This window comes from Medicago sativa, chromosome 1, assembly GCF_051527215.1.
Source record: "Medicago sativa cultivar Bolivia chromosome 1, Bolivia_mono, whole genome shotgun sequence".
Lineage (NCBI taxonomy): Eukaryota > Viridiplantae > Streptophyta > Magnoliopsida > Fabales > Fabaceae > Medicago > Medicago sativa.
In genome coordinates, this window is record NC_140749.1 from 48,763,925 (window position 1) to 49,008,533 (window position 244,609).

A 244,609-nucleotide genomic window follows, 5' to 3' on the forward strand; every position below is an offset into this window, starting at 1 on the left:
ATCATAATCCATATAAGATTTAATCAAGAACGTTGGAAATGAAAGATATATCCAAGAACAATTCATACATATATTCACAAGTATTAACGACACTCATATCGTTCAATATCATCATTCCAAGTTCGTACCAACAAGTGTATCATACACGTATCACATATACATAACCATCCCTCCTAGAACACTAGCGTCACTTGATTATTATCCCCCATCACTTACATTTCAGGCTATCACATTATTAACATGGCATAGCAAGTATATCCAATCTCTAAACAAATCATCGACATAAGTTCATCAATTATCAATCAATGAAGGATTACTCACCTTATTCTTCACTTAGCATACTTAACTTCAACAAGTATAATTCATCATTTCAAAGTTATAAGCAAGCAATCATCATTATCAAAGAAATCACCACATCTTATGTATATACATATACAATTCTCACCTCATCATTATTATCGAATTAATTATCATCAAATAGGTTCACCAACTGTATATATAAACACAAACAAGTAAGATATGTAATTAGAGTATGATTCATTTACTCACAACCATCAATAAAATCCACCAATGTACATATACACCAATCCACATAATCACAACATTCACCAAATTTCACCATTACACAAATTCACCAAGTCACATATTCAATTATGACACGACTCATCAATTAGTCAAATGCATGCAATGTTCTAGACTCTTCTAGATGCATGTGGTACCATATCACCTCAAGGTCGTCACCTTCGATGCAACAAAAACATCGTAATCACCTCAATTGGATATAAAATCCGCCACCATCAGTCATGAATGCATGAACATATGACTCGACTCAATGCATATGTTCACACAAACAATAATCACCTCACCATCACCATCATTTTGCATACATGCATTCACCAATAAGATCACCATCAATATTAGCATGTATGAATTCACCACCAACAATCCACATTTAACATGTTCAACAAACAACATAACATAAACATGTTCATCACCATTCAATTAGTATATATGCATCGACAACAATTCACCACCACTTGACATATATACAATCACCAACAACATCCACAATTCAATCAACATATAGTTGTCACATATATACATCATCAATCATCTCCACATAAATCAACATATAGTTGCCACATTTCCACATAATTCCTTACAATCCAAATAAAGGAACAAATACAACATATGATCACAAACATCATATTCATCACTCAACAACCATTCATACATCATCTCATAATCATATTAATTTATTCATAAAGGGTTCATAAGCAATTGGCTTTCAAAAATCATTTTCTACCAAGTCCGTCTCCAAAAATCACAACATTGAAAATAATTGAGTCATCTAACCAAAACCAAACAAACAAGTTCCAATGCCTCAACTAAGCATATCTCTAGGTCACATGTAAATGCAGTAGAGTATACTTGGGCGTTTCACCGGCCAAATACGACAAATTCATGAAAATCACAAAGTTCGTCTCTCTTTATCACTTTTCAAGAAATTTCCATTTTCAAATCAAAACAAGTTAGATTCACCACATCATAGTTTAAATACTATTAAGCACCTTAATTGAACTCATAAAACTCAAGTTTGAAGTTTGGAACCAATCCATAAGGTTTGGGTCGACTTAAGAGTAGTAATGCAGAATTTTTGTAAAATTTCACCAAGACCACCTTGGAGTATTTTCATCATAACTCAAAAACCAAAAATCATTTTCAAGTCAAACCAAACCCTCTGGAAATATCTGGCACTGTTAGAGCCATCACCTATAGCCTTCTCGAGCAAATGCTTCACCACGTGAAGCGTTGGTTGATCATGAAGAAGCTGTTGAGTGCAGCGGATTAGGCAGAACATGGGATGGCCAGCGTGCCATAAACGCCATGAGAAACTTAGAGTTTGATAAGTGAGGTCAAGTTCAGAAAGCAACTTGACACAGCGAATGTTGAGGACCCTTAGGACTTCAGTAGTACGGCATATATAACAATGCCGTTTGTTAGTTCGCATAAAGTTGCAAAAAGAAGGAGCATCATCAGTAGCAACCCTCTTGGCTATGTTAATGAGAAGATCATCGCCCAGAAAATTCATTTTTTTTTTGGAAGAGATAAAAACTTGATGGTTTTCTTGTTCTTAAGAGAAATGAGAATGGTAGAACTTTCAAGAGAAGTTTACTATTTATAATAGAGGCAGAAGTTGACGGGAGTTATAATTTGCGGTTTCCTATAAGGTACAGATGTACACACGTGGCATTTGGCATATGCAGATTTGCATTGGAATAAGAGGGAAGTTGTAAAGTTTATTCATTTAATTATTTTCATTTTTCTCTAGAGTCATCATTGAAAGAAAAAGTTTATGGTTTCCCAAGTAGTTTAACTTGTTTGGTTAAACAAAAAAGAAACTTTTTAGTTTCTCATCATTACAGTTTCTTGAAACTTGTTCCAAATAAATGATTTTATGATATCTTAATTGAAATAAATTGGCAACTAAAAAGATGAAAATTTAGAAAATGCCATTAAAGCGGTAGTCTTACCGTTACAAAATCACAAGATTAGGAAAGAGCAAATTGTTTGGAAGTAATAACAATTACAAGGGATTGGTAGTTAAATGATAAACTCAGAAAAGAGTTGGTCGAGTTTGCCTTTGAATTCGAGAAGCTTTTCATCGAGAACTTTGTCATTGTTATCAAGGGCCTGTAATTGCTGTTGGGTTTGCTTCGAATCCTTGGCCTTCTGTAGGACATCGGTGACCTCTTGTTTCATAAGTTCCTCTTTGCTCAAAAGAGTAGCCTTTTGGGACTCGAGTTCTTGGATTTCTGCTTTGCGTTTCGCAATAGAAACATCGATCTCATCAACTTTCTGTTGAATAATCGGGGTTTCCTTTTGAAAGGCTTCGAATTTTACATTAAAGGCAATAACATCTGCCAAGAGTTGATCGCAGCGTTGTTGCTCTGCAAGTTGAGCCTGACCAGTTTTCTTCTCTTGAAAACTCTGGTTAATACTATCGAGAAGAGGTTCCAACGCTAGATAGAGGTCTCGAAACTTTGAACCAGAGGGAAGTTCACCTAGTTTGTGAAGTAGCCCTTTTACTTCGTCGACAACGCTTCCATCTTGCTCAATGGCCTCCAGCAGGTTAACTCTCAAGACTTTATCTCGAAATTCCGCTAAGAGGTTCTCTTTTGAAGTTTCTGACGGATCGTCAGCAGAAACGTTTGAATATTTCCCACTGCTTTTCAAGAAAAGTATGTCGTTTTTCATCAGGAAAGCAAATGCGTCTAGAGGGTTAACTTTCTCGAGACGATCCAGCTCTTCTTGACCAATGATTGTATCCGTCAAGTCCAGGTCTGCGATTGATGGGATGTTTTTCGACAAATAGTGACCCCGATCAGGGACGTCCTTCTCAAAAACTGGTCTTTCTTCTTCGATCATCCTGTCAAAAGCTAGGCCCTCATCTTGTGCCTTTGATGGTTGGTTAGGAGAAACAACCATAACGTCGGGTGAACTAGTCTCGACGCCCTCTTCTTCCTCGACAATGGGAGTTGGAGTTACTTTGTCGGCAGGAAGAAGCTGACCTTGTTGGGATGTGTCAGCAATGCCATGATCAACACCCTGCAAAAGATAGAACAAATATTGTAAGGAATTGTCTAAGTAACATAAAAGGAAATACGTCAAGTATGGCATCAGATTAATAAATTACCTTCGAAACGTTATCACCTACACAGGATTGGGCACTATTAGGATTAGAATCCTTATGGCCATGCTTCCTTCTCTTAGGGCTCGATTTGGCAGGGGATCCTTCGGTATGCGTTGTCTTGATGGTAATTTCCCGTGCTTTATGCTTCCTTTTCCTTCGGGTTTCTTTGGTTTTGGGCATTTCCGAAATTGTGGTAACTTCGATTGCCTCGGAGGTGGAGGCAGGCTGAAAGAATGTTAGCAGTAAGAAACCATTCTACAGGGTAGTATTCGAAGATAAATCGAGTCAAATGGGACTTACGTGATCTTCAGGTCCAAGGTCCTCAGTCCCGTTGGGGGACGGTTCGGGAGAAGGTGCAGTTTGTTTCTTCTCTGATTTGGAAGACTTTTTATTTTTTGATGGTTTCCCTGATTTGGACTTCGATGGTTTCGGTGCATCCTCATCATCACTTTGGTCTCCATCTTTTTCCGAAGAAACAGCTGCAAAAACAAATAGATAAAAGATAAGTGGTAATTGTTTTCCTATCTAATTTGTTTATTTGCTCTAAATTTAGACATATAAATACCTACTCCTATTGGAGAAGTTATTCGAATGTGAGGTAGGTCTAAGCCAAAATGACCTCTAAAAGTATATAGGTCGTATTTCGATGCAGTCACTTTGTCCTCATCTTTCTTTATTAATTGTTGTTTCATTCGCAGTAAAGAAACACAAGGTAACCATTTCGGATATGGCGGCCTAAAAGCTAATGCCAGATTACTGGTTGGCAATGGTGGGATTTCGTTTTAAAGTGCAGTGCAAAAAGGTATTTACTGGGGGTAAAAGGTGGAAACTTCATCGAAGGAAGTTTATCATAAATTTTATCTCTTAAAGTTTGGGCGGCATAATTGACTGTCCTTTTTAAATGTAAAAGATCATATACAGTTTGAAAGTATTTTTGAAAAGCCTGAATTTCTCGAATATGCGTACCTTTGGTCTTCTTAGTCCTGCTCTGCACAGTGTCAAAAGCAAGGATTAGTTGAGGAAGTATTTGATTAGGATTCACTCGATTGGTCTGGCGTTTATAATAATCCCGCCACCATCGAAAGAATGCTTCAGTGCATGAGGTAGATAAAGCAAATGCAATGGGCTTGAAAATAAGTGTTTGTTTTTCGGCTTGGCGTTAGGCTGATCTCCAGAATTGTTCTATCAGTGGATGCCTCAGGTCATCTATGCTTTCAAACAAGGAAGTGGGCCTGGGTTGAACCAAACCAAATTGTCGAGCGACATGATTTAGCTGATAGCCATACATCCCATAGGGACCACCAGCTGAGATCCTGCTCAACAAAAGCGTGGGAGTCAAATAGACTTCCCAGATGGCATTAGTCTCTGCCTCATCTTCGGCAGAAGTTGCTGGAAATTCTTTTGTAAACCAGGCTGGCCCTCGAGATCTGCTAGTAAATGGGGCCATAGCAGGAGTAAAAGTGTCACATCCTAGAAGAGTATTGAAAGCAATGGAAAACAAGTCCTGGGAGGACCTATTTCCATATTGGAGCATGGCCAAGCCTACGCCTTCAATAGAGTTATCTTCATATGCTTTCGAAAGACGGGTAGGAAGAGTAACAACCAATTTTGTCCTAAAAGTGGCCAAGAGCCATGGTTGAAATAACCAGATGGGACCAGGTATGACTAGACTGCCTCGAGATGGGTATTCTTTAATACTAGATACAACTTGGTTCAAATTCTCATACAGAGACCCGAAGATAAGTTTGCTTAGGCAAATATCTTTGCCTTCGTGTAACTGAATGACTAAAGTTGTTAGTTTTTTGGGAATCTGGATAGATCTTGAACAGAAAATGAACCTAGATAACCAATAGGTCAAAAAGGCAATATGCTCTATGTCAGAAACTTCGGCAGACGAGGTAGCATGGTGATCTATGATGAAATTTCCATATGCAGGCCTGGCAAAGTCGAATGAGAATTCTGATTAATGATTATCAGGATCGAAGGTTTGGCCAGTAGGTTTGAGGCCAGTGATGCCTGCAACATCTAGTAAAGTAGGTGTGAGCATACCACATTTTAAGTGGAGACTATTGGTCGAAGGATTCCAAAAGTGTAAGGCAGCAGTTATCAATTCATTATGGTACTTGGGTCCTTGCCTAGATAGTTGGATAAGGTCAAAGATTCCTATATATTTCCAAAATAGGCCTTTTTTCTTTTCCAGCTTGTTTAACCAACCAATGTAGGGTTCACTTTCACTAATTTTTGGCTCTGTTCTGAATTTGGATTTTAAGAAACTCAGATCGTATGGACCCTTGGTGAAAATCAAAGGGAGTTGTTCTTTAAAACAGGGAAAAACAACACTAAGACTTTCTGGGGTTTCTTTGTCTACTGGAAGCAGCCATAATAATGCATATGGTGATTTAGGGCAAGAGATAATTACCTGGGATTTCCAGATTTTCTCTTCAGCTTCCTTGATGTCTGGCTCTTCTATGAACACAGGAGCGCCAACAGAAAATTCCTTGGAAAAATTAATAGGTTCGTTATTTTTTGCAACCTTTGAGGAGGAGCTTTCCGCATTCGTCATGACAAGCAATGTTTAGTAAAAGAAACGACGAACAGAACGGTTTGATTTTCTGGGGAAAGATGAAATTTTGAAAGAAGGAGTTTTTAGCTTCTTTACGATGAAGAAGGTTGAACAGTAGAAGTGAAAAAGATTAGAAAGTGGAAAGGTAAAGGTGAAAGCTTTATGTTTTATAGCCTTTTGATCTGGACATGTGTCAACATCTTGTGTTGACAGTTTTACAACGTGATAGTTCCCAATGTGTGGAGCCTGGCCCACTAATTATGGTGGGGACACCAAAAAACTCTTTTTTCTTGTTGAAAATTGTTTCTCTGAAGTGGATGACGTCATAGTTTCGAGATATCGAAGTGTATCCAACAGGGTCAGAAACATCTTCCTCTCCCTATCAAAAGAAGAGTCGAAAATGACGTTTCTGGGGGGTAATTTGTTAGCCTATATTTTTAAGGTTATCATTTAATACGGTGTTAAATGCAATCAAAGGAGAGTTGACCTTATCATCGAAGAAACAAAGAACTGTTCTCAAGTTTTATCGAAGTTGGACTTGCTGGGAGCACGTGCTTCAGTTCGACAGACGAAATCTATCGAGGGACGGTTATTTTGGATAAGGGCAAGCAACAGACATCTCCAAAAAGGCGCGTTCGAAATTCAAATTAGACGGATAAGACTTGTTAGTTTTTCTGTAGTTATAGGTTTGAATTCGAATTTAGGTAGTTATTTCTATATGTATAAATAGTAGTTTTTCCTAAGGAAAAAGTGTCACAATCCAATCATACAAAACTTACACTCAAAGTATCCGTATGGAAGCGAGAAACAAGTCAGAAGTTGCAATGTATGAACCTGTGTACCAATTTATGTTCAATCAATGCAATTTACGTTCTTTTTCTTAAAAGTCTTTGCATTTTCACATGTTCTTTTGAACAATTTATTTGCATTTTACTTGTTTCTTTTAAGCAATTCAAGTTGTCTTATTTAACATATTTCGATTGAGTTCAATTGGATTGAATTCGATTACTTTACTTATTTGTTGTCGTTAAAGTTCTTCAAAGAACAATAACAATTTTCTGGAAATAACAAAGCACAAATATGCTCTTAAGATTTACTGGTTGATCTTGCAAGTAACTATTTTTAAACCAGCGGTTGTTTACCAAAAATCAGTGTAAACAGTATGCATCATTAGACCATCCACATCACTCATTTTACGGTAACACTTTAGAGCATCTCCAATGTTGTTCTATGATCAGTTCTTGAGGACATAAAAAACTTGTTTTTATGTTCTATCCCATTGGAGTGGAATGACATGGAAGCCATGTTGTAGAACCGTTCTCCATGGGGAACTTGGTAGAATTCTGTTTTCTGCAATTCTTGTCAGAAAAAGAAGAAAACAGGGGAGAGAGAGAGAGAGAGAGAGAGAGAGAGAGAGAGAGAGAGAGAGAGAGGGGTGTAGTGGGTTGGGAAAGGAACACTGAGTGGGACCCACTTAAAATAAATTAAGAACAAATATTGTATTTTTGCATTGGATTAAAACTACATGGTTGTTCTTGAATCCTCATGTGGCAATTATGGACCCACCAAAATGCTTGAAGAACACAAATCATGTTCTAGCATTGTAGATGCTCTTATAAACACCACTTTTCTCCAACCTAGCACCTCAACATAAATTATTAAATAGGTCCTACAAATAATTTTATATCATTACATTTTAACATTTTTTTATTTATTAAGATTTATTAAATGGGACCCATGAAAAATGAAGAGAGTGAGGGTGCTTCCATAGCCACCCTTCTCCATAGCTATATTATTATCCACAATAGGGGTGCCTATTTAATGTGGTGCTAAATAGGTGAAGCACCCACCATTGTGGATGGTTTATGTTGGTTATAATTTTTTTTGACAAAATTATGTTGGTTATAATTTTAATGTTCATTTCAGAGGATCAAATCTACGCACATTTTACCGTAGGGGGGCGAATTAAAGCCAATGTAGGGGGTCAAATTAAAGCCAGAATAAATGTTTGTATTGACTGACCCAATACATAATTGTTGACTAAGTATTCGATGAAAATTTGAGAGTTGCATATTTTACGTCTTAAACATATACCACGAGATCAACCCATTGATGTTATAATTTAAATAAATCTAAAAAACAATAAGAACAAATTAGAAGAAAAAAAGAAAAATGTAAGCATGGGGCAGCCCAAAGCCTGCACCTAGCGAACACACGTTTGTTTGCTTAGCTAATAAGTTAAACCAAATTAAAAACAAATCTAATTGGATTTAAAACAAGAAATAAATCAATTAAAATGGAAAGAATTAATTTTAGGAGAAAATTTTGCCAATCAACCAACCTTACATGCATCATAAGAAATCTACATAAATAGGGAGGAGAATGTGTGAGTGAGATTGTACTATTTGAACCCTAATTCAGTCAAATACAAAGAGAGAAAAGCAGCGGGTCTTATTTTTGTTTCATAGGTCATATCTATCACCTTTGCTATACCTTCCTTGCTCTCAAGGTACGAAACTCAAGTTCCTTGCTCTCATCCTTTTCTTTTACATAATTTTTTCTTTTTATTATTGTTTTTGTATTTTTTTTGGCTAACCCTCCAATTTTTAGAAGAAGAAGTATAAAATTGAATTCAGTGACATAAGTATAACCTGATTTAGAATTATCCTTATTTATTAATTTTGTTAAGTCTGCTGCAACTTAACCTAATTTTTCCCTCTACTAATCCCTTTTTAGGTTTGCAACAACTCAATCCTAAAATTTTGGCTCTAAATTTGCATCATTAAATGTTAATCCTCAACCCTAAAATTTTGCCTCTAAATTTGCATCATTGGTTTGTGATTATCCATGTTACCACAACAAAAACCCTAATATTTTCCTCTTTTTTTTTTTTTTTACCTATCCATGATTTTTCTCGAGGTTCGTTCCCATTAAACTTTTCTCTCTTCCTTCTTTGTTTTTTCTTCACCACTTTCCATATAAATTCACAATCATTTCCTTCTTTCTTTTTTCTTCACTACCTGAAATATTATTGCTTCCAAAATATATATACAACATTAAAAAAATTCCCTCCAGAAAACTCTCTATTAAGTACTTAAGTAATTAAATTAAAAAACAGAAATTTGAAGTAACCTCTCCCTTTTGTCTGAACGTGGGCTTATATTATGCTATGCCATTTAAACTATTTACCCACTACCTCACTCCTTTTTTAATTTAACAAAAAAAATTACGGTAGCTAGCTAATCTAATCTCTCACATCCCCTATACCATATTTGCATATATCCCACTAACCAACCCACTAAGCCACTTCCGTCCTAACCGTATCAAGCAAGTACAATTTGTATATAACAATTTTTTTTTTAATTTAAACTTTCTCATTTAACACAGTAGCCATTTTAATCAAGGTTACTTTTTCCATTTCCTTCATACACATTGTTTGTTATTTTCATATAGGAAGATAAATTAATCAAGTGCAAGCACAAAGAGTAACTATTCTTCGTCACATTGTGTCTTTTGTTTTCTTGGTTTGAACTTGCAGGTTGTGTTTATAAAAGCAACAAATTGAATATGAAATATTTTAGTGGCGCCTCAGTGTTATATTGTAAGATTCTTCCTTTTTTTTACTATTTTTCTTTTAACATATTTGTTGTTTTTGGAAACCAGATTCATAATATTGACAGTATATATGAAAGCTTGAAAGGGTGAAACTTATTCTACAATGGAGCCTTTCAAATGTGCCACACTCATTGCATGATGGCAATATATCAGATGTTGTAGCCCACCTCCAATAAAGGACCCATTTATTTCATCTATTATTTTTTAGTTAATCATTGTATTTTTTTTAATTGGATTGATTAAGTGTAACTAACGGTGTAAAGGTAAAAACCTTTTCTCAGTTTTCTATAATTCTACTGCAAGAGAAACACATAATGGCATGCTTTTTAAGTTTTTTTTTTATATTTTTTTTTTATGTATTTTTATAATTTCTTATGAGACATTTCAACTAGCTTTCTCTAGAAATGAGAAACTCTTTTCTATAATTTCTTATGAGACATTTTCTGGGATCATAAAACTATGAGTTCAGGCTATAATATTCGAGTTTAGGCTTGCTACAATTTCCTTGAGAGAAAATTTTAAATCCAAAAGGATTATAAGAATATATGTATCATAAGAAATTATATAAGAAAAGGTTTATGTTACTAACATTCTAAAGGTAAAAAAAAATTCTTAGTTTTCTATAATTCTATTGCATGACAAACACATAATGGCATGCCTTTTAACCTTTTCATATATTTAATTTTTAAGTTCTGAAAAAAAAAGTATGGATAGTTCTGAAGAAAAAAAATTATGATAAAAACTTTTAATAAATGTGACTATCAAAGTAATAATATAACCAATTTGATTGTTACATATGAAACTCAACAAAACCCGTGCATCGCACGGGTTAGAGTTAGTTCAACCTAAAAATAGAACTCAGGTCCATCCAATTTTTGTGTTCCATTTTTTATGTCCTTTTAACATGCATGCTGCCCGTGAAGTTTTAATTGCTTTTCGTTTCCTGTGATTTTTTTTTCTTTTCTGGCTGTTTATCAATGCTGGCTGTTGTAAATATTTCTCTTTGCTTTTGTGAAAGGAAAAAAATAAAACCCTTTCATAAAAAGAAAACTTCTATGCCTACTCTCCGATTCCCAAGTGGCACTCTCACCAGTTGATCCAACCCAAATCACTTTAACCAAAACGATCTCCTTGTCACGCAAACGTTTCACTTCCCGATCCTCAATCCTAACTGGCCAAGTCTCAACAGACAAATTATCTCTCACTTCCAAATCATCCACCTGAATCACATGAGACGCATCATACACATACTTCCACAACTGAGACACATGAAACACATCATGAAGATTCGATAAAGACGGTGGTAACGCAATCCAATACGCTACAACCTCAATCTTTTCAACAATCTCAAACGGTCCAACAAAACGAGGAGTCAACTTCCGACACTTCAAAGCACGACCAACACCGGTTACAGGATTCACTCTCAAAAACACATGATCACCAACCTGAAACTCAATGTCCTTCCTCCTCTTATCATGATAACTCTTCTGCCTACTCTGAGACGCTCTCATCTTCTCTTGAATCATCTTAACCTTTTCCGTAGTCTCTTGCACCACTTCCGGTCCTAACAAGGCACTTTTAACTGACTCATACCAACATAACGGAGTCCTACACCTTCTACCATACAAAGCCTCAAACGGTGTCATTCCGATGCTAGAATGAAAACTGTTGTTGTAAGTAAACTCAATCAACGGCAAACATACGACCCAACTGACACCTTGCTCCAACACACAAGCTCTCAACAAATCTTCCAAACTCTGAATAGTCCTCTCCGTCTGACCATCAGTCTGGGGATGATAAGCAAAACTCAACCTCAACTTAGTTCTCAAAGCAACTTGCAAACTCTCCCAAAACTTAGAAGTAAACCTCAGATCCCGATCCGACACAATACTAGAAGGAATACCATGCAATCTAACAATCTGCTCAATGTAGATCTCAGCCAACTTCGCCATAGACATACCGGTCTTGATAGGAACAAAATGTGTCAACAATCACCCAAATCGAATCATAACCCTTCACAGTCTTCGGCAAAGCTCCAACAAAATCCATAAAGATACTATCCCACTTCCACTCTGGCAAAAACATCGGTTGCATCAAACCCGACGGTTTTTGATGTTCAATCTTAGACTTCTGACAAACCAAACAAGCATACACAAACTCTGCAATCTCCTTCTTCATTCCAGACCACCAAAACAATCTCTTCAAATCCTGATATATCTTAGTCGCTCCTGGATGAATGCTCAAACTACTTCTATGACCTTCTTCCAAAATCCGTCTCTTAAGCTCAAAAACACTTGGTACAAAAACACGATCACGAAACATCAAAACACCGTTCTCACCAAATCTGACGTCTCCACCCTTGCCTTGATTAACTAACACCACTCGATCTACAAGTTCCAAATCTTCCTTCTGACCATTCTTAATCTCTTCCAAAATATTACTTGTCAGCTTCAACATTCCCAACCTCACACCCTCCGGTGTCAACTCACTAACCAAACTCAAATCTCGAAATTGCTCAATCAACTCCAACTCTTTAACCATCAAAGCAGACATATGCAACGACTTTCTACTCAAAGCATCAACAACAACATTCGCCTTCCCAGGAAGATAGCTCAACTGAAAATCGAAATCCTTAAGATACTCCAACCATCTCATCTGCCTCATATTTAACTCCTTCTGGTCAAACAAGTATTTCAAACTCTTGTGGTCACTGAACACTTCAAACTTAGAACCATACAGATAATGCCTCCAAATCTTCAACACATACACAACGGCCGCTAATTCCAAATCGTGAGTCGGATAATTCTTCTCATGCACTTTCAGCTGCCTTGAAGCGTAAGCCACAACCTGACGATTCTGCATAAGCATACCACCAAGACCCATCTTAGAAGCATCACAATACACAACTAACGATTCCTTCGGATTCGGCAAAATCAACACTGGGGCTGAAGTCAACCGCTTTTTCAACTCTTGGAAACTCTTCTCACACTTGGCATCCCAAACATAAGCTTGTCCTTTCCAAGTCAATTGCGGCAATGGCAACGCCAACTTAGAGAATCCCTCAATGAACCTCCGATAGTAACCTGTCAAACCAAGAAAGCTTCTAACTTCAAAAACAGACTTAGGTGATTCTCATTGCAACACTGAATCAAACTTTGACGGATCCACGACATTACCACCATTAGAGATTACATAACCAAGGAAACTCACTTCCCGCAACCAGAACTCACACTTCGATAACTTAGCAAACAACTTTTTCTCCTTCAAGACTCCCAACACCATCCTCAAATGCTCGACATGCTCTTCTTTTGACTTCGAATACACCAAAATATCATCTATAAACACCACCACAAAACGGTCCAGAAAAGGATGAAATATTCTATTCATATATTCCATGAAGACACCTGGCGCATTAGATACTTCAAATGGCATCACAGAATACTCATAGTGTCCATACCTTGTTTGGAACGCAGTTTTGGATATATCTTCCGCCTTCACTCTAATCTGGTGATATCACAACCTCAAATCAATCTTGCTGAACACTTTCGCACCAACCAACTGATCCATCAAATCATCGATCCTCGGAAGTGGATACCGATTCTTAATCGTCACCTTATTCAACTGCCGATAAACCACACACAACCTCATGCTTCCATCCTTCTTCTTAACCAACAACACAGGAGCACCCCATGGAGAAACACTCGGCCTGATAAACTGCTTCTCGAGAAACACTCTTGGTCAAACAATTAATGTTAACACCAAAAGTCAACATCCGATCCATACCAAAAAGCACGTCCATATACTTCAACGGAAGACACACAAGATCCAACTCAAAATCAACATTGCCAAAACTAACATGACACTTAGCACACATTAAAGAAGTAGTCACCGAACCGTTAGCCGGGGTGTCGATAATCATCCCTCGAGACAACGGAGTCACAACTAAACCCAAACGCTCAACACAACTAACCGCGATAAAAGAATGAGTAGCACCAGTATCAATAATTGCAATCAAAGGAGTACTATTGATAAAACACATACCTCTGATGAGATTATTCGGATGCTCCACCTCTTCCGCATTCAGTGCAAACACCTTCCCCGCCGCCTTCTTCGTCTTGGTACACTTAGTGCTGATATGCCCCTTCTCACCACAATTGTAGCAAGTGATCTCCTTCTCAACATAAGTACACTCAAAAGCCTTGTGACCCGCTTTTCCACACTTGTAACAACTCTCTCCCTTCTTGCAATCATTAGTAAATGACCCAATGTGCCACACTTGAAGCATCTGACCTCAGCAACATTCGGCTTAGAGCCTCCACCACTTTCTTTCTTCTTTCCTTTGTCCTTGTTGTACGGTTTCCCAAATCCATTACCCTTTCCTTTCTTATCATTCTGAGCCTTGTATTGATTAGCTTTCGCCCTCCCGGCATCGTCAAACATACGACACTTATGCACCAAAGTGTCAAAGTCTCGGATCTCCTGAATACACATGTACTGGTAGATATCGGGCCTCAAACCGCTCTCGAACTTCACAGACTTGGAGACCATCGCATCCTCCGCATTGATGTACGGATAAAACCTCGAAAGCTCTTCAAACTTGGCAGCATACTCGGCCACTGAACGGTTCTCTTGCTTCAAGTTCAAGAACTCCACTTCCTTCTTGGTCCTCAAATCCTCAGGAAAGTACTTCCTCAAAAACGCAGTCTTGAACCTAGCCCAAGTCACAGCCTCTCCACCAGCCTCAATCATTCCCTTAGCATTGGTCCACCAATACTTAGCCTCCACAGCAAGTGTGTGAGTAGCTAATCTGACCTTCTGATCCTCATTAGTCACCATAGCACGAAAGATCCTCTCCATGACTTGCATCCATGTCTGAGCTCCATCCGGATCATACCTACCATTGAACGTCGGCAGACTGTTTCGCAAGAAACGATCAAGTCTCCACTCCTCAGCTTCTCCAGGATCATGATGACCAACCGTCGCCTGCTCATTAGTCTGAGCCAACACCTGAGCCATCGAAGCCAAAGCCTGCGCAATCGCCGCATCATCTCTACCACCAGCCATCTCACTTCTACACAAAACCAACCAACAGACAAGAACAACAGCATAACAAACAAGTACCGAAGGTAATCCATTACCATTTGTGTACAAACAGGAAAAATCAGTGCATACTAGTCTGGACAAGACTGACCACGGCTCTGATACCAACTTGTAACGGCCTAATTCTATTAAAGCAATAAAACATGCGAATAAAGCAGATATTCAAGAATTAGACGCTACGTCTCACATAATCCAAAACTCAACATGCATATCTAGATAAAATATCTCAACAGTCACAGCCGATAAAATTCATATACAAAATCTCCGACATAAATATGCCATGGCCAACAATACATCATCATACAAAATCTTCCAATGTCGACAATCAGTACATCTCAAATAAATAAAATAAGTCCAACATAACTAAAAGACACTGACTCAACCTAATCAGAGCCCTAAACTATAACTCCAAAATGATAGCGGAGGCTAACTCCAGCTATCCAAGCACTAACCGCAAGCGGACTACTCCTGCACAGCGTCTACCCATCCATACAGACAGGTAGGCGGTCAAAACCACTGGAGGTTAGCATTACATTAATCATAATCAATAAATAATAACTGGATATAAAGAAGTTAAATTAAATTCTCAAATAGTTGCATAAACAATTAACTTCCAAATATTCATTCATTCAACCAATCCAAATATTACAAGCAAGCATTCGCTTTCGCCAACAGACAACATTCACATATCACATCAAGATTTCATTTTAATATGCAATGCGCCTATACTCGACACATACATGCATGTGGTACCATACAACAACACTAGATGCCAACCGCACATCTAAGTAAGAGTACACCTCCTGTTACTATGTAAAAGTACACCTCCTTTTACATTTCACAACAAACTTCATATGATATGATGCATGGACATACAACAATGACCCGATAATGCACAACTTCAACATACAACTACCAACGACAATGTAAATATACACCTCCAATTACATTGACTAGCTCAACAACATTGCATTATCAAGTATTCATGTCCATACACATTCAACAAATCACAATTCACATATGAGTCATCATCACATAAATCATCATCAACTACACAATATCTCACAACAATCCCACATACTTCTCATAAAGCAAGCAAAGTGGAATAATACAACATTTATGATAAACATCATATTCAACCTTCAACAACCATTCATATATCCTTAATTAATCATATAAAGTCACTCACAAAAGATTTACAAGGTAATTGGCTCAAAGGAACCATCTTCAACAAAGTTCGTCTATCGGTAACTCATTTTTAAAATAATTGAAGTTATTGAACCAAACCAAGTAAACAAGATTCAATGCCTCAACTAAGTATACCTCTAGGCCACATGTGAGTGCAGTAGAAGATACTTTGGCGTTTCACCGGCCAAATGTGATGAAATCATGAAAAACTCAAAGGTCGTCTCACTTTATCATTTTTACAAAAGAAATCCCATTTTCAAAGCAAAACGTGTTAAGACTTGATGAAACCAATCACAACCAATTTTAGAAATCATATAAACATTATACAACCTTAATCCTACTTCAATTTCCGGAGAAAAACAAGTTTTCGGAAAATCGGCGTTCTTGGACCATGTTTCAAAAGTTAAGTGAATTTCACAAATCCAAGTCCAATTTGATTCAAATGAAGTTCTAGTAGGATTAAGATATAAACAGAGGTTAAACAAGTTAAAAGAATCACTTTGGAAGGCTCGGATTGGTCCACAAGTACATGAAACAAGAAATCAAAATGGTTGAACTGAGCCCAGTTCGCTTAAGCGAAGTCTGGTCCGCTTAAGCGAAATAGTTCCAGAAAGCTCTGGTCTATTGCGCTTGGAGCTCGCTTAAGCAAAGTTCATTAGCCCAGAAATTCAACTTTCGGATTTCAACCCCTTTTCACCCCAAAATCCCAATTTTGATCATTCAAAACCCCAAAACGTGATCCCAAAGATGTTTATAGGTCATATAAGCTTCAAAACACTTAAACATACATACAACTTGCAATCACAACATCAATTCATCAAAATTTACCAATTCACCCAAAACTTTCTCAAATTTCAACAACAACAAATTTCATCATCAATTCACCCAATTCATGATACCCAACGCATCAATTCAACAACAACACATCCAACAACAACAACAACAACATATGATCATGAATCTATCCACAATTCAACAACCACAACATCATTCATCCTCATTTCATTCAAGAACATGTCATATGCATATAAACCCATTTTGACATACAAATTCAACAACAACAACAAATTTATCATCCAATTCATGTACATAATCATACCATCACAATTAAACACGAATTTCTACGACTAAATTCAAATTAACCACTTAATGAAAGAATTATAGAATCTACAACTATTAATTATGATTAAAGTCTAACCCCCTTACCTTAATTCTTCAAAATCAACACTAAGGCTTCACTTTAGCTCCAATCCTAACTCCAATCCTTGAAGCTTGACCTCCCTCTAGCTCTCTCTCTAGCTTCCTCTTCAACCCTTCACTTCTCTTACTCTTTCTCTCTCTACCTCTTCTCTTAATAATGAAAAATGATGGTAACCCTATTTTCCTCTAACACTAGAGTTTACATAGGTTCTACCTAATTGGGCACAACTCACAACACCTTAATGGGCCTAACCAATTTCTATTCTAACAAAAAATGTTACTACTCACTTAACGGTAAAATGTAATACAAACGGTCACTTACCGGTAATAAAACAATTCACTACAACTCCCTAGCACTTAGTAAAATAACCACTCTCACCAAGCACTAAAAATAATACTCATCAAAATTACTAAATTACCCCTACTCAAAAAATGACCAAAATACCCTTCTAACACCGAATTCTACAAATCCCAACCAAAAATATACACAGAGGCAAATAATTGCATACAAGCACACACAAAAGCAATTAAATAAATAATAAAATAAATATAGCAAAAAATCGGGCTGTTACAATCTCCAAAGTTGTTCTATGATCTGTTCTTGAGGATATAAAAAACTTGTTTTTATGTTCTATCCCATTGGAGTGGAATGACATGGAAGCCATGCTGTAGAACCGTTCTCCATGGGGAACTTGGTAGAACTCTGTTTTCTGCAATTCCTGTCAGAAAAAGAAGAAAACAGGAGAGAGAGAGAGAGAGAGAGAGAGAGAGAGAGAGAGAGAGAGAGAGAAGTTGGGTGTAGTGGGTTGGGAAAGGAAAACTGAGTGGGACCCACTTAAAATAAATTAAGAACAAATATTGTATTTTTGCATTGGAGTAAAACTACATGGTCGTTCTTGAATCCTCATGTGGCAATTATGGACCCACCAAAATGCTTGAAGAACACAAATCTTGTTCTAGCATTGTAGATGCTCTTATAAGCACCACTTTTCTCCAACCCAGCACCTCAACATAAATTATTAAATAGGTCCCACAAATAATTTTATATCATTACATTTTAACATTTATTTATTTATTAAGATTTATTAAATGGGACCCATGAAAAATGAAGAGAGTGAGGGTGCTTCCATAGCCACACTTCTCCATAGCTATATTATTCTTCACAATGGGGGTGCCTATTTAATGTGGTGCTAAATAGGTGAAGCACCCACCATTGTGGATGGTTTATGTTGGTTATAATTTTTTGGCTTAATTAATGCTTTGGTCCCTTAACTTATTTTTGGATTTCAATTTGGTCCCCTAACTTTAAACTGTCTCAAATTGGTCCCTTAAATCTTACACCGTTTACTATTATGGTCCTCTCCGTTAGTTTTTTTGTAAAAACTGTTAACCTTTATCACATGTCAGTTTTGATTGGTGATCAATGGTTGGATTTGAAAAGCACACATGGCATAATGTGGACTCACAACACATGATAACTCCCTCTTCATCTTCTTCTTCACACCAACGCCACCATCTCCTTTAGCAAACCCAGAAATTTAAAAATTCAACAAACCCCAGAACTATCTTTCATCAAATCTCACTTCATCTTCATCAGATCTCTCTTGATTCATCAACCACGCTATGTTTTTTTCTCCTTCACTCTCTCACATGTATCACCACAATCATAATCATGATGAACCACACTACAGTTCTTCTCTGTCTCTTCCTCCTCTCAATGGTCCAAAAACAACAACGATCGATGTGGCCCAACTTCTTGGAAATTCATCTTCTGCGACGGTGACAGAGTTTCATAGATTCGAACTCGTGATTATCGGAACTAAGAAATTCAGACACGATTCGAGTGATACAACCACGAATTGGAAAAATGGAGAAACTCAGACACGATTCAAGGGATACAATCAAAACTTGTGAATTGGAAGTAAGAAATTTGAATTCAATTGAAAATTGGGGAGTGGAATTAGGGTTCTGAAGAGGGAAGACGTGAGGGAAGTAAGAAATTCGAATTCAATTGATGTTTGAATTAAGTTTGAAATGCTACGATTTAAATCTGAAAAGGGAAGAAAATGGCGATGGTGAGGGTGAGGATGGCGCGACGGAGGAAGTTGATTGCGGCGGTGAGGGTGATGATGGCACGCGGAGGAGTGAAGTGTTGATGCTGTTGTTGATGGCTTCAGATATGTTAGCTTCTATGAAGTCAATAGCTGTTATGCACCAGTAGATAAGCGGAAAAAAAAATCCAATGTTTTGAACAATTATGTTGATGTCTTGAATAAGTTCAATGTTACATGTATTGTTCTTTATTCAATTCAATGTTAGTTTGCATAATATGGGATTAGTTCAAAGGTATATATTCTGATCAAGAGAGATCTAATGAAGATGAAGTGAAATGGTGGCGTTGGTGTGAAGAAGAAGATGAAGAGGGAGTTATCATATGTTGTGAGTCCACAGTATGCCATGTGTGCTTTTCAAATCCAACCTTTGATCACCAATCAAAACTCACAAGTGGCAAAGGTTAACAGTTTTAACAAAAAAACTAACGGAGATGACCATAATAGTAAACGGTGTAAGATTTAAGGGACCAATTTGAGACAGTTTAAAGTTAGGGGACCAAATTGAAATCCAAAAATAAGTTAAGGGATCAAAACATTAATTAAGCCTAATTTATTTTTTTTTTTGACAAAATTATGTTGGTTATAATTTTAATGTTCATTTCAGAGGATCAAATCTACGCACATTTTACCGTAGGGGGCCGAATTAAAGCCAATGTAGGGGGTCAAATTAAAGCCAGAATAAATGTTTGTATTGACTGACCCAATACATAATTGTTGACTAAGTATTCGATGAAAATTTGAGAGTAGCATATTTTACGTCTTAAACATATACCACGAGATCAATCCATTGATGTTATAATTTAAATAAATCTAAAAAACAATAAGAACAAATTAGAAGAAAAATATTAGAAGAAAAAAATTAAGAAAAATGTAAACATGGGGCAGCCCAAGCCTGCACCTAGCGAACACACGTTTGTTTGCTTAGCTAATAAGTTAAACCAAATTAAAAACAAATCTAATTGGATTTAAAACAAGAAATAATAAATCAATTAAAATGGAAAGAATTAATTTTAGGAGAAAATTTTGCCAATCAACCAACCTTACATGCATCATAAGAAATCTACATAAATAGGGAGGAGAGTGTGTGAGTGAGATTGTACTATTTGCACCCTAATTCAGTCAAATACAAAGAGAGAAAAGCAGCGGGTCTTATTTTTGTTTCATAGGTCATATCTATCACCTTTGCTATACCTTCCTTGCTCTCAAGGTACGAAAGTCAAGTTCCTTGCTCTCATCCTTTTCTTTTACATAATTTCTTCTTCTTCTTATTATTAATTTTGTTAAGTCTGCTGCAACTTAACCTAATTTTTTCACTCTACTAATCCCTTTTGCAACAACTCAATCCTAAAATTTTGGCTCTAAATTTGCATCATTAAATGTTAATCCTCAACCCTAAAATTTTGCGTCTAAATTTGCATCATTGGTTTGTGATTATCCATGCTACCTCAACAAAAACCTTAATATTTTTTTTTTACCTATCCATGATTTTTCTTGAGGTTCGTTCCCATTAAACCTTTCTCTCTTCCTTCTTTGTTTTTTCTTCACCACTTTCCATATAAATTCACAATCATTTCCCTCTTTCTTTTTTCTTCACTACCTGAAATATTATTGCTTCCAAAATAGATATACAACGTTAAAAAAATTCCCTCCAGAAATCTCTCTTTTTTTTTGAAAGGTCTCCAGAAATCTCTCTATTCAGTACTTAAGTAATTAAATTAAAAAACAGAAATTTGAAGTAACCTCTCCCTTTTGTCTGAACGTGGGCTTATATTATGCTATGCCATTTAAACTTTTTACCCACTACCTCACTCCATTTTTAATTTAACAAAAAAAATTACGGTAGCTAGCTAATCTCTCACATCCCCTATATCATATTTGCATATATCCCACTCACCAACCCACTAAGCCACTTCCGTCCTAACCGTATCAAGCAAGTACAATTTGTATATAACAATTTTTTTTTTTTTTAATTTAAACTTTCTCATTTAACACAGTAGCCATTTTAATCAAGGTTACTTTTTCCATTTCCTTCATACACATTGTTTGTTATTTTCATATAGGAAGATGAATTAATCAAGTGCAAGCACAAAGAGTAACTATTCTTCATCACATTGTGTCTTTTGTTTTCTTGGTTTGAACTTGCAGGTTGTGTTTATAAAAGCCACAATTGAATATGAAATATTTTAGTGGCGCCTCAGTGTTATATTGTAAGATTCTTCCTTTTTTTTACTATTTTTCTTTTAACATATTTGTTGTTTTTGGAAACCAGATTCATAATATTGACAGTATATATGAAAGCTTGAAAGGGTGAAACTTATTCTACAATGGAGCCTTTCAAATGTGCCACACACATTGCATGATGGCAATATATCAGATGTTGTAGCCCACCTTCAATAAAGGACCCATTTATTTCATCTATTATTTTTTAGTTAATCATTGTATTTTTTTTTAATTGGATTGTTTAAGTGTAACTAACGGTGTAAAGGTAAAAACCTTTTCTCAGTTTTCTATAATTCTACTGCAACAGAAACACATAATGGCATGCTTTTTAAGTTTTTTTTTAATATTTTTTTTATGTATTTTTATAAATTGTTGTCAATTTCTATAATTTCTCCAGGATTATAATTTCTTATGAGACATTTTCTGGGATCATAAAACTATGAGTTCAGGCTATAATATTCGAGTTTAGGCTAGCTACAATTTCCTATGAGAGAAAATTTTAAATCCAAAAGGATTATAAGAATTTTTTTTTTTTTTTGCTAAGCGAGGAGAGTGGTCAGACATCAAGAGGAAACATCGACATCCCAACTAGGTTGACACCCCGGGAAACCTCCATCCTATGCCGCCAAACTCTAAAAATTTATTAAAAAAAGGGGAAAATATGTACAAGAGGAGGGGGGGACTAGGCCAATACCCTCCGAAAATAAAGAAAAATAAAAAAAGCAGCCCTAAGGAAACCTGTAGTTAGGCAAGCCTACTCTATCCCGAAAGAAATCAAGATACAACGCAGCAGGTAACAAATCTAACCAAACAGATCCCTGCATAGTATGACCCATATTTGCTAACCTATCTGCACAACAGTTACCTTCACGAAATATGTGAGAAGAAATAACCTGAATACCAAGACTACGGGCATTATGTCATCTGTTTCGAAGCATAACTGGCACTAAAGAATGATCTGAAAAAATTAGCAAAGCGCTAGTGGAGTCACTCTCCAACCAGATATGCCGCCACCCATGAGCAGACGCATGCTCCATGGCTAAAATGATAGCAAGAACTTCAGAATGGTAAATCGATGCCACCCCAATGTTACAACAAAAGGCGCCAAGGAAAGAGCCCCTAGAGTCCCGAAAAAGACCCCCACAAGCCGCATGACCAGCAATGACGGAACCATCAGTGTTGACCTTCAGCCAAGGAGAGGAGGGTGCCTTCCACAACACCGGGATGATTTCTTTCACCGTACGACAATGAGTAGCAACCGAAAAAACATCCAACAGATGAGAGTCAGATGGCAAGCATTTCCCAGTCGATGTATTACCAGATAAAGCCACCCAGGAATGAATGCGAACCCTTACATATATAAGAATATATGTATCATAAGAAATTATATAAGAAAAGGTTTATGTTACTAACATTCTAAAGGTAAATTTTTTTTCTTAGTTTTCTATAATTCTATTGCATGACAAACACATAATGGCATGCCTTTTAACCTTTTCATATATTTAATTTTTAAGTTCTGAAAAAAAAATTATGGATAGTTTTGAAGAAAAAAAATTATGATAAAAACTTTTAATAAATGTGACTATCAAAGTAATAATATAACCAATTTGATTGTTACATATGAAACTCAAGAAAACCCGTGCATCGCACGGGTTAGAGTTTAGTTCAACCTAAAAATAGAACTCAGGTCCATCCAATTTTTGTGTTCCATTTTTTATGTCCTTTTAACATGCATGTTGCCGGTGAAGTTTTAATTGCTTTTCGTTTCCTGCGATTTTTTTTTCTTTTCTGGCTGTTTATCAATGTTGGGTGTTGTAAATATTTCTCTTTGCTTTTGTGAAAGGAAAAAAAATAAAACCCTTTCATAAAAAGAAAACTTCTATGCCTATATTTTTTTTATGATCAGTAATATAATTTTGATTCAAATATTTCAATTATCAATAAAATATTTGTTTTTCTTAAAAAAAAAACATTTGTTTTAGTGGTTAATTGGTTATGCCAAATTCTAAATGGCATTCTCCATTTATTTTTATAAATGGAGAGGATCCTTACTCGCCAAATTAGGGTTGGTCCAAGGAGTGGCAAGCAATCCAGCCGCCATGGACCTCACATTTTTTATACCTAAAATTTATTAATTTTAATTTGATTACTTGTATTAATTTGATTAATAATATTTTTTTAGGCCCTATAGCATATATTTCACTCTATAATATTACAACTTCTTGATTTATTAAATAATAAATCTATTTAATATTATATTTATTTTTGTGTTGTTTTACATTTTAGAAACCAATTAGTCTTAAAAAAGATGTTTTCAAAAAGCATAAAATAATAAAAAAAATTATAATTTTTTCATGAATAAAAATAGTTCTTTGATAAAAAAATCGAGGAAAAATATTAAATGAGTTAAGGAAAATTGAGGAAAAATATTAAATATGAGTTTAGAACCAAACTTAAATATAAAAATAACTTTTATTTCATTTCTTTTATTACAAATAACTTGGAGTATTTCAAATCAACTAAAAAGTATACTTTATTCATCTCCAGGGCCGTCCCTAGGTAATTGGAGGATCGGCTCTCATGTAAAAATAGGCCCCCTAATAAAATAAAAACATATTTTTTTTTCAAAGAGCAATTATCTATTTAAATTGAAAATAAGATCCTTAAAGACTAAAAAAAGGTGTTTATTGTAACTAATACATAAAAGATCAATATTCTAATCAATAATATAAAAATACAATTCAAGCGAATATCTTTATCAATCTTCTAGGTTATATTTTTCCTTAGTTTGTACAAAGCCAAAAATAAAAGGTTTATAATTTTTTTTTTTTAGAGAATAATTATAATGTTTGTTCTTTCAAATAAAAAAAATTATAATATTTGTTGTTAGAGTTTAACTATCTTATACAATAAGCATGGGCCAAAAATTTCAAGAAGTGTTCTAACAAAATAAGAAGAAAAAGAATTATATTATGTTTTCATTTGTAAATATATAATCAAATATGCTAAGGAGAATTTGGCTAAATTGAAGAGATGATAGATGAACTTCAAATCCATAAAAAATAATGTCAAAGTCAAAGCCCTGTCATACTAAAAATATTAATTATAGAAGCAAAAAGGAAAAGAAAAGAAGAAAAAAGGAAAAGAAAATCTTAAAATATGAAATGTGAGTGTTGAACCCATGAACCCATGGCCCAAGCATGAAATGTGAGTGTTGAACCCATGGCCCAAGAAAAAAAATTATAATATTTGTTGTTAGAGTTTAACTATCTTATACAATAAGCATGGGCCAAAAATTTCAAGAAGTGTTCTAACAAAATAAGAAGAAAAAGAATTATATTATGTTTTCATTTGTAAATATATAATCAAATATGCTAAGGAGAATTTGGCTAAATTGAAGAGATGATAAATGAACTTCAAATCCATAAAAAATAATGTCAAAGTCAAAGCCTAGTCATACTAAAAATATTAATTATAGAAGCAAAAAGGAAAAGAAAAGAAGAAAAAAGGAAAAGAAAATCTTAAAATATGAAATGTGAGTGTTGAACCCATGACCCAAGCATTAGCATGAAATGTGAGTGTTGAACCCATGACCCAAGCATTAATTACCGAGAAACTCTTAGGTGGTCACTGGACCAAAAAATTGAATTTGGTCACATCCAACCAAGGCATGACACGTCACAACAAATAAGAGAGAGAAAAGAGAGAAGCAAAAAAAAAAAACAAAAAAGAAGAGAAAGAAAAACGGGAAGAAAAGAAAAGAGAGAGAAACTGAGCAGAAGGTGGAGCAGCCGATGGGATGCCGCAGATGGGGAGAGAGAGAGGAGGACGATGGCAACGCCGGAAACAATGGTCTCACCGCAAGCAGAAACAATGATGAAGGCGACGATGATGACGACAGCAGTAACAACGGTTGACGACAGTGATTCTGCTATTGCGCGCATTGCTGATTCCACTGTCTATATCTCATGAAACACAACCGTTTCTGATTTGGTCACCGTTAGATCTCCCACCATATGATAAACAAAAAGTTGTTTGAATTAACTAAAGATTCAATTTTATTTTCTAACTAAATCAACACAATAATAATGAAAAAAATTAATTGGGTGAAAGATGATGAGAAGGTGTAGGGGTTAATGGGTGGTCTGTGAAGGATGAAGTTCAGAAAAAGGGGACCAGAGAAAGAAATTTGCACAGCCATGGAAGGGAAGAGGAACAAGGTTATGGCTCATCAATCTCATTGTCATCACTTTCGTCGCCGTTTTTTCTGCCGTCGCCGCCGTTGGTTCTTCCGGTGAAGCCATCGTCCTCTCTCTTTTGGCATCAGTTTCTCTCTGCAATTGTTGCTGTTTCCGGCGAGACAATTGGAGGCATGGCAGCACAGTTTCTCTCTCTTTTCTTTTCTTCCCGTATTTCTTTCTTTTTTTTTTTGCTTCTCTCTTAGTTGTTGTGACGTGTCATGCCTTGGTTGGATGTGACCAAATTCAATTTCTTGGTCCAGTGACCACCTAAGAGTTTCTCTTAATTACCAGCTTGCAATTGTACCACTAGGCCGCTTCAGCCAACATGAAATGTAACTAACGCTATATATGTTTATGAAAATTGCTTTTCTGACATTCATAACTTCACAATGACACAAGAAAATTACCCAAAAGCACCTAGCAGTAGTTAACTACCGTTGAGGACTCGGTAGCAGTTAACTACCGTTGGCCCCAAGGGTAGTTAACTACCGTTCATATTGATGAGAGAGAAAAGCATCTTCTGCAATTCACTTTCTTCATTCTTGTGAGTTGATTATGCACTTGCTAATGTTCAATCTCTGTTGGCACCTTCGATCGGGCTACCAAATCGACTCTATCGAATTTTATAAGCTATGTATCTCCCTCTCTCGAGGAATTGATTATGCACTTGCTAATGTTCAATCTCCTTCAAAAGTTGTTGAACAACTGCCTATGTTGTTGAAAAAGATGCATTATAAAAGAAAGTATGATGATGAATTGGCAGCTGTGATGGTTTTGATGACATATGTGAAGAGTGCATGCGAATCTGGATGGATGGTTCGTCAACAAATTAGAGTCGAAAGAACTTTTGACCATTGCTAGTGAGATAGGGAAGTTCCACTACACCCTTGGAGATTTGATAACTAACAAACCTAATTCTATCAATTCTGCAATATTATCAACTATAGTGGAAAAGTCCTACCCAAATTTGAAATTGGGTGCAATAATTGTGTCAATCAAAGCCAAGCCTGGATATGGAGCTTCTCTTGTTGACTTCATTATCACAAAGAACAATTATGTTCAATTAGAGAATCAAAAAATTTGTTTATTGGTGGCACAAGCTCATAACATTGACACAAATGCATGCCTCATCAGCCCTCAACAAGTGAGTTTTCTCCTGAATGGAAAACCCATTGACACAAGGTCACAAATGCCCACTAATGTGACTAGTATGCTTAAACCTGGGACAAATATTCTACAAGTTGAGGGTCAGTTCAATGGTCATTATATTATACTTGTTGCCTATATGAATTATGTTGATGCATCCTTGCCCGAGAAGCATCCACCTTCAGAATCAGATTATGTTCAGCCTAATGTTACTTCTGTTGATTCAGATGTTACAGATACCGTTTCTAGTGTTGTGGGCCTCACCAAATATAATCAAGAAGTTGATGCTCATAATCTTCATCTAATGAATTCAGTTGTTGGTGAATATGGGAGCTCATCCTCGTCATCGAGACATATTCATAGGTCTCTCCCGGTCCAATCTCAGACATTAGTAGGACCAAAGAAAAATTACTCCGCTACTCCTTATGTTTCTATGCCCAACCTTTCATCTTCCAAACTAAGTGACAAAGAAAGAGAACAACTTTTTTCTCGACCCCTGTTGAATATGATGCCTCAGGTCTCAGTAGTACAGAACCGAGAGCTAGCGGTAGTTAGTATGTCAGCCGCAACTCAGAAGCAAGCAATAAGATCTGGTAATGTGAAAGAACTTAGCAATTAACAGCTGCAAAAAATGTTGAATCACATCCAGCAAGGGGGTTCACAAGCTAATGCAGTTGGAGTTTCATCAAGGGGGGTTAAACAAGCAAGGGTTATGGCTTCATCAAATGTTACCAGACAAGGAGAGAAAAGAGGAGCACCGGTTTCTAGGGCCGATGAATTGAAGTGTGCTACTTCACAAATGAGTGGAAGAATTTCAGGTCAGCAACTAACTAATGAAATTAGGCAGAAGTTAATTATGCCGTTATCATCACAACAATTTCAAAGTTCAAGACCGCAACCAGCCCACGCAACATCCAAACTGAATTATGTTAGTAATTTTATTTCTTTATTTGTTGTTGTTGTTTGTGTTTATCATGGATTTATGGATTCCATTTAAGATTGCATTTGCTTTAGAATTTAAAATTGAGAACCACTTAATTAAATTATGCTGCGTTTCTATTTTAGCATGTGGACAACAAAAAGTTGAGGCGGCACTAACACAAACATTATTGATGCGTAAATCTATTGGAGTGATTTGGATTGGTAGCTTCAAGTTAAATGTCAATTGCTCTTGTGTAATGCTACCTTAATGGTGATGGTCTGATGGATTGGATGCAGTGGCAGTTGTTTTGCTGGTTTATATCAGTTGAGTTGGGATTGAGGGTTGGAACCATTAGTTGATTCAATTTGTTTAACTTGTTACCCTTCCTTATTTTTATTTGGTTATCCATACATGCCTTTGATTCATTTGGCTTGTATGCCCAAAGATATATATTTGTTAGTCGTTATAAAATATTCAAAGAGAAGTTGTTCATTTACTTCTATGCAGTCACACTTCATTCCAAATGTTAAAGGAATTTAATAAACATATAACTTAAGACAACTATGCACAGCTGCAATAGCCCAGGTGTGTAACCAAATCATGGAAAACTCTCATCTCCGATCCAACTTTAGTCAAAATGCACCTCACAAAACCCTCACTTCATAATCATATAAATTCTGAACACACTATAAGTAGTGTTGTATCTTTACGCTTGTGTTGTTTGTTTGAGAATACATGTATAACACTATGCCACTATTTTTTTTGTTTTTTTACCTATGATTCAGTCTTTTTTTTTTTTGAGCAACCTATGATTGAGTCTAAAAATATTATTTTTAATGGTAAACTTTTCAGGAGAAAGAATTGTTTCTTTCAATCTTACGAACTTACTTCTAAGCAATCTCACACTTCACATTGTCACACACCCCAATTGTAAAAACACTAAACTCCAGAATTTATTTTTAAAATACCAACTAAAGTATCTATGTCGGAGAACATATTATGACTATTACTTTTTCAACCCTATACCCTTCTCACGCACCCTATAAAAATTACAAACAAGACCTTCGAAAAATGTAATTCTAAGCAATCTCACACTTCACATTGTCTATCCCCTTTTACAGTTTCACTTTTTACTCTCTCTCTCTCTCTCTCTCTCTCTCTCTCTCTCTCTCTCTCTCTCTCTCTCTCTCTCTCTCTCTATCTCATCCCAAATTCTGAACTGCAAATCTGTCCAAAATTGGAGTTTTCTTGCTCAAAAGGACCGCATTTCAACCCTTGACAAACATCAAATGGAAGGTTAGTTCGATTTCAATATGCATGCAAGTTAATTGTACCGTGTTTTTTTCTTCTGCACTGAAGCAATCCGGATTTCGTTTTCCGGACCAGATTGTTCCGTTCCGGAAAATAAAATCCGTAAACACCCAGTATGATTTTTGATCTTCTGTTTTGTGTTGTGTTTGTCTACTAATTTGATTACCCTAATATGCATGCTACAGAAGGTTACTCCTCTACTCAGCGCGTAAGGGTGGCAGGGCATGCTTCCCGTAGGAGAGACTGTCTCCAACAGATGGAGGAGGATGGTGTTGTTCCGAGGCGTCGGGGTGGCAGGGCACGTCGTGCTGATGTCGAGCCTCAGCCGGAGCATGAGCAAGAGTATGATGAGATGGACTTGCAGCAGAAACAGCAAATGGAGGAGGAGCTTGAGGCAGTGGAGGAGGATATGGAAGACGGCGAGCCGCAGCGAAGGCGGAGAGGCAAGCGTGTGGTGGTGCCAGACCCTGAGCCTCTTGATGACTATCCCGGTGGCCCACATGACACTACCCTGCTGTGGAGGTACCATGTGCACGTGGCCAGGAAGGCGTGTGAGGGCGAAGTATTTATTAATGTTAAACTTCCTTTAATATGTTGTTAATCTTTGTGAAAATGATGTTTATGTATTGTTAAACTACCCGTTTTGTGAAGCCATGATTGTAAATAGTTGTTAATATTTGTGAAACTGATGTTTATGTATTGTTAAATTGTTGAATTGCCCTGCTTGTGAAGTCATAAGTGTAATTTGATGTTTATGTATTGTTTTTAATTATTTGCAATGGCATGGCAATTTAAAATGCATCAACAATGGAAAGAAGATAGTCGCGATGCATGATAAAAATACCACCCCTATCATGGTTGCACGGTGGTGGTGTGACAGAATGCAGGGCACCGGTCTTTTTTGGCTTCAGAATACCAACTACAACCTGATTGACCACAGTCTGATTTGTGGAGAGGTGGCACGAGGAGACTTGGGGCTTCCATTTGCTGTTTGGGGAGATGACAGTGACACTTGATGATGTGTCATGTTTACTGAAACTCCCCATTGACGGCACGCTTCTGTCCCACGAGACTGTCACTTGAGACGATGTTGTGGATTTGATGATAAATTATTTGGGGTCTGATCCGGGTGATGATCTTGTTGAGGTGACCATACCAGAGGTGCACATTGCCGATTTAGCTACTTGAGGAGGATTTTCAAGGAGAAGCTGCAGTTGGAGTTGGAGAATGAGCATGGTGTGACTCAAGAGATGCGGAGGTTGCGGGACCAGGTTGTCCGCATATATGTGCTATACTTGGTGGAGATCACGCTCTTCACTGACAAGAGCGCCACTGTTGTCGATATTGTCTACCTATGGTACTTTAGAGACCTTGATGTTGTTGCTGGATTTCCATGGGGAGCGGCGGCACTAGCTCACTTGTATATGGAGCTTAATAATGTTGCACATTGGAACTGCAGTCAGGTGTTAGGATACTTGATTTTGTTGCAGGTATAAATTAAAAATTATGTTTTGTTTTTTAAATGTAAGTGTTTATTGTTTGTATATTTATATGTGGTTGTCATTGTTGTAAGCTTGTGTATCAGCACTTCCGAGGTATGGGAAGCAGGATGCCTGGGCAGGATATCGAGAGAATCGGGATCCACGCGCGATGCTTTTTGTACCACGGGCTGGTTTGGGTACACCAGACGAGTACATAAACTATCTGGATGGGCTGGATCTGAGTGTCGTTGTGATGCACCCGTATAGAGATCATCGTCAAGCATGTCCGTTTGAGCAGGTCAACCTTTACTCTGGATGACTCAGATACGGTCTCCACATGGTGAGATATCTGCCGGAGCGGGTGCTTCGTCAGTTTAAGAATTGCAATTTTTAAATAACATTTGAATTAAATAATATAAATAAATGAAATTTTGGTTGTAATTAGTTAGAATTTCTCTTTGAGAGCATGTGATATTCACAAATTAGTGGCTAAAGTTCCACCGAATAAAATCAAACGCTTAATTGTAAATTTAGTCACCCATTTTTCTCCATTCATGGAATTGATCTATCCATCTTAGAATTTAACAATCTTGGCATCATGAGTGGCATCTTAGAATTTAGTCACCCATTCTTCTTATTCTCACTCTTTATATTTCTATTGTACTATGAAATCATATAATCGATAGAATATATGTAAATATGATTTTAAATTTTTGAAGTTAAAATTATTAACCGTAGCTGAGTTTTAAATATATTTTTTAAATCTTATGCAATTTTAATATTTTAGAATTTCTGTCAGTTTTAAATCTTATTCAACGGGTAACCAAGTTGTTAGCGTAAATTGTACTACAATTTTTAAAGGTGAGGTATGTGAAAAAATATACAAAAAATTTCATTTTTAAAGGTGAGGTATGTGAAAAAATATACAAAAAATTTCTTATTGTCTATTTAACTTATCTTAGGTTGATTGTGCTCCATAGATTAATATTTAATAAATATTTGTTTCCTTACATAATATATTGGATTAACAATCCAATAAGAAGGGAAATATACCGATTGTTATATAAAAAGACAATTGAGTAAAAAAAAATATAATAATGATATTTGGACATCATAAATTATATTTGTACACACCAGAGTCGCTCTCTCTCTCTTTCCCTTCTCTCTCCTATGAGCCGTCACCAAAACCTTAGTTTCTTCTCCTTCATCCATCAAATAGGGATGATTTAGGGTCAGTTTTTGACCCAAAATCACCCCTCCAACTCGTTTTTCTCTTTCCCTTTTACTTGAATAAGTGTTTTTCACATCTATTTCGTTTTTACTTTTGTGATTTCGTCGTCGTAGTGCGACGTTGTTTTGTTCGTCGTCTTTGTGTGACGTTGTTTGTCTTTCTTGTTTCATTCAGGTATTTATTCGGTTCAGATTGTCAGATTAGCTACGATCTAATGCATATCAAATCAATGACTTTGGCGTCGTCAACGTTGCAGATCCGGAGACATGAGTATTCAGGAGACTTGAAAATAGTCATATGTGTAGGCTTTTGTACTTTGTCGTTTTATGTTATTAACATAGATGTTGTGAGTTTGTTCGAGGTTCATCTTTTTGTTTTTAGAGAATTTGCATTATATCGATTTACTCTATCGATTTGAATGAATGAATATAATTTATTTTTTAGTCAAAAAAATTATTTTTACACACATTCAATGTCTTATTTTTTTGGCTTAATTCGATATTTGGTCCCTTAACTAATTTGTTGTTTTCATTTTGGTCCCATAACTCGTAAAATTAACATTTTGGTCCCTTAACGTTTGCTCCGGTTTTCAAAAAAGTCCCTGGCCGTTAACTTTAACCTCAAATGTCTATAGTGGATCAACTTTAAGAGTGGTCCACCATAGATCCTAGTAATCATTTTAATTTAAACTGTTTGATCTTTTTTATTAAAAGAGGACCATTGGATCATGCAGGTATATTTTATCTTACGATGTACCACCGACACATAACTTTTTTTCATTTTTTCTTCATCTTCTCCATCTTCCTCTTCTTCATCTTCATCAATCATATTCAGAACAACAACATTGTAACTGGTATTTGTGACATTAATTTTTTGATTTTCAATAATCTCAATCAATAATTTCCAGATTTTCATTAATTTCCAGAATTTGTAGATTTGACTTTTTTCTATTTCTTCATCTTCATCAATGCTTTTTTCATCATCATCCTCATACATCTTCATCAATCATAACAAAAAAACTCAATCATCTATAACTCGATCTCTGACGAGTTCTCAACCTTCGATTATGTCCACGTTTCGATCTCATCGCTCGTAAATGTCGTCGTCGTGGTTCCAGATCTGTTTCCGTCGGAGCTTCTGCTGCTTACGTTTGGTGTTAATTCACGTCGGATCTCGTTTGGTGTTGTTGTTGTTGTTCCTGGATTCTTGTTGTCGTTGTTGTCATGTATTGGTGTTGTTGCAGAAGAAAAAAAAATTATAGATGGTATAATTGAGGTCATGATATATGTTCCTGGATTCACGTTTGGTGTTTTTGCAGAAGAAAAACAAATTATAGATGGTGTAGTTATGGTCATGAGCTCATGAGATTTGTTCCTGGATTCACGTTTGGGTTTTTGTAGAAAAAAAATTCTTGTTTTTTTTAATTAATAATAGGAATGGTGAAGGGTGAATGATTCAAACAATTCTCTCTCTCGATTCACAACCTTCATCATTTTTTGGGGGAGAATATTACAGTTTGGTTTAATTAGAGTTGTTGTTGGGTTTTAGTTTTATGAATTCATCAACAACGAATTTTTTTCTGTGATTATGGTGTAGTGATGAATTTATGGATTTCCAGGTAAAGAGTAATTAATTGGGGGATTTATGAATTTTGGAAGAAGATATGATGATTTTATTTTGGGAGAAGAAGAGATGAAGATTTCTGGAGATGAAGGAATTGTCGGTGATGAAGGAATTCTGGAATTTTTTTTTAAAATATTGACATAGATATGAGGAAGAAGAAGAGAGAAGATGATGACAAGTGAAAGAAATTAGGTGCCGACGGTTCACTATTAATACAATGGACATGCAATCGAATGGTTAAAATCAAATCAAAAATTTTAGACATTAAAAAACTAACGGAAGGGACCAAATTGACTAACGGAGCAAAACAAGTGTAATATCCCGCCTGACAATATCGGTATATTACCAATCGATCGTGTCAGAGGATTAATATTTCAGAAAGCAAGTTAATGGAAAAATATTTTATGACATGTCAGCTTTTTACGGAAGAAGTTTCAGTATCGTTTTAAACACGTTCAAGGCAAGGGCAAAAAGGTAATTTCACGTGGAAAGGATATTTAATTGGTTTTATCCCAAAAATATCTCATTTCCTATTCTCTTTCTCTCTCCTTAATGTTGGAAAACAATTTCTCTCCTCCTTCTCTCTTCTCTCACGCCCTTCCTCGCTTTCTTTCTTCAATCCTTCTCTAATTCTCCTTCTATACCAATCATATTTTCTTGTTCCTTCATGATCCTCTAACTTATGGAAGCTTAGTCTTCTTTGATTCTTCCTTTTCTCCTTTCAAGAAGAGATCTAAAATCTAGGGTTTGATCTTGATCAAGAAGTTGAGGCTTTAGATTGTTGGTTTGGGAACTTATGTTGATTATGCTTCATGGGGTTGGTGAAACAAGCAAGAAACAACTATGAGCTAAGAAGCAAGAATTAGGGTTTGATGGTTAGTAAGTTCAAGTATGGTTTCTTCAAGAACAATCAAGGTCATGATGTTATGAATTGCAAGAAAAGATAACAAGAATGTATGGTTTGAGCAAAGGAAGCAAGTGGAGCAAAGCTAGAGTTTTGGCATGATTGGGCTTGGCACATAGTGATGCTTCAAGATTATTGCTAGGTGAGTTCCATAGATAGACTTCCCACCCTTTGGGATTATGATTATGTCTTGTATAGAAAGTATGAAATTCTAGGGTTTTATGTATATGGTTAATTGCCCTTTTTATGCCACGCATGCTATACATGTTAATACTTGCCAAATGAATGTTTTACAAGTATTCTATGATCAAATATGTACCAATATGCTTAGAGACACTTGGTTTGAGGTTTTTGGGTCAAAAATACCATTTTTAAGTGTTCTTGACTGTCATAACTCGCCACGGCGAGCTGGAAGGTCGAACAGGGGGTCCTGCTCGCCTCCTACTCGCCTAGGCGAGCAGCTGCTCGCCTCCCCCATGAATTTACTCGCCTAGGCGAGCAAGTGGTGTGTTCCGGCACTGCTTGCTCGTTTCAGGCAGATTCGGTGTTTTCGAACCGGGTTTTCTTATGCAATCTTTTATGAAAGTAAACCCCTCAAACCAAGGTCCTAAATGATGATCAAAGAAAGCATGATTCTTATGATGTAAAGCAAGTATTAAGCATGTTAGTAAGGCATGGCATATGAGAGAAATATGTCATGAATTGGGTAGCAAGATATACTTTAAGCAAGGGAAAACTAGAGCCTCGACATAGTCGTCGAGAACTAGCTAGATAGCAAGTATCCCTAGAGTGATAAGACGCGAAATATATATATCTTCGCACATGATTAAGAATAAGATTACAAGCACGATAAGTGTGGTTTGATTAGTTAATCCCTCCACCATGATTAGGAATGAACAAGTTTAAGTTTACCGCTAATCGGATCGACTCAAGGGTCCGAGGTAATAAGCAGGCAAGTATGAATATGTTTAAGTATATGTACGCCAAGACCATGACAAGTATAAGTAGGTGGCATGTCTCTTGCTATCCACATCAGAGGGATACAAGGGGTTCTCATTTTGAGAACGATTCAAGCCGTAAGGGACCCGCATGTCACCAAAACCGCAAGACTAAGTTTATAACCGCATGTCGGTGCTCGTGTCTCTTGTTATCCACGACAGGGGGATACGGGAGGTTCTCGACCTAAGGGGAACGATTCAAGCCGCAAGGGACCCGCACGACACCGAGGGAGTCCGATGTACGTACATCAGTCATGTATGGGATTGTTCTCGGGGTTACTCCACCCGGGGCTCTCCGTAAAATGAATCAAGATAATAATTGTTTGTTCAACGCTAACATAATGAATAAACTTAGATATGTTTATGTATGATATGATTATGATTATGATTATTTTCACGAATGAAAGCACATATGATTAAGTTAAGTACAAGTTATGTATAGAACAAGTAAAGTATGTTATGCCGATGACGATCTTAGGTTTCCCCTAATCGTACGGTTTAGAATCGTGCCATGATATGTTATGTTTAGGCCTCGATACGTAGAGCGTATTCTTGGCAATGCGGTCCTAGGTTCCCTCGGCCGCCATGACACATATAGGAAGTGAAGCCTATAACAAGTGAGATATGCCTATGACGGGTCTAGCATGCACTACCGTCTAGGAAACATGACCACACACGTATAATCAACCGTCAGGTTGTAATGTAGACACGTGGTGACCGTAGGCTTCCCCTGAGGTTACCTATAGCCTAGGATTTAGGGGAACTCACTGAGACATTATGTCTCATCCCAATCCTTATTTGTTTCAGATAAACAGGTTGGATGTCAAGGTAGTAGCCGGATGGATTTTTCAGCAAGAGCTCGTTCGTACAAGAAGCATGAAGAATACGGATCTCAAGGATGTACATGTTTTAAATTAGATAAGATATGATGTATTGATAATGTACGAACGCGTTTTGCTGTATATAAATTCATTCGAAGTTTTTATGTTGTATATTTTAATGTATCCAGTACTAAATTAAACGCACGTGCCAGACTTTCTAGATACGTCTGGTATGGGTGTTACAACAAGAGGGACCGAAATGTTAATTTTACTAGTTATGGGACCAAAATGAAAACAACAAATTAGTTAGGGGACCAAATATCGAATTAAGCCTATTTTTTTCTTTGTATTACATCAATTTATCATATATATCACACCACTCTCTTATCTTTATCTCTCAAAATGTATACACATATGCGGTGTCTAATAAACATTTAAAAATAATAATATACGAAGACAATAATACTCTCTCCGGTCTTTATTATAAGAAACAATTGACTTTTTAGGTTCATTGAATAATTAATGTATCTTATAACCAAACAAAAAAAGAATAATTAATGTATCTCGTTATAAATATAGACTAGATACATCCCTTACATAATAAACCTAAAATATCAATTGTTTCTTATAATAAGAACTAGAGTGAGTACTATTATTAGGGTGCATAGGCGACGGGTATGGGAATTAGCTAGTAATTACATGGATTTAACCGGATGAACAGTAAACCCTGTTTGGACAAAAATGAGAGCTAGTGCGAATTCAACAGCGTGGATTGCAATGTTGGTCCATGGGTGATGGATATATGCTAAAAAACGCACAATATTAATCTTGAATATATTCATCATTTTCTTGTTGATTGATTCAGAAGTAAAGATAAATGTTTGACCAAAAGGTTCCGCCTCAGTGGCGATGAAACGCAACAGGTTGGCCAATTTTTGGCCACTTTTAAGTTACTGCACAAAATCCCTTTTGATCTTAAGTCCTTCACATCCTCAGGTTGGTGGATAAGTGAGCCCATAAAAGAGCTTAACTCGTAACCCAGCCGTAGGAGAAACTAATATCCATCGACATGCTTGTCTTGTTTGCCTTTAGGCTATGTTTAGACTTTAGATTGATTGAATGTGATGGAATAAGTTAATGTTCCATTGTTTGGATACTCATTAATATGATGGAATAGAGTGGAACCTAATGGAATGCATTCCATCACATTCCATTAATTTTGGTTCCCCTTCAATTTAGGCGGAATGGTTAATTGCTTTAATTCTTGAGTTTTTAAATTACAAATATAACCTCATCTTCTTCTTTATAATATTCTTCTTCTCGAGTAGGGATGACAATTGGACCCAGGCCCCATGGACACCCGCAAAAAATACCCACGATGGGTAGGGTAAAACCCTGATTTTACGGGTATGGGCTTGGGTCCGAGTAATTACCCGCAAATTTAGATGGGTATGGGTGCGGGTAAGGGTACTATACTACCCAGCCCCGCAACCCGCATATACATATTTATATAATATAATAAATATTATATTTATTTTTGGTGTACAATTATTTAATTTATTTAGCTATTTAAGCATAAAGCTAAACCTAAAAACTGATACGGTAATCGTTTCATCCTTACCTTCATAAGCTCACGAGCTGCAAATTTATGAGTTAAATCAATTTGATGTTTATTTTAGCTTGCACTTTTTTATATGTATTTGAATGTTTTTATTTTAATTTTCGAGGAATATTTTTGATGTTTTTTTATTTAGCTAAATACTACGATATCTACTATTTTATGAGTTGCTTTAAAAAAAAAATTGGATCATAGTTTTATTTCAATTGTGATATTTTTTATTGTCTTTTTATAATTAAAGTGCGGGTAATGGGTACGGGTATGGGCACTTAGGTGCCCATAGGGTATGGGGAAGGGCACTAAAGTTGTTACTCACGAGGGTACGGGTTCGGGTACGGGTATTTTTTACAAACGCAGGTATGGGAAAGGGTACTATAGTACCCTACCTATTGGGTACCCATTGCCATCCTTATTCTCGAGCCTTACAACTTTATTCTTCTTCGCTTCTTTGTCGTACCTGTGCCTGGCTACTGGCTTTTTACAATTCAACAAAACTAAAAAGAACACTTACTTCCCTAAAAAAAAAAAAAAATGAACACTTACGTTAATTTAGAATATATTATATTTGATTATGTTTAAATAACTGGTTTCCTTTATTTATACACAAAAGAAGTTTTCGATAACCATACTCATATATTCCAATACCAGGAAAAAAAAAGATTTATTTTAATTTTTAGTCATACTTATTTAAAAGGTATAAAATTCATATTTGAAATACATTTTTTTTAAATATATTTCTATTATGAAATTCATTTTAATACATAGTACAATATAATATTGATATGTCTTGTAAGTACAACCTAGATGATATTTGCTATAGAATTGTCAATATTTAATAGAAGAATATATTTTAACTAAGGGTAAAAATGGAACAAAAAAGTTATAACTCATTCCATTCCGTCACCTTTCTAAATGACGGAGTTAGAAATTTGTTCCGCTCATTATAAAATATCCAAACAATGAAATGGCCTCTTAGCTCCATTCCATTCTGTTCCGCTCCATTCCATTCTGCTCCGCTCTATTCTATTCCATCAATCCAAAGAGAGTCTTAGTCTTATCCCATTTGCTCTCAGCTCCTTTACACTCATCAATGTTTTGCTGATGTAATCTTCATTAATGGGCGCATTCCTTACACAAATTTTATCCCAAACTTCTTTACATACCAAGCATCTCTATAAAAATCAAATGTAAGAGAAAGTTGACCTTTCATTTGTTCCAATTAGCAATCGTAAATGTTACAAATAGACATGATCTAAAAAAACCAACTCAAATAAAATTACTAAAATTTTTATTTTAGGTGAAATATTACGGCTTTCAATTTCATTTGATAAATTTTTTCGACACTATTGTGTTGGAAATATAGGTCTTGATAAAAACAGATTTCATAAAACATGTTCAATAATTATGAATCAATAGCGGAAGCAAAGAAAACATTAAACATGATTATGATTGGATTTATAACATGTTTGATTTATCAAAGATATTCATAATTAGGTGTTAGGAATACCTTGATGAAGTTTGACGACAGCCCTCTAAACAACAATGATCTGAATCAGAGAGGAGAAACCGTGATATGAAATACACAATATAATGTTAGCGGCGACTGATTTGGTTCTTCCTCAACCGGTACCTTTATGCCTCTAGTTCTCTTCAGATGGGGAGAAGAGAGAGTTTGTTGTGTCCGCTGTATTGGGGACCTGATGAGAACCTAATATTCTCACCTTACACAAGAGATAATTTAATAATGGAATAAAATTAACCAAGTTAATTTTGGTTCCAAGTGTTATTTTTTGTAGGCAATTATATAGCTGTCTTGTTTTTATCATATCTAGAGTTCTGGATGTCCGATTGAGGTGATCTTTAATGCGTTGGAAAGCTTAGAATATTTCCTAAATTTCTTATGTTAGACTCAATATCAAATTCAGCATGTTTCTTGGTGTAAAATGAGCATGAATTGGATGACGTGATTTTGATGAATGGGCTGATGTAAGAGAAGAAACAACACATTAAAGAAGCACAATGGAGCTGAATTATGAAAGTGTAACGTCTTGAAACTATTCAGCCATGATGATTAGAGAAGCAAATGAATCTATAACATCTCCATGCATTGATGCAGCCACCCACCTTAAAGTCATTTTGTAACCTTTAATTTGCATTAATCAGCCACCAAAACATTATTGAAATTAGTGGCTGCATTTCCTTTCATTTTCTAAGAGTTTTAGAGTCAAAATCATCATGTAATAAGCTCATATAAATAGAGCACGAAAATGATATGTAAGATAGAGAATTTTGATAAAAAAAGTCAGTTTATGTGAATTTGGAAGCTTTGCTTCTTTTTGGTTCTGGATTGAACCATGCATTGATCTTATCAAAAAACCATGTTTCTTGTGGCGATCCTCTACCAAATTAAACATCTTCCTTGGATTGGGAATTTGTTTGATTACTATTTCTCTCTATTTCCACCATTATTCACTTTTTATTATCATATTTTATCCAACATTCACAAAAATACAAAACTAAAATTACAACCTTTCTTTTGTCCTTCATCAAGTGGTATTCAGAGCACGGTTTCGTTTGTGAAAAAAAAATTGTTTCAGTTTTGAAATTCGTTTCCATTGTTATCATTTCTTTTCTTCATTTTAATCCATCTTTGTTTGTTAGAAAAAAATGGAAGGATATAGTGACAAAAAAAATTAAAGTTCCATTTTTTCGAGGTCAAAGAGATCCAGATGCATATTTAGAGTGGGAAACAAAAATTGAACAATTTTTTCAATGCAACACTTACTCTAATGTTCAAAAAGTGCAGGTTGCAGATCTTGAATTTAAAGATTATGCATTGGTGTGGTGGGATCAAACTATCAAGGAAAGAAGGAGGTATGGAGATCCACCGATTGAAACTTGGGAGGAAATGAAAAGAATGATGAGGATGCGTTATGCACCTTTTTATCATTTTAGAGAAATTCAAAGAAAGAAGGTGGAAAAGATAGAAGGTGAAAAAATATTGCAAAGAGAAAGGGAAAAACAAAAAAGAAAGAAGGAAATGATGGCAATAATTGATAGAGGAATGACTGATATATCTAAAATACTAGAGGAAAATCTCCTTTAAATCGAAAATCATTATATAGAGCCTAAAATAAATGTTGAAGAAAAAGAGAGTCTCATTGTAAAGGAAACTAGCGAAGAAGAATGTGAAAAGGAAAGAGAAGAGACAAAAGAAGGTGATGAAAAAGAAGTAGAGGAAAAAGGAGAAGAAAAGGAGAATGAGAAGGAAAAGGAAGAGAAAAATGTTTGGAAGTTTTGGCCTACTATCACATTAGTACCTTTTTTTAAGTTGGTTTGTGTTTTCAAATGTTGGGATTCTTCTTCTAATATTGTTCAATTGCCTAACATTTCTTTATGTCATGAAGGAAACAAAGTCAATGATGTTGGAACAAAATGTGTTTAACAATGAACCTTAATGAGTTTTGATGATAACAAGGTATTAAAAATTGTAAATTGGATTAGCTAATATTTGTTCAAGTGTACAGGACCATAGTTAAATTTTTACATCATTAATTGGTACTGAAGAACAAATAAAGAGCAAAAGAAATCAACAATTTGAAGCTTAGACGCCCCTGAAGGCAATATGCTCCAGAAGATAAAAAGCGCTCCTGAAGTCAATTTGCTCTTGAAGAGAGAAAAGCGCTCCTGAAGTCAAGTGCTCCTGAAGACTAGAAGTCCTGAAGCGCCACGTCATCATCTGAAGCTACAACATCAGAAGCTGCCTCATCAGAAGCCATTTCACCAGAAGCTGAAGATCAACTGGATTTGCAAAATTTAAGGATTCAAGAGTTGTTTCATGGATCGAAATTCATCAAAGGACAGCAGAAGATTAGTGGAACTTTGCAACGGTCATTTCAAAGGTGTTTGAAGGCATGTGCTTGCAATTTGGACGAAAGCGTTGATATTGTACTATTGTACGAACTGTACAACCACCTTCTCCACTACTCTATTTTGTGTCCACGCTACAAGACAAGAAAACAACTTCAGAATACGGCTTCGCCTGCAAAGATGTTCCTTTGGATTAGGAATGGATTTCAAATTGGTTCTTCATAGGACAACAACCAAATCAGGCAAAAGATCATTGGTGAAAGATCAAGCTTCAACAACGACTCTTTGATGTGATGGCAATTTCACAACGTCTCTTTCACACCTCTATATAAAGGAGTGAAGACTTAGAGATTTGGTAATGCTGAACGAAAGACTCAAAACATTTTTACAAGTGTCAAACCTCTGCTGAAATTGTTCTGCATTCACTTAGAATTTCTGTTCCTCAAGTTTCATCTTAGAAATTCTTAAGTTATTGAGTCTGTATCTGATTTGTATTGTGAGCACCTCTGATTGTATATCAAGTGTTCAACCCCAAACAATTTTCTGTGTAATCTTGTTTGTCTAGAAGTCTCTTGCAGTTGTGCTTGAGCATAGAAGTCTCTTGATTGTGTTCTTGAGCATAGGAAGACTCTTGCAAAGTGTGCTTGAGCAAAGGAAGTCTCTTGTTGTGTGCTTGAGCAATTGTAATCAGATATTACATTCTAGTGAACTCTCCTTGGAAGTGCAAGGGGGACATGACTACTTCCGGTTTGTGGAAGGAACCTGTATAATTGCTTTGTGTCTTTCTTCTTCTCTCTCTGTTTTATTCCGCTGCGTTCAGATTCTGATTATCACTTCAAAAGCGGTATCACTTAGCTTCTGATCAGTGTGTTCAGTTCTTAGAGAAACGAAGAATTTTTAAAAACACAATTCAACCCCCTTCTTGTGTTTTTCTCACCTTCAAAGAAACTTTTTCTCAACAAGTGGAAGGAAATTATGTGCTTTGGAAAGATGATCATGTTCACAAATCACAAGGGGGAGAAAATCCAACAAATTCTATCAATCAAAATGAGGAGTTTTCTAAAGCGGAAATTCCATGTGATGAATTCTATAGAGTTATTTTTGACCCCGGAGGTAATCAATCTACAAATTCGAGGTCGATTTCTCTTGAAGAGGGGGAGTATGATGAGAACCTAATATTCTCACCTTACACAAGAGATAATTTAATAATGGAATAAAATTAACCAAGTTAATTTTGGTTCCAAGTGTTATTTTCGTAGGCAATTATATAGCTGTCTTGTTTTTATTATATCTAGAGTTCTGGATGTCCGATTGAGGTGATCTTTAATGCGTTGGAAAACTTAGAATATTTCCTAAATTTCTTATGTTAGACTCAATATCAAATTCAGTATGTTTCTTGGTGTAAAATGAGCATGAATTGGATGACGTGATTTTGATGAATGGGCTGATGTAAGAGAAGAAACAACACATTAAAGAAGCACAATGGAGGCTAGATGGAGTTGAATTATGAAAGTGTAACGTCTTGAAACTATTCAGCCATGATGATTAAAGAAGCAAATGAATGTATAACATCTTCATGCATTGATGCAGCCACCCACCTTAAAGTCATTTTGTAACCTTTAATTTGCATTAATCAGCCACCAAAACATTATTGAAATTAGTGGTTGCATTTCCTCTCATTTTCTAAGAGTTTTAGAGTCAAAATCATCATCTAATAAGCTCATATAAATAGAGCACGAAAATGATATGTAAGATAGAGAATTTTGATAAAAAAAAGTCACTTTATGTGAATTTGGAAGCTTTGCTTCTTTTTGGTTCTGGATTGAACCATGCATTGATCTTATCAAGAAACCACGTTTCTTGTGGCGATCCTCTACCAAATTAAACATCTTCCTTGGATTAGCAATTTGTTTGATTACCATTTCTCTCTATTTCCACCATTATTCACTTTTTATTATCATATTTTATCCAACATTCACAAAAATACAAAACTAAAATTACAACCTTTTTTTTGTCCTTCATCAGGACCATATCCTCTTTTATATTGGAGCGTCATTAGGTTTCCCATTATTCCAGTAATGAGCTATCCAGACATCCACTCATATTAAGTCCATATCAATTAATTAAATATTTAAAATTGTGAAGGACAAAAATGTGTTTTTCACTTTTTGTAAACTATCAATATTAATAATTAGCTGGTAGATTAGTTTTTTCTTTTTCATTTTGATTTGGAACTTAAATATCCAACTTATTTGTCTCTAATCTCAAATAAGTTGAACTCCTCATATCATCTACTTTGCATGTTAAAATTTTAAAACCTAATTTTTAATCTTGTCTTGCAATTTTTAGGATTTTTTTACCGCCACTCAATTTTTTTTATGTAACCTCATCATGTGAGAGTGACACGATAAGTCAAACATGATTTCACATCATTGCCACGTCAAAAATAGACAAACACACTTCACTGTCATAACGTAAATGATGATGTCACATTTGAAGGAAATAATAATCAAAGATTTGGTGGGGGTGAAAATCCTAAAGGTTGTGAATTATGATGACCAAATTATAGTTTTAGAAATGAGATTAAAACTCAAATTTAGACAAAATTAGATAATCATAAATGCATTTAAATCATTTTTTTTCCAGAAAAATACATTTAAATATAAATATAAATATAATAGAAAAATATAAAGTAGAATTAGTGTTAGTACTTGAAATAATAAAATATAATTCAAATTAAAATGATCAAAATAAAGAGAGAAAACAATTAAATTTATTGCTATTTCTCTTAATTAACTATATCAGTTAATTTGTTTTTGAAAGATATAAGTATGTTGTGTTATTTAAAAAAAGTATGTTGTGATATATCTTGTAATTATTAGTATAGTGCGGCAACAATATTCTGCGGAGAAGATCGAGAAGATGAATAAATGGTGGTGGTTCATCCTGGATGATGACGTTGTAACTTAGAAGATCATAATATACATCTTTCCTCCATCAAAAGTAGAGAAAACTCTTCATTGTTTGCTTCAAACTAAATAGGTTATCATATGTACCCGTGAGCTTAGCTCAGTTGATAAGAACAACACATAATATATCATGCAAGGTTTGGGGTTCAAACTCCGACCACCACAAAAAAAAAAACAGGTTATCATCTTTCCACAACAACTTCAATAATTGGTACGGAAGTTGGTTCTCCAACAAAACCACATCCTGAAACACAAGTCTAGGTTGTCCAATTTACTATCCATCCTTTTTTTCTATTTCATCAATTTTGGATATCTGTAAGATATGCAGCAAAGAACATCCATCGATAAACAACATTCACGATAACTTTTCTTTGAAGCAGAGGAAGCGTTCCCAAGCTACATATGTGAAAACATCGTGGGCAAAATGACTCATCAGTTCTTTTGTGTAGATCTTGTGGATTGAGATTGGTGTTTTGGATGTATTTTACTTCCCACATAAGCTTGTACTGCTCTCTTAACTCCAGATTTGGACGACCATGATGGATGGGACCGAATGACACAACCTTTGGTGAGTAATGCGTCTCAAAATCTTTTCGATATTTTTTGAAGATCATTTGCTACCTGTTGTAAATATTAGAATGTAATGAGACTCATCAAGCAAACTCATTAGAAATATTAGATTAATCTCTATTTAAACAAGTTAAGTTTCAGTATTGTAATTACAACTTTGAAATAGTATTCGGAAAATCATTTCACAATTCTACACTACCTTTTGTAATTTCGGGGCTGTTGAATATTGGACTAGTCTTTGATTTGTTTCTCGCAGCTCGCCAAACCTATGTTCAAGGGGGGTATACGCACTCATCTTTGCACAAAGCTTGGTTGTGGTGTGTAGTAAGTAAACCTTACAAAGCTATATATAGATATTAATATGCAGATTAATTAATTAATTATATGAACCCAAAGTACCTTTTTGTTTGAGTCAGAATCCGTTGACATCAGATGTCAGGTGTCAACGAATTTGTTAACATCAAATCACATCTGTTGATTTAATTTAATCCAAAGACTCTTGTTAATTCACTTAGCAATGCATGTTAACCATCGCCTACATGATCTTTTATTCCATATGGTTTTCTATCTCCTTCGCGTGGTTGCACATGCTCAAACATTTCACCAATCTAATGTGCTGCTCATGCAAATCAAACTGACGTATTTACCCACTTTCAACCACCGCATTTAAGAGCACCGACAGCCACCTTCTGATCAGGTACGATCAGGAGTCATATGTAAATTGTTGAAACATATAGAATCAATTTCATAATTTAAAGAATTATAAAGATCAATTTGAGATTCACATTGTATGAATTAAGGAAGAAATTACAATATCTAGTTTTTAGGTGGTAATTAAATTTTCTACACTTACTTTTGACAACAACAAAAAAAACTTTTAAAAATGTATTTATTTTGAAAATTCACAAATTTTAGATCAAAACAATCTAAGTTAACATATAAGAATATAAATTACCCCTAAAATTACATTAACTCAAAAAGTAATATTTTGATACTTTAATTGTATTAATATATAATCAAACCATCTTCAAATATAATGAGATGCAAAACCAACCTTCATATATAACAACTTTTTTTTTCTTTTTTGAAGTAACTATTCATAATATTCATATAGCAACAAAAGAAAGTATTAAGTTCCTTAAAAAAAAGGGTATAAGTTGAAATTCGTTCACCCTATGCAATAAAAATAAAAATTAACGAAAGTTATTGTAAATTATAATTTTTTGGTTGCTAATTGAAAAATTAATATAAGAAAGTATGTTAGAAATTATTATATAACTTTTTTTTTTTGACAAAAAGAAATCATTATATAACTTAATATTAGAAATTAATATTAGAAAAAGTTGAAAATATCAGAAAATGCACACGAGGAATTGACACGAAGAGAGAGAAAAATTTGAAAAGTTGAAATATAGCGCGGAATTTGAAAGCAAGTAGAGAAACAGAAAACGTGAAGTGAAGCTTCTTCTCTAACAAACTAACAATGTCTTCTTCTTCTTCCTTTCCAACTTCTGAAGAACGAATCGTTGCTTCTGCTTTGCTTCTTCTCCATACACCATCACCAAAGTAACTTCATCATTAATTTTTTTTTCTTTCTGTTTTCTTCGTTTTTTTTTTTTTTATCTCCGATTAATTTTCCATTTTATTTTTTGATCTCAAGGTTTCATTCAAATGAAGTTCATGAAGAGCGAAGAAGCTTCAGTAGCAAGCGTTTCAGAGAGATTTCTGTTACTACTGATTCGGATGAATCTTCTTCAGCTTTCTCTTCTCTTCTAATCAACGGTGGTGATGAATCTTCTGATTCGGATGTTTCTTTCTTCTCTGCTACGAATCGTTATCATCAGATGAAGTTCAAGGTTCATTTCTGTTCTTTATATCCGTTTGAATAACCGATTCTGTTTTGAAATTGAATTTGTGAATTTAGATTAATTGTTTTTATTTAAATTCTTCGTTTGAAATTGTTGAGATCTGGTTTGTTTTTACTTGTTTTGATGTTTGAATTGATTTCAAAATGTGATGAGTGGAGATTTTTTTGAATTATTTTTGAATATTCAAATTGTGATGATTTTTGGAATCTGATTGAATCGATGAATTTTGATATGTGAAAGATTGCGAGGAAATCACGATCGAAGGTAGTGTGGACATCTTCCTGCTCCGGCGACCGGAAAGTGAAATCTGAGACGACGGCGAAGGTTTTACCGACTTCATTTTCCGGTGAGGCTACGTCGTGTTTGTCAACAACCTCAAGTGCGCGAAGCTTGCGCTATGCTAACAGAGCAAGCAAGTGTAGGAGTGTGATTGATGCTGAAATCAAACGCGAGAAACCGCCGGCGGCGAAGCTTCGCGTGAAGAATCCTGCCGGAACGCCACACTTACGTCGGCGCGGCGATGCAATACTGAGGTTTCTCTCTCACGGTGGTTGGTCTTCTGAAGTGAAGATCCGTGAATTTCTTGGTGATAGCCCTGACACTAGCAAAGCTCTCCGAATGTGATACTCTCTCTCTCTCTCTCTCTCTCTCTCTCTCTCTCTCTCTCTCTCTCTTTCTCTCTCTCTCTCTCTCTCTCAATATCACAGGAAACTTTGATAATTTGATTATTATTTCATGAAATCATGATTCAAATCCTTGGATCTACACGTTTGGTTTTGTGATTATTCGAAACAATGCTCTAATTTAATTTACTTTGGATTTTAATATGATTGAATAAAACTATAAGACTAAGACATGAGAGTTGTCACGTTTAATTAAATTTCATAGGTATAAAAATGTTGTAATAATGTTTATGAATGAATTGAATTATGTGCAGGTTACTTAGGAGGGATGCTGTGAAAAGAAAAGGCTCAGGAGGGCGCCATGATCCCTTTGTTTATTCGGTATAGATCAATCTTTATTTACCGTTCATTAATTACTTTTTCAGTTTGGATTTTATATAGTTTAATAAATTCAGTATTTAATCGTGTAAACATAGTGAATTATATAATAAGCTGTTACTTTAGATACTATAGTATTAGTTTATACTGCTTTCCCTGATCTATATAAAGAAAAACACTAACTAACATCCTTTAAGGAATTAGTTAATATCATTGAATTTTTTAATGTAGCAAAAAAGTATTTGAATTGTTCAAACTATCCTTCATTTGCAGAGTATTATTAATACAACAAAGTATAATGAACTAGATATGATTGAACTTTTATTATTATTATTATTTCTATATTTGAGATAGGAGCTAGTAACATCTAATTGAAGTCAAAGATGATTTCAGTAACCAAAAATGGAACTCAACGATGATTGATTAAGAATTTCACACTAGTCCTTACTTCCTCTGTTTTTATTTCCTTTTAGATATTAAGTTGCTACTTGCTAATGAATGTTTCTTTAACTTTGGGGTTTTAATATCATTTTACTATTTCCCTTATTGTTTTTAAAGAACCAAATTTTTTGTGACAGGTAACTGGATGAAGTTAGCAAAAGGAGGAAAGCTAGCTAGATGATTATAGAGCATTACACGAACAAAGATTCTGCCATAGCTCATAGATATATCATATATGGTATATGATTCAGTATATATATCCCTAGGGAAATTTTGTCACGTCCATTTATTATGTAATCATTTATAGATTTTTATGATGTCCATATGTGTAGTATAGAACTTCATCACTACCGTTGGAGCATCTATATATTGGCTCAGCTTTTGCCATTCTCAACGTTCAAAATATGTTTCTATATTATAAAGTGACAAATCATCAATAAAATTGATAAATATGCTTCGTATATTTGATGTAATACAACTTTACAAAGTCAGCACCAAAATGACAAACTATATGGTATGGCAATTTAATGATGGATTAGCACTCGAAGTAGTTCGCCATTATTAAAGTAATTAAGTTAATGTGCTGGTTTCAAATTTTAACACGCATATATAACAATTGTTACTTCCTTCAAAAAAAAAAAAAAACACAATTGTTACTCTTATTTTTAATTTTCGGTTGTTTAATGTTTCTTACGCTAAATAGGTTTGACTAAAAAAGTGAGTGTGGGGTTGAGTGACGAAGAGGTGAATAGCAAGAACGTAGAGTTAGTGTTGTTATACAAGCTATCAAAAGTAATAATAGTTGAAAAGAGGGATGCAAACAACATTCCTTCATGATTGTATTATGGGGGGAGAAAAAAAAAAAAACAGGACAAATTATGAGATCCTTACAACAAATGGTACACGGTTAAAAGGGTTGAGATGACAAAAACTGAAGTCTAGAACGTTTCAAGAATTTTTTTTAAGCAAAGTGGACAATTAGGCCAGTTATGAAGTATATTGAATTCAAAACCATTGATGCTAGTGAGCGTAATTTCCTAACATGTGTAGTTTTTAAGAGTCCGTTTGGTTTAAGTTTTTTTTTTGGAGAGGGGAGGGAATATTTTTAATTCGATATGTTTAATACTTTTAAAATGGAAAGGGAGGGGAGCAAAACCCCTCATCATAGACTCATTTATTGCTTCCTGCCAAATTGGAGATTTTTAGAGGAGAGGAAAAGTGTGCAATTAATGTCATTATTACCATGACAAAACTATCCTTAAATTTACTTTAAATACTTAAATTTTAGGGTTTTGTTAACTTGTGCCCTAAGGGCACAAGATAAGAAACTAAATGTAGAAACTTAATCTTGGAAATTGTGCATTCATAACCTTAAAAACTTCAAAACTTATATTTCCAATGCAATATTTATTTTTATATTCTATTTTAAGATCCTTATCTTGTGCCCTAAGGGCACAAGTTAACATTTTCCTAAATTTTAAGGTCAAAAAGGCAAATTAATTTTACAATTAATCCCCTCCCATGTGAACCAAACATGTTTTTGATTAAAATCTCTCTATTCTCTTTCCCTTCCCTCTTTTGAACCAAACATATATTTAACTAAAATATATCCCTTTGCCTCCCCTTCCTTCCCCTTCCCTCCATTAAAATCACCCCCCTTTCGATTCGTTGAACCAAACGAACCCTAAAAAGGAGATAAGGAGAGTTTTTCGTATTAGATATGATTTTATTTTATTTTTAAAAAAAAATGCAGAGTATATGATTGTTAATTTGAAAAATAAAATACAATAGTTTAATTTAACTAAGTACAAAATATTAAGAGTTGTTCTTTAAGATATCATTATTCATCGTATTAATTTAAAAATATTAAAAATATTTAGAAAAATCTATCCTTTCTATCTTCCTGCTAAAATCATATAATTTTGAGCTCTTTCAAAGAATACAAGTGGCATAGAACAAAAATCAAATGGATTGACCCAGTGGAGCATGACATAAACTTGTATTTGACGAATTGTAAATTCTAGTCCCGCTAGTGTATCTTGAGGGGAGATAAATGTAACTCTATTTGAACCTGCATGGAATTTGAATATCTTCAACAAAAAGGGGGCCTAAAAAAATATACTAACATAATTGTCTAGGTGTTTGAAATCTTAATCTGTTTTTCCTTTGATTGAAAAAGCTTTGTATCATATATGCTCCAAACAAGTGCAAGTTAAAAAAACTACGGATGCACGTTTGAATAGAGCACATCCTTCAATATTTTTTTTTTATTGCCAGTGTATTAAACCAAAATTTCTTGTTCATATATTCCACTGTTATGAACATCTAGGGTTTCATATTGGGGAGGCCTACCGGCTTTCGATGGCTATCGACTAGATGAGATAGCTCAATATGGACAATGTCATCTTTGAGATGGACCCAAATCTTATAGTTGATGAAATGAAACACTTGAGGGAAAATGCCAAGAGTTTGGGGTAATTATATTGGAGTGTATTAATATCGATCATCGATGTAAAACTCAGAGCCAGTAGTAATAGTGGTCGCCTTCACTCAAGTATGCAATTGATACAGAAATTCTCCCAGTCGGATTAGATGTGTCCGAAACCTATATTAATCTCCTTGGCATCGATATACAAGTCCTTCAAACGCAATCTGGTGAGAATTCTTTTAGCAGATCTTCCCTCAAGGAGAATAATTCTGGCTGCACATAAGGAAAATGGTTTATCATTCATAGAAATGCGATAAACTTTATCTTGTTGCACTGTCCAAAATAAATTGACATTTACACAAGTAGAAGCTTTACTTTCGATGGTGGTTTTCAGAATTCAATAATTCTGATATTGTGTGTAAGGCCCTATTGTCATCTTCTTTAGAGCCATAGTTGAGGGTCAGATTGTCAGGCGCAAAACTTACAGCTTGTAACTTGTTATATTTGATCAAATGAAGGAAGGGGTCAACCTGAGTCAAGAATATAAAAACATTAAGGTGATATAGTCATTTACTTCCACGAACCCTATAAAGAATTGAAAATTAGAGAAGAGAAGAACAAGAAAGATTCTTTGCAATCATAGTACTTCCTCTTTTGTGTACTCATAGAATTTGGACTTAAGCCTAACTCAATGAGGAACTAAACCCAGTCCATTTGATCCCAACACAATGAAGGTGTTGGAGGCTGCAATGAAGGCAGCCCAAATTTCCAACACAGAATTTGGTCGGTTGAACTTGAACCATCATAATTATCATATAAATATTTGACATGAATGTTTTTTCTAAGTACATTATTAATAAAAGTGTGTAGATTGCATCAAATGATGGATTCGAAAACAGAACAGGTTGCACAAGATCTTCAGGAACTACTCACCTTTTTTTTCTTTCTCTGTAAGCACACAGCTTTGGCACTATGGACAAGAGAGACAAACATTGAAGAAAACAGAATCATTGAAGTTGCCAAACAAAACAGTGATCTACGACAGTGATGGTGGCAATGGTCCTGAGATAAAAAGTAGTAATTAAGAGATGAAAGGCTTGATTACCACAGTTAGTCTGGATTCTCTTCCAAAGACAATCAAATTGTGTATTATGAATGAGAGCTCACCTTTAAAAGCAATATTCTGCAAAGAAAATGCAAGTTGAAAACTCTGGACTAGGACCTTATGAAAAGAATTCTGGAAGCAAAAGTAAATTTTTAGTGTATATGTATAATCATCATTGAAAGGCTCACCAACTCCCTATTAGCATTGTTTGTAATAAATTCATCTGCTGCAGTTGATTTGATTGCATCGTTGCCTTTAACTGGTAATTCTTCTCCGGATATTTTTCGTTATTATTTTACCTTATGGTTCCACTTGAAAACTGTTTCTCATGTCTTAGCTTATGAAACAAGGCAGCTGAAGAAGAGAATACATAGACCGCTCTAGAGAGTATGCTTGGAATACCCTGTGCTTTGGGGTCAGAATCGTCTGATAAAGACAGGCGTGACCGAGGAAAGACAGAGGTTGGTACTAGAACAACAGAAAAGATGCGATGAGCTCCAACTCATGTTTCATGATCCGGATGGACCATATTTGGGAGTAGTTGATGAAACAGTGCCTCAGGCAATGCCTGAGTTTAGCCGTAAAACTCGGTGTCAAAGAAAGTGAGCAAAGAGATACATAATGAATATTCACTCCATGCCTTGCTTTTATAGGACAAATTTGGTAAGGAAACTACAATTTGAGCAATTCGATATCAAAGAAAGTGTGCAAAGAGATACATAACATAAGAGACTGTCGCTCTTGATGTTGCGGTAATAGCGGAGATATTCTCCAAGATCACAACCATACCTTCAAGAATTGGGCCCACTTCTCCAACCTGTTCGATATATTCAGAGACTAAAATGACTAGTATCCCATATTAAAAAGAATATGGTCTGCATGCCTTCTGTCTTTCTTTCCTTGTAAGAAACAATCTTTATCATGCCATGTTTCAAGGCTTCCCTTTGAATTTGAAATTCTAGAAGAAATTGCAATCTTTAACAATGAATTTCAATGCAACATTTCCTATTCAATGGCTATCAGAGTTTCTTCCCTTATCTCATTTTACTTCTGTCACACTTCAATTCTAATAAGTGGTATTGCAGAAAATAATCAAACCGCATAAAATAATTTTCATTTACAAGTGGCTTCAACCATTTTAAATATTAAATTCTCTCAAATGGAAAAAGCATGGATCACAGTCAGCATGTGTTAAAAAGTTTATAATTTCATATTAGATTTGAAGAAGTAACAATTTACTTACATTACTGATATATGAGTGTGTTCACTGTTCGCCCATATATTGAACCTACACAAAAAATTGTATTTAGATCATATTTTCTCATAGGTCCCCACATGCAAATAATAGGGTATAGAAATTATTAAATTACTCTAAAAACTTCCATCTTTGTGGATAAGGGACTGAGGTTTGACTAAGAACTAGGGCAGGTCCAAAATATTATTTGACAATTGAATAACATGAAAACCGGAAACACAATCTAAGATTATATTAACAATTTGATATCTGTGCACATAAATCGGCATGCTAGATAAGAACAGGCTTTGTAAAACTAACTTCTGAATATTATCTCTTGATAATAACAGTGTAGATGCATTTCACATCACATATATAAATATAATGATGGACAAGAATGCTAAAAGTTACTATCCTAGAGTTACAGCCTCTAAATCAGTACATATAATCATGTTCCATTGTTATTAAAACAAGCATTTCCATTTCAAAAACATCACAATGTTGCAAACACAAAAAGGACAGACATATATCATGCTACCTAAGCTTCTGAATTGAAAGGCATTTGCATGTGAATTCAGTGTAACATAACATTAAAGTAGCGTTAATGATAATCAATCACTATAGTATATAGGCCTTCTCTTCATCCTCCAACATTAAATTAAACATATATAAGGACAAGCAAAACAACTTTTTGGATTTTCTTATTTGACCTTATAAACTGGCCTAAGCACTTGTGAAAATGTTTGGAAAGCTAGTGGAAACAACTTATGACATATACATAAGCACTTATATGATAAATGTGTCTGCAAATAGCTTATATGAAACCAGTTTACTCTATTTTATCTTTTGTTATAGAAATGGCTTATACATAAGCACTTATATAATAAATGTGTCTGCTATAAGTGCTTAATTAAGTTGTTTATCTAAACAGGATGCCTTAGGATATAAGAAATCTAACACATTAACAAAATAATCAAAGCAACAGACCTGATGGTTAGGAGGGAAAATGTTTGTGGTATTTTGTTATTATAGTTTTACCTTGTAAGAAATTTTGTGACATTGTGATAGTAAGATTTTGTGAGCTTGTTTTGTACTTTTGTGTAATAGAATTGAAATTGAGATGATTATTAAAATGTGTAATAGAATTGAAATTGTTGCAAAATTATTGCAATTTGTTTATGATAAATCACAATTATTATTTCGTTTTAGAATATAGTCTAATTACGATAAGACATGTTATTAAGTTTTTTTCTTTGACACGACGCAGTATGCTATTATCTATAACTTTTTTTAACAACTATAAGTTTTTTTTTTTTGTTAACCCTCGGATTCATATGAGGAAAGGGTCCTGATAGTCTGAAGTTTGATCACGAAGTAAGTAAAGTTTGACAATAATGTTCTGCTCAAAATCAACACAAATTCTTCTAAATAATTCGTCATTTGTCGGAACTCGTTGACCATTGAATCCAATTGGTTGGTTAAGTAAAAGTTTTTTTTTACGGTAAGTCTCGTTGACCATTGAATCCAATTGGTTGGTTAAGTAAAAATTTTTTTACGGTAAGTAATATGCAAATTAAGTACCGTCGTTCATTCTTTTGTTTTTGCCAAGTATGCTGTCTCTTTATGCAAATACCACTAAGTAAAAATATTTCACTAGAACAATCTTATTAAAATCATTTGTTATTAATTTTCTTTAAGGATTCAAAGATAAAACTAAAAAAAACTAATAACATTTCGTCTAATGAATTATTAAAATACTCATAATTTTGAACTAAAACAATAATTTTTTTTGGAACAGTGATAGTAATTAAGGAAATGGAGTGGTGTGACAAAATAATTGGCAAAGCAATGAGAAAAATGAAAAGAAGAGCAGAGGAACAAGACCCAGTTTTACTTTAGAGAGCTCATTCTCTTAAAAATGCCCAACATGAATTAACTCACACTCGGCTTTTTTCAACTTGAATTAACTCACGCTGGCCTCATGATCAAAGAGTCAGCCTTTGCCCAACAGCTATAACATCAATTCAAAAGTCAGTTTGATTCAAACCATCAAAAAAGAAATTTGTAGAGGAGAACTAATAAAGTAATTAAGCTATCAAAAAATGTTACTATTCCAACAGCAATTTAGACAGAAATAACAAACATCTTGTAAAGTTCAAATTCCTTTTCATATCTTGTTGCTATAAAACTGGAGAGACAAATGTTTATACGCTGAATGAATTTATCCAGGCACTATCCATTTCAGAAAGTACAATTTCTTCAATGTAAAATCAATTCAATATCAAATTAACACCTACGTTCTAGAAGTGCCACCATGTTCCCTCTCAACATGCTCCACAAGGGACACGGGATCTGTGAATCCTTTACTACACTTAGGACACGCATCAATGGTAACATTCGCAACAGATCGGCTGCCACTTCTTTCATGAACTTTTTGCACATGATCGATTAAAGTAGTGATCGAGGAAAACTTGGCACCGCATTGAGGGCATTGCTCCACTTGACCACTGCCGTTGCTCTTTCTCCCACCATTGCTTGATGTCCCCCATGCTTGGTTAATTTCACCACTCAACTTTGACATTCCAGCCTCAGCCGAAGCTCGAATATTAGAAGCGGCATTAAGAAAGCTTGTAGTCCATTTAGATGAAGAGGAGGTTGAACTTGAGTTGGTTTTAGACTCCTTTTTTCTACTCCTATTCATTAGATTCATAAAAGGGAAATTTGTTTCCACTTTTTTAGGTCCTGGACATTTGTGATCAGGACCAAACCTATGCTTCAAACAATGGTCTATTGTGCAATCCTTGCATTTAATTGTGTTTGAGAATACTAAGATCTCTTTGCATCCAGCTGCAGGGCACTTTTTCTTCTTTGTAACTTTCTCATAATTTGATGGGTCGCAGTCGGTGTTAACATGATTCTCCCATGTTATGTTTGGATCTTGCTCAGGAACTAGGCGGACTCCTTTAGCGCAAAGTGGACATATTACTACAGTGACATCTTGCTTGTCAGCTTTTGTACACCGATGTTTGATATAACTCCGGTGTTCCAAACAATACACCTAAAATGGGTTTGGCTTATACAGTTAGGTCAAATAAAGAGCTCTTCAAACTGAACAGAGAAAGAATCATAATACATAAATCCACAAAACGCAAATTCCCAAGAATGTCATCAAACAAAATCATAAGTAAAAACATTGTTGATTGCATGAACTTTAGAAGTTAAGGCACACCTCAAAAATAAAAATACAATGTCTAATATGTAACCAAAAATGAAAATCGTTTAGGACAAACAGAGTTTTAGTCGAGTTTCATCGTTTAGAGTTTTTAAATTTAAAAAGTTACAACATCCCTATTTTCTGCAATACCGTAATTTTGATAAACCGTTTGACTCTGCACCGTTATAGCATTGTAGCTGTAGCGTAGCAGAACTTGAACAAACCTCTATTTTCTGGATCCGCGACTGACAACACTGATTCCTTCCAATTTGTTCACATGATAGTTTGATGATATTTTTATTTTGTGGGTTTTGAAGCTTATTAAAATAAAATAAACGCGAAGCTTCAATTGGTTTTGATTTCCCAGTTCCCACTCATAACCATCACTCTCCTATCCTATCCTATAAAGGCTATAATAAAACTGCTCTGTTCAGAAAAATTACTTAGAACCAATTCTCATCCTTCGCTAGTTTGTATTAATTAAGTGTTTATTCGATAAGCTGTTATAGGGAGATAACCTAAGAGCCTGTTTGTTTTTTGAGTGGGTGAGCTTCAAACTTGCGTCCAATTCAAAGCAACAAGTTATAGCTTCTCAAAAGTCACGGCCAACTTGCATTGGAAGTGGTATTGAAGTTTATCCTAATATAGGCTAAGCACTTAATCATATAAGCTATTTTTTGGGGCAAACTAAAATGAGTTGAAAACAACTTATTATATCACCTGAGATAAAATCTAAATAAAGTCTTCGAAAATCGAAACTACCCTTAAATGGATACCGTAAACCCAAAACCCTAATAAAATCTAGGCCAAAAGTACTTTTCAATTAGATGTTTTTAACAAATTATTAAGAATGCATAGTGGGAAATTAATTAAACAGAAACAACGTGGACACATAAAAGTTGAAGGAAGAAAAAGAAAAGAGAAATTGGTTAGTACGAACCTGGTAGCAGCGATCGCAAGTGAAAGGCAAGAAATCAACGAGCTTGCAATCGGAGTCAGAGCAGTGTTTTCCTAGATCTGGAAATTCTGGAGTCCCCATTCCAAGAACAAGAGAGACAGTCGTCGCTTCGTCTGAATAAGTCCTCTCCTTGACTCACTCCTTCGCAATATAAATTTCCGAGTCGTTAAAAAACACCTCAAAAAAGTTTAATTTATATATACTTACACATTATTTAATTAATTTATTTAATGAATTAAAAAGATTATTTCAACCTGTTTGTTACGTACTAAAATAAAAATGATTTAAACATTGATAGACATGGCAACGGGGCGGGGGCGGGTTTTGACACACCCGTCCCCGGCCCCGTTTCACACTATCCAGCCCCGCCCCCAAACCCGGTGGGGATAGAATCTTTACCCCCAGACCTGCCCCCAACGGGGACGGGTGTCCCAGACCCGTCCCCACCCCCACCCGTGAAAAGTGTAAAAAAAAAAAAACCTCTCAGTGGCCTATTTTCAAATTTTTTGCAAATAAGCCTATTTTCAGTGGTAAATAAGCCTATTTCAGTAAGCCTATAATCAGTGGCAAATGTTTTGCAAATAAGCCTATTTGCAGTAAGCCTATTTTCAAATTTCAGTGGCAAACCAAACCTGTTTCAGTGGCAAACCAAACTGTTTCAGTGGCAAAAAAGCCTATAAAATCATTACAAAAACTTCTAACAATATAATTAAAACTAAAGCTTCTAACAAGCTTAGAACATCAAATCTGTCTAAATATTATTACAACTCATATCCAATCCAAATCATCAAAAGTCACAACAACAAAAGTTCCAATTGAACAAGTTAACTAAAGATCATCATCTTCAAGACGGGAGATTGCAACCGAACTACCGTCACTTATCGGCGGTTCACCTATGTTGAAAAATAAAAGTTAGAACAAAACATTTAACTTCACAAATTTAATACAAACTTTAAAGAGAATATACCTTCATCATCATCAGACTCCAATTCAGTGAGTAAAATAGCATTTTCATTTCCCACATTAGAATTAAAATTACCTATCAATAAAACACAATTAAACAATGGCAATCTTTAAAATAAACAAAATTAGTAACTAATTCAAATACATTCATATTCACATGAATAAATTAAAAATTTACCCGTGTTCTCAGCATTCCATAACCAACTTCTAGCACACATCAAAGCCTCTAAAGTGGTCGGATGAAGTCGGCTTCGATGAGGACTTACAATATAACCACTAGTGCTGAACGCGGATTCAGAAGCTACAGTCAAAACTGGAATCGCCAACGCATCCCTTGCAATTGCTTGAAGTGTCGGATACTTGACACCATTCAACTTCCACCACAATAAAATATCAAAATCTGGACTTCTCGGTAAAACTTCCTCATCTAAATAAACATCTAACTCTGTTCTAACATATGAAGTCCTAGCTCTTTTTTGCCTAAGCACATACAAATCATATTTTTTTCATAGCATCACTGCCAACAGTACCAACATTAGAATCCACCATTTGAGAATCACCCCTAGAATCATTGTTCATTCTCGCTTGATAATCATAAAGCAAGTCATAACACAATTGTCGGATTGACTTAACTTGATGATCAACATCATTTCCATAGAAGATTCTGTAATAGTAATCAAACTTGTTTAATTGTCTATTACCTCAAAAAGCTATACCCACATACTCTAATATTGTTAACCAAAATGTATAATGTACGTTTATTTCTTGACACCGTAACTTATTTCTTGAGATTTAAATTTGTCCTTTAACTTTAAAAAGTGTCAAATTATCACTTTGCTTCTTCAACTTTATTGTGCAATTCGTTTTAGCCATTTCCATCCAAACCGTCAAACCAACTCACCTTAAATCTATATGTGCCTTTAATATGGAGCATGAAATGGTATGTAATCATGGAATGTTTATAGGCTGATATTTTATCTGTTTTTCTGTCCTCGAATGAAAGCAGATAATGAATTTCAAAAAGAGAAAAAATCAAATGTGGTTGAGTGTGTTTGCATAAAGATGATATAAAAACTAAAAAAAGCGTTAACGAACTAAATATCAATGGGATTAAACTTCATTTTAATATTTAACTTGACATTTCAGATAAAATCAACAGAACTAAATCTAGTAGTAAAAAGTAAAAAACCTGTAGAATCTTCAAATTCAGTGAGTTGAGCTTCAAATTCAGTGAGAAGAACGAAGGTTGGGGTGCGATGGGCAAAAGGAAATTAGGTTTAGTGAAGGGAAGAGCAAAAGGAACTGCGGCTGAAGTGAAGTGAAGAGCAACAAAAGGAAATTAGGTTTTCTTCTCTTTACATACTCCCTTTCTTCTCTTTTTATTTTTTTAAAAAGAAAATTAGTTTGTTCGGATACAACCATATGAAATGAATTTTTTGTTATAAAATAAGTTCAATCTTTTGACACTTATTTTCTCTCTTCTCTAGAAAAAAATCTATTTTCTCTCTTCTCTAAAAAAAATCTATTTTTTGAGAAGTTGCAAATACCCCCTGCAGTTTTGCACTTATGTGCAAAATGCCTCCTGAACTTGACAATTTATATATTTTTTTATTATCCTTGACTCAGAAGATATTAAAGACAAACAATTAACTTAAGCCATTTTCATTGTTAAATGTCAAAATGAAATATGGAACTAGAAACAACATATGAAACATCTTATTAGGCCATTTTCATTGCAATGAGAACACCTTTGGAATCCACACTCACCCACCAACCTCACAATTATCATCTTCTTCATAATCACCTTCATAGTAGATTTTACAATTTCCATAACATGTTTCACAAGGAACAAACTTTATATCACCACAAGCCTCACATCCATCACCTCCTTTAATGTCATCAATCCTTTCACAACAATTAAGCAATTTCTCAAAGCTTCTTATCATCATGAAGTTTCTGAATTTCCTCACCTCCACCAATGTATTTCTTTTCAAAAAACACTTTTGATAATCCTCCTTTACCATAGTACCATTCACCAAGTAACACTTTAAGTTATTCCTTGAATCCTAAATGCGTTTCTCAAGCTTTCTTGTTTGCCTTTAATATCTTTTGAGTCAAGTATAAGAAAAAAAATATATAAATTTTTAAGTTCTGGGGGCATTTTGCACATAAGTGCAAAACTTCAGGGGGGGTATTTACAAAACGTCATGTTGGCTAACAGAAGAATTTGACGAATGGGGTAAATTGATTAACTTTGTGCAATTTCGGGGGTAATTGAAATTTTGTTAATTTCAGAAGGGTAATTAACGAAACTTACAATTTCAGGGGGGGTAATTGCCTATTTACTCCCAAATTGCTCTTTATTCATATGTGTATTAAATTTGACTTTTCATATTTCAAGATAAGTTAGTAATATTAAATAGGGGTATGTTTAGGAAAAAATAATAATTGTATTTAGTAATTTAAAAAAGTGTTTATATTTAGGGACAAATTTTTAGGGGGTAATTGAAGTTTTGTTAATTTTAGGGGGGTAATTGACGAAACTTACAATTTCAGGGGGGTAATTGCCTATTTACTCAGCAATTTGGTATTATTAACACACAAAATAGATGCATTAATTGAACTAACAACTTTTCTTTATAAATGTGAAAAAGACAAAAAAAATGCTTATATATACTGATGAAAGAGTAGGAGTAAATATGTTTCGTATCCGATGGAAAGATAAATAATGAAACTAAGTGAAAAGATTCATATATCTTACTATATTAAAGGGAACACAGAACTGCAAGTTAGCCCTAATTAGTTCCTTTGCAAACTCAAGGATTTTGTACTGCAAGCCCTTAGGCGGGAAAACCCTAGATTTTGCATTTTGATGTGTGTTTTACTTCTATGCCCTCTGAAGCAGACCTGTTTATGTCCATACATTGATTGCCAAGCTGGATCCTTTGAAAAAATAAGCTTCAGATCACATGTTTAGTAGCCCAAGGTGTAATGATGATTGTTGCATGTGCTTCAAAAGGGATAGAGGTGGACGGTGCACGCTGCACAAGAGGTGGACGGTGCACAATTGATCAATTGCTGCAAAGCCTCTTCTTTTCTTCCTTTCTTTCTATACAAGAGAAACAATCACCACCAACATAAATCCAAACCTAGCTATCTTCTCCCCCACACTGTTTTCCCCTTCTTTATCATCCTTCCCTCATCTCCTTCTCCTTGCCACCATATGATCTGCTTCCCATTCTTCTCTGAATATTTTCGTTGTTTTTTTTATCCTTCCTTCTTTTTAACGTCTTTGACATCTTTTGGTGGTTTAGTATTCAACAGACTCCATTTATTTCATAATGAATTTCTCATGTTTCCTGTTGTCCTCTTCCTGCATAATTATTTGAATAGGGAGAAATTATCAGAAAAGCTATTACAAGGAGAAAAAATGTGATAGGAGAAACAACAAATATGAAGTAACAGGTGAGAGATTGTTTACTATTGCAAACTATGTTGTTTACCCTATTCATTTTTTGCTTTTCATTTATTCAAAGGTATTGATCAAATTTCTGATATACATCCTTTTATGGTATTTATCATTAAATTTCTATCATCGTATTCATTTTTGCAGTTGGAAGCCTTAATAAGCAAGACAGCAACATCACAAATTTTTCCATACAATAAAAGATACAAACTTATTTGCTTTAACTATGTTTGGATTAAAGTTTGCTAACTGAAACTAACTATATTTTGCAAACATTATAGAAATTGTTTTAACTAACTTTTGAGGCAGAAATTGCAAAGATAATGTTATTGTTCAAACATAGTTTTGAGGTCTTCCATTGCAATTCAAACACAGTATGTATATGAACACAGACATGAAATTTTACCTGCAAGTACGGACTGCATCAAAATACCAGCCTTTTCAAATTCAACCAGAGTCATGTGAGTAATCTTGACACTCCACAATGAAATGGTAATGATGCTTCAAACAAAGCTTTATCTTCACACTATAATCGGAGTACTGAAGGTAAAGATAACGAGACATCAATCAGAAAAGACTCGAACAAGAGAAATGCAAAGAGATAGTACATATTCAAACATTAAAAAAATAGACCAAACTATCCTTAGAAACTAAGTGTTTAAACACTCAAACAATATAAAAAACTATTAGTGTTTTTTTTATTAAATATAATCCAATTTGTAACATTACCTGGATTCACATTTTTTACAACCATTTGCACGCTGCAATGATTTGCATACATTTCCTTAACGAATTTGTAAAATATTACTTAATGGCATTTGTTTACCTGTTTAATCTTTAATCCTGCAGCTTTTGAAGCTCATTTATCATGTTCCTGTTACTGCTGCATATCATCAGAGTGTGTGGGCTAAAATTGGGAGGACGATTAATCCGCTCATCCACCGCCATGCACCATTCTTGAAGACCCCTCTATCTGCAGTTCAAAGATGGTGGCTTAGGTAGAAGTTTGGCTAAAGATGTTACTTATTTCATTGGAACAGCACCAAGTAGACATTTTTGTGCTTTTTACTTCCAAATACAAATTATTAAAGAGAGCTGAAGTAGATTTCTGGGTTGAATAATCGTCAAATGTTATTGACTACTTGATTAGGTATTGTATGCTTAATTATACTTTAGGTTTATTCCTATTAATTGATCATACCTGAGAAACAATTGTTAGCCTAGATAAGAAAACACATTCATTGACTCACGTGTCTCAATGCAAATCTTATGATGCATTCTTAAGCAACAATTTGTATATCAACACATACATGAAACGTTACTTGCAACTTTGGACAAAATGCATCAAGGAAACTAAAAAGATATAAAGAAGTATTATTACCACTTTCAGTGATGTAAATAGAAAGAATATTGTACTCTTTCTTGATGTATAACAAAAGGTAAGGAATTCCTCTTGGACAAAAACAAGCGGTCTGCATAATGACCGATGAATGTTAGATTCACATTTTAGAATTGAATTAGTATTACAATTTTATAAATGAATTAAATATGTTGCCAAATGGTTTGCCACTAACCTTCATTGATAAACTTCTCCATTGGCTCTTTCTCATCAATGGTTAGTTGTGTCATGGTTGCTAAATGGGTATTTGACATGTATGTAACACACGAAAAGAAACCAATTAGAAAAATTGATCTTTCAAACAATGGAGATACATTTTTGTTCTGTTATATCAAAAGTATTTTATTTTGCTTTATATGGTAACATATAAATCAAATCTGTTACAAACATAAAACCACTAATTCTAATCTACACTAACTTTATAAATCAGTGAATTTAATCTAAACCAACTGGTTTGTCGGATCCACTACCTCTTTGCATTTTTTCAAATTCATGGAGTCTAAAAAATTTCAAGCAAAACCAATCCTCTCCTACAAGTACATTTATGTGTTCAACACACTAAAGACAACTTTATAGATAAAAGTTCAATTTTGACATTGTATTTCACTTCAGTGATTCATGCTTATATTCTTCGATAACAAATCATGTAGTCAAAGCACCTCAAATACACCAATTTCAAATGGGTTCTGCTAAAAATTCAAGATTTATGTAGCATGAGGCAAAATTCATGTTTAGTATGCTGAAATATATCTTATTAAATATATCAAAATAGTTAACCAGGATTTCATAGAAGTAACAGAATTAAGATAGAGGAAAATGGCTTACAGTAGTTCAATCTAGGTGGGCAGAATTGATTTCCCCACAGAACGCTCCACTACATGACTAACCTGGGAAATGTGCATTTTAACCACAAAACAAAAGCAATAAGTTGAACGCATAAGAAACACACAAAAATTAAAACAATCTATGGTGAAATTTTGTACCTCCTTCAGCTGCCATATTTACAAACATTCTTTTGACCTGAAATTAACACAAGCAAATGTTATTGAAAAATAAATGGAAATGGGTTTCCTATAGTTGAAGGAGTTTGGACATAAAAAAAAATAAAAAAAATCACCACTTTTGATGCAAAGACCTGGACTTAAAATTGAAACAAAACAACAATCCAATCCAACCTATATCAACAAAAAATGGTATTTTCGGATTCTAATGATCAGAGGAAATACAAGTTCAAAATATAAATGATTTATACATATTTCTTTCCAAATATAAAATGAATCCATAAATCAAACTCATAGGTAAATTATATGATTAGATTCGAATTGCAATGAACAAAATATAACGGTTTCAGAAAAATTAGGAATTTAGGGTTTTAGTAAAATACCTTGAAGAAAAAATGACCCATTTTTCGGTTTTATCTTTTATTGATTTTGTTTCGATAGAAAGATGAAGAAGGTTGAGGAGCTAAGGAAAAAAATGGTTCATTTGGCCAACTGAGCCGGATGTCGGTGGTGGTGAGGATGAGAAAGCCGGCGGCAGCGGTGGAGGAAGGGAGAAAGCGTATCTGTCTTTTAGGTTACAGCAGAATGAAAAGTGTGGAAGAAAGGAGAGGACCCGGGTATGATGAGAAAAAATGGGCCTGGCCCAATTCGGCTTTGTTTTGGGGGTGTATGCCAAAATCCGTGGTGGGAATAGTAATCTGTCCAAAATTGCATTTTTTTTATTGAATTTTATAAAACAATTATTATATAAGATGTAAATTACATCCAACGTAGTTTACAAAGAAGTCTTTCATAACGTTCATTAATTACTGTTATTATTAATCATGTAATGTTGTAATGAAGTTTCAACTATACTATATTTAAGATGTTTGTGTAAAATTTTTGATTTCATTCAAATACAATTATATTGTTGTAGAATACATTGGATTGTTATTAATTTTGTTTGGATAAAGATTTCATTAAGTGCTTATGAAATAAGCTGAAAACAACTTATGGACACATCATAAGTTATTTTTATAAGATTTGTTAAACAGTTTTACAGGTGTTTATGCAGGTATTTCTGAACGAGAGATATCATATGATAAGTAAGTTCATCAATTTACAATTCCCAAATTTATTCAATTTTTTATTTTTGGGAAAATTTGTAATGTTGGTTTATTTTATTTTATTTTATTTCCTCCAGAACTTGACATATTGTTGTGATACACATAAGTGTATTTGCACGGAATTTGTAATGTTGGTTTTTTCTTTTTTTTATTTATTTGATCATGTTTATACAAACCAAGTTTGCAGGGAATTAAAATTGCTGTCAATGTCCTCATTCATTGTCTGCACACAAGTATATGGCATTGGTGTTTCTTCTACAATAAAATCTGTAGCTTTGGCTCTAGAATGTCATTTGTCATCGTACTTTCATGCTTTGCAAGCAATAACATTCTATCACCCTCCCTTTTGCTAGACTTTTAATAATTGTATCAGGATTTTAATGTTAATGGTTATCATATTGTCTCCATAACACTGTTAATTTTATGGATCCCATAAGAGGATAGTGATTTTGCAAATCTTTTTGTTTTCCTTTGTGTGCACTCTGCCATAAACGAAATTTATAGTTTGTGTGTTTTATGGAAGAAAATCTATAGATTGTGCTCAATATTGACCCGTGCGATAGCACGGGTCGTGCGATCTAGTAAATCTAAGGTCATGTTAACTTATGCCCTTAGGGCACATGTTAAGCAACCCAAAAATGGAAACATTTTCTTAAATTTTGTGCATTCAATTATTGAAAAGTAAAAAAGTTAAAGTCAAATGCATTAATTACAATAGAATATTTCTATTTTAAATCATTAACTTGTGTCTTGAGGGCACAAGTTAACATTTTCCATAAATCTAATACTCTAAGATTTTGAGTTAAAGTGTGATACCTCTCTCACTTCTATGATTGTTGTTTAAAGTCTATGGGATGATCCCAAGAATCCTCATCACCCAACATAAATTAAACTCTAAAAATTAAAGTTGAAATTTGCAGATATGTGGAAGCAAACTAATTTTTGTTTGTTTACTATTGTAATTAATTTTTTTCTAGCCAAGATAGATTTTAAAAAAGCTATTAGGATCAACTTTCTATTTTAAGGTTAAAAAGAATTATTTTTATGAAATCTAAAACAATATGATTAAAATCCTTTCAAAAAAAAAACAATATGATTAAAATAAAAAAGTTTATTCTTATTAAAAAAAATATAATTTTTCTGAAAACAAAATCATAGACAAACGACCATTAAATATATTTCTCATCTCAACAAAACTAGTAAATTTTGTTTTCTTTTCCTATAAATAAATTAAGAGCCTACAAAATTAGCATCCAAACGTTTTAATTTTTTATATTAAGTATATATAAATTGATTATATGCATATATTTAAAATAGTGTTCGAATCGTCAAAAAAAAAAAAATAGTGTTCGAGGGATTTGGAAGAGAGGAAGAGTTTGCTGTATAGAGTGTTACCTACCCATTAATGATTATATGCATATATTTTAAATAGTGTTCAAGGGATCTGGAAAGAAAGGAAGAGTTTACGGTATAGAGTGTTAGCTACCCATTATGATAAGGAGGGGTCGATTATGTTATTTGGGGGGGGGGGGGGGGGGGTGTGTGTGTGTGTAGGGGTCGGATCGATTTGGTGGAAGAATTTTAACTTTTTTTTTAAATGGCAAATTTTCTCTCGTCGCAGAAAGGGCTGAAAATACAAACGGTGCCGCATATATACGGAACACCACCAAACAAACCCCTAAAACTCCCTAAATAATGAGGCCGGAGTATACATAAGGAAGGAACCAAACGCTTACCCACGTCTCGTGGAAGAATTTAAACATGTATCAGGAAGGTGTGGGTAGTTGGGGAGTGAAGGATTGAGTTCTTATTGCTTGTGAGTGCTTGAGGACTATCTTGTAGCTACCTCTTTATCTTTTGCTTGGAGTATAGATAGGGCTTTGATTAGGAACTGTCGGGACTTTTACATTTTATGTTATGTATTTGCTTTATTGATGAGGCTTGCCGTCTACTTATGTCTGAGATTTGAGATATTGTCGGTGATGTATTATGAGACATGAGACATGGTTGTTAAGATTGGTTGTATGTTGCTGAGATATTTTTGACATTGTTTTCCGTCGCAAGTTTTATGAAAACCTTATTTATGCATGTTTTGAGGAAATGTAGATGTAGCATATAAATCCTTTGAATAATTGATTTATTTGCATGATTTATTGCATTCGGGGTTTAGGGTGTTACAATAAAAGCTGACATATACGAATTAAATCAGACTTTAGATTATATGCTGAATAAAAACATTATTTAATAGAATCTTACAAATAAGAAGGGGTTCATCATGGAACCTTAATCAGAGAAGTTTAGTTGCTCATGGCAACCGACATAATTACAAAACAATTGAAAAACATACTCTAGAGATAACAAGTGGAGAATGGTGATCCTCTACCTTGAAGCTCCTGATATGACCCTTGCCTTGTACCGCTGGCTTTCTAAATGAATAAAATAGTGTGGCAAGGTCTCTATTTATATTGCATAATTACTTAGGGGGTTAAGAGAGTGAAAATAGGGCTTTTCCACCAAAAACGGTTTGAAAAACAAGAAAACATCATTTCTTAGTCGTGTCCATGCGTGGGGCGCATGGTACAGTGCGCAAGGGTGTATGGGGTAGTAGTCAGGGGTTAAAATTTTATAAACAAATTTTTTTATTAAAAAATAATATAGAGCAAAATATGATTACATATTTTGATTCTCGTATAGTCGATTTGCGGTACTCATTTTCACCGCTGTTTGTGTGTTAGATTTTTGTCAATAAACTATTAAAAATAAAAAATAGTTATTAAGAGAGTAAAGTGTAAATTTTAGCATAAGAGATGATAATATAATTTCAACTTCTCTCTCGGAGAGAAGAATAATTTTCTCTAATATGTTTTGTATAACAGGCGAGAAGAGTGAATATTTGGTCAGAAGAAGGGAGACTAGTGTAATTTAATTATCTTTTTTTAAATTAAACAACGTTCATGAGAATGTATCGTATAGAAGGGATCTTTTGACGAGAATGTGTCATATAGAAAGGATCTTTTGACGCTTATTTTATCTCTACTCTAAATAAAAAATTTGTTACAAAGGACATAAAAAAGTAAAAATATGTTGAAGTATCAAATAATTAGGATGGACCATAACTATGTTTATGTTGGTCATTAAGTTTTATAATTAGAAAATATATGTCTTTCTTGAGAATGAATAATATATATAAGGCTTACATATGCGATTAGTCCCTGCATTTTTATCAGATTTTGTTATTGGTCGCTGCATATTTTTTTGGCATTGGTCCCTGCACTTTGTAAATTCTTTGGCTTTGGTCCTTCTGTTAATGGTGTATCACGTGGACCAATCATTCGATGCCACGTGGCACACTAAAAGACAAAAAAATTTAAACTTTTTAATTATTATTTTATTCATTATTTTTTTACTTAAAAATATAATTAGTCCCTGCACTTTCAACAATTTTTTTATATTAGTCTCTACACTTTGATATTGGTCCTTGAATTTTTTATTTTTATTTTTAAAAAACTTTCAATGAAATTATTATGTTTTATTATTATTTTGTTCAATATTTTTATTGAAAATAATTATAAAAAAATAAAGTGCATGGACTAATAATTAGAAAGCTTAATTTCAAAAAAAGATTTTTTAAGTAAAAATAATGAACAAAATAATAACAAAACATAATAATTTCATTGAAAGTTTTTTTTTTTATAAAAATAAAAAATTCAAGGACCAATAACAAAGTGCAAGGACTAATATAAAAAATTGTTGAAAATGCAGGGAATAATGATATTTTGACGTAGGAAAATAATGAATAAGATAATAATTAAAAAGTCAATTTTTTTTGTCTTTTAGTGTGCTACGTGGCATCGAATGATTGGTCCACGTGATACACCTTTAGTTTTGATTTTTTTTAGCTGAGACTTAACATAAGCACCCAAAAATTTTACAAAGTGTAAGGACCAATACCAAAAAAAAAAAATGCAAGGACCAATATCAAAATCTGATGAAAGTGCAGAAACTAATTGTATATTTAAGCCTATATATAACTACGGTTTTCTTTGGGTCAATGGCTAAGAGTTTTTATCATGAGAAATGATATTTGAACATCCATTTAATGACAACTTTTGCACCAACTTTCTCTTTCATACTTACATTATTTTTTACTTTATCTCTCTATTGCTATGGTTTCCGTGCCAATACCACTTTTTCCTTTGTAAAGTATGGTTGTCAAATAAGTTGTCACCAAATTGATTGTTCAAATAACACTCTTCTTTTATCATTTACTTGTTTATATTATTATTGTTGTTGTTATTAGGACTTAGGACAACACCAATTGTTTAGTAAATAAAGAAGATCCACAAACATTTGGAGCTTTATTGTGTATATATATATTTCAATCAATCAACCAAAGTAAATGTCTCCATCTATTTGGTTCAATTGAAATTAACGATAGCTACACAGGCTTATTAACGACACGCAACAAGGAAAAGTACATAAAACACCACATAAACAAAAGTACATAAAACGCCACAGAATCAAACTTCACCATCCTACTAATAATCATTCTTTCTGGAACACAACTGGAAGGGCACCACCATCAAGGGCCAACAGAATCTTACCATTCTCACGAATAACACCAACAGTCCCACATTGAACCTTACAACTTGGACAAGCCTCTGTAGGGCACCACTGAATGTTATAGGTACCGCCAGTTTGGGTCTGCACAATTCTAAAAAAGTTACCTTGTGATCCTGCACCGTTATCTCTTCCAGTGACAATCAACCTCCTTCCACTCGTTGCATCTTTCTCACCCAACATCCAGTCTGTTGACTGCCCACAACTTGTGGAGGTTAGGAATGTAACCCTCAAGTCTCTATTAAGCCTAACATCATCATCATCATGTTGAGGAGCAAAAGGAGTGAACTTCACAGCCACTCCAAGTGTCCCTTCAGTGTTGTCAAGACCAACATGCAAAGGGCATGGTCCATTTAATGTGACCAAAGTGGAACCTCCTCCATTGCCTGTAATAGCAGGTCTAATGAAGTATTCCTCATCGTCCTCAACGGGTTCGCCACTTGTGTCGATGACAAACTGAGCTATTGATGTTGTTGCCATCAAAAGCCAAACATGAGCTAGGATGAATATGGTGAGGGATCTAGTTGACATGGTCGTTTGCTCGCTCAAACTATAAGACGATTTATAGGTTATGTTTTTGTTGTTCGTTGCCCAGCTAGTAAGGTATTTATAGGACTCATCTTGTTACCATGCAAATGCATATGGTGATCAATATACGAATAAAAGTCCAATTAATTTAATACATGAATTTTTCTTCTTGATCTATTGTTTGCTTGTACCTTCCAGGGTATAATACGGCTATTAATTAGACAAAACTTAATTAATAGGATAGGTAGCATGTCAAGGATGAACACTTAAATTGGGTTCTTCCTTTGGATCGGGCAATTTTGTACGCATAGGAAAAATTGAAAAGAAAAATGGTGAAAATTTCCCTCGTTTGAATCGTCCAATGAATTGCGTATATGACCAAAACACATTTACATCCATTTTTATTTAGGCCCGTACTCTCCCTCCCTTTTGTCCAAAATCATATAATAATCACGATATTTTTAATTAATATAAATGAGGAAAAGAACTTAAAAAAAAAAGTTGAATTTTTTTTTTTGGTACAAAAGAGGGTAAAAGCCCAAAAAAAAAATTTGAATTCTAAAAGTTAGTGACCTCCATAAAAGAGGGTGGCTTCAAAGTCTGACTATCAGCTTCTGATGGACTTCAGACTCTGACTTCTTCAGACTCTAACTTGCAACATAAGCCTTTTTTTGAGAATTCATGTGCTCTCATTTGTTCTTCCAGAACCATACTTTGTTTAAAGACTTATAAATTTTAGTCTATGGTCCTGCACATTTAAACAAATATTAGCGTATTCAATTGAACTTTTAATACCTTGTTATCATCAAAACTTAAGGTGATAATATTAAACACATTTTGTTCCAACAAAATCAACCCTCTTCGATAAATCAAGAAGAAAAGTGGCGACGATTAGGGTTTGAAAAGGAAAAAAGAGAGAGATGCTAAGGTGAAAACTAATGCACATGTAAGTTATTTCCATATTAGTTTGTGTAACTATTTTAAAAATAATTTTATTTATTCATATTACATTGACTTTCATAACTATTGACTTAATGTTATTTTAGCAACTAATTTTAGATCCATGGTCCACAAAAAGAAACATACATTGTCTCGATCAAGCGCAAAGGTTGAATACTCAAGAGTAGCTAATGTAGTGTTTAAATCATGTTAGATTAGAAACTTACTTTTAGAACTACATTGTAATGTTACGAAAGCTACTTTTATGTATTGTGATAACGTAAGCACAATGTACATATCCGACAATCCAGTTCAACATGACCACACCAAACACATTGAGATTGAGATGCACTTCGTGCATGAAAAAGTTGCTTACAATTAAGTGTGAATATTACACGCTCCCTCTCGTTATCAAATTATTGACATCTTCACAAAAGTATTTATGTTGCAACTCTTATGATTTTAGAATAATCTCCAACATTCCTCAACCTCCACTTTTAACTTTGAGGGTGTATGAAAATATGTAAATATATCATGTATATTATTATAATTTATTATAAATGATTACTCATGATTGTGTGAGACTCATTAGGAGACAACTACATTATTAAAATTTATTATGAATGATTATTGATGGTTATGTGGGAATCGTTAAGAGAGATGGTAAATGATCTCTTTATCAACTTAACCAGAGGTCTAGGTTCAAACTTTTCAAACTTTTTTGTAACCTGGTTTCGTAACCGTATGCACGTTGGATTGCGTCTAGGATTAGTGAATTTTTGTATCCCATTTGAGTATTTCCTGGGTCAAGTGTAATGTCCCAAAAATTGATCATCAATATTGTTTAGAATAATCCTTAAAAAAAAATTGTCATATATATATATTTATATTTGACAAGATTAAAATATATTTGTATTTATTAATATTTTGGTCAAATTTTTACTCCATACATTGAACCGTAAGATATGCACGTACACAGGCCCGGCCCTGAGGGGGTGCAAACAGCTCAACATAGCTGGGCCTCCCTCAGCCATGGGCCTCAATTTTGTTTTTTAATATCCATTAGTACTACTGCCCTCCAATTTTTTTTAATATCCCCAACCATTTTTTGTCCTCTTGTTTTAGCCTTTTAGGCCTATTAGAATCAGGTCCTCTTGCTTTTGGTGTTAGGTGGGGGTTCCTCATGTATACGGTAGTCATTTTCACCTTTGGGTGTACCGCATATATACGACACCTTATATTTATCTTTTAAAAAATATAAATAGAACATTGCTCTTTCAAAAAAAATACGTTTTGATTTTATCACTGGCCTCTTTTCATTCCCAGAGCCGAGCCTCCGAATTCTTAGGGACAGCCCTACACATACGTAGTGAAAGTAAGAACGAAGCGTGGGGAAAAAAGCTACAGTCATATAAGTAAAGGAAGAACATCAATATAAAAAAAATCCCTAAAAAAAACATCAATATAAAAAAGAAACGAATATGAAAAATAATTATTTTTCTTCTGATAATTATATATGTGTTGATTTGCGATTTGACATATATATTGCCTACAATGGTCGCATAGGTTTTTATGCTTTTCATATCAATCCATAAATACTACTGTAAATATTGTTCTACTAATTAATCCTAATCAAGAACATGCAATATTAGAAGAAATTGGTTTAAATTGAAACTTAGGAAGCCAAGCGTAGCGGAAGATGACAGATTCAGAAGAATAAATAGGTGCTCCTTGTTTGACTAGACACTCAGTATCAGAAACAGTCAAGAGTGCTTCATCAATTCCAAGATATGTTTGAAATCCAGTGCAATTGAGCTTCAATTGTGACTGAGTACATATACAGTTGTTTGTTATGTTAACTTTCCACACTGGCATGCCATGTGCCCCATCATGTGTTTCGTAATGCCTAATGCTAATGTCACTCAAAGTGCAATCACCATAAGCTGTAATATGAACAATGGATTAAACCTTTGAATAACAAAAATTATAAGTTTGTAAATATATAAAAAAAAAGAGTAATATAATAATGCATCCAAAGGATAGTCGTAGGAATAATACAAAAAGCTCTTGATATGCTCATTTGCAAAGACATTTTTGCTATGAATAATCTTTGTGGGTAGAGTAGAAAGTGCTTTTGAAAATTACTATCATATATATATTACCTTGGATAACGAGGGCAAGGAAGAGAGTGAGTGAGAGGAGCTTGAAAATTGAAGCCATTTTGGATTTCAAATGTAATAGTGCTTTCAAGTGGAGGAGAGTGTTCATTTTTTGACTTTATTTATAGGTTCAAAATGGTAACAACTTTAAAGGAATAATTTATTTCAATTGAATTTGTTTGACCTTTCTTTCCTTTATTATAAGGACAAGAATAATTTTGTGTTCAATTAACCCGTTACAATATTTGACTTCAATAAATTAAGGTTGACTTCTCCCCATTACAATATGATATTTAATAAAATATATTTTTCTCATTGGTTGACTTCTCCCCATTACAATATGATATTTAATAAAATATATTTTTCTCATAAATATGATTATTTTTTCAAGACAAGAATAACCTCCAACGTAATGATTTTATACAAACTAGAAATATATTTACCCTTTAATTTTTAGAATCGTTTCTTTTTTTTTTTTAAAATTTATTTTCGGAGTAAAAAGTTGGAATTATTCTTCTTTCATTTGGATAAAAGAAGGTTTTTTTTTAGGGAATTTAGATAAAAGAAGTTGGATTTCTTCTTCACTACGAATGCCTACTTTTTGTATTATTTTCAGTTTATATTTCTTTATGTAAAAGCCAGTTTATTAAAATAATTATTATTTTTCAAAAAAAAAATTGACGTCATCATAAATGTCTTCATTACATGGACTGTGTAGATTTTCTAATTAGAGTCACTACCACAATTTTAGCCTTTAATAGCACAACAGTAATAGCGTTTCTCTATAAATGCTATTAAAAAGGCAAAACACAGAATTATTATAGCACTTTTGGTTGAGCGCTATTGTAATCTCCTCATAAGCGGACTTAGATAGCGCTTTTATGAAAACGCTATTATTCAACTTCACATAGATAGCGCTTATAGTGGAACGCTATTATATTTCTTTACTTAGATAGCGTTTTGTCTATGTTTGGCCATTTATCAAATTATTAAAAAATGAGGAGATATTTAGTTTTGTCACACGTATTTCACCAAAACCCACTCACCACCAGTAACAAAAAAACTCCACACTTTTGGTCAAAAAAAAAAAAAAACTCCACACTAAACCATAGATCTCTTTCTCAAGCAAAACACAAAAACACGATCTCCTTCTCACTGAACCATCTCAACCCAGAACCCTATTCTTCTCTTTCTCAACCCAGAACCTAGCTCATCCTTTCTCATTGAATCATCGATTCTCCTTCTCATATCGAAAACCCCAAAACCCATATATAACTCATCGAACCCCATCAAATCCAGTAATCCCAATTGAACTCAATCAAAACCCCAAAACCCCAACTCTTCAATTCGTCAAAGATTTCAAGAATCAAAACCCTACCCTCTTCAATTCCTATTTCATTAGAACTAAAGAACTGTAATAAATTGTCGTCGTTGTCTCTATCTTCAAGAATGGTAAGAAATTGTTCCTATTTCTCTGTTTAAAGGTTGTATATTTTTTATTCGATCAAGCTGTATATTTTTTATTGGATTTGGAGATATATTTACGCTTGTCCATGAGCTTATTCCATATTTTTATTGATTTTCTTTTTAAAATTTCATGTGGGTATAATTTAAATCATGTGTTATGTATAGAAACTTTGTATTCGAAGGTTGTGTTGCTGCTGGTGTTGAGTTGTCCAAATAATTGGATGATATAAGTTGAATTGTCAAAAGAATAAACTTTTGGGGTAAAAATCAATTTTATTAATTTTTAATGTTACTTTTGTTGCAAGATATGATTAATATGAATATTTAAGTTTCCTTAATCTTTGTTAATGTATTTTATTTTATTATCAACAGGAGCACTTGGAAAGCAATGAGGGTGATCCTTACTTGTATTCATTCCGTAAGTTAAGAGCATATCCATAGATTGTCTTATTCACCAATTTTATATAAAATCAGTGGTCTCACAAATTAAAATATGACTTGTTATGCTTCTTTGCGATAACAGATTTACTTCAAATGTAAAAATTAAGAGCATATCCATAGATGGTGGAGCTGATGGAACAAGCCCTTGCAGGATGAGAGCGTAAGTTGTTATGTTTTGAAGCTTTATTGTATTTGGTGGGCTTTCTTCATGCGCAACTTATTAAATAGGAACAATTTTCGGTTGACTAGATACATTTTCTTTTTTGGTTAGAGATTATTAGAAAATCTTGGGGTTTAATTTTAGAAAAATCGATGAGTTTATATAGAAGACAGATAAGTAAGTACAATGCCTCAGTTTTGGTTATATCATAATTAATATTATTTTCATTGCAAAGGTCATGACATCAACAATATACAGATGAATCATAGACATATAATGTAAGAAGATGATTATTTTAATCAAATAAGAATTCATTATAGTTCATGAATGTCAGAGGTTAATCTACCTTATCCCAACATTGTGATCTAATTTGTCTACTTTTTGTTAACACAAGCATTGACAAGTAACAATCTTTTGATACTTTATTTTTTTCTTAGTGTCTTATAACACGGTTACCTCTCAAGTAGCAGAGACTAAATGTAATGAATCACATTAATTTGTACATGTTTTACGCCACGTAGTAGTACCAAATAAGCTATGGATTGGCTATTGCATATTGCTTCTTTATCTCTCAATTGTTTGTGAATAACAAAATTAATTTTTTTTAGCTTGATGCATTATTGATGTTATCACATCAAGAATAAAGTCATCTGTTGGAGAGAAATATGAATTCATAACAGAACTTGTTACAGGTAATTGTCGTTCATATCTTTGCTTCAAACACTTGGAATATTTAGATGCTAGTAGCTTGGTGATGGTTAGAGTTTAGAAAATTGTTTATGGTTGTGTTATGTATAAAATACTATATAGAGGCTGATTCTGCTTCTGTTATACTGTATAATTATAACATATAGAGGTCGCATTCAGTTTTAGCTTTTGGGGCTGTTTTGGTGTTGGTAGTTTGCGCTCAGTTTTTATACTTATGGCTGAGTTGTTTTCAGGGTGTCCGGCTTATATACGGTCCGTTGTTTTTTGTATTACACGTTTGGCTAACTTTGTGCGTCATGTACATGCTATGCTTTAATAATATTTTGCTGATTCACTTGGGGAAACCTTTCACCTTCGACTAGCTTTTGTAATTTAGTCATATTTTTGTAATTAAATTAGCTTCTCTATTCCTAGCAACTTTTATTCAGTTCGGTGTGTTCTATAGATTGTAATGCTGTCCACCATAGCAATAATTAACCATCTATGGATGTCATAGATTGTACTATTAGTAATGTATTACTTTTAATTTTAAACACTTTTGAGAGTATGACTGATTTGTTCTTTAATATTTTTTAAGTAGAGAATTGCTGCTATATAGTTATTAATAGAGACCACAAGAATTTGGAGTCTCTTTGTTGAGTGTCAAATTTGTTTCAAATATTTACTATTATATCACAGGAGTGGACCACAAAATTTGATACAACAATGGACTCCATTTTCATTTATTCTTGTCAAAAGGTTTGTTATTAATGAGCTTTGTATATATGCTCATTGTAAGTTATCTCTAAAACAAAACACATTGTCTTCTCTCTCTCTCTCTCTCTCTCTCTCTCTCTCTCTCTCTCTCTCTCTCTCTCTCTCTCTCTCTAACTTTGTTAGGTTTTCTTTTTGAAATATTATTTTGTTTTAATCTTTGTCTATATGAATTGATTGTAGATAAGAATTTGAGAAAGTATTTAGAAGTTGAAATCGAAAAGGAGTTGGCTTCATCGTTGCTTCATGTCTCATCATTGGTTTAGGTGTCTCTCAAATCCCTAATCTTAACTAAAGGATTAACAAAAGGATTTATGCTTCGAAAGGTATGTACTCCACTCTTCTCAACTCAAAGAAATTTTAATTTATCAACTAGTTTGTACATTTTATAGATGCTCTGGAATTATGTTCACTAAATCACATGTACTAGAGAAATAGACAAGTGTTTTTTTGATTAAGTTTTTGTTTGGTTTGTTGTTGAAAAGTCATCAAAATCACACTAACTAAAATGCTGAATGTTCTCAATTTGAGATGCACTTCAATGTTTATTAGAATTAGAGATGTGTTAGATTATAATAATATTTTAAATAAAATGGTTGAAGATTTTGTTGACAATACTTGTAGTGATATTATGAGTTAGGCTTTTAGCATGACTAAACTGCTTGTACTTATGTTCTCAAATTCAACTAGTTATATACTTATATGCTTGATATCGTGCATAGAAGTAAAAGTGAATGGTACTTCATGCACTACACATTTGTGTATTGTGATTACAATTTCAAGATTATGTGTTTGATTTTTATTTACTGTCAAAAAAAAAAAAAAAACGAGTATGAGAGGTCTATAATGTGTTTTCTTCCATGACATAGGAGACCGGAGAATTGTGTGAAGAAGCTGTGACGAAAGTTGTTAAAGAAATTATTGATCTTCAACATTGTCATTTGATATTTGTTAAAGTGTAAGTGTAAATCATAGATAGATTGATTGGAATTTGAGTTGTATTATGTTGATAGGTTATTTTATAGTGAATATATGTTAGTTACTTTAGGTTTGTCATCGTTCATATATATGTAGTGTGCATGGACTTTGCATTTTTATGCAAGTGTACATTAGATGTCATTTGTAATTATGTTTTTTTTTTTAATGGATGGATAATGTTTCTGATAAATATACATATATTTTCTTTGGTCACTATCTTATTATGATGCTTTTAGTTGTAGGTGTAATTTTAAAATTAAAAAAATTAGAGACTTTTATTAGCGCTTTTAGTAAAACGCTAAGAAATCCCTATTTGAGTAGAAAGGCTACGATAGCGCTTCTCAGAAAGTGCTAAGAAACAACTGTTAGAAAAGCGCTATTAAGAGCCAAAATGAATACTATATTTTGCAAACATTATAGAAATTGTTTTAACTAACTTTTGAGGCAGAAATTGCAAAGATAATGTTATTGTTCAAACATAGTTTTGAGGTCTTCCATTGCAATTCAAACACAGTATGTATATGAACACAGACATGAAATTTTACCTGCAAGTACGGACTGCATCAAAATACCAGCCTTTTCAAATTCAACCAGAGTCATGTGAGTAATCTTGACACTCCACAATGAAATGGTAATGATGCTTCAAACAAAGCTTTATCTTCACACTATAATCGGAGTACTGAAGGTAAAGATAACGAGACATCAATCAGAAAAGACTCGAACAAGAGAAATGCAAAGAGATAGTACATATTCAAACATTAAAAAAATAGACCAAACTATCCTTAGAAACTAAGTGTTTAAACACTTAAACAATATAAAAAACTATTAGTGTTTTTTTTATTAAATATAATCCAATTTGTAACATTACCTGGATTCACATTTTTTACAACCATTTGCACGCTGCAATGATTTGCATACATTTCCTTAACGAATTTGTAAAATATTACTTAATGGCATTTGTTTACCTGTTTAATCTTTAATCCTGCAGCTTTTGAAGCTCATTTATCATGTTCCTGTTACTGCTGCATATCATCAGAGTGTGTGGGCTAAAATTGGGAGGACGATTAATCCGCTCATCCACCGCCATGCACCATTCTTGAAGACCCCTCTATCTGCAGTTCAAAGATGGTGGCTTAGGTAGAAGTTTGGCTAAAGATGTTACTTATTTCATTGGAACAGCACCAAGTAGACATTTTTGTGCTTTTTACTTCCAAATACAAATTATTAAAGAGAGCTGAAGTAGATTTCTGGGTTGAATAATCGTCAAATGTTATTGACTACTTGATTAGGTATTGTATGCTTAATTATACTTTAGGTTTATTCCTATTAATTGATCATACCTGAGAAACAATTGTTAGCCTAGATAAGAAAACACATTCATTGACTCACGTGTCTCAATGCAAATCTTATGATGCATTCTTAAGCAACAATTTGTATATCAACACATACATGAAACGTTACTTGCAACTTTGGACAAAATGCATCAAGGAAACTAAAAAGATATAAAGAAGTATTATTACCACTTTCAGTGATGTAAATAGAAAGAATATTGTACTCTTTCTTGATGTATAACAAAAGGTAAGGAATTCCTCTTGGACAAAAACAAGCGGTCTGCATAATGACCGATGAATGTTAGATTCACATTTTAGAATTGAATTAGTATTACAATTTTATAAATGAATTAAATATGTTGCCAAATGGTTTGCCACTAACCTTCATTGATAAACTTCTCCATTGGCTCTTTCTCATCAATGGTTAGTTGTGTCATGGTTGCTAAATGGGTATTTGACATGTATGTAACACACGAAAAGAAACCAATTAGAAAAATTGATCTTTCAAACAATGGAGATACATTTTTGTTCTGTTATATCAAAAGTATTTTATTTTGCTTTATATGGTAACATATAAATCAAATCTGTTACAAACATAAAACCACTAATTCTAATCTACACTAACTTTATAAATCAGTGAATTTAATCTAAACCAACTGGTTTGTCGGATCCACTACCTCTTTGCATTTTTTCAAATTCATGGAGTCTAAAAAATTTCAAGCAAAACCAATCCTCTCCTACAAGTACATTTATGTGTTCAACACACTAAAGACAACTTTATAGATAAAAGTTCAATTTTGACATTGTATTTCACTTCAGTGATTCATGCTTATATTCTTCGATAACAAATCATGTAGTCAAAGCACCTCAAATACACCAATTTCAAATGGGTTCTGCTAAAAATTCAAGATTTATGTAGCATGAGGCAAAATTCATGTTTAGTATGCTGAAATATATCTTATTAAATATATCAAAATAGTTAACCAGGATTTCATAGAAGTAACAGAATTAAGATAGAGGAAAATGGCTTACAGTAGTTCAATCTAGGTGGGCAGAATTGATTTCCCCACAGAACGCTCCACTACATGACTAACCTGGGAAATGTGCATTTTAACCACAAAACAAAAGCAATAAGTTGAACGCATAAGAAACACACAAAAATTAAAACAATCTATGGTGAAATTTTGTACCTCCTTCAGCTGCCATATTTACAAACATTCTTTTGACCTGAAATTAACACAAGCAAATGTTATTGAAAAATAAATGGAAATGGGTTTCCTATAGTTGAAGGAGTTTGGACATAAAAAAAAATAAAAAAAATCACCACTTTTGATGCAAAGACCTGGACTTAAAATTGAAACAAAACAACAATCCAATCCAACCTATATCAACAAAAAATGGTATTTTCGGATTCTAATGATCAGAGGAAATACAAGTTCAAAATATAAATGATTTATACATATTTCTTTCCAAATATAAAATGAATCCATAAATCAAACTCATAGGTAAATTATATGATTAGATTCGAATTGCAATGAACAAAATATAACGGTTTCAGAAAAATTAGGAATTTAGGGTTTTAGTAAAATACCTTGAAGAAAAAATGACCCATTTTTCGGTTTTATCTTTTATTGATTTTGTTTCGATAGAAAGATGAAGAAGGTTGAGGAGCTAAGGAAAAAAATGGTTCATTTGGCCAACTGAGCCGGATGTCGGTGGTGGTGAGGATGAGAAAGCCGGCGGCAGCGGTGAAGGAAGGGAGAAAGCGTATCTGTCTTTTAGGTTACAGCAGAATGAAAAGTGTGGAAGAAAGGAGAGGACCCGGGTATGATGAGAAAAAATGGGCCTGGCCCAATTCGGCTTTGTTTTGGGGGTGTATGCCAAAATCCGTGGTGGGAATAGTAATCTGTCCAAAATTGCATTTTTTTTATTGAATTTTATAAAACAATTATTATATAAGATGTAAATTACATCCAACGTAGTTTACAAAGAAGTCTTTCATAACGTTCATTAATTACTGTTATTATTAATCATGTAATGTTGTAATGAAGTTTCAACTATACTATATTTAAGATGTTTGTGTAAAATTTTTGATTTCATTCAAATACAATTATATTGTTGTAGAATACATTGGATTGTTATTAATTTTGTTTGGATAAAGATTTCATTAAGTGCTTATGAAATAAGCTGAAAACAACTTATGGACACATCATAAGTTATTTTTATAAGATTTGTTAAACAGTTTTACAGGTGTTTATGCAGGTATTTCTGAACGAGAGATATCATATGATAAGTAAGTTCATCAATTTACAATTCCCAAATTTATTCAATTTTTTATTTTTGGGAAAATTTGTAATGTTGGTTTATTTTATTTTATTTTATTTCCTCCAGAACTTGACATATTGTTGTGATACACATAAGTGTATTTGCACGGAATTTGTAATGTTGGTTTTTTCTTTTTTTTATTTATTTGATCATGTTTATACAAACCAAGTTTGCAGGGAATTAAAATTGCTGTCAATGTCCTCATTCATTGTCTGCACACAAGTATATGGCATTGGTGTTTCTTCTACAATAAAATCTGTAGCTTTGGCTCTAGAATGTCATTTGTCATCGTACTTTCATGCTTTGCAAGCAATAACATTCTATCACCCTCCCTTTTGCTAGACTTTTAATAATTGTATCAGGATTTTAATGTTAATGGTTATCATATTGTCTCCATAACACTGTTAATTTTATGGATCCCATAAGAGGATAGTGATTTTGCAAATCTTTTTGTTTTCCTTTGTGTGCACTCTGCCATAAACGAAATTTATAGTTTGTGTGTTTTATGGAAGAAAATCTATAGATTGTGCTCAATATTGACCCGTGCGATAGCACGGGTCGTGCGATCTAGTAAATCTAAGGTCATGTTAACTTATGCCCTTAGGGCACATGTTAAGCAACCCAAAAATGGAAACATTTTCTTAAATTTTGTGCATTCAATTATTGAAAAGTAAAAAAGTTAAAGTCAAATGCATTAATTACAATAGAATATTTCTATTTTAAATCATTAACTTGTGTCTTGAGGGCACAAGTTAACATTTTCCATAAATCTAATACTCTAAGATTTTGAGTTAAAGTGTGATACCTCTCTCACTTCTATGATTGTTGTTTAAAGTCTATGGGATGATCCCAAGAATCCTCATCACCCAACATAAATTAAACTCTAAAAATTAAAGTTGAAATTTGCAGATATGTGGAAGCAAACTAATTTTTGTTTGTTTACTATTGTAATTAATTTTTTTCTAGCCAAGATAGATTTTAAAAAAGCTATTAGGATCAACTTTCTATTTTAAGGTTAAAAAGAATTATTTTTATGAAATCTAAAACAATATGATTAAAATCCTTTCAAAAAAAAAACAATATGATTAAAATAAAAAAGTTTATTCTTATTAAAAAAAATATAATTTTTCTGAAAACAAAATCATAGACAAACGACCATTAAATATATTTCTCATCTCAACAAAACTAGTAAATTTTGTTTTCTTTTCCTATAAATAAATTAAGAGCCTACAAAATTAGCATCCAAACGTTTTAATTTTTTATATTAAGTATATATAAATTGATTATATGCATATATTTAAAATAGTGTTCGAATCGTCAAAAAAAAAAAATAGTGTTCGAGGGATTTGGAAGAGAGGAAGAGTTTGCTGTATAGAGTGTTACCTACCCATTAATGATTATATGCATATATTTTAAATAGTGTTCAAGGGATCTGGAAAGAAAGGAAGAGTTTACGGTATAGAGTGTTAGCTACCCATTATGATAAGGAGGGGTCGATTATGTTATTTGGGGGGGGGGGGGGGGGGGGGGGGGTGTGTGTGTGTGTAGGGGTCGGATCGATTTGGTGGAAGAATTTTAACTTTTTTTTTAAATGGCAAATTTTCTCTCGTCGCAGAAAGGGCTGAAAATACAAACGGTGCCGCATATATACGGAACACCACCAAACAAACCCCTAAAACTCCCTAAATAATGAGGCCGGAGTATACATAAGGAAGGAACCAAACGCTTACCCACGTCTCGTGGAAGAATTTAAACATGTATCAGGAAGGTGTGGGTAGTTGGGGAGTGAAGGATTGAGTTCTTATTGCTTGTGAGTGCTTGAGGACTATCTTGTAGCTACCTCTTTATCTTTTGCTTGGAGTATAGATAGGGCTTTGATTAGGAACTGTCGGGACTTTTACATTTTATGTTATGTATTTGCTTTATTGATGAGGCTTGCCGTCTACTTATGTCTGAGATTTGAGATATTGTCGGTGATGTATTATGAGACATGAGACATGGTTGTTAAGATTGGTTGTATGTTGCTGAGATATTTTTGACATTGTTTTCCGTCGCAAGTTTTATGAAAACCTTATTTATGCATGTTTTGAGGAAATGTAGATGTAGCATATAAATCCTTTGAATAATTGATTTATTTGCATGATTTATTGCATTCGGGGTTTAGGGTGTTACAATAAAAGCTGACATATACGAATTAAATCAGACTTTAGATTATATGCTGAATAAAAACATTATTTAATAGAATCTTACAAATAAGAAGGGGTTCATCATGGAACCTTAATCAGAGAAGTTTAGTTGCTCATGGCAACCGACATAATTACAAAACAATTGAAAAACATACTCTAGAGATAACAAGTGGAGAATGGTGATCCTCTACCTTGAAGCTCCTGATATGACCCTTGCCTTGTACCGCTGGCTTTCTAAATGAATAAAATAGTGTGGCAAGGTCTCTATTTATATTGCATAATTACTTAGGGGGTTAAGAGAGTGAAAATAGGGCTTTTCCACCAAAAACGGTTTGAAAAACAAGAAAACATCATTTCTTAGTCGTGTCCATGCGTGGGGCGCATGGTACAGTGCGCAAGGGTGTATGGGGTAGTAGTCAGGGGTTAAAATTTTATAAACAAATTTTTTTATTAAAAAATAATATAGAGCAAAATATGATTACATATTTTGATTCTCGTATAGTCGATTTGCGGTACTCATTTTCACCGCTGTTTGTGTGTTAGATTTTTGTCAATAAACTATTAAAAATAAAAAATAGTTATTAAGAGAGTAAAGTGTAAATTTTAGCATAAGAGATGATAATATAATTTCAACTTCTCTCTCGGAGAGAAGAATAATTTTCTCTAATATGTTTTGTATAACAGGCGAGAAGAGTGAATATTTGGTCAGAAGAAGGGAGACTAGTGTAATTTAATTATCTTTTTTTAAATTAAACAACGTTCATGAGAATGTATCGTATAGAAGGGATCTTTTGACGAGAATGTGTCATATAGAAAGGATCTTTTGACGCTTATTTTATCTCTACTCTAAATAAAAAATTTGTTACAAAGGACATAAAAAAGTAAAAATATGTTGAAGTATCAAATAATTAGGATGGACCATAACTATGTTTATGTTGGTCATTAAGTTTTATAATTAGAAAATATATGTCTTTCTTGAGAATGAATAATATATATAAGGCTTACATATGCGATTAGTCCCTGCATTTTTATCAGATTTTGTTATTGGTCGCTGCATATTTTTTTGGCATTGGTCCCTGCACTTTGTAAATTCTTTGGCTTTGGTCCTTCTGTTAATGGTGTATCACGTGGACCAATCATTCGATGCCACGTGGCACACTAAAAGACAAAAAAATTTAAACTTTTTAATTATTATTTTATTCATTATTTTTTTACTTAAAAATATAATTAGTCCCTGCACTTTCAACAATTTTTTTATATTAGTCTCTACACTTTGATATTGGTCCTTGAATTTTTTATTTTTATTTTTAAAAAACTTTCAATGAAATTATTATGTTTTATTATTATTTTGTTCAATATTTTTATTGAAAATAATTATAAAAAAATAAAGTGCATGGACTAATAATTAGAAAGCTTAATTTCAAAAAAAGATTTTTTAAGTAAAAATAATGAACAAAATAATAACAAAACATAATAATTTCATTGAAAGTTTTTTTTTTTATAAAAATAAAAAATTCAAGGACCAATAACAAAGTGCAAGGACTAATATAAAAAATTGTTGAAAATGCAGGGAATAATGATATTTTGACGTAGGAAAATAATGAATAAGATAATAATTAAAAAGTCAATTTTTTTTGTCTTTTAGTGTGCTACGTGGCATCGAATGATTGGTCCACGTGATACACCTTTAGTTTTGATTTTTTTTAGCTGAGACTTAACATAAGCACCCAAAAATTTTACAAAGTGTAAGGACCAATACCAAAAAAAAAAAATGCAAGGACCAATATCAAAATCTGATGAAAGTGCAGAAACTAATTGTATATTTAAGCCTATATATAACTACGGTTTTCTTTGGGTCAATGGCTAAGAGTTTTTATCATGAGAAATGATATTTGAACATCCATTTAATGACAACTTTTGCACCAACTTTCTCTTTCACACTTACATTATTTTTTACTTTATCTCTCTATTGCTATGGTTTCCGTGCCAATACCACTTTTTCCTTTGTAAAGTATGGTTGTCAAATAAGTTGTCACCAAATTGATTGTTCAAATAACACTCTTCTTTTATCATTTACTTGTTTATATTATTATTGTTGTTGTTATTAGGACTTAGGACAACACCAATTGTTTAGTAAATAAAGAAGATCCACAAACATTTGGAGCTTTATTGTGTATATATATATTTCAATCAATCAACCAAAGTAAATGTCTCCATCTATTTGGTTCAATTGAAATTAACGATAGCTACACAGGCTTATTAACGACACGCAACAAGGAAAAGTACATAAAACACCACATAAACAAAAGTACATAAAACGCCACAGAATCAAACTTCACCATCCTACTAATAATCATTCTTTCTGGAACACAACTGGAAGGGCACCACCATCAAGGGCCAACAGAATCTTACCATTCTCACGAATAACACCAACAGTCCCACATTGAACCTTACAACTTGGACAAGCCTCTGTAGGGCACCACTGAATGTTATAGGTACCGCCAGTTTGGGTCTGCACAATTCTAAAAAAGTTACCTTGTGATCCTGCACCGTTATCTCTTCCAGTGACAATCAACCTCCTTCCACTCGTTGCATCTTTCTCACCCAACATCCAGTCTGTTGACTGCCCACAACTTGTGGAGGTTAGGAATGTAACCCTCAAGTCTCTATTAAGCCTAACATCATCATCATCATGTTGAGGAGCAAAAGGAGTGAACTTCACAGCCACTCCAAGTGTCCCTTCAGTGTTGTCAAGACCAACATGCAAAGGGCATGGTCCATTTAATGTGACCAAAGTGGAACCTCCTCCATTGCCTGTAATAGCAGGTCTAATGAAGTATTCCTCATCGTCCTCAACGGGTTCGCCACTTGTGTCGATGACAAACTGAGCTATTGATGTTGTTGCCATCAAAAGCCAAACATGAGCTAGGATGAATATGGTGAGGGATCTAGTTGACATGGTCGTTTGCTCGCTCAAACTATAAGACGATTTATAGGTTATGTTTTTGTTGTTCGTTGCCCAGCTAGTAAGGTATTTATAGGACTCATCTTGTTACCATGCAAATGCATATGGTGATCAATATACGAATAAAAGTCCAATTAATTTAATACATGAATTTTTCTTCTTGATCTATTGTTTGCTTGTACCTTCCAGGGTATAATACGGCTATTAATTAGACAAAACTTAATTAATAGGATAGGTAGCATGTCAAGGATGAACACTTAAATTGGGTTCTTCCTTTGGATCGGGCAATTTTGTACGCATAGGAAAAATTGAAAAGAAAAATGGTGAAAATTTCCCTCGTTTGAATCGTCCAATGAATTGCGTATATGACCAAAACACATTTACATCCATTTTTATTTAGGCCCGTACTCTCCCTCCCTTTTGTCCAAAATCATATAATAATCACGATATTTTTAATTAATATAAATGAGGAAAAGAACTTAAAAAAAAAAGTTGAATTTTTTTTTTTGGTACAAAAGAGGGTAAAAGCCCAAAAAAAAAATTTGAATTCTAAAAGTTAGTGACCTCCATAAAAGAGGGTGGCTTCAAAGTCTGACTATCAGCTTCTGATGGACTTCAGACTCTGACTTCTTCAGACTCTAACTTGCAACATAAGCCTTTTTTTGAGAATTCATGTGCTCTCATTTGTTCTTCCAGAACCATACTTTGTTTAAAGACTTATAAATTTTAGTCTATGGTCCTGCACATTTAAACAAATATTAGCGTATTCAATTGAACTTTTAATACCTTGTTATCATCAAAACTTAAGGTGATAATATTAAACACATTTTGTTCCAACAAAATCAACCCTCTTCGATAAATCAAGAAGAAAAGTGGCGACGATTAGGGTTTGAAAAGGAAAAAAGAGAGAGATGCTAAGGTGAAAACTAATGCACATGTAAGTTATTTCCATATTAGTTTGTGTAACTATTTTAAAAATAATTTTATTTATTCATATTACATTGACTTTCATAACTATTGACTTAATGTTATTTTAGCAACTAATTTTAGATCCATGGTCCACAAAAAGAAACATACATTGTCTCGATCAAGCGCAAAGGTTGAATACTCAAGAGTAGCTAATGTAGTGTTTAAATCATGTTAGATTAGAAACTTACTTTTAGAACTACATTGTAATGTTACGAAAGCTACTTTTATGTATTGTGATAACGTAAGCACAATGTACATATCCGACAATCCAGTTCAACATGACCACACCAAACACATTGAGATTGAGATGCACTTCGTGCATGAAAAAGTTGCTTACAATTAAGTGTGAATATTACACGCTCCCTCTCGTTATCAAATTATTGACATCTTCACAAAAGTATTTATGTTGCAACTCTTATGATTTTAGAATAATCTCCAACATTCCTCAACCTCCACTTTTAACTTTGAGGGTGTATGAAAATATGTAAATATATCATGTATATTATTATAATTTATTATAAATGATTACTCATGATTGTGTGAGACTCATTAGGAGACAACTACATTATTAAAATTTATTATGAATGATTATTGATGGTTATGTGGGAATCGTTAAGAGAGATGGTAAATGATCTCTTTATCAACTTAACCAGAGGTCTAGGTTCAAACTTTTCAAACTTTTTTGTAACCTGGTTTCGTAACCGTATGCACGTTGGATTGCGTCTAGGATTAGTGAATTTTTGTATCCCATTTGAGTATTTCCTGGGTCAAGTGTAATGTCCCAAAAATTGATCATCAATATTGTTTAGAATAATCCTTAAAAAAAAATTGTCATATATATATATTTATATTTGACAAGATTAAAATATATTTGTATTTATTAATATTTTGGTCAAATTTTTACTCCATACATTGAACCGTAAGATATGCACGTACACAGGCCCGGCCCTGAGGGGGTGCAAACAGCTCAACATAGCTGGGCCTCCCTCAGCCATGGGCCTCAATTTTGTTTTTTAATATCCATTAGTACTACTGCCCTCCAATTTTTTTTAATATCCCCAACCATTTTTTGTCCTCTTGTTTTAGCCTTTTAGGCCTATTAGAATCAGGTCCTCTTGCTTTTGGTGTTAGGTGGGGGTTCCTCATGTATACGGTAGTCATTTTCACCTTTGGGTGTACCGCATATATACGACACCTTATATTTATCTTTTAAAAAATATAAATAGAACATTGCTCTTTCAAAAAAAATACGTTTTGATTTTATCACTGGCCTCTTTTCATTCCCAGAGCCGAGCCTCCGAATTCTTAGGGACAGCCCTACACATACGTAGTGAAAGTAAGAACGAAGCGTGGGGAAAAAAGCTACAGTCATATAAGTAAAGGAAGAACATCAATATAAAAAAAATCCCTAAAAAAAACATCAATATAAAAAAGAAACGAATATGAAAAATAATTATTTTTCTTCTGATAATTATATATGTGTTGATTTGCGATTTGACATATATATTGCCTACAATGGTCGCATAGGTTTTTATGCTTTTCATATCAATCCATAAATACTACTGTAAATATTGTTCTACTAATTAATCCTAATCAAGAACATGCAATATTAGAAGAAATTGGTTTAAATTGAAACTTAGGAAGCCAAGCGTAGCGGAAGATGACAGATTCAGAAGAATAAATAGGTGCTCCTTGTTTGACTAGACACTCAGTATCAGAAACAGTCAAGAGTGCTTCATCAATTCCAAGATATGTTTGAAATCCAGTGCAATTGAGCTTCAATTGTGACTGAGTACATATACAGTTGTTTGTTATGTTAACTTTCCACACTGGCATGCCATGTGCCCCATCATGTGTTTCGTAATGCCTAATGCTAATGTCACTCAAAGTGCAATCACCATAAGCTGTAATATGAACAATGGATTAAACCTTTGAATAACAAAAATTATAAGTTTGTAAATATATAAAAAAAAAGAGTAATATAATAATGCATCCAAAGGATAGTCGTAGGAATAATACAAAAAGCTCTTGATATGCTCATTTGCAAAGACATTTTTGCTATGAATAATCTTTGTGGGTAGAGTAGAAAGTGCTTTTGAAAATTACTATCATATATATATTACCTTGGATAACGAGGGCAAGGAAGAGAGTGAGTGAGAGGAGCTTGAAAATTGAAGCCATTTTGGATTTCAAATGTAATAGTGCTTTCAAGTGGAGGAGAGTGTTCATTTTTTGACTTTATTTATAGGTTCAAAATGGTAACAACTTTAAAGGAATAATTTATTTCAATTGAATTTGTTTGACCTTTCTTTCCTTTATTATAAGGACAAGAATAATTTTGTGTTCAATTAACCCGTTACAATATTTGACTTCAATAAATTAAGGTTGACTTCTCCCCATTACAATATGATATTTAATAAAATATATTTTTCTCATTGGTTGACTTCTCCCCATTACAATATGATATTTAATAAAATATATTTTTCTCATAAATATGATTATTTTTTCAAGACAAGAATAACCTCCAACGTAATGATTTTATACAAACTAGAAATATATTTACCCTTTAATTTTTAGAATCGTTTCTTTTTTTTTTTTAAATTTATTTTCGGAGTAAAAAGTTGGAATTATTCTTCTTTCATTTGGATAAAAGAAGGTTTTTTTTTAGGGAATTTAGATAAAAGAAGTTGGATTTCTTCTTCACTACGAATGCCTACTTTTTGTATTATTTTCAGTTTATATTTCTTTATGTAAAAGCCAGTTTATTAAAATAATTATTATTTTTCAAAAAAAAAATTGACGTCATCATAAATGTCTTCATTACATGGACTGTGTAGATTTTCTAATTAGAGTAATTTAGACTCCTTCTCTCGAGAGAAATTTAAATTAAACTCTCCCTGATTTTCATGTTAAAAATATATACTCTCTTTCTCTAAGTGAATTATCTATATGTCCCTTCATTATATATGGAGCCGTCTCTCCTTTGAAAGATGTTCGAATTACACTAATCTTTAAAAATTAAAAATATACTACATTTTAATCTAAAATATAAATAAATATGCTTATGATATCTACAAACTTTGAGCCATGAAGAAAAAATAATTCATCTCTTTAAGATTTTCAATGTCAATGATGATTAAATTTCAATAACTTCCTATTAAATAAAGGTTTATGAAATAAAATTTATTTTTAAAGAGCCATATGTTTTTTTTGAAAGAAAGAGCCATATGTTAATTGTGTATGTCATTAATACTATGAATTAATTTTTATATAATTTTTTTTATTGTGAATCAAGAATAGAGAAAGGAAATCCACAACAAAAGTCTTTAATTTTAAAGTATGCATCAATTACAAAATAAAACACTAAAAGTAACATTTATTTTGGTACAAATACAAGTAATATTTTATTTATTTATTTATGACATGACATACAAACAATATCACCTATTGCAAATCTAAAGAAATAACATTATTCGTTACAAACCTATTAGCTTTATTGGCTAAGCAACATATACAAAGCAAATAAACATGTCTTATATATATCCTTGTATATACTATTAATTCATACTATGATTCTTTCCAAAGCCACCATGTTCATGCATTTCCTCTATGTAATTGCAGCGGGGGCTAACATTTCCTTTGTATGACAATTTCACATTGTTGCATGAAGCCTTAGCCTCTCCTCCACCTTCAAGTTCAAGGCCTATGTTCTGCAATAGTATCCCTTGACATGGAAAGTTCTGGCTACAATTAAATTGCATAGCTACATCAGAAGCACTTGTTCCTTTTATGTTTTGGTACAACACATTCCTTATCTGAACCGCAGATTTCTGCAATTACAAAATTAATTAATTAACCAAATTTTATATCAACACTAACAACAATTACATGGTTATAAATTATGTCTAATATAGATCAACTTCATAAACAAAATAAAACAAAAATCTTAATACCTGTTTTTGGCATGGACTCTGTTGATCACAGTAGTTCTGATCTATTGTTATGGGGTTAGTTACATTGTCCATTTGAATATTCTGAAATTTAATGTTGCTTGCACTTCCTGACCCACCCTGCATTCATATATATATATATATATATATATATATATATATATATATATATATATATATATATATATATATATATATATATATATATATATATATTATCATGTGTATTGGGTTAGAAAGCTAAAATTGAAGTGTACAAGAAAAAAATGAGGCCTAAATTGAAGTAGTTCAAAATTTGAAATTAATATTAATTACCTGCCATGTCTTAATTCTTACTCCATTAGTAGTTCTAGATAATTTAGCTCCATTCACGGTTATTCCTGAAACAAATTCCTTGGAGCCCCCTTCCCCTAAGCTTCCAATGCTGAAGAATGAATTATCATTAACATGTGTGAAGTTTAATTTAACGATATTTAATTACTAAGATGAAGATATTATTAAAGGTAATTAATTAATTATTACCTGATACCATGGCCTGGTCCGCAGGTTATGTCTGTAGCTTTAAGATTCTTGGTTCCATTTACAATTGATATACAATCATCCCCTGCAAACAAACATATTTAAACTTGAAACTAAAATTGATATTTAATAAATTGAAATATATATTACTTAAAAAATTGACTTAGATAAGAAAAATAGTGATGAAAAAAAAAAATGTATCTAATACTAATTAGAGATAAATTTCTTATTTTTTTATCTCAATTTTTTTGTTGTCAATTTAAATTTTTCTAAGAAGTGGTAATATATGAGATATATCAAATGAATCGAGAATACCAGTTCCTATAATAGAGTTTGAGATTTGGATGTTTTGAGTGTTGGTGACATGAATTCCATCAGTGTTTGGACTGTCCTCTGGTGCTGTCACAGTGAGACCCGAAACTCTAACATTGGCAGAATTTTGGAATTGAACATGAATTTGTTGCCCATTTTTTACAGTCAAATCCTCAACTACCAAGTTGTTGCACTTGTACAAAGTTAACGCCTACAAAGTCAAACCATAATATAATTGACATTAATATTTTGCACCATCGGTGTAATTTTTTTTTTTTACAGATACATCTAAAAGGGAGTATATATGTTAAAGTAATTTATAGTTTTACTTTGAACTTCGGCACGTGCATATATAATACAATCTTTTTATGTATCAAGTGAGTTAAGGTTACTGATACAAATTAAATTGATATTATTATAATTAAAAAGTTAATATATTAGTGAGAGAGAGAGAGAGTTATATTATACATACCGTAGGGGCAGCCTTGCAAGGCTGCAAAAAAGAAAAACATAAAAAAAAAAAAATTAGCACTTGAATAAGATTTATGTTAAGTAAATGGATATATATTATAATAACAAATTTGTCTTGTTATATCTTACGAGTTTTTTGTTCGTTTTGCATGAGTTCTGCCACCAAATATTTCCATTTCCATCAATGGTTCCACCACCTTTAACAGATAGTTTCTGAACACTATCAAACATAAGCCAATGTGTGGGGTCTTGTTTGTAATCAGATGGGTTATCTGATGCTACAAGGCTTCCAGAGATCTGAACTATGATACTCTTTGATTTGCAAGGGCCAGAGAATGTGATTGGCTTAACAAGATAATTCTTCTGAGCCACCACAACAACTGATCCCTTAGAAGAACATGCTACTTGCCAAACCTTCTTGAATGCCTGAAAGAGTAAAATTAAAATATTGTAATTTTTTTTTAAAAATTATTTATTAAGCTTAAAAAAAAATTTTTTTTTGAGAGAATTAAAAAAAATAATTTGTCAAACACAAAATTGATCATATAGACCATATTGGCAAAATAATAAGATTTTATTTTTTAAAAAAATTTGGTAATAATAATAAAGTCTACCGCTAGAATTATTTTTTATTATCGATATAAATTTAAATTAAAAATGGTTTCCAATTTTAACATCTCTAACATTTAGTGATAGAATTAAAGACAAATTTCATGTTTTTCTTTCTTTCATTTTTGAAAATTCAATTATTTTCAACTAGTATAACATTAGAAATACTTTGGTTTGACTTATTAATTTGATGTTGCCTATAATTATAATTACTTGTCGTATTGTTTGAGAAATTTATAGAAGAGCAATGCTATATCTCTAGAAAAATAACATCAAGAATTCTTCAAGAATAAAGAATAGCCAATCACAATGCACTATTTGCCACAATTCAAGGAGGTGTGGCTGAAAAATAGGAAGTTGACAAATAAATCATCCAATTAAAATTTGCCAACTATTTCTTGAAAAATTCTTGAAGCTATTTTTCTTGAGAAGTAGCATTTTCCTTTATAGAAACCACTTATGACGTTTAACGGTTTTTAAATTTCTACAAAATATTGTAAAAATAATATACATAAAGAGTTGTCACAAAATAATCGTAGGAAATTCATTTCTCGATCCAAATTGACCTTATTTGAGTTTGTCAACATAAATATATATACCTGTGTGTCATCAGTTTTACCATCTCCTTGAGCTCCATACTCATCAACATTAAAGGTTTTAATCGATGAAGGAGAAATGTCACCCAACTTGCTCTTTAAGCTCAAAACATGATCTGTACTTTGCATGAGAAAATCCTTGAATGTTCCACCATCATTTATATAAGGCGAATTCTGAACAATTGAACTAAGTGGGTCCTCTTGCAAATTAGTACTATAACAAGCAACAAAATAAATCATGATCATAATGAATGAGAGATATCTTTGGAGGGCCATTGTCATGGACTTAATTTGTCCAATAGTGAGAACAAATGTTTTTTGAATAACGGTGGTGTATATGAGAATGAATATAGCTAGGTAGGTTGGTATTATTGTATATAAGGAATTAATTGATGAGGAATGTTGTGAGGGAGATTGTGTGTATTTATAGACAAAGAAATGAAAAAGATGTTGGCTTTTGTTCTTCATCTAAATATGGGAATATTACGGTATGGAAGGATCGATAAGAGAGACTTAGACGACAAGATCTCTCAGGTACGATCTGACTTTGGTTCCATACACCCTTAATCACTAATGTGTCATCATTTTTTATTGAAAAATAAATAAAACCAATGTGTCATCAAGGTATAATGGTCTTAAATTTTGATAGTAATGATTGAATGAGGATTAAATGTGGCTTATGGCTTTTCTTCTTATTGTTTTTCTTATAGGAAAAATGGGGCCTGTATGAGCAGGGAATCCAAAATTTTTTTGGCTTGAGGAACCATTGACATGATTCATAATTGTCTTCAGCTTGTTATTAATTCTGGTTGCTCTAACATTTACCGCGAAGGAAACTGTTGTGCAGATAAACTAGCAACTCATGGTCATAGCAGCCCTAGAGTATCTTGGTTCAACACTTTGCCGCAATTATTATTAGAGGATTTCTGTCGGGATAGGAATGGTTTTCCTTATTACAGTTTTTCTTAGATTGTTTTTCTTTCTTTGTTGTTTCTTTTTCTTTTTGAGGGTTTTGGTCTAGTCCCCTCTTATAATTATATTTTCTCTTTTTTAATAATATATATTGAGTAGGTGGTAGAGGATAGAAATTTAAGTTAGATGTGTCAACTTAATTGGGATGTTTTTTATTCTTCTTAATGTATAACCTATCTATTGGTTTATCGAAAAAAAATGAAGTTGATTGTATTAAAAATAACAAATAATGTATGTATTAGCCGGAACAACTAATTTTTCAAAGAAAATAGACAATTATTCATTTGTTGAAAATGAATTAAAATAACATTACTAACTGTTCCAAGAACATTTCATTTTATAAAAGTTACAAGACGGTCATTTTTGTAGATCTCATTGCAGCTCTCTTGAAGGTTCGTCTATATATCCACGTGAACAAAAGACATGCATTTGTAAATTTGTATTATGACAAAATTTTGATTTACAATATTTATGGAAAGGTTTGGTAAGGGAGTAGAACAAGCAAACAAGCTTATGAGATATAATCTATCATGGAAATAAGGCCTCCCACCACGTAATTAAGAAGGTTGTGCATGTGATCGAAATTGATTTGTGCTATGCCATGTGGCACCATAGGGAATATTAAATTCCCATGATCATAGTGATGGGGAGAGATGAAAGTAAAGGCAGTCAAAATTTTGGACTGTTGTTCTTTCAAAAAAAAAAATATTTTGGACTGTTGTATATATCAAGGTATGGAGGAAAAAGTGGATAGATTATATACACAACCACCTTAGAAATGTTAAGCAAAGAGAGTTTTTGTTGAAATTTGATTAGTAAGTTATTGTCAATTTGGTGGCGTTGGTGAGTCTATTAATTTTCCCATCATGGGAAATCAATTTCACCCGCAATAGCAAGTAAGGTTATCAAAATATGGATTTTATTTCAGAACCAAAAGGAATAAAAAATCGTAAAATCGTAATCAAAATTGACGAATTTTACTCAACTTATTTTGTAGAATCGATATAAGATAATAAATTCGAAAAATCGTAAAATCGCAATCGAAATTGATGGTTTCTACCAAAACAAAAATAATGTTAAATAAATTTTATAAATTGCATAATCATAAATGACTCAAAGTTTAAAGTCCGAAAAATATTTATACATAAATGACTTAAAACCTAGATATAAGATATTGTTCGGTAGTCATAATAATGACAACCTAGACAAAATACTTGACAAACTTGATCATAAGTGAGCAAGTGACTATTAAGTTTCAAGGAAAAGACTAGACGTCTACCTAAAAACTTTATTTTTAAACAACATATATTAAACAGCCTAACTAAATACTTAAAGGTAAAGCCTACATGCAATCATAAATCACAAAGAAATCGGCAATTATATGGATAATCCCTCATCATATCAACACTTTCATCTTCATCAATCTCATCATTTCCTCCATGAAACGATGATGGATTGAAGGAAAGGATAATGAATTGAAGGGAAGAGACAATTTAGTTAGGTATAGTTCATTTTGAACAGATTGTACCATGAAGAGGCATTGGTGGTGTGAAAGTATAGTAGGTAACATCATGTAGGAAATAACAAAGCAAAACAACGACTCCCCATGAGCCACAAACCCGAGTGATTGAGCAAATCATGTAGGAACAAAATTAATGCACAAGGCACCTCACCACCTACTCATACCCAGCTCCAATAAAGCAGCAAAAACATGAAATAAAACGCGGCAGAAACAAGAACTAACACGCAGGTGCTGATACACCAAATCTTTTAATTAAGGCTTAAGTGTACTTTTGGTTCCTCTAACTTTTTGAATGTTGCGATTTTGATCCCCATTAAAAAAATGATAAATTTAGTCTGAATTGACCCCTTTTGACAATATTCGTCCTTTTGACCAATTTTGGTCGAGTCAATGCCTATGTAGCACCTCTAAGATGCCACGTGTGTATTTTTTGAATTAAAAATATAAAATAAAATCCACATAATCATTAACGAAATTAAATAAATGAAAAAAAAATAAACAAATGAAAAAACCCAGAATTATTTTTCATTTATTTAATTTCGCTAATGATTTTGTGGCTTTTTCTTTATTTCTTTAATTCAAAAAATACACATGTGACATCTTAGAGGTGTCACATATGCGTTGGCTGGGTTAAAATTGGCTAAAAGGACGAATATTGCAAATGAGTTAATTCATAGAGAATTAAATTTGTCATTTTTTTTAATAGGAGGTCAAAATCGCAACATTCAGAAAGTTAGGGACCAAAATACACTCAAGCCTTAAATTAATAGCTAAATGAGTTGTTTTTTCGTAAAACAATATATTTTCTATCATTTACAATTCTAGTAACTAAACCTTATTTATCAAATGTGTCGGCCAAATAAAATTTAATTTTTCTAAACTTTCATTACTCATAATAGAGAATATTGATTATTTTTTCGATAAAATGTAAGAAATCTAATATCATTCTTATAAACGTGGCAATAGGTACCCCATGGGCAGGGTACTATAGTACCCATCCCCATACCAGTGTTTGTAAAAAATCCCCGTACCTGATCTCGTACCCTCGTGGGCAACAACTTTAGTGCCCTTTCCCATACCCTATGGGCACCTAACTGCTCATACGCGCACTCATTACCCGCGCTTTAACTATAAAAAGGCAATAAAAAAACATCACAATTGAAATAAAACTATGATCCAATTTTTTTTTTAAATCAACTCATTGTTTACCTTGATTTTCGGTAAATAACCGCTGGTTTACAAATGGTTACTTGCAAGATCAACCAGTATATCTTAGGACATATTGTGTTTGTTATTTTCTAGAAAATGATGAATGTTCTTGATATTTTTGTACAGAAGTATGAACATAACCGTCGAATTCAACAAAGATTGAATTAGGTCGAGATTATCTTCAAAGGATTAAAGTAAATTGCTTGAAAAGAACAAGTAAATTGCTAGGAATTTAAAGGAATAAACTTAAATTGCATAAATTGAATGTAAATTGGTACACAGGTTCATACATTGAGACTTGTTACTCGTTTCTCTCTGAAATGCGGATAGTTTGAGTGTAAGTTTTTTGTATGATTGAATTGTGACCCGTTTTTCCTATGAAAAACTATTAATTATACTAAGTAACTACCTACACAGAAACGTTCAAACATAACTGCTAATAACTACCTAAAAATACATCTTAATTGAATTTCAACTGAGATCCTTCGATGGTAACCGCTGCGTGATTTCTTCAATTTGGCACCAACTTCTCTTCGACCTCCGCTTCCTTGTTGAACAAATTCTCTTCTATTCCTGCTTATTAGTCGAACTAATCACCATGAAGACAACAAATCTCTCCAAGTCCAAGAACTAGACAAAATTAAGGAGTCGAAACTCATTAACTTTTCTTCAAAACCTGAGTCAAACTTCATTGACTGCGTTTATTGTAGTCTGTTGAAAATACAGACTAACACTCATAAAATAGTACGAATTATAGTATTTAGCCAAAAAACAATGAAAGGCAGGCAACAACAAAGATTCAATGCGACAGGAGGGGTAGGGTTATTGTATTAAGTTGTTTTTGTTTTAGGTTTAGGCTTAAATAGTTAAATAAATTAATTAATTGTACACCAAAAATATATAAATTATTTATCATATTATATAAATATATGCGAGTTGTGGGGCTGGGTAGTACAGTCCCCATACCCGTGCCCATACCCGTTTAAATTTGCGGGTAATTACCCATACCCCTTAAAGCGGGGTTTTACCTTACCCATAACGGGTATTTTTTGCGGGTGCTCATCGGGTCTGGGTCCGCCATCCCTAAATGAAATGATGTTTTTTCTTTTAATATTTTATTTTCTAAAATATGAAATCGACAAATACCTCTTTATTTCATAAAAATGATGTTAATTTATATACTCCATCCAGTCCTATTTACAAGAAACAATTTACTTTTTAGATACATTAAATAATTTATGTATTTGGTATAAGTTCTTGAAGTGATTTTGCGATTCCCTCTAGGCTGTTAATAAAGTTGGCATTCTAATAACTGAAAAATGTGTTAAACAATTATTATGTTTCCAATATATCATCAATTATTTCTTCTGTTAAAAAAAAGGGTTGTGTTAACTTGTGCAGGGCACAAGTTAAAAAGCTAAAAATGGAAGTAAAACATAATTTATGTCTTGAAAACATAAGATTTTAAATTTCTAAAATATAGAATGCACAATTTCCAATAAAATGTTTCTATATTTAATCTCTTAACTTGTGCCTTAAGGGCACAAGTTAACATTTCCCTAAAAAAAATATATCTGAGTTATTTTCTTTTGACTAATTGTCTAATACTATACTACTATCTACTTTTATTAATTATCTACTTAAAAAATGACCATTCTCATTGAGAACATAGCATGCCTCTTTATTTTGCACTCATTATGAAATAAAATACTAAATCCAATAGAATGTTTGAGTTGTATAAGTAATGAACGTGAATATATGAAGAAAGAAGGAGAACATACAGGAAGAGAAAAGAGAGGATGGTGGAAGGAAATGGCAGCGAGTACGAGGATGAAGCACCACAAATTCTGACAGTTGTTCTTGCTGTTGCTGCTAGCCCCATATTCACTTTACCACTTCCACTTCGTATAAACGTTATGAATGCACCTTTTTACACACATTTTTCAATACACTCTTTTTTATTGGTTAAAACTCACATGAAAGTCATTAAAATCATTAAAGTCATTAAAGTTATATTAGTAATTCCTTTTAGAGTTAGAAATTACAATTGATGTCACGTGAAGTTTCCTATTTTAATCAAATGTAATCAGTTTGTTCTTGTTCAGCACTGTGCTTAAATGGGATAATGCGACAAAATGGAAGCACCATACTATTTTGCTATGTTCTCAATTATTTTCTGAATTATTTGTCATAGCTCCTTGTGGTGGAGTAAGAAAAATTGATGGGTCTGCTAGGATACTCTATAATGTGATGCCATTAGTTGATGAGTAACTCTATATTGTTACTTTTTGCTTTTCTTAAAAATAAGTTTCTGTGCAGCTTCGTGTGAATCTTAGTGTGGCAAAATGTGGCATTGCATGTTATTTTATTGAGTTAATAGGTCTTTATCCCCCAGTAATACAGGCCACTTTTGGTTTTTCTCCCTGTAAAATTTTTTTGTCAGATTTCGTCCTTGTAAATTTTTTTTGTTTTAGAATACCCCCTAGGCCAGCTAACTGTGCATTTTCGCTGAGGTGGCGTGTTGCGTAACCATTTTCTAATGACGTGGCACGCTGACTGTATAGTTAATTTTATTTTTTACTTTTTTATTAGGTACACGTGGCATTTGTGTTTTTTTAATAAAAATAATAAAAAATCTTAAAATATTTTAAAAAACGAAAAATAATCTTAAAAAAAATTATAAAAATGAAAAAAATACAGATTTTTTTTTTAAAATTCTGGAAAAATTAATAAAATCAAAAAATGAAAAAAATCTGGTAAAATGAAAAATAGTTAAAAATTAATGAAAATAATAAAAAGATCTGGAAATATTTAAAAAAATTGTGGAAAAGATTCAGATATATTGAAATTTTTGAATTTTTTTTCCAGAATATCATATTTAAAAAATTAAAAAGATTAATGATTTTTAAAAAAATGAAATTTTTGAAAAAAGATTGATCATATTTACAAAAACTAAATTTTTGAAAAAAATTCTGGAAAAGATTAAAATAAAACTTCTTACTTTTGAAAAAAAAAATATGAATTTTTTCCATTTTTCCGTTATTGAAAAAATTCTGGATAAATGATTTTTTTTTCTATATATATAAATTTTTAGAAAACTTCGATATATATTAATCTTTTTCGGATTTTATTTTTATTAATTTTTCCAGAATTTTTTCATTATTTTTCATTATTTTTCATTTTACTAAATTTTTTAATCATTTTTTATTTTTATTAATTTTTCAGAATTTTTTCATTATTTTTCATTTTATCAGATTATTTTATTTTTTAATCATTTTTTACTTTTATTATTTTTTCAAGAATTTAAAAAAAATCGTATTTTTTCAATTTTTTAGAATTTTTTCATTTTTATTAATTTTTCTAGAATTTTTTTATTTTTAATTAAAAAAATCACAAATGCCACGTGTATCCGAATAAAAATAATTATACAGTCAGCGTGTCACGTCATCAGAAAAATGTGAGGCAGCATGTCACATCAGCAGAAATGCACAGTCAGCTGACGTAGGGGTATTCTAAAACAATTTTTTTTTTAAAGGATGAAATCTGACAAAAATTTTTTACAGGGGGAAAACCAAAAGGGACCTATATTACAAGGAGTAAAGGTTTATTAGCCCTATTTTATTTAACATTTTCTCAACCCAGTCTCTTATCCAACTAATCTGTGATATCATTTGTTCATTCTTTTTTATAGCTTTTGGAGGAAGGTGGCTAAGGAAAGAGTCGTGTTGTTACAAGATCAAAACTTCGATTTTCCACACAGGTTGGTAGAAACAGAAAAAAAAAAAAATTGCATTCTAAATTAAAACTTATTTGTTTGTTTTTGAATTCCAATGTTTTTTTAGTATACTCCCCCTCCTTTATTATAACTAAACATCCATTTAATTAAAAATCCAGTTTTTTATTTTATTTTTTTATTAATATACCTATATATATTTATTGAATTTCATTCTACTTAACTGTTTAACTTTTTCTGCCGACCCCATTTAATAGGATTAGACTTGATTGTCGTTGTTGTAACTATTTAACTATTTCTAATAAAAAAAATTCTTAAAACAGCTTAGAAGCCTTTAACAAGGAAACTTCTCAAAAATTGAATTTCTTTTTCGAAAAAGAGAAAACAAGTGTCAAAAGATTGATATTATTCAATGTCAAAACCATTTTTATTTTAATATGTAAAAAATTGTTCTTAGAGCATTCACAATGGAGACCCTCAATCTTGAGGTTTTAAACGAGACATACATTGACACATCACTTTTTTATAATTTTTTAATAAAAGTACATAATAGGTACTCAACCACTTCAAACCACTCCAATAGAGATCCTCTAACAAAATATTTAAATGGGTCCCACCAATAACTCTTTATATTTACATTTCAACAAAAGTAACAAAAGCAACTCAACAATGATTATTTTATTATTCCTAAAAAATGATTATTTTATTAAAAAATGGTGTGGGGTCCACTTAAGAATGAGGATCTTCAGTGAGAAGACCTCCAATTTTTTTCCCCAATGGAGGTAACTATTAGATATCGGGTCTTAAATGGTGAAGACATCATCATTAGGATGGTCTTAATCGCTGGGTGAGTTTTGTGTATTGTTTCACGGATTTTCCACTTCAGCAATCCATTTTTTATATTTTATTACTGATGTAGCATCCTTGACTAAGAAAAAAAATAAATTAAGAAAGAAGGAGGGTGTGTGGGTAAAGGGAAAATTTGATCTATTGATTTTCCCTCCTCTTCCAAAATTTAGGTATAGTTTCCCTCCCTTATAATTCTATTCTATTCGCATACTCAATTGCAATTAATTAATTTGTTCATTATTTCCTTCCTTTTACATCTCACACAGATTCCAACTCAACTTACCCACTCGACCTGTCTTAACTCGGAAGGAAGGTTAAGAGATACTCTCCATCTTCCACAAGGTTCGCTTCTTTACTCTTTTTTTGTCACATTTTCGCTCTGTTCTTTATAGGGTTTATTGTTTGTTACCAACTTTCTTCATGCATTTTACATGTTCGATCAAATTACTCTTCCAATATTTCTTCATGTCATTCTCATCATAAAACATGAAATTGTTATTAACTTCGTCTCTTTGTAGATTTTAGCATTGTTGATGAAATTACTCTGCTGTTTGTTGTAGCACCGATCAAAGGTGTGTCTGGTGTCCTACACCGACACGAGTCTGGATCTGCTCAGTTCCTTATGAGTACAGTTTTCCTGTTTGTCTCACGGATGTCCAACACGCGGCAATTAAAATCTAAGAATTACTAAGAATTACTACTACTATCCAATTTATAATTATCCTCTTGTTGCTGCTTCTTATTTTGTTGAACAGTGGTGGGGATTTATTGTTTGAGTGGGCTGTATTTCTTCTAGCTTTAAGGTGGAATTGGCGTTTGAGGTGGAGGGTATTATGTCGGTAATGGAGGACTTATAATGGTGGGGACAGAGTTGCTGAGTTTCGTGGCGGCACTGTGGCGAAATGGATCAACATGGTGCCGATGAGACACGCTGTTTCAGATTGACAACTAAACATGTTTTCAGTATTTTTTTTTTTTAATAAAAAAAAGGGTGATTTCCAAACTTTGAATCTGGACTGTTTAAGAATTTAATCGCCACATGTTGGACATCTATGAGACAAACTGGTTAACTGGACTCATAAGGAACTGGAGCAGATACTGACTCCACTGACACGACATCAACATGTATGTTTACATTCAATTATACAATTTTCTCAAATTATTACTTGTGCTGACGTGTTTGCACTGTGTCGTGTCTCTGTGTCAGTGCTTCATAATTTGAGCTCCACCATGTGAAAAATTATTATGAGCAGTCTTTATGATTACTAACATTTTGAGGTGATGGTGTATGAAATTCGATAATGATTGGATGAGTTTTGAGCCCTCAACTGATATGCTAAAGTTGCATGCTCATTGTTTTAATTTCTGTGAGAACTGTTTTTGTTTGAAATTTTATGCACTATACTATGAGAAATTAAATCAAAGTTTAAAATACGGATTTGATGTCTAATGTATTAGAAATCCATGTCTACTTTTGTATTGATGTTTCCATGAAGGTTTGAGTGCCAAAAGCGGTGACCATGTTCATGCTGAACATTTTGGTAAAGATCCTCTTTTTCAAATATTCCTAGACCGTTTGATGATGGTTTCTGATGAAATAAAACTATGGTCATGATTCATTATGTGTTGCTGCTTTGCCATTTTTTTTATGGTTCTTAGATTTAAATTTTTGGCCTGACCCACATCAAAATCTATTTTTATGTTTGATTTGAATTTTTGAAAAATAGCCTGCAAATTTGAAATCTTCCTTTGTTAGTTATTAGGCCTTTCTTGCATTTGGTCTCACTTTTGCGCTTACGGCTCACACATCCATTTTTCCATTGTACTAGTTTTTAGCGCTATCTGCTCTGTGTAGTTCTCATCTCATCTTTGTAATCTTAGGGGAACGTTGTAATCGAGTGTATAGTCCAATTAAGATACTCAGCATGTTTGGGAGAAAAGCTTGCCAACTTGTGAAAGAATTTGCAAGTGGAGAAAAGGGTCAGCTCACACCATTTAATGTAAGTCCAGATCTTCATTTTTCAGTTAGACACTCATTATTATATTTGGCTTAAATACAGTTTTCCCCCCTTATGTTTAAAAATGTTGCGATTTTTGGCCCCCTAATAAAAAAAAATATATTTGCCCTCTATCTTTAGGGAAATATGCTCTTTCGACCCTCTAACTTTAGGAAAATATGCTCTGTTGACCCTTTATCTTTAGGGAAATAGGATCTTTTGGCCCTTTATCTATACAAAAAGTTGTGACTTCGGCCCCCTGTTTTGGGACATGTGGCATCTTCTCAGCAGCTTTACAATGTTTTGGAAAATTAAGGGGTAAAATTGTTTTTTTTTTTTGTTAGGGGGCCAAAATCGCAACTTTCTAAAAGTTAAGGGGTCACAAATGCATTTAAGACATTATATTTTAATCGTTGGTTTATGTTAGAACTTGCTTATCTTGAGGAAAATGATTTGCATGATTGATTTGATTGCAAAACCTTATGTTTATATTTAATTTTTTGTATGTTTTTGGAAAACTTGCTACTTTTGTGTAAAACCAATTTAACATGTCCCCACTCTATACCATTGGTATCTTGGTATCGTTAATTATTTATGATATTGCTACTTGTTATCTCGTGTCACTTTTGATATTTATCTACCCCGGACCTTTTTCCCATACTCTCGTAGAAACTCATTAACCAATCTTTATGTTGTTGTGATTGCTTTTACTTGATACCTTTTCCAATGATCTTGTAGAAAGACTTGTTTGAGCAAGTAGTTGGAGAATGCACCCAACATCACCTTGACCTTCAGTCCTTGATAAGGTAATGGTTAAGATAGTGCCCTTATTCTCTTTTTCCTGGCGTGTCCCTTTTTTTTCCTTTTTCTGTTGGAGTATGATATCTCACATGGGCATGAGTTTTGTTGAATGTGCGCCTGTGTTGGTCAAGCCATATTGCAAAGTTAAATTAAAGGCATTGCAGTGTTTTGCATATTTTACTTAGAAATCCCTTTCCATTGTTATATGTTTTTCCACATAGGCTGAGTTTCGTGTTATGTAAACAGGAAGATGCAGGAAGAAGGTTTGGATGTCCAAACTGCTAGAAATGCTGACCACTACGGAGCCCTCATCCACCTATTTTCTATAGTCCGAAATAAACGTTGTCTAATGGCCTATGTGTAAGTATCACTTTTAAATGCCACCTTCCTGCGTAGTTCCTATGTTTTTGTTCTTTGACTCTGAACATATATCCATCCAGGTATAATCGAGCAGAAACTATACGGAACTTGTTATGGAAGATAGGGCCTGTGATTCCTAAAGAAATTGAAGAGAAGCTTGATCATAGGGAGGAAGAGTATTTCAAGAAGCATTCTTCAGCATTGAAATCTTATATGTCAAAAGTGTTTGTTGATCTGACTGTGGTAACCTCTCCCTCCCTCATCTCCTTTCCTTCTCTCTCACACATATGCATGTGTACCTTCACATAAGAGAAAGGTATTGCTTTATGTTACAAATGCATGATCTTTTATCTGAAATCAAACCTAGCCTGGTAAATTTAGTTTTGGCTGCTTATAATTTTTAAGGGAACCACGCAGTTGCATCTCAACCTTGTGTTCTATGCAGTTGAATAATTCGATTGATGTTGGTTCAACTAAAGAATGTTAAGCATCTGTGTTAGAAACTTTTATGATTCCAGTTATAAAAATAGGACCATCATGTAGATTTTTATGCTGATGCCACTTCAGTTGTTACTGGGCAGTTTAATTCACATCAATTAATAGTGAGATCCATCAACAACATGAGAAGCATGTATCTTATCATGTTTAAACTACTAGGCTTAGTTGTTTGAGGTCCTCGATGTGTGTTTCTTTTAGGTTTCACCTATGAAGCACGGATACGGACACCAGACACGACACGGACACTGACACGCCGACACCGCTAATAATTTGAAAAAATCACATAATTCAGTGTAGTTATATGTGTTGGTGTCGCGTCGGTGTCGGACACGACACGTGTCCGACACCAGGACACGTCTAACTCGAGAAGTGTCCGTGCTTCATAGGGTTTCACAGTTCCTTGCTGCAGAATGAAGTTGTTGTAAGTTAACAATAAACTAATGAATTGTTGTTATTCCCGAAATATGGTTTTGATAGGATATGGTACCACCAAAAGATCCATACATCCAAGTAAGGGTCCTTGAAGACATAAGAGAAGGCATTGTGCTTAGTGATGATAAGAATCCCAATTTTGCCCGCCATTCAATGCATTTTCTGAAACGAATTGATGCTGAGAAATATATCTCACGGGTAATTATCTTGTAGCTTATAACTTGTATTCCAAAATAGTCTAAGATGTCACTTAACTATTTTATTTTCTCCCTACAGGGCTTAATGGAGGAGCTCACTGGTTGACCTGTTAGTCCTTTACTTGGGAAAAATGTAGATGATCAAGAGCCTTCGATCTTGCATCCATATTAATTCCCGTGCAAAAATTTGAAACTTAACAATGACCTGAACTTGAGTATTTATAAGGTCTGAATTTTACCAATGCATGTGCACCTTTATTTTTTGGGTCCATATTAGCGACTCTCACAAACGTTAGTTTTGTTTTTTTCAATGTTAAATGTTAGTATTTTAATTGTTATGTTAGTTTTTTTTCTCCTTCTCAAGGCTTGAGTTTTGGACCTCTAACTCCTTAACTTTTAGCTTAAATTAGTTAAGTTACCTGACTCCCTGGAAATGTTTGTAATTGTTTGGCGATCCAACTCTATAACTTATTATCACTAGTCACCTAACCACTCTTATATCTTAATCCAGTATAATATTTATTCCGTACAACATTACAATTCGGGATGTTCACATTCAAATCGATCCAAAAAATTGAAAACCGCACAAAACTGAAATTTATTGGATGTGTATAGATGTGCTTGTGAATCAACTATTTGGATCAAATTGAATTTTGGATTCTTTTTTCAAAACCGAATCACATACATAAACATTAAATATTTACTTATATTTTGACTAGTGTAATATATTACGTTAGGATAGTATTTGTTGGTTTTTAATTTTTTTAATAATACTATTTAGTCAAAGATAATTTTTTTTTACTATTTCATATATTTCAAGCATAAACAGTTATTTTCATTCCTAAATGTTAATTTCGACCATATTACAAATTATATTTTTCATTAAATCGACGATTTTGCCATGTATTTATGATATTAATTTTAATAGATTTTTTATTCTTCATAAAATTGTAATTTGGTTATCAAAAAATCAATCAAAACTGGATCACACAAAATTTGATCGGATCGGATTTTGCCTCATAATTGATTCAACCGCACTGTGAACACCTTTAATTACAATAGCAATTTATTATTCCTTTTACTAAAATATTTTGAAAAATATAATTAAAATTTGTCCCATCAGATTAATCAATTCTTTTTTTTGAAGGAAATATGCTTATAGCATTTCATTAATAATAAGAGATTCAATACAATCGGGTATATGAAAATAAACAACGGAACTAGCTAGTAATGTGGCTTCTCTTGCGAGAACATGAGCAACCCCGTTTGCTTGTCGCCTAACAAACTCCACCATAGAGTTGGTAAACAAAGAACTGAACAGAGACCGACATGATGAGATAATGCTCCCAAATTCAGAAGTGTCGTCTCGATTAGCATGGAAGACATCACAAGTAAGCTTGGAATCCGTTTCAAAATCGACGTTGTCAAATTGCATGTCACTTAGCTACTGCAAGGCGGAATGAAGACCCAACGCTTCACCAACGTCCACAAAATAAAAACATGGGTAACGAACAACCTTAGCCAAGACAAATGTACCTTCTGAATCCCGAACACAGATACCCACGCCAGTACGGTTAAGATGAGAGTAAAACGCAGCATCAATATTACACTTATACCTTCCCGGCAAAGGGTGCTGCCAACTAGACGGTGTCACAGATGTCGAGGTGCCAACGGCGGTCGAATTTCCCCCTCCAACGGATGGCTGCAATTGTTGTTGGGGAATAGGATCAGTTACGGTGGGAACATTAGCAAACTGCCAATCAAGGACCAAATTCTTAGCTCGCTCAACAACCGTGGCGCTTACCTCTGTGACATCATCCCAAACTCGAAGATTTCGGTGCTTCCAAATACTCCAAAACGTTGATGCCAATCGTTGATTAAATTCAACGGACAAAGTTTCCAACAACAGAAATATAGTATCAGTTGCCTTTGGAGGCGTGTTGGATAGCTCTCCAAAGGCCTGTCATTTGCCAAACTTGGACAACAAAAGGGCAATTGAAAAATACATGAGCAAGATCTTCATGATGTGATGGACAACTAACACAGTTTGTAGGACATTGAACGCCCTTGTCAAGAAGACGAACATGAGTCGGAAGGCAGCCCCGACACATACGCCACACTAGATTCTTAACTTTAAGGGGAACCTTGAGCTTCCAGATGCTGGACCAATAGCCCGAGCGTTGAAGATGAGAGGAGTCAAGGAGTTCGTCAACACATAACCCGTAAGCACTACAAACAGAATACCGACCATGCCTTTCAGCTTTCCAAATGAGTCGATCCTCTTGTACCTGAGCAATAAGCGGCGTTTGAAGAATCTTAAGAGCTATATCAACATTGAATACATGACGAATCACCTCTTCGTTTCAACTCTTGTCATAGAGATTCATCAAATTGTTGACGGTAACATTCTGAACATAGTGAGCACCTGCAATGCCACCATCAATACACTCCCCATTAGCCATCCATGGTTCATTCAAAATTGAAATAGACGAACCAGGGCCAATACTCCATCGAGCACCACCACGAACGATAAATCTTGCGCGCAGAATACTACGCAACACATAACTAGGATTATGGCCAATTTGGGCCTTGAGATAGTTGCAAGAAGGGAAATACCGCGCTTTAAATATACGAGAAACAAGGGAGTCAGGTTCCGTAAGGAACTTCCAACCCTGTTTACCTAGCATTGCCAAATTGAAAGCAGAGAGATCCTTAAAACCCATACGACCTTGTATCTTGGGTGCAGATAACCTCTCCTAGCTCATCCAATTAATTCCTCGTTGTGAGTTCTACCATGAACCCACCAGAAATAATTCATCATCTTTTCTATTGTATCAATTAAAGTGGTTGGCAGCTGAAAAATACTCATAAGATACGACGGAATAGCCTGTAAAACGGATTTAATCATAACCTCACGCCCTACTTTAGATAAACACTTGCTACTCCAAGAATTTATTTTCTTCCAAACTCGATCTTTAATATAAGCAAAAGTCGCATTTCGATCCCTACCCACCATGGAAGGTAAACCCAAATATTTACCGGTCCCCAAAACTGCTTGAACCCCAAGAATGTCAGTAAGGGTCTGTTTAAGAGGATCAGGGACATTACGACTATAATAAATCTCGGACTTAGGCAGACTAATGGCTTGACCATAAGCTAATTCATACATGGAGAGAATATTTTTCATAACATTTGCCTGTCCCTCCTCAGCTTTGAAAAAAAGAAAACAATCATCCGTAAACAAAAGATGAGAGACTGGGGGCGCCCGATGACAAATTTTGGTACCTGTAATAACACCTCGGGTCTCAGCATCCCTTAGAAGAGAAGATAAACCTTTTGCACAAATAATAAATAAATACGGGGAAAGAGGATCCCCTTGACGAAGACCGTGTCCCGGGATGAGAAGGCCAACCTTTTCATTATTAACAAGAACAGAATAATCCACTGACTCTACACACAAATTCATCCACTGAATCCATTTAGCATTGAAACCCATTTTAACCATAACAGCTTGCAGATAATCCCAATCCATACGATCATATGCCTTACTAATATCAAGTTTTAGAGCAACATACTTGTCATCACCTCTTATCCTAGTCTTCATAAAGTGGATAACCTCGATTGCAACCATGGCATTATCCAAAATGGACCTGCCCGGAACAAAGGCAGACTGGTTGTCGGAAATACACTGAGATAGGACCCCTTTTAACCTGTTCGCTAAAACTTTAGAGATAAGTTTGTAAAGAACATTACAAAGAGCTATGGGGCGCCAATCCTTCATGCTGAGTTGCGTGTCACCTTTTGGAATAAGAGCAATATTTGTCATGTTCAAATCAGGCGGAAATTGTCCCGTATCTAACCAAGCACAACACTCCTTGAAAATGCCATCACTACACAAGTTCCAAAAATGTTGGTAAAAACCTGGATTGAAACCGTCAGGACCTGGGCATTTATCAGGGTGCATAGAAAAAATAGCATCACGAAATTCGGCTTCGGTGAAAGGGGCAGTAAGTCTCTCATTATCAGGAGCAAAAATAGATTGATTAACAACATCAATAACAAAAGAAGAAACGCTACCAAGCTTCTTAAAAATATTAACAAAATAGTCTCGTGCTACATTGCGAAGACCCTGCTCATTAGTAATATTATTTCCAGCATCATCAACAAGAGAAGTAATACGGTTTACCTTCTTACGAGCTGTGGCGGATGCATGAAAAAAAATTGTACTATGGTCACCTGTTGGAACAAAATGTGTTTAATGTTACCCTTTGATAGTTTTGATGATAACAAGGTATTAAAAAAAATTGTCAATTGGATATGCTAATATTTGTTCAAGTGTACAGGACCATAGACAAAAAATTGATATCTGAAATAGGTTCTGGAAGAACAAAAGAGAGCAATGGAATCAACAAAAGGAAGCTTGAAGCATTTGAAGAGAAGTGCTCCTGAAGTTTAGTGCTCCTGAAGTGATGACGTCATCAGAAGCAAGTTCATCAGAAGCATCTCATCAGAAGCAAGATCACCAGATGCTGAAGTTCATCAAGAGATGCAAGACTTAAATCTTCAAAGGTTGTTCAATGGATTTAATCTCGTCTAAGCATTGCAGAAGACCAGTAGAGTGAAGCAACGACTATTTTGAAAGGATTTGAAAGCATTGGATGCTTGTTCTTTGAAGAGCGTTGACACAGTACAATTGTACGAAGTGTACAACCACTACCTCCACTACTTTGTTTTTGTCTCTGCTACAGGACAAGAAAAACAGCTATGCCTGCAACGATGTTCCTTCAGACTTGGAATGGAATTGAATTTGATCCTTAATAGGACAATAACCATATCAGGCAAAAGATCATTGGTGATTGATCAAAGCTTCAAACGACTCTATTTTGATGTGCTGGCAATTCACAATGTCTCTTTCACACCTCTATATAAAGGAGTGAAGTTTTAGAGAATGACAAGGACTCAACAACAATTTACAAGTGCCAAAACTCTGTCAAAATTGTTCTGCATCAAAATTTCACTTAGAATTTCTTAACAACTTTCATATCTTAGAAATTCTAGAGTCTTAAGAGTCTGTATCTGATTTGTATTGTGAACACCACTGATTGTATATCAAGTGTTCAACCTCAAACATTTTTCTTTGTAATTCTGTTTGAGTAGAAGTCTCTTGCAGTTGTACTTGAGCATAGGAAGTCTCTTGATTGTGTTCAGGAGCATATGAAATCTTTTGCAGTTGTGCTTGAGTAGTTTGACGTCTCTTGCTAGTTTTAGCAGTGAGCATTTGTAATCAGATATTACATTTTAGTGAACTCTCCTTGGAAGTGCAAGGGGGACATGACTACTTCCGGTTTGTGGAAGGAACTTGTAAAATTGCTTTGTGTCTTTCTTCTCTCTCTCTCTCTCTCTCTCTCTCTCTCTCTGTTTTTATCCGCTGCATTTAGTCCTGAACATCACTTCAGAAGGAGAACTTTATCTGCTTCTGATCAGTAATTTTCATCTTAGGAGAAAACGAAGAAAAATATAACACAATTCAACCCCCTTCTTGTGTTTTTCTAACCTTCAATTGGTATCTAGAGTCTTGGTCTGTTGTCTCAACACTTGAAAAAGATCTGTGAAAAACATGTCTGCTGAAGACTCCACTTCTGGATCTGGGAACAACAATGTTGTTCCATATGATTATGGTAACAACAAGAAATCTGACTCTGGAAAAGTTCCTAAGTTCAATGGAGATCCTGAAGAATTCTCTTGGTGGAAAACCAACTGCTATAGCTATGTCATGGGTTTAGATGAAGAACTATGGGACATACTAGAAGATGGTGTTGGTGACTTGGTCCTTGATGAAGAAGGAGCTTATATTGATAGAAAGAAACATACTCCTACTCAGAAGAAACTCTACAAAAAGCATCACACGATCAGAGGAGCACTTGTCACTGCTATTTCTAAAGCAGAGTATATGAAGATGAGTAACAAATCTACTGTTAAGGCAATGTTTGCTTCTCTTTGTGCAAACTATGAAGGCAGCAAGAAAGTCAGAGAAGCAAAAGCTCTTATGCTTGTTCATCAATATAAGTTGTTCAAGATGAAGGATGATGAAATTATTGAGGAAATATACTCAAGATTTCAAACCCTAGTCTCTGGACTAGAAATACTGAAGAAAAGCTATGTTGCTTCTGATTATGTGAGCAAGATACTAAGAAGCTTACCTGCTAGATGGAGACCTAAGGTTACTGCTATTGAGGAATCTAAAGATTTAAACACTTTAAGTGTTGAAGATCTTGTCAGCTCTCTCAAAGTTCATGAGATTAGTCTAAATGAACATGAGCCTGCTAAGAAGAGTAAATCTATTGCTCTTCCATCTAAAGGGAAGTGATCAAAAACTCTTAAAGTTGTTAAATCTGAAGAAGAGTCACCTGATGGAGACTTTGATGAAGATCCTACTGAGAAGATGACTATGCTTTCAAACAAGTTTGAGTACCTGGAAAGGAAGAACAATAAGTTTCTGAGTAAGAGAGGTGGTTACAAGAACTTCAAGAAAGAAGATCAGAAGGAATGCTTCAACTGTAAGAATTCTGAACATTTCATTGCTGATTGCCTTGATCTTTAAAAGGAGAAATCAAAGGATAAGTCAAAGAAATCTAGCTTCAACTCAAGGAAGTTCAGGAAGCAGATTAAGAAAAGTTTAATGGCAACCTGGGAAGATTTATATAGTGAATCTGGATCTGAAAAGGAAGAAGCTGGAGATGAAGCAAATGTAGCTATGGGGTAGTGGCTATAGTGACTTCAGAAGCAAAACCAGACTCAGACTCTGAAGATGAAAATGAGGTATATTCTAAAATTTCCAGAGAAGAACTTATTGGGTCTCTTAAAGAACTTCTTACACACTTTGAACTTAGAACCAATGAGTTGAAAGATTTAAAAGAAAAATATGTTGATTTAATGAAACAACAAGAATCAACTCTGTTGGATCTGAAAGCTTCTGAAGAAGGACTTAGAGGCTTTGACTTCATTTGTAAAACTTATGAAGAGAAGCTCAAGTTTCTTTGTTAGAAGCTACAAGAAAAGTGTAATGGAAAATCTTTAAGTAAACATGAAATTGCTCTTGAGGATTTTGTTATATCTGGTATTGATAGAAGCAAAGTTGCTTTAATGATTTATAGCATTTACAGAAACAATGGTATAGGGATTGGATTTTCAGGAGGGAAACCTAATGAAATCAGTCTTAAATCATGCTGTGAATGCATCAAGGAAGGATTGAAAACCTTCTTTGTACCTGAAGGTGCTAAGTTTGAAACTGTAGTTCAGTCAGAACCTGAAGCTTCCAGCTCTAAGGCTAAAATTACTTCAAAGCCAAAGAACACTAAGCCAAAGGCAATGACAAACTCTGATTCTAAGACTTCACAAATCAAGATTCTAAAGAGATCAGAACCTGTTCCTCAGAGTCTGTTGAAACCTGAATCTGAAGTCCTGAAGTCTAAGTTTCATAAGAAAAACAAAACAGTTATTAATCTGGGAAATCAAAACCAAAAGGTGTTAAACCTAAGGTTATGATTAATCAGAAGTTATCAAACTTACAACACAAGGTACAAGAAGTGAAGAGTAAAGCTTCCAGTACTAACCTCAAAGGACCCATAAAACAATGGGTACATAAATCTAAAATTGTCAATGCTACAGATGTGTCAAATAGCAAAGGAAAAGCAAAAATCATGGTACCTAGACAGCAGTTGCTCAAGGCATATGACAGGAGAGAATTCTATGTTCCTCTCCCTCACAATGAAAGAAGGAGGGAATGTGAAGTTTGGAGGCAACCAGTCTGGCTAGATCATTGGTACAGGAACTATTGGTAACTCCTATATCTCAATTAATAATGTGTGGTTGGTAGATGGTCTTGAACATAACCTTTTGAGTATCAGTCAGTTTTGTGACAATGGTTATGATGTGATGTTTGAAAAGACCAACTGCACAGTAATCAACAAAGAAAACAAGTCCATAGTATTCAAGGGAAAGAGGATAGAGAATGTCAATAAAATTAACTTCTCTGAACTGGTTGATCAGAAGGTAATCTTTCTTCTGTCAGTGAATGATAAGAAATGGATGTGGCACAGAAGGTTGGGGCATGCTAACTGGAGATTAATCTCTAAGCTTAGTAAATTACAACTTGTGAAAGGCCTACCAGACATTGACTATCATTCAGATGCACTTTGTGGTGCATGCCAGAAAGGGAAGATTGTGAAATCATCTTTTCAAACAAAAGACATTGTTTCAACCTCCAGACCCTTAGAATTACTTCATATTGATTTATTTGGACCAGTTAGCAATGCATCCTTATATGGAAGTAAATATGAATTAGTTATTTGTAACACCCCGTTTTCCCAACTTAAAAATTTCATTAAAATTATCAGAGTTCATCAACATAACGGAGCATCACATACATCAATACATCATTTAACAACAAATAATAATAATGGGAAATTACTATTTATTTAAGCAACCTGTCTTTATAAAATTCAATAATCAAATGCAGCGGAAATTTAGTTCGTAACGTCACATAAAATCTTGGCACGAAAGGCCACAACTTAACATCTCAAATAGTCTTCATAAAATGTTCAACATTTATAAAATAAAATACGTAACAAGGAAAACAATCATCAGACACCCCCATCCCGTTACGTATCAGAGCATCCTAGACGATACGAAGTGAGGAGTCTACTCACGAACACAGCTAGTCCTTATTACCTGCACATTACCCACGGTCGAGGCAACATATACGCAGAAGGGGTGAGATTTCACATTCATTAAAAACAAATAATAATTCATAAAAGATAACCAACATCATATATCTAACATTAATATCATCATTTAATCATCATTTAACGAGGTTAAGTAATACACAACTTCATAGTTATTCAAGGGTAACATATTCATCTTAATTCACTCCATTTACATCATTATAATTAATGGGACAGCAACAACAGCATCAAAACAGCAACATCATCACAGCATTCATCATTTATTTTTAGTTATGATGACTCTACAATGCAACAACAACATCAACGACAACTTTGACAACAACAACATGCATGTAGTACCACCAGGGCATTAAGCCCCCATCGCTAAGGTCATATTTGGACCGTCGGGCATTAAGCCCCCATCGCTAAGGTCATAAAAACCTGTCAGGCATTAAGCCCCCATCGCCGACTATGCAACAACTCGACTCTAAATGCAACAATCTTCATTTTTAATGTTAAATTAATTAACAAATGATCCCCATCAGTTCATTACATCAAAACAGCATCACTGGAACATCGTAATTAGCAACATCATCTATAATATAAACATCAGAAACCAACTCATCAAAGGAACGGGCGAAAGGACACAATTTCGCACCACATCAGGTCTGTACTGCACTAACTCGCAGTTGCGAGCTAAACAACTCGCAATGGCGAGCTCAACGGAGGAGCTCGCAGTTTTGCACAACATTGCTCGCAGTGGCGAGCTAAGGGGTTACTCGCAGGTGCGAGTAGGATCGCTCGCAGCTGCGAGCGATGACAGAACAGGGTTCTGTCGCAACTCTCATCTCTCATCTCAGCACACGAATTTCACTTCCCGGCCCTCTAAATTCATCACTAATCAACTTCTAAACGTTTTCTATTACTAATTAACATCTGTCTACATCAACCTACATCAAAATCCACTTAATTCTTCCACTTTTAATGATTTTTGACCTAATCCCAATCCCTTAAACCTACAACAATTGACCACTTCTATGAATCAAAACTTGTTAATAATGAGAGTTAGTCTCACCCTTACCTTAGATTATGATTCTGAAATCCAACAGCCGCGTTCTTCGTTCTTTAGGGTTCTCTCTGACTTCTCTTCTTTCTCTCTTCTTTTCTCTGTTGTACGCGTTCTAATTTTCTCTCCCAATTACAGACTTTTATTCTTTCCCTAATTGCTCTTCTCACCACAACTTACTCTTTCCCTTAATAATTTAATTATTTCTACTAATAACAATATTTCTCCCCCACTTAAGAAAATACTTATATTATTAACATATCTTCTACCAATATATATATATATATAATAATTCACATAATATTCTAATAAAAAGCCATAAATCACTTAAATATTAATTATGAAAAAGTGGGCGTTACAACTCTCCCCCACTTAGAATATTTACGTCCTCGTAAACGTACCTTGTTCAAACAACTCTGGGTAAGATTCCCGCATCTTACTCTCCAACTCCCAAGTCAAACTTTCACCGGCTGCTCCTTCCCACACAACCTTCACAAGAGGTATCTCCTTGCCTCTAAGCCTCTTCACTTCTCTATCCTCTATTCTCACCGGTAGGGTCTCGATTGTAAGGTTATCCCTTACCTGCACATCATCTCTTGGAATCACATGGGATGGATCCGGCACATACTTCCGAAGTTGCGATACATAAAACACATCATGAAAGTTCGAAAGATGTGGTGGCAAACCCACCCTATAAGCAACCGTTCCGACCCTTTCTAAAATCTAATACGGGCCAATAAACCTCGGAGTCAACTTCTTTGACTTCAATGCACGTCCAACACCCGTCACCGGAGTGACTCTCAAAAACACATGGTCTCCTTCTTGAAACTCAAGATCCTTCCTGCGCTTATCATGATAACTTTTCTGTCTATCCTGTGATTCTTTCATCTTTTCTCTGATTAAATTCACCTTCTCAGTAGTCTGTTGGACAATCTCTGGTCCCAATACCACACTCTCACCGGATTCAAACCAACACAACGGAGTTCTGCATCTCCGACCATACAATGCTTCGAAGGGTGCCATTCCAATACTAGCATGGTAACTGTTGTTGTACGTGAACTCTATCAGGGGTAGATAACTATCCCAAGTTCCACCTTGCTCAAGCACACAAACTCTCAATAAATCTTCCAGCGACTGAATTGTCCTTTCCGATTGTCCATCCGTCTGCGGGTGGTATGCTGAACTTAACTTCAAATTAGTGCCCAAGGCCTCATGCAAACTCTTCCAGAACCTCGATGTAAACCTCAGATCTCTATCCGACACAATGCTTGATGGGACACCATGTAGCCTCACGACATCTCTAACATAAATCTCTGCTAACTGGGACACAGGAAAAGTAATATTAATCGGAATGAAATGAGCTGACTTCGTCAATCTATCTATGATCACCCAAATTGCATCATTCCCTTTGTTGGTATTCGGCAAACTTGTCACAAAATCCATGGATATACTATCCCATTTCCATTCCGGAATCTCTAGCGGTGTCAATAACCCAGCAGGTTTTTGATGCTCAACTTTTGACTTCTGACAAGTCAAACATGCATACACAAATCGTGCCACGTCGCGCTTCAAACCTGACCACCAAAACATTTTCTTCAAATCTTGATACATTTTAGCAGCTCCTGGATGAATACTCAAACTGCTTCTATGGCCTTCTTCAAGGATCATCTTCTTCATCTCATCATTATCAGGAATACAAATTCTTCCTCGAAACCTCAACACTCCTTGGTCATCAACCTTAAAGTCACTGTCTACAGCAGGATCGGTTGCAACCATTAAATCCACCAACTTCACATCTACTTTCTGCGCCTCTCTGATACTATCCAGAAATTCATTGTTGATCTTTAACATCCCCAATTTCACACTCCTTGGCGACATCTCGCAAACCAAACTCAAGTCTCTGAACTGTTCAAGCAATTCCATCTCTTTAACCATCAGTGCCGACAAGTGTAAAGTCTTCCTACTCAAGGCATCTGCAACAACATTAGCTTTACCCGGATGATAATTCAAACTAAAGTCATAATCTTTCAACAATTCGAGCCACCTTCGCTGTCTCATATTCAATTCCTTCTGATCAAACAAATACTTCAAGCTCTTGTGATCACTAAGCACCTCAAATCTCGAACCATACAAGTAATGTCTCCAAATCTTAAGTGCAAATACAACTGCAGCTAATTCAAGGTCATGAGTAGGGTAGTTTCGTTCATGAGTCCTCAACTGCCTTGATGCATACACAACCACCTTACCATCTTGCATAAGTACACCTCCCAAACCCAACTTGGACGCATCACAATACACTACAAAAGGTTCATCAGGTTTCGGCAAGATCAAAATCGGAGCCGTCGTCAAACGCTTCTTCAATTCGTTAAAACTGTTCTCGCAATGAATATCCCACACAAAGGTTTTACCTTTACACGTCAACTGCGTTAACGGAAGTGCTAACTTAGAAAATCCTTCAATAAATCGTCGGTAGTAACCCGCTAAACCCAAAAAGCTTCTAATCTCTGTAACTGACTTCGGAGTCTCCCATTGTGATACCGCTTCAACTTTAGATGGATCAACTGCAATACCACTACCAGAAACAACATGGCCAAGAAAACTTACTTCCTTCAACCAGAACTCGCACTTAGACAATTTAGCATACAACTTCTTTTCTTTCAGCACTTGCAAGACAATCTTCAAATGCTCAGCATGTTCTTCCTCCGTCTTAGAATAAATCAGAATATCATCAATGAACACAACCACGAAGCGATCCAAAAATGCATGAAAAATGCGATTCATATACTCCATAAATACACCAGGTGCATTACTAACACCAAAAGGCATCACCTTATATTCATAATGTCCATATCGCGTCCTAAAAGCCGTCTTCTGCATATCTTCATCTCTCACTTTAATCTGGTGATAACCCGACCTCAAGTCAATCTTGCTGAACACTCGTGCACCCACTAACTGATCTATCAAGTCATCAATTCTTGGAAGTGGATACCTATTCTTTATAGTTACTTTGTTCAACTGTCGATAATCAATACACAACCTCATACTGCCATCTTTCTTCTTAACCAGTAACACTGGAGCTCCCCAAGGTGAAACACTTGGTCTAATAAACTTCTTGTCGAGTAGATCTTCTAACTGTTTCTTCAACTCAGCCAACTCAGAAGCTGACATACGGTAAGGTGCCATAGACACAGGCTTCGTTCCTGGAACAAGATCAATAGAAAATTCAACTTCTCTTTCCGGTGGCACATCAGGAATTTCATCAGGAAAAACTTCAGGGAAATCCCACACTACTTGTAACTTATCGATCACTGCTTGATTCTCCAAAGATAAGGATGCCATCAAAGAAAACATTAGGATTCCATCGCGTTCTAGCTGCTTTAGCTGCTTAGTAGACAAAAACTCCGCGCCACTTTCCTCTTCAGCAGAAGAGAAATGCTCCGACTTACTAAAACAATTAATGAGAACATGGTTGTACTCTAACCAGTTCATACCAAGAATCACATCCATTCCACTCAAAGGTAGACATACTAAATCAATCTCAAAATCACGATCAAACATAGACAGGGGACAACGTAAACAGACGAGAGAAGTGGTCACCGAACCCTTAGCTGGAGTTTCGACAACCATTTCTCCATTCATATCAGACATAGCAAGGCCCAACTTAGAAACACAATCAAAAGCAACAAAACAATGTGTAGCACCAGTATCAATAATAGCAACTAAAGGAGTATCATTAATGTAGCAAGTACCTCTGATCAAACGATCCTCATTCTCAGTCTGAGTACCAGTCAAAGCAAAAACCTTACCCCTGGTCGGGGCCTTCTTTGGTTCAGTACACTGAGCAGAAATATGTCCTTTCCCACCGCAATTGAAACAAATAGTGTTATCGTGCTTGCATTCTGCAACTGTATGCCCTTTGACACCACAACGGTAGCACCCTCTCGCCTCAGTAGCACCACAAGCATTACTCTTGTGACCTTTTTCTCCACATTTGTAACAAACAATCCCAGCAGGAGTCTCGTTCTTCTTAGGCTTCCTCTCATCATTCACTCTTTGCTTGCCCTTATCAGCTGGAGTACTATAAGGCTTCCCACGATTCTGTTGCTGCTTACCCCTTCGCTCATTCATAATCTTATAATGAGCCTTCGAATCATCTTCATAGATTCTGCACCTGCTCACCAACGCCGAAAAGTCACGGATCTGTTGGTAACCAATGGCTCGCTTAATATGAGGACGCAAACCATTCTCAAACTTGATACATTTAGAAAACTCAGCATTGTCTCCAGTATAGTGTGGATAGAACTGAGCCAGCTCCACAAACTTTGCCGCATACTCTGTCACCGACATGTTTCCTTGCTTCAGCTTAAGGAACTCGACCTCTTTCCTTCCACGAACATCTTCAGGAAAATATCTGTTTAGGAACTCTCCCTTAAACACAGCCCAAGTAATAGCCGCACCACCTTGCTCTAATTCAGGTAAAAGACCCACCCACCAGTCATCAGCCTCCTCAGATAGCATGTGCGTACCAAAACGCACCTTCTGATCATCAGTACATTGCATAACCCTGAACACCTTCTCAATCTCCTTGAGCCATGCCTGTGCTCCATCAGGGTCGTACCTTCCTTTGAAAGTGGGAGGATGATTTCTCAGAAAGGCCTCCAACATCCTTACGTCAGCATTAACACCAACACCAGCATTTGGTTGTTGTCCTACAGCTTGGGCTACAGCTTCCAAAGCAGCAGCAATCGCAACATCATTTCTTCCAGCCATTCTAGTCCTCTTGTAACAGATAAGGTTTGCAGCCTCCAGATCTACTCTTCTTTGCTGCACAACACACAACGTTTAGAATAACATAATAATGGTATTCCAAATGCTAAAATGACACAACTTGACTCACTACTTGGCCGGACGGACCGACCTGCTCTGATACCAATTGTAACACCCCGTTTTCCCAACTTAAAAATTTCATTAAAATTATCAGAGTTCATCAACATAACGGAGCATCACATACATCAATACATCATTTAACAACAAATAATAATAATGGGAAATTACTATTTATTTAAGCAACCTGTCTTTATAAAATTCAATAATCAAATGCAGCGGAAATTTAGTTCGTAACGTCACATAAAATCTTGGCACGAAAGGCCACAACTTAACATCTCAAATAGTCTTCATAAAATGTTCAACATTTATTAAATAAAATACGTAACAAGGAAAACAATCATCAGACACCCCCATCCCGTTACGTATCAGAGCATCCTAGACGACACGAAGTGAGGAGTCTACTCACGAACACAGCTAGTCCTTATTACCTGCACATTACCCACGGTCGAGGCAACATATACGCAGAAGGGGTGAGATTTCACATTCATTAAAAACAAATAATAATTCATAAAAGATAACCAACAGCATATATCTAACATTAATATCATCATTTAATCATCATTTAACGAGGTTAAGTAATCCACAACTTCATAGTTATTCAAGGGTAACATATTCATCTTAATTCACTCCATTTACATCATTATAATTAATGGGATAGCAACAACAACATCAAAACAGCAACATCATCACAACATTCATCATTTATTTTTAGTTATGATGACTCTACAATGTAACAACAACATCAACAACAACTTAGACAACAACAACATGCATGTGGTACCACCAGGGCATTAAGCCCCCATCGCTAAGGTCATATTTGGACCGTCGGGCATTAAGCCCCCATCGCTAAGGTCATAAAAACCTGTCAGGCATTAAGCCCCCATCGCCGACTATGCAACAACTCGACTCTAAATGCAACAATCTTCATTTTTAATGTTAAATTAATTAACAAATGATCCCCATCAGTTCATTACATCAAAACAGCATCACTGGAACATCGTAATTAGCAACATCATCTATAATATAAACATCAGAAACCAACTCATCAAAGGAACGGGCGAAAGGACACAATTTCGCACCACATCAGGTCTGTACTGCACTAACTCGCAGTTGCGAGCTAAACAACTCGCAATGGCGAGCTCAACGGAGGAGCTCGCAGTTGCGCACAACATTGCTCGCAGTGGCGAGCTAAGGGGTTACTCGCAGGTGCGAGTAGGATCGCTCGCAGCTGCGAGCGATGACAGAATAGGGTTCTGTCGCAGCTCTCGTCTCATCTCAGCACACAAATTTCACTTCCCAGCCCTCTAAATTCATCACTAATCAACTTCTAAACGTTTTCTATTACTAATTAACATCTGTCTACATCAACCTACATCAAAATCCACTTAATTCTTCCACTTTTAATGATTTTTGACCTAATCCCAATCCCTTAAACCTACAACAATTGACCACTTCTATGAATCAAAACTTGTTAATAATGAGAGTTAGTCTCACCCTTACCTTAGATTATGATTCTGAAATCCAACAGCCGCGTTCTTCGTTCTTTAGGGTTCTCTCTGACTTCTCTTCTTTCTCTCTTCTTTTCTCTGTTGTACGCGTTCTAATTTTCTCTCCCAATTACAGACTTTTATTCATTCCCTAATTGCTCTTCTCACCACAACTTACTCTTTCTCTTAATAATTTAATTATTTCTACTAATAACAATATTTCTCCTCCACTTAAGAAAATACTTATATTATTAACATATCTTCTACCAATATATATATATATATATAATAATTCACATAATATTCTAATAAAAAGCCATAAATCACTTAAATATTAATTATGAAAAAGTGGGCGTTACATTATTGTTCATGATTACAACAGATGGACTTGGGTAAAATTCCTGAAAAGTAAGAAGTGGTCATGGTGGAGAATTTGAAAGAAATGAAGATTTTAAAAGTAAGAAGTGGTCATGGTGGAGAATTTGAAAATGAGCCATTTGAAAATTTTTGTGAAAAACTTGGAATTGTCCATGAATTCTCTTCTCCTAGAACTCCACAGCAAAATGGGGTTGTAGAGAGAAAGAATAGAACTTTACAAGAAATGGCTAGAACCATGATTCATAAAAATAATTTGGCTAAATATATATGGGCAGAAGCAGTGAATACAACATGTTATGTCCAAAATAGAATCTATATCAGACTTATCTTGGAGAAAACAACATATGAACTCTTTAAGGGAAGAAGACCCAATATCTCTTACTTTTATCAATTTGGATGTACCTGTTACATTCTAAATAACAAGCTCTACCTAAAGAAATTTGATGTCAAGGCCCAAAGAGGAATCTTTTTAGGTTACTCTAAAAGGTCAAAGGCATACAACGTGTATAATTCAGAGACACTGTGTGTTGAAGAATTAATGCACGTTAAATTTGATGACAAAGAACCTGGAAATAAAACTCCAGAGTAAGGTGAAAGTTTTGCAGATATACAGGTTCCTGAAGAACCTCCAGAACCTGATCAGATTGTTGAATCTGAAGATAGTCCAGAAGCTGAACCAACTTCAGAAGCTCAAGATGAAGTAGCTTCTGAGGAAGCTCAAGATGGCTCTCAGCAAGCTAATCAATCCAAGAATACATTCAAGTACAAGTCTTCACATCCTGAGGATCAAATCATTGGGAACAAAGAGAGTCATAGAAGAACAAGATCATACTTCTGACAAGAAGAGTCTATGATAGGGTTGTTATCAGTGATTGAACCTGCTACAGTTGATGAAACACTTTCAGATGATGGATGGATACTAGCTATCAAAGAAGAGCTCAATCAGTTTCAAAGGAATGACGTGTGGGATATGGTACCCAAACCTCAGTAGAAGAACATTATTGGAACAAAATGGGTATTCATAAATAAGTTGAATGAACAAGGTGAAGTAGTCATAAACAAAGCTAGACTTGTTGCACACGGTTACAGTCAGCAAGAAGACATTGATTATACTGAAACATTTGCTCTAGTTGCAAGATTGGAAGCAATCAGGTTACTTCTATCCTATGCAGTTAATGATGGCATAATATTATATCAGATGGATGTAAAGAGTGCATTTCTCAATGGAGTTGTATCAGAAGAAGTGTTTGTCAAACAACCCCCTGGTTTTGAGGATCTTAAGCATCCTGACCATGTGTACAAACTTAAGAAATCACTATATGGTCTCAAACAAGCTCCCAGAGCTTGGTATGATAGGCTAAGTAATTTCTTGATCAAAAATGATTTTAAAAGAGATCAGGTTGACACAACACTCTTCAGAATGAATCTTGAGAAAGACATTCTTGTTGTGCAGATATATGTTGATGATATAATATTTGGTTCTACTAATGCATCTCTTTGCAAGGAATTCTCTAAGTTAATGTAGGATGAATTTGAAATGAGCATGATGGGAGAATTGAAGTTCTTCCTTGGAATTCAAATCAACCAAAGCAAAGATGGAGTATATGTTCATCAAACAAAGTATACTAAGGAGCTTCTGAAGAAGTTCAAGCTGGAAGATTGTAAAGTGATGAACACTCTAATGCATCCAACCTGCACCTTAAGCAAAGAAGATACTTGAACAACAGTAGACCAGAAGCTGTATAGAGGTATGATTGGTTCTTTGTTATACCTCACTGCATCTAGGCCAGATATTTTATTCAGTGTATGCTTGTGTGCAAGATTCCAGTCAGATCATAGAGAATCTCATTTAACTGCTATTAAGAGAATCTTCAGGTATTTGAAAGGAACAACTAATCTTGGACTCCTTTATAGGAAATCCTTAGATTATCAGTTGGTTGGATTTTGTGATGCTGATTATGCTGGAGACAGGATTGAAAGAAAATCAACCAGTGGCAGCTGCCAGTTCTTGGGGGAGAATCTGATATCTTGGGCTTGTAAAAGACAAGCAACTATTGCTATGTCTACAACAGAAGCAGAATACATCTCAGCTGCAAGTTGTTGTACACAACTACTTTGGATGAAACATCAGTTGGAAGACTATCAGATTAATGCTAACAGTATTCCCATTTATTGTGATAATAATGCTGCTATTTATTTGTCAAAGAATCCTATTCTACATTCAAGAGCCAAGCATATTGAAATCAAACACCACTTTATTAGAGACTATGTTCAAAAAGAAATTTTAGATATACAATTGATTGATACTGAACATCAATGGGCTGATATATTTACTAAGCCTTTAACTGTGGAAATATTTGATTTTATTAAGAAAAATTTGAACATGCACTTTTTGTCTGATTAAATTTGCTTGCCCCTGAACTAGAAGTTAGGTCCTGAAGTCTGTTCAAAAGAAATGGTCCATCAGAAGCTCTTGACTGAGATTCTGAGGAAAATGTGCTTATGAAGATGACGTCAGCATCTTAACTTCAGAAGGAGGACTCTTTCCTCCTGAATAACAGAGTTAGTGGAAAAGTTGGAAGTTACTTTTTAGTAACACGTGTCCCACTAACTTGGCAGTTACTCTGAGAAAATTCAACTTGACTTAAGTGTATTGGTGTATAACGTAAGAGAGCAATGATGATTTTAAGCTTTGAATGTACTATCTTGTGCCACATATGTCATCAGTGATGTGTTTGTTTGTCCCCTTCTAAATTGCAAATGTTTTTGCTCAAAACACTTAGACAAAACACACACTACTCCCTTCACAACCTACACTTTCTACTTTTCACACCGATTCTCTGCGAAGTAAACTCGTCCTCTTCAAACAAATCCCTAGAACCCTAAAACTTCATTCTCATCAATGGCATCTTCAAGCTCCATTCCAGAATCAAGCCTGCAAGAAGTAGTTCCAAAATCAAGTACACAAGAAACTTCTGCGTATGAAATCAGAAGAAGAACTATGTCCTTAGAGGAATGGGAACTCAATGTTCAAACAGAAAATCTTGTGGATTTCATTTCCTTAGCATATCATAGATGCGAGCTCAGAAGATACTATGAAGCTCAAGGTCTGATGGATTACTTCAACATGTTGAATGGTCCAACTTACAAGAACCTAGTTAGGCATTTCTGGGTTAGAGCACAAGTATATGATCGCAAAGCTGCTCAGGCGGAAATGGATGAGAAGGTTCTGATTGATCCTACTCTTGCTGGAAAATCAAGAAAAGAAATTGGTTTGGAACCTTTCATAGTTACAGAGATTAGGTCAAGCATCATGGGAATTCCTGTCTTCGTCTCTCAAGAAGTGATTGCTTATGTAATCAGAAGACCATCAGGAAGAAGTTTCAAAGATGGTCTGGACAACAACAAGAATAGTCCTTGGAATGAAGTCGTGAACAGGTCCATGTTTAATAGCAAGAAGAAATGTGCTTACTGTGATTTGACCATGGAGAAGAAACTGCTCCTGAAGATACAAAATGAAAATCTTCTACCAAAAGGAGGTGGTGGAGATCAACCTTCCTTGGAGCACAGAGTGTTTCTTGACTACTTCATTACAAAGGAGAGTGCAAATTTGCCCAAGTACATCTTCAAGCACATGATCAAAGAGCTCAGGGAAAGCCAAGATAACAGAAGGTGCTGGATTCCCTATGGAAGGTTGATTTCAGAGATTCTTCATCAAGGAGGAATTCTGAAAGTACTTAACGAGCTCAACATCTTCACTGATGATCAACTTGGCACTGAAACAGGCAAAGTGATCAATGGACAAACTCTCAGAAAGATGAAGCTGATAGAGAAGGGAGCTTTTAAGAAGCTTAGCACAGATTTGAAGGAGTCAAATGTTGTATCTGATCTAATGGATGGTTTTCCTCCAATCTGCAAACAAGACCCTATTGAAGTCAGGATGAACTACATCATGGATCATTTTGAGAGTACTGGTGAGACAATCAGGCTATGTGACATTCCAGACACCATCTATGGTGGTGCCTTGCCTGTGGCCAAGAGCAAAAGTACAAAGAGGAAGGCTCTCACACAAGCTGAGTATCTGGATGATGCTACTGAACAACCTGCCAAGAAAGCCAAGAAAGCTAAGAAGGAGAAAGCTGCGGTTCAGGAGAACATAGTTGGTCCTGCTATACCAACTATTCAAGAAGAGGTTGAAGATCTTGAGGCTGATAAGATCTTAACCAAAAGAACAAGAAATGGAAAGACAGCTGAATCTTCACAACCTCTGCCTAATCAACCTTCAATTCCAAAGAAGAAGAGAAAGACAGCTGTAAGAAAAATGAAGGAATCAATTTATGTAGAAGAAGAAGATTAGATTGCAGCTGCTACTGAATTAGTTGCAAAAGAATTAGAGAAGAAGAAGGCTGAAGATGCTGCTACACTTGCAAAGATCAGGGAACTTGCAAATGGGATTGAAGTTCCCGTATCAAGCATAGCAAGGGAAGATGTTGGTATTAGTGCACAACAAGTTGTAAAGGCTACTGAAGAAGTACAAGAGTTGGTGACTTCAGAAGCTAGAAGTTTGTTGATGATTACTGGTGAACTAGCAGAAGAAAATTCAGAAGCTGATGCTTCAGAAGCTGATAGAGGTAATCTTGTTTCTCCACATAATGCAAATACTATTATAATAGAATCTAGATCAACCTCTATCTCTCAATCAACCTCCTCAACCTCCTCAGATTTAGATGATGTCCCTTTAGGCAAAATCTATACAACCATAAACAAAGGCCTTTCACCATCCACCAAACTCCACAAAAAGCCTGCTCGTGAGGAATATGTACCTATGTACCAACAAATTATGAAGAGCATAGGTGAGATGTCTGAGATGAGAAACAAAGTTTGTGAAAGACTACCTGCAAGTCATCCTTATCAACCACCAATGATAGAACCTCTTAGTTTTATTCTTGCTGATGCAGAAGTCATAGGTGAACATGTAGGTCCTGAGTCTTCAAATCACAATAAGTCATCATCATCTCATCGCACTTCAACTACCCATACTTCAGAACCTTCTATCTTAGAGAATCTGGTCAATCATTATTCTGGTGAATTACCAGGTGTTGAGCCTAACCTAGAGAAAGCCTCTAAAGTAGCTTCTACTAAAGTTGCTTTAGAAAACCCCCAACAACAAGCACCAAACGTACAAATGGCCTCAACAATCTGCCCAGATGTCTCTGTTCCTGAACATTTTGTTCCTGAACATTCTGTTCCTGAACAACTTGTCCCTGATAATATTGAGTCTCCTCCATCTTTGGAAAAATTCAGTAAACCTAATTTTATGATCACATCAGAAGATTCTGATGTTGAGGTTGAAGTATTTAACTCATCCTCTGTGGCCATAACTTCTGTTCCTAATAAACCTTTAGAGACCAATATTCATACTGCATCATCCTCTAATGTTTCTGAACCTTCAAACTTAGCCATTCAACCTTGTGCTCCTGCCAAAACAAATGTTCCTTCTCCACCCACCCTGTTTCTAGATTCTACTATTTTAGCAGATGTGTGTGAGAATATATTTCAGGAGCTGAACAAGCTGGTTCAAGCAAGAAATAATCTGATTCATAAAGACAGCTATGAGAAGCAGTGGAAGAGATTGAAAGAGAGAGTAGATTTTGTCTTGACTGAACTTCAGAGAACATGTCTTGATGCTCAAGACTCTGCTCAAAACAAGCTTCAAGATTGGCTGAAAGGGGTTGATAACAATTTGCAAGAAGTGAAAGTTCTAAGAACTTGGGTGCAAACTCTTCTATGCTTAAGAGAAAGAAATGCTACTGATTTCATTCCAATAGGTATACATCCAAGAGAGCTGAGTTTCAACTGGTTGACAAAGTTGAATGTCAATCCAGTATCTAAAAAACTAGCGTTGCTGCAAAGGAATGCTGAGTTAGAAAATGAAAACAAGAAGCTGAGGAAAGAACTTCTAGATCAGAAACTACTTCTACTTGAATACAAGTCCTCCACAGAAGCAAAACTGGAAGAAGCAAGGATTAGAGAACAAAACCTGATCAAGAGCAATAATGAATTCAAGGAAGAGATGAGAAAGCAATCTGAGCTTACAAACAAGTTACTTCAAGAGTTGCTTCAGAAACAAGCCAGCCTTAGTTGCACACCTTATTTTTAGCTTGTTTAGTTTTTCTTAAGTTTCTTTGTTTAACTACTTCTGAACCAATTTTGCTTCTGGTTTAATTCTGCATCTGATCTAATTTTGCTTCCGAACAAAGTTTTTGCGCTACTGATCAGTTGTCTTTTTTGCTTTTGAACTAATGTTTATGTCTCATATAGAATTTTTTCTCACTATCTTTTTCCCATCTCTTTCTTTTTGTCTTTATTTTATACTTTTTGTTGATGACAAAAGGGGGAGTAGATGTATAGTATTTATAGGCTTTGAGCCCCATTAATTTAATTCCAATCAAGTTAAATTAATAGGACCCTCTTCTTATCTCTTAGTCTATTAATGTGAGATCATTCTGAGTGTTATTACGTTTTTAATGATGAATTTAATTAACATGGATATAACTCAGAGGGAGCTTACAAACCTCACCTTAAAGTACTATTGGACTCAAGGGGAGCTTACAAACCTCAAACCCTTATAGTCAACTTGTTAATTAGATTAACAACAATTGCACATTTTAAATACTAATGTTTGTCATCATCAAAAAGGGGGAGATTGTTGAAACAAAATGTGTTTAACATTACCCGTTGAGAGTTTTGATGATAACAAGGTATTAAAAAAAATTGTCAATTGGATATGCTAATATTTGTTCAAATGTACAGGACCATCGACAAAAATTTGATATCTTAAATAGGTTCTGGAAGAACAAAAGAGAGCAATGGAATCAACAAAAAGGAAGCTTGAAGCATCTGAAGAGAAGTGCTCCTGAAGTGATGACGTCATCAGAAGCAAGTTCATCAGAAGCATCTCATCAGAAGCAAGATCACCAGAAGCTGAAGTTCATCAGGATATGCAAGACTTAAAGCTTCAAAGGTTGTTCAATGGATTTAATCTCGTCTAAGCATTGCAGAAGACCAGAAGAGTGAAGCAAAGACTATTTTGAAAGGATTTGAAAGCATTGGATGCGTGTTCTTTGAAGAGCGTTGACACAGTACAATTGTACGAAGTGTACAACCACTACCTCCACTACTCTGTTTTTGTCTTTGCTACAGGACAAGAAAAACAGCTATGCCTGCAACGATGTTCCTTCAGACTTGGAATGGATTTGAAATTGATCCTTAATAGGACAATAACCATATCAGGCAAAAGATCATTAGTGATTGATCAAAGCTTCAAACGACTCTATTTTGATGTGCTGGCAATTCATAACGTCTCTTTCACACCTCTATATAAAGAAGTGAAGACTTTTTTTTTGACCAAAGCAAAGTTAACTATTATCATTAATCAACCAATGTTCAATACAAGAAGGATAAAAAATCAAAAATACGGTGACTAGCCCAAGAACAGGCCGCCCTTGCTAAAGTATGAGCAACCATATTCCCTTGCTAAAGGAGTGAAGACTTAGAGAATGACAAGGACTCAACAACAATTTACAAGTGCCAAAACTCTGTCAAAATTGTTCTGCATAATTTCTTAACAACTTTCATATCTTAGAAATTCTAGAGTCTTAAGAGTCTGTATCTGATTTGTATTGTGAACACCACTGATTGTATATCAAGTGTTCAACCTCAAACATTTTTCTTTGTAATTTTTGTTTGAATAGAAGTCTCTTGCAGTTGTGCTTGAGCATAGGAAGTCTCTTGATTGTGTTCAGGAGCATTGGAAAACGAAGGAGAACTTTATCTGCTTTTGATCAGTGATTTTTAGCTTAGGAGAAAACGAAGAAAAATCTAACACAATCCAACCCTCCTTCTTGTGTTTTTCTCACCTTCATCACCATCCCTATACCAATGGGTCTTTGCACGTTGCCTCCAATAAGCATCATCCTGAGCTAGTAAATGTTGCATTCTCTTTCTCAACTCAAAATTTCGAACATGTCCCTCACCAGAAGAAGTGGTGCGCATAATATGCAATTGGCGCCGACAATCTTCGATTTCGCTTTTCAATTTATGGCAATGAGCTTTACTCCAGACGACCATTTCTTCCGCACAAGAGGACATCTTAGGCATGATAGAATTATTTGAATAAACCTGCCAAGAGTTAGTAACCATCTTCTTAAACCCCGGTTCTAAATGCCACGCATTTTCATACCGAAAATGACGCTTATTAAGATGAGGCCGAGGTATAGGGCGACGATTAAAAAGAATGGGATAATGATCAGAAGCAGGTGCCATAAGAGTTTCTACTAAAGCTTCTGGAAAGAAATTGAACCATAAGCTATTAGCAAGAGCCTGATCTAACCTTTCTTCCACCGCTTGCGGCGTGCCAAGACTTTTGAACCATGTAAAGGGGTAGCCTTCAACTGGGACATCAGACAAACCGGAGTCAAGAACAGCTTGACGGAAGCCATTAATCAACAATTGAGGTCTATTATTGCGTCCTCTTTTTTTGCTAGCATCCAGAATGTCATTGAAATCTCCAAAAATGCACCATGGCCCGACAAATTGGTTAGCAAGTTGACGAAGAAAATTCCACGCAACAATTCTACGACCTCCATTTGGATAGCCATAATAACTGGTAAGTCTCCAAGCACCAAGAACAGAATCAATAATTTCAACGTGATGTGATTATTAGAAAAATCAACAAGAGTGCAATTGGAAGAATGACGCCAAAATAAAGCAAGACCCCGCCCCTACCGGTACGGTCAACAGTAATACAAGAATCAAAACCAAGCAAGTAACGTAAATCTTCAATTTTATTTCGATGGGCTAAAGTCCCACTTAAGAAGAGCAGATCCGGAGTGAAGTGTCGAACTAGGTATTTCAAGTCGGGAATTGCGCTCGGGCTACCTAGACCCCGACAATTCCAACTTATCAGACTCATTGTTGTACTAACCATTATCCGATGTTGCTCCGAAGTAAGGAAAGCATCCGATTATATTCATGGTATACACCTTTGTGTGGAAACATAAACTAGTGGTTAACCGTGCCAAATACCAAAACAGCTAGCACCAAAATTGAAACAACTCCATTACCATGAAGCCTTTATTACCATGACGAAAGGTGTAATAGTCATGTGATGAAAGGCAATGCAAAAATCAATTGGGTGTAATAGTCATCACAACATTAATAGGCAATAGCATCATGTTCCACTCAATTGATTAGCAGACACTTTTATCAACAAAATACACCGCTTCCACTACCAATAAGTCATGAATCAAGGATACTCACATTATATTGAAGCTTATCATCAGGAGGATTCTGTAGAGCTGTTAAAGGATGGACACTAGAAAATAATAGAGAATCACTGCGACCAATAACAATTTTGAACGGTTGGAAGTAAAAATCAAATAGCCACGCTGTTACAATTAGGATATATATGTACGTATGATGCGGCACCGGCAAGAGTAAATGATCCATAATTGAAAATTAGGTAAACAGGCAATCAAGAAAAGCAATTTAAATTCAAACACGTAGCAGCAACATGAATTTTTACCAGCCATAATAAGAGGGGAGCGAAACACAAAGCGATCAAGGTTGTAGAACAATCTGATCGAAAAACCCTAGGAGAGAAAACGATGAAAATATAATTTTATTATTATTATTATTATTATTATTATTATTATTATTATTATTATTATTATTATTATTATTATTATTATTATTATTATTATTATTATTATTATTATTATTATTATTATTATTATTATAGATAAAAAATAATAAAATAAAATAAAATAAATTCCTAAAAAAGGATTATATTGTAGATATAGTATCTCAGAATGAAATGTAAGTAAAGATAAACTAAAAAACAATTAAAAAGTCAATTGAATTTGATTTTAAATTTGGAATGAATACATTACATTTGACGTTTTAAAGCTCTAAAATTTATGCTTCCAATATTTTATCTGAGAGTTGTGTAATTTTTGAACCCATGGTCAGTTACCACATAGTATTTCACAACTGCATGTTTCTTCCCTTATAAAAGCACATATCACCCTTTGCCAAATCCTAAGTGTTATCATTACTATTAATTAAGCACATCTCACCCTTTGCCAAATTCTAGTTTTCCTTTTCCCTCTTCTTCTTCAATCATGGAATCCTCAAATTGGGTTCTCAAACTCAAATGCCAAATCCTAAGTGTATCCATTTTACTTTTTTTCTTCCATTGCCCTTCAATGTCTGACTTTAGATTGATAAATAGACGAATTTTGAATGATTGTTCTATTTTAAGTCCTTATCTTAAACTCGATATCCATTCAAATTCAAGCTTGTCGGATGAGGAGTTTGTCGCGGTGACGGTCACGGGAGTTTCCAAACCAAGATATGGTGATTGGGTGGCTATGATCTCACGTTCAAATTCCAAGTAAGAAATTGAGTTTAAAAATATATATGATATGATTATGTAGATGATGGAAATTAAAGTTAATTAAAACCATTGCTAATGTTCGTTGTTTCTAAATGATATATTTGAACTAAGAAATTGGCATTAATTTTTTTTTTTTTAATTGCATGCATGCAGTGTTGAAACTTGCCTTAGTAATGAATTCTATTATGTACAAACTGGTGATACTGCCGAACTTCCTCTGCTTTGCCATTACCCTGTCAAGGTATGTATGTCCATGCACACAATGATACATGCTTCGAATTAAAATTAAATATTTTTCATTTATTCTTTCTTTTTCCTTTTGAGATTAATGCTATGCGGTTCTTTCCTTTTTTTTTTTTTTTTGGTACAACTATATGGAGTACATAAGACATGTTTGCGTAATATCCAGCCTATAATGTCTTGCAAATTCTTCGAATTAATTAAAAGGGAACAACGAGGAAGGCTTCAATAAAGTCAATGAGAACCTTAATTAACATTCTTATATTTAGTCCAAAAATTGAAGCTAGGTTATGTCATGTTGGAAAAAAAAAATCGGGAGTTACGACCTGATTGAGGTTTACACACAAAAAAGAAGTTGATCACAATTTACGACTTGATTGACTTTGTGTGTATAACCCTCTTAATATTTTTCAACATACAAATTATTATCTCTCTTTTTTTTTTGAGCAAAAATTATTATCTCTCTTAATACATCCATGTTTTGTCATATAATGTTTTAGTATATGTCGTACCGTTCTTTCAAGTACTTGTGTTCTCCGAAACAAACACACTCTAAAAGTTATGTGTGGACTGTGGTTTACAATTACTTTAGGTTTGAAATAATTTTAAAATTAAAATATCAATTTTTTAGGGCAAAATTAATATATCATATATTATTACAGTATATATTATTATTATTATTAAATTTAAAAAGACCCAGGTGAGAGCATATTTTTTACATTAATTTTTTGCTTTGAAATCCATATCCCTAATAGGACAGGTGCTATATATAACCCATTCTGTGTTTACACATGAAAATAGATAAAATACCAAAGAAGTGTGTAAGTGTCATGAATGATGTTTGAGTATAGAATTTTTAATTTTTTCAATGCTGAATATAGAAAATAGATAATGACACAATTATATAAACTTTTCTTGTACGGTTGTGGAACATGTGGTAATTGATGATGGGTTCAAAAAAGTGTAAGAGTCCCCTTGCTATTTTTAATAAATATTAATAAAATTACCCTTTTTTATATTAAACTTAAAATTACTCTTTACCAAAAATTGTAAGACCTTTAAATGCTTTTATGATAAGCAAGACTTTCAGGCTCAACCACAATGTGCAGATGGACTTTGTTTGTTTGAAATTAATACAGAGGTTTCCATATTTAAAGGAGGCCTCGGGGGTGTGAGCAACCATAAATAAAAAATAATTATGAGTCCCTCAAAAAAAAAAATTATGAGATTGATAATTTATGAGATTGATTGTTTAAACTTCCTCCATTCTAAAATATGTTAGTTTTACGATGTGAACTATTCACATAATGACTATATTTTTAACATATATATAAATATATATGTTTTTTTTTTTGACAAAAACAAAACGATATTCATTCATTCAAATTGATAGAATACATCATCAGATACAAATATCGCTAAAAACGCAAAGGGTGAATCTGCGAACAAACTCACATCACCCAAGTTAATAGCATAAAACGGCAAAATGCCTACAAATAATATGATAAAACCTAAGTCACCGAAATTCACATGCTTCCGGATCTGCAACGTTGACGCCCAAATCATTGGTTGAATTTGCAATTGACTGATGCCGATCTTTCAATAGGAACTAAACGAACACCGCGACAGGACGCGAAATCAAACGCCGCACAAGACGACGAACAACACAACGCCACACTTAGACGATGAAATCACAAAAAAAACACAAAAGAAAAACTTGATATATGTGAAATCACTTGTTTAGATTGAAAGAAAAAGGGAAAAAAGGTGTAGAGGGGTGATTCTAGGTCAAAAAATGACCTAAAACCACCCCTCCTCGATGAACGAAGGAGAAAGAAAGTTTAGAGAGATGTTAGAGTTTCTCTCACTAGAAAATTAGGGCCGGCTATCTATATATATATATATGTTAACATGTAAGATGTTGTTCGATTTGTCTCGATAAATATTTTTAAAATATTAAATTTTTATAATTTTTTACTATAGATACTCAAAGATATAAACGGTCAAAATTGTAGTTTAAAAGGAAGGAATAATTTTTTTTGGGTAAATAGACTAAATGACAAAGCTATCGTAAACTCACACACACAAAGTGGAGGTGCCAGAGTCAGAACCCTAGTGATGACGTCCGGCTTAATAATTTCAGTACTTATGCCTGTTGAACAGGATTTGTGAGTTTCTCACCCCTTGCCTTGTTGGAAGGTCCACTCCTTTGGGTTTTGCTAATCCTAACAAGCCACTTTATGGACATCTCTCAAGCATAGATTCAACTGCTACATCAGTAAGTACCATATACTACCATGTGTCAAATTTTATCTTTTCATATATTCAATAGCAGTTACATTGCAAACCTTTATATTGCGGTAAAATACATATAGATGCGGCTGATGTAGCCGCAATTGCATTTGCAGACGACAATTTATAACTATTCTTCTAGCCCCAAAGATTTATTATAGTGATTGGCGTTGCAGATGAGATTGACATGGGTTAGTGGAGACAAGGAACCTCAGCAAGTCCAATATGGAGATGGTAAAACAATAACTTCAGAAGTCACCACTTTTTCACAAGATGATATGTGCAGTGAGTAATAGTTTCACTTTTTTTCCAAGTTCAGATGTATCAGTTTCATATATAGTAGTTTACTTAATCAACTTAGTGAAATAAGACATTGGCCAAATACCACGGTTGGTCCTTTTAGTTTGACAAAATTCCCAAGTTAGTCCTTTAAGTTTTGAAAGTTTCAATTAGGTCCTTTTAGTTTGACATAATTCCCAAGTTAGTCGTTTAAGTTTCAAAAGTTTCAAATAGGTCCTTTTAGTTGATAAACTATTTCACCGTTATCCCTGCTGTTAGTTAATAATTAACTGATGCTGATGTAGCCGTTAAGTTGTTGACTTGGATCAAAATGCTGCTTTTTATAAGCCCCATGGCGTCAAAACGCTACGTTTAATGGTCACAAATGATCATTTATAGTGCTAGAAACGGTGAAATAGTTTATCAACTAAAATGACTTATTTGAAACTTTTGAAACATAAAGACCAACTTGGGAATTCTGTCAAACTAAAAGGACCGAATTGAAACTTTTGAAACTTAAAGGACTAACTTGGAAATTCTGTCAAACTAAAAGGAACAACCGTGGTATTTGGCCTAAGACATTCTACAATTTACAATGTTAACTGAGGAATGCAGACAAAATAGTAGCTATATCTGTAATTATTTGTTTCCATCTTGAATTGACAGGTTCAGTGGTGCTGCCTAGTCCTGCTAAAGATTTTGGATGGCATGACCCAGGATTCATCCACTCAGCAATTATGAAAGGACTCAAACCATCAAGTACCTATTCCTACAGATATGGAAGGTATGAACCTTCCATGTTAGATGCTTTCATGACATATAGGTAGATTATTTTGTGCTGAATCTCTGTCAAAGTTAAAAACTTAAAATGGTATGAAACAAATTGTGGTTGCGCTCGCGGTTGCACTTATACGGTAAACCTTAATATTGCAGAAAAATGCAGTTGATGCGGCCGTAATTGTAATTGAAATGTTGATACGGAAACTTCTAAAACCTTAATATTGCAACCACAATTGCGGTTGCAGACTTCAATTTAGAAACGTGTTGTACACCTAAATTCCAAATATTTGTATTTCAGCACAAAGTAATGCGAAAAATTGTGATTGTGCTCATGAAATAATTTGATTTTCTTCTGATGATGGTCTAGTAACTCGGTTGATTGGAGTGAACAAATCAAATTTTCAACTCCACCTGCTGGAGGATCAGATGAGCTCAAATTCATTTCATTTGGCGATATGGGAAAGACCCCTCTTGATGCTTCAGAAGAACACTACATTCAGGTAAATTCCGATGTCAAATGAAATAGCATGTAGTATTTAATGCATGTTGAGATAGGACATTAGGATTGGACTAATGGTAAACTATGGAGCATTGACACAAACAAATACACTGGCACGACACTAACACATAGACTAAAGTAATAAATTATAAAAAATGGAAATAATTGAATGTAATGGCATGTACTGGTGTCATATCAGTGTACTACACCAACACGGACACTGAACACATCTTCAATCTAAAGTGTCTATCCTACATATTGGTGAAATATTTGACTATTTTGATGGATTTCATATATATATTGATCTTGTTTTTCCAACAGCCAGGAGCTTTATCAGTTATCAAAGCTATAAGTGACGATGTGAACTCCAACAATGTAAACTCGGTGTTTCACATTGGAGACATAAGCTATGCAACTGGCTTTCTAGCAGAATGGGATTTCTTCATGCACCTTATTAGTCCTATAGCTTCAAGAGTTCCTTACATGACAGCAATTGGGAACCATGAGAGGTATTGAATCCACATGAATGATAATTCTGTCCAATGATTTTACAAAAAAGTTCCAAAAATTCATAACTCTAAATTGTTCTCTACATTACTCCAAGACAAAAGTATTCTCTAAATTTTGACAACTCAGAATAAATCACCATTTTGGTCTTTTAAATTGTAAGGATCGGTCAATTCAGTCTCTTAAATTTACAAAATAACAATTTAGTCCGGCTAACAAGATATATCTTTATATAACAAAGTACTTATTCTTATTATTCCTACTCAGAGATTATGCGGATTCTGGTTCAGTTTATCAGCTACCTGACTCTGGTGGTGAATGTGGAGTACCTTATGAAACATACTTTCCGATGCCAACTTCAGCAAAGGATAAGCCTTGGTACTCTATTGAGCAAGCAACTGTTCATTTCACAGTAATATCTACCGAGCATGACTGGTCACAAAATTCTGAGCAGGTAAAATAAAAGAAATCATGGTAATTTTTCATTTCATATATTTCTAGTTTAAATAAATAATTGAGATAATGTAATTTTTTTCTTGTAGTATGAATGGATGAAAAAGGACATGGCAATAGACAACATACTCCTTGGCTTATCTTCATGGGGTAAGTGATTTATATAAAGTTTTAAAAACCGATTTGAACATCAAACTGACGAGACTTCTGAATCATGGTTCAACTGAATTAAACCACTCGAACCGGGATAAAACCACAACTGGACCTTGAAAATAACTGAACTGTAGTAAAGGCCGGTTCAAGATTCAAATGGTTAAACCATCTGGTTCGGTTCAGTTTTTTTTTAATAGCAAAGATAATTTTATTGAAAAAGAAGGAATTAGTACAAGTGGTACTTAATCTTTTTTTTTGGTAGTGACAAGTGGTACTTAATCTAAACTAATGAGATTAAGTTCAAGTAGTACTTACCCCTCTTAATACAACGAATGCAAGGCCCCCGACAGAATTAAATTACCAGTTTTAAAAATATTGTTCTCAACTTCACATATTAAACATAACATTTGTATATACAGACATAGACCAATGTACACTTCCACACAAGGAATTCCATTTCCATCTGTAGATCAGAAGTTCGTTGAAGCTGTGGAGCCGTTGTTGTTTGAGAATAAGGCAAGAACATCAAGCTCGTTGAACTTGGTTACTTACAGTTCCTTGTATAAGTAGCTAACTTGCGAATTGTGAACATGAAACAGGTTGACTTGGTTCTTTTCGGCCATGTTCATAACTATGAGAGAACTTGTTCCGTTTATCAGAATAAATGCAAAGCCATGCCTATAAAAGATCAAAAGGGAGTAGACACTTATGATAACAGAAATTATAGTGCTCCTGTGCATGCTATCATTGGCATGGCTGGTTACACCTTAGACAAATTCTCAATCAATGTAACTAATTTTACCTTGATCACATTCTTTTCTATACTCATCATGCTTCTAAATTGCGTTTGTAGTTGCAGTTGAAGCTGCAAACTTTAATATTGCGGCAACATGTAGATGATGCAGCCTAATTACGATTACTATGTCATTGCAATGACCTCAAATTCTTTTACTGTGACTGCAATTGCGATTGCAGACCACAATTTAGAACTATGTCCATACTTAATCCTCCACTATTCCCATATTTTCTCTTGCAAGAAAACTACTTAAGATGCATATATACATTCTTCAAGAATTAGTACTATGCTTTTATTTTTTTTACCAAGCAATGAAATTGCATGTTCTGTTGCATTGGCAGGCTGAGAGCTGGAGCCTAAAAAGGATTTCTGAGTTTGGTTATTTAAGAGCACATGCTACTAGGAATGATTTAAACTTAGAGGTTTGTATTTAAACACTTATATTCCAAACTCATAAAATTATCATTGCTTGTATTGTAATTTATCGTATTATATTTAAGTTTGTGATTTTGTGCACTTAGAATTACTTCAACCTTCATTGCAGTTTGTGACATCAGATACAAGAGAAGTTAAGGATAGTTTCCGCATAACAAAGTAAAAGCTCACTCAAGGAAAAAGAGGGGAACAAATATAGAAGTAGAATGTCTAATAAAGATCGAGAAAGATAGATAGACAAATAGATAGATATATAATATTGAAATGCAAAGGAGATCTAGAGACACTTTGAAGTTGTAACCTGTAAGGACCGATCAATTTAGTACCACCCGAAATTTACTGAATTAAGAGTGTGTAATGACTTATGATATATGATTATTGAACTTGTTCTTATTTATACTCTCAAGAAGGATTATGTAGATTCTGGTTCAGTTTATCTTACTTGATTCTAATGGTGAATGTGGAGTACCTTATGAAACATACTTTCCAATGCCAACTTCAGCAAAGGATAAACCTTTCTTGAGTCTGTAGGATGTTTTAAGCGAAGCCTAGTGAAATTTTGTTGTCTATTTGTTAGAAGTATCCAATACAAAGCATTCCTTTATAACCTGCATTTTGCACACAAACAAATTAAATAGAACTAGAGCCTAAACCAAAGTTTACCACTTTAAAAGTCATGTTCTATTCTACTTTTGACATATACCAAATGATAAAAAAAAACAAGAGTTTGTGTGCATATATCTGTTTGGATGGGGGATTTGAATATTCAAGAGAATTTGAAATTCTAAGGAATTCAAATGCTTCAATTGAATTCCCTTCATTCAAAATTCATTGTTTGGATAAAGTGAATGAATTTCTTCATTTTCAAAATTCATTGTTATCATTTTTCAAATTTTGCATTTTGGTCCTCATCCAAACACACTCTTAAGATTGTAGAAATATACTCTATACTTAGAATAGAGTGAAATCAAATAAAATAACATCCATTTATAAAAACTTAATTGACTCATTCCATTTAATTTAACTTCATTTCACCATAATACCACAATTCCAAACATACTTAATAGACGGCGAGGAGAGAGAAGCACCACCGCAGAAGGAGAGAGAGGCACGATGAAGGTGAAGCTCGCGAGAGAAAAGTGATAAACCTTGTGTAATGAAAATGAGAGAATTTTGAAATTTTTGTATTTTAGGTGTTATTTTAAATCCTTCAAATTTCGTAAGAGAGAAATTCTTATCTAAATGTCTTGTCCATGAGAACATGACAGTGATTATAATTATGTTTTGTTGTTCTATTTGAAGGCTCATTCTAGGCATGCTGATAACTTAATCCTGACATTGATATTGACTAGTCAGGATGAAGAAAGATGAAGTTTGTCGAGGCCTTATGGAGAAACTGCGCGATGTCTCTTAATCACTTTTAGGATATATGGAGAAACTGCATTTGCAAATTGGTCCATCTTCTGCTGCTTTTCTTGCTGCTGAAGGTTCACGTTGCTCTACTGACAAAAATGGGCATATTTTGTGCAAAATTAGTTCATGTAATTCCTTGTAGTTAAAATGTTATGTTGTATATATATACTCCTATTTAGTTATTTTAAGCAAATATTGATGAATATTCTACTGTCATTTTTTCTCAAGAGTTTTTTTTTTTTTTGACAAGCTCGATAGTTTGTTAATTCATCGACTCCTGTGTTATTTTTAAAATTCGGTTACCATTGCTTTCATTTGTTTGTACAGTCATTCTTATAATTTTGAAGAGTATTATAACTGCAAGTTTCTTACCTTCAATCTATTGATTTCTCTCCTAGTTTACATTTATTTTTATCAAGTAAGTGCATTATATCCTTTATTTTCTGTCCCAAATATTTACCCTTTTTTTAGTAGATAAACGGATTGACAGTAGTCCCTAAGAAATCCACACACACAAGTGAGGGATCCTGGTTCAAACTAGGTTCACATGGTTCAATCTAACAATTTCGGTAATTTATCGGTTAAACTACGATTTATGGACATGTTATTCTTTTCATTTTTACACTTTTTCCATCAAACTATTTGGTGTTGAAACAATCTGTCAATTAAGCGCACATAATTCGTTGGACTTCACAGTTAAACATTTATTATTAGCAGCCATTTAACAAATTCTGAAAAAAGAAAAAAAGCTCTTGGTGGTAAAAACACAAGTCTTGAATCTCAAGGTTCCGAGTTTCAACCTTATAAATTCGTTAGCAAGTGTTCTTTGAATCGATGATCTTCTCTACCTTAGATTGGGGTGGGACACTCTTGCCTCACCCAAAATTAAACCAAAAAAAAGAAGCGAAAATGACTGTAACCAACCTGCAAAAGATGATTTTATTGTTCAAAAGAAACAAGCATCATTTACATCCCTCGGAAAAAGAACTTACTCCCTAAACCTTCATAATGTTCCCCCCCTATCTTTAGATGTCAACTTATGACAACAAAAAATACCTATAGCCCAGCAATTCACATAATGTAAATTCTAAGAATGGTATTCAACAACTCAAAATTGTATCTCTATTGGCCATTTGTACATGTCCTCAACTGGAACCGGGATGTAGAAAGTTAACAACCCAGTCTCTGACTCATAGTCGAAGTCGGTTTCATTGTCACCCACCACACACTTCACTGGCTTCTGAGAGGAGTAAACCCCAAATCTTCCACTTCCCCTAACTCTAAGGCTGGCAGATGCTGTCGCTCCTTTATGGATTTCAAAATGTTCTACAGCTCCTCCGGTGTTGAACATGTCCAATAGCCCTATTGGTGCAAATGAAATACCTTGCGCGATTTCCTGCCAAGCATTAATTCACTCATATCATATGTACATCAAACCAAAAATCAATAATCTAATACTTGAAACCAAGGCTTGTCCACAAAAAAATACTTTGAGATCAAAGTTTTCAACAAGTAATAAATGCAACCATTTGAGTTGTAACATCATAAATTTTGATGTCTTTGAAACCACAATGCAACTACAATTATAGGCCGCATTAACCATATTTAATCTTATTTTTCTTCTATTTCATGTATCACAATTACAACGGTTACCTTGATTAAAACTATCTTAAGCCTTACCTTGAGTGGATAGAAATGAAGAAGCTCATACTCTAAAACTTTAAGAGTCACTGGCAATGAAGCATCTTTTGGTAGCCGAATTATGTCACCTAAAAATGTGGATGCTAGTCAGTTTTGATAAAATTGAACAGTCATTTAATAAAGACATGATGAACTTTAATAACCGATACAGTAACATCGCTATTGAAAGTCTGAAATTTTATGCCCAATTAAATTACCAGATCTGTAGAACCAAAAAAAAAAAAAAAAAAGAATTACCTGATCTGTAAGCATAGACAATAGCATCCCCGTTCCAATCAGCACCAGCAACTTGAGCAATGAGGTCAACATCAGCGGTACAAACAGAGCCACTAAGTGTGCCAGGGGTTTCACAATGAATACGGTTTTTCTTCTCTATCTTGCACCACCCAGCACCTTGGCAGTTAAATACACCAACCACTCCACAACATTTGTTCAAATTCCATATCTTAAGCAAGCTGCGAAGTGAGACATTCATTATAAATTAAAGTAAAATTCATTTTAACTAAACAACTTTTTCCGAGAGGAGTTGAACTCCGTCTCTTAGATCATACGGTCGAACTTTTACTAATGAATTAACACCTCATGGACAACTAAGAAATACTCAGAAGCATGGTCTGATAGAAAAACATAAGATTTAACAAACCTAGTTCCATCTCTTGCTGGATCAACAAAGAGAGAGTCAAGAGTGGGTCGGGCTGGTAACTGAGCACGGAGAACCGAGCCATCAGGAAGAACCAATTTCTTTAGAAGATCGAAATTGTGCATTCCTGGTTTATCACTATAAGAACAAGAAAAACCACATCATCATGAAATTAATAATAGGTACTATTATGCATGACAAACTGTAGAAAAAGAATTGTTGAATGTCGCTATACCTGACATAAATAGGACCTCCACTGATTGCACGAGCTGCAGCATGATACTCGGCCGCTGGATGTAAACTCTGAAATTACAAATATTCTTCTGTTAACAAGAATATCACTAATACTCGTTAAAAGTCAACTAGTGCATCAAGTTATATACTCATATTTTCAATAACATGGAATGTTTCAAATTGCGTTCCTCGTAACAGGTCTATTGTGATTATTTTATATTCGGCTAAAATATGGTTTTGGTCCCTGCAAAATAGGCCAGTTTTGGTTTTAGTCCCTGCAAAAAAAATTTATAGCTTTTGGTCCCTGCAAAAATAGGCTAGTTTTGGTTTTAGTCCCTGCAAATTTTTTTTATAGTTTTTGGTCCCTGCAAAAATATGCCAGTTTTGCTTTTAGTCCCTGCAAATCCTTTATAATTTTTTTTTTAAAAAAAATTAAAAAATTAATAAAAAAATTAAAAAAATTCTGGAAAAATTAAAAAAAATATAAAAAAATTCTGGAAAATCGAAAAATTAATTAAAAATTAAAAAATCCTGGAAAAATTGAAAAAAATATTAAAAAAATCTGAAAAAATAATAAAAAAATTGAAAAAAAGATTAAAAAATTATGGAAAATTGAAAAATTAATAAAAATGAAAAAAAAGGAAAAAATTTAAAAAATCTGGAAAAAAATAAAAAAGATTAAAAAATTCTGGAAAAAATAAAATATCTAAAATTTTCTAAAAAAATTAAAATTGTGGAAAAATGAAATTTTCGAAATTTTAATGTAATTCTGAAAATAAAAATTCTGGAAAATAGATTTTAATGAAATTTTAAATTTTCGAAAATAAAAATGAAATTCTGGAAAAATGAAATTTTAATGAAAATTTTTTGAAATTTTCATTAGTATTTCTCAAAAATTTTCCGGGAATTTTTGTGTATTTATAAACCGAGAATAAGGGAAAAAATATGTGTATTTATAAACCGAGCTTAGGTTTTTTATGTATTTTTCGAAATTTCGAAATTTTCATTAGTATTTTTTCGGGGAATTTTGTGTATTTATAAAGCGGGAACTTTTGGGTATTTATAAACCGAGAATAAGGAAAAAAATACACTGAAAAAACCTAAGCTCGACATATATACTAATCAAAATTTTGAAATTTCGAAAAATACATTTTTTCCAGAATTTCGAAATTTCGACATATATACTAATCAGAATTTTTTCATTATTTTTCATTTTATTAGATTATTTTATTTTTTTAATCATTTTTTATTTTTATTAATTTTTCCAGATTTTTTTAATTTTTTCCGTTTTTTCAATTTTTTCATTTTTATTAATTTTTCAATTTTCCAGAATGTTTTAATATTTTTTTTTCAATTTTTTTATTGATTTTTCATTTTTCCAGAATTTTTTAATATTTTTTTCAATTTTTTTTATTAATTTTTCGATTTTCCAAAAAATTTTAATATTTTTTCAGTTTTTTATTAATTTTTAATTTTTCCAGAATTTTTTAATTTATAAAAAAAATTATAAAAGATTTGCAGGGACTAAAAGCAAAACTGGCATATTTTTGCACGGACCAAAAACTATAAAAAAAAAAATTGCATGGACTAAAACCAAAACTGGCCTATTTTTGCAGGGACCAAAAACTATAAAAAAAATTTGCAGGGACTAAAACCAAAACTGACCTATTTTTGCAGGGACCAAAAGCTATAAAAAAAATTTTGCAGCGACTAAAACCAAAACTGACCTATTTTGCAGGGATCAAAACCATATTTTAGCCTTTATATTCTGGAGAATTACAATAAAATGTGAATGACCTCAATATCGGTCATGCTGTAGTTGCAGAGACAACCAAATTTTTGATGTCACGTACACGACCTCAGTCACACGACATTCATTTAAAACCACATTAACTGGTGTTCAAAATAAAAAATAAATGCATGAAATTTGATTGTTTTGTTGCACTATAAAAATGGAACTTTCAAAAGAAAATCTAAACTGACCACAAAATATATTTCTGAAAATATCTAATTGTCAAATTAGTCAAATATGAAAATGCAGATTCACAGACAAGGTATTATTCTCAATTCCACTTACATGAAACATGTCCCAGTCAGGTTGCATGAATTCTCCAAGGAAAATTGAGTTATACGCAACAGACGAAATATGAATGGTGTGAGAAGCAGGATCATGTGGGTAAAAGTCATCAGAGGCTCTCACAACAGCAGTCTGCTTGGCACTATAAAGGCCATCGGTATTGTGACACATGCAGGCAATACATCCATTGTCGTGAAAATTTCGAGCAATAGAGGCCTCAAGTGCTTGATGATAGCTACGTGTGATCGAGACTCTTCCACCATGTCCTGAACCAAGAGTCTCGATGATATTTTGCACATCAACCTTCACTCCATCTACTCCACACGAAGCTAAGTAAGCATGGAGCTCGTTGTAGAAATCAAAAACCTTCTTTGGATGAACCAAACCTAAGCCATGGACAGCCAAGCTGTCCATGACAACGTCTGGTTGGTTTCCTAGGATGCCCGGAGAATGGACCGGGTATGCCAAGGAAGTATCATAATGTTCCATTCCAATTGCTGCCGGCTTCACTCCACCCCAATAACCAGCTAGAGCATGCCAAACATAAACATATCTGCCCATCAGAAAATCAGAGTTCAGTACATATAAGATATAATAATGCATTTGATAATTCTTCTGTCACATAAAATTATATATGTTCCAACAAGTCAAGAACAGAAGATATGAATCATTTCGAGATTTATAGGATTTCACGATCCTAGACCATACTTCACATTGTGAAGTTGCTTTGTTTGGTCCACAACATGCTTCAGACCATTGCTCTCTCCATCTTTTTGAAATTTAGTGTTCTCTTTAATACCAGTCAACCTAGTAGCAAACCTGCAGTCAACAGATTATCTAATGGATCAGTTACACATTCAAACTGAACTAAGATTGTGTTTACGAAATGAGCATGAAAAACGTATGCTAAATATCATTATCAGTTTCTTCGATACATGCGTGTCATATATATCTCGATTCAAATAAAAAATAAATCCATCCAATTGATATAAATTTCTAGAATGTCTCTATTTTGAACATGAATCACATCTTGAGTTCCAATATACTATGATAAATTCAAATTCATTCTAATAAATATCAGCTTAAACTTAGTGTAGTCGGCCACTTTTTTGTCAAATTATGACTCGAACCTTGAATTGTTTTGAGGTTAGTCGATGATATATTCGTTTATAATTTTTCTATCTCACTTGTTTTTTACTTCAAAATGTCATTTTTGTATTGATAAACATATCTGACAATTCATAATAAGATTCAAGTCATGATTCGGAAAGCATGGCTTCCGATTCACAATTCAAATCTCAATTTGATAACCATGATAAATACATGACTGAGAAAATCTTACTGTGCTCCTTCTTGTACAGCACAGTCAGCGTCTTTTGGTTTACTCTCAATCTGTTGCCAGCCATCATCTATGATGAGGAACCGTGGAGACGCGACTCCCTCTGATAAGCTGAAGTAGAAAAACATGAAACAAAACACAGAACTTCAGCAATTAGACTATGTCTAAATATCATCAAGAATCTCAAATTTCCTTCACTAATTAATCACCTTTTCAAGCCTTCCTCAATACCCTCAGCTGTGACATCGGTATAGAAAGCATCCCACGTGCACCAGCCAAACCAGTCAAGAAAAGACGGCAACTGCATAAACCGACCGATAAAAAGGTTAAAAGATTCATTACATAATGAATAAATGGATCTATTTACGATATTGCTAGGTGGAGTTTCTTACTCTTTTTTTCTCACGATGAAGGAAAGTTTGCATCTGTTTTTCAACAGCCCTTAACGACAAGCAAAAAAAGGAGTCAGTAACGCTACATTTGTCAGTAACCAAATGAGAGAAAAATTCTAGCTAATGTATATAATACTAGAAAAAGTTGAGAACTAAAACTGATAGTAAGAAATGTAAAATCATAAAATACATCTGTAGTTTTCTTCCTGAATTTTGGAGACTCAAAAATTGAAGTTGAATTCGCTATAGAACAGTAGAGATGGAAGAATATATGTAATTTGTCTCTTCAATTCTGTCACTGAGCATCAGAGACTCTAAAATCAGAAACCAGTTTTTTTTCCTGTCCCTAACTTCTACGGATAATTCAAATTTTTCTGGTTGTACATTTCAAAAAGCATTGGCGACCACATAGATGAAAGATCACATAGACAAAAAGTGAAAGACGCCTCACTTGACAGCTTGGTTGATGACTTCAAAGGGGTCAGTTCCAGCATGCATGTAGACCATGTGACAGCCTTGATTGGTCTCAACAGTCGGATCTCCTGCAAAACCAAACCACAACCAAAAACAAAAAATCGTTTCGGTCCATTGGAACCCCTCCCTAGTCGCTACATAGATATTTTCTCCAAAGCTATAAGCTCCATTTGTTATATTTAACAAATTGACAGTCATCAAGACATTTCTCCATACAAATAGTATTTCCATTAATAATAGTTTCATCTCGGCATCCTTTCAAATTCTGAACATACTTATGAAGGCAACACCTAATCAATTTTCATGGCCAAAGAGCATTACTCACCACTTTCAAGGCAAATTTCTATCTCATTTTTGTCATTTCCTTGTAGGACCGCACGGAATTGACCTTCCAGTAGAGGAAGTAAAACGGTGTAAATGACTGGAGAATTTTTAGTTTCTTTGATCTCTATAAGCATGAATTGGGTCTCCAAAGGGATATCCCTCCCACAAGTTCCCACTCTATGAGTCATCCACCATAACTTGAACCGGAAACAACACAAGAATCGGAGATCCCTGTTCATAAATTGAACTGAAATTTAGTATACCAGATGGATGCTTGTGTTCTGTCAAGTCAACACAACAGTCCAACAAAATTGCACAAAACAAGTTTTTTTTACCCAAAATCAACAATCATGTCATCCTGTTTACTTTTCTTGATGTCAAATTTTATATAAGCAAACTTGATCAAATGAAGCAGGCAATCACCATAAAAGCATGATGATGTAATTTCATATAAGTTTCACATAAACAACTATATGATAAACCAAACCATCCAGTCTTATTTGGTATACATTGAAGTTATCTCAAGTTGGATAGGTTCACATAAACAAAAGAATTTTCCATTAAATTTTTTAACGCAACTGTATTTCCATTTTCTAGAATTGAGACTCGACACTTTGTATGGATAAACAAGTAATTAAGACAATCCAAATTCCAAACATATTATAAACCATCAAGTCTACACTAGCATTTCAAGTAAAAATAACCAATAAGAATAGGAATACTAGCAATTAAACTGTAAATGGTAAACGAACTTACTGTAAAACACCGATGGGAAAGACATGGAGACTTTTGGTGTTTGAAGCAGTTGCACCAATAAAAGCACCAGTGGCAACGCCCTTTCCAGTTTCTGGAGTTAGAACAATGTTGTCTGGAACTCCACTCAGTATTGTCTTCCCATGAACCACCAAATTCCCATCGTCAACCAAAATTTTAGGTGTCACTGTCATGTTTGAAGTTGAACACTTGACTACTGTAACAAACAAACAGACATATGTATTAAAAAGTGAAATCACAAAACTAACTAATTTTGAATTATAGTATATAAGAAGCAAAACTGAAACGTATCACAAACAAGAAACATGCATCTACTAATAATATAGACCTAGGGAGTTATGATGGTGATGATGGATACTAAAGGTGGTTATGCGGGAATTATAGTGATTCCGATGTGATGGTACCCATGAACATGATGGAGGAATCCTTATCCAATTCCACCTTGTGGAGTATTGTTCTGAAGGTAGAAATGTTGGTGTCCTTAGCATGGTCTTCACCATACCATACCATAAAAATGAAGAAAAAAATGGAGAGATCTTATTGATTACTGCTATCTAAAACAAGTTTACAAAATCTATTCACGTACTATATTCAGATTTTTTTTTTTTTTAGGTAATTGGCTGGAACTAGGAAGAAGAACAAACTTGTTTCTAGACTCAACCATGTCTTGTTTAACACAATCGGTCGGTGTTTCCTGTCACCGAACCAAACCGGATCCGGACAAGAACACGTGATAGACAATACTATTAATGTAAAAAAACATAGACACTCATATGGATGTATATACTCGTATCATAGTTCTAGTGAGCTTAACTCAGCTGGTTGGGACAATGCATAAATGATTCAAACCCTGGCCACTGCCCAAAAAAATATACTTGTATCCCACTACCCAAAAAAAATATACTTGTATCATAATAATAACGGAACCATTTGAAAAAAAATATACTCGTATCATAATAATAACGGAACCATATATAATTTCAAAAAATGGATCTATTTCACTTTTCGATAATTTCAAAAAATGGATCTATTTCACTTTTCGATACAAATGGATCTATTTCACTTTTCGATACAATAATAATTACTTTTTTCAATTATAACTCTAATTAATATTATTTTTATCACTCACAATTCAATATATTATACTTTGTATTTATGATAAAATGAATGCAACAATACTTGATAAGACATTCAAAACTATTTTTCTTTCTCTTTCATTTATAAACTTTTCTTAATATGTGTGAATTAGACAAAAGATTTAGTTAAAATAGGACGGAGGGAGTATTTTATTTATTTATTATATATAATTAAATAAAATATAAGTGAAAATATTATAATTAAATTTAATGTTTTGAACTCCTAATTCATAATACAGTCAAACAAAAAAAACTTTTCATTGATTATCAATGTTTTAGAGATATTGGTTGGATGACTGAATCCTTATTAGATACTGTTATTAAGAAATATGAAAATATTAAGGCTACATGTTAAGAAATTTAATATGAAAATTGTCTTCAAAACGGTGCTAATTTATTTCTCAAAAAATATTGAAAAATATTTTTTCACAAGAATTATATTGTATTAGTAAAATCCTTTAACATGTGTTCTTCGAAAGCATGTCAACACGACCTTAAAAATGAATTATAAATAAATAATGTATATAAATGAGACTCACTTAAATATAAAAAAAGAGAGAATACCTCTGTCGTAGATTTTACCATGCAAAACAAAAAACGCGTGCAACAAATAATATAATTCTTCCATTTCATTTCATGATATCTACATATATACGATCGATTTCAAAATCACACCACCGCCAACAACAATAATATCTTTTTGGTTACATTCACAACAATAATAATATCAATAACAATAAAACAACAATATTATTAATAAAAAAACAATATTATTATGATATTATTTCTATAGTAGTTCTCACCCTGAAGTAAAAGCGTTAAATTGAAAGGTAGAATTTGAGGTCGCTAGGTAGATATTTTTGTTCCAAGAAAGAAATTTTCAAATATTGATTAAATGATATATACGAAGCCGAGGAAGGACGCTTTTATACCGTGTGCAGTGGTAAAGGTCGAGCAAGTTCTAGACCTTAGTGTGGTGACACGTGGAGTGCAATGTACTCCAGGAAAATTGGTAAATTATTATTGTCTAGGAAATGACATTATAAAGAAAAACTAGATTGTTGCATGTTGCCGGGGGAGGCACTTTGGTGACATAATGTCACCGTGAGATTAAATTTGGGCCACACAACACACACCTTTGTGTGGCCCAGATTTAATGTCACCCATACAACACATCTGGGCCACACAACACACATCTTTGTGTGGCCCAGATTTAATGTCACCCATACAACACATCTGGGCCACACAACACAACCCTTTGTGTGGCACAGATTTAATGTCACCGTGATATTATGTCACCAAAGTATTATCCGTTGCCAGTGCCCACTGCATTGCGGGGGTAGTGTTGGATTGAGATAAAAATGTTTATTGAATAAGATACTAATAGCATCTCCAATGGAAGACGTAATCTTGGTTGTTTGAGTTACTTTTTGTGGGTTTAAATTGCCACATTGCATTTAAGCAATCTCAATGAGTTCTACTTCAATGGTAACTAAAACAAGCAACTCATACTTGACTCCACAAATTTATATTTTTTTTTCTCTTCAATTAATTTTGATTCAATTTAAATTTTAATTCATTTACTTTATTAATAGGTAAGAAAATCATAAATATTAAAAATACAAAAATTCTATGAATGATACGTACATAAAAAAGAATTGAATAAATTAATTTTAAATTAATTTTTTATAACAAACAAAAACGACGAGCAATACATATAAACAAGAAATACAGAATAACGAGAAATACATAAAGAAAACAAACAATGAGAAATATATCAATTAATTAGTGTCGTTCTCGCGTCCGAAACTTTCCCAAATAAGCTCCACCAAATCGGCTTGAAGCTGACGATGAATTTGTTTTTCTTGAATATGTGCTCTCATTTGCATGTATGTTTCTAAAAAGTGCGAGGATGAGGACCATTAGATACTTCAGCTGATGAAATGCCATTACCGACATGATCGTAATCAAAGTTAACATCATATGTGTCACGTTCGTCTTCGACAATCATGTTATGCATTATGATGCATGCATACATGATATGTTTCATGTATTTTCATGTGTTTTATTTCGACAGTCAAGATGGTTGTTGAAGCAAAAATCCCTTTAAAATTGTTTTTAAATGATAAACAAACTCTTGTATTAAAATTAAAATTATAATTTTATTTGGTTATTTAATGTGTGCTCTTGAGTGGATTTTATTAAGGATAGGAAAGTCCAATTCTCACATCATGTTAAAGCCATGTATCCTTGAATGATTATGCTCAAGCTTTCAAAGAAGAATATGATGATAATTCATGTTTTAATCAAGAAAGGATAATTGTTGATTTAATCCAAAAAAGCATCACAAGAAATGCCATGCGCAAATGCAAGGGAAATTGTACAAACATTGTCTTTCAAACATGTGCTAATCATTTGCTAAAGATAAGGATGATGACAAAGCCCTAATTTAAATCTTGATGAGCAAACAAGCAAAAAAGCATAAAGCAACATGACTTGGTGACCAAGTATGCAAATATGATTAATTAATGGTGTCTTGAAGACAAAGAAATGAAAGGACAATTAAAGCAATGCATCTTGGAGAACAAGTAAGAAAAGTGGTAAAGAGAAAAGATCATTTTACTCTTCATGTACTTTTCACTCTTCATACACGTTTCTGTAAAAAGACAAGCTCAAGCTCTTAGTGTTAAAGTTGAGGTCGAGGCTGACAAGCTCAAGCTCAGCGTACAAAAGAATGGGACAATGGCAATTTTGCAATTCATATCAACGGTAAGGGTGTCTATACAAGAATGAACAGATGCAAGTTATTGAAGGATGAAGGTTGGTTATAAATAGAAGCTTTCTATCAACAAAGAAAGCATGAATTTTACAAACAATCACAAGCCTACATACAAGTGAAAAATTCATCAATCAATCTCAATATCAAATACTCTTACAGTTCTCAATCATTTTTTCGGATCATCTTCTTAAGAGTATTACAAACTATAATACTCTCATTCTCTTAGTAGCTTGAAAGTTGTAATTAGATCCAAACATCAAATCACATTTTGATTGTATATCTCAAGCCTGTAAAATCTTGAGTGATAGTGTAAGCTTGCTAAAGCTAATAATATCAGTAGTGTAAGCCTAGTGAGGCTAAGAAAATACATAGTTGTATAGCCTCAAGCTCTTCAAAAGCTCGAGTGTTAGTGTAAGCCTGATGACGCTTAGAGAATACATTTTGTTTTACACATTGCAAAGGGGAGGAAGAAACTCCTAAGAACTAGTGAATAATCTCACAAAAGCTGTGGGGACTGGACTAACCCATATTGGGGGAACCAGGATAACTTCTCTGTTCATCTTACTCCAAGCAAAGTCTTGAGAGTATAATATTTAAAGAGAACAGAGAAATTTTTAAAGGGTCACTATTCAACCCCCCTTCTAGTGTCATTTATTTCAACTTCAAGGGTGGCCAAAGTCAGAAAATTCTCAAATTCTAAGCCAACAACATGGAAATTTCGACAAGTTGGGATTCGATAGGTAAAAGGGTAGCTAGAACTGCAAGATTCTTCTAAATCCAAGATCAAAACACCATAGTCTCGACAGGAATGTTTCGACCAAGCAGATTTTAAATCCTTTTTGAAGAGGCAAGTTTGAAGGATGAGACACGTGGGAAGCAGGAAGATGATGTCGAAGGGATTTGGTTTCTAGCCGTTAGTCTAATAGTTATTTTCCTTATGTATATAGTAGTTTTTTATAGGAAAAACGGGTCACAAATCATTAACAAAATTCCTCATAATTTATTCTTCCATGCTACCATTTCATGAAGAAAAAGATCAAAGAGTGCCTCCAAATAAAACACATTAAACATCTAAAAGCAATTTTGTTTTAAAAATATAATCTTGATCAAGAATAATTCTTATAGATCGGTCCGTCAGGGGGTTCTCCACAAAATACCAGTACAAAGAAACCATACATAAGTGTTTCAAAGATGAAGAACGATTTTCCAAGTCCAAGAGGGAAGAGGTTGAGTAAAAGAATTCATCTACCTAATGCATGCAAAATGAAATGGGGTCTCGCTAACAAGTCTACTATGGTTTAGGCTAAGGAATCAAATATAGGAATATTATTTTGAAAATAACAATTTTTTAAAATTTCTAAGAACTGAATACACCACTTTCAAGACAATATTTCTATATTTTGATTCCTTAACATGTGCCTTTCTAGTGGTGTATATTTTGACAAAAAGTGAAATATACTGATCTTATCTTTGTCCATATCATGCATAATTGCATTAATGACTTCTTCACTGTTTGTATCAATCTCATCAGCTAAGGAATTATGCAACTCCTCAAGTTCAATATAACCAGATTGGTTTTTATCAAAAAATTGGAATGCTCTGAGGAAGTGTTCATCATAGGATATCTTTCTCAAATGAATATAAATGGCTACAAACTCTTCATAATCTAGGTAACCATCTTTGTCGACTTCACCCTGTAAAAGCAGACACCTTGTAAAGGGCATATAGTGTATCAATACAATGCTTCTTCATATCTCGAATATAAGCATAAAAAAATTCAATTTTAGTGATTTGAGATATGAACAAATCTAAACTAACTTTATCCTATTTAATGATATCATTCTTAAAATACCATCAATTTCATTTTGAGCCCAAGACTGCAATAAATTTTTATTTTCATGAAGCAAAAACCAGGGAAGGTTAATTTGGTGAATGCATTCATCTTTTTCATTTTGTGGTATAATTTATTTATTTATTGCTTATATTCAAGACCGGATGGATGACTTTCTATTACCGGTTAAATAGAACTAATGAAATTAAAAAAATACTCATGTTGACAGTTAGTTGGACAAACTACTTATTTCCACATCCATCGACTGTGGAACAAACTGAATAGATCCCAGATAATGGGAATATACTCACATCTGCCATAAGTATTTGGACATCTCCATCAGGAATTTGGTGACCTAGCTTAACCCTACTCGTAGTTCATCAATGTTGATTTTTCCTTTATTTTCTGTATCCATCACCTGGAATCCCTCTGTTATTCTAACAACTTCTTCTACAGATAAATGCTCTGCAATCACCTGCTCACATTAAAGTCCAATATAGAAAAATAAAATAAAAAAGACCGAAATAGAAGGGTCGTAAATGGAAAAATATTTACAGAAAACATTTCTGATTCCGATTCAAAAAAAAAAAAGAAAAGAAAACATTTCTGATTAGATATTCAAGTATTACTGATAACATTACCCTCAGTGCTGTTTTCTTAAGTTTGTTCATTACAGAAAATTGTGTGAGCCTTGCTCGCTCGGACTGTTTCTCCCAATGAAACATTAGGAGGATTTCTTTGCATTCTGCAACCATGGATGATCTGCATTTAGTTATCAAGCAATGTTAACGTTCCCAGTTTTCAAGCTTTTTTGTGTGTAGAAAACATTGTTCTTTGCTAAGCTAATTCTATTATTTGAACTGCATATTACCTAACACTTCCTGTGCAGTAAGCCGGCGCTTTGGGTCAGGATCAAGCATCTTCTTAACAAGGTCTTTCGCATTATCAGAAACCTTTGGCCATGGAACCCTTGTAAAGTCAATAAAAGATCTTAAAATTGCTTGAGCAACTCCCTGCTCAGTTTCTGCATTTTAAGAAAGAGACGATTTTGAAAATCAAATTTATCAGACATAAGAAAGCAAGAAACTATGATGTCATGAATATTGTGATGGTGCAATGATAAGTAAACAGAAATTAATCATCATCAGTATTATTTAAATATACAAATGTAAATACAAGGTATATAAATACCACAAGCACATTTGCCAAAATAAAAAATAAAAAATACCACAAGCACAAAAATACCATCTTCATCCACATAAGAAAGATCATGGTAAATTATTTTATGATAATTACAACACCCTTTCAAGTAGGTTATAGTAACTACTCTAAAAAAAGAGTAGGATATAGTAACTAAAAATATGTGTGCCTCTATTAGGTCACGAGGAGAGCTCAGGGGATCGTCCACACTGGGCTCAGAGAAACCATACAAGTGAGTTGGGCATCACACTTTAACCTAAATTCTTAAGGCGTTAGGTTTATGGGTCCTCTCACTTATAAAAGGTTCAACCTCACCCTTGCTACATAACCTGTATCCTAGATGTGGATTTTGGTTGGTCTATTGAGATTTCCGACTCAAAAGCCAAATATAGCTTTGACAAGATAAAAACCAACCTGCCCAAAAAGGATTGACACCGGAAAGTAAGATGTAAAGAATAACTCCAGCACTCCAGATATCAATTTCAGGGCCATAATTTCTTTTTAATACTTCAGGGGCCATGTAATATGGACTTCCAACTATCTCGTTAAATCTTTCACCTACACAAAATTGTAAACTTTAGTTAACTGTGTATGGATGGCAGGACCAAAATGATGAAACAAGAGAATCAAGCAACAACATTAAGTGATTACATAACTAGTAGAGAGCATTTACCTGGTTTAAAGAAAATTGACAAACCAAAGTCAATTACTTTCAAAGATGATGTTTCCTTCTTGTCTGCAAACAAAAAGTTCTCGGGTTTGAGATCCCGATGCATCACACCATGTTTGTGGCACATCTAAAATAACAAATAATCAAACACTAATCCCAATCTATCGTAACCAACAGAAGGGAAAATTTACACAAGCACATTAGCGTAACGAAAGCTAAGAATCTTCATACAAGCCAGAAAACAAAGTATACCTTGTCCTAACATTTTAACTCCAAATGTTAACATGATATATATTTTATTTGCAAAAACTTTGATAAGTGAGATCCTCAAAGCAGCTCTTTCACCAAAAACTTTGATAAGTGATATATATTCTATTACTTGTGAAGCAAAAAAAAAAATCAAATTTAACTTACTTTTCAACTGAAATCCATATTATATATCCGACTATGCTTTTAAGTTATAAAACAACAACAACTACATATCCGACTATCCATATTATATATTTTATTGTTGGATTAAAATGTGGCTAATTCTAAATTACATAATTAAAATAATTTGCACCATAAACAACCTACATAACTTGTGCATGTTAGAATATATTAAAACAATATGTGCATGTTAGAATAAGTTTAAAACAATAATCTTGTTTTTGACCAAGACTATTTATTTTGCGTTGGAATGAGGTCGCTCATGATGGATTATTTAAATAACCAATCCACGATTATTTATAATCTACTTACATAACTAAATATTTTAACCAGTCCACACAAGTGGTTTGTATTCACAAAACAGATTACATCCGTAACTAGTTTTATAACCTGACTTGCAGTGGCAGAGCCAAGAATATTTTTATGAGGGGGCCAATTATGTTATGTATATATATTTTATCTCACAATAAATAGACATGTAAATATTCCTTCAAGAAAAAGAAGGAAAAAAAAAAAAACAGACGTGTAAAATTGTAGGTGCAATGATTCATCCGTATTGATTTAGAAAATCAGCGATACTATATATTGCGAAAAATGTTTTTTCACCGAATTTCACTAATGAAGTACAAGTGAAGTGATGCTATTGATAAAAAAAAAACATTTGATAAAAATAAAAAAAAACAATTCACATTTGATAAAAATAAAAAAAACAATTCGACAGAGACACCAAGTAACAAGCACTACATGGATGTGTCATTCATGTGGCTCAGCTTAGCTACAGTATGCATTTCTTTTAAAAAATACACTAAAAAGCTAAAATTTTTCAAAACAAGGATGGAACCCAAGTCCCACAGCTTGTTTGCGCGCTGCTTTACCACTCCAATGTATCAGAAACTTGTGATATGTCATACAAATATTGATATATATAGTATAACCTTTAGCTAAAATGTGTATATATACCTATTAAAACTGAAAAGTTTGGGACTTTGGGGGAGGCCATGGCCTCCCTATGTCCCTACATAGCTCCGCCATTGCGGACTTGGATTTCTCAAAATCGGTTTCGGACTTGGCATTCTTGGATAATTGGCTATTTGTGCTCATTTGGAGAACGCTACGAGTGTTGTGTTATTTGGCTACTGATAGAGCAGGTTTTTTTTTTTGTTGTGAAGGTGTGAGAATGATAGTGTGAATTGGATCTGTACAGAATAGGTTTGGCTACTACTGTCAAAGTCAATATTTTTTTTGTTGGTTTGGAGACACAGTGTTGCAAATTTGTGTCACTGAATCTTTTTTCTCTGTAGTACAAAAAGAACTTTGCCGCCTATTTGGTATTCTTCTTCTGAGATGTAATGAGTGTTTGGATCTGCATTGGAAAGTAAACAACCGATACTATTGAAACTACATGCTGTGGCTTTCACGGTGAAAAACAGTTGGATGTGGTTCTAATCAGGCTAGTTGCAGTTTTGGGTTTTCCAACTTATTATGTCATTCTATTGTGGAAGGCTGGCAGAAAACAAATTAGAAATGGAAAGAAATGGAATCGTGTACATAGGTTGGAAAGTTAATTTTGGAAAACAGCATGCATGACAGTATGTATATACACATGACATAAAGAACCTTGAAAACTATATATCAATGCTAATAGGTTTATCCTTGCCTACAACTTATAGGGGTGGAGTTATAGAGATCCACAACTTTAGAAATTAATAAATTAAAATACACAAATTCCATATACTATTGTGAGTACTCCAGCAATAGTTGCCGGTGTTTGTCATTAAGGATAAAACATGTTTATGCACCATAACTCAGGAGTACTTCCATAACCTTGTAAGCTTCGAGTGGAGTGTATGATCTAGTTATTTATTGCGTTTCATCTATTTATTGCGTTTCATTTAGTTGCAGAGAAGGATAACATTCAGCTGTGTCATCTTTAACAATAGAAGAATTCAAACAGGCTCTCAATCACATGCACTCCAATAAGATGTTGGACGGAATCAACCTGACCTTCTATAAATGGTTTTGGGACTTATGCGGAGTAGAAATTTTTTTCAGACTTGTATTAATTGGCTGGATATGGCATCTCTCCTAACCAGTAACCATTATTGTACAAACATTGATCTTTCTTTAGAAGGAAAACTCCACTTCCATGAAATACTTGAAACTAATATTGTTGTGCAACGAGTATATCTCTCATGAACAATCCACCACGAAGTATAAAAATAAAGGGAAAGTCAGAGAAGATGCTTTAAAGATGTAAAACACATATGATCAAGTCGATTAAGAGAAGTTGGAGATAGTAATGAATAAAACGGTTTTTTTTTTCTTTCTGCAGAAAATGGATTTAGTGGATGAATATGTTCTTCAAAATAGTCAAGTATTCTGGTATGATGAATGGGGAAGGTGCTAACCCATTGAATTAGAGTAAAGGCTTAAGGCAAGGGACGTTTACCTTTTTCAATAGCTATAGTTTGGCCTCAAGCTTTCTCTACCAATAAATACTCATGAAAAAAATCACGAACATATTATCAAGAGTGAAGTGAACAAATCTTAGTTCTTCTCTATGAAGCAAAATTCACCATCTCTTGACATCCACACTTAAGATACAACTAAGAAACTCAATATTTTAGTTGAAGTGCCTTGATATATTGTAAACATCTCCCAACAATCCTTTATCCTTCTTGTGTATTTCATCAAAATTAGCCGAGTTAGATTTGAGTGAAAGGGTTGCAAGTTGTGTACTCTCATGTTGTGTAGGTAAGTTTGTCAAAAGCATGAAGGACTAAAAGTAATAGAAATTCAAGTCAAAGGTTTGTCTCTGTTAAAGTTATATGAATAATTGGCTCACTTAACATCCATGAAAAAGAACTTATGGATGAAGGCAGTTAAACAAAAGAGGAAAAGGAGTCATGGATGAACTAGGAAAATCTCAAAAAAGGAGTCTCATTTTCCACATTGTCTTACTCATTGACAGAAATCACAACTGTTAGTGTTGTTGATAACTACAATTGAATACTAAAGAATGTAATAGCTTTGTTTACGAAAGCTGATACAATACCAAAGTTATTATCACTGACCAATATCTTACATAAGTTTTTCATTAATAAATGCAATACAATATGTATTCCAAAAGTCATATAACTTTTTATTTCATTATCACATGGCCAAAAATATAAATGACCAATATATGTTAGACAACAAATACATCTTCAACCTAAAGCGTGTCTGCCTTACATGGATATATAATCATTTCAAGAGACATGCAATTGTTTTCAGAAAAGTTGGAAAACAGTATCAAATAAAAAGAGTTAACAGTAAAGGAAGTACAATTTGATGTCATGAAAATGTATATCACAAGAAATGACCTTCATTTGAATTAAGAGGCAAAATTACGCATACATATGAATGAGATAACATTTTCTAAATTCTAAATCTTGGTACCAATTTTACATTAAGAACATCAATAATACCATCAAAACTATGAAACTTAGAACTCACCACATCAACCTCTACTCCCAGTCTCTCCGCCCCAGCAGCCGTGACAGGCCCATGAGCCGCCACAACCAACCCGGGACACTTCCTCCTCAAGTCACCAAAGCCCATCCCAAATACATTCAAGCTTTTAAGCAGCCCCTCCACTTCAGCACTACTTGTAAACACTACAGCATCCAATCCTTCCTCCTCAACCGCCTTCATAATCCCCTCCGCACACCGCGGCCCACTCCACCGCGTCTCATACGCCTCCACTCTAACCGGGACCCACCCACCATCACGAAGCTCCTGCAGGAAACTAGGAACTACAGGTGGCTCCTCCAGGCCAACAACAAGCGGGACCGGACACATTACCCTCCTTCCACCACCATCCCCAAGCTCCGCCGCTAAGCTACTCGGAGTAGCCACCGGTGGCACCAGAACCTTAACCCGGTCAGAACCAGCACAGATTCTAGAGAGAAATCCTTCACGGAGAAGCTCAGAGTCTTTGCCGAGAGCAGCCACGGTGAAAGTGGGGCCGTCGGGGGAGAGCGGAGGATGAGAGAGAGATGATATGGCTTGGTGGAAGGATTGGATTGCGGTGCGGGAGGTGAAAGCAATGGCGGAGAAGGGGTCTAGAGAGTGAGGAGAGAGATAAGGGGAAAAGGTAGATGGAGTGGGTTGGATTGTGAGAGTGGGACACCAAAGGGGTTTGAATGCGTTTACGATAAGGAGATGAGATAGTCTTGATGCGTAGTTTTGTGGCGTCGTGAATGCTACGCTGGGATTCTGTACCGTGTTGCCGCCGTTTAACATGGTGGTTAGCGCCATTTTCCACCGCCTATTTGGGAAATGTGTTTTTCTTTTCTTGCTAAAATTATAACAAGAAATGTTAATCAGTGCCCTGTTAAGGAAACAAATATAATAATATTTATATTGATAGTTGTGTAATCAATACATTAAAAGTTTAAAAAGTGTCTTTTTTGATTTAGAATTTCCTCTTTTGGCTTCCTTAACCGGTGCCTTCGAGACACTGGTTAACATGACCTTTAAAATAAACACATTAACTATTTTGAAATCTTGATATACTAAAGAACTATTGTTACTCGTTAGACATTCAAGGATGAAAATTACTATTTACCCAACATTCAATTATATAAAGATTCGCCTAAAAGTATCAAGTGATTCGCCTAAAAGTATTAAGGATGAAAATTACTATTGACCCAACATTCAATTACTATTTCAACATTCATTTCTATTATTTGATTCCTTAATATGTCCACTTATAGGATTTGACAGCATTTGCAAACAAATTATATGGAGGAATCCCAGTGGCAAAGAGTAAGGGTACAAGAAGTTGGAGAAAGTTCTAGTCAAGCTACTCAACCGATACAATGCCTCCAGATGTAGACCCTATTGGTTTCTCAATTTCAATGTGTTCCAACACAAAAAACAATGGTAGTTTGGTACATATAGAACAAATCTTAATTCTTCTCTATCAGGCAAAATTTGGTTACAGCTGAGAAACTCAATATTTTAGTTGAAGTGTCTTCTAATCAGTGGCGGAGCTCTTAAAGAGCCCATGGGAGCAGTGGCTCCCCCCACTAAAAAAAAAATAAAAATTACATAGCTAGATACCATAATACATCTCATATTTAAAGAAAATTAATAGACCCTCTCTCATTTGACTCCCCCTGATTAAGTAAAATTGTATATAACTTTTATGTCAGTACTTTTCGCTCCCCCTAATATTTTAGGTAAGATCCGCCACTGCTTCTAATGTAGGAAGTTGTAAACATCTCCCAACAATCCTTTACCATTCTTTTGTAGCTTGAAAGAAAGAATTCAGGTTGTTAGGACCAATGGGTCCTCATGCTATGCAGGCAAGAGACAGAGTATTACTTGTATTGTAACTAACTCCTTGATAAGTTTGTCAAAAGCATGAAGGACTAAAGTAATAGATATATTCAAGAAGTCAAAGCTTTGTCTCTGTGAAAATTATATGAATAAATTGGCTCACTTAACATCCATGAAAAAGAGCTCATGAATGAACTAGGAAAATCTCAAAAAAGGGAGTCTCATTTTCCACATTGTTTTACTCATTGACAGAAAACACAACTGTTAGTGTTGTTTTTTTTTTTTTTGAGCAAAACTGTTGGTGTTGTTGATAGCTATAATTGAATACTAAAGAATGTAATGGCTTTGTTTTACTCACTGACCAATATCATACATAAGTTTTTTATTAATGAAGTACAATATATATTCCAAAAGTCATATAATTTTGTTTTTTTCAATATCACATGGCTAAAAATGACATCCCTATCTACAGGTGCATTTTACACAACAAAAATACAAAGATTCGGCCAAAAGTGCCAAATGATTAGTCATTATAGCTGTGAATATTTCATATATATACATCAGCACAATTTGATGAGAATTCCAATCCTTCCATCCTCGCCATTTCTCCAACGACACCCTCAACAAACCAAAAGGGGAAAAATGCAAATAACAATAGACATCACTACTCAGTTAACACCAAAAGGATGTGTATCGTGGCTTATGTACAACAGACTGAGTTTGGAGCTTCCAACAGTAACAACCAAAACATGCACTCAGACCTATATCCTATTTCACACCAAACAACCGGGGGGGAGGGGGTCTCCAATGCATATAAGAAAAATTAGAAGAAAAGAATTATAATGAAGGAAAAAGAAAAATGATGACTTCTTTATCATATTTGCCTTTCATGGAGTAAAATTAGGCTTTTTCTTAAAGTTATCTACCCTCATTGTTCAATTCTAATGATCCCTCCTTCATCAATTTAATACTGAGACTGGTAAACCTCTCTCTCGAATACTGCCTTGATGCTTTTCTCCAATCTGTGCCAGCCTTCATCATCGTAGCAAATTCCTCATAACTTATTTTTCCATCCTACAGTTTAATGAAGAAAAAGATCAACGAGTAGTTCCAAATATTGACAAATTAAACATCTACATACAAGAATTTTTGTTTTAAAATTATAATACTGATCAGGAATAATTCATAAAGATCCATCAAGGGATTGTCCACAAAACAACAGCAGAAAGGAACTACATCTAGGTGTTTCAAAGATGCAAATTGTTCCCAAGTGGGCAATAAAGCATAAACAAACATTAATTGAAAATTTTGACAAAACGAGAAAAATATACTGACCTTATCTGTGTCCACATCATGCATAATTGCATTAATGACTTCTTCACTGTTCGTGTCAACCTCATCAGCTAAGGCATTACGTAACTCCTCAAGTTCAATAAACCCAGATTCGTTTTTATCAAAAAATTGGAATGCTCTTTGGAGGTGTTCATCATGGGATATCTTTCTCAGATGAATAGAAATGGCTACAAACTCTCCATAATCTAGGAAACCATCTTTGTCTACATCACCCTGTAAAAGCAGACCCCAAAGATTAGAAATTGAAGAGACACCTTTTAAAGGGCATTTAGTACCTTCATACAGTAAACCCTCCAATCTTGAGTATAAGCAACAAAAAGAGAATTAAAAGGTTCGATATAGTTTTTTTTTTGGCTTATGTTCAAGATCGAAGGGAGATCAAATAGCACCAAGAAAATTTAAAAATCACTTATGCTAATAATTAGTTTGACAAACTACTAAGTTCTAGATCCATCAATTGTGGAACAAATAGAAAAAAAAAAATATCCCAGATAATGGGAATATACTCACAGCTTCCATCAGTATTTGGACATCTCCGTCAGGAATTTGGTGGCCAAGCTTAAGCAGCCCTACTCGTAGTTCGTCAATGTTGATTTTGCCTTTATTTTCTGTATCCATCACCTGGAATCCCTCTTTTATTCCAGCAACTTCTTCTACAGACAAATGATCTGCAATAACCTGCTCACATGAAAGCACAATTTAAAATCATAAAAATCTTAGTAAATCAAAGGGTCATATATGGATAAACATTTTGGAAATCGTTTGTCATGAGAATTTCAAGTATTACTGAAACATTACCCTCAATGCTGTTTTCTTAAGTTTGTTCATTACAGAAAATTGCATGAGCCTTGCTCTGACTGTTTCTCCCAATGAAACATTAGGAGCTGTCTTTGCATTCTGCAACCATGGATGATCTGCATTTAGTCAACACGCAATGTTAACATTCCCACATTTCAATTTTACAATATTTTTGTATCAAACATTATTTATCTGCTATGCAGAAAATATTCCACACAATTCTATGATTTACTTCATCTACCTAACACTTCCTGTGCAGTAAGCCTGCGCTTTGGGTCAGGATCAAGCATCTTCTTAATAAGGTCTTTTGCATTATCAGAAACCTTTGGCCATGGCTCCTTTTTAAAGTCAATAACAGATCGTATAATTGCTTGAGCAATTCCCTGCTCAGTTTCTACATTTTAAGAAAGAAGATTTAGAATCAAATTTATCACACATAAGAACGAAAGAAATAAACATGTAATAAACATTGCATTGGTGTAATAGAAAGTAAATAAAAATTATTGACAGTATCATCATTATCTTATATTACACACAAATGTAAATACAAGGTAAAAATATATCACTTAAGCACAGAAATGCCATGTTTGTCAATATTACAAAGATCGTAAATGATTTTATGACAAGACCCCTTCAAAATAGGTTATAATAACTAAAATACATAATACCCACAGAAAAAAATGTAGAAGTATTTAAAAATCTGTTTGTCAAAGCGTAATTTTGGGCTATTTAAGATTTCTGACTGGCAAAAGCCAAATACAGCATTCACGAGATAAAAACCAACCTGCCCAAAAGGGAGGGATACCGCAAAGTAGGATGTAAAGGATTACTCCGGCACTCCAGATATCTATTTCAGGGCCATAATTTCTCTTTAATACTTCAGGGGCCATGTAATATGGACTCCCAACTATCTCGTTAAATTTATCACCTGCAGAGAATGGCAAACTTCAGATATGTACATGGATGGCAGGATCCAAATGATGAAGATCAAGAATCAGATAACTAGTAAAAACATTACCTGGTTTAAAGGTAATTGACAAACCAAAGTCAATAGCTTTCAAAGGTGATGTTTCCTTCTTGTTTGCAAACAAAAAGTTCTCGGGTTTGAGATCTCGATGGATCACACCATGTTCGTGGCACATCTAAAACATAACAAAATAATCAACACTAAATCCCAAATTTATCATAACCCAACAGAGGGAAAAAATTTCACAAGCACATCAGCTTAATGAAAGCAAAGAATCCTCATACAAATCGAGAAACAAATTATATATTTTATTAGCAAAAACTTTGATAAGTGAGATCTTCAAAGCAGCTCTTTCAACGACAGGAAAAAAGAAATAAATGACATTTATAAGACATACTCCATAACCATGGTGCCTTAACCATCCACACAAAACGGAAAAATGATATAAAAAGGAAGCAAAACATGAGAGAAGAAAATATGGTGTTCTTCAACTCTTTATATGCACCGTTCCACATAGGTGACCAAGGGCTAAGCTTACTAAATATACTTGTCCCTGAACCAAAGGTTATCTGTTAGGATGTAGAATCGCTTTTGCAATTTTCATTCCTTTCATTACTTAATATTGTTCTGTTAAGGGAATTCTTTATACACAAAGAAAGGATCCTAACAAAATCTAACTTCATTAAACACGAACTTTTACAAACCAATCTTGGATTAACTTCTGTTAAAATAAGTATTTAGTTTCTAACTTGTGAAAAAATCGTCATGAATTAATAGGTTATTATGGAGAACTGCTAAATAAAAAATTCTGAAAAAGTTGAAGTGTGGATGTTAATTTCAACCTAAAAGAGAAGTTATTAGTTAGAATATCCATTACTGTTACAAGTTCATTCCAACTATTTCTTTAGTAAAAGTGTTTATGGTAAATTAACAGAAACACTGTAAAAGTATCAGTTACTAGTTATCATTTAGCTCAAATAATTGTCATTTATAAGTTGAAGTTTTGTTCCAAATTACTCAATTATCTCAAAATTCAAAATAATCACAGCTTCATGTTTCCCAAAAGGACTAAAAAAGTCATAAAATATTTTCAATTCCAAAAGAATACAAATCTATTTTCAATTCCGCTTAACTGAAATAAAAAATAACAATATTTCTAAAAAAAAAAAAAAAAAGTTATCAACACCTGAGTTTTCAGAAATGCCAATTATTTTAAAACACTGAAACATTAAATAGAAAATAATTAACAATATCCTTCTTATATGTATTGTCTCTCACTGTTCTAACTTCCAAGATCAAAATAAAAACAAATAATTCCTAACTTCCAAGATCAAAATAAAAACTAATAATAAAGCTGAAAATCTTTTTTTTTTTGTTTTTGTCTTAACTCTGTTTCAACTTTAACTTCAATTCATTATAATCACTTTGGTCTAAATACTTGCTACCAAAAAAACATATATAATCTAACTCAATTAGTTAATGAACTCAAATTAAGGTCAAATTGTTCAGAGAACCCGAATTCAATTCTTGGATGAAACAATTCTATATATAACTTTACTTACCTGAACTCCAAATTATCAGAGACATAATCAAACATTTACTTAAAACAAAACAAACAAACAAAAAAAGATAAGAATGAAGATTATAACCTGAACAACTTGAACGATTGTCTTAACCACCGTCGCGGCGGCGCGTTCGGTATAATGTCCCTTAGCAACAATCCGATCAAAAAGCTCACCACCTTCACAAAGCTCCATAACAAGATGAACATTATCATCATCTTCATAAGTATCCTTCAACGTAACAATATTAGGATGTTTAGGTAAATGCCTCATAATTTCAACCTCTCTTCTAACATCTTCAATATCAATCGCTGTTCTTAGCTTATCCTTTGAAATCGATTTACACGCTAATTCTTCACCAGTATTTCTATCTTTACATAGATATGTTATTCCAAATTCTCCTCTCCCTAATTCTCTCCCTAATTCGTATTGTTGTAATATCTCTCGGCCCGTGGGCTTTTTCAACACCACCAAGGTGTTTTTGATTTTGTTGTTTTTGTTGTTCTTTGTTGGCGCTTGGTCTTTCTTGGGCTTTTCCTTTCGTTTTAGTTTACTAATTGGATTTGTACAGCAATTTCCCATTGTTTCAAGAAATTTTGAAGAAAATATCAAGATCTATGAATTACCCCGATGAATGAATACAAAAGGGATGAATTAAGGGAGGGTTTAGAGAGAGAGAGAAAGAAAGAATGTGAAAGGAAGGAAGGAGATGGTCAAAGATGATGACGGGCAGACGCGTCCGTGGTCTCCTTCCTTCCTTCTCTTTGATTCTCTCTCTCTTTGGATTTTTCTCTTTCTTTCTCTCTCTAGAACTAGAAGAAGAAAAAAAAAAATTGGTTAACTTCTTAATCAATGAGCTGGTTGATTAGTTTGCTAAATTTGTTTGTTTTCATTGTATGAATGACCTGATTAATACAGTATTATATCCCAGGTTTGTTTTAAATGTTTATTTCCGTCAAAAAAAAGGTTTTAGATATTAATTGATTTTTTTTCTGATTTTTTTTTTTTGTTTTAGGTTAATGTGATGTACTAATTAATCTTCTTACTTTTGCCTATCTTGAGAGAGATAATTGTATTTTGTGATGAATGGGATGGGAACCTTCCGTTGACAGCCATCTTTTACTTTCCGTAATTCACTCAATGCATGACCATCCCTTTTTAAATGAAAGTTTCTCTATTATTATAAATGAAAGTTCATTTTTAATTCATACAATAAAAATGTAACTAGTCTATTAAAAATTAAATATATCATTTATTGAATGAATTTAAAAAGTAAAACTTTTAAAGATTTGTTGAGATAAATATTTTAGTTTGTATTGGATTGTATCAGTTTATACGGAATCGAAAGCCAATCTAATCCGTTTAAAATTGCAGGTTTTTTTTTGTCTTTGATTTTTGGTTTTTGATTTTCGATTTTTTTGTTCGGTTAATGCAGTTTGCATTGAATTAGATTGTACATGAACACGTCCTCGTGAGCTTAGCTCCGTTGTAAAGGACAATGCGTAATATATACCAGGTCCGGAGTTTAAACACATACCACCACCAAAAAAAAGATCGTAAACACTTCTACCGTCAAGACTCGATTTCTGTTTGATGAAATTGTTGTTGTTATTCATATAGCATGTATTTGTTAGACTGGTGGCATGCCTTGTGCCTTCTATCTTGTTATATTTTTGATAAAATCTTCTTTCGGGTTTAAAAATAAATAAAATTCTAGAAGGCACATAAGTTGTCAGCTCACGACTTTCTTATTATTGCAGTCAGCTGTGTTGAATCGGTCTCATAAATTATCCGATGGGAAACTGAAAAGGATTACATGATCCAAGTAAATATTTACATGAAAAAAGAAAGAAAAAAAAAATACTCCAAGTAAATTGCAATTGCAGATATAACTTCTAGAAATTTTGTATGTTTCTACACACGGATGACAGACACGTACTTAACATCATGGGTCCATTTAGTACGGCCGGATATATTTTTGACCATGATATTGATAGTGAAGTTAAGTGCAACCGACTATTCCCGGCTGTCAATATTATTTAAAAAAAAATTAAATAGATTCATCATTAAAAAGAAATTAAATAGATGAAAATACTAGTATTTTAATTTTATTATTTTAATTCAATTTGATCTTTGCTGATTAGAGAAACAATGTCCGACAAGCAACAACTATTGTGATGTGAGGAAGGATAATAAGGGTAATTAATAAGGGTTATGTAAGGAAGGATAGGAAGGATAATAAGGGTACATGCAAACAGGGACGACCATGCCTTTGAAACTTTCCATGCTCTTAATAGGATTAAAAAGGATAATAAGGGTTATGTAGAGTGTGTTTACACCTAAAAATAATTATCATGTAAATCAACTTGACGAATATGCGATTAAACTATTAAGTCAGGAAGTCTTTCAGCTGAGTGAGGGATAAACCATTAAACTATTAGGACATTGTTAATGCTTATAAATAAACACAATGGGAGAACAATTGAATCTTCGCAAACCATTCAAACTACTTACTAATATCTTACTCCCTCCGTTTTTTATCTTTTAATGTTTTAACTCTTGACACAAGTCTTAAAAATTAATTAAAGTATAGAAATATTTGTATGTTTTGGATTAAAATGTCTTTATTTTATGATTAAATTCACACGTGATAAGACAAATGTCACAACTCCTTTAATAGTTTTATGGTTTGTTTTTCAATAAGGGTAAACTTGGGAAAAAAAATTAAATATACTAAAACATTAAATATTTTGGAATATAGTTGAAGTTTTAAAACATCAAAAGAAAAAAAAAAAAAAACCGAGGGAGTAAATGTTAGGAACATGAAATATGCGTACGTCAATAGATGAGTTAGTTAATTAAGTTCGTAAGCCAATTATGTAATGATTTAATGGCAAAATCCAACAGCCTTGGATTGTTTGGTTCATACATGAGTTAGTTATCTGGTATGTTGCTTGAGAAGGCACCCAAGAGCAAACATTCTAGTGCCCCTCATTCACAGAACTACAGCCCCAGTTAACATATGTCAAAATGGCATCAAGAATATACAAAAAATTCTAGGTTATTTAACATCAGAGAATATGCATTAATCTTTGTCGGAGAACTTGTTGGACACACAAGGCGTGTCCTCCCATCCGTGTTCTTTTTCATACACAATAGCTAGGGATGGGCCATCTGACCATTTGCTTATGGCGTATGGATCCCTTACCACTCGGACCAACCCAAATATTGGTATTTTCCAACAAATTTAACATAAGATATATGTGTAGCTTTGCTATTCATCAATCAATAATCATACCATGAACAATTGGTATTTTGATGGTCCTTACCGTTAATAAATGACTTTACAAAACATGTGATCAAAATTCAGTATAATTTTCTCCTCCAAAATCAATGTGAACAATTGCTATGATGAATACGGCCTTTTGCCAACTCCTATATTATTCTGCAGTTTCAGCAAAAATATATGCGACATTGCATCAAATGTCGCGAAGTTATGCAGTTTCAGCAGAGTTGCGTTATAAACATCTGCAAGTTTCTGCTTCACAGAATCACAGTGGAAATTTACCTTCCTTTCTTTGCAAATTTTGGATTCTTCAACATTCTTATACTTTGGGGGGTGACCTCTACTAGTTCATCTTCTTGGATGTATTCAATGCAGTCATCCAAACTGTAATCCAACGGTGTATCAAGAATCACTGCACAAGGAAACAAGGTAAATTAAAATTTTATCAAATATTAGCTTACTACTATATATGAGTGAACGTAAAGTTTTCCGGGTAGCTTTTCTGAAAAAATTTGTTATTAGATTGAAGATGATACATATAAGCTGCGCCCATAGAAGCGGCATACACATTTTATTACAGAAATTCAAAAAAAATGTAAATGGTGCAGATAATTGGAAACTTAAAGGACCTAAGTGGGACCAAAAACAAAACTGGAAATGGCATATCTAGTACAAACAGACAGCTTAAAGGACGGCATGTGCAAATTTGCCTAATAAATATTGAACTGGCAAAATATCGAACCCATATTCATGCTTATATAATGCCATCAACCTAGGATTCATAACAAATCATCATCTGAAAAGGCCATTCAACAATTTCGTATATATGCTGTGGACCTTAATTACCAAGTATCTTATACTTGCAGTTGATAAACTAATAATTTGCTAGAATTTCATCTTTAAGCCATTATGTGATAATAAATTGGAAGAACTGAAAACAAAATAGCTTGTGATAAAATAATGATTAAAAGAAAATATTTACTTAATTAAAACATTATATTATTTGAAGTAAACTTTAACTGTTTTTTTTTTTTTGGGCTAACTTAAAACTGCCTTAAAGAACCAGAAATTGCATCAAACCACCTAAATCGAATTTGTATATTCCACATAACATGTTAATTGCAATGGAGCTGTTTCTCACCTGATTGTTCCTTGTTGGAACGGATGTTCGTTGCAGCTTTTTTCTTGCAAACATTCAAGGACAAGTCCCCAGGGCGTTGATGGATGCCAATAATTTGACCTTTATAAACTTCCGCTCCTGGACCAACAAACATCTGCCCCCTCTCCTGTGAACTCGCGATTGCATAAGAAGTAACTGTTCCATTTTCGAAAGCAACCTAGAATTTCAAAACGTATCATTAATGAATGAAGGAAACATTGGCAAACATAAGCGTTGGATATCAAAAGGTCCCAAGTATTATGATCAGAAATGCAGACATTACCAGCGAGCCTAAATCCCGAGTACTCATGTCACCAGCCCAAGGCCCATAGGAATCGAAGATAGTGTTGAGGATAGCTGTCCCTCGAGAAGCAGTTAAAATAGCATTCCGCAATCCAAGTAGGCCACGGGTTGGGATCTTATATTTGAGTAGGTTAGTTCCCTCCGATCTGCCAAAAGAACAATGAAATCATCAGACCGAATGCTATGTTAATCTGATGGTTAATGATCTTCTAAACTGTAGGATAAACTTAGTTTAGAGAGTCAATTTGATGCTCATTGAAATAATGATATATAAAATAAAGGTCTTAAATTTTGACAAAATACAAGCACATAAATTACAAACAATGAATCTGTGAGAAATTAACCGATCGCTATGACACAGACATAAGTATGGGCAATGAAAATGACATCGGATCGACATGAGAATTGGGAATGCAGCCTTTCTTAAGAGATTAGAATATAGGTAAATCAATATCAATATAAAACACAGGACCACAACATACAAATCTATCGAAAGACCGAGACATCCTAACAATAAAAAGAAAAGTGTGGACTTGGGATATTCATGATAGAGTGTTAGAATTTTAGTTAAGGGCTAACTCAACTCCACATAACCAGCTTGTGTGGCGAGATATCTCCAAAAGTTTGAAATCAAAGTGGATACTTTGTACATAATTATATTAATGTACGGGATATATGACCAAAATACGTCTTTTGCAATAATATAGTTACAAAAAAAGAAATATATAACCCCAAATTTCTAAAAATTGCTTTATTTCAATGCTATGCTGCTATAAAGGTGTAACTTTGGCGGTAAAGTATATCACAATAAATAGTAGCAAAGAAATTTGCATACCCAACTCCTTGCATGTCGAACATTTGCCCACGTCTCTGGCCAAGAAGTTCAACAACAGATCCCATATGCTCTTCCGGTACCTCCACAGTTGCAATCTGCAACCATCCCACAAATTACAATATGGATGAAATGTGTGAAGGGATTCAAACTTTTTCAAAGAATACTCAGTATACCATAACTAAAAGCCTTTAAATGACACAACTTTAGCTAGCAATTTCTATTCCTAAGTTAATAGAAATGGAAAGAAAGAACAGGCTCTTGTATTTAACTGTAATATCCTAGTTCAAGTCATAAAACATGAATAGACACTTCATATGTAGAAAAAGGGCAACCTCCATAAAGTTACTCTCCAGGTGGGAGCCAAAAGCAACAACGAGCTAATGATCCAGAAACACAAGAATTCAGAACCCACATCTCCACCCAAAACCTTAAGACATTGGGTATATGGGTCGCCTCTCTTAACATTTAGCACATTCATACTCGATGTGGGACTAACAACTCATACTTGAACCCAATAAAATGTAATTAGAAGCTAATGTTTGGGAAAGTGATTATTGAGTGTTGGACATAATGTAAATGCCATCACAAATATTCATGTGCTTTTAATAACACAAAAGGATGGGACTTTGACACGTAATTACGCAATAGATTAGGACAGGAATACTTATAGTTTCCAACTGACCTTCATGTAACAGACACGGTAAAAATCAAAGCAGCTAATCATGTCAATTAGGCTAGATTTTCTCCTAAAGCTAAGCATGTTAGTTCTACAGGAAAATAACTAGGATTCAGCATCTGTCAAATGACTGAGTCATGTTTAGTTATTTTTATATTTAAATGACACAAAATTTTCAATTAAAGGTTTACCTCATACGGCTCCAACACTTTGTCATCAACCTTCTTGTTGATAACTTTGGGAGGCCCAACCATGAATTCATATCCTTCCCTTCGCCTGAAGATTGCAATATTATTTGAAGAAATTGGATTATTAATGAGAAATAGAATAATCACACACACAGACTTACATATTTTCAATGAGTATAGTGATATGCAGTGTTCCACGTCCACTGACAACGAATGTATCGGCTGTTTCACCATCTTCAACCTTCATAGCCAGATTTCGCTCTAGTTCACGATAAAGCCTGTCCCTTAAATTCCTACTGGTGACATACTTTCCCTGGAAAGTACAAAATAAGTTTTAGCTGGTATCTTATCACAGCTGTGAAACAACTTTAAAAATTACCAAGAAAGCTTAACCTAATAGCAATTATTGTGTCCAACAGACAGCATCGGATATCAACAAAGTAAAAGGTACAAATAGAAGATTTTTTTTGGCATACATAAAATATTAATCTATAGACATACCTCACGACCAACAAAAGGCGATGTGTTTATGGAGAAAGACATTTTCACTGTTGGTTCTTCCACTTTGATGGAAGGTAGTGCCTTTCCAGTCAATTTATCCGCAATTGTCTCCCCAATCTGAATTTTAATGGCTATGTTAAGGATACTGACATACAAGATTATACACTTCACCTAAAACCCTCAATATTTACCTGAACATCAGAAATTCCACATACTGCACATATATCCCCAGCCTCCACCCTTTGAGCAGGAACCCGAAAGAATTTTTCATACACGTAAAGCTCACTAACTCTTGCATATCTACATGAATCTTCTGAGGTACAAACCTGGACAAAATCATCATTTAAGTGGTAAGGAGTGCAAATTTAATATCCTCTATTTCTTGCAGTGGACTTTGAACCAAAATGGTAATGCAAAATTGAAATTAAGGCCTCAATAATCTCTGCTCCAGCTTCCCCGAAGATTGAAACGGAAAATACAACATCTGAGAATAGTGAGCTAGTGGAAGTGAATCCGAGAAAAAATTTATTTGTTATTAAGCGAACTTCACTTATTATGCCCAAATATTCATCACATGGTCCAATTAGCGAAGTAGGAATTCAGAAATTGAACAAGAAATTGAACAATAAAAATAAAGGAAAAGGAATACACACCTTGACTTCCATGCCTTTTTCTAAAACTCCAGCTTCCAAGCGCCCAATTGCTATACGTCCTTTATGTCCCTCGTACTCGGTACTTGTAACCTAGTTAATGAATGAGTGTATGATAAGACTACAGATTAGATGTTGTATATACACTTCACAAAATTTGTTCAATAAAATGATGTTTAAAAATGAAAAATGAGAGTTTATTGGTATTTTTAAATATTTTATGGTTTACCAAAACCTATAATTTTGGACTAAATAGCATATCCCACAAACTTCATAAATGATCATGTCTATAAGGAAATGGCATCATCTAAGTTAAGTAGAACTTAGAGAGGATTGTAATGCATATATTCCCTCAACTGAATCAACTGGTAAAGATCTTCAACTGCTTCTTATATTTATGTTTCCCTTGCCAGTAAATAAGTAGGAGCACATACTTACTATTATTTATAGAAAATGAAATCAATAGAACAATGGAACAAAAAAGACCGAGAAGCAATATGATAAACAACTACTAACAAGCATTTGGAGTGAGCCATCTTTATCAATACGCGGTCCAGGGATACATCTCATGATTGATTCAAATAATGGCCCAAGGTCGTCTGCCAGATCTTCAGGAGACAACCCTGCTTTCCCTTTTATACCACTTGCATATATTACCTGAAAGTCACACTGCAAAAAGTAGATTTTTTTTTTTTCAAATACTGAATCACAATCCTTTAAAATTCAAATGATATGTTTTACCAGCCAACAAGATTTGAAATCTTAACGATTTGAACTAACTACCGACAAACTTGCAAGTTCCAACTTAATTTTCAAAGCACGCAGAAAACTAAATATTTGAGTTATATCACAAGCATATACCTGTTCATCTGTTGCATTTAGTTCAATGAAGAGTTCAAAAGTAGAATTGACGACAAAATCAGGGCGAGCAGAAGACCTGTCTATTTTATTCACAACCACAACAACCGCATGGCCAAACTCTAAAGCCTTCTTCAAGACAAATCTTGTCTGTGGCATTGGCCCTTCAACAGAATCTACCTACAAAAACAAAGAGAAGCTTGATAAATCATATATATAACAATATATTACAAGAAGCCACATTTTTGATATTAAAAGGAGAGAAAAAGAGAAGCTTAAATATGTTTTCATTCATGGCAAAGTGAAAAGAATATGGCAAAGTGCATGAGGGTTGCATCAGTACTGAAAACAACTGTCAGAAAAAGATACACGATTTTCAGTGAATCAGAAAAAAATTTGAAATAATTACCACTAGAAGAATTCCTTCGACCATATTCAAGATGCGCTCTACTTCACCCCCAAAATCAGAGTGACCTGGAGTATCAATTATATTAATCTTGGCATCTTTATAAGTCACAGATGTATTTTTACTCAGTATAGTGATTCCTCTTTCACGCTCCAAATCATTAGAGTCCATTATCCTTTCTTGTACAGTTTGATTATCACGAAACACCTGTACAAAAGCCCATAAATATATCACATCATCAACACGATCATCTACTCTCTCATACCTTTCTCCCAAATAAATAAACTGTTAGAAGATTAAAGAAACACAAATCGTAAACAATGGAACACAATCCTTTTGTTTATGCAGTTTGGCCAATTGTGCCTACCTCTGAGACTATAGAGTAGCTATAGTTCCGTATATTACTTGAGTAAATTAAGGTTTATATAAGTGTTACAAGCCATATATATAGTACTACGATGCAAATTACAATAATACCCCTGAACCCCGCAACAACAGTTTGGCCTAACACACGTTTGGGCCAAATGCAAGGACAGGGGTGGAGGGAGCTTTGCAACACTCAGCTAGCTCAGCTCCTCTTCTGTGTCTATATATGAGCTATACTCAACATAATAACAACATAATCTACCTTATAATAACAACAAAATAAAGTATTTTTTCCTATTTGTAATATATTCCATTTTAGCTTCTTCAAAAAAAAAAAAAAAGTTTTTTTTTCCTCTTTAAGAGCCTTGCAGCGAAACTCAAACACACTAAGTGCAGACAAGTAGGGAATCGCGGGTTTTTCAAACCCGCGACTCACATATCAAAAATGTCTCTGCAGCCATTTACCATTTGAGTAGTACTTACGGGACCATACGAAAATTGACTTTATAAACAAATTGTAATTATGAATTTATGATATTGATTGATACCTTAGTTTGTTTGAGCATAGCATCAACGAGAGTTGTTTTACCATGATCAACATGAGCAACAATCGCAATATTTCTAATATCTGCTCTTCTCATCAATTTCTTCTTCTCCTCTGAAAAACCAACAAATTCAATCAAAACAAAAAACCCACAAAATCTAAACACTATGAAAGAATAAAGAGTGTGAAAAATTACCAGTTTTAGGCTCTTCTGTGACTTCTGAAATTGAACATTTAATTGCTTTATTGTTCCTTGAAGCAATTCGAAGAGTTGGTTTGGAAGAAGATAAGGGAAGTCCAAAGAGCTTGTTACGTTTATTGAAGAAAAGTGGAGAAGAAGAGTTTTTCTTTGGAAGTGTTAAGGATGAGAATAACAATGAAGAGTTTTGAACAGTAAGTGCCATTTTCTCCATTTCCCTTAACTCACTCACTCACTCTCTGTGTAAAGTGTAACACAGAAAGAGAGAAAGAAAGATGAGGGATATTGGAGAAATGAATATGTGAGGCTATGGATTGATATTCTTCTTGTATATATCGTTAAGTTTGTTTGAAATGAAATACTAGTGGTACACGAATGGATACGATACTCTACTTTGTGTTGTGTGGGAGTTGATTAATTAACTAGGTTTTCATATACGGTTTAGTTTCTTCCACATCATCTAAGGTTTCTTACCACTGCTATGATCTTAACCATCATTGTTAAGGGTTTATGTGATGGCTAATCTTATCTTCAATAATCATTTCATTTAGAGGCAATTTCTATGGTACTCCACATCTTTTTTTTTTTGGTACTCTTGAATGGGAGCCCCTAATACGGACATTTTTTTTTAGGGTTCACCCATGGTCCTTGTTAAGTGACCTGCAATAGTGGGTAGTCACAGTTTCTTTTTGTTTTACATGTAGTGCATATCCCTTTTTATATTCTACTCTTTAATTCTTCATTTCACACCCCCTTTCCTCCTTCATGTGAATCTTTACGTCACTGAGTTTTTGCAAGCGGAAATCAAAATCATCAAATTCGCAACAACCCGTTAACTCCCTCTTTGTTACACCAACTTTAATTTTATCATTCACACAACAATTTAAATTCAGTTCCAACAATTTATGGTTAATATCCAAAACGCCAATTCATAAACCTCATTCTCCTTAAGACAAAACAAACCTTCCAGAACAAAGTTTCTATTGCAACTCTAGCATTTGAACAAGACCTTAAACAAGAAAACATGCTTCACTTTTATAAGGATTTTGGATCAAACATTTTTTTCCTAGATTTCGTGAACCAGTTCCAGTAATAACAAAGATATCCACAGTTGAAGTTGGGAAACCAATTTCAACAAGAGAATTGTCGCATTTTGAAGACCGGAGATAAGCGAACTTCTTCAATTGGTGATATTTCTTCATATAATTGTTTGTGGTTGTTACTTTCTCTATGTCGGAAGTGTTTAATTGAAGGGTTTTATACATCAAAGTTGTTGATAATGTTAGATTTAGAGAGAGAAAGATACTAAGAGAGTGGTTAAGATTCACATGGATGGAGGAAAGTTTACACTTTACAATGTGAAATGAAGAAATGGAGGACAAAAATAGAAAACAGATTTGTAACCAAATGGAAACTGGAAAGGAAGTGTATAACCTGCTATTGCCTGTCATTTAACAAGGATGATGGGTGGACCCTGAAAAAAGAGGTCCATACTAGGGACTTCCCTCTTGAATATTTAACCAATAGAAAAACGCCATTTCAGTTAAGAGAAATGATATTTTAACAATTATTTTTTGATAACTTTTTTTTTCTTACTTACATTATCTTATTACTTTCTCTCTTTATTGGTTTGACTTTTGTGTCGATACCTCATTTTCTTTGTAAAATTTTGATTGTCTCAAAAGTTGTCACATAAATGGATGTTCAAATAACACAACTCTTCAATTAAATGATCCATATCAACATTATTAAAGATTGACATAAGGGAAAGAGTTTTGGTACACTTCTCTGTTCAATTTAACCCCTCAAAAGTTGTACAAATTATTATTTGAGTAAAGTAATTAACTAATTTTTTTACTTAAAACAAAACCAAATCATTAACCACTGTTCTGGACCGGTCGATCAGACCCAAGACCCATTTACTTAGGCCCACTCCAATCCAAGCCCAAATATCGTATTTGGCAATATTACTCGCAACACACCTCTTCCCCGCGAGGGGGGTGCACGGAGCAAGTGAGACTAGTTCAAATGAACTGCAACGTCTCTTCCCACATTCCCGCGAATCTCTCTAGCGGTTACACTTCCCACAATTTCGTAACCGCTGGACACACGTGTGCCATTACAACGGCTCTGCAGCCACCCACCTCTATATACAGGGGACTCGTAACAGTCCCCAAGTTAGAATCTATCCTCTCTCTAAACCCTCATTCTCTGATCTCTACTGACTTGAGCGTCAGAGTGCCTGCAAGTACACACCCCTCCGCCGTTCCAAGAAGCATTCTTGAAGCACTCAACCACCACTTAAACCACCGCATTCAAAGCACCGACAGTCACCTTCTGATCTGGTACGATCAGTGGCGCCGTCTGTGGGAACATAAGCTCTCCCAGTTTTTTAACCTCTAAAAACCAAAGCTTTCCAATAAACTACCATGACTGCCAACGGTGCCAGTTCACGGATACGAAGTGAAGTTCGTGTCCTTCAACAGAACGGAATGACATCTTCCCCTTCACCCGTGGATACACCTCGTGAGGATACCATAAAAATAATTCCTCAATAGAATATTCCTCTAGAAGAAAGGCCTCTGCTGGGTCCCCCACAACCTACAGAAACGGCCGAGAACACTACGCCGACAAGTGCCATCGTCAGTAACCTGATCTGCACTGTTCAACGACAAACGTCGTTAATCGAGGAACAGAACTGACACCTGATGGAACTGGAGCAAGCACGCCCATTAGTTCGAGCCATACGAACTCCTTCCCCAACACGTAGCAGAAGAGGGAGGAGCCCTTGCCACTCACGCTCCAGATCCCCTCGGCACTCAGTTAGCATCAGATCTTCAAGCCACACCAGGAGATCAACCAGAAGGAGGTCTCCCAGACGATCTCTTCCAAGACGATCCCCTCCAAGGAGATCCCCACCAAGGCGCAACAGACGCTCTTGGTCCCCCTCTAGTTCCGAGGATAACCGTGATGCCCGTTGTAACACCCCGTTTTCCCAACGTAAAAATTTCATAACAATTATCAGAGTTTCGTCACAAAACGGAATGTCACATTTCTTAAAAATCATAAATGGAATAAATTAATATTTATCCTTCAAAATTTAATGAACAATTAATTAATACTTTGCAGCGGAATTATTCATCATCTAAAATTGTCTTTGGCACGAAGGCCTCATCATAAAAGTCTCATAAATAGTCTAAAACATCTCATTAGTTCAAATCTAGTAACTTTAATCATAAATCTCGTAAAACGCGGAATTATTCATCATCTAAAATTGTCTTTGGCACGAAGGCCTCATCATAAAAGTCTCATAAATAGTCTAAAACATCTCATTAGTTCAAATCTAGTAACTTTAATCATAAATCTCGTAAAACAATACGTAAGGAATAGAAAACAATAGCAAAGTCCCCATCCCGTTACATATCAGAGCACTTAAGACACACTTGTGAGGAGTCCACTCACGACCACGCTTAATCTTGGTTACCTGCAAGTTACCCATACGAAGAGCAACATTTTCAAGCAGAAGGGGTGAGATTTCTCAAACAATAATATTAAGTATATAAATCATAAATTACATTTAACAACGTAAACATCATATAATCCAACAATTATAATTAAATACTTAAATATCATCAATTCATCTTAGCAATATATATCATCACATAACAGTCATAATCATCGTCACATAACATCATCCAAATATTTCATCCTTAGATACTTCGTTAAAACATCACAACTTAACCTTTGGACTCGACAATGCATCTAGACTCGACTATGCAACTCTTATCGTCTTAAACCATCTTGAATCATCATGAAAATGCAAATGCATGTGGTACCCATCTAGGGCATAAGCCCTCGTCGCTTATGAGCATAAATATACTCCTAGGGCATGAGCCCTCGTCGCTATTGAGCAAAAGCTCCTAGGGCAGGAGCCCTCGTCTCTAGTTGAGCAAAAGCTCCATCGTCGTGGTTGAGCAAAAGCTCCAGGGCATCAAGCCCTCAACTTGAATGAGTATGCATGGACTCAACATCTTAACAACTTCGACTCGACATCTTAACATCTTACAACTTGAACTTCTTGAACAACTCATATGATTCCAATAATTTGGACGACTTCTTACGACTTCACAAATTAGACCGACACTTACAACTTAAATAAGATCAACGACAACATATGCAGTACTTATAAAGTCACATCATATCAGCATCATAACATAACAGTATCAAATGATAAACAACAACGTCTTAAGCATCGCATCAACATAAGCATCATAGATAACACATATAGTGCATATATAACAATCTCACATCATTAACAATTTTAGTCATCTTAACTTAGGCTTCCTGGATAGCTTCTAATAATCTAGACATCCTTTCTTTCCTACTCCAAGTTCATCTTAAAACTATACGATCTTTAAATAGTAACACATCTTTATATAACACATTTTTAAATCACACATTTTCAAATAATCACAACATCAATTAATTCAGAAATTACATTTAGTCAAATAATTCATCAATTACACTTTGCTAAATAACTCATCAATTACACATCTTCAAATCTCTCATCAATTAAATTCTTTGTTTAAAACACAGTGTATCAAACATGTCAAATTTAACTAACAGTGAAAATTAACTCCTTAACTAACTATGATTATATTTAATTCTAAATATAATAGCAACTCTTTACTACTATAATTATTATTAAATAAGCTATAAATTTATATAAGTTTTCAATCATTGGGTACAAATATGTTGCAACTAACAGCACGTGTGCTATTCAATTGCTTTAGTTTTAGAGATTTATATAAGCTTTCAAATATAGTTTTAGAAAAAGGAAATTGATTGCTCGTAGAAACTCTTTTCTACATATTATGTGATTTTAACAGCTAAACATGAATAGACACATAACACATCATCATTTGATACAATTCAAAAAGGCGAACGTAGCACGCACATCACTGTTCGCCGAAAACAATTATATGAAGCATATCATGTTATAACTTTGCCAACTGCAGTAACGATTTGATCACAGGAAAAGCACCGAACATATTAAATATTTGCAATTAAATTACGAATTTAACACTTCAATATCATCAATCCAGAGATAATCACATACCTTAAATCACAACAACAAAGTAGAGCACAAATTTAACTTGAATTTATCTAAAGTTCATGAAAACAAGGAAGAAAGACACAAACCCTTCACTACCCATATGTTCATATAACCCTTATAAATAGAAACTCCCCCTATACATCAATTCAATGGTTTATCATCACCTAATCATCAATTCTCACTCAAACCCTAATTCTCATAATCTTACAAAACTCATCCTAAAACACGTTAGATGCAATCTAATGATCTACAGACTTAATATTAGTGAAAGATAGTCTCACCCTTACCTTAGATTGTTTTTCTGAAATCAAAAGCAGCGTTCTTCGTTCCTAGGGTTCTCTCTCTGAGTTCTCCTCTTTCTCCAAAAAGCGGTTTAACGTAAAAACTCTTTCTAACCTAAACTTCTCTATTTATAATACTAATCACTCTTCCTAAATCTATTTAGGCCCAATAACTTATTCTTCTTTCTATTCTAACCTCCAATTCTACTTAAACTAATAATTCTCATATTCTAATAAATAATAGAATAATGCCACATAATTAAATACTAACGCCTCATATATATAAATAAATCACATAAATAGATTCTAACTTAATAAAAATAATTAAATAAAAGGAGGGCGTTACACCCAGAATAATCGTAATGCTTACGGTCCATTCACACGGGCATCCGGGATGCACTTATACCCCGCAGACTAGAAAAGCCTCCGCAGATGGATTTGTACGACGGAACAACGAATCTAGACGAGCACATTGAGAACATTGAAGATGTTCTCACCTACCGATCGGCGCGTTAAATGTAAACTCTGCGTCACCACTCTGAGACGAGGGGTTGTCACGTGGTTCAAGAACTTGTAGAGAAACTCTATTGACTGATGGAGCGACCTCTATGACGAGTTCACCACCCATTTTACTGCTTCGTGGACACAACCAAAGACGGTGGCGTCCCTCGAAGCTATCATCCAAGGAAAGAGCGAACCTCTTTGATGAGTCAATAATTAGTAGTTTTAATATAATATTTGATTCTGTTTTATTTAGATTTAAGTTTATTTTATTTAAATATTATTTCCTTTTAGAACTATTTTACTTCAATTGCATATTATTATATTTCAGGAACGAATGTTTGATAGATTGAGTCTTGGAGCAAAAGAAAGAGGATTAAGAGCTGATTCGGGATGAAAATACGAAATATGGGACAAAAATATGTCACTCCCCAAGTCAGAGAGGTGGCACGGCCCGTGCTCCCACTGGCACGGTCGTGCCAAGCTTCAGGGTTCTCTTTTGCTGCTTTTGCTTCGGAAACAAGCTACCTATTTTGACCGAAAAGCCCATGGTTTCTTGTGTAACATTCTAGTGAATAGTTGCTTAGGTTTTAAGTCGACATAAGACTATAAATATAGTAGCTAGCTATCACAACAATTCATCTTTTGTTCTCGGAATTCAATAAGTGACAATTGTCTTTCTTAATAAAAGTTCTTTCTTTCTTTATTTCCTTGTTATTTTACTTTATGCTTTTCTTCTTCTCCTCTATGTCTACGATGAACATGAGTGAGTAGACTCTTCTTGTCTTGGGATTGTTGGATAAGTCTAATGACATAATCCTAATGAAACCAAGCTTTAAACCCTAATTTTATGTAACCCTGATTTCTAATCTATTTCACCGTTCTTATAATCAATAACAAGTATTAATCGAAGGATCGAAAGATGAAGTTTAATAGTTGTTATTGATTCATCACAAATATTAAGCGAAGGATCGAAAGATGAAGTTTTAATATTGGAACAAGTGAATATAGATAAGGATTGCAAAGGCAGCAAAATAGTCTTTGCAAACCTTGAGACATATAAAGTTTCGAACTTCAAGGATTCTAATAGCAATTAAACCAGCAAAATAAGCGTGATTGCTAGAGGAACACACTCATTGAGACTGAAAGGAGAAGTGATAGGCTAAAGAGAAACTTGTCTTTAGAAATTAGGTCTAACATAAAGTTCTAGGTTTAAGGTTTTGGTTTGTGAAGGGTTTGTCATTATGATGAACCAATAATCCCAAGGCTCTTTTTATTATTATATTTTCTTTCAACCGTTTGAAAACCCAAACTTTGAAACTTAACCTTTTCTAATCATAAGCTAAAGTTAATTGAATTGAACAACTCCCTGTCGGAACGATACTCTATTTTTACTACTTCGGTAGAACCGTGCACCTACGGTTTTATCCCATCAAGTTTTTGGCGCCGCTGCCGGGGAGTTATTGCAATTTGATTTTTTTTAACGATTAGACTGAAAAAAAAATTCTTTTTCTTTATTTATTTTTATTTTTTCTTTCTTTCTTTTTCTATTTCTTTCTCATACCTTTAACTTCTTGGGAAGCATGAAATAATAACGATATGGCTGAGGAACTCACTCTTAAAGAGTATGCAACCCCTTCTAGGGAAGAGCCACATGTTATTATTGTGTACCCAACAGTTGAGGGTAATAATTTTGAAATAAAGTCTGCACTTATTTACTTAGTGCAGCAAAATCAATTTTTTGGATCACCCACTGAGGATCCGAATCTTCATGTTTCAAATTTTTGAAGACTCAGTGAAACTTTGAAGGCAAACCAAGAGGTCGTAAGGCTGCACCTCTTTCCTTTCTCTTTGAGGGATAGAGCTAGTGCTTGGTTTCATTCATTGCAAATTGGTTCTATCACTTCATGGGACCAAATGAGGAAGGCATTCCTCTCCCGATTCTTTCCCCATAGTAAAACGGCTCAATTGAGGTATCAAATCACACAATTCACTCAACGAGATGGAGAATCTCTTTACGATGCGTGGGAGCGTTTCAAAGAAATGCTTAGGCTTTGCCCCCATCATGGTTTAGAGAAGTGGCTTATTATCCATACTTTCTATAATGGTCTTTTGTTTACCACAAAAATGAATGTTGATGCAGCTGCAGGTGGAGCTTTGATGAATAAAACATCCACAAGAGCATATGTTTTGATCGAGGACATGGCCCAAAACCACTACCAATGGAAAATTGAGAGAGCCATCACTGCTGTTACTCCTCCACCCTCTAAAAAAGAGGCCGGTATGTACAAAGTTTCTACCCTTGATCATCTATCAGCTAAGGTGGACACACTTTTTCAAAAATTTGATAAATTAAGTGTAAGTGTTGTCACACCTACTCCTGTTTCACCACCATGTGAATTTTGTGGAATATTTGGCCATACTGGCGTTGAATGCCAACTAGGTAGTGCTGTTGAAAGTCCCGAGCAATTAAACTATGATAAATATAATCAAGGGGTGAGGTCAAACCAAAATTTTTATAACAAAACTCCTCAAAATCCCTTTGGACAACAAACAACACCACCCGGTTATGCAAACAACCAAGGAGTCCCTAAAAAATCCAGTTTGGAAATTTTACTAGAAAAATATGTTATGGATCAATCCAAGCAATTTCAAGAACTTAAAAATCAAACTGGATTTTTGAATGACTTTATTGTCAAGCTTACATCTAAAGTGGACTCCATTTATACTCACCAAAAAATGCTAGAGACTCAAATCTCTCAAGTAGCCCAACAAGTAGCTACTTCCTCTCAAACCCCCGGAATCTTTCCGGGTCAAACTGAAACCAACCCCAAAGGCCATATAAGTGATATTACTCTTAGGGATGGTAAACAATTAAAGGACCCCGTTGAGAATAATGAGGGAGAGATAGGGAGTGATGAGCCTCAAAGTGAGAAAGACATAGGAGAAAGTGATAAGCCAATTGTTTCACCACCCCATAAACTCAAAATTCATTTCCCACAAAGGCTTGCTAAGCCTAACCTCAGAGTGATTAAGAGTTTTTCCACCCCTTGTGTGATTGGGAGTGAAACCATTAAGAAAGCCATGTGTGATCTAGGGGATATTGTTAGTTTGATGCCATTGTCACTTTTTGAAAGGTTGGGTATAGGGTAGAGAAACCTTCTAATCGTCAAGCTAGTGACGATAAAAGAGCGCTTCGTGCGAGGCAACCCATGAGTTTTATTGCTTTTATTTTGTTTGTTTTGTGTTGTTTTAATTTATTTTGTAGGTATTTGTCCAAATATGATGCAAAAAAATGAAGAAAATTGAGCCTAGCATGACCAGAAGCTTGGCACGGCCTGTGCCTGTGACCTAGCCATTCTTCAGAGAGTTGGCACGGCCCGTGCCTGTGGTGGCACGGCCTTGCCATGGTCCCTGGCCTTCATTTACCATTTTTTTCTTCTTTCTTCTTCCTCCTTCATTCTCAAACACAAACTTCCCTCATCCTTCAACTTCTCTATCTAAACCTCCATAACATCAACCTTCAAACCTCCATATCTATCTCAATTCATCATTCCAAACGTAAACCATCAATCAAAACCAACCTTCATCCATCCAAACACCAAATTCGTACACCATTAAACCCTAACACCAAAACCAAAAATTCTTCACCAATCTCCATCATTCAACTTATAAATCTCACTTAAACCCAAACCCCATCACTAAACTAATCCTTCCCACACAAAACCTTGTCCAAACCTAACCTCCACCCACACCCACACCAAGTCAACTAGGTCAATGGCTTGAAAGAGGAAAGGAAAGGAAATTTAAGGCTCCGGAAGTGGTGCAAGCAAAAATCAATCAACAGTCCGCAATCATGGGATCAAATTCAAAGATCCTGAGCAAAAGAATAGGTATAAATCTCTAATCTCTAGAACTATCTCTCCTTCACGGTACCCTGATGTTAATGCTATGGATAGACTAGGAATAGAGGAACAAGTGATTAGGTTGTTGAATAACACAACCTTGTGCTTAGGTACCTTCAAAGGGTTATGGCTTGCACCATATAGGGTAGGAAAGATGTAGGAATGATGAGGACCGATGAGTTGTTTATGTTGTGGGCTATGCTTTATAACCACCATGTTAACATTTGTTATTATTTGCATGATTATCTTGTTTCAATTGCTAGAAAGAAACCAGATGATAAAGGTGATATAGTGGTAGGTGGAATCATCACTTTCATTGGTAGAAAATTTGGGGTAAATGTGAACAAAGGGATCAATAGGGTTGAGGGAAACTACTACCTAAACTTAGATACCTTCAATACCATGTCTTTTCTTAGAATCCATGGCCCTTATCACAATTACCAATATGTGTGGAGAGTCAATAATGCTAATTGCTTGATTATTCTACCTAATCCAGACATTACTAATCCGGAGGTGGTAGAAAACTTGGTTTATGTTGGCACTAACCCACAGGTACACAATGATGGTGATGATGGTGGTTATGAAGAGGAGGTAGATGCAAACTTGCACCATGAACAAAAAGCCGGTGGAAACTATAACGATGAACAGTGGGCATGGATGCAAACCAAAGCTCAAAGAATAAGCACCGAGCAACAAAGACAAGGTGTTGAAATGGTCGGGCTAAGGAACGATGTCCAAAGGGGCAATAAATGAAGAAAATAATCAAATGCTCCGGAACATGATGCAACACCTTCACCTCCAAGGTCCACCTTATGGACCTCAATAAAATTGTGAGCTTTCTTCTTCCTTGTAACGCCCTATTTCTATTAAAGTGATAAAACACGCGAATATAATGAATATTCAAGAAATAGACGCTACGTCTAACATAAAAATCCAAAAGCCAAACATACATGCATATATATATATATATATATATATATATATATATATATATAAATATCTCAACAGTCACAGCGGATACAAATCATATAACTCCAACAACAAAAGAAACAGAATCCAACAACAAAAGCACCGACCCTAATCAGAGCCTAGACCTACGACTCCAAATGATAACGGAAAAAGCTCCCGCTATCCAAGCACTCACCAAAGCAACTACTCCTGCACAGCGTCTACCCATCCATACAGACAGGTAGGCGGCAAAAACCACTGGGGATAAGCTTTACATTAATCATAATCACTAAATAATAATTGACATAAATAATTCAATTCAATTCTCAAATAGTTTCATGAACAATTAACTTCCATAACTATATTCGTACAACAAATCCAAGTATCACAACTAGCACTTATCAAACACGTTCATCGCCAACAAACATCATTCACATATCACAACAAGACATCATTTCAATATGCAATGCGCCTATACTCGACACATATATGCATGTGGTACCAAATCTCCTCAAGGTCGTCACCCATGATGCAACAAAAACATCATATGTAAGAGTCAATCTCCTCTTACAATTCACCTATGTAAAAGTCCATCTCCTTTTATATTTCAACATATGACTCAATATGATCATGATGCATGGACATACAACAATGACTCGATAATGCACAACAACTACCAATGACAATGTAAAAGTACACCTCCAATTACATTGACTATCTCAACAACCATTGCATTATCAAGTATTCAAGTCCACACATTCAACCAATCACAATTCAAATAAGAGTCATTGACATAGATCAATATCTATCAACATCAACTACAAAATATCACAACATTTCCATATACTCCTTATAAACCAAGTAAAATGGAACAGCACAACATTTCATGATAAACATCATATTCAACCTTCAACAACCATCCACATATCATATAAAACCATTCACGAAAGATTTATAAAGTAATTGGATTTAAAGAACCATTTTCGACATAATTGAGACAAACAATTCAAAAACCAAGCAAATAAGATCCAATGCCTCAACTAAGTATACATCTAGGCCACATATAAGTGCAGTAGAGTATACTCGGGCGTTTCACCGGCCAATTATAACAGAATCATTAAAATCACAAAGTTCGTCTCACTTTATCACTTTCAAGAAATTACCATTTTCAAATCAAAACAAGTTAGATCCATCATATCATAGTTTAAAAACCATTAAACACCTTAATTGAACTCATAGAAACCAAGTTTTATATTAAGAAATAATCCATGAGGTTTGGGTCGACTTAGAAATAGTTAAGCGGATTTTTCGTAAAATTTACTAAGAGTATTTTCCTCTTAACTCAAAAACCAAGAATCATTTCCAAGTCAAACCAAAGCCTTTGGAAAGCTAACAAAATTATCTAAAACCCCAATTTTGACTTCCCAATGCCCAAATTTGATCCCAAGGTTTGTTTAAACATTTCTAAACATGAAAAGATACACAAAATCATATAAAACTTGCACCAAAACATCCTCTTAACAAAAATCATCATTTGACCCATTTTTATGAAAACCTCAAGAACAACACAAATTCATAACAACATCAAAGATTATGATTACCCAAGGTTTCTATCATCAACAACAACACCTCACAACATCAACAACAACATCTCATATCATCAATTTTTGGGCAAAACACTAAGCATACATATGTACATGATTTAAGCTTGCAATTTGATCATCAACAACTCAATTAACATTCAATTTACATACCCAAACATTGCATCACAACATAAGCACGAATTTACCAATTAATTCCACAATAATCAATTATTCAAATAAGCACTTAAGTAAAGAATTAGGGTAGAAGCTACAACTAAGTGATTATGATCAAAGACTAACCCCCTTACCTTAATTCTTCACAAATTCAAACTATGGCTTCACTTTAGCTCCCACAACTTGAATCTCTAGCTCTCTCTAGCTCTCCTTCTTGAAACCCTTTATCTTCTTTTGCTCTTTCTCTTTCTACCTCTTCTCCCAATTGAAAATGTTGGTGTAAACCCTATTTTCTCAAAGAATAGTGTTTATATAGGCTCTATCTAATTGGGCTCAACTTACAATGCCTTAATGGGCCTAAACCATTACTAATCTAACCCAAAATGTTATTACTCACTTAACGGAAAAATATAATACTAACGGTCACTTACCGTAATAAAACAATTCACTACAACTCCCTAGCACTTAGTAAAGTAACAACTCTCACTAAGCACTAAAAATAATCCTCATCGAAATTACTAAATCACCCCTACTCATAAAATGTCCAAAATACCCCTGAATCCAAAATGACCGAAATACCCTTCTAACATCGAATTCTACAATTCCCAACCAAAAATACACACAGAGGCAAATAATCACATAAGAGCACATATTAACACACATAGGAGAATTAAATAAATAATAAAATAAATCTAGCGAAAAATCTGGCTGTTACAACTCTCCCCCACTAAAAGAATTTTCGCCCTCGAAAATTACTTGAAGGAAACAACTCTGGATACGAAACCCTAATCCTACTCTCCGATTCCCAAGTGGCACTCTCACCAGTCGGTCCAACCCAAATCACTTTAACCAAAACGATCTCCTTGCCATGCAAACGCTTCACCTCACGATCCTCAATCTTAACTGGCCAAGTCTCAACGGTCAAATTATCCCTTACTTCTATATCATCCACTTGAATTACATGAGACATATCATACAAATACTTCCGCAACTGAAGCACATGAAACACATCATGAAGATTCGACAAAGATGGCGGTAACGCAATCCGATACGCTACAACCCCAACCTTCTTAACAATCTCAAACGGTGCCATTCCGATACTGTAACATCCCGCTTGTCAGCTAATCAAAAGTTCGTCTGATGAATGTGTCAGAGGACAAATGATCATGGAAATGTCTATTAATGGCATAAGTCAGGTATGAGTTAGATATTAGAGATTAAGTGTTACAGAACGTCAAGTGAGACGAAAGATATTAATGAGTAATATTAGTCAAGAGTGGACTTAAGCATCAGTGTCGGATTTAACACGCTTGAGGCAAGGGTATAATGGTATTTGCACACGGGAGAGATATTTATATGTTGTTGGCCCAAAAATATCTCATTTTTCCAACTTCCTTCTCTCTCTAGGTTTTTGGGTGAAGAATTCTCTCTTCCTTCTCTCTAGAGGCCGCCCCCTTTCCTCCTCTCTAGCCCCTCAAACTCTTCCAAGATCATCAAGGGATAGGCAAGCATGAATCAAAGAAGCTTGTGGGCAAGGAACAACAAAAGGGAATGAGTAGAAGCTTGGATTCAAGTTAGGATTTGAACTTTGAGAAGCTTGAAGCTTGAGGAAAACACAAGAAACAACCTAGGTGAGTTCCATAGATAGAATACCCACCTTTGGGTTTGTGTAATCTTGTAGAAAAATCATGTTTTATGTTAGTTTTGCTTTTATGAAATTTAAGTAACCCCAAGGTAATTCTTGTTGTTTACATACTAAAAATTGCCATGAGATATGTTTAAATGAATCTATATATGTTGTTGGATGTATTGGTGCATTACAGGGTCCAATTGGTCGAGTTTTGGGTCGAAAATGGCAAAAACCCGTAGCCGAAAGCACCGAAAACGCAAAAATTCGCAGCGCTGCGCCTGTACAAGGGCGTTAGGCGCCCACAAGTCAGGGAGCCAGCGCTAGGCGCCAGGCGCCCTAGACAGGACAACGTTCGCGTTGTTCTGCGCTCGGGTGCTTGGGGCAGTCGCGTGGGGGTTCGTAGCGATCGTTTCGGTGTATTCTTGTACTGTTTTTACTTATCTTTCTACTGGTACAAGCTTGGCTTTATCAAATCATGAAATTTATAAACGGCTCGTAACTTGGGTTTATGGCATTTTCGGTCTTCAGAAAGTATTGAAAATTTGCACACATCGTCAATTGATCCTTGCACCATTAATCATGGCAATCTTAGCATGTATTACAAGGATGGCTCAAGAGAGTTTTAGCCGAATTATTCGGGTAGCAAAGAACTAGGCATGGGATGAAAGTAGAGTCTTGACATAGCTTGTCAAGAACTAGAATAGTTAGTAGAGAATAGAATGTTAGGCATGAGTAGTATGCTTGACTAGTTGCGAAGTGGCATAGAGTAATCTCTTCGAATAGAAACTAGAGTGCCATACGAGTATGGCAAGACGTGAATTGATTAGATATCTCTTCACCTAGTAAGTTAAGCAAGCACATAGTTTACCTCTAGTCGAATCGCATAGACATCCGAGGTAAAAGAGATAGCTAGTATAGATTTAATACTCATGCATATATTTAGACCAAGATTTTAATGAAGTTGTGAGGCGATTAGATATCTCTTCACCTAGAAGCTTTAGCAAGATGTAGTGGTCGTGTCTCTTGTGTCCACACTAGGTTGGTTCAAGAGGTTTCCATTAGGTGAAACGGGGTTAGCCGTAAGGATCCCGCACGTCACTGCAGGAGTGCCGTTGGTTATACCTTAGATAGGTTTCCATCGGATAGATAGGGATTGCGCTCGGGGTTACTCCACTCGGGGCTTTCCGTAAAATGAACTCAGATAATATTTATTTGTTAAACGCTAACGTTATGAATGAACTTGACTATGCATATTTGTTAGATATATTTATGTTATGTCATAGAGCCTTGACGTAGGTCGTCAAGAATTAGTAGAGCCTTGGCGTAGATCGTCAAGAATAGTAGAACATAGACGTAGATCGTCAAACTAGCAGGATGGAATATGTTGTTAGATACAACATAGTTATGCATAGAGCAAGTATAGAGAAAGATATACCGTTGACGATATTAGGTTTTCCCTAATCGTCCGGGTTAGAATCGTGTCATGATTATGTTAGACTTGGGCCTTAATGCATAGAGCGTATTCTTGGCAATGCGGTTTTAGTTTCCCCTCGACCGCCATGACACGTATAGGAAGTGAAGCCTATAACAGTGAGATAAGACTATGACGGCCCTAGTATGCACGATCGTCTAAGTATGCAAGTCCCCACACACGTATAATCAATCGTCAGGTTGTATTCTAGACACGTGGTGACCGTAGGTTTCCCCTGAGGTTGCCTATAGCCTAGGATTTAGGGGAACTCACTGAGACATTATGTCTCATCCCAATCCTTATTTGTTTCAGATAAACAGGTTGGATTAGCAAGCTAGTAGCTGAATGGATGTTACGACAAGTGTTCGTTCGTACCCGCTGCAGGATGAGATGGATAATCAAGGATGCATTCATAATATCTTTAGAAAAGTTGAGTTGTATTATTATGTACGAACGCATTTGGTTGTATATATATATATATATATATATATATATATATATATATATTCATTCGTAGTTGTTTTGTTGTAAAATTTTAATGTATCCAATACTAAACTTAACGCACGTGCTAGACATTCTAGATACGTCTAGTATGGGTGTTACATTTGGTATCAGAGCAGGTCGATTCAGACCGTGCCTTGGGTCATTAAGTTACAACAAAGGTAGTGGGACCATTGGGTTCCGGGTGAATGTTCTAGTTGTTGTTGTTAGTTGAGCCTGATCAACTCAATTTAGCATTCGACGATTAGAATGAATGCCTGAGAGCTGAATAGGACCCTGGAGGAACGAAGTATGTGATTAAGATGCACCGGAAAGTAAGAACTCGGAATGAGTATTAGTAAAAAGTTGATCGTGCCAGTAGGTGGCCGGTGAATTAAGCAAGTATAAGTATGAATCCTTCGGGAATGTAAGGCAATGTTAAGAAGGGGCGCTTAGACAGTGTTGGGTAAGTTGTTGATGATACTTCGTATACCCGTAAGTGGAGAATACAAAAATATCTTAGCAGGACCTGAAGCTTCAGTAAGGGTCGTAGTTAGAACGGAATTGTATTCCAGAAAGTAAGCGCAAGGCTCCAAGATAGAGAGCAGTCGACGTAGGTTGACGGGATTAATAGACTCTCAGGATTAGCGTTATGTTATTGAGATTATGGACTTGAATGTTCAAAGTGAACGAGGTTCTAGTGTTCGGGAAGCTACGTTAAGCGGTAACGCAGAGAAGTAAGCTACTCGTAGTAGAAAAAGGATTCAGTGAAAGTTTTATGTTAACAAGAATGAAGCATTAGTTTCCAAAGTGCCGAGAGTTGTATCGAATTAGGTTGATGCTTGCCATGCATATGTAGTAGGATATTTTAGATGTTGGGAATGACTGATGTGCATTAAATTACTTGAGAAATAAAAATTTATGCAAACTATGTTTTGAAAAAAAAAATTGAGCTGAAGAAACTCATCAATAGCGAACCCAGAGCAAAAATTTTCAGTTCGTCTCTAGGGAATGCAGTGACTATTGGAGAGTTGTCTTCACCATCTTTTATGCAATGAGAAATTGTTTTTTTTTATATCGAGTGACGAATGCATATCACCCCCTAAAGTTTCAAAAGGGAAAAAGGCATGGGCAACCATCAACGAAAATCGATCTGGTTTAACGTGACTTTGGAAGTTAATGTGTCAAGAAATAAGAATGAGTTTAGACCAAGAGTTTAGAGGCACCAATATCTAGAATGGAAGTTACAGATGTGAAGGCATAAAGTAAGGAGTTAAAGTGGTGCAGTTATATGAAATCACGAGGATTTGGATTTCGCAGTGTTAAGAGTACCCCTCGAATCTATGTTTTGCTTGATGAACTTGCGAAGGCTCGTTAGGATGCTAAGTTGTAAAGTTTACATAATTTTAGAAAGACATACGCATATGGGTGATTGAAGTTGATATTTTTTTTGAAATTCAAAATGAAATTTTTTAGGTACCGGTTTGTTACGACTCGTGTAGTTTGGGCTATACTCACTAGGACTAAGATTTGATGACACATACGTGTTATCAACTCGTCCTGGGATTTTAGAGTAACGACTGGGACCTAGACTCAGTATATGTTTTATATATAGTTGTAAATCATCAACGTCAATGACTCGTGTGCTAATTTACGAAATTTTATTAGAAAAAAAATTTTATTAACGAGCAAGCATAGGAAGGATTGAGCAAAACATAGTATGCGAGATACGAAGCTACAATGTTAGATGCATAAGGAAGTATGTCTGAGTGCAAGATGAGTCTACCATGGGATGTTGTAAGCGCGTTTCATGGAATAGTAGTTATGTAATAGCAAAGATGTGCTCCTTGAGTTAAGTTGCTCAGGAATAAGAGTACGTATGACATTGATATGTCCAGAGGTAAGTTTCCTTGAGGTTCAATCTTACCAACAAAGAGTAGAGCGAGGTTGCAGAGTAGCATGCAACATAGAAATATTGAGCAGAGTTCAAGCAGACATTAATGTAATAATAGAAGAAGAATAAAGGTTATTCGTCTCGACGGATCAGAGTAATGGTTGATGGCAACCGATGGGAATCAGAGTAGCGCAACGGAAGTTAATTAATTAATTAAGTTGCGAACAGTAGCCATGGAACATGGAATTTTGTAGTAAGAATCCTTGTGGAAAGCGAGGAGTTCTCGTTATGTTAAGTAAGTATAGATGCTTATGCAGCCAGTAATGATTAAAGTAAAAGTTTAAAGAAAGCATCTTCACTCAGGTAAGATGAGAAAGACTAGAGTTAACACAAATGAATTAATCGAGTTGCCTTTTGGTGATGTCTAATTCGTAGAAGAGCTGTTGGTTATTCAGAAAGAGTATATGCTATGTTAATGGAGTACGGTTGATGAGTTATGCCTGACGAAGTACATACCCTCTTATACCATGCTTGTTAAATGATAACGATACCTTCTAGAATGGTGTCAAGCCATGATTTTATAACTTTTAAGGATAAGATTGGTATTGAGGAACTTGGGAACGATGTTTATTTTAAAAAAACATGAAATTTCACATTGTTAAAACTGATGAGATACGTCGTAAGCGGGTAAGCTCACTTAAGACGTACAGACTTCAGAACTAGCTTGTTAGAGACAAGTGTGAAGGAGAGTCATAAAACCTTTTTTTTTTCAGATATAGAGACTCGTCCTGTGGTTCTGCAGTACTAGTATAGACTCAGTTTTAAAATGATATTTTCTAGTCATGCATCTATTCGTTCCAAGTGCCTATGTACCAAAGTTTAGAAACTCTTAGAAACAAAAGCTAGAATGAGTATCGTTATTAAATAACAAGCAATGGCGCTAGAAAGTATGCAAATACTAGAAGATAGAATTTTATGAATGACAATACCCATGTGATACTTATGTCGTACGAGATGCACACATTTGTGCTTTGAGTGTCCAATGCAAGTGCAAATGGACTTAGTAGAAAGTTTCAAGAGCATGTGAATCACCAGACAGGTTAATAGATTGTCAGATGAATCAGTGTAGTTGAGCTCACTTCTTTATGCCAAGTTAAACGAGCTACCCATGAATTACAGTTCAGGGAGACTATGAAGATTATGTATGCGTGATAAGATGTATGCATGAAAAGATGTGTTAGATACAAGTAAGCACTGCAGAGCAAACCTGGATATCAGTAGAACTCCAGTTTAAAGGCAAATCCTGAGTGTTTCAGATAGAGAAAAGTTACTTAGATGCAGAGTTCATGTTAAGCAGAGAAGGAATATATCCGAGACAAGCAATCCTCATATATCAAAAGTTAGTTTTAATCACTATGTTCTTAGATAGTTCTGTGATTGAGGAAGACGTTAAGATAGAAAAGATCATGTTCGTTTATGCGGACTGAGAAGAGGCAGAGTTACGTGTTGATAAGGAAAGTGTATTTCAAACTCCTTGAAGTGATTTTAATCAGATGCAGTATAGCAGGAACCAAAGGAGACAGATTTTAGTTGCAATGATTGTAGATGATTTCTAAATTTCGAGGACGAAATTTTTTTTAGGGGGGTAGAGTGTAACATCCCGCTTGTCAGCTAATCAAAAGTTCGTCTGATGAATGTGTCAGAGGACAAATGATCATGGAAATGTCTATTAATGGCATAAGTCAGGTATGAGTTAGATATCAGAGATTAAGTGTTATAGAACGTCAAGTGCGACGAAAGATATTAATGAGTAATATTAGTCAAGAGTGGACTTAAGCATCAGTGTCGGATTTAACACGCTTGAGGCAAGGGTATAATGGTATTTGCACACGGGAGAGATATTTATATGTTGTTGGCCCAAAAATATCTCATTTTTCCAACTTCCTTCTCTCTTTAGGTTTTTGGGTGAAGAATTATCTCTTCCTTCTCTCTAGAGGCCGCCCCCTTTCCTCCTCTCTAGCCCCTCAAACTCTTCCAAGATCATCAAGGGATAGGCAAGCATGAATCAAAGAAGCTTGTGGGCAAGGAACAACAAAAGGGAATGAGTAGAAGCTTGGATTCAAGTTAGGATTTAAACTTTGAGAAGCTTGAAGCTTGAGGAAAACACAAGAAACAACCTAGGTGAGTTCCATAGATAGAATACCCACCTTTGGGTTTGTGTAATCTTGTAGAAAAATCATGTTTTATGTTAGTTTTGCTTTTATGAAATTTAAGTAACCGCAAGGTAATTCTTGTTGTTTACATGCTAAAAATTGCCATGAGATATGTTTAAATGAAGCTATATATGTTGTTGGATGTATTGGTGCATTACAGGGTCCAATTGGTCGAGTTTTGGGTCGAAAATGGCGAAAACCCGTAGCCGAAAGCACCGAAAACGCAAAAATTCGCAGCGCTGCGCCTATACAAGGGCGCTAGGCGCCCACAAGTCAGGGAGCCAGCGCTAGGCGCCCTCCCTCTGGCGCCAGGCACCCCAGACAGGACAACGTTCGCGTTGTTCTGCGCTCGGGTGCTTGGGGCAGTCGCGTGGGGGTCCGTAGCGATCGTTTCGGTGTATTCTTGTACTGTTTTTACTTATCTTTCTACTGGTACAAGCTTGGCTTTATCAAATCATGAAATTTATAAACGGCTCGTAACTTGGGTTTATGGCATTTTCGGTCTTCAGAAAGTATTGAAAATTTGCACACATCGTCAATTGATCCTTGCACCATTAATCATGGCAATCTTAGCATGTATTACAAGGATGGCTCAAGAGAGTATTAGCTGAATTATTCGGGTAGCAAAGAACTAGGCATGGGATGAAAGTAGAGCCTTGACATAGCTTGTCAAGAACTAGAATAGTTAGTAGAGAATAGAATGTTAGGCATGAGTAGTATGCTTGACTAGTTGCGAAGTGGCATAGAGTAATCTCTTCGAATAGAAACTAGAGTGCCATACGAGTATGGCAAGACGTGAATTGATTAGATATCTCTTCACGTAGTAAGTTAAGCAAGCACATAGTTTACCTCTAGTCGGATCGCATAGACATCCGAGGTAAAAGAGATAGCTAGTATAGATTTAATACTCATGCATATATTTAGACCAAGATTTTAATGAAGCTGTGAGGCGATTAGATATCTCTTCACCTAGAAGCTTTAGCAAGATGTAGTGGTCGTGTCTCTTGTGTCCACACTAGGTTGGTTCAAGAGGTTTCCATTAGGTGAAACGGGGTTAGCCGTAAGGATCCCGCACGTCACTGCAGGAGTGCCGTTGGTTATACCTTAGATAGGTTTCCATCGGATAGATAGGGATTGCGCTCGGGGTTACTCCACTCGGGGCTTTCCGTAATATGAACTCAGATAATATTTGTTTGTTAAACGCTAACGTTATGAATGAACTTGACTATGCATATTTGTTAGATATATTTATGTTATGTCATAGAGCCTTGACGTAGGTCGTCAAGAATTAGTAGAGCCTTGGCGTAGATCGTCAAGAATAGTAGAACATAGACGTAGATCGTCAAACTAGCATGATAGCAGGATGGAATATGTTGTTAGATACAACATAGTTATGCATAGAGCAAGTATAGAGAAAGATATACCGTTGACGATATTAGGTTTTCCCTAATCGTCCGGGTTAGAATCGTGTCATGATTATGTTAGACTTGGGCCTTAATGCGTAGAGCGTATTCTTGGCAATGCGGTTTTAGTTTCCCCTCGACCGCCATGACACGTATAGGAAGTGAAGCCTATAACAGTGAGATAAGACTAGGACGGCCCTAGTATGCACGACCGTCTAAGTATGCAAGTCCCCACACACGTATAATCAACCGTCAGGTTGTATTCTAGACACGTGGTGACCGTAGGTTTCCCCTGAGGTTGCCTATAGCCTAGGATTTAGGGGAACTCACTGAGACATTATGTCTCATCCCAATCCTTATTTGTTTCAGATAAACAGGTTGGATTAGCAAGCTAGTAGCTGAATGGATGTTACGACAAGTGTTCGTTCGTACCCGCTGCAGGATGAGATGGATAATCAAGGATGCATTCATAATATCTTTAGAAAAGTTGAGTTGTATTATTATGTACGAACGCATTTGGTTGTATATATATATATATTCATTCGTAGTTGTTTTGTTGTAAAATTTTAATGTATCCAATACTAAACTTAACGCACGTGCTAGACATTCTAGATACGTCTAGTATGGGTGTTACAGATACTAGAATGAAAACTGTTGTTGTAAGTAAACTCAATCAACGGTAAACATTCGACCCAACTGACACCTTGCTTCAACACACAAGCTCTCAACAAATCTTCCAAACTCTGAATAGTCCTCTCCGTCTGACCATCAGTCTGGGGATGATAAGCAAAACTCAACCTCAACTTAGTTCCCAAAACAACCTGCAAACTCTCCTAACACATAGAAGTAAACCTCGGATCCCGATCCGACACAATACTAGAAGGAATACCATGCAATCTAACAATCTGCTCAATGTAGATCTCAGCCAACTTCTCCACCGACATACTGGTCTTGATAGGAACAAAATGTGTCGACTTCGTCAACCGATCAACAATCACCCAAATCGAATCAAAACCCTTCACATTTTTCGGCAAAGCTCCAACAAAATCCATAGAGATACTATCCCACTTCCACTCCGGTAAAAACAACGGTTGCATCAAACCTGACGGTCTCTGATGTTTAATCTTAGACTTCTGACAAACCAAACAAGCATACACAAACTCTGCGATCTCCTTCTTCATTCCAGGCCACCAAAACAACCTCTTCAAATCCTGATGCATATTAGTCTCCCCTGGATGAATACTCAAACTACTTCTGTGACCTTCTTCTTAAGCTCAAGAACATCTGGTACACAAACACGATCACGAAACATCAAAACACCGTTCCCATCCAACCTGAAGTCTCCACCCTTGCCTTGATTAACCAACGCCACACGATCTACAAGTTCCAAATCTTCCTTCTGTCCATTCTTAATCTCTTCCAAAATATTACTCGTCAGCTTCAACATCCCTAACCTCACACTATCCGGCGTCAACTCGCTAATCAAACTCAAATCTCGAAACTGCTCAATTAATTCCAACTCTTTAACCATCAAAGCAGACATATGCAACGACTTCCTACTCAAAGCATCAGCAACAACATTTGCCTTTACAGTATGATAACTCAACTGAAAATTGAAATCCTTAAGATACTCCAACCATCTTCTCTGCCTCATATTCAACTCCTTCTTGTCAAACAAATACTTCAAACTTTTGTGATCACTGAACACTTCAAACTTAGAACCATACAGATAATGCCTCTAAATCTTCAACACATACACAACAACCGCTAATTCGAAATCGTGAGTCGGATAGTTCTTGTCATGCACTTTCAACTGCCTCGAAGCAAAAGCTACAACCTGATGATTGTGCATAAGCACGCCACCAAGAACCATCTTAGAAGCATCACAATACACAACAAACGATTCCTTCGGATTCGGCAAAATCAACACTGGAGCTGAAGTCAACCTCTTCTTCAACTCTTGGAAACCCTTCTCACACTTAGCATCCCAAACATAAGGTTGTCCTTTCCGAGTCAACTGCGTCAATGGCAACGCCAACTTAGAGAATCCCTCAATGAACCTCCGATAATAACCTGCCAACCCAAGAAAGCTTCTAACTTCAAAAACAGACTTAGGTGATTCCCACTGCAACACTGCATCAACCTTCGACGGATCCACGGCAATACCACCTTTAGAAATCACATAACCAAGGAAACTCACTTCCCGCAACCAAAACTCACACTTCAACAACTTAGCAAACAACTTCTTCTCCTTCAAGACTCCCAACACAATCCTCAAATGCTCGGCATGCTCTTCTTCCGACTTTGAATACACCAAAATATCATCTATAAACACCACCACAAAACTGTCCAGAAAAGGATGAAATATTCTATTCATATATTCCATGAAGACACCTGGCGCATTAGACACTCCAAATGGCATCACAGAATACTCATAGTGTCCATACCCCGTTCGAAACATAGTTTTGGATATATCTTCTGCCTTTACTCTTATATGATGATATCTTGACCTCAAATCGATCTTGCTGAACACTTCCGCACCAACCAACTGATCCATTAAATCATCAATCCTCAGAAGCGGATACCGATTCTTAATCGTCACCTTATTCAACTGTCGATAATCCACACATAACCTCGTGCTTCCATCCTTCTTCTTAAGCAACAACACTGGAGCACACGCCACGTAGAAACACTCGGCCTGATAAACTACTTCTCGAGCAACTTTTCTAGCTGATTCTTCAACTCACCCAACTCTGATGCAGACATCTGATACGACGCAATCGAAATAGGACTCGTTCCCGGTACCAAATAAATTGCAAACTCAACTTCCCTCTCCGGCGGTAATTCGATAATGTTGTTCGGAAAAACTTCTGGAAACTCTTGCACTACCGGCAAATCACCAACTCCTTTCTCACTACCCTCATTCAAGGAAGCAAACATCATGAACGCACTAGCTTCACCGTCCAAAGACTTCTTCACTTGCTCCGCGGTCATGAATTTCCCACCTTCCTCAGCTACCGGCTTAGAAAACGTCACACTCTTGGTCAAACAATTAATGTTAACACCAAAAGTCAACATCCAATCCATGCCAAAAATCACGTCCATATGCTTCAATGGAAGACACACAAGATCCAACTCAAAATCAACGTGACCAAAACTAACAGGACACTTAGCACACACAAAAGAAGTAGTTGTCGAACCACTAGCCGGGGTGTCGATAACCATCCCTCGAGACGATAGAGTCACAACCAAACCCAAACGCTCAACACAACTAACTGCGATAAAAGAATGAGTAGCACCAGTATGAATAATTGCAATCAAAGGAGTACTATTGATAAAACACATACCTCGGATGAGATTATCCGAATGCTCCACCTCTTCCGCATTCAGTGCAAACAACTTCCCCGCCGCCTTCTTCGGCTTGGTACATTTAGTACTGATATGACCCTTCTCCCCACAATTGTAGCAAGTGATCTCCTTTTCAACATAAGTACACTCAAAAGCCTTGTGACCCGCTTTCCCACACTTGTAGCATCTATCACCTTTCCTGCAATCACTAGCCAAATGACCCAATGTGCCACACTTAAAGCACTTAACCTCAGCAACATTCAACTTAGAGCCTCCACCACTTTCTTTCTTCTTGCCTTTGTCATTGTTATACGGTTTCCCAAATCCATGACTCTTTCCCTTCTTATCATTCATCGCCTTATAATGGTTCACCTTGACCTTTCCAGCTTCATCAAACATACAGCACTTGTGCACCAAAGTATCGAAGTCTCGGATCTCCTGAATACACATGTACTGATAGATATCGGGCCTCAAACCGCTCTCGAACTTCACACACTTAGAAACCATAGCATCCTCCGCATTGATGTACGGACAAAACCTCGAAAGATCCTCGAACTTAGCCGCATACTCAGCCACTGAATGGTTCTCTTGCTTCAGATTCAAGAATTCCACTTCCTTCTTGGTCCTCGAATCCTCAGAAAAGTACTTCCTCAAAAACTCAGTCTTGAACCTAGCACAAGTCACAGCCTCTCCACTAGCCTCAAGCCTTCCCTTAGTATTGGTCCACCAATACTGAGCCTCCTCAGCAAGCATATGAGTAGCCAGAGTTCTGAAGCAACTACGAGGGTCCAGAGTGTTAAAAAAAGCAAGAAAGCATCAAGTGCTTGAATGGCTAAATCGCGGCGCATTTACAGGCAACGTGACGCGATTTTCAGAACACAGAGGCATGTTTTTGAGTGGCTTACATCGTGGCGCGATGGCTGGAAGCGTGTCACGATTATAAAGAAGGATCTGGAATGACTTTGAGATTTTAAGGCATTGTGACGCGATTGTTTACAGGCGTGGTGCGATTGTGCAATCAGGAAAATATTTCCTATTTAAACAAAAGTCTGATGGTGAAACAAGGGTTACGATTTTGGAGAACAAAAGTGCGATTTTGAGACTTGAAGACTGCTTGAAGGGCGATTTCCTCCTCCTTTACTCAGTTCATGTATGTTTTAATTCTTTCATTGATTATGCTATTTGTAAACTCAATTATGAGTAGCTAAATCTCTCAGAGATTAGGTCAGAGATGAATCTATGTAACCCTAATTAATCTATGTTGCTGTGAAACTCTATTGGTTATGAATGACAATCTAGTTTTTATTCAATTCAATTGTTCTTAATGCTTTTTATATCCTGATCAAATATAAACATGATTTTGTGAGAACGAATGACTACTGACCATAGCTTTCGACTTAGACCTAATTGAATTGTTCTAATAAACATGGTTAGTCTAGGAATAGATAATCTTTTGTTAGTGATATTAGGTTAACGTACTTAAACCTTTGATGATTATTAGACCACCTAAGGAATTAGGGGCTGTAGTTTAAGAAGAGGGTCCTAACTCAAGGGATTGATTAGGGCAAATTTGTTAACTATCGTGAAACTAGAGAATCATTCGTAATAATAGGTGCAGTATACCAATTAGGGGAACCATAGAGGATTCGACAGACCTGATCTCATCTTTCTCCATATTTTCTTAACCAATCTTTATTTTCTGTTATTTGATTTCATAAAATCAAACCAAATCTACTGCCTAGTGGCAATCCAAAAATAACTTTTATACATCCTATTTCTATAACGCAATTGAATTATTAAGGTTAAAACAGTCCTTGTGGGATCGATATTTTTACTACTTCGATAGTTATTGGTACACTTGCCAAACATCTATCAAGTTTTTGGCGCCGTTGCCGGGGACTGTTGAATTATTTCAACAAGGCAATTACATTATAATTTAGGATTTCTGCAATTTAATTTTCTGTTTTTAAAAATTTTCTTTGTTTCAGTATTCATTCATTATTTTTGTGTCGTGCAGTGCTACTAAGGTATTTTGCTGTTTATGCGAGGTAAACAGAGCGCCGACGAATTAGAGTACGATCCTGAGATAGAAAGGACTGCTAGAGCACTTCGGAAAGCTGTCAAGTTGCAAAGGTTATCTCAATCCGTTCCACCGGGTGTACGGGAACCAATACCAGAGCCGACTCCTACTGAATCTGAAACAATCTCTTCTCCTAAATCTACAACTATGCGAGAACTTGTACCACCGAGACCAAAATTGGGAGACTATGGGTTAACTACTCACCGTGGCCAACTGACCCACACTTTTCAACCTGCAAACCCCGTTGCGTTTGACATCAAAACCATCGTTCTGAATGGGTTGAGAGACAAACAGTTTGATGGGACCGAGGCCATGAGCCCACATGAACACTTGAGCCGCTTTGCTGAAACTTGTGAGTTTTGTGTACAACCAGCCACTGTGACCGATGCAGAAAAGAAGCTTAGGTTGTTTCCTTTCACCTTGACCAGTAGAGCAAAAGATTGGTTGTTAACTATACCCAATGGGACTGTCCAAACTTGGGAGGAGCTGGAGCTAAAGTTCCTCGAGAAGTATTTCCCTATGTCTAAATATTAGGAAAAGAAGATGGAGATTTCAAACTTCAAGCAAGGAGAGAATGAGTCACTATATGATGCTTGGGAACGATTCAATTTGCTTCTTAAGAGATGTCCTAACCATGAGTTCACTGAGAAACAATACCTCCAAATCTTTACTGAGGGGGTGACACCAAACACTAGGATGTTCTTAGATGCTTCCGCGGGAGGTAGTGTTAAGAGTAAAACTGATCATGAAGTTCAAGCTCTAATTGAAAACATGGCTAGCAATGAGTATCATGCTGAAGCGAAAAAGAAAGAAAGAGGAGTGTTTGGGGTTAGTGATCAAACTGCAATCTTAGCCAACCAAGCAGCCATGAACAAACAGATAGAGACTCTAACAAAGGAGTTTCAGAGTTTCACTTTGGCTCACAAGCCACAACAAGTGGCTGCAATTAGGTGTGACTTATGTGGTGAAGGACATGCTAACGGAGAGTGTGTACCTGAAGGGACTAGTGAGGAAGCCAACTACATGGGAAGCTACCAAAGGCAGAATCAATACTACAACCAGGGCATCAACAAGCATCCCAACTTAAGCTACTCGAATAACATTGCTTTGAACTCTTAAATGCTTAATCCTCCACAACAACAACAAAGAAAGCCTTCAGCTCTTGAGGAGACTATGATCAATTTCATGAAGATGACACAAGGCAACTTTGAAGAGATGAAGAAGAGTCAAGAGGCTGAAAGAAAGAACAATGAAGCCTCTAGAAAGATGTTTGAAACTCAGCTGGGGCAATTAGCTAAGCAATTGGCTGAGCAAAACAAAGGGGGATTCTCAGGTAACACGTAAGACAACCCTAAAAATGAGTCTTGCAATGCTATTGAATTGAGGAGCAAAAAGGTTCTCGCACCTTTAGTTCCAAAGGCTCCAAAGAAGGTTGATGAAGTAGTAGTAGAGGTGGAGAGTGATGATGAAGTTGAAAGGGATGAGGAGATAGTTGAAAAGGAGAATGATCAAGGAGTAGTCGAAAATGAAAAGAAGAAAAAAATAGAGGGAGAAAAAAGTGAGAAATTAATAGATGAAGATTCAATCTTGAGGAAGTCGAAGAGTCAAATATTGAAGGATGGAGATAAACCACAAGTTATTCCATCATATGTAAAGCTACCATATCCTTATCTCGAGAAGAAGAAGAAGAAGAAGGAGGAAGGACAATTCAAGAAGTTCATGCAACTTATTTAACAACTTCAGGTGAACATTCCTTTCAGTGAAGCTCTTGATCAAATGCCTTTGTATGCGAAGTTCATGAAAGATTTGTTGACTGGAAGAAGAAAGCCAAAAGATGATGAGAACATTTCTCTTTCTGAGAGTTGTAGTGTTATTCTCCAAAAGAAGCTACCACCTAAGCTAAAAGATCCTGGTGCTTTTACTATCCCTTGTTCTATTGGACCGGTAGACATTGGTAGAGCTTTATGTGATTTAGGGGCAAGTATAAACTTGATGCCTCTCTCAATGATGAAGAAGCTTGGATGTGGTGAGCCAAAGCCAACAAGAATGACCCTCACTTTAGCTGATCGGTCAATCTCTTATCCTTTCGGAGTGATTGAGGATGTGCTAGTTAAGGTTAATGAGCTAGTATTTCCAGCAGATTTTGTGATCTTAGATATGGCTGAAGATGAAGACATGCCACTCATTCTAGGAAGACCATTCCTTGCAACTGGTCGTGCTTTGATTGATTTTGAGATGGGTGAGCTGATGCTGAGATTTCATAATGAACAAGTGGTGTTCAATATCTTTGAGGCAATGAAACACCGAACTGAAAATCCCAAGTGTTACCGAATAGATGTTGTTGAAGAAATAGTTGAAGACGATTCCCATGAACCTCAACCAACACAACCAATGGAAAGAGTAATTGTAAATTCTATAGAGAGTTGTGAGCTTGATGAAGACCTTGAGGTGAGTGAATGTGTCAAGCAACTTGAGGCAAGCAAGCAAGAGTTGGAACCGGTGAAAGTCGAAGAGATAATTGGTGAAGACTCAACAAGGGTAACAACTTCGAGTGGAGAAGGAGAAAAAAAATCCAGAATTGAAAGAACTTCCCTCTCACTTAAAGTATGTATTTCTTAGCAAGGATGCCTCCAAACCAGCAATCATCAACAGTACCTTGACACCTTTAGAAGAAGAAAAATTGATGAGGGTGTTGAGGGACAATCAAGGAGCTTTGGGGTTGAACATTTCTGATTTGAAAGGTATTAGTCCAGCTTATTGCAAGCAAAAGATACACATGGAGGCTGAATACAAACCAGTGGTTCAACCTCAAAGAAGACTGATGACAGTCAGTCATGCACTATTTTTAGAGTCTTTTTCATGATATTTTTGAGTTCACAAGCAAGTTTAAGCAGTAAGAAGAGCAAGAAAAGCAAGAAAATTGGAAGACTTGGAATCCAGTAATCGCAGTACGATTTTCACCATCGTAATACGATTTTTGAAGTCAGAACGCATGTTTTTGAAGAAGCTGGATCGTAATACGATCCAGCCAATCGTGATACGATTTCAAGAAGGGCTTTTAAGGAAATTAGGGTTCAAAGGTGCAATCGTGGTACGATTTCTCTAATCGTGGTACGATTTTGGGCGATCAGAACTTGCCTATTTAAGCTGAAGTCAGTCTCAAACAAAGGTGTGACGATTTTGGAGAGCTAAAGTGCGATTTTAACACCTGAAGACGGCTAGGAGGGCGATTTCATCATCCTTTTACCAATTCATGTATGTTTTGATTTCATTATTGATTATGCTATTTGTAAACTCAATTATGAGTAGCTAAATCTCTTAGAGATTAGATCCGAGATGAATCTTTGTAACCCTAATTGACACATGTTGCTGTGAAACTCTATTTTGTTTATGAATTCAATTCTAGTTTATTCAATTCAATTGTTCTTAATGCTTTTTATATCTTGATCACATATAACCTGATTTTGTGAGAACGAATGACCACTGACCATGGCTTTCGACTTAGACCTAATTGAATTGTTCTAATAAACAGGGTTAGTCTAGGAATAGATAATCGTTTGTTAGTGATAATAGGTTAACGTTCGATAAAACCTTCAAGAATTATTAGATCACCTAAGGAATTAGGGGCTGTAGTTTAAGAAGAGGGTCCTAACTCAAGGGATTGATTAGGGCTATTTTGTTAATCATCGTAAATTAGAAGAGGATTCATAACAAATAGGTGCAGTAGACCAATTAGGGGAACTTAGAAGATTCGAAGGATCTGATCTCATCTCTCTTATTTTCTAACCAAATCTTTATTTTATGTTATTTAATTTTATGCAATCAAATCTACTGCCTAGTGGCAAACCAAACAAAATATTTTACATATCCTAAATATTAACCTTATTGCTGAATTGAGATTAACACAGTCCTCGTGGGATCGATATTTTTACTACTTCGATGCATTTTTAGTACACTTGCTAAAAGTCTATCAAAGACTAAACCCAACAATGAAGGAAGTCGTAAAGAAGGAGGTACTGAAGTTGCTAGATGCAGGTATGATTTACCCTTCTGATAGTTCATGGGTAAGTCCAGTTCATGTGGTGCCTAAGAAAGGAGGAATGACGGTGGTGGCTAATGAAAAAAATGAATTGATACCCACCCGTACCGTCACTGGTTGGAGAATGTGTATTGACTACCGGAGGTTGAATACCGCCACAAGGAAGGATCACTTCCCGCTACCGTTCATGGATCAAATGATTGAAAGATTGGTTGGCCAAGCCTTTTATTGCTTTTTGGATGGGTATTCGGGGTATAATCAGATTGCGGTGGCTCCGGAAGATCAAGAGAAGACTGCCTTCATGTGTCCATTTGGTATATTTGCATATAAGAGAATGCCCTTTGGGCTGTGTAATGCGCCGGCGTCCTTTCAAAGGTGTATGCTCTCCATCTTCTCTGACATGATAGAGAAGAACATTGAGGTATTTATGGACGACTTTTCTGTATTTGGTAAGTCTTTTGATCAATGCTTGTTTCACCTAGATGTTGTCCTTAAACGATGCACCGAAACTAACCTTGTTTTAAACTGGGAAAAATGTCATTTTATGGTGACTGAAGGAATAGTTTTAGGGCATAAAAAAAGTGCTAAAGGCATAGAGGTGGATCAAGCTAAGATAGAGGTTATAGAGAAACTTCCCCCACCTGTTAATGTTAACGGAGTAAGAAGTTTCTTGGGGCATGCTGGTTTTTATCGACGTTTCATAAAAGATTTTTCTAAAATTTCAAAGCCCCTCTATAACCTCTTGGTCAAAGAAAATGAGTTTAATTTTGATTCTGAATGTTTAAATGCTTTTTCTTTGATTAAAACCAAGTTGGTGACTGCACCAATAATCATTGCACCTGATTGGGATTTACCTTTTGAACTTATGTGTGATGCAAGTGATTATGCTATTGGTGCAGTCCTAGGCCAACGAAAGAACAAATTTTTCCATGCAATTTACTATGCAAGCAAGGTTTTAAATAAAAATCAAGTTAACTATTCCACAACTGAAAAGGAGTTGCTTTCGGTAATCTTTGTATTGGAAAAGTTTCGTTCTTATCTAATAGGCTCCAAAGTCATTGTTTTTACAGATCATGCAGTTCTGAAATATATCTTGACCAAAGGGGATTGAAAGCCTCGACTGTTGAGGTGGATCCTTTTGTTACAAGAGTTTGATCTTGAGATTCGTGACAAGATGGGAGTAAAGAATGTGGTAGCTGATCACCTCTCAAGGCTGGAAAATGATGAGGTGACAAAGAAAGAGGAAGCCATCAAGGCTGAGTTTCCAGATGAACAACTGTTTGCTATTGGAGAAAGGCCCTGGTTTGCTGACATGGCGAACTTCAAGGCTGGTAACATAGTTCCTGATGATATGGATTATCATCAGAGGAAAAAGTTCTTCAAAGATGCAAACCACTACGTGTGGGATGACCCTTTTCTGTTTAAGGTAGGCACTGATGGTTTGATAAGACGTTATGTTGCAGGTAAGGAAGCTCATAGTATCATATGGCTGTGCCATAGCTCAGCTTATGAGGGCCACCACAGTGGAGAAAGAACTGCTGCAAAAATTTTGCAAAGTGGATTCTAGTTGCCCACCCTTTTCAAGGATTGCCACGACTTTGTTGCACGGTGTGACAAATGCCAAAGAACAGGTAACATTTCTAAGAGGAATGAAATGCCCCTTTCAGGAATCATTGAAGTTGAACCATTTGATTGTTGGGGCATCGACTTTATGGGACCTTTCCCTTCCTCTTACTTTTTTCTCCATATTCTTGTTTGTGTTGATTATGTCAAAAAATGGGTTGAAGCGATACCATGTGTTGCTAATGATGCCAAGACTGTTGTTAACTTCCTGCATAAGAACATTTTCACTAGGTTTGGAACACCTAGAGTCTTGATCAGTGATGGGGGGAAGCACTTTTGCAATAATTTTCTTGAAAATGTGCTCAAAAAGTATAACATAAGGCACAAAGTTGCAACTCCCTATCACCCACAAACAAGTGGTCAAGCAGAGGTTTCAAACCGATAGTTGAAACAGATACTAGAGAAGACAGTTGCGTCAAATAGGATAGAGTGGTCTAAGAAATTAGATGACGCACTGTGGGCATACATGACATCCTTTAAGACTCATCTAGGGCTCTCACCCTATCAGTTAGTCTATGGGAAGGCATGTCATCTTCCAGTTGAGCTAGAACACAAAGCATACTGGGCCATTAAGGCCTTAAATTTTGATCAAGTAGCCGCTGGTAAGAAAAGACTTTTGAAACTTAATGAACTTGAAGAGATGATGCTTAGAGCGTATGAAAATGCGCTCATCTGTAAGGCCAGGACTAAAAGGTATCATGACAAAAACTTAATGTCTAGGGATATTAACTGTGGGCAACTAGTTTTGTTATACAATTCCAGGTTGAAGCTGTTTCCTGGAAAGCTCAAGTCAAAGTGGTCCGGACCATTCGTAGTCAAAAGTGTGTCACCATATGGAGCTGTTGAATTAGTGACACCAGAAGGCGACCGAAGTTTCAAAGTGAGCGGACAAAGAGTTAAGCCATATCTGGGTGGCGACCTACCAAAAGAAAGGGTGGGGCTCGTTCTAAAGGACCTCTAAGGATCCTTAAGAGTCAAGCTAGTGACGGTAAAGAAGCGGTAGGTGGGAGGCAACCCACTGAATTTATTTTCAGATAGTAATTCTTTTATTTTTATTGCTCTCAAAAAAAAGAAAAATAATTTTCTTTTACTTCTCAACAACAAAACATAAAGCTGGCAGGATTGTTTTACTTTGAAATTTACATGTGTGAACCTGCCAAGAAAATTGTGATATGATACTGATGTTGTGTCACAATTTTCTCCTCATTAACTCTTTTTCAAAAATATCATGTCCAGGAAAATTTTCATTCTGCCATTAAAATCGCGCCACGCCACTTCTAAAACGCGTCGCGATTTTAAGGTCAACTAAAAACTGGACTTGACTGCTTTAATCGCGCCATGCCAGTCTATATCGTGACGCGATATTCTTCAAAATTTTTGAGTACCTCTCTATTTCTCAAATCGCATCACGCTTAATTCCAACACGTCACAATTGAAGCAGTTAATTCAAATTTTTAACCATTACAATTCAATCGCGTCACGCCTAAAACCCAACGCGGCGCGATTTCACCTGTGCCTATAAATATCCAGCCATTTCTCAGACCTTCCCACGCCTTCTACCCTAGTGTTACTCTGCCAAATTTTATCTCTAACCATCAACCACAAAAATCAAAACCTTTTCATCACTTTTTCATCTTCTCAAACAATCCCGACACCAAATTCATCCAACATTCTCAACCTATACAATCACATACCATCAATTCACATTACCCTTTTCATCAAACCTTCACAAAAAGCCTTCATCTTCATCAAACCTTCAACCATGGCACCCAAAAATCCACCTAAACCTAAGAAAACCACCAAGGAACCAGCCACATCAGGCCAAAACCAACCAAAACAAAAAAGAACCGACCCTATCCCTCCATCCGATGTTAACCCATTCATCTCCGAAGAAGCAGAAGAAAGGTTCGATGAGATCATGAGTTATGAAGTTGTGGGTGAACGGAAGTTTGAGGTCACAAAGCTCACCAAGTATCCAATGTTTGACACAATGATAAGGCAAAAGGGATGGGAGGAATTGAACGGTATGGTGAAAGGTCTCAACAACAAATCTGTGATCATGGAATTCTTTGCAAATGCTCGTTTCACGCCCACAGTTTATCAAGCTTATGTTAGGGGCAAGACGATTGACTATATACCTGATGCTATTAATTCTTTGTTGGGGTTGACACTACCGGAAGAGTGTGAAGTGCAGAGGTTGAGGAGAGAAGCAGCGAATATGCCTGATAGCGAGTGGGATGATTTACTTGCTAAGATGTGTAGGCCAGGAGCAAGATGGAAGAGGGCCAGAATGCTTACTTATTCAGATTTTCTGCCTATCCCAAAAGCTTGGGCGTCTTTTGTTATTCAAACCCTTGAGTGTACATCATGCAATTCAGAGATTCCTCTCAAGCGGGTTTTGACTGTGGCTGCTATCCTTGATGAGAAGGACATTGATGTTGGTAGACTTATTGCCAACAATATTCATGAGTTAGTGACTGAGAAGAGGGCTGTTGTTGGACATGGAAGTATCATCAACTGGCTTTGTGAAACGAAGAAGGTGGATGAGTATGATGGGGATTTGTATACTTCAACTGTCCAGCCTATCGCTGACACTACCATGGATAGATTCGTTAAGAAGTATGAGGCATTTATGAGAGAGAGGGGACAACACCTGAGGGACCATCAGAGCAGAAGCCAGCCCAGATGGAGCAAGGAGAGGGTAGCCAGCACGGTTCTTATCCTCCGATACACCCTATGCTTTTGGAGTACATGTTTACTTCGGCGAATTGGATGAATGAGACCTCTGATCAGATTTGGGTAAACCGTCCTAGGTTTTCCGCGGAGTTTGCTGCAGAGGCACAGATGCATAGGAGGCCTATCACTGGCTCAAACGAGAGGTTTGACAAATCCCGCGAGCGTATGGATGCATACTTTACTCACCAGGAGCAGTTTGCTACCTTCATGAAGAAGGAAATCACTGATGATTTCGAGGCAGGAGAGAAAATAGTTGCTGATGATTTCTTTGATGGATTACCTGCGACTGGTGGTGATGAGAATTTGGATATGGGACTGGACCACGGATGGTTCAGCTTGACTTGCTTTTATGTTTTTGTTGTACTTTTCTTTTAGTACTTTGTTTTGTTTCGTACTGTTTTTATTTTCCTTGTATTGTCAAAAGTCCGTGAACTTGTTATTCCCCGTTTTGTAATGCACTTGCACTTGTTTATTATTAACGAATTTGTTTGTTAGTTGACTCTTTACAGTTTAGTAACAATTATTTGATCAAAGTGATATTCCAAAAGTTCAAAAGGAGGAGTGACTTGTGATTTCAAAGGCGAAGTGGACGGCAGTTCAAGATAGGTAGTCACAACTCCCAGAAATCTCAGCCATAAGGTTCATTGCCAAATTTTGTTTTTCAATTTACTTATATTAGATTATTCCATGCAACTACATTTCTAGAACTTGAGATTTTTCTCTACTGTTGATTGATCTTGTCATTAGCACACTGAGGCAAAAGTGCTTGGTCATGTGAGCCTTTTGAAACCTACCCTGATTTTAATTGTTAATTTATCCTTTTCTTAGCCAATTTGAGCCGGTAGGATTAGAACTTTTTGTTCGGTGACAAATAGAGGTGTCAATATCATGGGGCTTTGAAGTTTGGGCCCCAGCCCACATAGTAATGGGGCTTAAAAATCCACAAGATTAAAAGGCCCACATTCATGCAAGCCCACAAATCAAAAGCCCCCAAGCCCCAAAATTTCTATAAACATTTTCTTTTAAAGTTTTTTTTAATTCAAAACAGCTTATTTATACAAAATAGCTTATTAAGATTTCATTTTAAAAAACAACTTATTCAAAAAAACTTATTTATGTAAAACAACATATTTATGCAAAACAACTTATTCAAAACAGCTTATTTATGCAAAACAACTTATTCGAAACAACTTATTTATACAAAATAGCTTATTTGTGCAAAACAGCTTATGCAAAAGAACTTATTTATACAAAACAGCTTATTCAAAACAGCTTATTCCAATTTCATTTTAAAAAACAACTTATTCAAAACAGCTTATTTATGCAAAACAGCTTATTCGAAACAACTTATTTATACAAAACAGCTTATTTGTGAAAAACAACTTATTCTAAACAACTTATTTATACAAAACAGCTTATTCCGATTTCATTTTAAAAAACAACTTATTCAAAAGAACTTATTTATGCAAAACAACATATTTATGCAAAACAACTTATTCAAATCAGCTTATTTATGCAAAACAGCTTATTCGAAACAACTTATTTATACAAAATAGCTTATTTGAGCAAAACAACTTATTCAAAACAAATTATTTATACAAAACAACTTATTTGTGCAAAACAGCTTATTCAAAACAGCTTATTTATGCAAAAACAACATATTTATGCAAAACAACTTATTCAAAACAGCTTATTTATGCAAACAGCTTATTCAAAACAACTTATTTATACAAAACAGCTTATTTGTGCAAAACAGCTTATTCAAAATAGCTTATTTATGCAAAACAACATATTTATGCAAAACAACTTATTCAAAGCTGCTTATTTATGCAAAACAGCTTATTCGAAACAACTTATTTATACAAAATAGCTTATTTGTGCTCTATTGACACCTCTACTGACAAACTACATTACAAGCTTAGAGACTTTTAGGACTTGTCCCTTATTGTTTTTCTGAGTTATGCATTGTAGAATGTTGCTAAAGATTAAGTTTGGGGTTGCTATTGGAATTTGCAACCAATTAAGTTTGGGGTGGGGGTACTAGAGAATAAAAGAACAAAGAATGAACTTTATCATGAAAAATACACACAAAAATGGTGTATAAAAAAAAAGAGAGATAATAGAATGAAAAAGGGACAAATCATTGAAAATCCGAGTAACTTCAAACTCGATTGTCCCAATAGTTATAAGTATTCTCTAGTACCTTTGCATTAATTGTTGGTCCATAAGGTGATTGAATGAAGGATTGAATTTTGTGCTTTAACTTCCGTAGGAATGCCTAACTCAAATTTTGTGTAGCCTACTTATCCAAATATTATCCCACCTTCACCTAAGCCCCGTTATAACCTTTTAAGACCTCAAAGTGTGCATTGACATTGATTTTGATTGACGTTTAGAAACTTTTCAAGCGTATGGTAATATGTAGATTGCATGTTGACGGTGTGTGCACCCTTTTCATATTGTTGCGTGGAGTTGTGAATTGGTGGATGCGTACAAGTCAAACTAGCTCATCTTTGGCTAGTAAGGTGTTGAACTTTTGGTGGTATTACTTGATCAGGTTATTGTTATTTTTTGTCGACTGTCAATGTGCAAATGAATTCCTTGAGGACAAGGAATGGTTTAAGTTTGGGGTTGTGATGACATGCTGTCATTACGTAATTTTTAGGACTTATTTTGACATTTTTATAGAGTTCTGAAGCAACTACAAGAGTCCATAGTGTTAAAAAAAGCAAGAAAACATCAAGTGCTTGAATGGCTAAATCGCGGCACGTTTACAGGCAGCGTGACACGATTTTCAGAATAGAGAGGCATGTTTTTGAGTGGCTTACATCGTGGCGCGATGGCTGGAAGCGTGTCACGATTATGAAGAAGGATCTGGAATGACTTTGAGATTTTAAGGCATTGTGACGCGATTGTTTACAGGCGTGGCATGATTGTGCAATCAGGAAAATATTTCCTATTTAAACAGAAGTCTGATGGTGAAACAAGGGTTACGATTTTGGAGAACAAAAGTGCGATTTTGAGACTTGAAGACTGCTTGAAGGGTGATTTCCTCCTCCTTTACTCAGTTCATGTATGTTTTAATTCTTTCATTGATTATGCTATTTGTAAACTCAATTATGAGTAGGTAAATCTCTCAGAGATTAGGTCAGAGATGAATCTATATAACCCTAATTGATCTATGTTGCTGTGAAACTCTATTGCTTATGAATGACAATCTAGTTTTTATTCAATTCAATTGTTCTTAATGCTTTTTATATCCTGATCAAATATAAACATGATTTTGTGAGAACGAATGACTACTGACCATAGCTTTCGACTTAGACCTAATTGAATTGTTCTAATAAACATGGTTAGTCTAGGAATGGATAATCGTTTGTTAGTGATATTAGGTTAACGTGCTTAAACCTTTGATGATTATTAGACCACCTAAAGAATTAGGGGCTGTAGTTTAAGAAGAGGGTCTTAACTCAAGGGATTGATTAGGGTTAATTTGTTAACTATCGTGAAACTAGAGAATCATTCGTAATAATAGGTGCAGTATACCAATTAGGGGAACCATAGAGGATTCGACAGACCTGATCTCATCTTTCTCCATATTTTCTTAACCAATCTTTATTTTCTGTTATTTGATTTCATAAAATCAAACCAAATCTACTGCCTAGTGGCAATCCAAAAATAACTTTTATACATCCTATTTCTATAACGCAATTGAATTATTGAGATTAAAATAGTCCTTGTGGGATCGATATTTTTACTACTTCGATAGTTATTGGTATACTTGCCAAACGTCTATCAATCACGATGTAACACCCCATTTTCCCAACGTAAAATCTTCATAAATAAAATCAGAGTTTTTCATCGTAAAACGAAATATCACATTTCTTAAAAATCATAAATGGAATAAATAATAATTTATCCTTCAAAACGTTCAACAACATAATAGTTAAAACTTCGCAGCGGAATAGTTTGACAACTTAAATAATCGTCAAAACGGGGAAAACCCGTCAAATTGGGTTTGGTTCGGGTGGGTAACCACGGGTATGGGTTTTGTTGCCATGCCTAACACCAGATAACATATATATTTCCACACAAAATAACAAATATATTTCTACACTAAATAACATATATATTTCTACACAAAATAACAAATATATTTCTACACCAAATAACATATATATTTCTACACAAAATAACAAATATATCTCTACATCAAATAACAAATATACTTCTACACAAAATAACCCCACAACTTAATATTTATTTTATTTTCGAATCTTATTTTATTAAACAATAAAATAAGTCACAACGTCTCATAAATTTCTCTAAAATCATATAAATCACATAAATCTTATATATCACACTAATCATATAAATATATTCTAAAACTCATTAAAATAATTAAATAATCGAAACGGGCGTTTCAACTTTACCCCCCTTAAAAGAATTTCGTCCTCGAAATTCAAAGCACAAGAGGAAAATGAATTTAATTATTACTTAAATATCATAAACAAAATAGTAACTTCAAACATTACACAAAAACCACATTAAGGTTAGTCATTCAAACATGATCACATAATAAAACATAACCATTAAATAGAAAAACACAACGACAGTATTCTACCGTCACACGACACAACGACTCATCTACTTGGCAGGACGGACCGACCTGCTCTGATACCAATTGTAACACCCCGTTTTCGCATCGTAAAATTTTCATAAATAAAATCAGAGTTTTTCATCATAAAACGGAATGTCACATTTCTTAAAAATCATAAATGGAACAAATAATAATTTATCCTTCAAAACGTTCAACAACATAATATTTAAAACTTCGCAGCGGAATAGTTTGACAACTTAAATAATCTTTGGCACAAGGGCCTCAATATAAAATCTCATAAAACTTAGTTCAACATCAATTCTTGAAAGATTCACAAAGTAATACGTAAGGAACAGAAAGTAAAGACATATCCCGTTACGTATCAGAGCACCTAAGACACACACACACTTGTGAGGAGTCCACTCACGACCGCAACTAATCTTGGTTACCTGCAAGTTACCCATACGAAGAGCAACATTTTAAAGCAGAAGGGGTGAGATTTCACAAAACAATAATATTAGGCATATAACTCAACAATTATATCTAACATCTTAAACTTCATTAACTAGCATCATTAATCTTCCTACATTAGTCATAAACTTCATCATACATCATCAAAAATACAATCATAAACATCATCATATATCTTCAGAAATATAATCATAAGACATCATCTTATAGCATCATAAGTACAAACATAAACGTCATCATATATCATCATAAATATATTCATAAAAGCATCACCACATATCATCAAATATTAATCGCAAACAATCATCACATATCATCAAATAATAAACATAACATCGTCACATATCATCAATTAATAATCATAACATCATCATATATCATCATCTAATAGACATAGACATCATATCATAAATCATATAGCATCATATCATAAATCATATAGCATCAACATAACATCATCATCATAAACCACTTCATAATCAATCATCATAAACAACTTCATAACCGTTCATCAAAAACAACTTCATAATCATTCATTATAAACATCTTCCTAATCATTCATCTATAGTCACTTCGTTAAAACATCACAACTTAACATCTTGACTCGACAATGTATCTAAACTCGACTATGCAACTCTTAACGTCTTAAACCATCTCGAATCATCATGAAATGCAAATGCATGTGGTACCATTCTAGGGCATAAGCCCTCATCGTCGTTGAGCATAAATATACTCCTAGGGCATAAGCCCTCATCGTCGTGGGTTGAGAAAAAGCTTCAGGGCATGAGCCCTCATCTATAAATGAGTATGCATGGACTCAACATCTTACGTCTTAGAAACTTCATGAACATCTATGACATCTTAACAACTTGACGACTTCATAACGACTCGACGACTTAACAACTTCATATCATCTTAATGTCTTAACATCTTAGCATCTTAAAACATCATATATAATTCACATTAATACTCATATAACAATATCACATTGATAATATTAACAGCAACATGACAGCACACAATTAATTCATCATATATCATCGTATTCAAGTATCAACAATTCATCATGCATCTTTGTAACATAAATAATCATGCACAACATATTTTCATGTCAAACCAAGGCTACTGGAAAGATATCACAATTATCAACAACTTTCATGTTTACAACAAAGATCAATTCAAAACAGAAACATATGAACAAAACACAAAAACATGAAACAGATAATGCTGTCACCGTACAATTTCGCTAAGACCTCCTTGGAGTATTTTCATCATAACTCAAAAACTAAAAATCATATTCACTTCAAACCAAAGCCGCTAGAAAGCTAACAAAATTATCTAAAACTTTCATGTTTACGCCTAAGACCAATTCTGTACCGATCAATACCAGTTTTCATTTTAAATTCGGAAAAGTTGTGCTGAAAGTCCATAAAAATTCACTGTGACCTACGTGCAGTAATTTGACCATAACTCAAGTTCTATAAATCCTTTTGAAGTTAAACCAACTACATTAGAAATCTAACATCCATACCTACAACTTTCGTGTTTACACCTAAAGCCAATTCAAAACTGAAATGTGTGAAAAAGATGCAAAAACATGAAACAGAGAATGCTGTCAGAGATAGCTCTCGGGACCCAAAATCCCAATTTTGAATCCCCTAAGCCCAAATTTGGTCCCAAAGTTTGTTTAAACATTTCTAAACATGAAAAGACACCCTTTCAACAAATTTTGAATCCCCTAAGCCCAAATCCATATAAAACTTGAACTAAAACACCCTTTCAACAAAAATCACCATTTGGCCTATTTTTCATGAAAACCTTCAAGAACAACATAAATTCACTTCAAGTTTTATGATTATGATTACCCATTGCATCAATCATTAACAAAAACATATCACAACAATAACAGCAACAAGCAGCCATGAATTCATCAACAACAACATTATATTTCATCAATTTTGAGTGAAACCTAATTTCTCTAATCATCAAAATCAAACAACAATAGCCATTAATTCTCAATTCTTCACTTAAACCCTAATTCTCGATCTCTCAAAAACTCTTCCTATAACTCGTTAAATCTAATTGTTAGAATCATACATAAGGTAAAGATATTACATGCTTTTTTCTTTCCCAAAGAGCATTAGGAAGATCATTACAAACTTCATTATGAAATAGTTTTTCAATAGACTTAATTTGTTTTTTAACTTCATCTCTATTGAGTTGATCGTTAATGTTAAAGAAATTAACTTCTTCTTTAAGAAAGCATAATTGTTTTTCCTTTTTAAGTAAAATGTCTTTAACCTCATTTAGCATTTTAGTTTGGGGATCAGTGATAAATTCAAAAATTATTTTTTTATCTTTTATAAAAGTAATTTTAACAAACCTTTTTTGAGAAGTTACTCTTTCTAAAAGGTTTAAATAACCCTTTTCAGGATTATCATCAGAAGCAATCTCTTCTTTAGAGCGATTAATATTTTTAATATTCTCTAAAGTAGTAATTCTTTGAGATAATATATTATTATCTCTTTTAATTTGAACAATTTCAGTTTTCAAGAGACTTATCTCTCTTTTTAAGTCATTAGTTGAGACAGGAATTTCCTTAATATTAGACTGATGAAATCTTGATAAGATTTCACTAAATTAGTAAGGCGCTTCTATAATTAGAGGTGTTTCCTTCTTAGAATTTTCTTTTATAAGGAATTCTATCATCTTTCGTCTCAGAGTACTATCTGAAATTGATTCTAAAACTTTTAAAGCTTCATTCTGTTCTTTAGTAAGAACATTTAATCCATTCATTTCAACAATAGCTTTCCAATAATCACATTGACAATCATTAGCGGAGGACAAAATTATTTATTTTAATTATTGGGACTATGTCCAAGCTTTCACACAAGCTTTCTATTATCAAAATCCAAAGAATAAACATTCTTGGTTTTTCTCAATTAATCCTCAAATTATTAATAGACCTATACCAAATTGGTTTCTTAATTGGTGGACTAAATTTCGTCCCATTACAAATGAAATTCTGCCAGAAAATCTCGAAGAATTATATAAAAAATGGAGTGATAATAGTCCTCTGATTTGTAAAATTAGACCAGATAAATTAGTTACTAGACAAAGTCCAATGTTGTTCCTTATAAAATTCCAAATACCTTGGATATGGAGGTGGTCACTTATAGTGGCCAGAGATAAATTTAATATTCCAATCCTTCAGAGAATATTCTTTTATAAATGGTGGTAAAAAATGAGCACTGAAGATATTCAAACAATAATTAAGAATGTTGAAAGTGTTATTCAAGAAGATCAAAGTAATAAAGACAAAGAACAAAGTTCTCAGCCAAATCCTTATATTCAAATGAAGAATTATTTTCAGAGGAAATATCCCACTGAAACTGAAGACCAAATCATGCTCAGGACATTAGAACATATGAAGCAGCAATTCTGATCTACTTTTTCGACCAAGACTCCTAAAGATGATACTATGTCAACCTCATCACAAGGCCCACAAAGAGCACCCGACATCAATAATTGACTCTTTTATTATGTTGTTTTATCGTTTGTTTTTACCAATCACCAGTTGTAATAGTTTTGTTTTACTGGTTCATATAGTGAACCATTTCCCTCTATAAATAGAGGTTTTTTGTGCTTCATCAGAGCACGCTTTTTTGCTCCTAGTCATTGTAAAATACTTCCATCATAAATAAAACTTCTGTTCTCATAACTTTGCATCTGAATACTTTTCTTTCGCTCAATAAGTTCTATTAAGGTTAGTTTGTATCCTTATCTTCTATTTTATCTTCTGACATTATATATGTTAGGCTAACTTAAATTAAGTTATGGTGAGTTAAACACTATGAGTAAGGTTCCATCTAATCTGCAAGTTCAAAGAGAATAATGGTATCAGAGCCTAATTCTTTCGCCTGCAAGTTCCATCTTTAATATCGATTTTGTAGATCCAAAGAATAATTTTAATGATTCTCGCAAAATTCATCACATTTTCCCAGAGGAGGGAGTTCTAAAGATGAATAAAAGCTTGAGAATTTTTTGTTAAAATTATTCTTACTTCTTTGGTTTAGGAGAAATCCTTACTGTCCCTGCGGGTTGATAGTTTAAACACTTTGTGTTTACAAAGAAGACTTTAAACTTTCTAGAAAAAGGGCTTTATGGTGTTATTATTTTAAGAAATTGCAGATTCCTTTGAACCTTAATCATGGTGTTTAACAAACTATAACTTATATTTATCATTTTAATGTCTGATTCTGAATATAATAATTATGATCAAGATAATTTGATAAAAAATAAAGATTTGATTGAATATCCAACAAATATGGATAAATTAAATAAATGGACTATACCTTCCGTTTCAACGAAGCAAATTTATAGCTTTGGAAAATTCGATATATTCTCTCGATTTGTTGTTAAAACTATTGAGCAAACTATTCAAGTATCTGATAATAGTTAGGTTATTAATTTAATCAGAAAAGAGGATTTAAAACCTTTTAAGAATTATAAATTCATACATATTGGATTAATACAAGTAGCCTTTAAACCTTTAACTTGGTTAGGTTTAAATGCTAGTTTAATGGCTTATGTTAGGGATGGAAGAAGCAAAGACTTTAAATCTTCTCTAGCAGCTTTAATAGAAACTAGTCTATGCCATGTACCAGTTTATTTTGATATTTTTCCAAATATAACTCTATCTTTAACAGACAAGCATTTATACGATGCTATGCAATTAAAAATTGATACTAGTGGATATAATTTTAAACCAGGTAGTGAAATTATGGCTATCTGTTATAGAATTTATTATATAGTCCTCAATACTTTAAATCCTAAGGTAAAACAAATGAGTTTTTCGGGAAAAACAACATTAGTTCAAACTAATCTTTTGACTTCAAATGTTGCAACTAATAGAATGATTAGATGGGACGAAATAAACTTCCCTGAAACTTGGGATCTACAACAGGAAGTAGAACCCGAACCTGTCCTTAATAAGGATATTGATCAAATAATTCAAACTACTGAAGGAGATATAGAAGTAAATTTACTCCTAGAAGAAGTTTGAAGATTCCTAGAAGTTTGTCTTCTAGATACGAGAATAGTGATTTCCATACGACACCTAGTAATTTGTCAAGGGCATCTACCTCTCAATTAAGAGAAGAATTAGAATCGGTAGAAAATATAATAATTAGCGAGAATAAAATTCCTCAGGAAATTTATAATCAACATAGCACAAGTAGGAAATCACCTACTCAATCTGAGATGAGTTTTCATCTCCCAAACCAATGATTTTTTTATGGATTTTACACCAGGAAGTGATTTTAGAAAACTTATCAATGATGAGTTTGAAATGGAAAGATATTATGAATTTAGAAAATGTTATTTCAAGACTTTTAAACCTTGGGAATTAGCTGAGATAAAGCAAGATTATTATAATGATCTTAGTAAGAAGATGGATTTTATTCCATTTGTTAAATGGTTTCTAAAATATTTTTTAGAAAAAATTGAAAATGGAGTTTTAAGTTTGGAATCAAGATCTTGGACGTTATCTAGTGGAGAAATTGTTGAATCCCCCTTTCCTCTTGAACAATGTATAAGTTTGGGAAAAAATGTTGAAGCTACTGCTTATATTTGTCAAAAAATTGGTAATAATCAAGTTACCCATCAAGAGCTAAATCCTATAATTATAGCTCAGAATTATGCTAATGCTTTTATTACTCGCATAGGAGACCAACTTATTTCTTTAGAAAAAGAGTTAATTAATTTAAAAAATCTTTTTGAAAAACACCTAACTCAAACAGAAAATAAACCTTATGATCCTTCTAATTCTTCTACATCCATTAGTGATGCCCCTATAATTCAACCACCTATCAATATAAAGAATTTTAAAATGGAAAAAGAAAGTGATGAATTTGTTAAAATCCTAGAACAGAAACTTAGTCAATTAAAAATAAACATGGTATCTCAAAAGGATACTTCTGATATTTCTGATACTTCCAGTAATACTGAAAGTAGTAATAATAGCGAAATTGGTGATGTTGACCAACTTACTGCTATGTTCAATAATCAAGATATAAACGAAGCAGAAATAAATCCAATTTATACTTCTAAATCTTTAGAGAAATATTATTACAAGAGGCCTACCCCTCAAGATCTTCTTTTTGAAGAAAATGAATTTTATCAAAATTCTTATTCCGGAAAATCCATTTATGAATGGAATATTGATGGCTTAAATGAAAAGCAAATTCTTGATGTTATACATAGAATTATTATGTATTCCACTGTTTGTAAACAACAAGGAAACTTCGATAGTTCCATAGCCCAATTTATTGTGACCGGGTTTGTAGGTCAATTAAGAGGATGGTGGGACCATTATCTTAATGAAGATCAGAGACATGAAGTTCTCAAACATAAAAAAATTATTGTTAAGGTCGAAGGACCTAGTAATAATCCTACTACTATTAATACTGAAGAAGAAGATGCAGTTTATACTTTGTGTCTTGCTAGACTTCATCACTTTGTAGGATCTAATGTTCAAATAGCTGAAAAACTAAGTACTCTTCTTCAAAATTTGAGATGTCCATCTTTAACTCATTTTAGATGGTATAAAGATACTTTTTTATCCAAAGTTTTTTAATTAAAAAAATCCTAATGCTGACCATTGGAAATCTAAGTTGGTAGATGGTCTTCCCTACTTATTTGCCGAAAGAATTAGGCAGTCGTTAAGAAATAAAAATGACGGTATAAATTTAATTACCCAGACTTAACCTATGGCCAAATTATTGGTACATGTATAAATGAAGGATTAGCTTTATATAATGATATAAAGTTTAAAAATCAATTTCAAAAGCAAAAATTAACAGAAAAACATCAATTAGGAGAATTCTGTGAACAATTTGCCTTTGACTTAGGAAAACCTCCTATTGATAAGAATAAGAGAAAAGAAAAATTTTCTAGTGTAACACCCATACTAGACGTATCTAGAAAGTCTAGCATGTGCATTAGTTTAGTACTAGATACATTAAAAATTACAACATAAAGACTTCGAATGAATATTATTTACAACAACATGCGTTTGTACAATGGTAAAACTACACATCTTTTCTAAAGTATAATAAATACGTCCTTGAAAGTCCACAACATCCTGCTGCAGGTACGACCGATCACTTGTTGAAACATCCATTTGGCTACTAGCTTGCCATCCAACCTGATATCTGAAACAAATAAGGATTGGGATGAGACATAATGTCTCAGTGAGTTCCCCTAAATCCTAGGCTATAGGTAACCTCAGAGGAAACCTACGGTCACCACGTGTCTACAATACAACCTGACGGTTGATTATACGTGTGTGGTCATGCTTTCCTAGACGGTAGTGCATGCTAGACCCGTCATAGGTTCATCTTACTTGTTATAGGCTTCACTTCCTATACGTGTCATGGCGGCCGAGGGGGAAATCTAGGACCGTATTGCCAAGAATACACTCTACGTATCGAGGCCTAAACATAACATAATCATGACACGAACCTAAACCAGACGATTAGGGAAACCTAAGATCGTCATCGGTATCATGTTCTTTTCTGGTTCTATACATGACGTGTACTTGTCTTCTAGCATCTAATGCTCTTGCTCTTAGCTTAATCATACATGTAATCATTCTTACATAATCATGAACATAATCATAAACATAACATACATGGTCGTGCATAAGTTCATTCATTAGGTTAGCGTTGAATAAACAGTTATAATCTTGATTCATTTCACGGAGAGTCCCGGGTGGAGTAACCCCGAGAACAATCCCATACATAACCGATGTACGTACATCGGACTCCCTCGGTGTCGTGCGGGTCCCTTACGGCTTGAACTGTTCCCCTTGGATCGAGAACCTCCCGTATCCCCCTGGCGTGGATAACAAGAGACACGAGCACCTACGTCTTGTTACTCAGTGACATGCGGGTCCCTTGCGGCTTGAACCATTCTCATCATGAGAACCCCTTGTATCCCCCTGGCGTGGATAACAAGAGACATGCCACCTACATTAAACTTGTCATGGTCTTGTCGTTCATGAAGGTTAAACCTATACATGCTTACTTGTTTACCTCGGAACCTTGATCGATCCGATTAGCGGTAAATTCATACTTGTTCATGCTTGTACATACTTAATCATAGTGGAGAGATTAACTTTCCTATCCACGACTTAACATACTTGCTGTATCATCTTGCTCATGTGCGAAGAGAATATACTTCGCGACTTATCATTCTAGGGATTCTTGCTAAACATGCTAATTCTCGACTACTATGTCGAGGCTCTAGTTTTTCCCTTGCTTAATGAATATCTTGCTACCCCAGTTCATGACATAATTCTCTCATTTTCCAAGCATCACTAAGCATGTTAAATACTTGCTTCATTCTTTAGAAAGCCTCTTTAAAAAGATCATCATATGGGACCTTGGTTTGAGGGGTTTACTTTCATAAAAGACTGCACGAGAAAATCCGGCACCAAAACATCAAATCTACCTGAAATGATTACACAGGGAAAATTGTGCTGTTTAGTTGCCATGGCGAGTAAACTTGCTCGCGAGGCGAGTAAAACGTTGGTTCTGTGCTGTTTACTTGCCAAGGTGAGTACTAGCTCGCTGTGGCGAGTTGTGACAGTCCAGAACTTGTAAAAATGGTATTTTAAGCCCAAAAACCTCAAACCAAGTGTCTCTAAGTATATTAGAACATATTTGATCATAGGATACTTATAAAACACTCATATAGCAAGTATTAACATGTTTAGTAAGCATGGAAAGAAAAGGGGCAACTAATCACATACATAAACCCTAGAATTTTCATATTATCATACTTTCCATACAAGACATAAACATGATCCCAAAGGGTAGGAAAAAATATCTATGGAGCTCACCTTAAATAATCGTCAAGTTAACACTACTTCAAGCCTTGATTCCAAGCATGCCAAAACCCTAGCTTTTGATCACTTGCATTCTTAGCTCATAACATACAATCTTGTTATCCTTTCTTGCAAACTAAGACACCTTGATCCTTATCCATGAAGAAACCATAATCTAAACAAGCTCAAGCTCCCACTTTACCAAATAACAAACCCTGGTTCTTGCTTTCAAGGTGACTCCAAAGCTTCCACTCATTCCATGATTGTTTCTTGCTCACTTTCCAATCCCATGAAATATGCTCAACATAAGCTCTAATCAACTATCAAAACCTTAGCTTCTTGTTCAAATCCAAACCCTAACTCTTGATTCAACCAACCTTCAAACCTCAATTCAAAATCAAGCTTCCACATGACTATGTTGTCTTGAAAGAACAAAGGTTAAAGCCTTGCTATGGAAGGAAGAAGATTTGGAAAGGATTGGAGAAGAGATTGAGAGAAGGAGGGCGTGAGAGTAGAAAGAAGGGAGAGCACAACACTTTCCTCTAACCTAGAGGGAGAAAGAATGTAAGAAAGTGGGATATTTTGGTCCATACCCAAATAAATATCCGTGGAACGTGCAATTACCAATATGCCCTTGCCTCAAGCGTGCTTAATTTGTCCCTGATACTTTACTCGTGTTTAGCTAACAACACGTAATAAATATTTCCATCATACTTACTTTGCATAACATTAGTCCTTTGGTGCGTTTAACTGGTAATAATCTGATACTGACTGGCGGGATATTACATCTAGTAAGAAATCTCATAGAGATAGTAAAGGAGTTTATAAATCTTCGCATAAGAAGAGAGACACACATAGAATTTTTTTTTCTAAAAATAGATTCAAAGAAAGTAGTCCTAAAAAGGATACTAGAAAAAGAAAAGCCAAGAATATGGATGTAACATGTCATAAATGTGGTAAAATTGGCCACTATGCCAATCAATGTTGGACAAAAGAGGCTCTTAATAAAATCGAAGATGAAAACCTTCGTATTCAATTAGAAAAGGTTCTTCTTATCAATACTGATAGTGAAAATAGTAACAATAACTCCTCAGATAATGAGATCGAGGTTATCAATGAATCCTCTTTAGAATCTGAAAATTCTATTGACAATAATGATTGTCAATGTGATTATTGGAAAGCTATTGTTGAAATGAATGGATTAAATGTTCTTACTAAAGAACATGATGAAGCTTTAAAAGTTTTAGAATCAATTTCGGGTAGTACTCTGAGACGAAAGATGATAGAATTCCTTATAAAAGAAAATTCTAAGAAGGAAACGCCTCTAATTATAGAAGCGCCTTATCAATTTAGTGAAATCTTATAAAGATTTCATCAGTCTAACATTAAGGAAATTCCTGTCTCAACTAATGACTTAAAAAGAGAGATAAGTCTCTTGAAAACTAAAATTGTTCAAATTAAAAGATATAATAATATATTATCTCATAGAATTATTGCTTTAGAGAATATTAAAAATATTAATCGCTCTAAAGAAGAGATTGCTTCTGATGATAATCCTGAAAAGGGTTATTTAAACCTTTTAGAAAGAGTAACTTCTCAAAGATGGTTTGTTAAAATTACTCTTGTTATTAATAAAGAATTCATTCTTAAAGATGAAATAGCTTTAATAGATAGTGGTGCAGATCTTAATTGCATCCAAGAAGGAATTATCCCAACCAAATATTTTGAAAAAACCACTCAATCCATTACTCATGCCGGAGGTAATAAACTCCAAGTTAAGTATAAATTAACTAACACCTATGTTTGTATTCAAAATATTTGTTTACCGACTCACTTTATTTTAATAAAAAATTTAACTCATAGAATAATTTTAGGTACCCCTTTTTTAAATAATATTATGCCTATTGTCAATATTGATCAAAAAGGAATTACTACTTTTATAAAAGATAAAAAAATAATATTTTTATGTTTGAGAACTTCAAGTCTCTGATCTTCATTAAGATAATATGGTTATTATTTTAAGAAATTGCAGATTCCTTTGAACCTTTATCATGGTGTTTAACTAACTATAACTTATATTTATCATTTTAATGTCTGATTCTGAAGATCATAATTATGATCAAGATAATTTGATAAAAAATAAAGATTTGATTGAATATCCAACAAATATGGATAAATTAAATAAATGGACTATACCTTCCGTTTCAACGATGCAAATTTATAGCTTTGGAAAATTTGATATATTATCTCGATTTGCTGTTAAAACTATTGAGCAAACTATTCAAGTATCTGATAATAGTAAGGTTATTAATTTAATCAGAAAAGAGGATTTAAAACATTTTAAGAATTATAAATTCATACATATTGGATTAATACAAGTAGCCTTTAAACCTTTAACTTTGTTAGGTTTAAATGCTAGTTTAATGGCTTATGTTAGGGATGGAAGAAGCAAAGACTTTAAATCTTCTCTAGCAACTTTAATAGAAACTAGTCTATGCCATGGACCAGTTTATTTTGATATTTTTCCAAATATAACTCTATCTTTAACAGACAAGCATTTATACGATGCTATGCAATTAAAAATCCATACTAGTGGATATAATTTTAAACCAGGTAGTGAAATTATGGCTATCTCTTATAGAATTTATTATAAAGTCCTCAATACTTTAAATCCTAAGGTAAAACAAATGAGTTTTCCGGGAAAAACAACATTAGTTCAAACTAATCTTTTGACTTCAAATGTTGCAACTAATAGAATGATTAGATGGGACGAAATAAACTTCCCTGAAACTTGGGATCTACAACAACAAGTTGAACCCGAACCTGTCCTTAATAAGGATATTGATCATATAATTCAAACTACTGAAGGAGATATAGAAGTTAAATTCAAGCATTCTTGGTTTTTCTCAATTAATCCTCAAAATATTAATAGACCTATACCAAATTGGTTTCTTAATTGGTGGACTAAATTTCGTCCCATTACAAATGAAATTCTGCCAGAAAATCTCGAAGAATTATATAAAAAATGGAGTGATAACAGTCCTCTGATTTCTAAAATTAGACCAGATAAATTAGTTACTGGACAAAGTCCAATGTTGTTCCTTATAAAATTCCAAATACCTTGGATATGGAGGGGGTCACTTATAGTGGCCAGAGATAAATTTAATATTCCAATCCTTCAGAGAATATTCTTTTATAAATGGTGGTAAAAAATGAGCACTGAAGATATTCAAACAATAATTAAGAATGTTGAAAGTGTTATTCAAGAAGATCAAAGTAATAAAGACAAAGAACAAAGTTCTCAGCCAAATCCTTATATTCAAATGAAGAATTATTTTCAGAGGAAATATCCCACTGAAACTGAAGACCAAATCATGCTCAGGACATTAGAACATATGAAGCAACAATTCTGATCTACTTTTTCAACCAAGACTCCTAAAGATGATACTATGTCAACCTCATCACAAGGCCCACAAAGAGCACCCGGCATCAATAATTGACTCTTTTATTATGTTGTTTTGTCGTTTGTTTTTACCAATCACCAGTTGTAATAGTTTTGTTTTACTGGTTCATATAGTGATCCATTTCCCTCTATAAATAGAGGTTTTTTGTGCTTCATCAGAGCACGCTTTTTTGCTCCCAGTCATTGTAAAATACTTCCATCATAAATAAAACTTCTGTTCTCATAACTTTGCATCTGAATACTTTTCTTTCGCTCAATAAGTTCTATTAAGGTTAGTTTGTATCCTTATCTTCTATTTTATCTTCTGACATTATATATGTTAGGCTAAATTAAAATAAGTTATGGTGAGTTAAACACTATGAGTAAGGTTCCATCTAATATGAAAGTTCAAAGAGAATAATGGTATCAAAGCCTAATTCTTTCGCCTGCAAGTTCCATCTTTAATATCGATTTTGTAGATCCAAAGAATAATTTTAATGATTCTCGCAAAATTCATCACATTTTCCCAGAGGAGGGAGTTCTAAAGATGAATAAAAGCTTGAGAATTTTTTGTTAAAATTATTCTTACTTCTTTGGTTTAGGAGAAATACTTATTGTCCCTGCGGGTTGATAGTTTAAACACTTTGTGTTTACAAAGAAGACTTTAAACTTTCTAGAAAAAGGGCTTTATGGTGTTATTATTTTAAGAAATTGCAGATTCCTTTGAACCTTAATCATGGTGTTTAACAAACTATAACTTATATTAATCATTTTAATGTCTGATTCTGAAGATCATAATTATGATCAAGATAATTTGATAAAAAATAAAGATTTGATTGAATATCCAACAAATATGGATAAATTAAATAAATGGACTATACCTTCCGTTTCAACGAAGCAAATTTATAGTTGTGGAAAATTTGATATATTATCTCGATTTTCTGTTAAAACTATTGAGCAAACTATTCAAGTATCTGATAATAGTCAGGTTATTAATTTAATCAGAAAAGAGGATTTAAAACCTTTTAAGAATTATAAATTCATACATATTGGATTAATACAAGTAGCCTTTAAACTTTTAAATTTGTTAGGTTTAAATGCTAGTTTAATGGCTTATGTTAGGGATGGAAGAAGCAAAGACTTTAAATCTTCTCTAGCAGCTTTAATAGAAACTAGTCTATGCCATGGACCAGTTTATTTTGATATTTTTCCAAATATAACTCTATCTTAACAGACAAGCAGTTATACGATGCTATGCAATTAAAAATTCATACTAGTGGATATAATTTTAAACCAGGTAGTGAAATTATGGCTATCTGTTATAGAATTTATTATAAAGTCCTCAATACTTTAAATCCTAAGGTAAAACAAATTAGTTTTCCGGGAAAAACAACATTAGTTCAAACTAATCTTTTGACTTCAAATGTTGCAACAAATGGAATGATTAGATGAGACAAAATAAACTTCCCTGAAACTTGGGATCTACAACAGGAAGTAGAACCCGAACCTGTCCTTAATAAGGATATTGATCAAATAATTCAAACTACTGAAGGAGATATAGAAGTTAAATTTACTCCTAGAAGAAGTTTGAAGATTCCTAGAAGTTTGTCTTCTAGATACGAGAATAGTGATTTCCATACGACACCTAGTAATTTGTCAAGGGTATCTACCTCTCAATTAAGAGAAGAATTAGAATCGGTAGAAAATATAATAATTAGCGAGAATAAAATTCCTCAAGGAATTTATAATCAACATACCACAAGTAGGAAATCACCTACTCAATCTGAGATGAGTTTTCATCTCCCAAACCAATGATTTTTTATGGATTTTACACCAGGAAGTGATTTTAGAAAACTTATCAATGATGAGTTTGAAATGGAAAGATATTCTGAATTTAGAAAATGGTATTTCAAGACTTTTAAACCTTGGGAATTAGCTGAGATAAAGCAAGATTATTATAATGATCTTAGTAAGAAGATGGATTATATTCCATTTGTTAAATGGTTTCTAAAATATTTTTTAGAAAAAAATGAAAATGAAGTTTTAGTTTTGAAATCAAGATCTTGGACGTTATCTAGTGGAGAAATTGTTGAATCCCCCTTTCCTCCTGAACAATGTATAAGTTTGGGAAAAAATGTTGAAGCTACTGCTTATATTTGTCAAAAAATTGGTAATAATCAAGTTACCCTTCAAGAGCTAAATCCTATAATTAGAGCTCAGAATTATGCTAATGCTTTTATTACTCGCATAGGAGACCAACTTATTTCTTTAGAAAAAGAGTTAATTAATTTAAAAAATCTTTTTGAAAAACACCTAACTCAAACAGAAAATAAACCTTATGATCCTTCTAATTCTTCTACATCCATTAGTGATGCCCCTATAATTCAACCACCTATAAATATAAAGGATTTTAAAATGGAAAAAGAAAGTGATGAATTTGTTAAAATCCTAGAACAGAAACTTAGTCAATTAAAAATAAACATGGTATCTCAAAAGGATACTTCTGATATTTCTGATACTTCCAGTAATACTGAAAGTAGTAATAATAGCGAAATTGGTGATGTTGACCAACTTACTGCTATGTTCAATAATCAAGATATAAACGAAGCAGAAATAAATCCAATTTATACTTCTAAATCTTTAGAGAAATATTATTACAAGAGGCCTACCCCTCAAGATCTTCTTTTTGAAGAAAATGAATTTTATCAAAATTCTTATCCCGGAAAATCCATTTATGAATGGAATATTGATGGCTTAAGTGGAAAGCAAATTCTTGTTGTTATACATAGAATGATTATGTATTCCATTGTTTGTAAACAGCAAGGAAACTTTGATAGTTCCATAGCCCAATTTATTGTGACCGGGTTTGCAGGTCAATTAAGAGGATGGTGGGACCATTATCTTAATGAAGATCAGAGACTTGAGGTTCTCAAACATAAAAAATTATTGTTAAGGTCGAAGGACCTAGTAATAATCCTACTACTATTAATACTGAAGAAGAAGATGCAGTTTATAAGTTATGTCTTGCTATGCTTCATCATTTTGTAGGATCTAATGTTCCAATAGCTGAAAAACTAAGTACTCTTCAAAATTTGAGATGTCCATCTTTAACTCATTTTAGATGGTATAAAGATACTTTTTTATCCAGAGTTTTTCAATTAAAAAATCCTAATGCTGACCATTGGAAATCTAAGTTTTTAGATGGTCTTCCCTACTTATTTGCCAAAGAATTACGCAGTCGTTAAGAAATAAAAATGACGGTATAAATATTAATTACCCAGACTTAACCTATGGCCAAATTATTGGTACATGTATAAATGAAGGATTAGCTTTATGAAATGATATAAAGTTAAAAAATCAATTAGAAAAGCAAAAATTAACAGAAAAACATCAATTAGGAGAATTCTGTGAACAATTTGCCTTTGACTTAGGAAAACCTCCTATTGATAAGAATAAGAGAAAATAAAAAATTTCTAGTAAGAAATCTCATAGAGATAGTAAAGGAGTTTATAAATCTTCTCATAAGAAGAGACACAAACATAGAAATTTTTTTTCTAAAAATAGATTCAAAGAAAGTAGTCCTAAAAAGGATACTAGAAAAAGAAAAGCCAAGAATATGGATGTAACATGTCATAAATGTGGTAAAATTGGCCACTATGCCAATCAATGTTGGACAAAAAAGGCTCTTAATAAAATCGAAGGTGAAAACCTTCGTATTCAATTAGAAAAGGTTCTTCTTATCATTACTGATAGTGAAAATAGTAACAACAACTCCTCAGATAATGAGATCGAGGTTATAAATGAATCCTCTTCGGAATCTGAAAATTCTATTGACAATAATGATTGTCAATGTGATTATTGGAAAGCTATTGTTGAAATGAATGGATTAAATGTTCTTACTAAAGAACATGATGAAGCTTTAAAAGTTTGAGAATCAGTTTCAGATAGTACTCTGAGACGAAAGATGAAAGAATTCCTTATAAAAGAAAATTCTATGAAGGAAACGCCTTTAATTATAGAAGCGCCTTATCAATTTAGTGAAATCTTATCAAGATTTCATCAGTCTAATATTAAGGAAATTCCTGTCTCAACTAATGACTTAAAAAGAGAGATAAGTCTCTTGAAAACTGAAATTGTTCAAATTAAAAGAGATAATAATATATTATCTCAAAGAATTACTACTTTAGAGAATATTAAAAATATTTATCGCTCTAAAGAAGAGATTGCTTCTGATGATAATCCTGAAAAGGGTTATTTAAACCTTTTAGAAAGAGTAACTTCTCAAAAATGGTTTGTTAAAATTACTCTTGTTATTAATAAAGAATTCATTCTTAAAGATGAAATAGCTTTAATAGATAGTGGTGCAGATCTTAATTGCATCCAAGAAGGAATTATCCCAACCAAATATTTTGAAAAAACTACTCAATCCATTACTCATGCCGGAGGTAATAAACTCCAAGTTAAGTATAAATTAACTAACACCTATGTTTGTAATCAAAATATTTGTTTACCAACTCACTTTATTTTAATAAAAAATTTAACTCATAGAATAATTTTAGGTTCCCCTTTTTTAAATAATATTATGCCTATTGTCAATATTGACCAAAAAGGAATTACTACTTTTATAAAAGATAAAAAAATAATTTTTGAATTTATCACTGATCCCCAAACTAAAATGCTAAATGAGGTTAAAGACATTTTACTTAAAAAGGAAAAACAATTATGCTTTCCTAAAGAAGAAGTTAATTTCTTTAACGTTAACGATCAACTCAATAGAGATGAAGTTAAAAAACAAATTAAGTCTATTGAAAAACAATTTCATAATGAAGTTTGTAATGATCTTCCTAATGCTTTTTGGGAAAGAAAATAGCATGTAATATCTTTACCTTATGTAGATAATTTTAATGAAACTCAAATTCCAACTAAAGCTAGACCAGCTCAAATGAATCAAGAATATCTTGATCTCTGTAAAAAAGAAATTCAATCCCTTTTAGATTAAGGACTTACTAGCAAATCTAAGTCTCCCTGGAGTTGTACAGCTTTCTATGTTAATAATGCAGCAGAGAAGGAACGAGGAGTTCCTAGATTAGTAATAAATTATAAACCTCTTAACAAAGTGTTAAAATGGATTAGATAACCTATACCCAATAAAAAGGATTTATTAGACAGATTAAGTAATGCTTTAATCTTTTCTAAATTTGATATGAAATCCAGATATTGGCAGATTCAAATTGCTGAATCTGATAGATGTAAAACTGCCTTTACAGTTCCTTTCGGACAATATGAATGGATTGTCCTTCCTTTTGGGCTTAAAAACGCCCCTTCTGAATTTCAAAAAATTATGAATGATATTTTCAATGCTTATTCTGAATTTATAATTGTTTATATCGATGATGTTTTGATATTTTCCAAAAAACATTGACCAACATATTAAGCATTTGAAAATATTCAAAGATATTATAAAAAGAAATGGGTTAGTTATATCTGCCCCAAAAATGAAAATTTTTCAAACAAGAGTAAGATTTTTAGGGCATGAAAGTCATAATGGAACAATTATTCCAATTCAAAGGAGTATAGAATTTGCCTCCAAATTCCCAGATATCATTAATGATAAGAAACAATTACAAAGGTTTCTTGGAAACCTGAATTATATTTCAGATTACTATAAAGACCTTGCTAAAGATACATCTATTTTATATAATAGACTTAGAACTAATCCGGGTCCTTGGACAGACAATCATACTAAAGTTGTCCAAAGAATTAAATCAAAAGTTCAATGTTCCTTGTCTTTCCTTGGCCAATCCCAACTATTTCAAAATTGTTGAAACTGATGCTTCCGATATTTGGTACGGTGGCATATTGAAGCAAGTTGTTCCTGAAAACTCAAAAGAAGTTTTAGTTAGATTTTATTCGGGTAAATGGAACCCAACACAAGCTAAATATTCAACTATTAAGAAGGAAATGCTTGCAATTATTAAATGCATTTCTAAATTTCAAAGTGATTTATTAAATCAAAATTTTTTGTTTAGAATTGATTGTAGCTCTGCTAAATCAATAATAGAAAAAGATGTAAAAAATCTTGTTTCAAAGCAAATATTTGCTGGCTGGCAAGCTCAATTAGCTGTCTTTGAATTTGACATTCAATTTATTAAAGGATAAAATAATTCTCTTGCGGACTATTTGACTCGTGAATTCTTACAGGGAAATGACAACCCCTAATAGGGGAAGAGGTAGAGGTCGTTGTAACGCCCTAGTTGTTATTTATTTATTTGTTGGTTGATTTTAAGTATTTTATTTTATTTTATTTGATTTATGTGAATTGTGGTGTGGTGTATTCATTTATATGATAATTGTTATTATTTATTAAAATAGGAAGAATAAGAATTATTTGGAGTTAAGTGGGTTTTAATTAGAATTAAGTGAATTAAGAGGAGTTAAGGGAAATTAGAAGAGGGAGTTACACTTTTGGAGAATAGAAAAGTCAGTAATAGAAGTCAGATAAAACATTTTTTTTTCACGTTGAAACTTTGGCTTTTGGAGAGAAAGAGGAGAAAACTTAGAAGAGGCTAGGAGAAGAGGGAGAACCCATTTTTGCTGTAGAATCTTCAATTAAGGTATAGGTGGGATGATCTTTCTCTAATAATATTGTATGATTTCTGAAATTTAATTGAAAATGGTGATGTTCTTGATTTAGGGTTAGAAAGTTAGGTTAGGTTGCTATAATGAAATGAATTATGTTGAGAATGCATGTTTACTATGTTGTTTTGACTGATATGTTACCCATAGAACGTATAAACATTGTTGCAAATCATTTGGGTGTTTGGGTGATCAAAAATTGGGTTTTTGGAGTGAAAATTGGTCTTTCCCGTAAGCTGTGAGTCCAAAATCGGGCCCCGAACTGCCGAAATCGGACCCCGAATTCTGAGCTGATTTTCCAGCTTTAGTTCGACAAAAATCGGGCCCCGAATGGTCAAATTCGGCCACCGATTTTCTGTCAGCAAAAACTGGAAAACACTCACTTTTTCACCCGTTTCTGTTTTGAATTAGCTTTTGGTGTAAACATGAAAGTTGAAGATAATTAAGTTAGCTTTTTAATGGCCTTGGTTTGGCATGGAAAAGATTTGTAGATTTTGAGTTATGATAAAAATAGTCCAAGTGGGTCTTCAGAAAATTTTAAGAAAACTTAGCATAACTAATCCCAAGTTAGTCCAAAAACTTATGGTTGGTTTCCCAACTTCAAACTTAAGTATTAGGGATTTAGTTGAGGTGTTTTATGAGTATTTGGCTTATGTTCTATCGATCAAACTTGATTGCTTTTGGAGGATGTTTTGGACTTTGAGATGAATGTAATTGATTTATATATATGATATGTTGTTGATTTCCGTTGTTTGGTGTTGTTGAATTGTTGTTGACTAAGTTGCGGAGTGTGTCATAAATGATTAGGCACAATTGATGTTGTCGTAGTGGTTGTTAAGTTGTATGTTGTTATACACAAAGTGAGTCCATTTGCATACTCATGACCTGTTGAGGGCTTATGTCCTGGAATGTTTATCATTCACCTGTTAAGGGCTTATGCCTTGGAGTGTTTATCATTCACATGTTGAGGGCTTATGCCCTGGGATGCTTTAACCATCTAAATTGTTGAGGGCTCATGCCCTGGAATGCTTGTCATTCAACGCGCGTAAAATGGTACCACATGCATATTGCATTAGTTGTTGTAGTCGTTGCATTGTCGAAGTTGTCGGTGTCAGTTGAGTTGCTGGTGTCATTGTGGATAGTGAAATGTTGTTGTTTGTTTCAAACATGTTGATGTTGATGTTTTCATTAAATTGATGAATTATATATATATATATATATATATATTATTTTTTGATTGTGATTCTCACCCATTCTGTTTAAAAATGTTGCTCTTCGTATGGGTAACTTGCAGGTACTGATGATTAGTAGGATTGTCTGGCTCAAGTGTCGTAGGCTCTGATACGTAACGGGATGGGATACGCTTTTGTTGTTATTTCATTCGTTTTGTATCAATTTTATAAAAGATTATGTTGTTTTCGTTGTTGATGACAATATTATTTCGTTGAAGCCTTTGTGCCAAGAACTTGTTGAAGTACTTGTTGAAGTTGAATTTATGTTTAAAAAGAATTTTTCCGCTGCAATTATAAAAGAGATTTTCATGTTGTTGAATAAATGGAATACTTTCTATCTTATGAATTTATGAAAAGCAGTGCGACACTTCGTTTTGTGGATTACTCTGATTTATTATATTAATATTACGTTGTTGGGAGAACGGGGTGTTACAATTGGTATCAGACCAAGTTGGTCCGTCCGACCAATTAGTAGAGTCGTGTCGAGCCTAGTAGTGTTGTGTGACAATTTTGTATTGTCCTTGTTGTTCTGATTGTTATTGTTGTGTGGAATTTCTGAAATGGCTGGAAGGAATGATGCCGCTCTAGCTGCTGCTTTGCAAGCAATGGCCCAAGTGGTGGGACAACAACAGAATAATGTTGTGGCTGGTGCGAATGATGGAGTAAGATTGTTGGAAACATTCTTGAGGAACCATCCACTAACCTTTAAAGGAAGGTATGACCTCGATGGAGCTCAGCAATGGCTCAAGGAGATTGAGAGAATTTTTCGAGTCATGCAATGCAGTGAGGCTCAGAAGGTACGCTTCAGTACCCATATGTTGGCTGAGGAGGCAGATGACTAGTGGGTAGGTGAGCTTCCTATCCTAGAGCAAGATGGTGCTGAGGTAACGTGGGCTGTGTTCAGGAGAGAATTCCTGAGTAGGTATTTTCCGGAGGATGTCCGAGGTAAGAAGGAGAATGAGTTCCTTGAATTGAAGCAGGGAGATATGTCGGTGACTGAATATGCTGCAAAATTTGTGGAGCTTGCTAAGTTCTATCCATATTACACCGCTGATAATGCTGAGTTTTCCAAATGCATTAAGTTTGAGAATTGTTTGCGTACTGATATTAAGCGGGCCATTGGTTATCAAACGATAAGGAATTTCTCTGAATTGGTGAGTAGTTACAGGATATATGAAGAGGATACGAAAACTCATTATAAAGTGATGAGTGACCGTAGAGGTAAGGGACAGCAGAGTCGTCCGAAGCCTTACAATGCTCCTGCTGATAAGGGAAAACATAGAATGCATGAGGAAAGGAGACCCAAAGGAAGAGATGTTCCTGCTGAGGTAGTTTGTTACAAGTGTGGTGAAAAAGGCCACAAGAGTAACGCATGTGGTCGTGATGAGAAGAAGTGTTTCCGTTGTGGGAAGAAAGGGCATACAATAGTTGAGTGCAAGCGTGGTGACATCGTTTGCTTCAATTGTGATGAAGAAGGACATCTTAGTTCTCAGTGCAAGAATCCTAAGAAGGCTCAGTCAAGTGGAAAGGTGTTTGCATTGACCGGTACACAAACGGTTAATGAGGATCGACTTATCAGAGGTACTTGTTTCTTTAATGGTACTCCTTTAATTGCTATTATTGATACTGGTGCTACACATTGTTTCATTGCTGTTGATTGTGCAAATAAGTTGGGTTTAGTTATGTCAAGTATGCATGGGGAAATGGTTGTTGAAACTCCAACTAAGGGTTCAGTAACCACTTCTCTTGTTTGTCGGAGTTGCCCTATATCCATGTTTGGTAGTGATTTTGAGGTTGATCTTGTGTGTTTGCCGTTGTTGGGTATGGATGTGATCCTTGGTATGAACTGGTTGGAGTACAACCATGTTCATATTATTTGTTTTAGTAAGTCGGTGTACTTTTCCTCTGCCGAAGAAGAGAGTGGAGCAGAATTGTTATCTACTAAGAAGCTGAAGCAATTGGAACATGAAGGGAACTTAATGTTTTCTTTGATGACGTATTTGTATGTGGAGAATCAGGCTGTGATTGATAGGTTTCCGGTTGTAAATGAATTTCCAGAAGTTTTTCCTGATGAGATTCCGGATGTGCCACTAGAAAGAGAGGTCGAATTTTCAATTGACCTTGTTCCGGGTACGAAGCCTGTGTCATTGGCTCCTTACCGTATGTCAGCAGTTGAGTTGGCAGAGTTGAAGAAACAGTTGGAAGACTTACTTGATAAGAAGTTTGTAAGACCGAGTGTTTCACCTTGGGGAGCTCCGATGTTGTTGGTTAAAAAGAAGGATGGTAGCATGAGGTTGTGTATAGATTACCGTCAGTTGAATAAGGTGACGATAAAGAATAGGTATCCACTTTCGAGAATTGATGACTTGATGGATCAATTAGTTGGTGCTCGTGTGTTTAGTAAGATTGATTTGAGGTCAGGTTACCATCAGATTAAGGTGAAGGATGAAGATATGCAGAAGACGGCCTTTAGAACACGATATGGACACTATGAATATAAAGTGATGCCTTTCGGTGTTACCAATGCGCCTGGTGTGTTTATGGTATATATGAACATGATTTTTCATGCTTTTTTGGATAAATTTATTGTTGTATTTATTGATGATATCCTAATTTATTCTAAGACCGAAGAGGAGCATGCAGAGCATTTAAAGATTGTGCTACAAGTGCTGAAAGAAAAGAAGTTGTATGCCAAGTTGTCCAAATGTGAATGTTGGTTAAGTTAAGTAAGTTTTCTTGGCCATATTATTTCTGGTAGTGGTATTGCAGTAGACCCGTCGAAGGTTGATGCAGTATCGCAATGGGAGACTCCGAAGTCAGTTACAGAGATTAGAAGTTTCCTGGGTTTGGCAGGTTATTACCGCAGATTTATTGAAGGATTTTCGAAGTTGGCACTTCCATTGACTCAGTTGACCTGTAAAGGTAAAGCTTTTGTGTGGGATACTCAGTGTGAGAATAGTTTCAATGAGTTGAAGCAACGATTGACGACAGCTCCAATTTTAATTTTACCGAAACCAGATGAACCTTTTGTTGTTTATTGTGATGCGTCCAAGTTGGGCTTAGGAGGTGTGCTCATGCAAGATGGTAAAGTGGTAGCTTATGCTTCGAGGCAGATAAGAATCCATGAGCAAAATTATCCTACGCATGATTTGGAGTTGGCTGCTGTAGTTTTTGTGTTGAAAATTTGGAGACATTACTTGTACGGTTCCAGATTTGAGGTGTTTAGTGATCATAAAAGTTTGAAATATTTATTTGATAAAAAAGAATTGAATTTGAGGCAGAGAAGGTGGCTTGAGTTATTGAAGGACTATGATTTCAGTTTGAATTATCACCCAGGTAAAGCCAATGTGGTTGCCGATGCATTGAGTAGGAAGACATTGCATATGTCTGCTTTGATGATAAAAGAGTTTGAGTTGCTTGAGCAGCTTAGAGACTTGAGTCTAGTTTGTGAGTTGGCACCTCAGAGTGTCAAATTGGGTATGTTGAAAATCAATAATGATTTCTTGAACCATATCAAGGAAGCGCAGAAAGTTGATGTTAAGTTTGTAGACTTGATGGTTGCTAGTAATCAGACTGCAGATAGTGATTTCAAGTGGATGATCAAGGTGTGTTGAGATTCCAAGGCCGAGGTTGCATTCCTGATAATGATGAGTTGAAAAAGTTGATTTTGGAGGAAAGTCATAGAAGTAGCTTAAGTATTCATCCGGGAGCTACAAAGATGTATCATGACTTAAAGAAATTGTTTTGGTGGTCTGGATTGAAGCGTGATGTTGCACAATTTATTTTTGCTTGTTTGACTTGTCAGAAATCTAAAGTTAAACATCAGAAGCCTGCGGGATTGTTGACACCGTTAGATGTACCAGAGTGGAAGTGGGATATCATATCCATGGACTTTGTAACGAGTTTACCGAATACTCCGAGAGGGCATGATGCCATTTGGGTTGTTGTTGACAGGTTGACGAAGTCAGCACACTTTATTCCTATCAATATTAGTTATCCATTAGCACAGTTGGAGGAGATTTATATTCATAATAGTGAAGTTGCATGGTGTTCCATCGAGCATTGTGTCGGATAGAGATCCGAGGTTCACTTCGAGGTTTTGGAAGAGTTTACAAGAGGCGTTGGGTTCTAAACTGAGGATGAGTTCGGCTTATCATCCGCAAACAGATGGTCAGTCGGAGAGAACGATTCAAACGTTAGAGGATTTGTTGAGGGTGTGTGTACTTGAGCAATGTGGAGCTTGAGATTGTCATCTACCTTTGATAGAGTTCACGTACAACAACAGTTACCATTCGAGTATCGGTATGGCACCGTTCGAAGCTTTGTATGGTCGGAGGTGCAGAACCCCTTTGTGTTGGTTTGAGTCGGGAGAAAGAGTAGTGTTGGGACCAGAGTTAGTTCAGCAAACTACGGAAAAGGTCAAATTGATAAGAGAACAGATGAAAGCGTAGCAGAGTCGACAAAAGAGTTACCATGACAAGCAGAGAAAGGACCTTGAGTTTCATGAAGGAGACCATGTGTTCTTGAGAGTTACCCCTATGACAGGTGTAGGTCGTGCATTGAAGTCTAAGAAGTTGACTCCAAAGTTTATTGGTCCTTATCAGATATCTGAGAGAGTTTGAACGGTGGCTTATAGAGTTGGTTTAGCACCACATCATTCGAATTTGCATGATGTGTTTCATGTGTCGCAATTAGGAAGTATGTAGCGGATCTTTCGCATGTTATTCCAAGAGATGATGTGCAAGTTAGAGACAACCTTACGGTGGAGACTTTACCGTTGAGAATTGTCGCGTCATTTTTTCGGAGATCAAAGCTATTTGATTAGCGTTTGACTCACTAATTTATTTCACGACCGAACAATTTTTTTTTTAAAAAAAAAAGGGAAAAAAGTTCAAACCACCCCATTTTTGAAAAGATCTTGGGTTCGGGGGTTAGTTACATAAAGGGAAGGTATTAGCACTCTTTATGTCCGCAATACTCTACGGGAACCTCTTGGCTTTATTTAAATAATGTGCTATAACTTGCTTATTTTGGAAAAAAGGAATTTTAAATGATTAAAAAAAGGAAGACCTAATTATCTACATTTTATTGATTTGGAAGGACAAGTCCTTTGCCCACGCACTTGTGAGGGATCAAAATCACGTAGTTCGTGGTTAAAAAACTGACGTTCGATTGGTTGTGTGTTTTTTATTAGTTTGAAAAAGGTTTTAAAATGGAAAAGCCAAATGGCAAAATGAATTTGTTTGTATTTTTTATATTAAAGAAAAATGACTTGAAATATGATTAAATTGATTGAAGTTTGATTAAGGAAAGAAAATAAAAAAAATACGTCACTTGATTTAAGATCAAGGTTTATTTAAAAAAAATATTTTTGTGTTTTGTTTTTGTTGTTTTTGAATGATAAACTAACGGAGCATAAAAAAAATAAAAGCGTAGGGATCTTATGGCGGAGTTGAACCACCACAAGGACCGTTAACCTAAACTAGCAAGAGAGATAAAGGCATACACACACGCACGCACACATGCATCTAAGCTATTACAAAAAAAACCTATTATACATGCTATGGTCTGCGATGAAGAATAAATAAATTACATCAAGGCCTATTCTACATTCTAAATTATGTGCAAGGAACGAAAATAGATAGATTACATTAAAGCCTAATTACATTCTAAATGGATAATAAAATAAATGATGATAATTAAAGATGCTAAAAGTAAAATAAAAATGTAACATGAATTAAAATGAGATGCAATGGAATAAATACAATGAAACTAAAATGCATGAACAATGGACAAAACTAGAACGAAATAAATGAGAAAGTGCATGCAGGGGGGTGCAGGCAGTAAGAAGGGGGTATGCAGTAAGTAAAATGGAAATTGAAACTGGGCTTAGTGCAAAAGGGACTGAACCGGGTTGGTTCGGAAGTTGGGTTGATTGGGTTAGAGAAACG

The 244,609-nt window shown here is 34.5% G+C and overlaps 14 protein-coding genes, 8 long non-coding RNA genes, 1 other non-coding gene and 6 pseudogenes across 35 annotated transcripts; 13 read left to right on the plus strand and 16 right to left on the minus strand.

The window, feature by feature from the left end:
• Window positions 1-26,502: 26,502 nt before the first annotated feature.
• LOC146955000 (E4 SUMO-protein ligase PIAL2-like) lies at window positions 26,503-27,700 on the plus strand (annotated as a pseudogene).
• Window positions 27,701-44,929: 17,229 nt separating this feature from the next.
• LOC146955001 (uncharacterized) lies at window positions 44,930-45,680 on the minus strand. The gene is made up of 2 exons (XM_085747245.1): window positions 45,133-45,680; window positions 44,930-45,086 (listed from the first exon to the last, which is right to left on the minus strand). Exons 1-2 carry the CDS (start codon window positions 45,441-45,443, stop codon window positions 44,930-44,932), a joined length of 468 nt encoding a protein of 155 aa, XP_085603371.1. The 5' UTR covers window positions 45,444-45,680.
• A 1,202-nt stretch (window positions 45,681-46,882) lies between these two features.
• Window positions 46,883-48,277, plus strand: LOC146955002 (uncharacterized). The gene is made up of 4 exons (XM_085747256.1): window positions 46,883-46,965; window positions 47,060-47,255; window positions 47,508-47,887; window positions 48,205-48,277. The coding sequence occupies exons 1-4, from the start codon at window positions 46,883-46,885 to the stop codon at window positions 48,275-48,277; spliced, it is 732 nt and encodes a 243-aa protein (XP_085603382.1).
• A 7,345-nt stretch (window positions 48,278-55,622) lies between these two features.
• Window positions 55,623-57,816, minus strand: LOC146955003 (zinc finger AN1 and C2H2 domain-containing stress-associated protein 13-like). Its single transcript, XM_085719484.1, has 2 exons — window positions 57,631-57,816; window positions 55,623-56,534 (listed from the first exon to the last, which is right to left on the minus strand). Exons 1-2 carry the CDS (start codon window positions 57,727-57,729, stop codon window positions 55,770-55,772), a joined length of 864 nt encoding a protein of 287 aa, XP_085575610.1. The 5' UTR covers window positions 57,730-57,816; the 3' UTR covers window positions 55,623-55,769.
• A 541-nt stretch (window positions 57,817-58,357) lies between these two features.
• Window positions 58,358-60,635, minus strand: LOC146955004 (uncharacterized). The gene is made up of 4 exons (XM_085747266.1): window positions 60,387-60,635; window positions 58,790-59,111; window positions 58,616-58,687; window positions 58,358-58,541 (listed from the first exon to the last, which is right to left on the minus strand). The coding sequence occupies exons 1-4, from the start codon at window positions 60,633-60,635 to the stop codon at window positions 58,477-58,479; spliced, it is 708 nt and encodes a 235-aa protein (XP_085603392.1). The 3' UTR covers window positions 58,358-58,476.
• Window positions 60,636-61,350: 715 nt separating this feature from the next.
• Window positions 61,351-65,039, minus strand: LOC146955005 (uncharacterized). Its single transcript, XR_015007783.1, has 8 exons — window positions 64,861-65,039; window positions 64,460-64,496; window positions 64,302-64,363; window positions 63,652-63,711; window positions 63,459-63,549; window positions 62,904-63,050; window positions 62,484-62,617; window positions 61,351-61,984 (listed from the first exon to the last, which is right to left on the minus strand). It is a non-coding gene; the product is annotated as an uncharacterized LOC146955005 (long non-coding RNA).
• A 4,865-nt stretch (window positions 65,040-69,904) lies between these two features.
• LOC146955006 (kunitz type trypsin inhibitor 104) lies at window positions 69,905-70,991 on the minus strand. The gene has a single exon (XM_085706467.1). It carries the CDS (start codon window positions 70,732-70,734, stop codon window positions 70,129-70,131), a length of 606 nt encoding a protein of 201 aa, XP_085562593.1. The 5' UTR covers window positions 70,735-70,991; the 3' UTR covers window positions 69,905-70,128.
• A 2,161-nt stretch (window positions 70,992-73,152) lies between these two features.
• On the minus strand, window positions 73,153-73,905 carry LOC146955007 (TPD1 protein homolog 1-like). The gene is made up of 2 exons (XM_085706568.1): window positions 73,833-73,905; window positions 73,153-73,613 (listed from the first exon to the last, which is right to left on the minus strand). Exons 1-2 carry the CDS (start codon window positions 73,888-73,890, stop codon window positions 73,303-73,305), a joined length of 369 nt encoding a protein of 122 aa, XP_085562694.1. The 5' UTR covers window positions 73,891-73,905; the 3' UTR covers window positions 73,153-73,302.
• A 722-nt stretch (window positions 73,906-74,627) lies between these two features.
• LOC146955008 (uncharacterized) lies at window positions 74,628-76,286 on the plus strand. The gene is made up of 3 exons (XR_015007866.1): window positions 74,628-75,281; window positions 75,669-75,714; window positions 75,820-76,286. It is a non-coding gene; the product is annotated as an uncharacterized LOC146955008 (long non-coding RNA).
• Window positions 76,287-76,509: 223 nt separating this feature from the next.
• On the plus strand, window positions 76,510-78,489 carry LOC146955009 (uncharacterized). The gene is made up of 3 exons (XR_015007894.1): window positions 76,510-76,589; window positions 77,542-77,684; window positions 78,228-78,489. It is a non-coding gene; the product is annotated as an uncharacterized LOC146955009 (long non-coding RNA).
• Window positions 78,490-78,880: 391 nt separating this feature from the next.
• LOC146955010 (uncharacterized) lies at window positions 78,881-81,399 on the minus strand. 2 transcript variants are annotated; one of them, XR_015007918.1, is made up of 7 exons: window positions 81,259-81,399; window positions 80,858-80,894; window positions 80,700-80,761; window positions 80,050-80,109; window positions 79,857-79,947; window positions 79,302-79,448; window positions 78,881-79,015 (listed from the first exon to the last, which is right to left on the minus strand). It is a non-coding gene; the product is annotated as an uncharacterized LOC146955010 (long non-coding RNA). The 2 variants fall into 2 exon arrangements; XR_015007915.1 differs by lacking the exons at window positions 80,700-80,761; window positions 80,858-80,894; window positions 81,259-81,399 and having other exon boundaries at window positions 80,050-80,679.
• Window positions 81,400-86,307: 4,908 nt separating this feature from the next.
• On the minus strand, window positions 86,308-87,394 carry LOC146955011 (kunitz type trypsin inhibitor 104). Its single transcript, XM_085706880.1, has one exon. It carries the CDS (start codon window positions 87,135-87,137, stop codon window positions 86,532-86,534), a length of 606 nt encoding a protein of 201 aa, XP_085563006.1. The 5' UTR covers window positions 87,138-87,394; the 3' UTR covers window positions 86,308-86,531.
• A 2,161-nt stretch (window positions 87,395-89,555) lies between these two features.
• LOC146955012 (TPD1 protein homolog 1-like) lies at window positions 89,556-90,308 on the minus strand. The gene is made up of 2 exons (XM_085706941.1): window positions 90,236-90,308; window positions 89,556-90,016 (listed from the first exon to the last, which is right to left on the minus strand). Exons 1-2 carry the CDS (start codon window positions 90,291-90,293, stop codon window positions 89,706-89,708), a joined length of 369 nt encoding a protein of 122 aa, XP_085563067.1. The 5' UTR covers window positions 90,294-90,308; the 3' UTR covers window positions 89,556-89,705.
• Window positions 90,309-91,422: 1,114 nt separating this feature from the next.
• Window positions 91,423-94,963, minus strand: LOC146955013 (polygalacturonase-like). Its single transcript, XM_085719491.1, has 8 exons — window positions 94,573-94,963; window positions 93,494-93,790; window positions 93,366-93,386; window positions 92,897-93,104; window positions 92,585-92,666; window positions 92,378-92,486; window positions 92,066-92,182; window positions 91,423-91,942 (listed from the first exon to the last, which is right to left on the minus strand). Exons 1-8 carry the CDS (start codon window positions 94,849-94,851, stop codon window positions 91,670-91,672), a joined length of 1,386 nt encoding a protein of 461 aa, XP_085575617.1. The 5' UTR covers window positions 94,852-94,963; the 3' UTR covers window positions 91,423-91,669.
• A 7,906-nt stretch (window positions 94,964-102,869) lies between these two features.
• Window positions 102,870-107,502, plus strand: LOC146955014 (uncharacterized). 6 transcript variants are annotated; one of them, XM_085719521.1, is made up of 9 exons: window positions 102,917-103,024; window positions 103,121-103,196; window positions 103,415-103,979; window positions 104,736-104,854; window positions 105,590-105,657; window positions 105,899-106,012; window positions 106,093-106,255; window positions 106,988-107,140; window positions 107,219-107,502. In XM_085719521.1, the coding sequence occupies exons 4-9, from the start codon at window positions 104,780-104,782 to the stop codon at window positions 107,243-107,245; spliced, it is 600 nt and encodes a 199-aa protein (XP_085575647.1). In that variant the 5' UTR covers window positions 102,917-103,024; window positions 103,121-103,196; window positions 103,415-103,979; window positions 104,736-104,779; the 3' UTR covers window positions 107,246-107,502. The 6 variants fall into 6 exon arrangements, with proteins under 6 accessions (XP_085575630.1, XP_085575647.1, XP_085575627.1 ...); XM_085719504.1 differs by lacking the exon at window positions 103,415-103,979 and having other exon boundaries at window positions 102,870-103,024; XM_085719531.1 differs by lacking the exon at window positions 102,917-103,024 and having other exon boundaries at window positions 103,117-103,196.
• Window positions 107,503-125,337: 17,835 nt separating this feature from the next.
• LOC146955015 (secreted RxLR effector protein 161 pseudogene) lies at window positions 125,338-126,084 on the plus strand (annotated as a pseudogene).
• Window positions 126,085-131,561: 5,477 nt separating this feature from the next.
• On the minus strand, window positions 131,562-132,825 carry LOC146955016 (uncharacterized). The gene is made up of 2 exons (XM_085747309.1): window positions 132,806-132,825; window positions 131,562-132,345 (listed from the first exon to the last, which is right to left on the minus strand). The coding sequence occupies exons 1-2, from the start codon at window positions 132,823-132,825 to the stop codon at window positions 131,562-131,564; spliced, it is 804 nt and encodes a 267-aa protein (XP_085603435.1).
• A 999-nt stretch (window positions 132,826-133,824) lies between these two features.
• LOC146955017 (uncharacterized) lies at window positions 133,825-134,337 on the plus strand. Its single transcript, XR_015015838.1, has 3 exons — window positions 133,825-133,912; window positions 134,041-134,136; window positions 134,293-134,337. It is a non-coding gene; the product is annotated as an uncharacterized LOC146955017 (long non-coding RNA).
• Window positions 134,338-136,435: 2,098 nt separating this feature from the next.
• LOC146955018 (putative inactive purple acid phosphatase 27) lies at window positions 136,436-140,992 on the plus strand (annotated as a pseudogene). The gene is made up of 12 exons (XR_015027875.1): window positions 136,436-136,449; window positions 136,543-136,657; window positions 136,848-136,956; window positions 137,617-137,734; window positions 138,098-138,230; window positions 138,551-138,738; window positions 139,004-139,190; window positions 139,279-139,339; window positions 139,762-139,858; window positions 139,942-140,130; window positions 140,480-140,560; window positions 140,683-140,992. The product of XR_015027875.1 is annotated as a putative inactive purple acid phosphatase 27 (transcript).
• A 1,919-nt stretch (window positions 140,993-142,911) lies between these two features.
• On the minus strand, window positions 142,912-152,017 carry LOC146955019 (putative galactinol--sucrose galactosyltransferase 2). 5 transcript variants are annotated; one of them, XM_085719570.1, is made up of 14 exons: window positions 151,881-152,017; window positions 149,924-150,137; window positions 149,169-149,398; window positions 148,821-148,911; window positions 148,370-148,418; window positions 148,187-148,278; window positions 147,981-148,088; window positions 147,347-147,457; window positions 146,639-147,191; window positions 144,563-144,630; window positions 144,331-144,465; window positions 143,925-144,142; window positions 143,667-143,755; window positions 142,912-143,382 (listed from the first exon to the last, which is right to left on the minus strand). In XM_085719570.1, the coding sequence occupies exons 2-14, from the start codon at window positions 150,112-150,114 to the stop codon at window positions 143,095-143,097; spliced, it is 2,223 nt and encodes a 740-aa protein (XP_085575696.1). In that variant the 5' UTR covers window positions 150,115-150,137; window positions 151,881-152,017; the 3' UTR covers window positions 142,912-143,094. The 5 variants fall into 5 exon arrangements, with proteins under 5 accessions (XP_085575696.1, XP_085575689.1, XP_085575669.1 ...); XM_085719563.1 differs by lacking the exon at window positions 151,881-152,017 and adding an exon at window positions 151,642-151,664; XM_085719543.1 differs by lacking the exon at window positions 151,881-152,017 and adding an exon at window positions 150,270-150,605.
• A 3,136-nt stretch (window positions 152,018-155,153) lies between these two features.
• LOC146955020 (calcium-dependent protein kinase 14-like) lies at window positions 155,154-162,356 on the minus strand (annotated as a pseudogene). Its single transcript, XR_015015900.1, has 7 exons — window positions 161,482-162,356; window positions 157,561-157,684; window positions 157,302-157,445; window positions 156,559-156,711; window positions 156,329-156,449; window positions 155,999-156,162; window positions 155,154-155,550 (listed from the first exon to the last, which is right to left on the minus strand). The product of XR_015015900.1 is annotated as a calcium-dependent protein kinase 14-like (transcript).
• Window positions 162,357-163,954: 1,598 nt separating this feature from the next.
• Window positions 163,955-168,845, minus strand: LOC146955021 (calcium-dependent protein kinase 8-like). The gene is made up of 8 exons (XM_085719599.1): window positions 168,079-168,845; window positions 166,481-166,604; window positions 166,247-166,390; window positions 165,704-165,856; window positions 165,463-165,578; window positions 165,175-165,342; window positions 164,647-164,877; window positions 163,955-164,385 (listed from the first exon to the last, which is right to left on the minus strand). Exons 1-8 carry the CDS (start codon window positions 168,571-168,573, stop codon window positions 164,230-164,232), a joined length of 1,587 nt encoding a protein of 528 aa, XP_085575725.1. The 5' UTR covers window positions 168,574-168,845; the 3' UTR covers window positions 163,955-164,229.
• A 2,380-nt stretch (window positions 168,846-171,225) lies between these two features.
• On the minus strand, window positions 171,226-178,265 carry SVR3 (elongation factor family protein). The gene is made up of 14 exons (XM_085719581.1): window positions 177,960-178,265; window positions 177,768-177,877; window positions 176,857-177,060; window positions 176,451-176,627; window positions 176,106-176,258; window positions 175,593-175,682; window positions 175,131-175,265; window positions 174,940-175,056; window positions 174,600-174,751; window positions 174,442-174,526; window positions 173,575-173,669; window positions 172,720-172,885; window positions 172,419-172,614; window positions 171,226-171,689 (listed from the first exon to the last, which is right to left on the minus strand). Exons 1-14 carry the CDS (start codon window positions 178,174-178,176, stop codon window positions 171,556-171,558), a joined length of 2,031 nt encoding a protein of 676 aa, XP_085575707.1. The 5' UTR covers window positions 178,177-178,265; the 3' UTR covers window positions 171,226-171,555.
• A 7,560-nt stretch (window positions 178,266-185,825) lies between these two features.
• LOC146955023 (small nucleolar RNA R71) lies at window positions 185,826-185,932 on the minus strand. The gene has a single exon (XR_015025223.1). It is a non-coding gene; the product is annotated as a small nucleolar RNA R71 (small nucleolar RNA).
• A 5,789-nt stretch (window positions 185,933-191,721) lies between these two features.
• On the plus strand, window positions 191,722-196,075 carry LOC146955024 (uncharacterized). Its single transcript, XR_015015875.1, has 2 exons — window positions 191,722-192,101; window positions 193,884-196,075. It is a non-coding gene; the product is annotated as an uncharacterized LOC146955024 (long non-coding RNA).
• A 1,046-nt stretch (window positions 196,076-197,121) lies between these two features.
• On the plus strand, window positions 197,122-200,200 carry LOC146955025 (uncharacterized). Its single transcript, XR_015015883.1, has 2 exons — window positions 197,122-198,126; window positions 199,931-200,200. It is a non-coding gene; the product is annotated as an uncharacterized LOC146955025 (long non-coding RNA).
• Window positions 200,201-233,205: 33,005 nt separating this feature from the next.
• On the plus strand, window positions 233,206-235,660 carry LOC146955026 (uncharacterized; annotated as a pseudogene).
• A 1,459-nt stretch (window positions 235,661-237,119) lies between these two features.
• LOC146955027 (uncharacterized) lies at window positions 237,120-238,918 on the plus strand. The gene is made up of 2 exons (XR_015007940.1): window positions 237,120-237,404; window positions 238,721-238,918. It is a non-coding gene; the product is annotated as an uncharacterized LOC146955027 (long non-coding RNA).
• Window positions 238,919-239,218: 300 nt separating this feature from the next.
• LOC146955028 (uncharacterized) lies at window positions 239,219-242,902 on the plus strand (annotated as a pseudogene).
• Window positions 242,903-244,609: the final 1,707 nt, after the last annotated feature.

Coding starts and splice junctions, on each gene's coding strand:
- LOC146955001 (XM_085747245.1), bottom strand. CDS start 45,443: ATGATCTTCAAAAAATATCGAAAAGATTTTGAGACGCATTACTCACCA. Junction 45,087..45,132: donor TATCTTACAGATATCCAAAA/TTGATGAAATAG, acceptor TGGACAACCTAG/ACTTGTGTTTCAGGATGTGG.
- LOC146955002 (XM_085747256.1), top strand. CDS start 46,883: ATGTCTTCTTCTTCTTCCTTTCCAACTTCTGAAGAACGAATCGTTGCT. Junction 46,966..47,059: donor CTCCATACACCATCACCAAA/GTAACTTCATCA, acceptor TTTGATCTCAAG/GTTTCATTCAAATGAAGTTC. Junction 47,888..48,204: donor ACTAGCAAAGCTCTCCGAAT/GTGATACTCTCT, acceptor AATTATGTGCAG/GTTACTTAGGAGGGATGCTG.
- LOC146955003 (XM_085719484.1), bottom strand. CDS start 57,729: ATGGGGACTCCAGAATTTCCAGATCTAGGAAAACACTGCTCTGACTCC. Junction 56,535..57,630: donor CTTGCGATCGCTGCTACCAG/GTTCGTACTAAC, acceptor AACCCATTTTAG/GTGTATTGTTTGGAACACCG.
- LOC146955004 (XM_085747266.1), bottom strand. CDS start 60,635: ATGGTAAAGGAGGATTATCAAAAGTGTTTTTTGAAAAGAAATACATTG. Junction 58,688..58,789: donor ATGGAATGCTGAGAACACGG/GTAAATTTTTAA, acceptor TTTTATTGATAG/GTAATTTTAATTCTAATGTG. Junction 58,542..58,615: donor GGAGTCTGATGATGATGAAG/GTATATTCTCTT, acceptor TTTTCAACATAG/GTGAACCGCCGATAAGTGAC.
- LOC146955006 (XM_085706467.1), bottom strand. CDS start 70,734: ATGTCAACTAGATCCCTCACCATATTCATCCTAGCTCATGTTTGGCTT.
- LOC146955007 (XM_085706568.1), bottom strand. CDS start 73,890: ATGGCTTCAATTTTCAAGCTCCTCTCACTCACTCTCTTCCTTGCCCTC. Junction 73,614..73,832: donor CCTTGCCCTCGTTATCCAAG/GTAATATATATA, acceptor TTCATATTACAG/CTTATGGTGATTGCACTTTG.
- LOC146955011 (XM_085706880.1), bottom strand. CDS start 87,137: ATGTCAACTAGATCCCTCACCATATTCATCCTAGCTCATGTTTGGCTT.
- LOC146955012 (XM_085706941.1), bottom strand. CDS start 90,293: ATGGCTTCAATTTTCAAGCTCCTCTCACTCACTCTCTTCCTTGCCCTC. Junction 90,017..90,235: donor CCTTGCCCTCGTTATCCAAG/GTAATATATATA, acceptor TTCATATTACAG/CTTATGGTGATTGCACTTTG.
- LOC146955013 (XM_085719491.1), bottom strand. CDS start 94,851: ATGACAATGGCCCTCCAAAGATATCTCTCATTCATTATGATCATGATT. Junction 93,387..93,493: donor GCAAAACGAACAAAAAACTC/GTAAGATATAAC, acceptor TCTTTTTTGCAG/CCTTGCAAGGCTGCCCCTAC. Junction 92,487..92,584: donor GGACCAGGCCATGGTATCAG/GTAATAATTAAT, acceptor TTCATTCTTCAG/CATTGGAAGCTTAGGGGAAG.
- LOC146955014 (XM_085719504.1), top strand. CDS start 104,780: ATGTTTGGGAGAAAAGCTTGCCAACTTGTGAAAGAATTTGCAAGTGGA. Junction 104,855..105,589: donor GTCAGCTCACACCATTTAAT/GTAAGTCCAGAT, acceptor ATGATCTTGTAG/AAAGACTTGTTTGAGCAAGT. Junction 106,256..106,987: donor TGTTTGTTGATCTGACTGTG/GTAACCTCTCCC, acceptor TGGTTTTGATAG/GATATGGTACCACCAAAAGA.
- LOC146955016 (XM_085747309.1), bottom strand. CDS start 132,825: ATGGTAATAAAGGCTTCATG. Junction 132,346..132,805: donor ATGGTAATAAAGGCTTCATG/GTAATGGAGTTG, acceptor GAGACTTACCAG/TTATTATGGCTATCCAAATG.
- LOC146955019 (XM_085719543.1), bottom strand. CDS start 150,441: ATGGTGAAGACCATGCTAAGGACACCAACATTTCTACCTTCAGAACAA. Junction 148,089..148,186: donor ATTGAGGAAGGCTTGAAAAG/GTGATTAATTAG, acceptor TTTCTACTTCAG/CTTATCAGAGGGAGTCGCGT. Junction 143,383..143,666: donor TTCATTTCTATCCACTCAAG/GTAAGGCTTAAG, acceptor AATGCTTGGCAG/GAAATCGCGCAAGGTATTTC.
- LOC146955021 (XM_085719599.1), bottom strand. CDS start 168,573: ATGGGAAATTGCTGTACAAATCCAATTAGTAAACTAAAACGAAAGGAA. Junction 166,605..168,078: donor CAATCGTTCAAGTTGTTCAG/GTTATAATCTTC, acceptor GTTATGTTTTAG/ATGTGCCACGAACATGGTGT. Junction 165,343..165,462: donor TTAAGAAAACAGCATTGAGG/GTAATGTTTCAG, acceptor TCATGTGAGCAG/GTTATTGCAGATCATTTGTC.
- SVR3 (XM_085719581.1), bottom strand. CDS start 178,176: ATGGAGAAAATGGCACTTACTGTTCAAAACTCTTCATTGTTATTCTCA. Junction 177,061..177,767: donor CTATGCTCAAACAAACTAAG/GTATCAATCAAT, acceptor GCTTTTGTACAG/GTGTTTCGTGATAATCAAAC. Junction 173,670..174,441: donor AAGTGTTGGAGCCGTATGAG/GTAAACCTTTAA, acceptor GGATGGTTGCAG/ATTGCAACTGTGGAGGTACC.